Source organism: Cyprinus carpio, chromosome A2 (genome assembly GCF_018340385.1).
Source record: "Cyprinus carpio isolate SPL01 chromosome A2, ASM1834038v1, whole genome shotgun sequence".
Classification (NCBI taxonomy): domain Eukaryota; kingdom Metazoa; phylum Chordata; class Actinopteri; order Cypriniformes; family Cyprinidae; genus Cyprinus; species Cyprinus carpio.
The window spans coordinates 21795190-22057717 of NC_056573.1; the positions used below are offsets into that span (position 1 = coordinate 21795190).

A 262528-nucleotide genomic window follows, 5' to 3' on the forward strand; every position below is an offset into this window, starting at 1 on the left:
GAAATAATCATATTAGAATAATATACTACCTTATTTATTACTTATATTAGCGCTTCCTCATTAACATATCAAATATATATATATATATATATATATATATATATATATATATATATATATATATATATATAATAGGCTATATTACATATTGTAATATTATATAATGTTGTGCGCTATCTGTCACACCCACTGAAGGCTCGCTGAAGTGAACTGACCCTGGAACATAACCTGCTCCAGAGCAGGTTAAGTTCAGAGACTGAGTTGCTATGACTACTAACATACCCTGAAAGTTACCTCCGTTTTTGGAACCGAAAGTTGAGGTTATCCGCTTACTTACTCTTAAACATACCCGGGTATGTCACATAACCTGCTTTCTGGAATACCCCCGAGATCATGAGATCGCTGCCAGAATAATAAGCGTTGGGCACTAAACTGTTTCTACTAATTCGACATCATATCAAATTGTACTTGTGCCCTTACTCCAGCTGACATGAACTCTAACTAGTTCTTTTCAATCAGGGCCAGACACAAAGATGGAACCTCAGTCGTCATTTGATGTAAGTGATGAGGAATTTTCTATAATATGTGTTTGTTGTAATGAGAGCAAGGTGAACTAAAAAGGACTTAAAACGTTTTTATTTTGTTGTGTGCGTCTCACGTTAATGAACTGTTAACACTCATCTTTCTTTCTTTATTCAGTGGATACGTTTCAAAATAAATAAGTGGCGTGATTTGACTGTAAGACCCAGAGACCCAGGTAGGCTCAGATTCTGACAGTTTAATATGAGAGCTCTAGTTTGGTCTTAAAATAAATCACCAACTAAATATCTTAAAAACACTAAAAGAGTTTAAATCAATAATTTAAAAGCTGATACACATTAGTAAGTGGTGGTGAACTGTTTTCTTTTTTAAGACAGAAGTGTAATTTGAATCTTGACCAAGCAGTTCAAGTTAATTAGTAATTCAGTGCAGTAAGATTCTGTAACATCAGCTCGGTTTAAAAGCATTGTCTGTTCTGTTGTCTGTTCATCTCAGGGTAACTGTATTATGTGGTTTTTCTCAACTGAATTTAACATTTTGTATTGTGAGGCTAAAGAATGTTTTATGTTTTCCTCTAGCATGGCAGGAGATGGTATCTCAGTATAAGGAGTCAATCAAACGGAAATATGAACATAGGAATGAGAGCAGTTTCTCCTCTGGTGAAAGAGTCTCACTGGCTGCCCTCTACACTGAACCTGTGATTATTCAGAAAAATGAAAAAGGCGGTTTTCAGAATATCAGTGTGGAGGAGTTGTTTAATAAGTTAGACATACATCTGTATTATCCATCATCTGTCATTCTTCAAGGAAATTCTGGTAGTGGAAAATCTTTCTTAGTGCAAAAGATTATTTTGGACTGGGCATCTGAACAACATTACCTTAAAGACTTTAATCTAGCTTTCTACCTGAGCTGTGAAGAGCTGAAGTGTATTTCTGAGGAAATGAACTTGATTGAGCTCCTGAGCTGGAATTGTGGTTTATCGCCAGATCAGATTTCAGAGATGGTGCAGAAATCATCACAGAGAGTGCTCTTCATCATTGATGGACTTGATGATCTTGATGAACTTATATTTATGTGTGATAATTTTTGCATATCATCCGAATTCCAGAGAGCCCCACCTGAGGTCATTGTTTGTTCCTTGCTTCGTCAACAAATCCTGCCCAGATCTGTCCGGCTGATCACTACTAGAACTGAGGTCCCACAGGGAATGTTTCTCAAAGGACCTCAGCGTTTCACAGAGATTATGGGTTTCTCTGAGAAGGGGGTGGAGGAGTACTTCCAGAAGTCCTTCCAGAATGAGGAACTCTTCAGGAAAGCCTATGAATGTGTGAGAGTAAATGAAACTCTCATCACTGCCTGCTCCATCCCTGTCATCTGCTGGATCATCTGCACGGTTATGCGAGAGAGGTTCAGTGATGGTGCAGATGTGACGAGTGTCCTGGAAACCAGCACCTCTATCTACGTTGACTTTGTGTCCACTCTACTGGAGCATCACTGCCAGGGTTTGAGTCAGTCTGTCCCGAGCCTGCTGAGGAGTCTGGGTCAGCTGGCAGAGAGAGGGATGCTGGAACAACAAGTCTTGTTTGATGAAAAAACTGTTTATGACACAATTTCAGACCCTGCTGGCAATCCATTCCTGTTCAAGTTCCTCTTAAAGAGAAAAATCCACCAGGAGACAATGTTCAGTTTCATGCATCTCAGCTTTCAGGAGTTCTTCACTGCTCTGTACTATGTCCTTCTGGATGAAGAAGAGTCTCAGAGGAAAGTGAGAGAGCTGCTTCACACTGTAGAGAGAGGATGGGCTTTGTCCTGTTGGTCTGATAGAGGCTTTTCAAAGGCAAATTTAGAAATAAGCAATTCAAAGCTGCTGCAGCCTGTGATTCTGTTCCTCTGTGGTCTCTGTAAGAAAGAATGGATCTCCTCATTCTTTGAAAAGCACAACATGACTGTCTCTGTCAACATAGAAACCCATCTTAAGGAATGGATCATTCAGTGTTCACAGAGATATCAAAATGAACACATGCTGTTCATTCTCCATTGTCTCTATGAGCTTCATGAGAAGAGTTTTGTTGGAAAAGTTTTGGAACAGTTGGCTTCGATAGATCTGTCAAATATTCTGCTGAAAAATGCAGACTGCTGGATGTTGCGGTTTTGTTTTCAGAATTGTGTTAACATTGGCAAACTGAGACTCAATATAACATCTGACAATCTGAAGATTCTTCAGTCTGCACTGATCAGTTGTGAAGAGCTGTGGTGAGCAAAGAACAGACTCTCTACATGTTTGAGACCAACTGTACTATGCTAAAATACATTCAATTTTTTGTGAGCTCTAATCTTGGCGTCAAATTATTAGATCTGATATCTGAATGTTAATATGTTCTGTTCACTTTTAAAGGTTGAAGGTGGATCACATTACAGATGATACTGGGGATTTGATCTCAGCTCTTGGCAAAGGAAAGATTGTGAAAGAACTGATGTAATGGATATTTAATTTTAAACTTAGTAATATCTGTTACTGCTATGGACTTTATGCATGGAACTTAGCCTACACATTTGTGCTAAAATATCAACCAGTGCCTGTGCTTCTGGTGATATTTTTAGATCATTTCACCTTACAATTGACATGCAGCCACAGTAATGTTAACTAATTAATAATTATATTACATTTGACAAAATTTGTCAAATGTAATATAATTATTATACTATAAGTAAAAGTTTTAGTCAGACTTGTTAGCATCTCAGCTGTAGCTGAATGAAACGTCAGCCTTCTTTCATACAAAAATAGATAGCATTTACAGACGTTTCTAGAAAGTCTTGTTTTCATATAATATCATAAGATTTTTTTTGCTGCACCAGATTTCACTGATTTGACAGACAAAATGAAGTAGTTACCATGGAAAGAGTCCATTACTTGTACTGTAAATCAATGAATTTATTGTAATTGGCAGAATACAGGAACAAAAAGCTTCACAAGCCAACCACAAAAAAAAGATAAAACTCCACCACCAAAAGATTAATACATCATTTAAAAAACAATAATCAAAAAAAAAAAACCTAATAATAAAAAATACTAATGTAAAGTAATCCCACTAAAGTAAAGTAAAGTCTCTGAACTTTACTTTTTTAGGCTCTGTTTTCGGTTTTCAGTTTCCAGCTCTGAAATAAGACCATCATTGTTAATCTCAGAATTAACTCTCACCTGTTCACGCCAAGAGGTTTCCACTGTCAACTGGAGAATCTTTCTGCAGAAACTCCAGAGATCACCCAGGTCTGTGAAGACGAGAGTGTGAATTGTGCAAGTGTAAATTACCTGCATCTTTTTAGCTTCCTCTGTACTAATAAAGCCATGGGTTTAATTACTTTGAAAAGCCATCTTGATGCTGAGAAATATAATGTAAATCTACTTTATTAAAAGAATATTACGACCGACCATGGTATAAATCATACATGTTAAACTACAGTATATGTCGTTATACTATATATTATTATATGAACACTCTATACTGTATGTTATGTTATAATATTTACACAGCTCTCGAGATTCATCAGGAGATGGCTTTTTCCTTCTGGATGTCCTGCACTCTGTGTCTGGTTTAAAAAAAGTCCATTTGCAGATGGACAAATTGACTGTCAGTTGGATTCCCACAATCCTCTCGCTTGTCCAGGCCTTTCCCAGTCTGAATGAACTCAGGTAAGAATAAAGATCTGCTCTTTTAAGCATGTATTATATGGATTTGTATATGCTTGTGAATATTAAAATAATTTTCAAATTGTTTTCAGAAACATATGTAGCTAAATGTTTTTTCCATGTCAGGACAAATTCCGCAATTTCATTTATTCCATCTGACATAAAACAGTGTCTGGTGGAATCACTGACACAAACAGGTTGGACCCCGACTTTCAAATTGGACCCATAAAATCTAAATATTAACAAAAAAATAATTTAAAAAAAAAAATTACTTTACTAAAAACAACATATTAATTTTATAGAATATAAATAGAATAAAAATTAAAAATGTTTTACAGTAATCAATGTTTTCTCCTGTAGCTGGAGGAAGTCAGTGTTGATTAAGCGAGACAAAAAGGGTTTCATCAAGGAGGACTTGAAGACAATAAAGACAGAAAATATAGAGAGTAAAAGTAAGCAAATTTTTTATAATCCCTTGCAATCCCTAAACTGAAAAGAAATAACGTGGTCTCAGTCAGATTCTTTGTTTAGCCAATCAAAAGACTTTGAGACACTTTATGCCTGTCAGTCATTTTGTAGAAAGCATCATTTTGTTGGTTTGTTGTGAGAGAACGCTGTTTTACTACCATTGCTATTGACAACTATACCTATTCAAAGTCAAAAATGTGTAAAGCTGAGTTTGGAATTCAGTTTTATTTGTTATTTTAATTAAGTGTGAAATTGTGCTGCTATTGTTAAGCTCCATCTCCTTTTAAATTACAAAAAAATCAAATCTTAAAGCAAAAAACATTTTACAAAAAAACCATATTAAGTAAATATTAAACTAACAAAAAAAGTTAAAAACATTTGAAAAAAAAAATACCATTTTAAGTCAATATTTCTTTATTCAAATTGTGTTTTGTATTTAATGGCCTTTAAACTCACATTAGAATTAATGTCTCATAAACGTCTAGAACATCTGACATTGCTTAAATTACCTTTGTTTACGTAGACAAAGGCCTCTTTAAATCAAACAAGCAATTATGATTAAGTCAGAATTGTTGTTAACATTAACTATTCAATTGAAGGCCTATTAAGTGCAGTCTAATTTGGTGCTTGGCAAGTATTTATTTGCTTTTTTTCCATTGTTTCTTTTTAATTTTGCTTTCAGTGTTATTATTATTATTATTATTAAAACTCATGAGTCTATTATTATTATTATTATTATATTTCTTCAGTTTTATATTAAATGGCTTGGTTTTTAGCCACAGAGCTTAATAACAAACTTTCTGGCTGTTTGAAAGTTTGAAACTCATGAGTCTAATGATTTGTGTTTACTCTTCATTAGGAGCAGAATCATCTTTAGGACAATCAGTGAGTTGCAACTGTCATGTATTCTTTCTGTCATCATGTTCAGAATAAGAGGATCATTCTTTTCTTTATTTCAGTCCTCAGGTTATGCAGAAGTGTTCACACCTGAATGTGTTCAGCAAGATGATGAGGACAAACACAAGACTAAATACAGGTATGGAACACTTATGTTTTTTGTAAGAAGGTAAGGTGTTGAATTTCTGAGGTTAAAGGTGCTATATGTAAGTTTTTGACTCTACTAAAGCTTAAAAATACCATAATATGTTTGCAGATATTTAAGAAACATGGCAAGTTAACATACTTGTTTATCGGAAAAACAATGCTACAGTCAGTTATTCTCCCTTGAAAATGTGCATTCCGGGCCAGAATGTCAGTCTCTGTTTTAGTTTATGAAACCCGCCCACTGCCAAGTTTACCCAATTGTATTTTGGCACCCCGGGTTGCCAGTTGGTGGAAAACACAGGTTATTTCATTTCATTCATTGTCAAGTGCGCTCATTGCTGTTGGTGTCGTCAATCTGGCAGCCTGTGTGTGCCTCAAGTCTGAGGAGGAGGGCCTGGTGAAAAAACCCTCTCCAATATTTTGAATTTGGGCTGCAATACCTAGTTCAACCACTCGGTGCAGCACCTTTAGAAGTTCTAATGAATTAAAATGTATCTATTATTGTAAAATTACATAACTATCTCATCCTTGCATGCAATGGCTCTATTATTATCTTTCAGATTAACATTTCTCATATCCAGCATTTGTTAACATTTGCATATATTCATGCCTGTTTGTTCCATTGTTCCTGATTGTTCTGCCTGTGTATTTTTTTTTTTAATCTTTTGCTTCAGTACACTGAACTTCTAACTTGGGAAAGTTGATGTTGTTATTTGGATTTGTTTGCATGAAATTTTCCAAAACCTTGGTTCAAACATCCCAAAACTTTTATTTATTTATTTATTTATTTATTTTTGCAATATCTCCAGTGTTATCGCATAAATAAATATGCAGGCCATTATGATTTAATAAAATAAAAATATTCTATCTTCCAGGTTTGTGTCCATGCTGGTCAGTTTCAGTGCAGTCTGACCAGCCTTGTGTTTGTGATGGAGGGTGAAGGAGAGGTGCTGTATAACATTGTCTCATGGGATCCTGGTCTGGGTCAGTTGCGGCCTGCTGGGCCCTTGTACAACATTGAATGTTCTGCAGGTTCAGTCTCAGAACTACACTTTCAACACTGCATGATATTCTCTGGTATGTTTATTTCTGCATTCTAAACATTAATATGATTCACAGTGATTGACTTGACTAGTTGAATAAAATGTATGGAACAGTGACTGATAATTTACGTATCAAATTACTTAATTGTGAATAATATGCATGTAAATAATTAGCAAGAAGTGTGATGACAGATCTTAATGATTACATACCTGGCTCATTTCCACCGAGCGGCTCAATTTAGTAAAGTAAAGTACAGTATGTAAATATTTCGGGTTTCATTGTTAGAAGTTGTGAATGGTACCAAAATAGCGAACCGCACCGTACCACTTTTTGGGACCCTTCCTTTGGGGTATCTAGCACAGTACTCCGATACCTAAAGGGTGGAGTTAAAGTCACTGCAGAAAGATGATTGTTTGACAGAGAATCAAAAATTTAACATAATATAAATTAAAAAAAAAATTCACTCTAACAGAAGTGCCATATCAAAATGTTGGTAAATCCATAACTACAAAAATTCAGTGTGTACCATCCAGAATCATACTGTACTGTACTTAAACATACCGCTCGGTGGAAACAAGCCATAAAAGCACCTAATGTCAAAATGTTGGTCACTGTATAATTAGAAAACAATACCTTTATTATACCCAAGAACAAAATTCTTAAATGTTTTTTTGCAGAAGAAAATAAGGACTGTTTGGCTGTAGCACATTTCACTGGTGGTAATGTAGAAATAATACAGCCACTCAAAGTGACAGAAACTCACGTGATCATTGACATCAGAGACCTCAGCATTTTTGGGCTCATCTGGATTAAAACAATATTTGGCTTCCCCATTAAAGGCCAGGTTTTGCTCTTTCTTCGACCTGTAACTGTTAAGCAGAAAATACTTAATGTCCACTTGCTTCCAGGGAATGTTCCAGTATCAGAGGTACTACTATCTGAAGGCATTGTTCCTTTTTTTTTCTCCTATGTGCTTTCAAATGTAAAAGAGTATTAAACAGGAGTATAAAATAAAAACCTGTATGTTTCAAAGCTTGAACACAATGAGCATATATATATATATACATATATATTATATTAATGCTTTTGTATATTATTCCCCCCCACAGTCCAGGGCTGGCACCTGGATAAAAAATACATTGAGACAAGTTCAAAATGTCATCTGTTTCCTGAAAGAGAATACAGTCTGTGTTGTCAGCCAGAGGATTGTGAAGTGCAACCAGTGGTAACAATATTTATTGAATAACATTGAATCTAAACTGTAATTCCAGTTTTCATTAGACATTTGGGTAGCTGATGTATAACAGGTTAACAATTTCATCTTAAGGCCTTCAAATGTAACTCATTCAATCACAATCCAGAGTCAGAACTAACCACTTTATACTGTTGTCTTAATATTGGTGTTTTTTTTTTTTTTTTTAAGAGTGAGATGTTTGAGCTTGATCATTTTGGTCCAAACTATCATCCCACGTTTGAAGTGTTTTTGGATGTCAACGTTGAGGAGGTCAGATTGGGTGTTTTGGACAAAACTCGAGATGGGAAGGAAGTGTGGAAAAGACGGCGAATCCTTCTTACAGGTACTCATGAAATATTGTTGTAGGAGTAAAAGTTTTAAAGGGGTCATATGATGCTTTTTTTAAAAATCATTATTTTGTGTATTTGGTGTAACAGAATATGCTGACATGCTTTAATGTTCAAAAAACACATGATTTTTCAAATACTGTACATTATTGTAGGTCCTCCATGCCCTGCCTCTCTCAAACATGTCGTTTTCTACAAAGTCCTTCCTTCTGACAAGCGCAGTCTGCTCTGATTGGCCAACTGACCCAGTGCAGGCACTCGTCGGAAATGTAACGCCCCTTTCCATAATCGCAAGCTTCATCTATCAAAATAAATTTAAAGACAGTTAATAATATCCTTAGTTTTACCATCAGTTCAAGCCTGAAAGGGGAACGGAATCACGTGACAGACACAGTGATGAAGCTCGTATGTGTTTGCAGTACACAAGGTGACTCCACTGTGTGACCCTGTCTCTCTCTCTCACACACACACACACGCGCAACGTGCAAAACTTCACGTTTGAACATTCAATAGCAAATACTTAAACTAATAACAAAACATACTTACAGCAGCTGATTCAGAAGCACCAGATTGTCGTAGCAAAGTCAGAATTACCTCCTCTTCTAGGTTCACGAAACGGTCGTCCAAAAATGCGTTGCCGTTCTGTTGTAAGTAATCTTACAGATTCCTAAATGCATCTATTTTCGGAAGGCCAAATAAAGTGCTTTTGCTTTCACCTAGATACACACAGCATCTCCCTGACATGACTGCCTCAACACTAACTGCGGTTACTGAAACCACGCCTCCTTTCTTTGCGTGAACATTTGGGTGGCTTTATGCAAATATTTCCACATAGTGACGTAGAGATGTGGGGGCGTGTTTGAATGAGCCGTTTTAGGAAGGCGTGGCAGAGTCTTAACTTTGATAAAGAATATCTCTTTGGATTTGAGACTTTAGTCTTTGCAACTTTACAGATCTTCTTCATGCACCAAGAGATTTGTTACACTCTAAAGTGAAAGGAAAAATTGAAGTTGCATCATATGACTCCTTTAAGAAAGGTTGGGAGAGATTTAAGTTTATCTATAAACACTCCTCTGTGAGAAATCATTTCTAGCTATTTCCTTGTTAGAGTGTTGGGGAGGCTAATATTGCAAGCAAAACATAGCCGTAGCTAACTGTGCTAAAGTTATTTAGGAGAGCAATGCCATATCTCTTTAAATATGTAATGCAGATTATATGTGTATTTGGTGATCAGCAGTATTTATCAAGCACAATACAATAAGGATCTCAATTCGAGTGACATCATTAAACTTAGATAAATGTAAACTAAATACAAGAAATAAAACTACAATAACATCTATATTGAAAAACCGTTGGTGAATTTTTTTTAACAGGTTGATTTGCATGATCAGTCCAAAATAATGCTTTGTTCATATTTGTGGTGTGTGGAAGGAATGAGACCTCAAAAGATTTTCATGATTTCAAAATGTCTTTTTTAAATTATTTTCATTATTTAGTTGCACCAAGTAAAGATGTAGAACATCCTGCACACAGAAGAATCCCAGGTCTGATTTTAATGCTGAACTTTTCAATTATTCTTGTAGTTATGTCTTACACATACTGTACACTCTTCTGAAGACTAACTTAAAACATCTTTTGTTTAAATCAGAAACTGAATTTGTGAACACCCACAGAGATGAACTCATTCAGAGAGTTTCATCAGTGATGGCAATTGCTGACAGTTTGTTGAGCAAAAACATGATTGATAGAGAAATGTACGATGAAGTTCATACTGAAAAAAAACGAACGGAGAAAATGAGACTCTTGTTGGATGCTGTTGACTCTGGAGGAGCTGCCGTAAAAGCCGAATTCTGCAGACTTCTGAAGGAGAAGGAGCATTATCTTGTAGATGAACTGGGGCCTCATTTATAAAAACTGATTTGATCTGAGAGTGTGTGGAAAATCCACACTCAGAATCAGAAAACCTGTATTTGACATGGAAAAGTGCTTAATGCATATCAGTTTCCAAACAGATGTACGCACAAGGGGGCAGTTGAGGCCAAATGGTTAGAGAGTCAGACTTGTAACCCAAAGGTCACAGGTTCGAGTCTCTGTACGGGCAGGGATTGTAGTGCTCTCTTCCACCTTCAATACCAAGACTGAGTTGAGACGCTTCAGCAAGGCAACGAACCCCCAACTGCTCCGCAGGTGCTAAAGCAAAAATGGCTGCCCTCTGCTCTGGGTGTGTGTGTTCACTGCAGTGTGTGTGCACTTGGATGGGTTAAATGCAGAGCACAAATTCTGAGTATGGGACACCATACTTGGCTACACGTCACATCACATCACTTTCACTTACACTTTTCCTTGTGGCAGAATCAGGGTACTGCAGGTATTTGTAAATAAGAAATTGTTCTGCTTGCTATGCTCAAGTAAAGGTTTTGGAAATTGACTGGTGCTCTTTTATGATATCACATACAGTAATCACATTAATTAGGCAGCATTTACAAGAGGGAGATCTGAAACCATTCAGCTTTTCATAATCATTTGCGATTTATAGATTTCACATCTGGAAGAGAGGCATACACACTTTGTTTTTATTTTTGCATGTGTTACTTTCTCTGAATCACTACTACACACAATTGCGAAATGATCGCAAGATCAAATGTAGGATGGCTTCTTCGCATTATTTTAGATCCAGCAGAGCACAGTAATGCTGAGAATGAGTTTGAGATGTAAACAGCATCTCCGCCGTTAATATAACGTACAGTGAGAGATCCAGATGTTTCTGTCTTCATAATTTAGACATTACTGGCATGAACTCCTGCTTTTCATGTTGTCCAGCATGATTTGAGATCCAAAGAGCTTCTTGCACAAAAACATCTGACTGTCTGTACAATGTCACAATTCTGAAATATTCCTTTATTTGTTATGCATGTTGATTTTGTCGATGTACATTTGAGGTATGTACTGAATGATGTTGTTACTGTATGACCATGAGTCAGTATGAAAGATGTTTTTATTTTATAATACTGTGGAAAAATAACCACATACAATTAAAAAAAAATTGTAAAAGTTGCTGTGGGCAAAAAGCACATGGGTAATTTTTTTCTTTTGTATTTTACATTTTGACATATGAATAAAACAAATGAAATGTTAATCATAAATGAAGTACATGTCTTTTTTAACAGGATATTGAGGAAATGGATCTGAAGCGTCACACTGAAACATGCTCACATTCACACAATATAAACACAGTATTGGACATTCATTCCCTCATCTTTCCATCTCTGATACATGAATTTGAGTCTTCAAATTTATTGTCCTCTCATCATACATAAAGGTGCCATTGTGGTCATTAAGATATCTAACGTTGATGATGAAAACCCATTTTGTCAATGTGCGACTGCAAAGAGAGTGGCTCCTATAACCAATTCACTGTAAAATTTCTACATATTTAAAAAATGAGCCAATAATTTGTTGAACCAAAATGTATTGATCATTGCATATTTTGAATGTTTAAAACATTTGAACATAGACCAAGGGTCATGTAAATTTTAGTAGCTTAAAGCTAAATCAAGCCAGATTAAAAGTCAACAGCAGAAACTTCTTTTGCACAAATTCAGCTTTACTGCAGAGCAGAAAGGTTTTTGAGCTCATAATAAAAGCCCTTCTTTAGTTTGCATAAAAGAGATTTTACAGAAACTCAGGACTTGAATGATTAAATTGCTTCCATTCTAGTATTATTTTAAACTTTGCTCTTGTGATCTGATTCTTCATCCCTTTACAGAATTTAGACAAATGTACAAATCATAAAGAAAAAAAAAATTCCTTTACATTGTTTATACCAAAAACCATTCGATCTCTGACCCCTTACCACTATCTTAGAAAAATACTATAAAAGCATTTTGAAATGTAATTTAGTTCAGATACAAATATGGAAAAGCACTCTACTCTACTTTGAAAGTGTGAAGGACAAATACATGGACACTTGAGAGAAAGAGATTCATCACATTCATTTTTTTCCTCCACGTCAGCAAACACACACTCACCCGCACACATAGGAACACAGAGCGTCAAATACTCGTGAGGTTTTCTTGGAAGGAGGCAGAGTGTGTGTTCAGAGAAAAGTCTGTAAGCTCACTTTGACACACTTTGAGTAGCATCCATCTGTAAAAAATCCTAAAATGTTACATAAACTCCAGCTTTCAGAGTTAAAAGCACTGGTGGCATTTACCCAGATACTCACGTCTCTGTCCTATCAGAAGAGTTCAAACTGGCAGCAGACAGCTATTCCTACGAGGAGCTCGGGCAGTGTGAGCAGTGGTGAGCGGGCCGTACGGGAAGTTATTTCACAAGCGATTGTCGACACTTGCAGAATTATTCAACTCGCTGACTTGTTCTGCAATATCACATTGTGGATTATACAACTGTGGGTGAGCCCACCCATGATTCCCATCATTTAAAACGCATCATATTTTATAAGGTTGAGTGATGGGACAGATCTAAAAAGGTCCAGTGTAAACTCCAGTGCATAGCAATCAGGCTTTCACTGGGCTTTACATCTAATAATCGATGGCTTCTGGTGCCCTCCAGCCTTTAATGGGCCATTCTTTCAGCAAATACCAGTTCACATGGAGAAAACAGTCCAACAGCTGCTTTGCAGTGTCGCATTTTGGTGCAGATGTTTTAGACAGTTGGTTTTGCCACATCAACCTCTTCTTAAAATTTAAAAGAAAAGATGATAAGGTTTACACGCTTTCTCTCCAGTCATCGCTGTGACCTCTTGTAATTTCCTCTTCTGCTGCAGTCATTTATTAATTTGGCACTTTTTTCTCTAAATCACGTTGTTGTAAAGGTAGAAAACACAATATGTGTGTGTGTGTGTTTGCATATAGTTGCATTGGAGAAAGTTTTCATACTGTAAGAGTTTGTAAAAATGAGCATGTGTACTTATATTTTCATCCATGGAAGTGCTTTTTTGTTGGTAAGTGTGTTTTACACATGAGTCTGCATTCTCTGCGTGTGTCTCTGAGAGTATTCTGTAGGTGGGGTTGAATATGGAAATTGGGCGGCGCTGGGGTATTTTCCCACATTAGCATCTTGACTCGTCCCCACCCCTTGTCCTGTAGGATACATTTCATAGGCTGGTCCTGCCTCCAAAGGTGGGGCGAAACCTAACCTGTATTGAGGTGTTGTTGAATAAGCGTAGCTGTCAAAAGCCAGCGGATTGGTTGATTCCAGCAGGCCACGCTCTCCAGTATAGTCCGTGGTCTTGGAGACAGGGTTGGGTGGGGCTTGGATTTGCGATGCCCTGGCAATGGTGTTAAAATGGGTGTATGTGTTGTGAGCCATTCGGGATGCGGACCGGGGCTCATAACGGCCCGTGGGTGCCGGGTGAATGTTGGCCACTGGGCCACCAGCTGACGCCGAAACTGAAGCGGGATTTGGTGGCCGAAATTCCTGGTACAGTAGGGAACGGGTAGAGGTGCGGACCTCATCATGTGTTGTAGCTCGAACATTGTAGTAGCCGTTGGTGGGGTCCTGAAATTACAAATATATAATATTTTACTGCAATGCACTATTTGGGGTTTACGGTGCTGTCACAATTAACATGCTCGGGTCAATTTTATGGGTTAAACTGATTGAGAGTTTTGTGTGAAGCAGTTTTTGTGTGAGTCGGTCATGCAGATTCACCACACTGACCAAAAAAAAGGTTTTGTGTTTTGCCGAAATTTCACTAGATATTTCTGGTTTATAGGCACTGTATAGGAGTATGTAAACATCTGTGTTTGCACACACTATCATTAAAAAGTTTGGGGTTGGTCAGATTTTTAAATGTTTTCTCATATGGTGACCATTTATTTAATCAAACATACTGTAAAACAGTAATATTTGGAAATATTATTAAAATTTAAAACAACTGTTTTCTCTTTTAATATATTTAATTTATTCCTGTTACTTCAGGTTTCAGTATCACATGACCCTGCAAAAATCATTCTAATATGCTGAATCTATGCTCAAACACATTTCATATTATTATCATTGTTGATTATTATTATGTTGAAAACTGTAGTGCGTCTTAATCCTTTTTTCAGTATTCTTTGATGAAAATAAAGTCTCACACTAAACTTATGACAGTAATAAATAAAAAGGAAAAACAGTTCAAAAATATATATGTATATGTTTGGAAAATACACATTATCTATACATATTGTGTATACATATATATATTTTTTGGGTGGACCATAACTATAATACGTTGTCTGTGTCAAACATTAAAGATAAATTGTGTCATTTCTGCACCCCTACCATCAGCAAACAGAAGTGGAAAATTAATGACAGCTTTCATGGACACTCCTCCTGTTTGCTATTGGTCAAGCAAATCGATAGCCCCGCCCTAAACTCACAGCATTGGTTGAGCCAGTGTTACTGTGTGAGGCTGGCTGAGTTTCTCAAACAATTAAATGTTTTGATATAGCGCCATAGTATTTTTTACACTTTTAAAAGCAATCGACCTATATTGTCTTAGCATGTTAAACTAACACTAAACTGGAATTTCAAAAAATGGTACACTTCTCCTTTAAGTATAGCATTCATGTCTATATGCACCTGCTCTGTTTCTTACCTTGGGCTCATACTCCTCCACCTTTGGCTCCAGCGTGTCGCTCTGGAGGTCCTGCTTCAGGTCCATGTCATCTTTGAAGGGCTGGGTGGAGGGAGAGAGGGAGACAGAGGGAAGAAACTAAACCATCAAACGACAAAACACACACACGGAGAGAGGGAGGAAGAGAAGGAGAGAGAGGGAGGAAAACAGGATATCAGCTTTATCAGAACTGGTGAAGAATAGATGTTCTTTAGTTTGTGGTGGAAAGAAAGTCTTTCACCATTAGAAACTCTTTTTACTTATAGGTTTATCTTTTTTTATCTATTCAAAAAGATCTTTCTTTAATTCTTTCACTGTTGTGGATAAAATTAAGAAGAAATGGCCCACTTTAAAAAGCACTAAAATTGGTGGCTCCTAAACTCACTAAGTATGTTTAAATAGTTTGATTTCAGTCAGACTAAAAATCATGTAAATTCTTTATTTTATTTTTAATACAAAAAAAATAAAAAATTTACTGTACCAATCCAGCTTTTGCCAAAGCTGGACTACATAATGTGATTGTAGAGATTTTAAAGAGCAGTTAAACCATATTCAAATAAACAACAGAAGCTTCCACCAACAAGTATTTTTTCTGTTTACAATGAAAGCAAAAATTTCTAAAAATAAAAACACAACAATCACAATATGTTTGATATTTCATACAGCAACACTACCATTCAAAAGTTTGGGATCAGTGAGATTTTTTTTAAAAAGATCAGATCAATTAAAATGAATAAAGAAACCTTTATTTACCAAGGAAGCATTCAAATTGTTAACAAAATATTTCAATTTCAAATAAATGCTATTCTTCTGAAATTTCCATTCATCAAAAATCCTGAAAAATACGGTTTCCCCAAAATATTACAACTGTATTCAACATCAATGACAATTAGAAATGTTATCGAAAGCACCAAATCAGCATATAAAAATGATTTCATGAGGATCATGTGACTGGAGTAATGGTGCTGAAAATTCAGCTTTGCCATTATAAGAATAAACTACATTTTAAAATTAAAATGGTTTAAATATTTTTTTTATTAATTTAAATTACATGTAAAATATATTCAAATAATATAATATAATATAATATAATATAATATAAATATAATATAATATAATATAATATAATATAATATAATATAATAATTGTTTTGCTGTAAAAAAAAATCTTACAGACCCCAAACCTTTGAACTGCAGTACTTCTTCATAGGGCACAATGTTTTAGAAACCAAGTATCTGACAAAATTTCTCGTCACACTTCTCTGTTGTTGGTTAGGTCAAAACATGTGAACTAACCAAACTCTAACATGACACACTTAAGTGCAAAACTGCCCTAATTTCTTGATTTAAAAAAAAAAAAATCTCTATTTCTTTATTTTTTATGGTAACAAAATAGCATGTCTGAGCATATATTTAAGAATGTTATATCAGACAGCCTGACAGTCTACGTTATGCTATAGATACTCACAGAATACATAGCCTTTACCATTCGTGTGGCTGTGGAGGCGCTGGCAGCCTCTTCCTCAAGACTGTGAGTCTCCTTGTTGACCGTTTCCACTTTAATGTCTGGCTTCAATGTGACTCCACGACGACCTAGAAGCATATAAGATCACTGACACAAAGCCTCACATCATTTTAATTAATGGTTCCATTAAATCACAGCAGTTTATTGGCATTGGACTGAAAGCAAGATTATGATTTCAGTAATTTTATTGTTCCCTCACACTGAACCTACAACCTTTGTGTTAGCAGGCTGTAGGGCACATAAATCATTATCACGTGTCTCATTAATGTAGATATTTTGTATTTGCTATTAGCTAACAAAGTTTTACTGAAAAAAGCATACAACTGTTTGTGTGTGTATGTGTGTTTGTGTGTGTGTGTGTGTGTGTGTGTGTGTGTGTGTGTGTGTGTGTGTAAAATGGTATCAAAACCTGCCAAGAATTTTCTTCTTTTCCTGTTTCTGTAATGATTATTTTAATTTCTGGTTTAAAATTTTAAATAATCAGCAGAAATTAAAATAATTGTATAATTGTATGTTTATAAATATAAATGTATATTAAATACATCACAATTAAAATATCTATTTCTGGTGAGGGAAGAGTATGCATTATTTAATTATCATGACATATACTTATAATAATGCAAGCAAATTTTACAATTCAAATATCTTAATAGTAGCCCTAAAATACAATTATTATTGAATTAGAATTAAATTCATAAATAAATATAAAATATATTACATTTTATATATATATATATATATATATATATATATATATATATATATATAAATATATATATATATATATAATTTTTATTTTATTTTTGGAATTTGAGGTAAAATATAACAGATGTTTTAGGCTTTTTTTCTTTTCTGTCTTCTAGCCACACAGGGGCACCAAACCATAATCAAGCATTTAAATTTTTTTTTTTTTTTCACCATTTCAGAGCATTGCCTCAGAAAATTGGACGAATTCATCACAAACAAATGAACATGAAACAGATGCACATACTCCGAGCCACACACATATACACAGTGTACTCACTGCCTTTGCGCTGTCGATACAGATAGAATATCAGAGCAAACAGGAGGAGCAGAAGCAAAATGGAAGATCCAACAGATCCACCTGCTATCACACCTACAGGCACTATATCTGAGACAGAGAGACAGGAATGAAACAGAGGTTTATATTACCTACAGATGCTATTTCTAAGTCAAAGACAGATGAGTATAATATCTACACTCACTATACTGTATCTGAGAGAGAGAAAAGTTTTATACAAACTATATTGAGCGAGAGACTGACAGGTATTAATCTACAGATGTTATATCTGAGAGACAGATATGCATAATGCCTACAAAAGGTATGTTTAAGTCAAAGACTGTCTATAGCAGCCACTATGTTTTAGAGAGAGACAGGTATTTTACCAACAGATACTATACAAATGAAAGAGAGAGGGGTAATTACCTCCAGACACTGCAAAAGCATCTTAAGTGAAAGTTTTGCTTATAAGTTTCATGCAACTTGCAGAATTTGCAAAAATGCAATATTTTTTTTTTACTGCTGCCCTTCAGAAGCTAATACTTGCATGTTTCCCAGAAGACAAAATAAGTACAACTTACATGTTTATAAAATTAGAAAAAGTTTACACACCATGGCTCTTAATGCATAATGTTGACTTTGTGAGTCAAAAGAATTAAAGTTTTTTTTTTTTTTTTTAAAGATTGCCTGCATTTTTTCCTTCAAGAAATACTATGGACAACTTATGTTGTTAAAATTATTTACAGGGGAAAGCCAAGTCCTATGTATAGTGGATGTCATTTTTCAGAGGACCCTTTGTGTTACATACCTCATTAAAGGGATAGTTCACCCAAAAATCAAAATTATGTCATTAATGACTCACCCTCATGTTGTTCCAAACCCGTGAGACCTCCGTTCATCTTCGGAACACAGTATAAGATATTTTAGATTTAGTCCGAGAGCTTTCTGTCCCTCCATTGAGAATGTATGTACGGTATACTGTCCACGTCCAAAAGGGTAATAAATACATCTTCAAAGTAGTCCATGTGACATCAGAGGGTCCGTTAGAATTTTTTGAAGCATCGAAAATACATTTTGGTCCAAAAATATCAAAAACTACGACTTTATTCAGCATTGACTTCTCTCCCGGGTCTGTTATGAGCGCGTTCACCTCACATCCGGTTCGCGAACGAATCACTCGATGTAACCGGATCTTCTTGAACCAGTTCACCAAATCGAACTGAATCGTTTGAAACGGTTCGCGTCAACAATAAGCATTAATCCACCAATGACTTAAGCTGTTAACTTTTTTAACATGGCTGACACTCCCTCTGAGTTCAAATAAACCAATATCCCGGAGTAATTCATTTACTCACTTTGAAGATGTTTTTATTACCTTTCTGGACGTGGACAGTATACCGTACATACATTCTCAATGGAGGGACAGAAAGCCTACTTTGGACTACTTTGGACTACTTTGAAGATGTTTTTATTACCTTTCTGGACATGGACAGTATACCGTACATACATTCTCAATGGAGGGACAGAAAGCTCTCGGACTAAATCTAAAATATCTTATACTGTGTTCCGAAGATGAACGGAGGTCTCACGGGTTTGGAACGACATGAGAGTCATTAATATTAATAATTTTGATTTTTGGGTGAACTATCCCTTTAAGTAGGCTATTCCAAAATATTCTAAATGTTAGATTAAAGTTACAAAACTTGTGTAATCTAACAAAATATGTTACAAAAACATTTTAAAAACATGTATTTTGTAATCTGTATTGAAATACATTTTAAAAGTAACCTTCCCAACCCTTATACACCTACGGACACTATATCTGAGTGAAAAAAAGATTATATCTACAGCCATTATACATCTAAGAGAAGGACACCTAAACACTACACTATTTCTGTGAGAGAAACAGACAGGTATTATACCTACGGAAGCTATATCTGAGAGTGAGAAGAGAAAGAGAGGTATTATACCTATAGATGTACTACATCTGAGAGAGAAAGAGTTATTATACCTACTACTTTATGTAAGAAAGAGACAGCGTAAGAGAATGAGACGAGTTTATAGACACTACATTGTTTTTCTGACCTGTTTCCTCCAGGGTGATGATCATGGTTCCTGGTCCAAACGCGTTCCACGCCGTGCAGTTGTAGGTGGACTGGAAGTCAGACTCCATGACATTATTGATGGTGAGTGTGGACAGAACGGCGCCCCCTGCAGGTCTACTCTGCTCCACTGTGTACCTCTCCAACAGCGTACCTCTCTCTTTTTCCCACACGTTCTCCTTCCAGGCCCAAACCTGCAAAAAAAAAAAAAAAAAAAAAAAAAAAACATGTATGTATTCACACACACACATAAGTAAATAGCTGCATGAGAACACACACAGGCAGGGGTTCACAGGCATTACAGCTCTTTTAGGATTTTGCTCTGAACTGTGGGAGAGCAGATAGTTCATACAAAATGAACAACACTCCATCAAATATTCACAGCGCTAATGTCCCTCTCAAGCTGACAACAGAGTGAGAGCGAGGGGCGCAACAGAAAGGATGAGAGGATGAGGAACAAGAACATATGGCCCACTCTCCTTTCCTCTCCTCCACTTTCTTTCTTCATTTATTCCATTATTCATTATCTCATAAGTACCATCTTCACATTAAGGCCAGTCCTGTTGTGTCGTGTCTCATTATCCAGTGAACTATCAGACAGAGATTAACAGAGGAGTGCGAATCTCTATTACTAAATTCATGCACAACAGTACATTATGGGCAAATCTAAGTTTTAATTTAATCTTTATTCCCTTTAATCACCTGCTTAAATATTACTCTAATAGTATTCCATTTTAAGTTTGTGGACTGTTTATTATTATTATTATTTTTATTATTATTTATTTATTTATTATTTAATTTTAAATTTTTACTACTACTTGTTCCCTCTGTTTTCACTATTTGTGCTTTACATTTTTGCAGTTATTGTAATTTAGAATTTATAAACTATTATTTCATTGGTTAATATTACAATTTGTTTACTATTTTTATTTTTATTATTTTTGCTTAACTTTCGCACACTGTTATTTTATTGGACTGTTGTTTTATTTTATTTTATTACATTTTATTTTAAAATTAATTCCTTTGTATCCATTCCAATTGTTAATCCTACTGTTTGTTCCTTCTATCTTAATTTACTTTTTTGTAGTTATTTAATTTTTTTCATTTAAAAATGTAAATGTAAAAAATATGTTAATATTATTTGTTTTATTTTAATAACTATATTCTATTTTATTGTATTGTGCAGTTGTCTTATTTTATTTACCATTTCTTTATTTTGGTTGTTAATACTAATTTGTTATTTTCATTCTTCTTCGTCACCTTTTTGCAGTTATTTACTTTTAACAAAACTATTTTATTTGTTCATATTTGTTTTCTTTGTTTACTGTTTTAATACTAATATTTTTTACTATTCTTATATTTATTTCTTACATTTATTTTATTAATTTATTTAATATTTATTTAAATTTTTACACACCATACTTTTATTTTATTTGTTAATACTAGGTTTGCTGCATTTGCACTATTCTTATATCATTTTGATTTTACTGACTTGGTACAGCAGTTTTTATTTTGCCAAAGAAGCATGCTAAAATGAGAGAAAGGGAAAAGAGCAACTAGAAAGGCGGTTGAAGGAGAACGATAAAGAGGAGGAGGGTGACTAGAGGACAGGTGGAAGGAAGAAGGAGAGAGAGAGAGTGAAGGAAGGAGGAAAAGAGGCAGAGCGTTGAGTAAAGTGCTGAGATTGTTAAAAGCGCACTCATTTGTCTGTCATGTCGTGTCGTCTGCTGGTGATAATCGACACTGAAAGGTACAGGATTTTGTTCTGCACTGTCACTCTTTTTCTCCCCCTCTCCGTCAGCCCTCCTCATCTTTCATGTCTCATTTGATATCTTCTTGACCTCTATTTTTCATGCTTCCTTTGGCTCTCTCTCTCTCTCTCTCTCTCTCTCTCTCTCTCTCTCTCAGTTCGCTCAGTATTCAATGAAGCATTGAGTAAAGATGATAAAGGAAGGACGAAAAACAAGTACAGTAAGAGACACATTAAGAGAATACATAAAGCTGAATAAAGCTGCTTTATGTCATTTCTGCACCATTAGTGCCAAGAAACAGCACTGAAAACCCAGAGAAATTATATTGGCAATGCATAACCAGAGTTTCCTACATGTAAAAAAGGAAGAAGCAGCCCACCCTCAAAAGAACAAATATTAAAGCTCTAAAAAACAGACATTTCTTAACTGAAAAATTCTTGATTATTTATTCCACATTCATTTTTACACATTATTTGCGGAATACATGAAATGTATTGTCTGCTGTAAATCACAGCATGCCCCGTGTCGAGAATAACGTGTATTATCTACTGTATAGAGTTTGATTCCAACTTACGATTTTGTCCGGCGGTGGGGTGCTGGCTATGTAGCACTTGATTTCCCCCTTCTCTCCTCTCACGGCATACTGGATCGGCTCGCTCGAGATGATTGGAGGACCTGGACACCCAATCACATCATTAGAGATTCATATCACACTTTTCGAATTTTAGCAACCTTGTATGAGCATTCAAAGAGATACTTATATATATATATATATAATATATATATATATATATATATATATATAGTATATATATGCAGTATGTGATTAGATGCTGATAACACTGTGGAAATATATTTGAATTGCAGGTTCACCCATGTGTATATTTGTATCTGTTACTGACCATTGACTGTAAGAGTGACCTCTGTTTCTCCGACACCGATTCTGGGGACGATGGCTTTACACACATATTGTCCTGCATCCGCCTGACTCACAGACTTCAGCAATAACTGATTACTATTACTGAGGACCTGAACAACAAAGAGTGGAATAAAGAAAGACAAACAGCATTAAAAATGGTCAATAGAGTGTTTTTGTTGTGTGGAACAAGTCAGTTTTTTTTTTTTTTTTTTTTTTTGTTAGAGGTGAGCAGAGGTGGAAAGTAACGAATTACATTTACTCGCGTTACTGTAATTGAGTAGCTTTTTTGTGTACTTCTACTTTTTAAAGTAATTTTTAAAATCTGCAATTTTACTTTTACTTAAGTATATTTTGTTTGAAGTATTGTACTTCGCTACATTTTAAAACACATTAATTACTGAGTAAAAAAAAAAACAAAATCGCTCCCTGGAAACTACTGCAGTAAATAATGGGCAGGAGGGCAAACTGGTGCTAAAATCACAAGATGCAGACGGACAAAACAGGCATTATGGTGCAGACACCGCTGAAAACGAAATCCCGTCATATTCTGAAGTTGAACTCGAAGGAAATGAAGTGAACCCCTGGCCATATTTATGCTCTATTATGCAGTGTAAGCTGTGCTTGCCTAGGGAGACATCAACCCTTCGCTAGCATTGTAGAGGTAAGCTAAATAATTGCATCGCTGCATTGGTGGTTAAAATGAAGCTTTGACATTTTAGCAAGAGGTTTTGCACAAATTAGCCAAAAAGACAGTGGTGTGGAGTGTGCGATATATATCGTCTGCGATAATATCATAATTGTCGTTTTAATGATGTGCGCGCGCATTTATAGTGCGTACTTTCACTATGTGATTCAGTCTTGTAAAATGCATTTAGAATGATCACAAAATTGAAGATATAGGGGCAGAACATTTACATATTTATATAATTTCATATAGTAAAACAAAATCACACAAAGAATGCCGGCTTTTTCATGATTATATATATATATAGCTTTTTTAGCTCTATTTTTACAACAAAAAATAATTCCAAACACAGCCACCAAAGCACAGTTTTGCGTCTCTGAGCAACATGACAGTGTTTCGTTCCTGAATGAATCAACCGTTTAAATGATTCAGTTTAATCGCAATTACTCTCTTATTAACAGTGACTTGCTGACACATACTGGCCATTTTAAACATTTAAACATTAACATTTAAAGTATCTTTTGATTTTTTTTTTTTTTTTTTTTTTTTTTTTTAATATTTAATTTCTTATAATTTCAAATGAGTGTTCAACATTTTATGTCTTGTATATCAAAATATTATTCATGCATTTGTAACTGCAGGTTAAATGCATTCATGTCCTGCATTAAACATTGTGTAAATACATCTAAATGCCACTTCCAATGAAGCTTCTGCATTTCCTCTGCATTGAAAAGATGAGTTTGTTGATACTGATTTGCCTGGTAACAGCCCAAATGTCATAATATTCTAAATAACTGATTCCTTTAATTAAAAACAACTAGTTTGAGATTAATAGGCCTAACCCAGGGGTGCCAGACTCAGTTCCTGGAGGGCCGTAGCCCTGCAGAGTTTAGTTCTAACCCTGCTCCAGCACACATATCATGTAGTTTTCAAATAAGCCTAAATGATTAGATTAGCTGGATCAGGTGTGTTTAATTAAGGTTATATCTAAACTGTGCAGGACTGTGGCCCTCCAGGAACTGAGTTTGACACCCGTGGTCCCATTTTTGACTCCCTCCCACTGTTAAAATGTAACTAAGTAATTTTTACTCTGAGGAAATTTTAAATGAGCTACTTTTTACTTTTACTTGAGTAGATTTTTAGACTGGTACTTTTACTTGTACTTAAGTAAAATTTCATTAATGTAATGGTACTTTTACTTGAGTAGAATATTTTTGTACTCTTTCCACACTTTGTAGGGTGTAGGAAGCATTAGTGTGCACTAACCATACTGGAGCCCTTCTTGGTCCATGTGAGGGTGAGCGGAGGATTTCCTGACCATTTACAGTTGAGTGAGACATCAGAGTCAACGTCCACGGTTACAGGCCTTGGCTCCAACACCAGAATTGGACCAACTACATGAGAGAGAAAAAGAAGCCAACAAGGTTATTATAATTTACTAAAACAATTAAGATTTTTAGAAAACTAAAAAAAAAAAAAAAAACATAAATTTAGAAGTTATTAACTCAAACTTAAAATGAAAACAAACACACTAAAAGTTAATAAAATATCTTTGAATGTTATAACCCTAGATGTAATTATGCACACTAGCATCAGAAAATTATATTTAAAATTTGAGAATGAACGTAAAACATAATTTGCACTGAACTGCTTATCAATGACAAACACATGCAGTATAGCATAACTCCATCAATGTGTGGTACTGTAGATCATTGGATGGATGGACTGAAATACTCACAGTGAACGTCCACCAAAATACTGACGTTGGTGCTGCCCACCGCATTAAAGACCAGGCAGGACACGGGCTCAGTGAAGAACGAGTGATCTGCTGTCGTCTCAAACACACTTTCCCTCGCTCCATCCAGAATCACACCCCCTTTAGCCCACCTACAACACATCAGGGTTATTATAGTTAACTTAAACTTAAAACATATTTAAAATAAATTAATAAATACCTAAAAATGCCAAAAACACACAAAAAGATGACAAAAAAAAAATGACAATGCAACACACACTGAGCATGTGTAAAACAGAGAGAGCACATCGCTGAGATCAGCATATACACCCACACTGCACACTAACCTGTAGCCCATAATGGGAGGGTTGGCAGTGGCCTGGCAGGTAAATTTAACTCGCTCTCCTTCTAGAACAGAGCGAGGCTCTATAGACAGGACAACTGTAGGAGGATCTGGAGAGAGATTGAGAAGCCATTAGGGCCATTCTTGTGCATATACCGTATGCCAGCACAGCAAAGTAGGTGTATGAAAAAACAAACACTTACGGTGGACGTTGAGTGTGACAGTGACCCTCTTTCCCAGCGGGGCGGCCAGGTTTGAGGCCACACAGGTGAAATTACGTCCTGTATCTGTGTCCACTGGCTGAATCTCCAGGAAACTCTTTGTGGTCACCCTCTTCCTGTCTGCTAACACTTCCTGATAGATAGATAGATAGATAGATAGATAGAATGTATACAGTATATGTGATCTTTATGCTATCATCATTTGATTGTGTGCTCACTCACAGTGCTGGTATGGGCTCCCTCCACTATGATCCCATCTTTGTACCACTCTATCGTTGACAGTGGCTTTGCTCCTCGAGACACACAGGTGAGGTTATATGAGGTTCCTGCTGTCAGCAGGATCTCTGGAGAGCCCTCGATAACAGGACCTTCAGGGGGAACTACACAGACACACAGATAATATGCTGAAAGTGACTTACACACTGTGCACACAGATAACATCTATAAATACTGCAACATATATGGTATTTTGTCCTTTGTGAATATTGTGTATGACACAATATTGATCAAACATTTTGGGTCAGTAAGATTTTAAAAGAAAATAGTTTATGCATTAAACTGATTAAAAGAGATAGTAAACATTTATCATGTAAATAATTCTATTTCAAATAAATGCTGTTCTTTTAACTTTCTATTCATCAGAGAATTACGAAAAAACTGTTTCTACCGGAATACTAGGTAGCACAACTGTTTTCAACATTGATAATAATAATAATGTTTCTTGAGCAAAAAAACAACATAATAAAAATATCTCAAAAATAATATGACACACAAAACACTAGAAAAAATACTCTAAAAACACATCTTTCCACCATCAATAAATAAAAAATAAAATGTTAAAATCGTGTTTAAATTGTAACAATATTTCAAAATTACTGCAGTTTTGAGCAAAAAAAAAAAAAAAAAAAAAAAAAAGTGCAGCATTGATAAGCATAATTAAAAAAAAAAAAAAAAAAAAAAAAAACTTACCAACACCAAACTTTTGAATGATAATGTATGTGTGGAAAGTTTATTACCACATTTTTTCACTTGCACATGTAGTAATATAACTTGTGTAAGTGATTTGATTTTTTAATAAATTCTTTGTTATGCAATGATGGAAATGTACACTTTTGCATATCATGTCAGAACAGCTTCAAAGAGAAACAGAGAAAGTACGTAGTGCACAGAGTGCACAGTACATACTGTATACTGCATACTGCATACATTTTTTTTTGTGAACATTATGCAACAATGAATAACTCAACATTCAGCAACAATCTCAGATATAAAAATAATTTTGACTTGTGCATTTAATTTAGTGTGGTTCAAATAATCAGCAACAAGAGATGTTAAACAGTTTATATGGCTTTAGGTTCATTCATCACACAGGAATTGCAAAATCAAGTTGAGTGCATTGCATTGTGGGATACAGTATGCCACGCAGTGTGCAGTTGTTTAATGAAATGCATGTAATGCATGTAAAAAAAAAAAAAAAAGCATACTTCTCACATAATACATCCTGTAAAAATACTACAATGGTAGTATTCTATTCTGAACATATTCAGTGTGTACTCACTCAGAACAGTGAGTTTAGCTCTTCTGGACCTCAGAGCGGCTTCAGTGGCCTGACACTCGTACAGTGAGTCATCGGTCAGGTCCGCTGACGTGATCTCCAGATTATACTGCCCAACATCCAAGATCCGCAATACACGGTACCGCGGCCATGCTGAAACACACACACACACCATTACACTTTAACACAGTAAAATGTTTCATGCACTTATCAAAGCAGATAATACTGTGCTGCAAATGCCCCAGCATAGCTTGTAAGTACAGTAAGAATTCATATTTTATTTTGCCTTAAAAGCATGACTGTCCCTATTTCATAGATTTCCCCTCATAATAAACATACAGCTCAAACGAATGTACATTTTCGTTGTACATTTATTGAATGCTCCGGTGATCTTTGAATTATAAAACACAAACCATATATTTCACAGCTAGTTTAGCCAATCAGTGTGATTATAGATTATGTGGTGGTTTGTAATACATGCGTTGGTCACCAGAGGGCAGCACTCCTACACATTTGCATTCTGACTGCACACTCTCTCTGGCACACACATTATGACATCATGGATCTGGATACCAGGAGGACAAAAGTATTGGCAATGATTACATCATCCTTTAGCTCAACCAGTCAGCAAGCAGACACTTAACCTGTGCGCATGTTTGTACATCTTTATGTGTATGTGTGTCTGTCATTAGAGCGGACAAAAGCAACACGTCAAAAAAAAAAAAAAAAAAATAAGAAAGGGGGGGAAGGGAGAGCAAGACAGAGGACAAAGAAAGAAAGTGGCAATGTCTGGACAATGAAAGGGAAAAAAATATGTCTCTTGCATCATTTTAAATGGAGAAGAGGGAGAAACCATATGCTGTACTGTATGTTGCATTATATATATGCTGATAGACTCAGGTTATTGAAGAGGGATGAGACTTGCCTGATTTCTGAGCCAAATTCCAAAATAATTATTTGTACTATTGAAATAAGTTTGCACAATTTGTGTATTTAAATATGGTGTTTGTCTAAAACACTTAAGCAGAAATCATGCATTCACATATCTAAATCTGGTCAGTAAATTGCTTCATACTGAAAATCCAGTCCAATCATACCCACCCTCGTGTCACTCCAAACTAGTTTGACTAGATATAACTAAAATGCATATTGATCGCTGGCTGTGGTTTATTCATTTGAACCCATGTCACTTTTGATTCTGAACCAAATTTGTACTGCTAAACTTTCCCATCCTACACTTAAAGGTAGTCCCCCCCACCTTGGCCTCGTCTTGCTACACCTCTTATTGAGCTCATACTGTCACTCGTTTCCCCTCTAAAAAAGGTGCATAACGCCCTTGGTTAGTGTGATCTGATGTGCGTGTGTGTGTGCTCACCCCTCAGATCTTCTCCGATGCCAAGAGCGAGCCCGTCTTTGGTCCACTGTACAATGCCGGTGTAGTTAAACACCACGCAGGATAAAACTACTCTCTCCCCGACCACCACAGACTGATCCGCCGGCTCCTGAGAAAACCGCGGGCCGCTGAACACTGACAGACACAGGGAGAGACAAAAATGAGCTTTTGTACACTGTGCATAGGACACTGTAGTTTTTTATTTTTCTCCCACTTTTATGAGGATTTTTTTTTTTTTTTTTTTTTGGTGTGGCATACATGTATATTAAATACTTCTAACTCAAGCCTAGACAAGAACAATAAAATATTTACATTTAAATATTAAAAAATACTTAAATTCTGCATCTGGCAGACATAAAAAATTGGTAATATAAACTATTCCATTCAAAACAGTAATATTGTGAAATATTGCTAGATTTTACAATTTAATTCTTTTTTAATTGAAAATGTAATTTATTCCTGTGATGGCAAAGCTGAATTTTGAGCATCATAACTTCACTCTTTATTGTCACATAATCCTTCAGAAATCATTCTGATATGCTAATTTGGTTTTCATTAAACATTTTCTTATCACTGTCAATGTTAAAAACCGTTGTGCAACTAAATATTTTTGTGGAAATCATGATAATCAGGATACTTTGTTGAATATAAAGTTGAAAAGAACAGCATTTATTTATAATACATTTATAATAAAATCTTTTGTAACATAAATGTCTTTACTGTCTCTTTTAATCAAATGAATGCATCCTTGCTAAATAAAAATTGTTTAAAAAAAAATCTGAATGGTAGTGCATATTAAAATTTTACACGACAAATAAAAACAACTTGAGTAGTTCATCACAAGGGCATTTTACCCTGCATTTTAAATGCCAGGGACATTTTTGCCCCAATCCCTGGTTAATTTTTGACATTGTGACATTGATACATTGTGTTAATCAGTGTCTTATATATATATATATATATATATATATATATATACTGTATATACATATGCTATGCAGACTCTTATAGCCACATCGCAAATATTTTCATCCATTACATCACTGCAGAGATATTTCTAAAAAAAAATGTTCTGTCACTCTCTCTCTTCCTGCCTCTCTTTCTCCTCAGGCACATGCCACTCCTCCAGGATTATTGGTAACAGTCCAATTTGCTAATTAAGGCAAAACGTTAATAAAGGGAGGGAGAAAAAAGAAAAGGGTGCACCTCCAGAGGATTACATTTACAGCCATAAAACAAAACACTTCATCACACTTTTGGTAATAGGTCACACCAAAATGGAAATTCTGTCACCATTTACTCCAGTAAACCAATAATTAAGAATGTACTGGACGCTCTTTTCCATATAGTGCCAATGAAAGAGGACTGAAGCTGTCTTACTGACTTTGGTGTTCCATGGAAGAAAGAAAGTCATATGGAAAGTCAAGGTCTCTGGACATCAAGTTTCTGTCATAAAACCAGCCTTCTGTCTTTGCAACTGTCCATGCATCATGATTGGACTGCAGGAGACATGACGTCATGTCTTTGCAGCACAGCTAATGACACTGGCCCGTGTATCAGAACGCTCAAAGCAGCTTCACTCGTTTAACTAGTCATTAGCGATGCAAAAGTGCCCTCAGAACAAAGAAGCAACATCTGATGTCTGATTCATAGACTGATTCGTATGTGTGTGTGTGTTTTGAAAACTCTGAAGTATTTCCAGATGCTACAGTATAAGAAAAACATCCCTGAAGTGGTGCTGCCAAATGTTAAGCATTAAGAAAAGCAGAGCCAAATGCAAAACGTCATGGAGAGAAAGAGATAAACCGAGAATGACAATAATGTACCCAGTAGCACACAGAGACACAGAAACAGGTTTTAATTATGTGCCCAGAGAGGTAAGCAAGAATACATGACTTAGTCAAATGGTCTCAGACGGAACATTCATCTGTCCACATCTTTCCTCAGGGCAAGCCTTGCTCTAATTTTGCACACAAACAAATAAAACTGTATTTTGTGTGGGTGTGTGTTGTGTGATGTCAATGAGCATTTGTGTGCAAGTACTAAAATTCACTCTATGTCTAAGTCTGACTCATGGACCAAAACGGTCTCTGTGATTATGCCTAGTAAGACATGTTCCTGGATTAACATCTTTTGTTGATCCTGGATCAACATTACTGTCCAAAAAAACAGACTTAACCCAATCCCTACCCCTAAACCTAACCCATAATTTATTCCTAAAATCAGAGGGAAATGATAGCTGATTGACAAGGGTGTAGAAGCACCTAACCCTGATTGTAAGCCTAACACTGACATTTCCTGAAAAGTTATCTCTCAGTTCTGATTACTTGATTGGAATGATGTTCCTGGATCAACAAGGATGTTGTACTTGGTGAAATCACGCTAACTGGACCAAAACAGGGCTGCCGACTCACGTAATTGACACTTTTCACACGTCCATTTTCTCACGCAGTGAAAAGCACCCCAAGTTGAAAATGTAATTGTATATTGGTGAAACAGATTTGGTAAATGCTCTGGTGCGTATTTGTGTTTGCGCTCTGAAGAATGTAAAAATTTTCTATTTACAACGTGTTTTTGTAGCGTTGACCAATCACAGACATATCTGTTGATTCTTGAACACCTCTGATTGGCCATTCCGTTCAAATAAATGCTGGATTTTGTTCTGCATGCTCGAATCCTCTCACTGTAACATGATGTAAATAAGAGGTTCATTGATTATGAAGGAACTTTGTGAGTTTGCGATGAACTGAAGTGACACCTTTTTATTGATTATAAAGGAAGTGCTATTTGTGCACTTTCTAGGCTAAATACAATCTGTTCAGAATTTAAGGGCCATATACTGTACAAGCAGCAAAGTTTTGGGAGTGACTGACATATCCCTCATCCCTCACATAAATGCGGGATTCATTTTCAAATGGGAGAAAAAACTGTATTTGTATTGAAGACAGGAGAGAGCGCTGGACATTCACTCCCCCCACCTACAATCCCTGCCGGTACGAGACTTGAACCCACAACCTTTGGGTTACAAGTCTGACTCTCTAACCATTAGGCCACGACAACCACCCAAAATAGCAACATTTTTTGCTACTGTATGTAATGTCCATAGCAAGGACATTACATAGCAATAACATTAATGTATTTATTTAATAAAATCTATTTTATCTAGTTTGCCACTCCATTTGTCATAGAGTTTTCAGCCATATTTTATTCACTCTTTCATTTCATTTCTCTGGTGCTAATTGCTTTTTTTAGAGTCGTACATATGCTAACTTCTCTGCACACATCAGCTTTCATTAACATCAATGAGTATGTGCTGTATCTGTCTTGTTCGACTTTCTCTTATGGTATCTACCTGTTTTACAGTATGTGTGTACCTGTACGCTGTTTCTTTTCCTAAGTCATATTTTGTTGATCTCTTTAGGAAAAGTGTGAATAAAACTCTCCCACTTCTCTCTATCCCACTCATTCCTGAGGGAAATGTAAGGGGAACAGAGGAGAGAAACAAACAGATACAATTTAAATGTTTGCTTTTTACAGTACTTTCAATTCTTCTCCCCCACCCCTTGATTTCATCCCACTCTTTCAATATCCTCATCTTTCAACTTACACCTCCTTTTTTGCTCAGTCCTTGCCTTTCTTTTATTTGATTACCCCTCCTCTACCTCCTCCTCTCTATCTCCTTCAGTCACTCTATCCATTCATACGTTCACGTCTCTGAGTGGATAGCTACACATTTCTTACACGCTTTTGCATTTTTCTGTCTTCCTCACTCTCTATTTTTCCACCATCTGACTCTTTCTTTGTTCTTGGTTTCTTTGAACTAGAATAATTTTAATGTAATTAAAAAAGTTCTAACACATCCCGATCCAACCCTTACTTTGGGGATTTCTCAATTTTTCAGCGACTCTTTCTGCAGGCCCGCTTTGCCAGTAAGTGGAGACAAGTGACTGTTTTCATGAGTGAGTCATTTGAATCATTCACTCAAAGGATTCATTCATTGAATCATTAAGGAGCCCTTCACATAAAATGCGTTTTTGTATTCCACTGCTGCTTTTTTATTGTTTTCCATGTAAAATGTACTGAATGGATGTGTTTGACTGTGGCACTCATGTCTTTTGCAGCATCTTGAAAATAAAATGGCCTTCTAAAAAAACATGCTCAAGTTAAAAATACGTAGTTCAAAAAAAAAAAAAAAAAAAAAAATGGACTTTGCATTTTTCTTCCATTCGACTGCATGACTCTTCAGCCGCTTTTTAAAAAAAATTAAATTCAAGTTTATTTGTATAGAGATTTTCATGATATAAATCGTTGCAAAGCAACTTTACAGAAATTAAGTTTCTACAGAAAAATCAATTAAAGACGTAATCAAACAGATGATGAACACTATAAACAGCAATTATTATATGCTTCAATCAAACTTATAGCAAAATTTTTTTTTGCTTTCTTTTATGAAAGATTCACTCAATCATTTACTCAGTCAATTTGTTCAAAAACATTGAATCATTCAGGAACAAAAATACATTCACTGCAACAGTTCTGCTGGGCTTTGCTTTTCTAGTGGAGCAAAAACTGACAAAGTAACTAATGTTTTTAAATGGTAAATAACTGAATATTACTTAATCAGGATATTGCAATTCTTAAAAAATAAAATAAAATTCAATTTATAAATTTAACTACGTACAGTAATGGCCAAAAGTTTTGGCAGTGACAAAAATGTTGAGTTTTGCAAAGTTTGCTGCTTCAGTATTTGTAGATTATTTTTCTACGTTTCTATGGTATACTGAAAAACAATGATAAGGTCATAAGTTTTAAAGGATTTTATATTAATATAATGAGTCAGTGTTGACTCTTGTTCTTCATAACCTCTGCAGTTCACTCTGACTGATGGCACTCCATCCTTATTAGTTCTCGGAGTTGATCACAATTTGTGAGCTTCTGCTTATCCACTCACCTTTTGAGGACTGACCACAGGTCAGTTTTGCAAAACACCAAATTTATGTCACTTCCAAAACTTTTGGACATGACTGTATGTATGTATGAATGTGTGTATTTATTTATTGCAGTATTTTGCAGATTTTCCCCACAATATCAGTGCAGAAAAAAAAATTAAGATTTCATCTGGGCCTGATTATTTCCAACATATAGTACATATTAATTCAGTCTGAGCTGGCAAAATGCAATTTATTAACACAGAATCTATTAAATATTAAATCAAACATTGAACTTGAACAATCATTAACAATGTTAAAGGAAAAACCTCTATGGCTAATTCTGTTTTGCAGAATGAGCTACAGAGATACATTCATGTGTATGTCAAGAATTCATAGGTATTTACTAAAAACAACAACAAAAAACAAACAAAACAAAAAACAACCCTGAATACTCTAAGAGCGCACACACAAACCACAAAATGCTCTTCTGTAAACAGCAGCATGTTGTATACAGGGGTAACATGCTTCAGGACATTCTGCAAAACCACTCAAATGTCACTCAGCATACTATGGGGCCTCAGGGGGACCTGGTGACCCTCGACATTAGCAGTGGCACAGAAACAGGACGGCGTAAAAGATTCGCCAAATACCCTTCATTTCATTAATATTTCATTTCACACATCCCTCCCGTCCCAGGAATCCCAAGTAAACTGGTGCTCAGAGGAGCGCATGAGAGAGAGATTTAACCCCTAGAGAAATGCCACTGAAACATCTACATCTCCTCTCAGATATGTGTGTGTACATACCACTAATGAAGCAGTCGCTTAAAAAACAGAATTATGATGAAAATCTGCTGTTACTCCACTTTGAGCTGTTGCAGTGCAGAGGAGCAAGTGTGAGGAGTGTAATGAGTGCTGAGAAGAAAGAGAAAAGAAAGAGTGTGCTGTGACTGTAGCGGTCATATTCTGTGTTTGTTTAGTTTCTTGAGGCCTCGACCCACTGACCTCTTTGTGTCAACAGACTGTTAGAAAGGTCAAAGGTCATCTCCATGGGGTGCAGGACATATATTTTCTTTCCTTTCATTTTATTTCCTGCATGACTCCTCTGCTCCTGTTTTCCACTTTCATCTTTCCTTCTGGTGTGTGAACTTTCTTCCTTTATTTATCTCTCATCTCTTTCTCTCACTCATCCCAACTGTCCATTTCCTTTTTCCATCCGATCATCTCACTTACACACACACTTTCTCTTTCTCTGCACTGAAAGAATGTGAGCCATTTCCTTTACCTCTTTACTCCCTGTCTCTCTTCTTTCCCTCTTCTTCTTTAGTTCCAAAAGATTTTCATCTCACCTTGTGTCTCTTACCTCTTTCTCCTCCCCTCTTTTTTTCTGTTTTTGTCTCTTAATTAGAAATTTGAGAAAATGTTAACTTTTAACATCAATCACCTCTGTGCAACAAACACAGAGAAAGTGAATACTTTATGCTCTCTTCTGTCATTTTTTCATTTAGGCTCTGCTTCTCTCACACATTTTTTACTCATATAAAGATTTCACATTCCCAGATTTTTGTTTCAAGATGAAAGAGAATCTTTGCCATGTCACCTTAAGGTATGATGGTGAATAAGTAAGAGGAATGAAACAGAACCCTGAGGATGTCATCAGAAATTGAGACTAAAAATAGATGTTAAATATTGCATGGAAAAGGATGTAGGAACAATTTTCCAGTGCATAAATTCACAAAAACTCCTACAATCTTTGGTTTAAAAAAACCTAATAAAAAAATTAATTACAAAAAATGAATATTGCATTTAAGTAGAAAAAAAATGAAATAGTATTTTCTTGTAAATCAAATTCCCACCAATTTTGTTTTATTTACATCAGTTTTTACAGTGAGATTTTAGTATTTGCTGGGCACATGCAGAATTTTTTACCTTCCACAGTTCATCATATAAAGATTCCATTTAAATACATTTGGTCACACTTTAGTTTGTTCTCACTGTTAACTAACTATTACCTAAACATTTTGACTTAATAAACTCCTAATTTGCTGCTTATGAATAGTTAGTAAGGTAGTTGTTAAATTTAGGTATGGGATAGGATTAAAGGATCTTAAATATGATCATCCAGAATAAAGCATTCGTATCTGCTTTATAAGTACCAACAAACAGCCAGTATGCTGGTAATATGTATGCTAATGAGCAACCAATAGTAAGAATTGGTCACTAAACTAAAGTGTTGCCTTAATTTAATTCCTAAATTTAATTATACATAATTTCAACACCATTTGTTCTATGGAAATGAATGATACCTTAAATCATCTGGCTTGTTAAGTAAATATGTGAAACTATGGAACGAGTCATAAAACTTTCACAGAATTATAAACAAGGAGGGACCCAAGCAAGATAATAATATCATAAAGCATGGATTTCCAAACTTTGAACTCTGACCTTTTGACCTAAAATGTTTACTTGAAGTACCCCAGAGATTTATGTATATTAAGTTTAATATACAGTTATATACAGTAATATTGAAATAATTGAGAACAGATGTTCTCTGATGTTTGTTAATGATCACATGTTAAACAGGAAAACAAATAAAATATGTCAGTGTTTTGATTTTTTTTTTGTTTTATCATCAAACTCCCAAACCCTTTGTAGTTCCCCCACAAACCCCCAATTTGGAAATTCTCTATTTGTGGGCCAGTAAGTAGAAAAATGGTACAAAATGGTACCAAAGCTGTAATGGTACTCTCAGAAAAATGCTACAAAAGCTGTCACTATGACAGTACACTTTCAAAATGTACCTTATTTACCCCTAAATGGCACAAATAAGTACCTTGAAGGTACATATTTTCCCCTAAAGTGTATATATTAGTACCTGTTAGTGTACATATTTGTGCTGTTTGAAAGCTGTTTGACAGCTTGTGTACAATTTTCTTCTGAGAATGTAACCTACTGTAGCAAAAATTAACTGCAACTGTCCTAAAAACACTCAGAACTCCTTAGTAACCTGATAGCAACGCCCTGACAACGACCCACAACAGTGATTCAGTACAGGCAATGCCCACTTATCTTTTCTTCAGAATATATACAAATCTTGTTTATTTTTTGGACAAAGTCCTAGTGTAGATCTTTTTCCCCTCCCCCTACAAATCTAAATTCAAATGGACAAATTGGAATGACAAAGAAAGAGCAGCTGCAGTATAGCAGTGTGACATATTCGGCTCGCCAGCGCATCACCGAAAAACTAGAACATGTAGAGGATCATCTCCCGAAAATCCAGCACTCCCTCCTCTCTCTCTCTCTCTCTCTCTCTCTCTCTCTCTCTCTCTCTATCCATATATCCAGTTATCTCTTACGCTCTTTCCATCCATTCTCCCACATTCTTTCCTCTACTGCTTCCATCCAAATTCTAAAGTTCTGTCGCCATAGCAACAACTGTCGTCTGCAGAAAATTACCCCAAAAAATCTCTTTATATGCATGCTTCTTGCTGCCCACCCTGTGCAGACTGTCTCTAGTGATGGTGTTTAGAGAGAATCAGCAATATTGAGAATCAGCAAATTAATTCAGAGAGACAGACAGATGAACAAGCAGAACAGACAAATGATGAGCCTTTAAATACAGAAACAAATAGACAAGACACAATGACAGACAGATGCATCTGCTTAGAATGGCGCAGAAAATACAAAGAGATTCTGAACGAAAAATGAAAGAATGAACAGGTATCATGGTAGGGAGAAGCATTGCCATGGTAACAGAGAAACGAGTGAGTGTGAAAGCGGGGTAGGAAGGTAGACAGGGGAAGGGAAGAGCATGCCGTCACCATGGTAACTAAAGAGGAGGGTATCCTGAGAGAGACAGACAGGCTAAAAACACAAAAGACACATTAAGGAAGAGGGAAACCACATCTCTCGTTATCTTCTCTATCTCTTTCTCTCGTTCCCTTCCTCTTGGCTCTCCAGTGCACCCACTCATTCAAGCAGAGCTGCTTCCATTTGCAAACCTAATGTGTGTATGTGTGCGCATAGAAAAGAGCAGTGATTGAGTGCATGTGCATGCGTGTGCGCTGCATGTGAGCTTGAGAAACTGCAGAGGGACAGAGCATGTTTGTGTGTATCTGAAAAATAAAAGGAATAAATCTCTTTCTGCTAATTAGATTAAATCAAATATTAAGTATTGAAATACATTATTAATAATAAACATGCATAATTACATTCAAAATCAGTGAGTGATTTGCATGAATATAAATTTAGACTAAAATTATATATATATATATATATATATATATATATAAATTTAATATATTTTAAATTGATTAAATATAAATTTAAATTCATTTATTAATGTCTCTCTATATAAATAAATAAATATTGTATATGATATGTAATGTTATTGAAAACATTGTGATTAAAAAGCAGCCTTTAAATTAACATTTTACTATAAAATTAAGATCTATGCATGGATAAATATAAAAATAAAAAAATAAACATATATAATAAAATAATAAATAAATAAATAAATGTATTATTAATACATTTATTTAGCTCTACATACATATAATAAATAAATAAAACATTTATTAAGCTTTACATACACACACACATGCGTGAGTCTTAGGCAGGAACGTAAAAAAAAAAAAGTTTGTTACTAGAAAGTCCATGATCCTGCAAAAAAAATACAGGGTTTGGAGAATAGATGGATGCATGCTGTCACAGTACTGAAAAATATAGTCAGTAGTGTAGCTACTTAAACTTAGAACATCTTGACTCACTATTGTTCCTGTTCCTCAAACAGTACAGTAAGTTCGATAGGAATGGGTTCGATTCCCAGGGAAGGCCTAAACTGACAAAATGTATATCTTGAATGCAATATGATTTTCTTTGGATATAAGTGTCTGCCAAATATACAAATGTAAGTGTATTGGAAAGGCCAGTCAAAAGAAAAATAGAGGAGATACATGTCAAATATAGAGCACTATCAGCAATTGCTCTCAAAACCAGCTGTTGACTTTGTAATCACAAAGTCTTCGGCTTCCCATGTTTGTCAGTGCTGTTGTGAGAACAATGTACCGATTATAAAAATTAGGGCCGTGTAATCCTTTACTGTCATTTGAAGCATTCTGGGAATCCTTCAGCCTAATGCCAAAGGATCTGGACAACCGCCCTAAAGGTTGCAAGTTCTGTTACAAATAGAGATGACCCAAACACTGTGATTAATCCTACTCTATCATCTCTGCCCTTAAGATACAAACTTAACCCCAAGCTGCTGTGGGAGGGCTACATTTTTTGTAAATCACTTTAGATGACTAACTATCCAACAGACTGTCTTCTGAGCAAAACCATATGCCATCCAATACTGACATATCATAACCAATTGGACATAAAAGCTGTTTCTGCCTGAATAAAACATAACAGAAAAAATTGTTTATTTACCCAGCTACAAAATAAGAGATAACTCTTTAATATATTAAATATTTAAACAAATATCAAACATTTTCAATAAAACCTCTGTATTCTTTGAGCAGCTTGAGAATTAAATGTTAAGAATTGAATGTCGCAACTTATGCATCAAGCATTGTATGAAAGGTTTTCTTTTTTTTCCTTTTTTTTCAGATTCTAGAATGTCAACATTGCACAGAAAGAACAATTAGCAGCTTGTTCATTATGTAGTTTATTTTAAAAAAAAAAAAGAAGAAAAAAAGAAAAAATGTAGGGAACAATATAAAACTGAATTTATGAAAGTTAAAAATGATGCTACTGCTAACATTTTTTTTTTTTTAATGATGATTATGATGACATTAGTAAAAACTCAGATTTTTTATATTAGGCCTCCATGATTAAGATTATTTACTTCAGCATATATTTAAAAGTCCTCCTAAAACAATGAGCAGACCCAGAACAAAGGAAGCACATGTTTGCTATTTCACGCAGGATTTAAGTTTGTTTTTAGGGGGAACTAAATTGCCAAGTTCAATTTAAACATGTCAATGCCAAAAGTCAAATGCACAAAACCATGCCAAAGATGAGGCGAGTAGTAAACACACTAGATGGAAAACCTGGTGCTTTGTGAAACACTCACCTGCTATTAAATTCATAATGTAAATATTAATTTTTACCAAAGAATCAAAATATATTTCATATACTTCTCCTCTTTATGTCGAATAATCAAATCCTTTTAATATGTTAATGCATGTGCATGTGAAGTATGCATATTTATTCATTCATTTTTGGTAAGCATTGCTGTTTCTGCATCTTTCAATGCACATTCATTCTCTGTTTGTCATGTTTTACTACGGTCCGCAGTCTTGTGCATGGAAGGTGCTTTGTGTTCTAGCAGCCATCTGATTGGGCGATGGTGACGAGGGTCAATTTCTCATTGGCTGAGGTATTTTGTTCCATGCACTTAGCTCTTGTCCCTCCCCGAGATGGTTCTCACCTCGTTTGCTCTCTTTTTTCTCTTCTTCTCCCTCCCAACCTATAACATCTCATATATTTCTGTAAGTTTCTTCCAGTCCCTTTGTGAGTTGCTATGGTTACCAGGTCTCTCCACTCCCCCACTTCACCCCATCTCCCTCCCTCTCTGCCTCTGCTTCCAGGGTTGCTATAGTAACTGATTTATTTAAAAAAAGAGACAGTGCAAAAAAAATTTCCCCCTTTATGCCACCCGCTCTTCCTCAGTGATAACTGCAGTGCTCTCACACATACATTCATATACTACTAACGAGGCACCACTAATGACATCATCAATATATTACATATTACATACTAAACAACATTCTACTAAACAATAGTACAATGAATATTCAAAAAACCAATGAATATTGACTCCAGATCTCACACAAACAGTTTTTTCCATTCATGTTCAGTTAGGTTCATGCACATCTATAATATCAATTAAGGCCAATTAAATGTTAAAGGCCAGCGTTAGGACTTTGGGCACTGAGAGCACATGCTGTACGGGAGCAATTCAAAATAAAGCTCAAACTTACAGTATCTGTTCTATTGCAAGGGTTTCGGAGTATTTTTATGTAAGGGAAACCGGGGCAAGTTTTCACTCTATATAATTATTATTTTAAAAATTAAATTAAAACTGCGCAAATGGAATATCAAAATATGTAAATATATTACAAATATATTTTTACCTATGTAAATTACATTTATACTATATAAAAAAAATTATTTTTAATTTGTAAAAAAATTTTTTTTATTTTAATTAAAATGTTAGTAATTTTATTCTGTTTTTGTCATTTTATTAGATTTTTTAAATATACCTATATAGTTTTCTAAAATTTCAGTTATTTATTTTAGTACATTTGCATGAGAAATAACAAAAAAATAAAGCTGAAATAATATATTTTTTTTTTTTGGTAACATATAACATATTTTAGTTAATGTGTTAACAAAAATTAACCAAAAATGAGATTAACAAAAATCTTTGTTAACGTTAGCTAATATTTTTTTTTAGTTCATGTTAGCTCAGATGCATTAAATAATGTTAACAGAAACTATTTTTATTTTTATTACTGCTTTAGTAAATGTTGAAATGAACATTAACAAAGAATACTAATACTAAAAACTAATGTTAACAAATGTAACCTTATTTTAAAGTTTTTTTTATTTTATTTTTCTGTCAACATTTATTTCAGGTGACAATTTTTTTTTATGGTTTTAGTTTTAGTTAACTATAAATTTATACACAAAATGTATTTTATATATATATATATATATATATATATATATATATATATATATATATATAATATATATATATATATATATATATATATATATATATATCTATAGTACATCTATTTGCATTCTTTACAAAACACAGTAACATTACTAGATGTTCACATGGTTACAGTTTAAAAATAGGTTCAAATGTGTGTACATGTGTGCCTTTGCATATACAACTGTATTCACAGTCTCCTTCTGAATCCACAAAGTCTCATTCTTGTCCAAACGTGCACGTATGTCTTCACACCTGTGCCCCAGTTATTCATCTAACAAAATTACTGCTGCCTACCAGTAACCCACTGGAGAGATCTCTAACCCAGACAGATCTGGGACTGATATTTCTTCTACACAAGCATCGGCTTCTCATATAAATGAGATGTTTCCTGATGATCATCTCTGCGCTGAAATGAATGACTGTCTGCTCCTGTATTAAACACATGCAAGTTTATACCAGTCCAGCCACAAATTACTAACCAACTATTACAAGTTGAGCATCATGGTGCACTAATATTAATATAAAGCAATCACCTCTTTATAAATAGAAATCCAGGCATTTGGAGACAACATTCCATCATTGTAGTTGTTATAAAAAAAACCCCACTGCTAATGCTGTTTGGTCCACCTGCCAACTTAATGTAATACTCACTAGTTTCCCAAGTAATTAAACAGACTTGCGTAGCTAAAAATATCAACTGCAATGCATCAGTGTTTCTCTCACTTTCTCACATTGGTTTAAGTGTCATCCAAAATAAATGTTATCTACTGCCTTATAACAAAGTGCAGGGAAACATTCCTGTACATTTGTGTCTTCTAGATGCTGTTTGACTGGAATACCACTGGTCTATGAATGAGAAAAATGCACATTAGGATTAAAATAACCAGTTTCAAAATGATTGGCAAATTTATGCAACTTCTAAATGTTAATTAAACTTTTCTATATTCTTTGAAATAGAGTTGCAACATCATGCATCAGTCATTTTAAACATTAATGTCTCACTACAGGTCATACAGTGTGTAGAAGACAGTGTTATTTTAGTTTTGGTTAAATACTTTTACAGCTTTTATTAATATTTTGAACTATTTTCTTATTTTTTATAATTTCTGTTTTCTAAATTCTGTTTTATAATTTCTCTTTTCAAGTTAAACTAAATGAAAACAGCTGAAATAAAATGTTTATTATTATTATTATTATTAGTTAAAGTGTAAAGATTTGGGGAAACTACATAAATAATTCCAGTAGTACACTCACCCCAAACTTTTTTCCAAAACTCTATCACCATCTACACACCCTCAAAAAAAATACAAACTGAAAATGAAAAAAAAAATACTGAAACAAAAAGATACCTTAAAACTGAAAATATCCCCCACTAAATTCAACAAAATAAAAAAAAAAAACTATGGAAGTCAGTGGGGACCTTCAACAGTCACAATCTTCAAAATATCTTCTTTTATATTCAACAAAAGAAAGAAACAGGTTTGGAACAGCTTGAGGGTGAGTAAATGATGAGAGATTTCTCATTTTTGGGTGAACTATACTTTTAACTACAAACAATCCCCCAAACTTCTTTTGTACCCTTTTACCAAATAGTCCATAATTTACCAAATCACTTAGTTATACTTCAGCTGCAAAGCATGCTGGGTAATAGGCAACACTACTGCATGTTGCTTGATGACTTCAAATGTTTGTCTTCCACAACATTGTATTCTGCTGTTCATTGTCTCCTAAAATAATACTTAATGTATAATGTTAAGCTAAAGAAAACAATGTGTTGGTAGGTTTTTTGTCTTTCTGTCATGATCAGGCTCAAGGCATTCTGAATCATATGTGAATTAAAGTAATACTAGTAGTAATGAACTGAAGATGAAACTGAACTTAAGCTCATTACAGGTGTAGGTCCACCCCTGATTAACAGGAACTTTAGGTTTCTTGGGATGCAAACAGATGCTTCTAAAAAAAAAAATTAAAAAATTAAAATAAAAAAAAATTAAAGGGCATATACTTTATAATAAATCTCGGTTATGTGCTTATTTATACTTAATATGTTGGATATGCATTATTGTTGGATATGTATCCATATGCTGTACAGTAAATTCAAGTAAAGCATATAGCAAATCTCACCTGCCTGAATTGTTATTTTATTCCAAAATGTAACTATATTATTGCTTATTAAACTATATTATTGCATTATATAAAGTTGGATACATATGTCCAATTTGATCCGCATACATAGACTCGCATAGGGCTATATTAAATAGCATATCTCAAATGCTTGATTGCTTGTATCTTCACAAAGTGCACATTTAATGTGCTAAATGTGACTATAAGGCATGAATATGTTGAGATGTTATAAACATTAACATCACGAATTTCTGTAAAGCTGCTTTGAAATCATGTGCATTGTGAAAATGCTATAACAATTTGACTTGACTAAAAAATGAAAGCTAAATTATTACAATTAATTTAAATAAATCATGAATGGCCCAAATAAACTCTGATTCTGCCATTTCATTAGTGAATGGACTGAAAAACGTTTGTGTGTGTGTGTGTGTGTGTGTGTGTGTGTGTGTGTGTGTGTGTGTTTATGTGTAAATTCTATGTAACATCATTCTTATGGAATTTGGTGCATTCGATTCAAGGGATAATTAATGAAAAAATGGATTTATGAACGATTTACAAGTTCATTCTGTTCTTTTTCCTTGAATAAGACCTAATGTTTTCACATCACGGCACACTGAACAGAACATCAAAAACAACAAATAATGTCAAAGATCTGAAAAGGTCAGCGTTTTTCTTCTGTACAGTGTGGTCATGTGGTCACGGTACGTTTACACAAGGGCTCTCGAGCTTACACTAGGAATGTTAAACCATAATACTGCAGACTAATTAAAAAATAACATCATTTTCTCGTCTGTCCTCCCTCAGTCTTTTCTTTCCCTCCCTTTGCATTCCTTCCCTTGACAGATTGAGTCGGGCCTGTCTCCTTATCTCTCCATCACGCTATCCCTCCATCACAACATTCCCTTCTCACAATCCCCCCACAATATAAATCAGCCCATCATTCTCCCTCTCTCTTTCTCTTCTCTGAATCCCTCCATCAGAGAAAGTTGCTGACACTTCCTGCAAACAGGTCTCACCTCCCTCAATCTCTTTCTTTCATCACCTCTCTCTCTGTGTCTCTCTCCAGACTATCATGAAAATCCGCTAACAAGTATCAGATCTGAGAGAATGCACTCTCTGATCTTCACCTACACATCCACAGATATTTGCAGACACACCGGTTGAAATAAGAAGCACAAAATGGCTGTGTTATTATTATCTCTAATGTTCTTTTGAGACTGAATTTGCTGTCTTTTTATTTAGGGCCCCGGGGACCACAATGATCTATAGCGATTTCAAAGTTAATCTAGTTTCCCTTCAAATGATATGTTCTTCTGATAATAATGTAATAGAAGGTGACAAGTTTATCAAAATTGTTCAGTAATGATGAATAATGAAATAGATGGAACTAAAGACAAAACACCAACAGAATAACAAACAATACTGAAATAATGCTAGAAACAGTAGCTAAATATAAAAGGCAACAAAATACAATCAACTGTCTAACAAAATAAAATAACGCTTTCAATAAATAACTATTAACTTACAATAAATGCATTTTTATTATTATTACTTTTTAGATAAAGTCCAAAGAAAAGTGTTCCCACAGTGAATTCTGGGAATGTCCCTTTCTCCATACTCTAGGCTATAAAACAATTCACAATTATTCCTTACAAATAACATATTATACTGTATATAATTTCAACAAATTTGTAAAACTAAACTAAATATATTTTTCCATAATTTATAAGGTAACATGTTTTTAAAATATTTTTCTGTTAGAATTACATGCCTTACATATGTTACATATGTAACATGTTATACATATTTTATAATATTACTTATTATAATCATTTACATATTACGTTTTTTATTTTTTCATTCATTCTAAAGCAGAACCCACCTTTCATTCATATTCACTTCACTGTTACATTTTACACTACAGTCACGTTCGTCCGCGGACCTCATCTAGCCGTGGCTTCTTCCCGGTCAAATATCGCCGTCACCGGTGATGCGTACCGCGGATAACGGTTTTAGTAGCTACTGCACAGTCACGCGCACGCGAGCAGGACTGGAGGCACGAGACCCTGAACTACGTTACATAGCGCGAGCTGCGCGGCGGCGGATGGATCAGAGGTGCGAACATGATCCTGCAAGCTGCCATTAATAACAGCCATAAAAAAAGAACGAAATATACTGAGCCTATAAAATTTGACACAAGATCATACAACAAAGCGCTATTTAACCTATAGCGTTACCATAGTAACTAAGTTAAAACCCCTTCAGCTGTGCGCGAGCGTGTGACAGAGAGACAGACGCATTTGAATGGAGATATCTGGCTGCTTGTGAAGGCGGCTCGTGTCTTACCTCTGTGAACACTGATGGCCAAAGTTAAAATCCAGAGGCAAGTCATGCTGAAGCCCATCTGCGCCTCTGTCACTCAGAAAACACACCATCAATTCATCTTCTTCACGCTGGACTCTGAAACCCCGCGAACCGGTGCTGATAATGTCATTCGCGCGCAGACGGTCTGCTTTCATTCATTGCATGTTTCTTTTCTCCTCAGCAAAAGCGGGCGAGATGTGTGTGGATGAGCGCGGTGGAAAATCTCTTTCTTTCAGCAAATCTCTCTCTCTTTCTCTCTCTCTCTCTCTCGCGCGCGCGCGCTCTCTCTCTCTCTCTCTCATTGCGTTTGTCGTCCTTACACGCTGTTCAATGTCACAGCTCGTCTCGACAGATCATATACACACATTAGGACATAAAATGTCATATTTTTCACCTTATAAAATCTGCAAGCTGTTCAATCAGACTACCATTATTATTCAAATAAGGAGCAGTTGGGAATTAACAGTCCCTATTATACATGTACTATAGTGAAGTCCGGGGCTAGTTGTCACAGGGGTAAGTTGTCACAAGGGCTACAGCAAGTCTTTGATTTCTCTAGCATGTTGATTTCAAACACCTGGTTCAACTGTCAGAAATTCGGATTTTTTTGTTGTTAACACACTAATTTAAAATTACAAATACCATAATATTTTTGAAAAGCAATGGGGTAAACAAGGGAATATAATATAAATACCATATTATGGAAGTAGATTTTACTGAAATGATTTGAAGGCTTTACTGTGCTCTCATGACAAATATATTTGTTCACAATGGCAGGTTGGGGCAAGTTGTCACATGTGTTTAAGCCTATGTGTTATGGCCACACCTTTTCTGTAGTGCACCTATGTTGTTTAATGATTTTATTTTATTTTTTCATAATTCAAAAAACTTCTACTGTTACATTTTTTCATTTTAAATGCATATAGGCTGTGAATTTTTTATTTATTTTTTATTTAAAATAGCTTTAAAATCTGCATTCATAAATTACTGTCAATAAACAGTAGGTTGCCCAAAAACAACTTGCCCCATATTCCTGTATTTATTCCTATAGTAACAGTTAAAAAGGTCAATCATTTTTTTTTTCTTTTTGAATCAAGAATCTTAAATATATGCCAACAAATATATGACATATATGAAAAAAAATCCACGTTTATTTTATGTATTTAAAGTTTATTTAAATTTATTAAAATAAAAACCAAATTTATTTAAAAAAAATAAATAAAAATCAATGCTTGATTTTTTAGAAATGTTTATGAATTTATAATGTAACTTAAGTAAGTAATGTAAGGTTTAGATCAGGTAAAAATCATAACTGCATATTTTCATTTTTCATGTAAATATTAGTTTTAAATAATATTAAAATGATTCTAAATGATTCTTAGTACTGATAATAACAAAAATAACCACTGAAATTAGGTTAACCCAAATGTATATTTATTTTGAAGTTAACAAGGGATCTCTTTTTGTTACAAAAAGCAAATACTTTCTAAACAGACCATCAAACAAACGGAACCCACAATGATGATGATCTCAAGAGTTCAGTCCCGTTCAGATGACATCATCGGCCATAATACAAATCAACATACACATGAATAGCTCCACATGATATGAATATTTATTCAAAAGGAAGACTTATCATTCAAAAAAAATAAAAAATAAATCTAACATAACTCCATTGACAAAACGTAATAACACTTTTAGTGTTTCCTGCATCTGTTTTGGTGGGCCAGTGTGAAAATCTTCCACACGTGTAAACACAGACACACGCAATAAATGTGTGCTGGTGTCTGTGCTCACTTGAGTGTGTAGACTGTTCAAGGCAACACTAATCACATCAAATCATAAAAAATGGCAGATTTTTAACAAAAACAAAAGTCATGGATACTATAATCTACACCCACCATAATAAAACAATCATCATAAAAAAAATTAAAAAATAAAAAAAAAAAAAGAACATAAAATTACAAACAACAGTATGCACATCTACAGCAGAATAAAAGTAAACAACATAATTAAAAATTAAGCACTGAGTTGATTGATAGCTAACTGGAAGTTCTACTGCTTGTACAGGACAGAGAGAGAGAGAGAGAGAAAGAGAGAGATGTGTGGGAAATTAAATGCATTATCACCATCTTGTGGCAGTTGATTGAACTGCTTATCTCAGAAACTCATTGTCTGCGGGCATGAATGAGGTATATATGGAGGGAGTCTGAAGGTAGAGGATTGGTTTTAGTTGTAATCGGTCAGTTGCCACTTAGTTGTGACCTACATATGCATTAAACAAATGACCCTATCATCCCACGTGAACAAAAACATGCTTAAACTGATTTAAGAGTCCCTTTCATTGGGGCCAAATGACACTATCATAAAAACGTGCATTTCTCTATGTAAATATCATTTTATTTTTTGACCATTTGCCACGTTTAAGAGATATTAGGAAGAGTCCAGGGGAATGGAATTGAAAAATCCCACAAGACAGATTCAAACATACATCACTTGCATGAACACCACAGCTCAACTGTTCCAACCTTCTCCTCTAGGTAAGGAATACGTGATACAGATATGACAACTGGCCATTTTCTGTAATCAAATCTGTCACTAAATCAGTACATATTAGGAAAAAATCAACTGGATACATGGCAAAGCAGAATTCATGCATTTCAACAAATTTACGTACGACACATTTGAAAGTAAAGTGTGCAGTTTGTGCACCTCCAAACTGAATCAGACTGCATGCCATTGGTTGAGTCTACGTTATAAGTCAGGAGGTCGGGATGCTCAAACAAACAGAGCAATGTTTTGATAGCGCCACAGGGAATCAACCTACATGTACGAATGGCTTAATTACAGTCTATTCGCATTAAGACTGGATAGGAGGAAGGTTTTTAACATGCTTAAAATTACACACATCACCTTTAATAAGCCAGATTTAATTAAATTAAATGATTAATCAACTTTTTTATTCAATAGAATCGCCTCCGTTTATTGCATGATGCAACTGATAAACCCCCCAAACTACCTCCAAATTTCACCATGGTCTGTGGTTACAGTGATGGCATAAGTCTAGAAATAATCTAGCTTTATGACTGTAAGAGGAGGGGAAGAACAGACAGGAGAGAATTGTGGAAGAGAGTGGGAATATGATGAGTAAGAGAAAGAGAAAGAGAGCAGTAGTTTGTTACCCTGCTTTTTCTGAGAGACCCTCCACTGAAGAACAGAGGAGATTCAATTCCTGAAGGTGGCGTGAGTGAGCAAATCACTGGGCCTGATACAATGATACATCAGTGCACAATGTAATACATTAAGATTGAGGACCTCGTAATAATAATAATAATAGTAATAATAATAATAATAATAATCTTCCCAGGTTGATGAAATGACACTAGACTGTTGCACCAACAGTAAACACCAGAAATCAAACTTGAAGAGAACGTAATTCATACAAATATTACTGAAGTTTTCATAACACTTTTTTTTTCTATAGTCCAGATATTTTTTTTTTATCAACTCGGCAATTCCACGCATGTAAGAAAACCAGGCAGGCTCAGAGAGTATATACTGCAATATCAGACAGTGAGGTTAGAGAGAGATGGAGGATATATTTACAGCACACTGAGTAAAAATGATGCTATATAATCATATATCTATATATGTATTTATAAATTTATATCGGGGGTCCCATACAATGGTTGCAGGGGCTGCTGTTTTTGCCTGGTTATTCTGTGTGTGTGATGTAATGTAACATTGATGTGATGTTTGTTAGTGTGTGTGTGTCTGTCAGTGATATTGCAGGGTTGAATGGTTTAAATTCATTCAATTTTGTATTCAGTTTAAGACACTTTTTGTTCGGTGTGTGTTTGCATGCGTGCCTGTTACAAGTCTGTCTTTCAGTGGTTTTGGGAGCAGACCTTGTGTCTTGAAAGTTCATGCATGCACATATCACTGTGCAACATGTGCCAGAGTACATCTGGATCGTTTGAAAGGAATCATGGGAGGCGAGGGAAGTGTGGTCACTGTCATATTGCCTGTTGTTACTGTTTACGTCTCGTCATGTGTGTTTGCTCATGTGTAATTATGGTAATGAAGAAATATTGTGTGTGTGTGCGTGTATGTGTGTGTGTGTGTGTGTGTGTGAAAGTGAGCCCACGCGCCAACTCTCACGTCCCTGTCCTGTGTGTCAAAGCGTATTTGAGTTCCTTCAGTTCCAACAGGTCAACACTTGTTTTGTTTTTTTTCCTCACATATATCCTCTCTCTTCTGCCATCCCTTTTTTTCCCCGTCAGGCTGAGTGAACTGAAGCATGTGAAGGAAGAGGGTGCGGAGGGATGGATCTCTAGATGAAGTACTCTTTCTTGTCATCCACCCCAGAGTGGCCACCCTCAGCGTTAATAATGGCCGTGTCTGCATCAGGAGCATCATCGGAACCTTTCGCCTCATGAGTCAGGTACGTACCTGAGAAAGAGAGACAGAGAGAGAGTGAAACCAAAACTGTATCCATAGTATTTGTTACTGATATTTGTACATCATCTTCATTAATTCTATATTTTCAGTGATTTGTTGAATGCTTATTTTATATTATACGGCATATTATTATTACATTATAATTTTTTTTTTCTCAAAGTTTTTGTAGCGTGTATTGATGTTTTAAAAAGTTCAGTATAAATATGTTTTCAATGTTGATAATAATTATGTTTCTTGAGCAGGAAATTAAGAAATTTCTAAAGGATCATGTGACACTGAGAACTGGAGTAATGAAATGGAGTAATACAAATTTGAAGACTGGGGTTTTCTGTTAATATCACAGCTTAATTAACCTTAAAGGGATAGTTCACACCAAAATAAACATTTTCTTCTGTTGAACACAAAAGAAGATATTTAGAAGAATGTTTGTAAACAAACAGTTTCTGGTAGCCATTGCCTTCCATAGTACATTAAAAAAAAAAAAAAAAAATCTACAGAGGTCATTGGCTACCAGCAACTGTTTGGTTACAAACATTCTTCTAAATATCTTCTTTTGTGTTCAGTAGAAGAAAGAAATTCATGATGATGAGTAAATTATGACAAAAGCATTCAATTTCGGGTGAACTATGACTAATTAATAACAAATTAATATTCTGGCTAGAAGACTATTAGGCTGCATTTACACATCAAGATCCAAATTGTTTACATATATTGGCATACCTGATTGTTTTCTCACCTGTTTCATTTCAGACCTAACCGACTGTGTTTACATTAATACCTCACCAAAGAGAACACACAGTATGATCTTTCAATGCACAGCTGCATTAAATCCTTGTTCAGCATTTCTTCCCTGGCTCTGAAACCAGGCTGTTTTTCCCTAATGTATTATTTCTGACAGCTTTTCTTGAGCTGTACGCTGTAAGTCATAGATAGATACAGAGAGAAAGCTGCAGTAAGCTGTGATGATCTGTTTACAGAGTCCCTCTGTGCAGTGACACAGTCTGTCAGTCTTTGTCAATTGCTGCTTGCACTCTGCAAAATAGCTGTTTTTAAGGGGATATAAGATGGGACAGAATTGTTCTTGCATTTTTTTAAATAAAAGAAATTGATGTACTTTGTAGAAATCAAAATTTCAGAAACCCCTGCCCAGTCCACCTAGTCCACTAAACTATAAAAATACCTCATTCAGAGTGTGTCACAGTTATGATGACAGAAGGACCAGTACTGGAGTAAAGGTGCAACATTAAAGTAATGTATACAGTATTTTTATTTTATCTTCATCTTTTTTTTTTTATTTGTTTTTTTTTTAATAAAATTAATGCATTCAACTCTGCTGTTCTAATGAAAATCAACAATCTTGTTATTATGTAGGCTGGGAACAAGAATGAACAGAAAAGGCAACATTTTGTCAACAATATTCCATTTGAGCATGCAATTATTGCTTTCTTTATTTTTTTGTGTTACCCTTTAACATGTTACTTTTGAAAGATATATTTGTGAAACCAGATATGCATTTATATAATAGCAAGGGCATGCAACCTAGTATGCACCTGTACTTCGTTCTCTCATTCTGTGCTCATAAACTCAGCAATTTCATTTCTTTTTTAAAATTTAAAATGATTTTTTTTTTCCCAGCCCATTTTTCTCATTCTAGGTGCACCATTGAAGTGAGACACATGGTTCATTTACAAGTATAATGTCCCAGTCAACAATGAGATTATGAGTCAAGTGTCTAGAATGTTTGTCAAAACAAAATCCATAAAAAAAATAAAATAAAAAAAGCTGCTGATGGGGCAAGATGCTGCCAGACCCTCTGTCAGGAATTTAAACAGTCCCTGAAGGTTATAAGCCCTCCAGACGCCCCAGATATGTGTGTGTGTGTGTGTGTGTGTGTGTGTGTGTGAGATCTCTTTGTGTCTGATTAGGTCTGTACGTGTGTGTGAAAGACAGCGAGGGATTTCTTTGTGTCTGATTAGGGTGGTGTGTGAGTGTGTGGTACCTTTGTGTCTGATGAGGTATCTGCCGAGGACGATGAGGAGACAAAGCATGATGAAGACAATAACAGCAACCACTCCACCAATCACAGCATGGTCTACTCCTGAAGAGGGGGACATCGCTGTGGGGTCTGAAAAAATGGACAGAAACACAGGTAGAGAGTCAAAGCTGTGCAGAGAGGACAATCAAAATGACAATAGATGTCTTAAAGGGGTCATATGATGCGATTTCAATTTTTCCTTTCTCTTTGGAGTGTTACAAGCTCTTGGCGCATAAAGAAGATCTGTAAAGTTGCAAAGACTAAAGTCTCAAATCCAAAGAGGTATTCTTTATAAAAGTTAAGAGACAACCACTCCTGCCTAAAATGGCTCATTCTCACACGCCACCACGTCTACGTCATGATGTGGGAAGATTTGCATAGCACCGCCCAAATGTTCACACAAAAAAAGAAGGTGTTACTTTTATTCTTGCTGTAGTATTGTTGCTGCTGCTGCCATGTTGTGGAGAGGCTGTGTGTTTTGTAGTGAAAGCAAAAATACTTTGTTTGGCCTTCCAAAAGAGGACACAACTAGAAATCAGTGGTTAAGTTGTATTTACAACACTGTTCCAGAACAGTTCGACCCAAATATTTTATGGAGGACTGTTTCTTGATCCTGGAATCCTGTGCACAAAGGCTGTTTCTAAGTGGGGCAATTCCAACTTTGCAAGGACAGTCTGGTGCTTCTGACTCACAGCCTGTAAGTACATTTTGGCACATATGATTCAAACGCAAGTTTTGAGCAGTGTAGAGTAGAGCTTGTTGTTTGTCATTTCTCCGATCACAAATGCAGACATGGTTTTATGTTTATGTAGCGCGATACGCAAAACAGCGTGTAAAAAGACAGTCAGTAATTATGTGCCCACTGGATGCTACAAATTCCTTGATTTTTAATGTGTTTTGTTGGTTTTGTCTTGTCGCGCTGGGACTCTGCATCACAGTATGTTAAGGGCGTAAAATTTCCGTCACGCGCTTGAGGAATTCGGCCAATTACAACGCACTGGATAGCTGGCCAATCAGAGGACACCTCACTTTTCAGATGAGCTTCTTAAAAATCGACACCTTAAATTAACCTTAAACCACATAAACACATTGCATTACACCAAATACACAAAATAATGTTCTTTTTAGCAACGTTTAACAATACTGACCAGGCAAAATCAGAGAAAAGTTAGAGAGAGACTTCAGCTGAAACTCAAAAGACTGAAAAACATATAATACTTATTCATCCCCACCACATCTTTACAAACACAGCAGAGGTCATTCATGTACGGTAACACTGGAAATCCTGACACAATCTGATTTTGATTCAGGGAGTCACAATGCAATTACAAACAATACGTTTTCTCCATAGTTGAGTTTCCATAATTGATTCTGCTATTTTCCTTTTTATCTCTGAGAAGCTGCTTTGACACAATCTGTATTGTATGAAGCACAATAGAATAGTGCAATACTTGACTTGACAAAACAGGCATAAAGTTGCACATATTTTGAAATGTAAACAAAAGACCTAGTGATTCGCTTCGCTGTATATGGGGACTGTACAATAGATGGAAATGTGCAATATGAATTTGAAAAGTCATGTTCTCAGAATACTTCAATTTAAATATGACATGAATCACTGATGGAAACTCTTGCTAAAACTATTCAGGTTGATGCAAATTTTCATCTGGATTTGAGAAACGTTTGCATACTTGAATAAAAGTGAATCACGATTATTCACAACCACCTGCTCTGACAAAAATACAACCCCTCTGATAATACCGCACATGCTTTTTCCATAAACAACATTATTTAAAATTAAATTACTATAAATTGAAAATCCATTTTTTTTCCCCGATTGCAGATTCCCTTGAGAAAGCGTTGTAATGTGTGGATCTTTTTCCCACCCCTAATGCACAATAATGCTTATCTTTGGAAACAATTTCAAGCGATTTCTCCTCTTTAATAGGGCCCTCGACATTTTCAAGCAAACTGAACTAAAATATCTCACACAAGATGATAATCACTGATTGTATTTGTCCCATTTAAATATAGAGAAAAAAAGCACAGGTCTTGTTTACTGTTATTTCACATTATGCATTCTACCATTCAAAAGTCTGAGGTCAATAAGACCTTTTTTTCATGTTTTTGAAAGAAGTCTCTTATGCTCATCAAGGCTGCATTTATTTGATCAGAAATACAGGAAAACAATAATATTAATAAAATTTAAAATAACTGTTTTCTATTTTAATATATTTTAAAATGTAATTTATTTCTGTGATGACAAAGCTGAATTTTCAGCATCATTTCCCCAGTCTTCAGTGTCACATGATCCTTCAGAAATCATTCTAATATGATGATTTAATGCTTAAGAAACATTTATTATTATTATCAGTGTTGACAGCTGTACTGCTTAATATTTGTCTGGAAACACTTTTTTTTATTCTTTGTTGGATATAAAGTTGTTGAAACGGAAACCTTTTTTAACATTATAAATGTCTTAATGGTCACTTTTGATCAATGTTATGCATCCCTGCTGAATAGTATTAATTTCTTTAAAAAATAAATCTTACTGACCTCAAACCTTTGAATGGTAGCAGTTCATATAATGTGTGAAGTGTATTTGTAATGGGCTGGCAAGTTACTACAATGTCATTTTCCATCTACCATGAAGCCCCAAGAGCCACTGACCTCTCTGTTTGAAAGGAAACACATGAATAATCAAAAGCAAGATTTCAGCGAGGAGTCTATCATAAGCTTCAGTGACTTTGCCTGGACTCAGAGAGCATGAACGACATCCATCACTCCCACCCACAGCACAATCTCTGTCTCCTTCTCAAACAATACTCCATCAAAACAAGACAAGTTAACAGTCACCCTAACGCTCGTACGCTTCAGGAGAAGAAAAAAACGGGGGGCAATAGATGAGAGCAGAAAGGATGAAGGAGAATGAACTGAGTGAGTGCTGAGTGACACGACAAGAAGCCCTGAGAGTGACAGAGAGAAAAGAGAAAAAGAAACAAAGAGAGTGAAAGAGAAAAAAGAAAAAGTAGACAGCACTAAAGCTCTTTTACAGGAGTCATTTCAGTTAAATAGGACTGTTTAATAATATTAATTATGGAGGCACTGATATTAAAATAATTATTGGCTGGTATTAATACATTAAAAATATCTAACTAAAATCAATCATTTTCAATGATATAGCTTTATTTATTAGATATTTATATTGAGATTTGTTTATTGAATTATTTAATTACTATTACCATTTTTAGAGAATAATTGTAAGATGATGGCAAAGGAAATCTAAATGTAAAATTAGATGAAATTGTGTTGATGCACTTTGATAAAACCATTAGAAGGCAGACTGTATATGCCTGGCTAAACACACTGGCAAACTTCTCATTAAATCAGGCCTTTTTTTCAAGACTTTATAGCTGTTTTTGTTGAGGACCCAAGCTCTTTGATGTCAAAGTTCAGTGAATTTCATTGGTGTTTTCTGAACTCAAGAATACACAAAGAAATCATACTCAAGTCCCTTTTTGAAAATAGCGTTCCAGATTTGGTTCATACAGAATAACTGATGTGCTATTGATGATGATTTGCTTCCAAATCATTTCTCATTTCTCATTGCTGTTTTTCTCTGCAGAAATTGACTTCGGCAAGCATCTCTCATTTTTTGCATCTTTTGCAATGCATTAATAGTGAATTAGTTTGGATAATAAAATGTTAATAAAAAACCCTGAATGAACAATTTTTCAAAATGTGGCACCTTCTCGTTCCAAGCCGTTAGCTAGCTATAATGGTAGAGAGCCGCTGTTAGTACACATGGAACAGAGAAGAGGGTGTTTAGCCTGAAAAAAATTAAAATCATGGTCAACCTGAGTCATATTTGTCTTTTAAGTTAATCATATCATGACCCTGATATTGTGTCTTTATATGAATTTTATGCTGGTGAAATTATTATGTAATGCTGGATATAAAAACCTTTCATAAACTGTTAATTTTTCATGGCGATCTCCAAATATAGCTCTCGCCAAACTGTTATGGCAAAATGTTGAAGATTAGCACCAAGGCAATCGATTTATTATGTGATAAACAGTTTGATTCGATACAAAAATAGTTTATCCAGGCTATAAAGGCATGTCCTCCTTTCACTTCCATACGAATGGAACAGGCTCTGGCCCCCCGTTGGGATCTCACAGTGTTGCACAATTTTGAACAGAGATTGAAGTCCCCCCTGGGGGAGGGTCTCTGCTTGATGCACTCGTGTCGATGATGCAAATGTACTACGGTTTAAATTAGTACAATGTGGAAAAAGACCCACGAGGAGGGGACAGAATCGAACTTGCAGCATGTAAAGTGACAGAAATTGGCATCCCTTATCAGTCAGGCTCCATAAATGACCAGACTGATAAAGGGGGAAGATGCATTTCCAGGTTCAAATGATTCAATGCTGATGACTTGGCTTTGCTTGTTCCACCAGGCTACAGATGGCTGGACCTCCCTGTAGCAAAAACTGAGCTGCATCAATAAGATCTCATTCATTCGTCTTAGCGAGATTGTTTTCAAATTGGCTGAAAATGCAGTTTTTGGCATCAACCTAATTCAGTTCTAAGCTTTCAATGAACCAGCAAATTTATGCTGATATTAATAGTTTTCCATGTAATATAAAATGTTTTGCCTTCATTAACAACGTTCCTGCACCATTAACTATGTTCATAATGACAGTGCAATTCAACAGAGTTGTAGCTAATAAAAACACCCAGACCCATCATAAATTAATAGACAAATGAAAGAGAGACAGAGGAGAATCAAATATCCAAAAAGAAAGACAGGACAATAGAAAAGAAAGAAAAAGAGAGAAAGTTAGAGAGAGAGGTGCCAATACCTGCAGCGTTCACTCCGGTTTCTTCTCAAGAGGATGAAGGGATGAATGGATGGGTGGATGGATGAGTGGATGGATGGATGAGGACCACATGAGTGGAAGCAATAGATGTGAAGCAGGAAAAGGAACAAAGAGAATTGATGAAAAACGTGCACGAGCATGCATGTGTGTACATCTGGGTGCGCTCACTGAACACTACCAAAAAATTGGAAGAGTATTAAAGAGGATTTCACGTAGTGAAACAAAGAAATAACTGAAGTGAATGTTTAGAGGGAAGGTGTGGTGTCAGATTGTGTTTCTGGATAATCAGAGGCTTTGCCGTGAGATGTGCCTGGTTAAATCCTGCATTACAGTCAAAGCCGACAGCAGATGAAAGTGAAAAAAAAAAGTGAAAGTCGTGACATTTGTCAAGTATGGTGACCCATACTCGAAATTGGTGCTCTGCATTTAACCCATCCAAGTGTACACACACAGCAGTGAGAAGTGAACACACCGTGAACACACACCCGGAGCAGTGGGCAGCTATAGATCCAGCGCCCGGGGAGCAACTGGGGGTTCAGTACCTTGCTCAAGGGCACTTCAGCCATGGGTATTGAGGGTGGAAGAGAGCGCTGTTCATTCACTCCCTCCCACCTACAACTCCTGCCAGCACCGAGACTCGAACCTGCGACCTTCTGGTTACAAGTCCAAATCTCTCACCGTTAGGCCACAGCTGCCCCAATGCTCAACATGCTTCTGTGATACTGCACTGGAGATCTCAATATACATCTCTATCTTTCTCACACGCACAAACACAACCTGCTCGATTATGAAGTGACACATTCAAGCTGTTCCACCCACAAACCAGGGATGGGCATTCCGGTCGTTTTGTCTAAACAGGTACGTCAAAGATGAATCAAGCAAGTTCCAAATTTCTGATTTTATTTATTTATACACATATTTATTTTACACGTTTTTAGACATGAACATGACACGCGTTAGAAGAAACAGTATCAATCAATGTTCCCACAAGAAACAGTTCCAATAATGGAAACTCTGTCATCATTTACTTACCCTCAGGTCATTCCAATTCCAAACCTGTATGACTTTCTTCTGTGGAACAATAAAGGGTACATTTTTGAAGAATATTCTCTATATGAATGAGGACTGTGAGGAGTAAGAGAACCGAGCTTGAGAATCAAATCAGTCAAGTTTATGTACAAATCATTTAGAACAGTTTTTTGAACTAAATCAAATGAAAATATTCAACTTAAAAAAAGAATGATTGATTCATACTGTAAATCGAACAGTGTTATCTCTCATGAAGAAAAGCTACATTGTATTCTCAACGAATAATGATTAAAATAATTAATCATATGGCTTCAGAAGACAAATATACTTCTCTGTTACTTTCATGGTGTTTTTGTCATTAATGGAGCTTCACAGCCACAGTTCTCATTCACATTTATTATATTCACCTTTTCTGTTCCATGAAAGAAAGACATAATACAAGTTTGGATCAACATGAGTAAATAATGACTTTTTCATTTTTCTGTGAACCAGCTCTTTAACCAGACACACTCAAAATGTATGTCGTTAAGTCATGACCATGTCATATACTATGTTAGCAAAAAAAAATTAAAAAAAGTATTGCCAAACCAATATACACTTCCAGTAAAATGTCAGGAAAATGTTTTTGAAAGAAGTCTCTTATGTTCACCAAGGCTGCATTTATTTGATCAAAAATACAGGAAAAACAGTAATATTCTGAAATAGTATTACAATTTTAAAGAACTTTTTTAATTTAATTAGTGCTGTCAAACGATTAATCACATTCAAAATAACAGTTTTTGTTTGCATAATATATGTCTGTGTTCTGTGTATATTTACTACGTATATATAAATACACACATATACAGTATATATTTTGAAAATATTTACATGTATTTGCGACTATATTTATATTCATATAATTTATATTATAAATATTTATAATATCTAAACATATTTTTCTGATATATATATATAAATATATATATATATATATATATATATGCATGTGTGTGTATTTATTTATACATAACAAATATACACAGTACACATACATATATTATGTAAACAAAAACTTTTATTTTGGACAAATAATCATTTGACAGCACTAGTTTTAATATATTAAAATAGAAAACATTAATGATATTATGAATAAATTATATTAATATTTCTTAATTAAAAAAGAAAAATTAATATTTATTCCTGTGAGGCAAAGCTGAATTTTCAAACATGCTGATTTGTTGCTTAAGAAACATTTCTTATTATTATCATGGTTGAAAACAGCTGTTTAATATTTTTCTAGAAACCATGTTATTTTGTAGGATTGTTTTGATGAGGAGACAATGTGAAAGTTTTTACTGTCATTGTCAATTTAATGTGTACTTGCTGAATAAAAGTATTAGTATCTTTAAAAAAAAATAAACGTACTGACCCCAAACGTTTGAACGGTAGTTGTGTTATATTAACAGTAGTTTTATTATATTAAATATTCTTATAGTAAATACATAAAGCAAAAATAAAGAAATACCTATATTACAAAATAACCCCTTTTTATCTGATCTGTGCATGGCTGTTACTGGATTTTGTTCAGTGTGAAATGTTTTGAAGTTTAAAAATCAAAGCAATTATTTGTGTTGTCATGGTTGATCATTGCGGTCTCTGTTCTGAGCGCTCCGGTAATCATGCACATCCCTATCCCACACACACATCAACCTGTAACTGTGATCAGTAGCACAGCAGTGGCATGTTAAACCATTATTAGGTTTGTGTATGTGCATGACGGATTACCTGTAAAGGTGTGCACTCCATTCAGCCGAGGAACAGATGATGGAGTGGCAGGGGAGGAGGAGGGGGGTGAGGGAGGGGTGCGGGCAGGAATAGAGGAGGGCAGAAGAGTGAGATCAGGGAAGAGAGCGTTGGAAAGAGAGGTGGTGAGAACTTCAGAAGAAGGAGGGAGAGTGGAAGGAGCAGAAGTAAAAGGAGGGAGAGTCGAGGCAAAGGTAAGAGTGGATGTGGGGAAGGTAGTGGGAGACAACGTAGATGAGAATGGAAGAAGAGTTTCGTCTTCAGTAGATGGTGAAACTGAAGTTTCAGGAGAAAATGTGGAAAAAGCAGAGGATGAAGGGAGAGTGGAGGTGAGAGTAAAGAGGTCTGAATCTTCCTGGTCTTGGAAGATGAAGCAAATGAAGAAAAAAGAACGACAACAAAAAATGATGGATGGAGAGATGGATGATGCATGGGAGGGAAAATGGAAGAGGAAATAAAGAGAATGTCATGTAAAAAGAGAAACAAAAAGAAAGTAAAGTAATATTCAGAAAAAGGAGATGTGAAAATAAACATAAATCAGCAGAAGCAATAAACACTGACGAAAACACCTTTTCTCTCTTTTCCTCGCTCTTCCTTGTTTGCCACTCGTTAATTACCTTGTACCAGAAGGGTGTGCGTTACTTCCCCTGTTCCGATCCCGTTATCAGCCTGGCACTCATAAACTCCATTATCCGACTTGTTGAGGGATTCGAAGCGCAGGAACGCATCATCCACCTTTGCCATCGGGGGGAGCTCTCCGTCTTTCCTCCGCCACACGAATGCAGTCGGTCTGAAAGAGGGAGAGAGAGAGATTACATTACAAAACGGACCACATATACAATGTTTTGAAATTTCACATCAAAAGCAAAGCAGAAAGAGTCATTTAATTGAGCAGATTGAAGGGTTTTGCAATTTGGCACACTATCAAAAGAGCTGAGGAGCACAGAGGGATGCACTGGAAAGCGTCCCGAACACAGCGAAGCTCAGTCACATGTCAAGTGAAACGAACCAGACTTGATCAAATGGGAAAGAAAACCATGTGGCCAAACCACCAGTGCTGCGACACTCCTGACCCGGAGGGTCTTACGAATCAAACAGAAAAGTCAATGTGCAAAAACAGCTGCTATCATTTAACACAATCATGATTGAAAATCAATTTCTGGGTGGACTACTACAAGTGTGGTTGGATTTGGGACAGGGCCAATGATTGTGTTCAAACAAATTTCCTAAACACTCTCCCTGTTTTCCAATGGTTAACTAAACCGCTAGCCCTGCCACACACCGCCCCAACGTCTTGCTATTGGTTGAGCCAATGTTGCTGTGTCGTGCTGGTCTGGTACTCAAATGAACAGAGAAATTTTTTGATAGCGTCACAGCATTCACACATCCTTATGACGTCTACCTACTGCTGGGATAAAAGAAGGTATTTTAGCATCAAAAAATTTCACACTTCACCTTCAAAATCCTCTCAATATGCCAAAGTAACTGTGGCTTTTCTCTGTGTGCTTATACCGTGTCCAAATCAGTGTGTCTGTGTGTGTTACAGGGATTTAGCGAACTACAGTGAGGACGCAGGCGTATCATTATTTGAGCGTGTGAATAATCCAAATAATATCATTTTTTGTTGATGCAAATAGAGCAGTGTGGTTATGACTAAACTAATATCTCAGTCTATTTGCAATACAGTAAGACACCAAAACAAGTAAGGAGATGTTATATGAAAGGTAGCATTTCACATAGAAACAGGCTAATATATGATAGTGAAACAAGCATTACAATTGAATTCATTGCAATTTAAAATAACTGTTTTCTATTTAAATATTTAAAATGTAATTTATTCCATTGATGGCCAAAGCTGAATTTTCAGCATCATTACTGCAGTGTTCAGTGTCACAAGATCCTGCAGAAAACATTATAATATGCTGATTTGGTGCTCAAGAAACATTTCTTATTTATTATCAATGTTGAAAACAGTTGTGTTGATGAATATTTCTGTGGATGGTTTAATGAATAGAAAGTTCAAAAGAACAGCATTTATTTGAAATTGAAATCCTTTGTAACACTTTAAATGTATTTACTGTCACTTTTGATCAATTTAATGCATCCTTGCTGAATAAGAGCTTTAAGTTATTTAAAATAAAAATAAAATGTCTGACTCCAAATGTTTTATAGACAAAAAGATCAAAAGATCATTACGGAACCTGTAATTGTTGCCTCTTCTTCAAATACAGCCCCCCTATTTGTGCGTCCATTCCATAAGGAAGAGATACAGCATAAAAGCAAATGAGAAAATGTGACAGACAGACATTATAGGTAATAGCTCTCCGTGTGGTATTAATGGATGTCAGGAGCAATAATGAGCTGTAATGTGATCCTGCACCAGTAGAGGGTGATATTCAATTACATTCATTTCTATTTCCAGGGATAAATATTTATGTGATAAAACCAGGCTCAAATAGCTAAAAATGTAATAAATATATATGAAATAATGACACTTCATCCTTAAGCTCCAGAAAGGGAGTTGTTGAACAAACCTATGCAAGGGTTTCTCATGTAACACCAAAACAAATATCACAGTGATACTGTCAAACCAAACCTTGCATATGTGTGTGTGTGTGTGTGTGTGTTAAAGAGAGAAAGGAGATCAATAGGCTGACCATTTTCAGCTTCATACATAAAACATGAATGTCAAGGATGGAAATGAGAGAGAGAGAGAGTGTCTTACTCTGGATTTCCGTTCCCCACACACTGCAGGAAAAACTTCTCTCCTTCTCTGGGCAGGTCACTCTCAGGCTGAATCGACACGCTTGGAGAAACTGAGAGACACACAGACACACATTTTGTTTCTGCTATCTTCATGTTTATGTACTATACAGTAGGGGTGGGTGGTATGACCAAAATCCTACATCACAGTATGGCTAATATTATAATCACAGAAACTGTGCTGGAAATTCAAGTTTATAAATAGATTTTTCACATACACACATATATATATATATATATATATATATATATACACACACACACACACACACACATATTGGTATCACCAATGTCATACCCATGACATTATAGAAATTTGTGTCCTCATAAACCACCCTATCCAGTGCACGCACACACACACACACACACACACACACCGGCAACTTCTCACCTATTTAACTGCTCGTTACCACAAACATCTACTCAGCCCATCACATGGTCACACAGCAGCAACTCAATGCATGTAGACATGTTCAAAATGATCTGCTAAAGCTCAAACTGAACATCAGAATGGGGAAGAGAGATATTTGAAGTGATTTTAAAACGTGGAGTGGCTGTTGGTGCCAGATGGACTGGTCTGAGTATTTCAGAAACTGATGATGTACTGGGATTTTCACGCACAACCATCTCTAGGGCTTATAGAGAATGGTCCGAAAAAGAGAAAAAATCCATTGAGCGGCAGTTCTGTGGGCGAAAATGCCTTGTTGATGCCAGATGTCAGAGGAGAATGGCCAGACTGGTTGAACTGATAGAAAGGCAACAGTAACTCAAATAACCACTTGTTACAACCAAGGTATGCAGAAGAGAATCTCTGAACGCACAACATGTTGAATCTTGAAGCCAATGGGCTACAGCAGCAGAAGACCACACCGGGTGCCACTCCTGTCAGCTAATATCAGGAAACTTAGGCTACAATTTGCACAGGCTCACCAAAACTGGACAATAGAAGACTGGAAAAAGGTTGCCTGATGTGATTTATGCTGCAACATTTGGATGGTACCAATCCATCATTTAAACATAAAAGGCTCCCACCATGCTGGAAGCACCCAGTTGATATGTATAAACATTATAGCAGAACCACTACTGGTTGACATTTCTAAAATCACACAGTAGTAAACCATCATACCTCTACAAAACAGCTGCATGAAATAAGCATTCTGGCATTTGTATGTGTCTTACACAAGACGCTGAGGGGCTGCTCTGTCCTCTTGTCTCCATTGGCAATGGAAGGGTGATCCACCGCACAGGCGATCAGAGCGTTGTTATCGTTCCTAGTGACAGTGAGGGTGAGCTCGCTGGTTACTGTGTAGGTCGGTTCATCAGGGTTAGACTCCACTACATCAGGACGCCCTACACACACACAAACATGAAGTAAACACTGTAATTATTGAACATCTACTGTTTGAGTTCAAAGCAGATTTCTGTCCTGACTGCATGTGTGTTTTCACCTTGTATCTCCTCTTGATCGCGGTACCAGTGTAGTTTAGCAGGAGGTTTGCTGCCTGAACTCGTGCAGGTGAGAGTAACCTTGCCACCATCCTGAACAGCATCTTCAAAACCTGTTATCACAGGTTTACCTGGAACACCTGTGAGACAGAGACAGATGTAAAATGAAAAACATAACATTTTCAGGTGCAATTTGAGAGAAATAAGGGTGTTGCTGGCTAGATAAAATGTAGATGAAATAAAGACAGTTCTTTTCCATAAGTAGCAGCTCACTATCAAGAACTAGCTACTTGCAAATGAAATCTGCTCTGTAGCACTTCTGCAGATTTAAAACGTCCATCATTCGCAGCCCCCACCCCTTGCATGTTGTTTTATATAATAATTTGGCAAATTGTATGTTTTTAGCTGCCAAAAAGAGTACAGTACTTTCAACTCTGTTTAACACATTTTACCGTATTTAAACCAATTATGCAGATTTTCCCCCAAAACCAATACAGAAAGTATGCAGGTTCCGCGTGGGCCTGGTCACATCAAACATGCTTACCAGGAGCAGCTGGTGCTTTTCAAAAGAGGTGAGGCAGAGATGTCAGTTATCAATGACAAATTGTATATCTGGATATTTTATGATTTGGTTATGCAACATGGGACCTAAAATCAGTTGCTAGTAAATATCAAACTTTATATATATATATATATATATATATATATATATATATATATATATATATATATACTTATGAACTCAATCGGTTTGAATCAGGCTGACAATTTTTTTACTATATGAACTCACTGAAGCCGCCAGTTACCGACATCTGACTCACTTCCTGACCTCCAAATTCCAACTACTGATATTTGTTTTAAACTGAACAGACTGACTGACAGACAGACAGATAGACTGACATTACTGATGTATGTTTAAAAAAAATAGATAGACAGACAGACAGACACACTAACACATAGACTGGTAGATAGATCTATTCTAAACTTCATATTTTAATTCTAATTCTCAATTCTAAGCTTAATATTTTACAAAATATTTAAGTATTTTCCAACAGCAACTAACTATGTCTGTCCCCTGGCTGTGTTTGACTGAATGAAAGTGATGTTTTAATTTTCTAATGGTGTCAGTTGCATCGCCATTTCAATGATTGAACATTTGTGGCTAAAACACCACTTTGAGAGCTCTCATAAACATCTAATAGAAAAAGCCTTGCTTTCAGATGGGACGAAATATATTAATTGAAAGGCCATTAAACAAACTGATTTTTTTCTCATGCTAAAGGCACCCATGATAGTCTCATAGACTCTTAGTGAAATACAAGAAGAGGAATGATGAGCACGTTAAATATAGGGTTAATTCAGGATGACTGTGCCATTTTCCCCCAGTCATCTTAATAGCAAAAAGTCTCCCAATTTACCCAAATTCACCCTATATCAAAAGCAATTTCTGCTGATACCTACCACGCTGACTTATAATGCACACTCACACATACATACCGAGTACAGTAACTGTGGCTCGTGCAGTCCGTACAGGCATTGTGAAAATTGAACAGGTGTATTCTCCATCATCTGACAGCTGAACCTCCGAGATGGTGATTATCAGCTCTGTGGCCGTGGACTTTACCAACTGGATACGGTTATCTCTCAGTGCTGAAAAAGATAGAGTAGATAAAAGGAACACATAGGATGTCATGGATGTCATATACAACAATTTTTAGCATTTTATTTCCCCCCCTGAAGTTCACTGATAACATTAGTCAAGGTGTCTGGCACCAAAACTATTGTGATTTAGATTTATGATTACTTTCCACCATCTCTCTAACTCTTCTATTTTCTTGCTGTAACACGCTTTTTTTTTTGTTTTTTTGCAGTTTGAAAAACAAACAAAAAACAAAACAAAAACAAAACCCACATGCAATCTTATATGTTCAAACCTGATCCACGCTAACTTCATATGAGTTAGTAGTCTAAAAGGTCAGATCAGATTTCAAAGGAGTTTTTTGTTCACTATTCGTAATGTGATGTGTATGTAACATCGTACAGAGTGTGCAATATGGTCTGGTCTGAACACATTCATTTTCGCTTACTCTTTCCTCATCTAGCGAACCATGTGATGTTCACTATGTCATGAATAGTGAACGAGTCAGCCGTTTTGGACCCAGTATACTGTATGCATGAATGCATAAAATGCCTCTGTTCTCTTACAAATCTTGTGAGTTCAGCACCACAGTGAGATGACAGACATGAGTAAAGGCACATTTTTCAGTTTTCTGTGCTCTCTTTCCACTGACAGCTACTCTCCGTTGTTGTATGAGAAAGTCTCTTGGCAGCCTGCTGATTCTGACATTATTACTATAGCAACCCATGTAGATACACTCGATTCTGACTACACAGATTTCACCAGACAAAATGACAGTGCAGACAGTCAGTCCTTGGATTATATTTGTGTGCAACCAAGCCTTGGAAATTAACAAGTTGCACATTAAGGAATTCTATATGTAAAAGCCCTCTGTTCTGATTGGCCAAAACTGTTGATGATCAGAGCAAGCCAAGTGAGTGAATACTGAACAGACATTAATATGTAAATATCTGTGGCCTTATGATAATGTGCTCACGGTTGTGAAGTCATAATCATGATGGTTTTTGAATGATTCTATAGTATGTAAAACTATTTTATCTAAAAATCCTAATTTCCATTAAAGAATAAGCTAAAATATAAAAAGTAAAGCATGTCTATAAGCTTTAAGGTCATCTATATGCTAATATACTCCTAAATGTCACTTTTAACAGATTCACAAATTTAAATACAGCCTTTCTCTTGTTCCTTTATATGTTATAGTAGTATTTAATAATATTTTGATTTAGCTTTAATTTTCATATATTTTCAGTTTTCACTTTAATTTAATTAGTTATATTAATTAAAAAAGATTCGTAGATATTAAAAATATTTCTATTCAGATTTACTTTTATATATACTTACAGTATATACTTTTTTAAGTTTAAGGTTTTCATCTAACATGTATATTTTACTTTGTTTCAGCCTTATTTCAAATAACTAATAGCTTTAGTTTAGTTAACAATAACAACACTGTTCTCTTTTGGCAAAATGGAGCAAATATATTGATGACTCATCCTGCTCTACACAGATTTTTGTCCAATCACGTGCTCTGTAGAATGAGCCGCTCCCTCTACCACTGGCTTGTCTGATCAAACAGACTGGCTGTGATCAGGAAAACCTGTTTGGAAAGTTATTCTTTTTGCTAATGGTGCAGAAATTACACACTTGACCTTTGAACAAAAGGATAACACAGATTTACAGTAAATGTGTGTATGTGTGCGCACTTCATGCTTTATCAGTAAGGGAAGGGCACTTAATTTGTCTTCATCAGCTGCTGTTCCTCTGTCCTCCATCCTGCTCTTTCATGCACACACTCCACCTTTGTCATTACTCCCCTTATCTCTCTTCGCTCATCCACCCATCCATCGTTCCTCCACACTAATCTGTTCATCTCAACTCACTAGTGAGTATGTGTGTCTCCTGTTCTCCTTTTACTGTGATCTCTCTTTTCTACACTGCAAAAAAAAATAATATATATATAGTTTTCTTAAACAGTATTTTTGATTTGCTTTCCAAATATCTAAACATCCTTCAAACAAGATTTACCTAGGAAGCAAAATTGTGTAAGATAATGAGATTTGTGTTCAGAGAATATATCTTGAACCTAGTTTATATCTTACCCTTAAATCTTATACTTAAAGCTATAGGGTAAGAAAAACACTTCATTGGAAACTCTTATCTTGCACAATTGACTGCTTTTATTTCTGATTTTTCATGGTGGTCTGTTGTTGCCTTCTTTTGTTTTCCTCTTCAATCAGGTTGCCCCTCTATTCTCTCTCTGTCTTTCTCTCTACATCACCTCGCTTTGTGTAATCACAGAGCCACCTGTATGTTTTTAGGGTGATATTAATGTTTTAGGAATGTGTCTCATGCACTCTTTTTATGTGTGGTATTGAAGGACTGAAAGATCTGTAGAGCTCTCTAAGGAAGGGTCCAGCAAAAATCAATTTCCTGTTCAGACCAAAATGGCAAGTAATTGCAATCATGTACCACAGTCTTAAAAACGATTGAGTAAAAGAGAGGTCATGAAATGTCCGTTTGTTAAAATCAATGTGAATTGCCATTTACAACCACTTTTATCTGTAATTTGAAACTTTTTGCTGGAAAAAGATATTCTACTAAATAAATAAATGTAAAAATGTACAACAAGGCTTTGTTTAATCCATCAGGTATTGACTGGACTGTGAAAGTTTACTAAACATCATGTAGCCAGACAGAATGAGTGTTTGTTAAAACAATGCCTAAAATAAAGTAATAAGAATGAGATCTGAAACTTATGGCAGAATAAATAAATAAATAATTTTTGGTGCTTTTTTTTTTCATTTTTGTAGCTAGTCCATCTTCAGTTCCCATTCACTTTTATTATATGTAAAAGAACAGACAGGACATTGCGCGAAACATCTGTTTTTATGTTCAATAGAAGAAAGAAAGGAATACAGGTTTGGAAAAACATGAGGATGAGTAAATGAAAACTCACCTCTCTTTTCTCCAAAGTACAGTGTCTGCTGAGCTGTGTTGGACCACTGGAGAGAGGAGTTATCATTTTCCTTCACACTGCAGGTCAGGGTCACAACCCCACCCACTGCCACCGTCTCATCTTGGGTCACTGGCTGGAAGGGGTCATCGTCTGGGCAACAGGACAGAGATAAATGAGAAGATATTAGAGCTGAAAAGACAAGATGACATCATGAAATGAGCTATAGTTAGAGACAGATAGAGGGGGAGACAGGGAGAAAATGAGCGAGACTTAGGTGAAAATTAGATGCTTCGTCCCCATCATCATGATCTTTGAGTGCAGTGCTGTGTATTTCTTGAAAAAAATATAAAAATGCCATCGTAAACGTTGCCTGCACCTCATGCTGTGAGAGTCGCTGAAAGAAACTGAACAGGAATGATAATTAAAACGTTGACTGATGTCTCCAAGATTCTAAAGAAATATAACATATCATAGAAAATATGTAAGTAGTGGTGCTTGTTAAAGCTCATATCTCATTTGTGCTTTTATATGGAATATATATGGATTTATAAAAAAGCCCTAAGTATTGCATTTCAACATGAAACCTATCCTGCACCATTTTTGATACATACATGAATAATAAATCAAAATATGCGGCCTGTGCTTACTTTTTTTTTGCTATCACACAATTCAGTGATCTGAAATGTGGATCTCACCTGGTGAAAAAGATGTACACTTAAAGGGGTCATTTGACGTTGCTAAAAAAGAACATTATTTTGTGCATTTGGTGTAATGAAATTTTGGTGTTTATGTGGTTTAAGCACATTATTTTCCACATACTGTATATTATCTCCTCTATGCCCCGTCTTTCTGAAATGTGTCGATTTTTAAGAAGCTCATTGTTCTGAAAAGTGAGGTGTGCTCTGATTGGCCAGCTATCCAGTGCATTGTGATTGGGCGAATGCCTCAAGCGTGTGACGGAAATCTTACACCCCTTACCATACTGTGATGGCGTGTCCTGGTGCGACGATACAAAACCAATAAAACCCATTACAAACGAGCGATTTGTAGCATCCAGTGGGCACATAATTACTGATTATAATGACTTATACTGGCTTTTTACGCATTGAGTTACATCGTGCTTTGAAACATAAAACCATGTCTCCATTTGTGATCTGAGAAACGAAAAACAGCAAGCGCTACTCTACACTGCTCAAAACTCGTGTTTGAATAGTCAGTGGTTGGGTGACCAAACATGCCATTTTCCCAGGACACATCCTGGCCAGGATTTCTATATTGCCTAAAATATCCATGTTTTGGCTTTGTTTGCACTGCGCAGACCAATTGTTGTAATGGAAAGTACCGTGAGAGCTCTAGAAAGCAGATGGCTTCTTGTGCTTTTGAATCACTCTCACGGTACTTTGATGTCATACACCTATCGGTATGCTCAGTGCTGCTTCAAGTCCAACACTAATATGTACACGTATTTGCATCGCTTTGACCATTCTATGTAGATCCCACCTTCTCACGTACAACGATTGGTCGATTACGTACAATGTCTTCATGTTATTGGTCAAACGATAATTACCTTCATTAAGTATGAAAACAGTAAACTAAAGCCAAAACCTGGATATTTTAGGCAGTATAGTAATCCTGGCCAGGACGTGTCCTGGGAAAATGGCACGTTTGGTCACCCTAGTCAGTGGCAAATGCTTTACATATGAAAATGTACTAACAGGCTGTCAGCATTAGTTGTCAGATCAGCAGCATTGTAGTCTACTCTCCCAGGAAACAGTCCTCGTCCTCCATAAAATGCATTGAACACCTTTGAATATTTGGTTTGAAATGTTCTGGAACAGTGTTGTAAATACAATTTAACCACTGATTTCTAGTTGTGTCCTCTTTAGGAAGGCCAACACAGCGTCTCCACGACATGGCGACGGCGGCAACAATAATGAGAATCAAAGTTACGCCTTCTTTCTTTGTGTGAACATTTGGGCGGTGTTGTGCAAATCTTCCCACACTGTGACGTAGACATGTGGAGGCATGTTGCAACAAGGTGTTTTAGGAGGGCATGGATGAGGCTTAACTTTTATAAAGAATATCCCTTTGGGTTTGAGACTTTAGTCTTTGCAACTTTAGGGATCTTATCTATTCACGAACAGCTTGTAACACTCCAAAGAGAAAGGAAAATTTGAAATCGCATCATATGACCCCTTTAAGGAGTGACCAATCCTGGTCAAATCATAGGATCAGAATATCATAGAGACTTGGGTGTGGGTCCTCTCAAAGGATGCAGAAAATCCTAGCAGCTGAATAGCAACACCCTAGCAACCACCAGAATGACTGAGTAAAAGAGAGGTCATGAAATGTCAGTTTATTAAAGTCAATGTAAATTGCCATTTACAACTAATTTTTATATGTGACCATTTTTATGGGAAAAGAAACATATTCTACTAAATAAATAAATGTAAAATCGTATAATGAAACTTTGTTGTATCTATCAAGTATTGTTTTAAATGTATTTTTTGATGCATAGCAACACACTGGGAACCACCAAGAACACACTAGGACCTACATAACAACACCCTGACAACCAGCAGAACATCACAAAAAAACGGCATAGCAACACCCTGGCAACCACCAAGAACACCCCAGCAACTGCACTGCCTCACACTGGAAGCACACAGAAAACCCTAGCAGCATCATAGCAACACCACTCTAACTACTGCATAGCAACACCCTGGCAATTACCAAAAACACTGTAGCAACTGCATAGCAACACCCTTACAACCACCTAGCACATCCTATCAACTGCATAGCAACAGCCTAACAACTTCATAGGAACAGTCTATCAACTGCTTATAGCAAAACCCTGGAAAATCACTCAGATAATTCTTGCAACTGTATAGCAACACCCTAGCAACCACCCAGAACACAATAGCAACTGCACTGAAACACCCAGACAACCATCCAGAACACCCTAGAAACCACAGAGAATATTCCAGCATCATAAGGAGTTTTGCACAGGTAAGTACACCTTACATTTCCTGAACAAATGCTTAGTTTTTTTATTATTATTGGTTGCTTAGTGTTTATGAGATTGGGGTTTGATCCAACACATGTAAAGCCCTTCAGGCATTTAAAAGATGACAACTTAACTCATTATATTGGAAATGTGTCTGTGTGAGCGTGTGTATAAAAGCCAGATGTAATTCCAATGTGAGTCTAGCTGTATGATAATTCCGCCCTCGGCAACCCATGCTCCATTTTACCCAATAATTACCACTTAGGTTATAATCGATGACCTTTTTAATGCTGACCGGTTCTGGATGAACTCTGGGCGAAGCGCTGTCTGAATGTTAGGCTAATGGCAGCTTGAATGGAGCGCTAATGTTTAGTGAATGCTAGGCAAATGCTGGCTTGGCAGCGGCCAAGCTCTGGACTCAAAGAGATTAAACTTGGGGCAAAACTTGGCTGAATGTTGGGCATATGCTGGCTGATTGACAGGGCAAATATTGCTAATTGCAAGGCTGACATTGGCTGAATGCTGAGTTAAACTTGGCCAGACGCTGATATTGCACTAGCCTAATGATACTCGTTTTTGTAGATCTCAATCTTGGATTGATTCAGGCTAAATGCTGGCTTAATTTTAGCCTGATGTTTTGCTAACACTGGGGATTAACCTACTCAATCGCAGGCCAAATGCCGGCTTTCTACTGGCAAGTATGTGAGACAAACGCAGGTGCGCCGGGTGAGTGTGAAGCTGGGTCGAACTCAGCCTGATTAGCTTAAAAGGCTGCTTTTAAAAATAGAGCTTGAGCAGAAGGGATGAGAAAAGACTAAGTCTCAGCATCTACATCACAGAACATCTGGCTATGTGTGTGTGTGTGTGCGCAAATGTCCAAACTGACAGAGTGGTAGAATTAGAGTTAGCTTTCTAAACCCAATGAACCTATGCCAACATATAATAAGCTAAAATTAGCCTTTAGCTTTAGCACACACAGTGCAGGCTACTTATCGGCAACCAATTAGAGCGGTGTTAGCAGTTAATAAGCGATTAGTGGGTCACATACACGCTCTCTGTGCAGTGGACAACTGCTGCAGGGGGCACTTACTGAGACTCTCAAAATGGCATCTGATCCATTTAACTGGTTATGTCAGTGAGTGAAGTGGAGATGGAGAGAGAGAGAGAGAGAGAGAGGATATGGGTGAATATAAATACAGAGAAAGAGAAAAACAATATAGAGAATATGGGTGAATTTAACTACAAACTCAAAACCACAATGTCCTACTCACTCCAAAGGGCAGAGCACTTAAAGTGAGTAGTCTGAAGGGTGCAGGACGTTACCGTCTCATTTGTGCATGATTGGAACACAGTACACAAATTTACGTCACTGCCACTTTATGTAGAATAACAACTGTAACTTGATAACGTACACAGCAAAATTAATGCGATAGTTCAACTAAAAACAAAAATTCTGTCATCATTTACTAACCCTCATGTTGTACCTGGAACACAAAAGAAGATTTTTAATAAATATTATTTCATTTAATAGATTTGATTTAATTTAGAATTTAATTTAATGGAATTTAATACATTCAAATTAATTTGATAAATATTTAAATTAATAAAATCAAATAATCAAATTTCTCATCTTTATCAACAAAGATGGGTCACATGGGTTATATACAGTAGGTTATGAACAGTATGAGGGTGAGTAAATGATTACAGAATTTTTGGGTGAAGTATCTGTTTTAAGCAAGACCAGACTTTGTAGACCAAGCTCTACTATACTTTTTGCATTAGGAACCAACTTTTACATTGACCCAACAAGTGCTACAAAAGTTAAGAAAAATATCTTTAAAATGACAGTTCTTTTTTTATGGAATATTGCAGTGTTTATAATAAATAATTTTTCTGTGTGCATAATTAAAAAATAAAAAAAAAATCGTGTGTCCTCTTAAAGGGATAGTTCACCCAAAAATGAAAATTCTGTCATCATTAGGGTGACCATATGCGCCGTTCATATGGGACACGCCCCGGCCAGGATTTTAATATTGCCTAAAACATCCAAAGCAGTTTGACCAATAACATCCAGGTATTATACATAATCGACCAATCGTGGGGCTGCTATTGAGAAGGTGAGATCTACAGGGAACAATCAAAGCGATGCAAATATGCGCACGTGTTCATTTATTCGTTTGACTTGAAGCATCACTGCTCAAAAAAAAAAGACAGCAAAGTAGGTGCGAGAGCGATCCGAAAGCATAAGGAGCCGTCTGCTCTGCTCTCTAGCTCTCATGAATGTCGCACAACGATCGACCTGAAAACAGCCAAAACATGGATATTTTAGGCAATATTAAAATCCTGGCCGGGACGTGTCCCGTATGAACGGAGCATATGGTCACCCTAGTCATCATTTACTCACCATCATGTTGTTCCAAACCTGTATGAGTTGCTTTCTTATGTTGAACTTAAAAGAAGATATTTTGAAGATTGCTGGTAATTAAACAGTTGGTGGTTCCCATTGACTTCCATAGTAGGAAAATAAATACTATGGAAGTCAATGGGAACCACCAACTGTTTGATTACCAGCAATCTTCAAAATTCTTCTTTTAAGTTCAACATAAGAAAGCAACTCATACAGGTTTGGAACGACATGAGGGTGAGTAAATGATGACAGAATTTTCATTTTTAGGTGAACTATCCTTTTAATCTTTAATCAAAAACATTACTGTTCCTTCTCCCTCGCAACAGCACCTCTTCTCTGATGACTTGCACCGGCGCGAGGGCGGGACAACAATCCAGCAACCTGTCACTCACATGAGAATGCAGCAATTAGTACATGACTATGATCCAATCAATCCCTGAAGGACAAAATCTAGCCTGCCCAAAAATGTTTCTTCTTTTCTGTTTCATGGCGACTTTATTATCATTCACTGCACAAACCTAGCAGTGTGAATAGTAAAGATTCAACAAAAAAACGATGCATCACTATCCCCCCAACAATTATTCATCAATTATTATAATAACATAATATTCAATTATGAGCTTAGTTTTTAACCAGATGTGCTATGACGCTGAGTTTGCTTTAGAAACACCCATACCCTGCTGGCTTCCAATTCCTCACACATACAGTATACACCACTCGAATCTTCTGTAAAATAATCTTTCATAAAGTTCAGAAAGGTTGAAGCGAATTACAAGGACATTTGCGGACTTCATTGCACAGGATGTGCTGTGAGAGACGCGTTTTACACTTGAAGTGTGCGGTCTCGCCCGTCTGTATTTTCCTTACAAATGCTCTATGAAGTCATAATTTATGTGGTTTGTAATGCAGTGGACTTTAATGGTAATGGTAATCAAGTTTACATACTTGAACATGTTTTCTTATGGTTGAGCTTTGAGTTCCTCACGCACAATACTTCTCATATTCAAAAAACTTCTTATACTTCAAAACAGATAAGTACGTGTATGCAGCTTAATCTCCCACTGTCTATATGTCATAGTAAAAAACAACAGTAAAGTTGAAGAAAAATCATTCACAGTTCTTGAATGGAAAACATTCAGATAATCTTAAATACGGAAAGCACTCTTTGTTTGTTGTTTGTAATATGTTTCTGTGCTCCTCTTTATCAATAATTTTTTTTCAATTTGTAATTATTTTTAAAAGTACTTAATTACTTATGTAAGGATAGCCTATGTAAATGTAAGGATTTTAAGATTCTCAAGTCGGTAAACTAATTAATTAATAAGGGAAAAAAAGTAGATCAAGAGTCGTTCTGGAATCGGATCGTGACTCCCAGAATCGGAATCGGATCAGATCGTGAGGTGATTAAAGATATAGTGAATAGTTTGGGTTGCTTAGATTCATGATTTACAGGTTTTCAATTCAATAGCCATTTTGAACTGAACTCAACTGCAAATTCAAAATGATTAATTTTGAATTAAATTTGATTAGATTTAATCATTAATTTCTCTTTTTTAAAATACATTTATGCAATTCAGCTCAAACCATGTTTATCATTAATGCAAGTGAACCCAGTATTTAATGCAGCATGGGTTTTACATTTATCTTGTTTAATCTTCTACAAAGCGTCAGATGAATTGTTCCCAAAATACTGTAATATGGGTTTGACTGGACATACTTCTTTTGATATAAACAACAAAAGACATGGAAAGTGCTTTATGCTTCCTCTGAGCAACTGGTAAGCCTATTTATTTAACTCTGCATGATCATATGTTTAGTTAAAATTTATTATTCACATTTAGCATTGTTCGTTCTGCTGCCTGCAGCTCTGCTTTCCATTTTTGGGTCACAACCCAGCAGTTGAGAAGCACTGCCTTGGAGTATTTACACACACACACACACACACACACACACACACACACACACACACACACACACACACACACACACACGGTTGAGTTAAAAACACCCAGACAGTGTCATTCTCCATCGCATCTCGCTCTCACTCTCTCTCTCTTCCTCTAAGTGTCTCTCGCTCACACTCTCGCTCACAAATGTGTGAGGCTGTAGAAAGCACACAGCCTATATTTAAAGCAACATCATTTGCACCCTCCTCACATAGATGAGAGAGAGCTGAGAGGACGGCTGCTGAAAAAAGACAAAAGCGAAAGATTACAGATAAACAGATGAATACACCGGAAGACTGACGAAGAAAGCCAAAAGGAGAGACAGAGAGAAATAAACGAGAGAGAGAGGGAGAAGATGAGTGTTTGTATGTGAGAGATAATACAGGTTGAAGTGTAATAAATATTGTCCAAAAGCAGACAGTGAAAAATAACCCCTTCATCTTTCCATTTCCCTCTTCCTTCTTTCTCATCTCTCTCCATCTGTGCTTCACTTCTTTCTTTTTCCTCCTCCTTCCATCTGTCTCTCTCTGTCTCTCCATATTTTCCCTCTGGTATTCTCTCACCTCTACGCCCTCTCCTCCATCTCTCTGCCTCTGTTACGGTCTCTCTGTTTTCTCCGCTGCATATGTAGATGTCTACTTTGCAGCCTGATTAACGTTTTATTGGCACTAAACTTCCTGTTGGTTCCTCTCTGATGTCCAGCTGTTTGTGTGTGTGTGTGTAACAGCTGGACTAGATGAAGTCCTTGTTGCATTATTGATCGGTGAGACTGCACATTTATAACATTTGATGAAGACTTGGTATGATCAAGATGATGGATGATGCTGGAACATATTTGCTTAATCATAGTCTGGCAATGTGTGTGTGGGACCAAATATTGGTTTATGGAGCTTAATGGAGATTGGCTTCTACAGAGATCATCCATACCCACTGTGCTCCTACAAAGATCTATAAATATAATCTGCCATTATCTCTACCTCCCCAGTCCGACAGAGATACATAAGAGATAAAGTGTAAACGTACACTCATAGAGCCCATAATTCTTGGCAACAGCCATGTTGTATCATCTGTATCAAAATATCACTAACTTTTTCATCACAACCAATTTTAGGTTAAACTTTATATGAATGCATAAAGGAAAGAGGTTTTTATTTTGAAAAAAAAAATCAAATATATATTCTCTGAATACATTAAGAAAGTTTTCTCAAGTGAATGTTTCTTGTTTTAAGGGCCACAAGGATGTGCTGTTTCTACGTGTATTTAGCTTTGATTTGAAATAAAACAGCGCATCCTTGTGGCGTGGATGACACAGAAGAGCATACACAGCATACAGTGATACAAAGAAAAACAAAGAAAAACGAATAAAAAAAAAAAATCTAAAAAATTCTTTATCTTCACTTACAAAAAACTTACAAAAACCTCACCCGTCAACTCATATAACCCAGATTGCACATCTGATGGCAGATGGAGTATTCAGACGATGACTTTCATACCTTTCCTGGACCTTGACACTGCTATTTATTTGGCAGTCTATGGGACAGTCTCAAGCCTCCAGGTTTTCATCCAAAATATCTTGAATTGTGTTCCGAAGATGAACAGAGCTTTTACGGGTTTGGAACGACATGAGGGTAAGTGATTAATGACAAAATTTTCATTTTGGGACGGAGTATCCCTTTAAGGCGGTTCTGAAGGCAAAAGGGGGTCCAACCCGGTACTAGCAATGTGTACCTAATAAATTGGCCAGTTGGTGTAAGCTTTAGATGACCTGCATATATGCTGCTGTATGACAAGCAATATCATGGCACATACACTATCGTTCAAAAGTTTGAGGTCAGTAAGACTTTTTTTTTTTTTAATTAAAAAATTTAATTAGCAAGGAAGGACATTTTAACAAATTAATCAAAAGTGACAGTTTATATTTCACCTTTACCTTTACATTATTTCATTTATGCTATTTCAAATAAACATTGCTCTAGAATCCTAAAATCCTCCTGTTTTGGTTTCCACAAAAATATTAAGCAGCACAACAGTTTTTAGCATTGATAATAATAAGAAATGTTTCTTGAGCATTAAATTAGCATTGATTTCTGAAGTGTCATGTGACACTGAAGATATATGGCTATATGAATATATGAATAATGACTGCTGAAAATTCAGATTCGCTATCACAGGAATAAATTACATTTTAAAACACACTCAAATAGAAAACAGTTTTTGTTAAATTGTAATAATATTTCAACACTATCACAGTTTTACTGTATTTTTAATCAAGTGAATGCAGTCTTGGTGAGCATAAGAAACTTCTTTTAAAAACACTGTAAAAATCTCATCAAATATCTTTTGAATTGTAGTTCACATACTCAATCAACACTTGTGTTCAGCTTTATGCACTACGTTAGTAGGTCAGTGGGAGGGTTTGTTGACATGACCTTCTCCAACCCCCCACTCAACGCCAGCTGTTGCCCTATTACTGCCCCACCCCAACCACTCATACACACGCTTTTCTGCCCCATAACTGCCCCCCTGGGTGTGTACGCCCTTATGCCATCAGTCCTCTTTTTCATCCTTCCATCTCCTTTTTTTCCATTTCAGTCTGCTGACCACATATCACATTAATACATTTGATATAAATGATACCGTAACAATATTATTGTTTCCACAACATCAACAAACACGCACATACACACACACAATTTTTGGCTTGCTTGAGTTGCAGGATCATGTGCTCATTAAGATGCTAGAAAATCTTGTATAAAATATAATCCAATGTAAATATTTATAATAACACGGGCTGTTACAGCATACAAATCATCCATCATTCTACAGCACACTAAGACTTCATTAAACGACTGCAAACCCAACATCATTTTTAGAAAGGATTTATCTTATCTTTTCTTTCTCTTTCCCGCTCTTTTCACAGTTGTTTTTGGTAATGCTGCCCTCCTCTCTCTGCCTGTCAAACATTGTTAGTTCACCATCTCAACCCCCAGAGAGAGAGACTGAGCAGGGGGCAAGAAGGGACAGAATGACCCAGAGAAAGAGAGAGAGGTGAAGAGAGAGAATGGCTAGCTTTCAGAACCTAGTGTGCTGCCTATCCAGACACCATGAAGTATGCTCAAATATGCTGTCTAAATAGGTAGCTCTCATGTTAACTTTGAACAGTCAATTCAAACATGATATCCAGCATATGATGCTGGAAAATGCTGTCAATCTCACTAGGTTTGTTTCAAATCACTTACTGTTCTGTTCAACATTTTCAACTTGCCTATGATGGCCAAAAGTGCCATCTATAGGAAGAAGCTCACTAGATTTGTTTCAGGTGTTTGAACACAACTATGATATCCAAAGGTGTAGCCTACATTTAAACATGCATTTGATGCCCAAAAACACTATACAGACAGCTTAATAGGTTTGTTTTGAACATTCAGTTATGCATAACAATGTCAAAATGCTGTCTACCCTTATGAAAAAGAAGTTTATTCAAGTGTGTTATTAGTATACTTCTTTTAAACTAAAAATAGGAAAGTATGCTTTAAATTTACTTTTTATGCACTTCTCAGAAATGGGCTTTATGTTCTTCTCAGAAGTATACTTAAAATAACATTTAAGTATACTTGACTTATACTTACAAAAAAGTCTAAATATATTTGAACTATACTTGTGCTCCTAGAATCCGTGTTTTCATTGTTATATGATAGAGGGTGCTAGTACATATCTTCTGTACAGAATTTCCCAAAAAAAAAAACACAAGAGAAGAAGAAAAAGAAACAACAGATACTAACACATGTAACACGATCATCTGACAGGAAACAGCATCAAAACTGTAACTGTAATAAAATGTTGACTGATGAAGAGGCAATAATTACAGTCAAGCTTTGGGGTGTTGATCGACTCCCTCTATGTTTTGATTATCATTCTGAATCCAATTCATAGTCTTTTTTCAGCTTTTTGTTCAAAATGTTATTTCTTTATTTTTTATGAAACTTACCCACATTACAGTGTTTTACAAAAAGAATGCATGAAGCTAGAATAAAATGTTTTTGTTTACAAGCAGATACCCTGTTCTTTCTTTGGATGATTTGTATGTTCAGATATTCATATAACAAAATATATACAAATTAAAACCTAAATAGAGACATATTAGTATACTTAAAGTATGATGTAAAGTTTACTTCAAGAAAACTTATGAGTATACTTGCAGTATAAAACTACTAAACTAGTAGTTTACTGAGACTATACTTCAAAGTGTACAAAGTATTTAATCAGTAAACTGTCAGTATACCTATAAGTTCACTTTTAGTATAATTGCAGTACAAATTACAAACATAGAGGTAAACTAGTTGTGTACTCAAAGTTTGCTACTGTCATACTTAAAATTTACTTAAAAGTATACTTTTATATACTAGAAAGTGGGCCAATTTAGTCCCAAGGAGTATTGAAACAGTACACTTACAAGTATACTACTAGAACACTGATATTTATATACTTGCTACATAAAGTGTACTTAAAAATATACTTGAACTTTACATAATAAAAAAAAATATAATTATTTTCCATTAAAATTCAAAAATCTCACTATTCTCACCTATGCTTCTCAAAAGTGCTGTCTACATTTAAACATAGATAGGCAGCACAGAATGTTTTTTTTTTTTTTGGACATTCAAACAAATGTTTGAATGTCCAAAATTTATAAGACCCAAAAATGCTGTTTAAACATGTTTACAGTGACCAAAAATGCTGTCTAGTTAGGCAGCTTACTATGCTTTCATTTTTATAGGTTCAATTAAAACATGCAAACATGCAAATGATGCACAAAATGCTGCCTAAATAAAAGTTTATACATACAATCCCCATAAATGTTGTCTGGGTAGATGGCTCACTAGGTTCCATTCACATAATTGAAGGTCCAAAATTTATAATGACCGAAACGCTGTCTACAATACATGTGAACATTCTTATAATGACAAGAAATGCTGTCTAGGTAGGCAGCAAACTATGCTTTCATATCAGTTTTTTCATACAGCAATGATTCCCAAAAGTGCTATTTAGGTAGGCAGCTCACTAAGTTAACGTCAAACATTCAGACACACCCAGTGATGATGTCCAAAAGTGTCTACACCTATGATTCCCAAAAAATGCTGTCAAGGCAGCTCACTAGCTTTTGAGATGCAGCCAATGAAAAAGAGCACTTAGTGCTTTGGCAGGTATCGAGTGAACTGGAGCCAATAAAGCACTTTGAGAAATAAGAGGTCAACTACAAGGAGGAAGAGATATGAGATCTCTTAATCAAGCAAACAGACACATGGTGACCTCAGCCACCACAATGCCACCATAAACATACTCGCACCACTAACAAACACAGCAGTATAGACTCAACTTCGAGCACTTTCTCAATCACTATCACTCCATCTCTCTCTCTCTCATACACACACGGACAGATGCCAGGAGCCTAGAAGAGACTTGTGATGGATAGAAGCAAAGAGAGGAGAGAACAGGGTCCTGAGGGAGAAAGAGAGATATAGAGACAGATAGAGGGAGTGACAGTGAGAGGTGAAAGAATAAAGGCATGGGTTGAAGAAGATAAACCATAAATTAAATCATTTTGGAACAAAGGAAGATGGTTGCTACACAACCAGACGAGGGAGGTTACCAGGAGCAACTACTATGAACTGAAGCTTGACCCTCAAGACGAAGCAACCTCAACTTAAATTCACGCAACACAACCTGTTATCCCATTTATTGTTTTCTTTTTAAGGAAAAGAAAGAGCAAAGAAAAGATACTAAAACACATCAAAATTAAGAAGGCTTCAGTGGGAATTTTGAATGTATAGAGGCCAATTTTATATGCTGTGTGTGTGAATGTTATATTTACACAAAATTGCCCACAGAAGTTCTAACTAAATCTGACAGAACCTGCCGCTGGGGATGTCCACAAAGGTAAGGATGAATAATAAATGTCTGTTTTAGTCTAAAATGCAAAATCGTTTCTTTAATAATTAATAATTTTATCATTAATAATTTTATATATATATGCACTATTGTTTGTATGTCAAAGTGACTCAAAACTCACTAACAAAACATACTGTAGTTATTTGAGTATTTTCCTTTTAACTCTGTTGTTACATAATACAAAGCAGTTTCTGTACTGAAGCCAGACTTGAATAATCTGATCTTTTAGTTTGTTCCCATTAAGTTATTAAAAAAAAAAAAAAACACAATGTAATAAATTTAGATGAAGCCCCTTTTATTGTTAAAGCATTTATGTCACTAGCTATTAAAAAACAGACATTACTGCATTATATAATAAATAAAACATTTTGTAATTGAATTTCCAGCAAAAACAACTAGATTGTGATATATACCATTTCTGTGATGTAGTATTACTCATACTGTGATATTAGATTGCATGCCGCCCACACCAATCAGCAATAAATAAAACAACAGAAGTCTATAGTATGTCTTCATTTAGCTTGATAATTGTGTTGTCTGTGTGTGTGTGTGTGTGTGTGTTCCAAAGTTTGCTGATGTTAGAAAAGTTGTTCAATGAGAAGAAACATCAATATACTCTCTCTCCTTTCAGTTAGAATCAGAGTTATTTTGTTCTCAGAGAACTGAAGTATGATGGGAATTATTTCGGACGGCAGCACAAAGACTCCTTCTGCTCTTAACCGAACACACACACACACACACACACACACACACACACACACACACACACACACACACACACACACACACACACACACAATAGACCAAAGAAGCATTCACTGTAAGCAGTCAAAACTCACAAATAAAACACACACACACACACACACACTTCACGTATGACTGCGCGTATGTGTCAAAGTGGACAAAGACTCAAATGTAGGGTTCAAATCAATAAACGCTCTTTTTAATGACACATAACAGCACACTTGTACAAACACACTGCATTATTGGACAACAGGGTTTCCCGTATTCATTCATAAATGATAGCATTTCCATACACAAATCATACACATACTGTACAGGACATAAGTCTACACTCAGGCTAGCATGAAATATTCTGTGCGCTGCATTGTGCAGACCACACTTCACTGCGATCAGACTTTAAATCGAGGGATTCGCTGCTCTCCTCAGCAACACCTCTCTCTCCCTCTCTCTCTCTCTCTCTCGCTCTCTCTCTCATTCCTGCTTTTTAAACAGTTCTCTACTGTTCCTCCCCTTCAGTTCTTCACTTTAGTCTTTTATGCTCTATGCAAGCAACTCACCTTTCTTGCTCTTTCTTTCCCTCAGTTCTGTCACTATACATCCTTTCTTCTCCATGATCTTCCTCCCATTTCTCTCCTTCATTCTTTCTCTCTCTCATTCCCCAGAGTCTGACAGCAGGAGACTATTACACTCACAAACGGAATCTCTCTCCTCCAATTTCTTTCTGTCTGTCTGCCGTCTTCCCTCTCTCACACTCGTTCTCTCTCCTGTGCATTCCCTGTCCTATTCCCTCCCACTCATTCTGCTCCATCCCTACTTCTCTTTCGCTCTGTCTTTTCCTGAGTGGATGTAATTGGTATCTTTAGGACACTCCCTGAGAGAGAAAGAGAGAGCGAACTGACATACACTGCAGAATGAAAAACAGACAGCACAATACACCAGAGCAAACACACCACGAGCAGTCAGGACCGAGACAACAGATCAGAGCCACAGCACAAAAGACATCACACCGGAGCAAACAAGTACAAAACAATACATGCAAACGAACAAACACAACACTGAGCAAACAAAAAAGGCCGTCATAACAGATCAGAGAGATCAACAACACAATGGTGGAAACAAACATCCTGAAGGAAACTTCTAGTGCTCAGTGGTTGCTCTTTTTGAAAAAAATATTTATTTATTTATTTTCAAAGGGGTCTCCAAAATATACCACAATCATTACTTAAAGAAACTGTCAATACATTAACATACAAAAACAACAGCAACAAAACCCACAAACAGGCATTTATTACTAACATTACTACACTACAAAATGGCAATAAATAATTAAACAGCATAATTTATACAAAAATGTATATTTATACTATACTTTTTAATAAAAGTATATAGTAGTCAACATTTGAAGTGCATCAAAACCTTTCATCAAAGTTGCCCTAAAACCTAAAACAAAATGTGTTCTTGTCTTAGGACAACTTTGATTAACATTTTTGATCCACTTGACTACTGTACACTTTCACAGTTGGGCTGGGCAATATGACCAAAAATATTATTATGATATTTTCTCATATGATACAATTTCAGTATTTATCACAATATAACTTTACCATTAATGGTGAATGAAATGATTTTTCACATGTTTGTTAGACCTGGAGAATAAATGTAATCATAACTTGTTTGTTCACAATTTAACTCCACAGAGTAAGCTACCTTTTAATTTAGGACCACATGAAATCCATTTTATTTTTCACTAAATTCTGTGGTTTCCATTTTTTTTTTATTTATGTATTTATTTTGTATTCTGTTTTATAATCTAATACAAATTTATCATTAAAATGTGTCTTTTAAATAAATGAATAAAAATTTAACAATTTAATCTATAAAAAAAATAGTAATATACTTCTGTCATAATTTCTTCATGTTAAACGAAACTTTTATTTTGACAGCTTGTCGTGAAGATCTTTGAGTTTCAATGGGTATTTAATGGTAGTTTTTCTTAAATGAAACAGTGTAAAGCTTGTGAAGTGACTCAGAGAAGCTGTGGAGATGAAGTTTGTGTTCATGTCCTCATATACTGATACGCAAAAAATGAAAACACTTGTGAGCGTCAAAATTTTTTTTAAAAAAAAAAAAAAACGCGCCACTCATTTACAGAGACATGCAGAAACCACAAACTTATCAGCGAAATGCACTTACTGGATGTTTTTGCATTTATTTCTGCTGTATGCTAGGCTGTTAGATTAAAATGTCCAGAGCTTATCATCATTATCGACATAAATTTTATCACAATCTCGATACGATACCATTTATTGCCCAGCCATTTCACACCTCAGTTGAATTCTCTTTTATGTTTCATTTCAGTATCAGGGTGTTTCTAATAAAACTGCATAGGAGAAATAAAAATGCACAACCAACAAATGTGATAGTGCTGCTCATATAATTTCATTTTGGAAGTATTCAATGAGACAAGGCTGAGTTCGTATAACAATCTCTAGCTTTGCATTCGTTGATATCTTGGCAAAACCGAGCCCAATTTGAACATCCTTGAGATCTCTTCTGAACTTTTGAAGAGACACATGTGAGATAAAAATGCCAATTCTCTCACCATCATGTCGTTCCAAACATTCATAACTTTCTTTCTTCTGTGAAAAACAAAAGGAGATATTTTAAAGAATGTTGAATCCCACTGGATCCTATTGACTTTCATTATCCTCTTTTGTGTTTCAAAGAAGAATGAAAATCACACAGGTTTGGAATGACATGAGGATGAATACTGGATGACAGAATTGTCTCTTTAAGACTCCAGTTGATCTCCAATTATTCCCTTTGATGTCTTGCAGAAACAACTGACATATCAAAGAGATCTGATGGAGGCAAATAAACATGATGACACAAAAGCATACAAGCATAAAACAACATAAAACACAACATAAGGCAGCACAGCAGTTCAAACCTACAGCTCAAACCACAGGACATGAGCAATATCTAAGCACAATATGAGATAGCAATATGCAACACAACAAAAAGAGAATAAAGAAACAGCTTTTAGGGGCTTGAGAACTTTCCAAACAGAACGAGACTTGAGAAACAAGATAAAACCCCAGAAGAAATCTTTTTGAATTAGTCTGCCCAAGTGCCCAATACTGCAGTAAAAGCCAAAAAAAAAAAATCAATTCATGCAAACCTGGGAGATGTTATTCAATGTCCAAAACAGAACACAGCAATCAAGAGTGGAATACCACAAAAACAGACCTGAACAATCCTACTGTGGAGCACCACAAATTGGACCTGAGAAAAGTGCTGTGGAACAAAGTGAACAATCTGCTGCAGAGTCAGGCCACGCCAATCTACTGAAGAGCACCACAAATTGGGCCTAAAGAATGTTGGGCAGCTAGATATTATGAAAGAGAGAGAGAGCGAGAACAGTTTAATGGTTTAGTGTCAAGTGCTCTGAATAACATGCTATTCGTATTACTTCTACAGTCAAGAGAATGTATTACTGTTGTCTCAATAACAAAATTACAGTCAGTACCAATACCAGTAAAATTACACAGTTCTTAGTAAACTATTTTATTTTCATAGTTTTTTTTTTTTAACTATTTAAAAAGAACAAATATTAAATGTTTAATTATGAATGCCAATTATTAATGACATTAAAACATTAGCACATTGTAAGAAATAAATCTGAAAAATAACTGGCAGCTCATTATCCATTAATTTTACCCAGTTCGAATCTGCTTAATGGCAAACTTTTTTTCCTCCCTTTTCAAATTTCAAATCACTTAAGGAAATTAAGGAAATAATCAAAGAGTTGAAAAAAAAATATTGGGTAGGGTTAGGGTAGGTCTAGTACTTTTGTCCCAGTAAGGTGCCATCCATTTAATTTAATTTTGAATTAAATCAATATATTTATTTGAAATAAATCAATAAGTTATTATTGCATACTGTTTAATAATGTATTACAGTGCTGAGGTGCAGATAATTGCCACTATTTGCAATAAGTAATTAGCAGAATATCCTGCTATTTTAGTATAAATAGAATCTAGCTAATAGCATATCACCAAAAAAATACTGCTATTTTCACTTAGTGTAAACAGGCTCTATCACACTAACACCCCCCACCCCCACCGCGCGTACAGCATCCCCAACCTAAAACATCTTCCCGCGCCCCTGTGTCCATGTAGGCTTCAAATATTGTTCACTTAATGAAACATTGCATTAAAAAGGTAAAATAAAAAGCTATTGATAAAAGAATCACATAAAAAAAACAAGCGACAGGTCTACTGGATGCACACAGCAAGACTTGAGGCAAAGATCTATTCTGACACACCATTTAATAAAAAAATATATAATCATTTTTGTCTTTTCTGTTGCTATGGATATCACCAAGTGAAATTTAATACAATTGTCACTCTGGAAACTTTGCAGTGTGTACTTAGCAGCATGAAAAATTATTTTATTCATATTATCTGTAATCAAAAAATCTGGTTACACTGTGCAATGAATCTCCGGACTGTTTACACTTAATTTAAGTTAAACACTAAATAATTTGTTTGCGCAAAATAATTTGCAAGCATGCAGAACTCATGAGCTCACACTGAACAAAAGGCGTATAAAGCAGATTCTGACTAACTTAAACGCTTCCGACTGGCCATGCATACATGCTCAACAGACATGTTTGTGATTGGCTACTAACCATCTCAATGTTGCAAAAACACGTTGTTAATAGTGAGAAAGTCCAGTCACATAAAAATGGAAAGGAGAAAACGTAATGCTTAATATGGCGTTTGTAGTCCTGCTTTACAGTTAAAAGATCCAATCACATATACTTATTTTATAAGATAAGAGTCTTTTATTTACACAAAATTAAAATTTCAATATACTGCCACTAACATAACTAAAACATAGGTGCATAAAGAGGTTGTATAACAAAGGCAGCAATGTCATAAAATGTTTATTGTTGCATAATTTTCTTTTAAAAATATAACAGGCAATAATCAGCGTACACTGCAGAGGCATAGAGACATCTATGATATTCTTAGTATAGTGTGCTTGGCCATCATGAATATTCATGTGTGCATTTCTAAGGGCATGCATTACAAGTTCTGGATATGAAAGAATCACAACAGCATAAGATTATCAGTGTCTTTACTGCTGGTGTTCAAAAAAAAAAATCATGTGGACTGAACTAAAGTGTGGGTGGAGGTCTCTTCAAAACATCTTCCTTAGAGAGTATTGAGTATAAAAGTATTAAATTAAACCCTGAAACTGTAAAACTTTCCATCTAAATTACACATTGACCATGAAGACAGACATACCAAGCTTTTCCATTTCAAGAATCACCATTAAAAAATAATATTATTATCAGAATTCACATAACAAAGGAAATGTAGACTTCAATCATGACTAGGTTTACATTAATCCGACAATTCGGTTTAAAATCATTGTTATAATTAATCCCTTGATTGGGCTTAATATAATAAAAATATGAATCCCATGATGATGTTAAGCAGAATATTATAAATTAATCCCCTGATCGGGTTTAGAGTAATGAGAGGTACACTTGACTGAGCAAAATGAAAAGCAGCAGAGACAAAATGTGTGTGTCTTAGTTACTGAAATGGAAACATGCAGAGTACTGAAGAGGAGAGTTAGGAATCAAATTTACATTGACTTGAGAGAGAATGAAGACAAGTCATGTTCAGCAATAAATTCAACATTTTCATGATCAGTTTCAACCAAATCTATGCAGACAGAGAGAACAAGACACAAATATAGAAAAAAAAGTGAAAAGATGGAGATATTCTTTGAAAAGCTATGGTTGGAAAACATTTGACTTCTGTTCTTTAGGTAAGAAGGAACAGTCAGACATCATTTTGTGCATTTGACTAATTTTTCCATCCAACAGCGCTGCTGACTCTTATTCAATATTGCTTGACTGCTAGCAGTGTTCAAGGTGAAGTTTGAAATTAATCCAAGGAAAAGAGTTTACATTTAAACCCTGGTAAAGAGCTTAGTTGGTCATGTTATCTTGATGATGCTAATGAGCACAAGTCCCTCCCTAAAACAGATAACACAAGAGTAGCATTCTGCTTACTGAGTACTGTGTAGTGCATAATTATAAGTTAAACATGCAACAATAAACAGTCCTAAGATACACTGCTGTCACATAACCTTTTTACATGTACATCTGACCATTATCTTCAAATGGAAAACGCTATATTGCATAAAACATCCTTTTTTTGGTAGTAAAAAAGAAGAAGAAAAGAAAAGGAAAGATGTTTAAAATTCAGCTGGTTTATTCATAAATATAGCCTAGGTCAAATCAAGTGAATTGCATAATGGAAAACAGCAAGGCTCTACAGAGTGACCATTTAGTTGCACGTGCAACTGAAAATTACTGTGTGCAACATGATAAAATGTTAGGCGCACCGGTGTGACTGACCCAATCAAAGTTAATAAATAGTTGCATGCAGGTAACAAAATTAACATTTGGAAAGCTCTTAATGCAAGTAAAAGTCGCAAAGGGTGCAATTTAATAATGTTTATTTAATCTCTGATATGCATGTTTTATAGCATGTTGTATTGTGGCACATTAAAGTTACCATCACTAATGTCTCTAAAAAAAATAAATTTTGTGTTTCTAAATATTTGACAGTGATCCTAAATTTTTAAAGTTGTACATGTAGAGCCCAGTAGAGTATTATGTGCTCTGTTGTATACTGGCAAAATGTACCCTGATAAAATGTTGAGCGTAGAAGTAAATTTCATAAACAATTACAAATGTGAATTAAATGTGAAATTTATTAGTGAAATAGTAGTTTCTTAACATACTCCAGAAATCTTTAAGACTTCAAAAAATATATTTTTTTTTAAAGCAGAACAGATATGCAATTTGCATACTGTGCACAATATACATACTGTATACTAAAATAAATTTTAGTGTACTATTGCCATCCTGAAAATAAGACTGAATGTGACATACTGAACCTATGATATTCATGTGATTTTCAACATTCACTGAGCCATTGTAAGTGCATCATTCACAAGCAAATAAACATTTGCTATGATCAATTCAATAATTGCATGCACAAATATAAACATGAAGTATGTGACGTGTGAATTGTGTGAGGACAAGCACACTTACTCTAAAGTGTTAAAGTTCAGAAACACAGAAACATGTAATGAAATGGTTTATAGTGCCTGTCACAATCATGTGTCGTGCATGTGAAGTACTTCATGACAAGTAACTTACTGACAGAGTGTACTTCATTCAGAGCTAGCTAATTAATTCTAACAAATATATAAATAGATCTCTCACCTACTTAGGCGAGACAGAGAGCTAGAGAGATTTTATGTGCGTGTGCACTTCCACTTATTGTGGGTATGGTGCCCAAACATTAAAGGAATGTCATGTGAACCATCCAAGTGTATGTCATGTGATTGGTTTAAAGCAGTGCTATGAGTGAAGTGTGTGAATATGGGTGTGTGTGTGTGTGTGTGTGTGATTATGCAGTATGATATGATATGATATGACACAGCGTGAAAACCCTTCAACACTCTTGTCTATCCCTTCCTTCTCTCTTCTTCCCACTTTCTTGGTTCCCATTCATCTTTCTCTCTTCCATCCCTTGTTCCCTCTACTGCCACCTCTGCTTGCCTTATTTCCTCTCTCTTTCTCTCCAGCCTGTTTATTCTGTATGTCTGTGGTCCCTTTTTGTGTATCATTCATTCACTCCTCAGATTAGAAACGCTTATTACCGCTCTTTTGTCTCAGCCCTCAGAGACGTGGCTGAATCAGACACACGCATATACACTCACGCATATACACGAACACAGATTCATTGACAGGTTTGTACTCAAGTTATTTTCTAGCTCATATCATGTGAAGAATGTAGATTTAATCACAAAGCAAAATAAATAAATAAATGTAATTAAATTAAATTAAATAATAAATTAAAAGCCATGGTTGGCACTCTGCGGTGAATTAAACTACACAGCACACTTATCACCGCTGACAAACAGGGTGAATAAAACCGCACTGTAGAGCAGCTGAGACGAGCCACACAGCGGAGCTTTCAGAGTGAAACTGCTGAATAAAACAACACGGGTCTTTCATCCTCAGCCAAACTGATGGGTGACCCCACAATGTGCTGCTTTCATCACAAGCACGTTGCATCCGAGGACACATGCACACATATATCGCAAACATGTATGCGCACACTCACAGCTGACACTTTTAACCCACAGACAGACTTCTCACTATCTCTTTCATACACACTTTCTCTCAAACACACACTTGAAAGAACTCATGTTCGGTAATTAGATCTAAACAATCTAAAACCAGAAGTGAGACAGAGAACGAACCAAACCAGACTAAAGGTTAAGAACATTCATCATTATAAAAACGCACACACGCGTGTCTCTCTCTAGCCGATAGCTGCTGTTCAACAGACTCACACTGATCCCGCCTGATCTTGCCTCTCCCCACTTATAGACAGTTTAATCAAACACACAGCACTTCGTAAGAGCTCTGCCGTCCTGTTAGATCACAGAAAGGGCTGCGGAAAGTGACTGGCTACAGCTAGGAGATCAGTGGACTCAGAAGCGAGTGTTTCTGGATGTGGTTAATTTGCTGTTGGAATTGTCTGAGAGAGTTTCTGAGATCAGCTGATTGGCTATGTTGGATCCAAAATTGAACTGATTTTAGTTTTTTAGCAGAATGTAATAGGAAACGGGAACAAAACCAACCATTTCAATTCTTCATACTATGAATGTTATTAACCATATTTTATTTCATTCTAACCACTTCCAATTTGGAAAGTTGGCCACAGAAAGCTGGAATGCAAAAATGGTACTTCTACTCAGAACGAAGAAAAATGAAATGTTTGGCTCAGTCTGTGATTGGTGCAATCAATCTCTGTGGCCAAATACAAATATGCGTACTTCCCTCCTACAGAACATGCAAAAAGCAATATATATATCAATTAAGTATGGTATGTTTCTATCTATCTATCTATCTATCTATCTATCTATCTATCTATCTACCAACCTACAAAACTATCTAACCAAAAATCTATCTATCTATCTATCTATCTATCAGTTATAGGGTTTTAAAAGAATCGGAACCGTGATCAATTTCAAAGTTTTGGTTCCGAAAATGGTTCTGGTGCGACACGTGACCAAGCGCTGTAGCCTTGCACTGTATTCTGACGATTCGGCATTTCCCATAAAGGATGTCACAAACGCTGCCCTGCCAAACTAATCACTGACCACACAAATACCAAACAAATCGAACCCAAAAACCCCCACACAAAATCCAACACACGTCACGTCTTTAACTGCCGAACACATGTTTCCCACGATTGTATGCATACTCGCGCCTTTGATAACTGCACATCTTTTTGTCTGACTGTACATGTACCTGTAGCGCGCAGCACCTGCCGCCACTAAATTACATTATATTTGTCCCATATTGTCATTAATATACATACTGACTTCAGCTTGGAACACTAAATAAATAGACTGCTAATGTTATGTAAGTATGCGAGTTAGATTATTTAGTGTACAGGTCATTTCAAGAATGATAAATAAAGTGATAGAAAATATTTATTTTCATGCATTTTAAATGTTTAAAAATGTGGAAACCACTCATTGCATCACACCATCTCCTGACTGGCTTTATGGAGTGTGTGTATACATGGTTATAAGTATAACAGTTTATATTTCATTACTTTAGGGAAATTAACAAGTGTCTTGAACAAGTGACCAACCAGCTTATTCCTGCTTGAAAAGCAAAATGTTATTGATAATGTAAAAAACATCAACTTTGAAGCACATGCTGATTGATGGACTAGCAATACTCAAAATTACTTACTACCTTCAGCAACACCACATTCAATGAAGGTAAAATAGTAAAAAAAAAAAAAAAAAAGTTCATTTAAATGGAATCGGAACCGGAAAATTGTATACTGTAATATATACAGTATGTTGAATTTTGACATTGCCAACCTTTAAATTAAGTTGACAGTAAGTAATAAACAGTATTGAGCATTGAGTAGTTGAGTATTGTGCATTTTTCCTTAGCACTATTTTTTTAATAGTTGTTTAATGATTTTAATGGAACCAGAATCGGAACCGGAACCGGAACTGGAACCGAAAAATTTCTAACGATTCCCAACCATAATCAGTTATGTGTATATAGATAGATACGGACAGACAGACACACACACACACACACACACACACACACACACACACACACACACACACACACACACACACACACACACACACACACACACACACACACACACACACACAGTACAGAGGCTAAAATAGCTGTGTTTACTAAGGTTGACTGTTGGCAGTTATTCCATTGTTTGGGTATTTTTTCTGTGTCCTTGGTCTTAGGTGAAAAGTTTCATTGATTTACACTTGGGGTAGATTGAGAGTGGCTGACGCAATCCGTTAAAGACTGAGCAAAGCCGATACTATCAGAGAGACAGACAGAATCTTAAAAACTGATCTCGCACCGACTGCCAATTCTGAGTTCTTCCAGAAGAACTCAGAAGACTGAAAGTACACTTCGAGCAAGAGGTGAAATTGCTTGTGACATTTTAGTCAAGATGATGTTCGGTGCACTTTATAATAACTTTCAACTCATTTATCTGACATTATTAAATATATATATATATAGATTTAATCCATAATAATGATTTCATCCAATATAAATAATATATGCAAAATATAAATTAAATTTAACACCAATTGATCTAATGTATTGAATCATTATGTTTTCTGCATAAAATAAAAATATTGTGCAATATAAATTACAAATGGAAATGTATTAACAGTATATAATATACCATTCAAAAGTTTGAGATTCGTAAAAAAAAAGACACTGATACTTTTTATTTTTTAGCAAGGATGCATTACATTGATCAAAAATGACAGTAAAGATATTTATATTGTTACAAAGATTTCTATTTCAAGTAAATTCTATTCTTCATGTTTTCTATTCATTAAAGAATCTTGAAAAAATGCTTCCATTTGCCATGTTTCATTAATCAGGACAATCATTTTCAACTAATAAAAACAACAAGAAGAAAGTTTTTTTTTTTTTCATTACCAAATCAGTATATCAGACTAACTATGCCATCACAGAAATAAATTATATTTTAAAATATATTATATTCAAAAATATATTAAATTCAAAAAGAGTTTTAAAGAGTTTTAGTGCCAGTATGAACATACTGTCACAGAGCATCTCTCAAACCAGAAAATGTTGATAGACTAGTGTTCTTAGCTAAAAACTTGTGAAACACCTGCATAATTTACCCTAGTAGCACATTGTAAAATGTAGTATGTGAATTATATTGCTTTAAGAAGCTGTCATAATGCACTTTTTGCATATTGTTACATGTTTTACATGTTAATTTCATAAATTAGCTTTGTGTTTTTGCACTAAACATTTAAACAGCTGTTCTATCCATGTTTTTTCTTCAACTGGGGTAGAAGCAAATCATCTTTTTAATTATTCAAATCATCAAAATTTATAAAAATATAAATATATCATATTTTAACAAACTGACCTAAAAAATACCAGCTAAACTTGTAGTGAAATTGTAACTGCAGTCAGATAAACCAAAATATCAGCACTGCACTCAAAAAGTACTGGGTAAAATAAAACCAACACTGTTTTTTGAAATGTTGTAGGAACAAATATCAAAAGCAAAGGTTAATCTACTAAATATATGCTCAGAAATCATCCAAGGAAATTCTAATAGCTTCTCAAAATAGGAGATAATTGGAGAGAAACAGAAGCATGGCTTGGTAAAGGAGAAGAGCTCCTCCACGGATTACAGGTATTCCTTTCTCCATGAACAGTGAAGAAATACAGCTGAGAAAATAGCCTCACCTATTCTTTGAAGATGAAGTTCCACTTTAAAAAGGAGCAGGATGTGAAGTGCTCGTTAAAGCAATGAAAAGTGTTGCATTATTAAAACGGAAGCAGCAGAGAACAGGTTGATTGTTTTCGAGCGTCACAGCAAACACTCAGTAGATCCCCTTTGCTAATGATAGCTTCACTAATCATAGTCATTGCAGCAGAATGGCCACGGGATCATAGGAGGCATAAACAAATTTACCAGCTCATCTGTGGTTTGTCGACAGATCGTATTATCAATGATTGTGGATCATTTCCCAGAGGAGAATGACCTCTGCTTAAGAGCCTGTGATGCATCTTACTGTCAGAGAAGCTGGTAAGCATTTCCTGAAAACATGATTCATAAGATAAGACGTTCTGTGGAACTGACAGGGTTCCCTGCTTCTTCTTAACACCACAGTCACTTCTTTTCTCTCTCTCGCTCTTGGTTGCTTCCCAGGCCTTCTGTTCCACAAAGTTGCATTTCAGCAGAAAGATGCTGGCAACAAAAAGGGAGAGAGAGAGAGGAAATCTACAACAAAGCGAGAGAACGCGAGCACGAAGTGAGAGCGAGGCATTAGAAAAGGTGACAAGAACGCGAGCACGAGAGCGCGAGAAAGAACCAGTGGCATTAGAAAAGGTGCCAGCAACCAATCTGTCCTCAGAGTTAAGTGAGCCACTGGCACTTAAACACATATCTCCCACCTCTAAATCTCATCCACATTAATGATTGGACAGCATTTCCACCCATTGCTTAATCTCTCATCATTATTGGCCACATCTGGAGGAGCCAAGTCGCTCAGTCAAGCCACAGTTACATTGAGGTAAGGAAGCAAACACGCCAGCACTTTCAAACAGATCGTATTTCCCAGGGAGTTTTGCAGTGGTAAACACAGCCCCAGGGCACTCCTGAAAGCAGGAAGTGTGATCCAACTGCCAACCGGCTAATTGGAAATGCTTTCCTCCGTTCGAGTGGACACAGCTCTCATTCCTGTGGACCCAAGCTTGGTTCCGCAGAACCTTTGAAGCCCTCTACATGGTCCCTTTAGCTTGCTGCACAATTACGTCATGGCGCAGGCAGGAGAGAACCAAGTCCATGTTTTTATTCATGAAAAATATATCACGGGCGATGTCGGCTGGATAAAAATACCCGCATAAGTGGGCCAAACTGCTTTGAGTAGAGCACTGTGATGTTTAGCTGGAAATGTTATTATGATTTCATCAGAGCCATGGATACACTCTACCTTGTTTTTGGCATTTGATTAGCCGTTAATGCTATTAGTGGTACTGTTACAGCACTTTCTTTTAAACGATTTGGCACATAAGAAAAACTGTTAACGGGATCTCTATAATTGGACAGCTCTTTGCCTCTTGATTCACTTTTAGATAAGGCTGCAATTAGTGATTATTTTTCAATCGATTCATCTATTGATTATTTTTCCAATTAGTTGATTAATCTAATGATTATTTGCCATATACTGTAGTCCATTAAAAAAGTTGCCAGCCACCGCCAGCGATTTTGATGATTTTCACTTGATAGCCTACAGTATATTTTGCTGTATGAATATTTGAATATGCAATACACCAAAATAAAGATCAAAGCCTTTACTTTTAAGCAAAAAATACGTTTTATTCTAGCTTAAAGCATTCTTTTTTTATCAACAGTTGAATATAGGTAGGTTTCATAAAATTTATAATTTTGAGCAAAAAGGTGAGAAAATCAAAAGTACATCTGGAAGATGTATAATAGCGCCCCCGAGTGTATAACACTGAAAACACGGAAAGCCGTAAAAACTCGTCAATGGCAGGGAAAGAGTTAACCATTTGGTTTATTTACAAGTAATTACTAAGTTTAGCTTCTGGCATTAATATTTAAATGTTTTATTCATAAAAATACTTACTCTGCAAATAAAAAATATATACAAATATAAAATGCATAAATTAATAAAAATCTATAAGCAATACAAATGTTCATAAGTCCGACAAAAATAGTACAACACATTTTTAGTGCATTATTCACTTTAAACTACTATTTTTATTTTTTGTTTTCTCGTGATCACGACTTAATTATCTTGTGATCTTGACATAACTAGTTGTTTTCTCATGATCACGACTTAATTTTTAATTTGATGTAATTTTCTTATGATTAAAGTATGTTTTAGTCAATTAAGTGTGCAGTTTGCAGTGTAAAAATAATGTTGTTAGTCCACGCCAGCTTTCTTATATTATAACCACTGTTTGTAGGAAAACTTTATTAATCACAGCATGAATTGGCGATAAACAATCAATAAAACAACAATTTTGTTGTTATGTTACCATATGTTACCATGTTACCATAGCAACCAGCTATAATCATAAGAAAATGCCATCAGATAAAAAAAAAAATACTTTACTCACTCATTGAGTCTGGTTTTCATCCTCCATGCTGAAATCTCTCCGCTGTGTGTGTTCAAAATTTCCCTTAGGTGGTGGTAGCGGTTTTTAAAGGCGTCTTATGATGTTGCTAAAAAGAACATTATTTTGTGTATTTGGTGTAATGAAATGTGTTTATGCGGTTTAAGATTCAAAAAACACATTATTTTCCACACACTATACATTATTGTTTCTCCTCTATGCCCCAACTTCTGAAATGCGTCGTTTTGGTCTGAAAAGTGAGGTGTGCTCTGATTGGCCAGCTGTGTTGTGATTGGCCGAATGCCTAAAGTGTGTGACGGAAATGTTACGCCCCTTGTCACACTGTGATGTGTGTCCCGGTCAGAACACCGGCGCAACAAGACAAAAACAATTAAGCCCATTACAAACGAGCCATTTGTTGCATCCAGTGGGGACATAATTACAGATTATAATGACTTATACTGTGTTTTTCCGCGTTGCGTTGCATTGCATTGCATCGCATCGCATCGCGCCACGTAACATAAAACCATGTCTGCATTTGTGATTGGAGAAACGAAAAACAACAAGCTCTACTATACACTGCTCAAAACTCACGTTTATATCATCAGTGGCAAATCCTTTACATATGTAAACGTACTTACAGACTGTGAGTCAGAAGCGCCGGCATTGTAGTCTGCTCTCCCAGGATCAGAAAAGAGTCCTTCATAAAATGCGTTGCATACATCTAAATATTTGGGTTGAACTGTTCTGGAACAGACAAAACAGCGTCTCCACGTCATGGCGGCGGCGACAACAGAGAGAATCAAAGGTACGCCTTCTTTCTTTGCGTAAACATCCGCGCCACGCAAATCAAACCACACCACATCATATAAAAGATATGTCGTGTCTAAACTAGGAAACTAAGCATTTCATTAAGAAGTCTAAAATTCCAAACTTAAAAAAAAAGAATATCTCTTTGGGTTTGAGACTTTAGTCTTTGCAACTTTACAGATCTTATCTATACACGAACAGCTTGTAACACTCCAAAGAGAAAGGAAAACTTGAAATCGCATCATATGACCCCTTTAATGCCTGATAAAAAGTTACTGGAAATCTACTACTACTAACAACAACAGCAGAACACATTACATAATTACTGCTATTAAATAAAATATTAAATAAAATATAATAAAATATGTTATTTATTAACACTACAGGTTGATCTGAATAAACAGGGTATGTTGGTGTATAAGACTAACCGGGTAGCTGTATGTTGTGCGACCAATATAAATCATAATGTGATTTTTTAAAAATTGTAAAATTGTAAAAATTGTACAAAAAAAGAATACCTATTAAAATGTCTTTACATCAAGGACCCCGATCATGGAACAATGCACAGAACAAGCGCAGCATTGAGCTTCTTGTGTCTGTTCAGTAAGGAGCATTTTGATTGGTGGATTAAAAGCTCACCGCGATTGGTCTCAAAAATACCGCACATAAATTCAAAGCAATCCACGCACATTGACGATCCACAAATACATCTAACATCATTCATAAATGTGTGATGGAAATTAATTCAAGAACTTTAAATTTATTTAGGTAAGATGCATTTGTGTGAGCATTTGGGGAAATATTTATGCTTTTGCTTGTGTATTTATGAATTGTGTTTTGAATTTACAAATCGGATTTTGTAAATGTAAATTTTGCTGTGCATTTATGAATCTTGTTTTGTAAATGTATAATTTTTTAGGCTGATCTGGCTCCATATTTGGCAACAGCAATCAGAAAGGAAATGTGATGTAATTTTACAGAATGTTTGGAATGAATCTCTGTTTTTTTCCCCCACTCCCAGAGTTTGTGTTTTCCCTACCCTTACGAAAAAGAAGTTTATACAAGTGTGCTATTAGTATACTTCTTTTAAACTAAAAATAGGAAAGTATACTTTTAGTTTACTTTTTATGTACTTTTCAGAAATGGGCTTTATGTACTCCTCAGAAATATACTTAAAATGACATTTAAGTATACTTGACTTATACTTACAAAAAGTCTAAATACATTCAAACTATACTTGTGCTCCTAGAATCCGTGTTTTCATTGTTATACGGTAGAGGGTGCTAGTACACATCTTCTGTACAGAATTTCAAAACAAAAAAACACAAGAGAAGAAGAAAAAGAAACAACAGATACTAACACATGTAACACGATCATCTGACATGAAATAGCATCAAAACTGTAACGTTATGGAATAAAATGTCGACCGATAATGAGGTAATAATTACAGTCAAGCTTTGGGGTGTTGATCGACTCCATTTACGTTTTGATTATCATTCTGAATCCAATTCATAGTTTTTTTTCAGCTTTTGGTTCAAAATGTTATTTCTTTATTTTTTATGAAATTTACCCACATTACAGTGTTTTAAAAAAGAATGCATGAAGCTAGAAGTTAAGATATTCATATAACAAAATATATACAAATTAAAACCTAAATAGGGACATTGTAGTATACTTAAAGTTCACTTAAAGAAAACTTATGAGTATACTTGCAGTATAAAACTACTAAACTAGTAGTTTACTGAGACTATACTTGTGTACAAAGTATTTAATTAATGAACTATCAGTATACCTATAAGTTCACTTTTAGTATAATTGAAGTACACTTACAAGTATACTACTAGAACACTGATATTTGTATACTTGCTACATAAAGTATACTTAAAAGTATACTTGAACTTTACTTGAGTATACTTAATAAAATGAACTTGAAGTATACTACTTTTTGATAAGGGTAGCAATGAACTGGTGGTTGAGGACAAGCTAGTGCATTTTGCAAAACAAGTACGCCACAGGGCAATTCATGGTTTGGCATTATACTATTCCCAAAAATCAGCTCTCATCCTACAGCCCTGTAATGCAGATAGCATCTGTTTAAAAAGATTTTGATCTCAGCGTTGTGTCAGAGTAACCATATTGTATGCTGATTAATCTAAGGCTCTGCAGCGTCAGTCTACAGTTATTTAGAGTTTAGATAGAAGATAACAAATTAGCAATAAGGAATTATCCACCGACTGTGTGTGCATGCATACAATGCACAAAGAACATTAACCCCTCTGCAGAACATATTCTTACAACAAGCTTTTACATTGAACTTCAAATCCAGGGCTTCAAACCCAAACTTTTGAATTCAAAAGAGAAATAATCTTTGCACAGTTACTGATTTACATGACCATAACTGCAAAATTAAAAAGGTTGTCTTTGAATTCATGCACTGAAATATGAACTAATTCACAGGAAGGTGAATTTAAACATTTAAATTTAAAAGGCACTTCTTAGTTTTGAAAGCCACACAACCCTGGCTTTTCAGTCCTAAAACTGCATTGTTTGAAGATTCAAATTAAGGCAATATTTGTGTGGTTGTTGCATCATCTCATGAATATGCATTGCAAATTTCTTAAAAACGCTCATGTCCTGATTAATGACAGGACATCTGTATCTAGCCCGGCTTTTAACATAGGAAACATGAGAAGATGGAGCTGAATGCACATTTAAGCAATCAGATAGCCACTCTTACATCTCTAGATACAACCATTTTGAACTCACAGAAGTCCCAACACTTAACCTTAATCTAATAGGTCAAGCTTCTCTTGCTTGTACACAAGCTCTGCGCAAACCCCTTGACACAAAATGGCTTTCTAGAGTGCAAAATGGTACACATAGCCAGCAAAAAGAGAGAAAACACACCCTCAGCACCCACTTCAGTTTTTTGGAGTGGCAGGGTTTTTCCTGCATTGAAAATATTTTGGTGGTCGCCAAAACAAATTTTTGTCCCGCCAAAGCCTTCTTTGATCAGTTAATTTGATTTATGAGTGATTTAAATGACTGCTGTGCATGTAAACTGAGGGAAAGGGCAGAATCTCTCTCTCTGTCTTCAAACCCTCTCTCTCTCAGACATATTATTAAAAATCAACAAACCTGATGGTTAAAGGTCGGAAGACCGAATCCTTGTTTCATGTGGTACATTCAAACAATTATTTTTTTCCTGAATTACCGATGAGTGCATTAAAAAAACATGTCATCTTACTGTATCTTCTCTGACAAGCGTTCATAACATGCAGCTGACATAAACAATACTTTCAGTTAACAAATCCTGTGCAGTGATGAAGCGTTTTCTGTGTTGACACAAATCCTTTTGCGATGTACAGCCTGGATTTGCACACATCGCGTCCATGTCCACTAATGTCCGATTCACGACCTAACGACTCCTTTGAACCGATTCATTTTAATGAACGGTTAAAACTACTGATCTGTCCAACACTGAACTCCAGAGACATTACCGTTCTTAATCGGTTTATAACAAATCATTTACTCAGAACACCTCAGAAATGAGATCACAAGTGTGTTTACTCCATTTAGCAAGAGTGGTTAATAAGATTTAGCCTAAATAATTCACAGTATTCGAATGTTATTTATATGACAATGTGTAGTAAATTAGTATAAAACCATTTAGTTTATACCGAAGGGAAGTGAAACCAAACCAAAGCACAAAGCAAGTTGCTGTTATCTAGCTGATAATTTTATTCAGTTGTATATGATAGAAAATTAGACAATCAGTTAAATAAATTTTTTAATGCTTTTTTTTAATGGTACTCTTTAATATTTATATAATTATATACCAAAATAATGATCAGGTCTAGCAAAAAAAGCATCCTATCTTACAAAGCTATGAAGGCCAGTGGAAAAATCACAGCATTTTTTGCAAAGAGGGCAAGAAAGGATGACAGTGAGAGAAGCCTAATTTGGAAGAGGTTGTTAAACTGAATAAATCTCAGCCACAGTCTGAAAAAAAATAGGGCCAAAAATAAATAAATAAAAACAATGAGAAACCAAGTGTAAACAATGACCAATTCTTTTTTTTACTACTTTGGTAATGGGGACGTTTACATGTAAAGTAGTTGTAAGCATGTTTTAGTATCTGTCCTAACAATGATTGTTTTTATTTAATGAATAAATAGAATAAGCAAAAATCACAAACTGTTTCTTTTTATTTATTTTACATTTATTGTCAGTATTGGGCTCGCAGATCACGTGGGTAGGGAACTGTGTGTTTACTGTTTACTGTGTGTATGGATGACTATCAGCCACCACCGAAGACCATTTTTGACCCAGGAAAAACCCTGAGTAGACTCTCAATTGTATCACTTTCTAACTCAAAGATAAGCTCTAGTACTAGTGAGAATGTTTCAAGCTTTGGGAAACTACATTTCTCAGGACTTGGTGGAGGGTTCTAGAGATTGTAGACTGGAAATAATGTCCTTTCTATGACTTTGCACATTTCACTCTGGGGTTCCAGCATGTAAATGGTGCCAAGACAAGGGTGACTTTCATTTCCCTCTCTCTCCTTCTGTTTGTAGGTGTACTTCACATCCAGAACCACACACAGTTTCAAGCACACATACTGATCTCACACCATGTCTATAAAAACCCTGAACAGCCATATACTGATTACACTGATCTTTATCCAAGTCTACATTGAAACAAGACAGCCACACTGGTGCTGGGCCAGGGGAGCCAATTCAAATTCATTACGTACCTCAGAGCAGAGCCGCTGTCTCTAGATCCGTTTTTTGGGTTTCTGCATGCAACGGCTTTGATTGGAAAGGACGAAATGGAATCAGTGGTTCCGTTCTGAGAATCTTTGCAAATATAGGACTTGAACTAAATGATATTATCTTACTCTGAATAAATATGACATTAAATCAGCCGCTACATCAAAACATATGAATTTGTTTTTCTTTTCTCATTATCTTTTCATCTTTAACACCAGTCTATTAAACGATCAGCAGGGGGAATGTGCCCAAAAAAATGCTAATGACCATATGATTGAAAACCAGAAACTATTTTTTTGTGCATTCGCCTATTGAAAAAAAGTCATACACTCAAACATTTATTGTGAACTATTCCCATGAACTTACATTTATGTATTTGTTAGATGCTTTTATCCAAAGCAACATACAGTGCATTCAAGACATATATTATTGGTTCATGCATTCCCTAGGAATCAAACCTATTATGTTGCCATTGCAAGCACCATGCCCTACCATTTGAGCTACAAGAACTCGGATAATTCCACAATTATTTTACTACAATTATTTTTTATATAACATTTACAAGCAATCCTTAATTTTGACTGTCATGAAAGGGGAATATAGAATTGTACTCATGGATATCTTAAAACTGACTTGCAGTTCCAGTTGTCTGAAACAGAAATCAGGAATATCTTTCAAAGATTCAACATCATGGACCTTTCAGTCTTTGACAAAACTAGCGACTAGAAGTGCTCGCTGTAATTGCCTGAAAGCTTTGTTTTCCAGTGGAATTAAAAACTGTCTTCTGAGAATTGTGTAAAGCCAATCAGTTTGGAGCTTGATGTTTTTACAAAGCTCTTGCTATTTTGGTGTGCAATATGCTTCAGATGGGCAGTGAGCAGATCATATGTATGCAGTCTTTCTATATGTTGGAAAACATAGCTTTTACTATTCCAAACCCTAGTGAGTTGCCAACCTAGACCACATTTTAAGGCATCACAAATGTGAAAGCAGTTCCACGTCTGGGATGTCTTATTGCTTTCTCTGATAACTCATTTCGACTAAACTCTACGACAACATTGCATATATTCTTTTCAGAGAAAAATGCATTAAGTCAAGCTGGTGAAAAATTACTTTTCAGTTGAGATGCTACCTTAGAAGGCAGTAGAAACTGCTTACTGGGTCTTGGAACAGAGCTAATACCTTGAACAAAGACAAAGTACTTCAAAGAACATTTTAAATCAATATACCTTACATTTACAAACACTGTTTATCTAAAAACATTTTTGTTTAATGCTACAGTTTGTTCACTGTAATAGAATATTGTTAAAAGATATGACCACTTTAGAACATCTAGCCAAATTGACAGCACTCTAATACAGGGACAGCTGCAATACTATGACAATATTTTTCTCTACAAAAAGGAAACGCAGGAGAACAATAACAGCCACAGCAAGGGAAAAAAGAACATTCTAGCTCTCCTTGAAATTAAACGAGTAAATCAAGTGAGACAAAATGCACTTTTGAGTAATTAAAATCATTTTTTCTATAAACCACTTGAAAAAAAAAATACATTTTTTAATAAATCCAATGGGTGTTTCCTCCACAGCAGACCTCTATGGAGTTTTCTCATGTGGTGAGAGAAGAAAAGTCATCAGGGGTTAAGATGTGCAAAGTGTGCGTATAATTTCTGGCCGGTCGACTGACTAATCAGTTTTTTAGTGATCCACTACTCTGAATTATTTATGTTAAGTAGCCATCCTGTTCAGGACCATTTATAATGAACATTACTCTAAAGATCTTTTAAAGGCATTTGAAAACACAAAACACACACACATAATTCCACTTTAATCCTGACGTGCTTTCACAAACATGCACACATGTCAGCATCACTGAGGTTTTACACGGTAAGACCAGCATAAATCACTCAGTCCAAATGTGCACTAGCATCACAAATAACCATCAAAATGTTTCTCAGGTCAGTGGAGTGACACAACAACATGCTTCAACAGACCGCTAGCAAACACGCAACGCCACAAACAAACAATAAGGCTCATTTTCCCTTGCTGTGCCTCTTTTGATGAATCTGTGATGCACAGTTGTTAAGCCCTATGAAATGAGCCCCAGAGCTGTGCCGTCCTCTTTAAAATGACCCTTCAGAATTTATCAAGCACATTATGGAGGATATCCAGATGCTTCCACCACATGTTGAGCTGCTCGCAGACATGTCACAGAGGATGTAGCACACATATCAGAGGCTACGGGTGAACGGTCCTACAAGTCACAAACACATCAGAGACCACATGAGCAACATATGTGATCATACCCTCATACAGACCTCAGAGACCAGGGGTGGAAACTCCACTAACACATACACACTTCAGAGACAATGAGCGATGAACTTGACATCTCTCACACACATATAAACACTTCAAAAACCAAAGTGAAAAGTTCTCTCTCTCTTTCCCTCTCTGTCTCTCTCTCTCACACACACACACACACACATTTAAATACATAGCCTATACATCAGAGACCATGACTGGACATCTGCACATTTTCACACACAGACTTACAGCCTACTCAAGAAAAGAGAAGTGAAGACCTGATAAACGTAGATCCTGATACACCTGCTAAAACATATATCCTTTTTTAGATGCTTAATTAGAGCCTTCAACTTACAATATAGTTCAGCAAAAGTGAGTACATAGCAAATATTAAGAATTACAGCAATAGAAAGAACAACAATAGTTAAAAGGGAACATTTAACAATAACAAACACTGTAGCTCAAAACAGAAACAGACAAGAACAGTAGGCTAAAGGTCAAAGAAGTATGTTTTTTCATATGTACGTGAGGGTCCGCTTGCAGTACTTGACGCAAATTTCGTCATCAGAATATATGTGCATACTGTATGACAACACTGTACAAAGACAACCTCAAATTTAATAAACTCAAAAAAAAAATAGAGCAGACACTGGACAAAGATGAAGCTTTCGAGAGCGCATGTGTCTGTGCACCTGTGTTCATGAACACCTCAAATGGACTATAGGCTTCTTTGAAAGGCTACGTGTACGAAGGGTATACTTGGAACTAATGCAACACATTTATATATACATAATCTATGATGTCATAAGATAAATCATATGTACCTGAGTTATGAATGTGGGTTTGCAATCTGTATTGAATGTGGTGTAACTATGTACCGCGAAATAATGGCAAGCAATGGTTTCGCGTGATGTACTCGAAAAGTTAAACTTGAGAAGTGTAGTCTGATTCGCAAGCCAATGGCTCTTATGAGCTGGATCTTTGTGAATCAAAATTAGATAGCACTATTGTCTGATTATCATCTTTCATAATCATCATTTTTGCTAATGACCAAAGGTAAGGTGTCAATTTAATACACTTTTATTAACCCAATCATAGTAATAAATTATGGTTTTGCACTAAATCCAGCAGAAACTCCAGCACAGTCTGCATATTTCACTAATTTTTTCAATGTATCAGTAGGCTATATCAATGTTGAAAACAGCTGTCCTGCTTTAGATTTTTGTGGAAACTGTGAAACATTTTTACAGGATTCTTTGACGAATAGAAAGTTCAAAAGCACATCATTTATTTGAAATAGAAATCTTTTGTAACATTATAAATAACTTTACTGTCACTTTTAATCAATTTAATGTGTCCTTGCTGCATAAAGTGTTTTAAAGTATTTTTTTTACCAGTATTTTAAATATTTTACTGTTCTAGTGGACATTGATGACCATGCAATAGACTGATTGGTTAGCAGCACAGGAAAAGTTTGCATAAGTAGGTGGAACCAGCAGCATCACAAGTAATTTAAGGTACCCTAAATTCTGATGGCAGCAGATTATATGGTACAGAACATACAAACCTCCAAAACATGTACTCTGTTTCCAGCTATAAATAAACTCAACATGTTCATACACCAGTCAAACAACCTATACTCTCAAAACCCGCTTCACTACTGCATAGAAACTAAAGTATGCGTTTCTTACATATGCAAAAAGATTGCCAGCACTCACACATACATTCACATTCACATTAAGGATGCATAGGGCCAGTGGATATGCAAAAGCACACCAAAAAAACACAATAATGAATAATGCATTGAGCAGCAAAAACAGCTGACAGAGTTTAAGTGTGTGAGAGAGAAAGGATGAGATCAGGATCGATGGAAAGAAAGAAAGAAAGAAAGAAAGAAAGAAAGAAAGAAAGAAAGAAAGAAAGAAAGAAAGAAAGAAAGAATAATAAAATAATTCTCAGCAGGAACAATGACATCATCTCACTGAATCTGACATTTCAACACAAATGTCTGGTTCACACTTCTTCATTATGACAAAGGAAAACTCTATCACAGTCATCATTCATGAATAATCATCCATATTTTCACTCAAACATTTGGACATTTGATGAAGATCTGTTCAGAGAGTACTCTAGAGAGTAATACACCTACACAAGTCAGAAGACTGATTCAGTCCAACTCATTGTGATTGTGTAATGTACACTTGTGCAGCAATTATACTTCTACTTCAAATTAAAAGCAGTTATGATCTCCACTCATCAGACTGTTGAAACAGTGATGATTAATCAGACATTTCAACACAAGCTGCATTCCTTGGTGAACAAATTTAAACTTTATAATGAAAAGAATTTGATAATGATTCTGTTCGGTCCTAAACCCAATAGAGAACCAATGGCCACACTCCTACACAAAGCAGAAGACTGATTCAGTCCAACTCCATTAGGATTGTGTACTGTGCACATTTGCTTGAGGATAGATAGATCTATACTCTGTGGCTATTTGTGTATTTGTACTAAAATAAAAGCATTATGATTTCCTGAAACGATGATACCATTTCCTTATCTCCAATCCATGTTAAAACACTTTAGTAAATATGAGTTCATAATGAAAAGAAGATCCAGTCCAACAATTTAGATGAGATAGATAGATAGATAGATAGATAGATAGATAGATAGATAGATAGATAGATAGATAGATAGATAGATAGATCCCAAAATAGCAGTAGAAAATTCAAAAGCAGAAAATTCCGTTAAAGCTGAAATGAGGGGGGAAGTTCCTCTGTGCCCCACGAGCTTATTAACGGCTCTGTGATTCCCTTGTGAAAACAGTGAGGGGAGGGGGGCTGGGGTCGGTTCTTACCGAAAACAAAGTTGCTCCTAACGGAGGTCGCGAGAAGCATCATCAAGGCCGCGAGCCCCCTGAGAGCGGCCCGCTGGAACGCCGGGAATGTCATACTCTGACTCGCGCGCATCCCCTTCATCCGTCCAGTGCGTTAAACCCAGTAGTCCTCTCGAGACCAGGAGAAGTGGAGAGGAGAAGCTTTACGAAGCGCTGACTGGAAGAAAGAGCACACACATGCACACTCATTAACAGACGGAGAGCGCCGATTGGTCGCACTGATGTTGAGCACACATACTTCACTCCAGCGCTGCCCCAGAGATTCCATTGATCGCATCGTGTCACTCGCGGTGTGTGATGTGACGCAGTGATCGAAAACATTCTCTTCGTCACTCAGTAACCCAGAAAAGGACTCTGAATCGACAAAAGCGAGCGCGTGCCTGAATTGAGATTTGTAAAGCGCTACCCCCGATATCCTCCCGGTAGACTTTAACACAGCTTTCATTATTCATTCGCTCTGACTGCTGCGTGCGCGAGAGGAAGGTGCACCTGTCGCCCGTAGAGAATTCAGCGCGCCATTCACCGTGGCCACAACCGCGCGCGCGCGCGCACTCACACAATATTCCAGGTCGTTTGGCTGCCTATTCCTCTCTCTTAGTGCGCTTGTGTGAACTGTGCAAGTCATGGCGTTGCCTGCGGAGCGGGCGGGCGACAGCGCAGAGATGCTCTGTATTGTTGTGCAACTGTAGAGGGATGCAAGGACGGACAGTGGCTGTCAAACTGTCTGTGTGTGTGTGTGTGTGTATGTGTGTGTGTGTGTTCAGCGCGAGCAGCGAAGCCTCGCCTCATTTCGAGGTGATGATACCTGCTGCAATTCTGTGACACGCGACCCGAAACGGAACCACCCGCGCCGCCTCCCTCACTCATCGTTTTTTTCTCCTTGCACTTCTCCTCTTTATTTTCCTCCCTCCCCCTCTCTCTCTCCCGCTGAGCACCAGTCCCGTTCTCACCCGCGCAACCGGGACGCCCCACCGAACCACGGAAAACAGTAGCAGGTGCACACAGTCCGAGAGCGCTGAATGCAGAAGGAGCGTCAGGGATGCTGGTACTAGAGCTCGCGATTGGGAGGGGAGGGGAAACGTGAGGGGGCAAGCAACCATCAGCGCATTAACAGTAAGCCTAAACACACTTTAACATCAACCCCCTTCCCTTCGCTCATAGTTTAACACCTCCGAGCTCGTTGGACGGATTCCTGCCCGGTGCGCCCGTCAGGAGAGGCGCGTGGATGCAGGCGCATTCCAGAGCACGAGCGTGTCCCTATTTACAAACCTGACAGGTGTCTCCCCTCTCAGCTTAAGCGCCAGGACGCCAAAGACAAATAATAGCCCTGCGTGTCTGTGTGCTCAGAAGGAGGTCAGATTAAAATACGCACCGTTATAAGCGCTCCTCGTGATGCCCGTCGGCTCCGTCGGTTCTGGAGTGTTGGACCCGTTTATGCTTGCTGGCGCTCAGGCTAAGGTCCCAATGGATCTGTCTGTCTTGGTTCTCGTTCCGCCTTCCGCTGTCTTGTTTTTCTTGCCTTTTCCTCTCTCTACGGCTACCGTTCACTGCAGCAAAACAGTCTGTCTGAAAGCACTGAGAAAGAGAGGGAGGCAGTGAGGGAGGGAGGGGGCAGGCGCGCGGTGTGGAGGGGGGAGGGGTGGGGATTTTAATACGATTTGGCCGTACCATTTGGATAACAGGGCTAGACCATAGGCTACTGCCTGAAAGATTATTATTATTATTATTATTATTATTATTATTATTATCATTATCATTATTATTATTACAGTTGTTGTTGTTAATAAAATTATGTTAGAAGTGTGTAAAGTTCGTGGCCTATGTTTTTAGAGAAATCTCAAGAAACTTAAAACGTTTATATTTAGTATATTAACCGTTTGTTTGTTTGTTTTTCTGACTGAACATTAGACGGATACAATTAAGAACATAATTTATTATATTTGTGTATACAAATTGTTTTTTTTAGTATCTTTGAAGTTCAAAAATGCAAAATTTAAAAAGTCAATATATGAGAAAATAATTGAGTAAATGAGTAAATATGCAAACAATACATTCAATTATTTAATTTACCTAATGTTAAGAAAACACTCTAATTGTGCAATTTCTATAACCAAGTAAACAAACAAATAAATAAATAAATAAATAAATAAATAAATAAATAGCTGTTTTAAATATTTAACTGAAAAGAAAGAAACAAGAAATATATTTATTAGTTTACACGGAATTAAATAACATTTATGTTCTACAGTAAATAAAATCATCAAGAATTATGTGAATTTCAAAATGTAATCAGTCGTTGAAATAAATAGCTTTTTTTATTGAATTTTTTTTTCAAAGGAATTAGTTGTCATGAAAATAATGTCACAAAAAAACTTCATGGTTCTGAAAAAAAGTTTAATCTTCGTCCAAATTTTCGGAGTGAAATGTGAGCAGGACAATGCTTTCGTGAGGGTCGACCCTTTTTAAAGGTTGGTGGCGGCGCGAGGTGTGGTCTTGTGAATAGAGTCCCCGCGTGAGCCGGGCTCTGGAGACCCCGCCGGCTGCTCGGGAGGCCCGCGCGAGAGGAGAGGATGGCAGGAGGGAGGGGAGGGCGTTGCGACTCGCGAGAGGATTTAAGGATTAGTTCTGCACGCGGATTACTCGCTGTGCGGTGCGGGGTTAAACATGGACGACTTCACGAGAGGCAGATATCCCGAGAGAGCAGCGACTCGGTCACCGTGGCGGTGGCTCGAGCAACCAACCGGAGCCTCGGGGCGGGACACTTCCGGCCCAAATCACTACATACTTGTGTCTAATGTCAGCAGCCCACAGCCTGTCGGCTTTTATTCATTTCACGGAGTGAATAAACCATGACATAGATTAGACAATGGAAAAATAATCTCTTTATGCGGTTAATAAAAAGATACAGTATGTTTGTAGTGTTATCATCCCAGCTTGTGCACGCACGTCAGCACTGTGTTCATCACTGATACGGATGAGACAGTAGTTACATCTACCGGTCAGGAGACTGTACTGCGAGCACCTCGGTATTCCCAGAAAGCGCCCGGTTACATCATTCCACACAGAAGTAGTTCAGACAATCGGATTGAGAAAATATCCAGGCAACTGTATTTCAGTCTGCGAAGTGCGGGCCAGTGTACATTCAGTTTCTAGTGTTTGGAAACAGAGCCCATGCCCATTTCATAATTTTAAAGAGACGCTGACGTCATTCTCCGCAGAGCTGTGACAGTCCAGGCGTGAACTGCGCCATTCCTTTTCTTCAAAGTGCGAGTGTCCAGAAGCGCAGAAACCAACACCAGAGTTTCCGACCGGCCCAAGGGTGGGAGGGAGGCAGGAAGAGAGGGATAATATGAACAGAACGTCTCAATTATCAGTTTAATGACTTGCTGAACATCTAAAATCAAATACTGCATTAAAATGATCCCTCATCTCTCTCTCTCTCTCTCTCTCTCTCTCTCTCTCTCTCTCTCTCTCTCTCACACACACACACACACACACACACACATAACCAGCTTGCCTGTGGAGAAGAACAAGCCAGGATCACATATGAATGGCACAACTGTAGATGGAATTTCAAAGCAGGATGATACTGGTGAAATTGCCTCATGTGGGTAGATGAGAGGATGAAAATGAGCTCAAAGTGGATAAATGAATGACTGAGAAACTCTCTAGTGAACATTCACACTTTCAATTCAGATAAATGCGTGACAGAGTGAAGGAGGGTTTCCTGGAAGAGGATTTCCTGTAGAGTTTGATCAGGCAGCGCAGAGGTGAGATTCCTCTCTATCTCTATTCCATAATGACTGGGAAGAGCCAATCACACCGTTCCCTGGGAAATCAATAGGACACTGATGTCTCTTTCCATCTCTCTGTCAGGCTCTCTTTCTTTCTCCACACCCCGCCCCCCCCTCCCCAGTGCAATTAAGGAAAATCCTCTTCACGTTAGCGAGACCTTATTGGCAAGACCATAGACAAGTATATTAGAGCTGAACTGATTTGAGAGGGCAAAAGGGGACAAGAATGCATTAAAAAGAAAAATGGCCATTTTTACTGTATTAAAAATGTGGGATAAAAACTTAAAAATCAAGAATACTTTGTTTTGTAACTTACCAACCCACTACATCTTTTTACCTTCATAAAGCCACGACTTTCTTTTTAATTAACAGTGGGAAAACACATAGAGGCTTTTAAAGTTATAATAATGTTTCTTAAAGCAAAAGTGGTTTATTGGTATGCACATACAAGGGTTTATTCACAAAAAGGTAGGCTAATATATTGTATATTGCATCCTCTACATGACATGCATAATATTGCATCCCTAAAAAGAAAAATAGCTATTTTTGCTGTATTAGAAATTTAGGATTTTTTTTTTTTACTATATATTGCAAATAAATTATAATAAATTAATGTTTTGTTATTGTTTTCATAAACCGTTCGGTTTATTGCTAGCCATACACAAGAGTGCGTTAATTCACTAAAATGTAATGTGTATTGCATCCTCTGCGACGATTGAGCATCATATAACCTATTTATGCATTAAAAAAAGCCATCATTCCGCGATGGCGTCATTATCGACTCATCTCTGCCGGGACTCGAACCCGGAGCCTCTGGATTAGAAGTCCAGCGCGCTATTCCATTGCGCCACAGAGACTGAGCCACATGATGCAGCGTAAAGCGAGGTCATATTCTGCATCAGTACCGTATCCCGCAGCATCAGGACCAGTGCGCTGCTCGTGCTTGTAAATGCGTCACGTCCCGCTAGGGGGAGCGCGCGCGCCTGTCTCGTCTTGACGTCGTGCGGCAATGGCGTCACAGCCTCCCTCCGCACACGAAAGCGAAACAAGCATGGCTTCTTTTGATCACTTCTTGAGAAATCTCAGCAACTCTAAAGCACCGATGTTATTCAAATTACTACCATAGCTCAAATACACGCTAATTATGTCGCGGGGTTTCCTTTTAATAATCAGCTGTGCAATCTGGACAGAACAAACAAAAACCATAAGAGAAATAAATAACATTACCGGAAAAGCATCGTTTTGTGTACCATGTCCGTAATTTATGTATAATCGGTTTTCAGTAGTATAGGTTACTTATTTGTTTGTTATAAAATTAGCCCACTATAGATGAAATAACATGCCAGGGGCTCTAGAATTTTTTTTAAAGGCAGCTAGGCTATTTTCGTTCATAAATATCCATTTAGAGTGAAAACAGTAAACATGATATTATAAAGGCGTTAAATAATTGGTTTGTATAGTCAAAAATTGAAAATAGGAAACTATTTACTTTGTATTAAATTAACAGTGAATCTCTTCACTATTTGAATAGCCTACTGTTGAATGTATAAACCTGAAGTGAAACGTTTTGTACAGCACTTTATACAATAAATGATTACAAAGGCACTTTGCAAAGATTAATGGCATACAACCTCTAGAAGATAAAGGCAACAGTGAAAAGAAGAACTTCAAGACCATAGCCTATCCAAACTGCAAGGAAAGAGAGATGAACATTTCTGAACAATACCTTTCTTTTTCCACAAAATATATATACAGAGAGAGAAAGAGAGAGAGAGGATGCATATTTTTTATCTGTAACCATTAAAACCTATGGCAATAACAAAAATTACAATTAATCAGATTAGTTCTATTTTATAAATAATATCAGAATCGATAAATGTCAAGAATTACTGTTAAGCATGTAACTAATATTTTAAATTAATATAATTTGGACATTCCATATATACATACATACATACATACATATATATATATATATATATATATACACACTATATTTTTTATTTTTCAAAGGATATCTGGGGTCCCTAGATCTGTTTGAAAACCTCTGCTCTAAACCACATAAACCAACCTGATGCAATACTGAAACTGAACATGACTTGTTTATTCTTGACCACAACAAGTGGAAGGGCATGCCTTCTAGTTTCACATGCAGACAGATATGTTATCTCCTGATTTAGTTTTTTAGTGAAGCGGAAGGGAAGTGAGTTTTTCAGTAAACAGTGTAGTGTAGTGATTTCATGTAGTCTGTAATCCAAACCAATCCATTTTACAACATTACCATTTAAATGAAAAAAGCCCAAAGCAATCCTTGACATTATCATTCAGGTGAACAAGATTTCGAGGAGAATAATTTAATCTGTGCAGCCAGACTTCAACATTTGGGTATATTTATAATACTAACAAGATTCTAATCACTCTCTCTTATCAATGGTTACTATGAAACATCTACATTACCATCATTATGACACATGAAGGCAACAGATACAAATGTTTTATATGCATTGTCTTAAAAACAGTATCATAGAGATGCTACAGGTAATTGAGCGGAGAGAAACAGAATGCGATTCATACTACGATCTTCACCTCTTCTTATATCGGAGTCATGCTGGAAGCAAATTACAAAACTACATTTGTCATATATTGCCCTGAGTCTAAAGGTTTAATTGGCCTTTGCGATGCAAAGTGATTTTATTAAATTGAAGTGAAATCAAGCACAAGTCAACATTTTTGGAAATACTGCAATGGCACAATGAAACAAGGCAAATGCTCAGCCCACTCCTTATATTTCCATATGATTGCTGTAAAGTTAATTTTAAATGGCAATTAAGTGATATGCCACTCTTTTTAAGTTTAGCAATGTGCAAGTCATGAAAAACACAGAGGATATATTTTGTGTTGATATTTATTTTTATTTTTTTTATTATATTAATCAATTTGGTGCTTATAGACCACTTCTAAGACAGATAAACAAAAGAACACCACTCTGTCCAATTCCATGTCTTCTTGATTTGTGCGTCTCACCCAGTCCTCTCATGTCCATGCATTTACATGGCAGCAAGACCAACCGATGTGAGAACAGTCAGAGCAATGACAATGTAGCCAGAACGATAGACTTCAGGAATCTTAAAACCCTTCCCAAGATCCCATAACTGAAAGAAAGAGAAAAAGAGAGATTTATATCAAAGTATGATGTGATTTATTTGGGCACATAAAAAAAAAGAATCAAATTAATTACATGATATGCTGAATAATAAATCAGTATTTGCTCAGAATTGTCTTATAAAATGATAATTCATTATTCTGGCAGATGACGAAAACATTGAAAAGACATGAAAAAAATAATGTAAAATATGCTGACGTTCAAAAGTTTGGGGTTGGTAAGGCTTTTAAAGTTTTTGGAAGATGTTTCTTATGCTCACCTAGGCTGCGTTTATTTGATAAAAAACACAGTAATACTGTGAAATATTATTACTATTTAAAATAACCATTTTCTGTTTTAATATATTTTAAAATATCAATTATTCCTGTGGTGGAGAAGCTGAATTTTCAGCAGCCATTTCTCCAGTCTTCACTGTCACAATGTCCTTCAGAAATCATTCTATTACGCTGATATGTTAAAAACAGCTTTGGTGTTGTTATGGAAACTGTAATATATATTTTCAGGATTCTTTAATGAATAGAAAATTCAAAAGAACAGTATTTATTGGTAAAATCAAAATCTCATTAACATTATAAAAGTCTATACTGTCGCTTTTGATCTATTTAATGCATCCTTGCTGAATAAAAGTTTTAATTTCTTGATGAAAATAAATATATAAAATAAATCTTATTGACCCCAAACTATTGAACCATAGTGTTTTAATTTCACATTTTGCTCACATTCAACTGGTTACTCTGTCACGAGTCATTAACAGCACGAGTGAATATATGTTTGAATATACTTCATTTATTATTTATATATGTTTACCAGATGACGGATGCCGTTGAAAGTGTGGTAAGCCACTGGGAAAGCCAGAGCAAATTTGCTGAAAGCAAGAAACTGGGGCCCAAAGGACATGGAGTGAATCAGATCAAGGTAATATGGGTAACTCTCAGGTAACACCAACGCGGCAAGTGCAAACGCAGAGATTCCTGAGACCAAAAAGATCAACATCATCAATTTATATTAATATGCAAAAGACCAAATCTACAAAGTTTTAGTCCACATCACAGCTATAACAACAACACAGAGGAAAGACGACATTGGAAGCACTTTAAGGACAATGAACGATAAAAACACTGACAGCCAATCAGAATATACCTAACTTTAGAGTTCTTGAGCATTTTAAGCAGTAGACAACATGACTGTATGCTTATAATAAACAAAGTTATCGTGCATTGTTGTGGATGCTAATATATTTATTATTACAGTTTTCATTTTGTGGTCCTTTAAACACATCATCGAAAGACAAGAGTATATGTAGCCACCTGAGCTTAGTGCTACTCCTGTTCCTCTGTGTGAGATGGACAGCATCATGGGGACTGACCACCTGAAAACACCAAAGCCGTTAATTCATCGACTTTTAGTGCCATTTCATTTAGAACTCACCCCAAACCAACATCCTCACACATCCAATCCTGTAGATTGTATGATCAATACACTCCAAGAAGCAGAAGGGTTAACACTCACTCGTAGATACTTATATGAGGTGAGACGGGTCGGTTGAGTCGTGTGTTTTTTGTCCAAAACTTGTCCATTTCCTCTTTTGCTGTAGTTCCCATAGGAACAGCACTGAAAGAACAGAACAAAAGGAGCTTTACACATTAATATGAATCTTTCATTTGAAAATGTGTTAGAAAAACACAAGTATACTCACTGTCTGTAGAGTACACCAAACTGCAACCGTGATGAACACAGACCCTGCCGGGCCACTGTCCTTTAACACAGAGAAACCCCATATAATTCAGACACACGCAAAACATGTATTCAAGTATAAAACTAGCACATTTAAATACAAATACACATTTACATACAGTTAAAACAAGGTGACAGGACATAAGTAACGCCTAATATGGTTAATCCTATAAATCAGGGATGTCATGTCAAACTGTGTGATCCAATGCATGTGATAAGACTCCAGAGATGAGCTCAGACATATGAAAATTCCATATTAAGTGACAAACAACATAATACTCAAGGTTGTTATTTTATATATCATATCGATTCTGATGACAAGAACTTTACAGACAGTATGAACAAACACAACTATTATCATTTTGAAAGTAACTTGATAATGAAATAAAAATAAATGGACTGAGAATAAAAACAAAAACGTGAAGCATAGACATGGTTATAAAGATTATAGTAGATCAAAGTGCACTTGTTACATATACAACACGTAAACAACACCAGCACTGTCAGATAATATGGCCTTAAAAATAATGTCACAACCATTTATTACATCTTAAACAAAAGAAAGAGCAAAACTGTCACGTTTAAAAAATTACATGTTCGTACTGACCTTAGAAGCAACGCCATGTTATTGAGCTTGAGTGTTCGGATGTGACGCAGCAGGATGTTTTGTCGCAAAAGAGTTCACTGCCCGCCGCCATTTTGGTAAGGTCAGTACAAGCGGTAAGTGAGGTCATTGTCATTTAAGGCAATGCAATTGGTATTCTTGATTATATTTATTTTCGGATTAAATAATAATAGTCGAAAAGAAAGTTATACTCAGCCATTTAGAATTTTTTTTTTTTTTTTTAAATTCATCTTCATGTTCACAGTTTAGGTTGCATTGTGAATTAAGTTAGAAAACATGTCAAATTAATCACTGCAAAAGTTTGTTGAAAAGTTTATTGAATTTTATTTTATATTCCTTATAAGTATTTAAATAGAATCACAGAATTATATTGATAGTAACATTACAACACAATTCTAACAAATTTGCAAAAAAAAAAAAAAAAGTTTTTCATATATTTGTACAGTACCTAAAATTACAAATAAATATTTGAATCATGTACTACATTTCACACACAAGTGAAAAAGAAAATTAACTCTAAAAGAAAGCTTACATCCAGCCTAAACGTTATAAATTCACAGCAAAATCAGTTCAGTAGAAATGTAATGATCCTGAAACCTTTTAAATCACCAATTTATTGAGGATAATGATATTCATGATACATAATGTAAACAAATGATTCCCAGTTCATTTACACACTCAATCAAAGACACACACATTCATTCTTACGTGATAAATGTCACATGATTGTTTGAGTCTTCATTTGTCTCATTACCTTTCTACAAACAGACACACACAGCAGCAATCATACAGAGATTGCATATTCTTGTTAATAGTAGGTCTCTCTTTCCACCCAGCCTGGAAATCAAAGACAGAGAGAGGAAAATTAATTAACTGAATTAAAACGATGCATGCAGGAAAAAGCTCTTTCCACATAGATAGAGCTCTACAGATTCTCTGTTAAAATGCTGTATTGTTTCTTGAACCTTGAATTTTAATATCAATATTTAAAAACTTTAGCTGCAGCATATAAATTAAATATGCATCAGTTTAAGTACCAAGTTGTTATTCATAAAGGAGTTTTTATTAGCAAGTATACATACAGAAATCATTTAACTAAAACTGGAATTAAAAGTAAAACCACAAAAAAAACATTACTTGTTACTTGAAAAAAAAAAAAAAAAAAAAAAAAAAAAAAAAAATAAAAAAACATATATATATATATATATATATATATATATATATATATATATATATATATATATATATATATATATATATATATATATAAATATATACACACAGCAAGTTACCAAGGGAATATGTTTCAGTTTAATTTAGTTTAACTTGATGTACTAAAATATATAAACAAAAACTACTAAAAAATGATAAAAACATCAAAATTACTAAAACCTTAATTGAAATTAAAATGAAATGGAAAACGTAAAAATAAATCTAATTCAAGATATGAATAAAAACCATATATAACTATACATAAAACTGTGCATATATCTCAATGCTATTAAAATAACACTGCTCAGAAATGTTCTTTGTAACAATCGGAGCTCACCTCCTGGATTCCTGCGCAGGATTAATTTACGGATCTCGTCATACACAAAGATTAGCAAACTGTATGGTAAAGCACAGAACCACCACATAATCCTGTAAAAGGAATAGGAAAATGAGAAAGGAAAAGGTGAGGACAGGAGGAGCAGAGAACATAAGCTCTTCTAGGGAGCAGAAGTGTGTGTCCCTTACTTAAGTGGGTACATCCTCAGGGCAATGTCCATACCGGGGCAGTAGGACAGGAAGGCTGCCAGAGCCGTCTCAGTAAACAGTCCAAAAATGAGAATCCTATTCCTATAAGTGCACAGGTTAGAGAACAGCCTTTAACAGAGATGTATGCAAATATCACACTCTTGAATGTGCTCACAAACATGCACGAACACATACTGACTTCATGCCCTGTTGGAAGACGGAGTTCCTGCGTGTCTTGCAGATGATGAGGTCGGCCCACTGCACCACCACAATGCTGGCGAAGAACGAGGTGTGACAGGTGAACTCGATGACCTTACGCTGCTCATAAGTCTGAAAAAAAATAAAAATTAAAAATAAAAACACTCAAAAACAAAAACATCAAAAAAATAGAAAACAATACACATACACAAAATTTTTTAAAAAAAAAAAATTATAAAAACTCAAAAAAAATTCAGTTTAAGCCCGTTAAATGTAAAAAACTATGGCTTACTAATAAAAAAATCAATTACAATTCTGGTAAAAAAGATGGCAAAAAATATTTCCTTTATGTCAAGTTCACATACTTTTGGAATTCACTGTGTAAATCTATTTTATTTTGTACAAATTTATCAAATTTCAAAATTAATATTTACAATTTTTGTAATTTTTCCAATTACAATTAATCAAATAAACCTAAGTGAGAAACATTACATCGTTACAAAAATAAATTCAGATAAATGCTTCTTTTGAATTTTCTGTTTGTTACTATTTCGACAAAAATATTAAGCAGCACGACTGTTTTCAAAATAGTTAACAATAAGAATTGTTTTTTGAGAAGCAAATAAGTATATTAGAATTATTTCTGAAGGATCATGTGACACGGAAGATCGGTGTAATGATGCTAAAAATTCAGCTTTGCATCAAAATATATTGAAATAAAAAACAGTGCTTTATAATATTACTGTTTTTATTGTATTTAAAAAAAAAAAAATGCAGCTTTGGTAAACATAAGAGACATATTTCAAAAACATTAAAGGGTAACACTTTAGAATACTGTTTCTTACTCACTGCATAACTAATAAGGAATTATTGAAGAACTATAATTATCAAATAATTCTGCAGGACCTATTTCGCACCTGAAACAGTAGGCCTATTCTAAAGTGAAATTATAGTGAACCCTTCAGTAATTAATAAAGAATTATTGGATAATTCCACAGGAATTACTTAGAACCTGAAACAGTATTCTAAAGTGAACCTATTACTTAATAATAATTACTACATCATTTTTACTCAAATCAAACATAAACTCTAAAAAAAACCTTTAAAAGTAATCATAAACTTTGTAAAATACAAGACAACTTGTTTACGATCTTTATTTCAGATGAAAACATTTCTTAATACAGCATATTTTATTCCATTTAACATGTTTTCTGCCCACATTTAAACTAATTTAACAAACATTTTATAATCAAAAGTTGAACATTTAGGAACAAACAAAATGCATATTTCATTTCCATTATAGGCTAATAAGTGGACTGAAACAAAGTTGTTACTGTAGTAGTACTTTTGTACTTGTCCTTTAACTCAAGTAATTTTGAAAATGAATAGGCATACTTATAATTTTACTGGAGTTATATTTTATTGGGGTATCTGTACTTTTACTCAAGTACTTGATTTGTGGGCCACAGTCTGATTATTATAGCGACTGTTTGCATATAACTGTTCAGTACTAGTTATTTCATAGTTATATTTCTTGAAACTTAACTAGTAGATAATTAATAGTAGTTCTTCAGGAGGTATGACAGAATATATTAGTTATTGATTGGCTAGCTGTTACTTAACACAATCATAAAATTATATTACATACTTATTAGTTAACACATCTTCCTTAGTAGTTAACAGTAGTAAGTTAATTACCTGTTAGTTCTTCAATAATTCCTTATCAGTTATGCAGTAAGTAAGAAACAGTATTCTAAAGTGTTACCCATTAAAGAAATGTGTGTGTGTGTGTGTGTGTGTGTGTACATTTACCCATTGCTGTCCGTAGGTGTCCTCCACGTCATTAACTGAACGATCGTCCCAATCCAGTCGAATTCCCAGCAGTGTTTGAGGCAGAAAGCCATTCTCAGCCATGATCACAAAATAGGTGAAGAATCCTCCCAGCGCCTGGATCATACCTACACACAAAAAACACAAATACAGATGCACAGCTTAACATAAATACACAAACACATGTAATTGCTTTTATCCCTGCAGAGCATGAAAAGTTATTTTTTTTCACAATATTAATCAGAAGCACGAAGCCTGTTCACCCCCCTCTGTCGTTTTTCATTTACACTTATAGTGCAAAATCTATTTCTTTGAAAAATAAGTTGCATGATTATTGAGGATAAAAAGATTTTTGTACTTACCACAGAAAAAATGACACTGTCTCGTATTACACACATACAATAGCAATAAGTAGTTAAAACCATTTTTTTCCCCTTTGATCATGTCTTTTCTTGCCTAGGGCACCAAGTGAACCTAGTGACCCATCAAAAAATAAGTGAATGATGCCTCGGATGATCATTTGTTTGCACAAAGAAATTCTTCACAGACTACAAAGTTTACAAGAATTAAGTTATAAAGGGCATGTGTGTGCGTTCGCTGATATCTGTGTGCAAGTGCACTTGAGGCTGACCGATCTGTCCGTAAGCCATGCTGATGAGCCTCTCATTCACCAGCTTGTCAGTTTTAGGGTTTCGGGGCTGACGCTTCATAATGTCACTCTCTGCCGACTCGTACGCTAGAGAGATTGCAGGAACCTGTGAAAGAGAGAGAGAATGATGATGGTGATGACAAAGATGCTAACGTGTGTGTGTGAGAGATGGTCTGGTGTCTGGTGCCCGAGGGTTGGATCACACTTGACAGGAACTGGAAGTAAGACTGAATGCACACAAGTTTGAGTGTGTGTATAACACACCATGTCAGTGCCAAGGTCGATGCAGAGGATAGTGACGGTGCCCAGAGGCAGTGGCACACTGCCGATGATGAAGAGCAGGAAGGGTGTGATCTCTGGAATGTTACTGGTCAGCGTGTACGCAATCGACTTCTTCAGGTTATCAAAGATCAGACGACCTAAAACACATACTTTATCTTATTGAATATTATATATATATATATATATATATATATATATATATATATATGTATATATATATATATATATATATATATGTATATATATATATATACATATATATATATATATATATATATATATATATCATTTGTATTAATGCAATAAATACATTTTTTACAAATCAGTCAGGCCAATATATTTAGAAATTTGAAAGAGAGAAAGCAAGGAAAAATTGCAATGCTTCATTTCTTTTGTCCTAATACTTAATATTCCTTCTCTATCTTACCCTCTTCCACCCCCGTAACAATTGAGGCAAAGTTGTCGTCCAACAGGATCATGTCAGCAGCTTGCTTAGAGACGTCAGAGCCAGAAATTCCCATGGCAACGCCAATGTCAGCCTTCTTCAGAGCAGGGGAGTCATTCACCCCATCACCTGTCACTGCCACTATGGCACCCTGCAGCCAGAGCCAGCCAATCAGAATCAGAGTCAAAGGCAAGTCAGCCAGTCAGAATCAGAGAAAGAGCTTTCAGAATTAAAGTCCAGTCAGAAAATCAAAGTCAGAGTCAAAAAGTCTTTCAGGCAGTCTGTCAGACATTAAGTTTACACTACTGTTCAAACATTTTTTGGTCAGTCAGATTTTTTCATGTTCTCTTATGCTTACCCTAATGATGCATTTATTTGATAAAAAATACAGTAAAAACTGTCATACTGTACAATATTATTATCATTTAAAGTAACTGATTTCTAGTTTAATATTTTAAAAAGCTGAATTTTCAGCAGTCGTTAATCAAGTTCAGTGTCACATGATCCTTCAGAAGTCATTTTAATATGCTTATTAAGAAGATTTTTTTATTATTATCCGTGTTGAAAACAGTTGTGCTGCTTAATATTTTTGTGGAAACCATAATACATTTGTTTTCAGGATTCTTTGGTAAATACAGAGTTTAAAAGAATAGCAATTGAAATAGAATTATTTTGTGACATTAAAAATGCCTTTACTGTCAGTTTTGATTAATGCATCCTTGCTGAGTAAAAGTATTAAGTTACTTTTAAAAAATGTTGTTTAAGTTACTAGCCACTTTCCATTGTAAAATATGCATTATGACAATGGCATCAGCAACCAAAATATTACTTTTTTTCCAACACCATGAAAAAAAAAAAAAGACATACAGCACTTTTAATGTAAACATACCCTTCCAAAGTTCTGATATTTCAGTCTAGCTTGCATTCTGACAAATTTGTCATGTGTAAGACATCTAGTGTGTGATATTTTAATATCCACAAATAACCAAAATCCCCACGCACACCTGTCTCTGGCAGCCCTCCACGATGATGAGTTTTTGTTGAGGTGAAGTGCGAGCGAACACAATCTCTGTGTGGTTCCTCAGAATATCATCCAGATACTCAGAGCTCATGTCCTTCAAGTCTGAACCATGAATCACACAGGCCTTGGCGTCTCTGAAACGCACACACAGAACAGTGCCCAATTCCATTATCTGTGAAGAAGCAATAAAAGCAGATAATACCCCCTTCAGATTTAGTTTACACACCCAGTAGTTTATGTTTATGCACCCAGACTCTCAAGCAAACACTCAAAAGAGATAGATTCACACACAGACCGTGGATTGACTTGGCTCAGAGGTATATTAAGTCTTTCAGCGATATCATCCACCGTCTCGTTGCCCTCAGAGATAATGCCCACACCTTTAGCAATGGCTTTAGCGGTTATAGGATGGTCACCCGTTACCATGATAACCTGTAAAGATTTCGTCACCTTTGACATCAGACACAAAATGCTGAACTGTAGATTAATGGATGGAGGGAACCTATAAATGGATACCTTGATGCCTGCGGAGCGGCATTTTCCTACAGCATCTGGCACTGCGGCTCGAGGCGGATCGATCATGGAGATTAAGCCCAGGAAACAGAGCCGGTTGACCGGGAAATTCACATCTTCACAATCAAACTCAAACCCCCTTGGAAACTGTGAGGGAGAGAGGTACAGGTGGCAGAACCCTGAAAGAGAGAGAGGGTAGAGAATTAAAAAAGAAAGGAAAGAAAGAGGAAAGGAAGGAAGGAAGTACTTACCCAGAACCCTCTCGCCCAGTCCACCTAGCTCCATGTATGCACCCTGAAACGCATCCTTCCAGTCCTCATCCATTGGCGTTTCCTCACCGTTGATCATTATGGTACTGCACCTGCATTACCAATCACCAAATAATCAGTTATTGATTAAAAATATCATGGCTGTCAATGATGACAGATATTATTCGCAGCTATGGAATTTTGATGGATCAACAATACTCAAAGTCACTAATTCAGGTTTGTTTATTGCTAATAAACAGTGTAGTTATATACTATTATTCATTAATATTTAACATTTTTAGCTTCTATTTGTATAATTTTGGTTTTAATTTTAATTTGAGTTTAAGTTTTAGTAATTTTGTTATTTGTTTCTGTCATTTTTTATTTTTAATATTTCATTATAGCTTTAATGTATTTTTATTTAAGTTTTAGATTTAGTAATTGTAACTTTTTTTTCCCCAGTTATTTGCGAAGGCAACATTTCTAATTTCATTTAATTTTTAATTTTTTTCATCTAATATAAATGTAAATATTACTTTATATATTTATTACAAACAGCGAAAATATTTTAATAGTTTTTTTAGTTAACAGTAACAATAATCACATATATTAATCACAAGCATTGAATTATGATGTATAGTTAAAGCTTGTATTAATCAATAAAAAGTATGACATCTCATCATTAATCACAGCTTTGATTCATGTTATTTCTGTTATACTGTATATGGATTCACTGTATCAAGGTCTGGTATTGATTACCTGTCCAGAATCCGCTCTGGGGCTCCTTTCATCACCAGCAGGTGTCCAGTGGGACTGTCTTCTATCTCATGAATTGACAGCTAAGAGAGAGCGAGAGAGAGAGAGATGGGAATTATTTATATCTTAAGTGATATCTGTATGACATCGACATGATTTGTTTGTTTAATATCTTTACATCTCTGGCTGTGTGTTTCTTGTAGGTGTACCTGGTATTTGTTAGTTGAGTTGAATGGGATTTCTGCCACTTTTCGGTTGTTGTCTCTGAGAGTCTGAACACACCCGGACGAGAGCTCAACACACTTCAACAGAGCAGACTCTGATGCATCACCTGACGTGCCCCTCTACAAACACACAGAAACTCACAATGTCACAAATCAAACAAAAATAGAGAACAATCCCTCATCTTAGTGTCTTAAAATAACGTTTCTATAAAAACTGAAATTTTAAAATGTAATTTATTCCTGTGATGATTACTTCTAAAGCTTTTACTATGCTTGAAATCATGCTAATATGCTGATTTGGTGTTCAAGAAACATTTCTCATTACTATCAACGCTGACAGTTGTGCTGCTAAATGTTATTCAGTGATGAATAAAACAATATGCATACTTGGTGAATAAAAGTATTAATTTCTAGTAATCTAATTCTTATTGACTACAAACTCTTGAATGTCGTTGTATGTGGTGTTGTGTATTACTGTACCTTGCGCACAGGAATGTTCTCTTGTCCAGGTTTGAAGACAGCACGGTTACAAAGCCCTCCCACTCGAGACAGAGAGAACCATGTAGGAGAGCTCTTATCGAAGCAACTGCCTACACACACACACACACACACACACACACACACACACACACACACACACACACACAGAGTTACATAAGAAAAGAAGACATTTGGTCAAATGTGCTTAAACAGATATACAGATGGATAAACAGATCAAGGGGAGAATTAATCCTGTAAATGTTCAAAAGATATCAAAACACTGCCATTTTCCAGATGCTTTTTATTCAAAGTGACCTAACATATGATAATTACCGGGACAGTGATCTTAGAGGATTATGGGTAAAGTGTATTGCTTAAGGACACAACGGCCAATGTAACTGTGATCAGAAACTCTAATTGATACTGGAAGCTTGCATTGTATCCTAACCAGGCATTGTCTGCACTGAAAATGAATATGCTGTGGGTTCTGACACAACCAGTCAGATCGTATTTGCAATAGATTTGTGTGATGAACAGACTGAAAATCAAGTCACACTTCACTGGTAATCTCTCCATTAAATAAGCAGTTAACCACTACAATGAAACTGATTTGGTGAGTTCAGATCACACAAATCATGTGTGAACTGAATTAACCGATTCATTGACAAGATCCGACTCAGAAGAATGGTTTGTTCTCAAATCAAACATCATTACTCTCTGCGCTAACAAGAGTTAGGACAGGTTTTTCACCAAATAAACAAACACTTGGAACATAATACATGGGCTACTTTCATGATGTTATTTTCATTATGGAGCATTATTTTAGACCTATGTGACCGAACTACTTTCACTTGATTGGTCTGTGGATCTTAAAGCATTCTAACCTGACTGGTCCTCGGTGGTGTCGGCCTCGTGGATCTGGTTGTCAAACCACATGTGAGCGACAGTCATCCGGTTCTGAGTCAGGGTTCCAGTTTTATCCGAGCAGATGGTGGAGGTGGAACCCAGAGTCTCCACGGCTTCTAGATTCTTCACCAGACAGTTTTTGCGAGCCATGCGCTTAGCAGTCAGAGTCAAACACACCTGAGAGAGATTGAATGGAATTAAAGGAGAGACGACAATGTGTCATGGTCTTTCTGCTTTTTGAAAAATGCTTTTGTGAGTTTGTAAAAATCTATGGCAGAGGGAGTTTTACAAAAAGAGAAGTATAAAAAATAAAAAGAATGAAAGGATGAGAAAAAACTGCAGTGCATATGTGTGTACTACTGTTCAAAAGCTTGGGGTCAGTAAGATTGTTTAATGTTTTGAAAGAAGTTTTTATGCTCACCAAGGCTGCTTTCATTTGACACAATAAGAAATATTACAATGTGAAATATTGTTACAATTTAAAAGTTTTCTATTCAAATATATTTCCAAATGTATATTACTGTATTTCTGTGATGGCAAACTGGATATTTTTAGCAGCCATTTCTCCAGTCTTCAGAAACCATGATGCATTTTTTCCCAAGATCCTTTGATGACTAAAAAGTTCAGAAGAACGGTATTTATTTGAAAAATTAATATTTTGTAACACTAAAATTGCCTTTACTGTGACTTTTGATCAATTTAATGTGCCCTTGCTGAAAAAAAAGTACTAACCCCAAACATTGTTGATAAACAAAGCTGGGGGGAATGGTTAGAGAGTTTGACTCCTAAACCTAAGGTTGTGGGTTCGAGTCTCGGGCCGGCAATACCATGACTGAGGTGCCCTTGAGCAAGGCACCTAACCCCCAACTGCTCCCCAGGCGCCGCACAATAAATTGCTTCCCAACGCTCTGAGTGTGTGTTCATGGTGTGTGTGTGTTCACTACTGTGTGTGTGCACTTTGGATGGGTTAAATGCAGAGCACGAATTCTGAGTATGGGTCACCATACTTGGCTGTTTGTCACACCACTTCACTTCATATTTGAATCCTAGCATATATGAATGTCACAATATGTGTTTGTATGAGTGTCTCACTGTGACAGTAGCTAGCAGGCCCTCAGGAACATTGGCAACAATGATACCAATGAGGAAGATGACGGCCTCCAACCAGGTGTAGCCAAGAATGATTGACAAGATGAAGAAGGACAAGCCCAGGAAGATGGCTACACCTGTGATGATGTGAATGAAGTGCTCGATCTCCATGTTGATGGGCGTCTGACCCACTTCCAGACCGGATGCCAAAGATGCAATGCGGCCCATCACTGTACGATCACCTGTAGAGATCACTACACCATGGGCTGTACCTGCACATACACAAAAATCAACCAATTCATGTGTGAAAGTAAGAAAAAATATGGTTAAATAAATGAACAAATGAATCCATACAAAAAGGAATGAATTTAAAGAACAAATTGAGCATTTCAATGAATGAACAAAGGAACAATCAAATACGCAAGTTATTATGCTTTAACGAATAATGTAATGAACAAAGGACTGACCTTCCACACAGTTGGTGGAGAAGAAGCCAATGTTTCTGGTCTCCAGGGGGTTTTCATGAGTAAACTCTGGAGAACGAGTCTGAGGCTCTGACTCTCCAGTGAGAGAGGAGTTATCCACCTGAGAAAAACAGACAGTATAGTCTTTCTGATCTCAGGCTTCTTACTAAGACTACAGGTTGATAAACAAAGCGGATCTCAGATCTGAGGTCTTTTTTCTTAATGTCTATCTACATAACTCGCACTCTTGCTACCTTGCAGCCGCTGGAGGAGATGATCCGAAGGTCTGCTGGGATTCTGTCTCCACCCTTGATCTCCACCAGGTCTCCCTGAACCACCTGTTCTGCATTTATCTGAAATTTCCCTCCCTCGCGAATCACCAGAGCTTGCTGAAAGAAATAAAGTCCATTCCAAAGTTCCTCAAACATGATGATGAAGAAAAGTTATTTATGGAAAGGCTTGTAACAGTGAACATGTCAGAACAGAGTTTGTAATATGCAACCTACTCTAAGAAAGAAGAGAGTGTACAGAATATTTATAGATTATAAACCACTTTACAATGGAGCCATTTTTGGTTATTCAACCATACAGATTTTTTTTAAATGACTATTTTAGTCTATTAATAATGATGTTACCATGTATACTGCATTTAATCTAATTGAAATATACTTAATGAAGTAATTTAGCAAAAGTCTATTCGCTGTCTTTTACATTGTTGTTTATTTCTTTACTTTACTTCACCATATTAGTTATCTGTATTGTGAATTTCTGTACTATATAAACTGTCGCAACATTGTACCCAGCATGCCAACAAAGATAATTCTGAGAGAGGGGGGTGGCGGGATGACATGTGGATTCTTTCATAAGTTAAGAAGGATTTACATACATTTATATAAATCATACATTGGGCTTTTAAATGTTAAAAGGGATTTACAAGGATTTATGTAAATCATGTAATATATTGCTCATAATTCTTTCCGTTTTGGTAATATTTACATTTACATTTATTCATTTAGCAAACACTTTTATCCAAAGCAATCCACTGCTGTTATCAAACTGACCTGAGGCACCATGTTTTTGAACGAGTCCATGATCCGGGAGCTTTTGGCTTCTTGATAATATGAGAAGCAGCCGGTTATGATGACCACAGCAGACAGAACCACACCAAGATACAGCTGCAGTAAACCAGAGAGAGGGAGACACAAGTCAAGGGTCAGGGGGATCAAAACTACTCACATTTTTTTTTTGGCTGATAAGATTTAAGCCAAGATTCCACCACTCTTTTTTACATCTGTTAATATGATATAGATAAAACAACAACAAGTGGTGTACAAGTAGTTTACAAGATGCTATTTACATCGTGCAGTTTGTTTAATTTATGCCGTCATTTCTGAGTCTTAAGGCTGAAATGCATCTGGCAATTTTAGTGGCCAATGTTCAAAACCATCTCAGTCATTTCAAAGGTTTCTCATGGAAGCCTACCATCCACCACAAAATTGTCCATATTTTAACCATTTTTCATGAAAAATAGACAAAAAAGAATATGTCAGACTATTTAAAAATACACACACTGTCAGTTTAGAATGGGTAACATGCAAAAATGGTGTAAAGGAGCAAACACAGTTAAATGATCCTTATCTTCACATTTTCATTTATCACTGACCCTAAACTGTCCCACAAGCAGCTGAGCGCTCAGTCCACAGACTGGGACTCATTCATCATACTGGATATGGGACAGCAGAGCTAAAAGAAATGTATCCACCTCAGTCGCCAACAACGTGCGCAGCAGGTTTTAATTCCCCTCTGGTGGAGTGAGACCAATTTAACTCATCATTTTTGTGATTTCCTCTTTTAATCGGCTTAAATATGGATTTTTAGAAAACTTAACGATTTGTAAAAAGGAACTTGCACAGGTATTATTTAAATATTAGAGACACATGAGTACTTTTAGGCATACTGTATGAATGACTAATTTGTGTTGCCAGCATCTCCTTACAATGAGGGATGCTTCAGATTTGAGCAACGAGTAGCTGGAACATTTAAATAGGAAACTAGAGATTTGTAAAAAGGAACTTGTTGTTAGTTAAATGCTATATGGGTACTTTAAGTATTATGAATAGTAATTTTTATTAAGAATTGTATGAATGACTAATTTGTGTCAACAGCATATCAAGCTTTTATAATGAAGCTTGTTTCAGTTTTGCTCAATAAGCGGGATTCTTAAATATGAACTCCTTCACAGCTAGATAATGAATTGTTTTTAAATGCACAAAGCTACACTATAGCACACAACAAGCTCAAATAACATTTGGACTCTAAAACAGGATCCAGAAAGATTTAAACCTGTGCCTCTTTCATGAGCACCAAAAGTCAGTGTGTCTGGATCAGGCCACAGCTCTCACAACAACTTACAGTCTTACTGGCTGCTTTATAAGCCCTCTTACTCTCATGGTCGGATAGTAAGTGCACTCACATTGTCATTGACAGGCTCGTCCTCAGTGGCCGCTTGAATTCCGTAGGCAAAAAAGCAGAGGACTGCACCGATCCAGAGCAAGATGGAGAATCCTCCAAACAACTGTTTACAGAACTTCACCCACTCTGGTGTGGTGGGAGGTGGGGTCAGTGCATTTGGACCGTCACGTGCCAGAATTTCTAGCGCTCTCTTATGGGTCAGACCCTGGTGGGATGGAGACAAAGTTACTCAAGATTTCCTGTAGCAACTCTGAAGACTCCCTGCTAATACATACAGCTCGAAACAGTCTAAAGTGGTTTACTGATTTAAGGTGGTCGCCAGGATGGTGGTTTAAGAAGGGTTTTGGGCACTCAGCAGGACAGGATTAGAGACCAGGGTGGCTTTTCCCAAAATCATAGCAAGCCTAAGGTGACTAGAGACCAGTGGTTTCATCGATCTACTTAGGCTTACAATGTTTTAGGGAAATGCAGTCCAGTTCTGTTTACAGAAGCACATAAATGCTGTATCACAAAGTTAGAAAATATCAGAAAATGGCTCAAAAATAAAAATAAAACAATTTTATGTTATATAGCATCTTTAAAGCAAGCTTTTCAAGGTGCACAAAAAACAGGAAAACAATGTGTGGATACCAGCTACTGTACATAAGCTAAGACAAACAGTTACAAAAAAAAAAAACAACACAAAATAGCTCAAACAATTATATTTATTTAGCTAAAACTGTTCCCCCCCACAACTTACATCATTAAATAATATATATTCCAAAGCCTTGTTTAGTTGGCCGTGGGTGTGCTGCTTGAATGTGCCAGTGGGTAAAATGTCATCACGATTTAAAAAATATCCGATTCATTACCGCAAATGTCGAGGGTAAAAGTTAAGATGACTCACTCTGGCAAGGTCAACTCCATAACGAGTACTGAGCTCATCTAGAGACAGCTTATGATCATCCTGTAAACACACATAAGAACATCGGATATAATACAGCATTATAAATGTATCACTTTTTTTTAGAGATAATTTCATTGTTTGATTACTAATTATCATCTCTTACACTCTCATACCTGCAGGCTCTCTCTCTCTCACACACACACACACACACACACACACACACACACACACACACACACACACACACACACACACACACACACACTTCCTCTCTTTTTTCATGTACATTTATGCACAGACACAAAATAAAAACTTCTTACCAGTGCCACCTCTTTCTTCAGCTCATCTAAATCTTTCTCTCTCATCTTTCTCTTTCCTCCCTTTGGAGCAGCCTCAGAGTTGCTTTCATGTCCAGACTGAGAGAGAGAGAGAATAATACCCAGACAATACAATTTTATTGCTCAGATCTTGCTCCTTGATAGCTTATATATATATATATATATATATATATATATATATATATATATATATATATATATATATATATATATATACTTTTTCTATTTTTATTTGTAATGAATTTCATATATATATTACATATGTGACATTGGACCACAAAACCAGTCTTAAGTGTCAAATCTTCGAAATTAAGATTTATACATCATCTGAAAGCTGAATAAATAAGCTTTCCATTGATGTAGGGTTTATTAGGATCTGACAATATTTGGCCCGAGATACTATTTGAATATCTGGAATCTGAGGTTGCAAAAAAATGAAAATACTGAGAAAATTGCCTTTGAAGTTGTCCAAATGAATTCTTAGCAATGCATATTACGAATCAAAAATTAAGTTTTGATATATTTACGGTAGGAAATTTACAAAATATCTTCATGGAACATGATCTTTACTTAATATCCTAATGATTTTGGGCATAAAAGAAAAATTGATAACTTTGACCCATACAATGTTTTATTTTTTTTGGCTACTGCTAAAAATACTATATATCCCAGAGACTTAAGACTGGTTTTGTGGTCCAGGGTCACATATATGCATATATATTTACATATTGCTATCTAGGGTAAACAAGTGCACACTAGTAATAGGTGAACTCAGTTGAGATTTTTCTTTCTTAAGGGTATTTGCATCATGTTCGCACATATTTGTTAATTAGTCAGCTGAATATTTATAACTGAATAGTAATTTTTCACCTGAACTGTAGCTCCGTACTTTAACAAACACCATAATATTAACTCAGTCATAGTTATGTTTTTATAACTACATACGACAAGCTATGTGAAATTATGACAGATCTTTGACAGTGTTATCAAACACTGAGAGTGCTTGAGCATATTGGTTCATGTAAAGTAGTGTACTTTGTGCTTGTCTTTGGCAGGAAATGTGTGCTGTGTGCTGACACACTAGGAACAGGGTGTCATGGAAATCACCTGGTCCTGTCACTCTTACTCAGCTGTGACTGTGTGCGTGTGTCTGACACGTGTACAGACAAAATAGCATGTGGAACAGAGAGAAGATCATTCATTACCCCTTAAATCAGACCTCTTTCCTGAATTAATTCATATTAATACCAATCAAACATAAGCCAACTTGATCTATCACACCTCTCAGCCTCATTATGAGCATACAGACAGCATCACATCTGTAAAATGATGTTCAGATAATCACATACACATCAGATGTCGCAAACCAACACCAACTTATTATTTCACAAACATTATAAATTAGATGCAGCTTCCTCTGTGAATCTCTAAATTGTTAAGAAATGTTCAGATCATATTTTTCTATCCCAGAATTAAACATCAATTTAAATTAAAGCTGTTTTAGGACCTATTTTTTAAAATTGTGTTTGCATTGTGATATTTTTCTGTAATTTATAAGCCCTACTACTCCTTCCTTATATATATATATATATATATATATATATATATATATATATATATCACTTTCTTATGATTAAAAGTAGGATTTGTAAAGCACAGTTGTAAGTAGACATCATGCTGATTTTATTTTTTTTCTTCCATTTTTTTACTATGTAATAAGAATGCATTGTGATATTTTTCTGTAATTTATAAGCCCTACTACTCCTTCCTTCCTCAAATCACAGTAGCTTTTCTCATTACATCAATGTTACTTTTCTATTATATATATACTGTATATATATATATACTGTATATATATATATATATATATATATATATATATATATATATATATATATATATATATCACTTTCTTATGATTAAAAGTAGGATTTGTAAAGCACAGTTGTAAGTAGACATCATGCTGATTTTATTTTTTTCTTCCATTTTTTTACTATGTAATAAGAATGCATTGTGATATTTTTCTGTAATTTATAAGCCCTACTACTCCTTCCTTCCTCAAATCACAGTAGCTTTTCTCATTACATCAATGTTACTTTTCTACTATATATATACTGTATATATATATATATATATATATATATATATATATATATATATATATATATATATATATATATATATATATATATCACATTCTTATGATTAAAAGTAGGATTTGTAAAGCACAGTTGTAAGTAGACATCATGCTGATTTTATTTTTTTCTTCCATTTTTGTACTATGTAATAAGAATAAGACTTTGTTTTTACATTATAGCAATAGTAAGAATTAAAATTAGCAAAACTGTCATCAAAATAATGTCAAAATATGAATAATTTTTATTGTTTTAAAAACATTATTTATTTTCTTAAATGCAAATTATAATTACATTTTTGTTCTTTCAGTTTTGTTTTGACACATCACCCAAACATTTCTTTGTGAGATTCACCTTCCATCTCCTTTCTGTCACTTATCTCCCACACAAACATATTCCTCCATAATCATGCTGTATTCATAAGAAACGCTGTGATACTAAACCAATACATTATTTAAGGGTGCACAGCACTCATAACAATCTGTGAGAGAAAGAACGAAAGCCGGCGAGAGAAAAGGATAGACAGAATAATTGATGAAGCACCACAGGAAGACACACTCACCCCTTTTCCCATGTTTGTTGATAATGAACTAGCACCCAGATTTCTCCCACTCTCCCCTCACACGTGTGGAAGACACTGGTGGCTTTTTTTGGAGGTAACATACCCCTTCTCCACCTGACAACACACACACACACACACACACACACAGCCTGTTCTCTCCCCCCATTTGTGCCTCCGGGTAACCCGAAGCTCACTTCCCACCCCTTGCCCTTAAAAACATACAGACACACACACGCACACACACAACCTTCATGCCCATGGCTCTGTATACCTGCACCTGCTACCACTTTCCCCCTCTTTTTCTCTCCCTCATACACACACACACACACACACACACACACACTTTTATCATCATCATTTATTTCATGCTTGTTAGAAGGGCAAAGGAAGTGAGACGGGCTGAATTCTCCATAACCAGAGTCGGGAAGGTTACTTTGGAAATGTAATAGGTTAAATTACAAGTTAAACTAGTTCAATTACTTTATTACAGTAATGTAACTGATTACATTTGATTACTTTTCAAAATGTCTAATGTTTACAACTGTTAGTCAACCAGTCAAACCAGGGAGGGTTAACCTTACAGTAGTGCTCAATACCACAACCCCAATTCCAGAAAAGTTTTGTAAAATGCAATAAAAACAAGGAGCTGTGATTAGTTAATTCTCTTTAACCTTTATTTAATTTGGAAAAGATTTCCAAAGTTTTTCACTAACCAATATATTGTTTCTTGTAAATATAAACAAATTTTTATTTTGAGGGCTGCAACACACTCTAAAAAAAAGTTGGGACAGAGGCTAAATAAAAGTGAAAAGGTTACAGAATATCCAAATTAAACTCTTTTGAAATGGTTCACAGTAAGCAGGTGAATTGTTAACAGATAAGGGTGTCATGTTTGGTTAAAAAAGGAGCATCTCAGTCTTTGCAAGCAAAGCTGGATCATGGTTCATCACTTTGTCCCAAATTTCATGAGAGAAGTGTCAAGCATATAAGAAAATCACATTTCCCAATGCAAAATCACAAATAATTTAGATCTTTCACCAACATAATATTGTGGAAAGATTCAGGGAATCCAGAGAAATCTCAGTCTGTGTAGGGCAAGACAGGAAATCTCAGTTGAATGTGTGTGAGCCATCATGCTGCGGTGTTAAATATAGCCACATGGGCTCAAGAGTACTTCAGAAAAACCCTGTCACTTAACACAGTCTGTTGCTGCATCAATAAATGCAACTTAAATCTCTGTTACACAAGGAGAAAACTATACATCAATTCTATGCAGTAATGATGATCTCTGGGCCCGAGCTTATCTCAGATAGTCAAAAAGTCAATGGAAATGTGCGCTGTGGTCAGATGAGTCCACATTTCAACTGGTTTCTGAGAAAAATGGACATCCAGTTCTCAGTCCCAAAGACCAAAGGGACCATCAACATTTGTTTATATTTACAAAATAAAATTAAGTTGGCCTGTGAAAACATTGGAATCTAACAATGCCTTGGGAGAAAAAAAAATACTTAAAAAAAATAAAGCTTAAACATAAACCCAAACAGGAAATAAAACAGTTATTGAATAAGCATGTGTCTTTTCTCTGTAACAAACTCCTGAGATATCGGTGTCTCAAATTCTAGAGCAGTCACAGCAATTTATGAAAGAAATTAATTAAATCTATATGTTAATGTGTGAGTGAGTGAGTGAGTGAGTGTGTGTGTGTGTGTGTGTGTGTGTGTGTGTGTGTGTGTGTGAAAAAATTCAGATGTAACCCCCTTCATTATCGTTAACATTTATATAACAGTAATTTAATTACACATTTTTTTCTCAGTAACTGTAACTGATTATGTAATTAGTTACTCCCCAACACTGTCCATCACCGAGATCTGTTGGTGATGATGTAGCTTGAGGATTTCTTTACCATCCAAATCAAGCCTTGAGGATGTGGGAACTACAACTCTGCAATCAACATCTCTGCCAGATCCATTAAGAACTGGACCGAAGAGAGCAGCTGCTCTCCTGACCCCACTGTGCCCGGCAGCAATACTCAGCTGACGTAAAAATCAGTGATAAATCACAAGAACTTCACACGCTACACTATTCATTGTCTTTATGGAGGACATATTTCACTCTTTTCATTTTTTTCTATTCTTTTTCTTTTCAGTTTAATGGTATATAGATCAAAATAGTCTAAACTTAGCAGAGGCAGTCTGTGTGCTCTGGTTATAGCATATTATTATGTACTGAAAAATAGTTTACTGACTGAGTCTTGAACTGTTGACATTTATTTTGACGTTTTGACGTTTTTGTAAGTTCATTACTTGAAAAAATAACAAATAAGGGTTTTAAAAAGTAAAATGGGGTTTAATGTTTATAGAAAATGTAATTATAGAGAATAAACCTCTTTTATAAACAATTTCATAAGGTTAAGCACATCCTTTTAGGCCTACTGACAATTTGTTGACAGACAAAGTGCCTTATTTTTTAACGTTTGACAACCTCTTTTGCAGCATAATCATGAAATGTGCCTGTTTTAACTCTAAAGCAAATAAGAAATCTTTCAACTGCATTTTCAAACATTTTACTATCCATAAACGTTAGATCATATACAGTATTCTTAATTTACGCGCTAGCAAACAGAAGCAGCGTTCACCAGAGGTAGTAACCATAGCAACAAGAGTCGCTCGACATGTATCATTTGCTACATCTAAACTATATACTTATTCACATGGTTATTCACTCATCTGCATCCCTGATTCAGGTCATTCTTTCAGTGCACACAAAAACACACAAGGGATCAGATTTTTTTTATTGACATTTTTCTGAAATTATTTCAACTTGAGATTTTTCTTTTTACAGGACATTTTACAGAAAACCAAAGTTAGCTAGGTTAAAGATAAAATAAAAGTAAAAAATAATTAGACTTTTTAATGGATTTTGAAGAAAGAATGGTTACCTAGACCTGTACCAATACAGGTGCAAAATACATACAACATGGGAATTGCCCAATATTTAAACACAGTTTAATGGCAGGTACCATGTGGCTGCTCGACATTTACTCTGAGATGCATAAAAAGCATCTGTCTGTAGGCTAACAAACATATTTCCCACAAGCCCTCACAATTCTATAGCTTTTTCTGGCATTCCCAATGAGAGCCCCTCTCTGGTTTGGGGAAGACATGCATAGACATGAAGACTTGAACTGAAAAACATAATATCCTGTGAGACTGAGATGTTTATTGTACTTTGGCTTGACTTTTCACCTGAATATGAGTTCAGTACAATCTCAGTATTTCATAATTTATTTCTCTCTCAAAAACTTCCAAAATCTTTTCTGCCCTCATTGCATCACTTCCCGCAGCCTCAGCACACCAACACCCTGATGGTAAACACTGTAGAAGCACTGAAGAAACAACCACATGAATTCTGCCATGTCAGTCAAATGAAAGTGCAGAAATATTATTAAACATCATTACACTCTATTACATTTCTGCATCCAACACACAAACAGTCCCAGGGTGCTGCTGCACAGCTTGTCATTACTAACGATGACGTGACGAATGTTGCTGCACTGTTGTTTTGTTCCCCAAACATGTTGACAGGTTACAGACACATCATCAGACTAAAAATATACACATGCAAAGGCATGAAAAACATGCATCTATCGTAGTCAGCAGAGAGCTAGCTAAATGAACTTAAATTTTTTGCATTGTTGTCTTTGCGACAATACGGCCGAATGAAAACGTTTTCTCCTGTGGGCAGCGGGGGGCAGGAGAGAGCACTGGGGTTTTCTTACGAGTACAAACAGGGAATGATAAGAGGTGGTGGTGGATGAGCATTCATGACATTTAGAGGAGGATTAGAGAGATATGAAGTTAAACTCGGGATGTAGCGATGGGCCTAACTAATGACATGTGTGGAGATGGTCAGGGAAAAAGTGCAACCATAGGAGCCGGCTCTCATTGGACAGTTGTTTAAATACTGGACAGAAGAGAGACAGATAGTTCTCCAGTTACAAGTGAGTGTTAAAATACCCAGCTGTTTGTCAGACAACAGCTTATGTGAACAGACGTGAGAATTTGACTTAGAGTATCAAGTAACTCTCACAGCGTGTGTTTGAGTGTCTCTGCCAACAGTATCGACGTCATTTTGGGTATTTCAGTCACTGCAGTCAGAGCAAAAACACGTTACAACTCTAAGTCAAATTTGAATTTCTGTCACAAACCTATTGGGATAGCACTTAAAATTGCTTGATGGGACACATGAGATGACGCCATGAGTGTTAGTGTGTGTTGGATGAAATATGAACAAATTTTATGTGACTGTAATGAAATTTTAAATGTGAGGAGGTGTGTGTGTGTGTGTGTGTGTGTGTGTGTGTGTGTGTGTGATTCCATGTCTAAAAAATCTTAGCTCTCAGTAAAAGAAGGATGGAGAGGAAGGCTACTTTAGGGGGCCAGCCTACAGGAAGTGATGTAATAGCACCAGTATATCAGATGACAAGAATGGTGAAAGTATAAATGCAAAAGTAGAAAAAAAGACAAAAAGGTGTCAGAAATGCTATAAGGAAGAGAGATTAGAGAATAGGAAGACCAAAGACAGACAAAAACAGAGCGACAGGCAGTAAAACAGAGAAAAATAGAAAGAGAGGGAGGGAATGAGAAAAAAAGACAGTTAATATAAAGTTTCCGAAATCATTTTTTAACAAGAGTACAAAGTGTGAAAAGTGTGCAGCTCAGATTGTGTTCTTGTATAAGATTGCATGTGTGTGCAGAGAGAGAAAGCGAGAGAGAGAGAGAGAGATGGCAGAGCTTTCTGTCACTTAACAAGAGGAAATCTTCACCATTCTGCCATGATTACAGCTCTCACAAACTGTCAGTGTGCATGTAATGGACAGCCCCTCAGCTCTGGGTTTTGTTGTGAATGTGTGATTTTTTATTTTTATTTTTTATAAAAAAAAAATACTGTGTCCTAACCAGGTGCAACACGACAACTTTCAGGCGACAAGTAATTTGTCTGACCTCCCTGAAAACAAAAACTGAGCGCATTTTCACAGAACAGATGTACAATATACAACTAGAGTGGGGTTCAAAAGTCCACTCTGAAAATATGGGATTTGATCTCATTTAAACCTGGAGAAATCCCAGAAGGTTTTAGGATTTAGGACTTTAAATAAGGACTTAAAATGCTGTACTATTTGTTGTTTAATAAAAAAAGAAACATTGTACACGTGAATTCCTTTATACAGTAAAATGTTCTTACTTCCACTTTAGCTCAAGATGCTGTTTGGATCATCTCAAATCATGCTGGAAAACACGATTATCAAGTAGTTCAAGCAGCTCGAATGCTGCTGTTATTAAAGCAAAAGAAGCATAAATCAAATACAACAGACTCTAAAATTCATATAAATTTTTTAATTCATTTTTTAATCATATTTTCACTCAAATTGTTAAGCTGATTATATAATTTCTAATTTAAATATATATTAAAATAGAAAAATTTAGAATAGAAACCTGAACATAAAGCTGAACATAAAGACAAAACCAAAGCAACACAATTTATATCTAATTATAATATATATTATATATATATTACAATAACAGCTGCAACAAAATTCATAGAGATTGCATTTGTTGCTTGTAGTTTGTAGATTTATCGTGCCGCACCTAGATTGGACACAGTATTTATTTATTTATTTTTTGAACCACACATTTTATTTAATTGGAAGTAAAATGAGACAAACTTCACCCCTCTCCTGTCCTCCTGTTTTTAAAGATTCATCTTTCACTCCTCGCCTCCAAAAATCTCCACCACCCCCTCTTTTCATACCCGTCTCTTTCACTTGAGAGTGATTTTGCGCGTGAGTTTAGAAAAGAACGCGGCGGGACTCGTTTTAGTTTGCCCTCCCTCTCTCTCCTGTTTAGTGAGCTCTAGCTCAATGGTCATAAGAACCCTGTCCTGCCTGCCCATCCCCGCTGCCTCTTCCTGGGCTTGGGTCTGGGTGGAGGAGGCCCCGCTCAGGAGCTCTAGCTCTCTGCTCCACAATCCCTATTTCTTCTCCCTGCGAGACTCCTGTTTCTTCTTCTCTGATGCTGCCGCCTTCAGCTTGACCGGATCCGTCACAGCCAAAACCTGGAAAGAGAGACGGAGTGTGGAGAGGGAAGGAGTGAGTCACTACGGGAGGAAAGAGAGAGAGAGAGACAGAGAGAGAGAGAGAGAGAGAGAGGAATAGAAAGAAAGCAAGAAGGTAAAAGAGAGAGGGGTGAAGAAAAAAGAAGGGCTTGTGGGTTAGGTGGGAATGGTCAGATGAGTTTAACGGATATGAGGAACCAGAATAAGGGAGGTAGTTTCATTACAGAAGAGAAGAAGAAGAAAAAGAGAGTGAAATGCTAAACGAGTGGTTAGAAGGAGATGAACACCAGGGGAACTTTCGGTTTCTGGAAAGGGAGGACAAAACAGGAAGTGGCCAGTTAGGGAGTGATAGCGTGACATCACAGCACCTAGATAAAAGAATATTTATACAGCTGACCTTTGACCCCTTGGGATGCTGAAACATGTTTGATTATCTTTTGTTTTTTTTTTTCATAAAGAAGGTTCACTTCAGTTCTGTCAGAAACCTGAAATGGTGCTGCACTATGTATCTCAATTAAAGGTGAAGTGAATACATTTTCCAAATAAAATACTTTACTTTAACCCAGTTTTACATTAAGTAGGCTTTTTGAAAAGAGAGACATTACATTATGAGTTTATGGCAGGATGTCCGATTTGTCAAAAGCATAAAAGGTGGTAGGTGGGTTTTGGAAAGAGACTGTCAAAAATAACGCCAGTACTTTAGCAATAATAGCATCATTGTTTTTACAGTTCCATCTGACACTACTAGTAGTGCAGAAATTCAGCACTTCACCTTTAAAGGAATGTTTTGGCATAAATACAAGTTAAATTGAAATATCACAGATTTTAACTTGTTTTTACCCCCAAAATATTCGTGTACGTTTTTTGTGATGTTAAATATAGAAATATGTATCTGTTACTGTTACTTATCTTATCTTTTGTAATCTAAATACTCAAGTAAAACTATGCAGCAAGTTTCTGCTATGGGATTTTAAAGTCCTGAGATCTTAGTCTGCAATTCAGTTCACTGGATATTGGAGGGTAGACTGGGTTTACTGACAGAACCAAAGAAAATAAAGAAGTGAAAGAGAAAGAGTGAAGCTGACAGGAGACGCACACAGAGGAGCACAGATAGAGGAGTGTATACTGAAACCGATGACAGAAAGAAAGAAGAAAGAACATAAACAACACAAGACTGGAAATCTGCTAGTTTGATCCTGTAAGAGATGAGATGAGTACAAGGAAGGCAGTGGCTTGATTGTACGTGATAAAATATATGATTAAAGCAGATACATGATTCAGAATGACAGCATTTTACTGTTCACCTGTGGAGAGAACAGAGGACAGCAGGAAGGGAGGGGACGAGACAGCTAGAGGAGAAAAATCAGTGATATGGAGGAAGTAATGGAAGGATAATGGCATGGAAAAGTGCACAGAAGAGCCAGAGAAACCCAAAGAGACAGAGAAAGAAGAGTAAATTGGTATGTAAATGAATGGCACGTTAGCACAGAAAAAGATGTATGAGCTCCATTTGACTGCCAGCTCAATGGCACTGATGTGCTGCTCCCTAAGTCCACACACAGGACCATAGGGAAGAGGCCAGAGTGATATAGTGTATTCTTAAATCTGGACCACAAATCAGTTTTCATTTTCTGCACTGGTTTAACCTTTAAAGGATTGTTACACTGTAGCCTAATGTATATAACTCTCCACATTACTTGTTGCATACAATTGCAGTATACTGTATGTGGCAAAAACAAACTTGTTGCTTGTATCTTTCAAAAAATTTAGTTTTGGCACCAGTGCTATATCCCAAATCTCCCCTGCTTCTATTTTTGATGAGGCACAGCTACTCTGGTCTAGACATGTACTGTATTACAAGTATGTTTACATGCATTGCGAATGAGGCTTCATAAACTGGCATGCAGACAGGAGCACAAACACTGAGGTAGATGTAGCTTTAATTGGAGTTTTGACTTTCATGAACCTGACATTTCTTTAGTGCTTTTTTGTATCATTATGTTTATTATATTTATTTTTTATATTTATTTATTACTATTTTATTTTACATTTTTTAATATTACAGTTTAATTTATTATATTTATTATTACTAAAAAAGTATAATTATATATATTTTTTTTATCTGGTAGCCTTATTTAAGCCTAATATAGGCAAGGCAAGGCAAGTTTATATATATAGCACTTTTCATACACAATGGTAATTCAAAGTGCTTTACATAAAAGGAAGTAAAATAATCTCAAATGTTTGGAATAATTAAGATTTTTTTTTATGTTTTTGAAAGAAAAAAAAATCTTAGGCTCACCAAGGCTGCATTTATTTGAATTTTTTTAAAGTATGTTTTTAAATGAAATTTTATTCCTGTGATGGCAAAGCTGAATTTTCAGCAGCAATTACCACAAACCACACTAACACATTAACCTTCAGAAAAAAAAATAATATCAAGAAATAGTGCTCAGTTATTTCTGGTGCATACATTATTAATAGTGGTTCTTATTATCACTGGAAACAGCTTTTGCTGCTTAATATTTTTTGTGGAATATTTTTTCCCCTCAGGATTATTTGATAAATAGAAAGTTAAAAAGAACAGCACTTATTTGAAATAGATCTTATAACATTGTAAATGTCTTTACTGTCACTTTTGATCAATTTAATGTGCCTTTGCTAAATAAAAGTATTAGTTAATTTAAAAAATAATAATCTTACTTACCTCAAACTTTCAAATAATGTATCACAGTTTCCAAAAGATTAAGCAGAACAACTATTTTCAACACTGATAATAATAAGAAATATTTCTTGAGCACCAAATCTGCATATAAGAATGATTTCTGAATGATCATGTGATACTGAAAACTGGAGTAATGATGCTGAAAATTCAGGTTTGCATCACAGGAATAAATTCTATTTTAAAATATATTAGAACAATAGAAAATAGTTATTTTAAAGTGTAAAAATATTTAACAATATTACAATTTTTACTGTATTTTTGATCAAATAAATTCCTCCTTGGTGAGCATAAGAGACTTTCAAAACAAAAAAATCTTAAATATTAAAAACTTTTGACTGGTAATGTGTGGAAATTTACTGACTTGACTTATTTTAAAAAAGACCTTGGTCAAAACTAACCACAGACAAAAGAGGGGGAGACCACTGGAGGACAGGAGGTCTTTAAAGAAATGAGCAAGCATGTGTGTATGTGAATATGTGCTTGTGTGTGTTTATGTGCATATTTAAGGTGGATGCAGGTGAGCACTTGCCTGTTTTTGCTGTGATCCTTCTTTTCCTTTGCCTTTCTTGCCATGTTTACTAGGGGGACAAAAATACAAAAAATGCATGAACATTGTGGCCATCTGGTTGAACGAGGACTCAACTTGTTATGTAATTGTCCTATAGTCTCAGCCTCAGATGGACCACCCTCAAACTATTCACAAGAGAGTAAGGGTACTTTTTTTAATAGAAATTGTTGAACAGTTGTTCAAGGTTGATCCAACAAGCACTTTAAAAGCACTAAAGAAGAACTATTAACTAGATTTGAAAAAGTTTGTATTTTACAAGTAGAAGAGTATATTGAGTTACTGTACATTGATACTTAATATTTATGGACAAACTATAACTATAATGGACAGGCACATGAAAACAAAACAAAACAGTGGCTGGTTACTCAAATGTCACTCTTCCTGTCTAAGTGTGAAGATCTTGGTAAAATAGTTGTGCTTTTAGTCCGGCTATGCAAGAATAGGTGACTTAGTAATCCCCAGTTTGGTTGGGGGTTCTGTCAATGCCTTGCTCATGGCATGTGTGTTTTTGTGTGAGTGTGTGAGTGGTGGGGATCTGGGCTGTGTCGTGGTAAGCGTATGTGTGTGAACAGGAGCATGTGTGTCAAGGCCAGGCAGAGGGTCAGGTCGGGCTTGAGGAAGCAGATGCTCCCAGACTGACCTCATGCTCAAGCTGAACACTCGTCTGGCGACCAGGAAACGCATCAGATAGTAAATTGCCACAATGAGGATCAGCAGTCCCAAAACTACACCAATAATGGCCCCTGTTACCACACCAGCCTGGACTGGAACTGAGAGAAAAATAGAGAATATAAAGTGAGAAGTGTTGAGGACTGCAGATTAAAGAGCTCCTGTACAGTTTTACTGATCTATTAGTTGCATTATGTTTTTTCCTTAATGCACCTGTTTTATGTGGTGTGGATTTTTACAGACATGACTATATTACTGAAAAATCACTCCAAACAACATCAATCAATGTCCACCTGGAAATGTTCTCATTTTTTCCTCCCAACCAAGCCGGCATATCCCACTAAAACTGCACTGAGAAGTTAAATTTACTGTTTAAAAGGGACACAAAGAGGAAAATCAAAAACACATGTGCAAAAAAGCATTTATTTGATGAATTAGGCTCTGTGTGAGGCATTTGGATTCAACAATGGCTATTTTTCACTGAAATTGTACTCTCAGAAAAAAAATTTAAGCCACACAAGAAACCACTCGGGTCTCTACTTTACTGTTATTTTGTACTTCCATTAGCAGCAAACTTTCATCTTCTGCCATATGGTCTCCTAGATTTTGTATTCCACCCTGGAATAAGATGGGCCTAAAGGCAAAAAGCAGTCTTGATAGTAATTGCAGCATGAGGCGAAAGCAAATGAGGAACCCAAATAGTTATCTTTTGTAAGGTGTTTCTCTGCAAAGAAGCCATTTTTGTTTTTTAAAATCATTTTTTATTAGTCGATGAAGACAAAAATGTTCATAGTGATCTGTTACCCTTCTCAAACACCAGCAGTCGAACGCTGGACGGGCGGCCGACAATGTCAGGTGGGTTCTTGGCATCGCAGGTGAAGGTTCCGTTGTCTGAGAAGTCGAGGTTCTTGATCAGGATAGAACCATCACGGCGACTGGGGTTCCCCACAAATTCCAGACGGTCCCGGAATGGGCCTTTGTTATCCACGTAGGCAGCTCCACCTCCGTAGTGGAAAATCTAAATAATGATAGAAAGCTGTTATCATCCTATATCTTATCATAAAATGTAAAACTACTTACGATTATATATATGATATGATTATATCAAATGCATCAATTAAAAAGAAAGCAGAGAATCTTCACAGCAAAACTAGTGTAAAATGTGATTTTACAGATATATAATTTTTGATCAGATTTACTGATAAACTAATTTACAAATCAAATGATGTCATGCTATTCGATTCAATCTGTTCCACTGCATAGCAAAAATAGATTTTGAACTACTGGAATTTCCTGTGTGAACAAGAATCCAGAAATATATACAGCCGGTTGGCCAACTTAAAGACTTGCACGGTAAAAAGAACTACACTCATAAGAACCTAATTGTCACGTTTATGGTGTGTTTTTGTTTTGTTTTCCCTATGTTTCCATGCCCTTATTTGGTCTTACCCATTCCTGTCCTAATTGTTTTCAACTGTCCACTATCCTCATCACCTGTCTGCCCCTCGTTATCTGTCCTATTTGAGTTCTAGCCCGTTCTGTTCTTCCTTGTCTGGAAATGTTCATGTTCACCCTTTGCTATGTGTGTTTTTCTTTTTCCTTGGACATTATTAAAGACCTTAAGTTTGCATTTTAATCTGCGTCTCCTCGCTCCGTGCTCCTCACAGTAGCATGACCCATGACAGAATTCCAGACCGACAGAGAGTTAGCGGCGCCCCTTCTCTCGTCTTTTGTTTATTGTTTTAATAGTCTATTGGTTTTTTTCCCGTTCGTTTCTTCCCACTCATATGGAGGAACGAGTGAGGTTCATCGCTGTGGCTCAGGCGAATCCCAACCCGATCGTCTACACGAGGGCGTTTGTGCTTTCGCCCTCGCCAGCCCCCTTGAGGGGGAAACCCTCTTGACGCTGTTCTGGCTCGGGATGACTTACCATCAACCCATGGATCTCCCAGACACCACCAACCTCGACTGGAAGGAAGCAGTCATCCGGTGTCTGGAGATTCTCCGATCCCAATCCGGAACCCCTCCGCTGGCCGCTCCCAAGTCAAGCCGTTGTCAACCCCACGCCATGGTCCTCTCAAGCCCGCCGGCCGCCCAATTCACCCGTAACCCGGCTCCTCGAAAGTGCCTTGCTGTGCCTGCTCCTCCAGAGCACCCTCCAGTGCCAACTCCCCGTAAGCGCTTCCCAGTCCCTGAATCTAGCCCACTGAGCCCAGAGAGGGTTCCAGCCCCCGAGTTTAGCCCAGTGAGGGCCCCTGTCCGCGTGTTTAGCCCAAAGAAGGTTCCAGTCCCTGAATCCCCTCCAGAGGGCCCTCAAGTGGCCGCTCCACCAGAGCACCCCCCCCCCCTCTGAATTTCCCCAAAGAAAATTTTGGAGGGGGGCCATATCCCCGTGGCCGAGCCGGCAAAGGTCACGGAGGATCCACCATGGCCTCCTGAGTCACCTGCTCCACCACGGCAACCAGCCTCCAGGACCGCCCCCCGCGGGACGTGCCTTTCAGGAGGGGGGAGTGATGTCACATTTATGGCCTGTTTTCGTTTTGTTTTCCCTGTGTTTCCATGCCCTTATTTGGTCCTTCCCGTTCCTGTCCTAATTGTTTCCAGGTGTTGTTATTTAGTTCTCCTCACAGTAGCATAACCCATGACACTAACGTTTCTGGTAATGGTAATTATCTCTACAAACCACACAGACACATGGATATTATTCCCAAGGGGAGGGCATGTTTTCATACAGATATGAGTTACACTACCAGTGCAAACCCCTTTTAACAGGTTTAGGGAAATGCAATCACACAACATTAATAATATGAAGCTTCATGCTGTAGTTGTAAATTATTAAAAACATGTGAAACTAAAGTAGCTGCTCTAAAGCAACCACTGCCATTTAAATTTTCCTTTTCAGATATTCTAGAATATAGACTACAATAAGGCATCCAGTCAAATAAAGTTATGTGATGCAAAAAATATTACTCTTTTGATCTGGTTAAAATGGGTAAAGAAAAGAGAAGCCTGGAGATCCTGCCAAATATCTCTTATGTGTTCCATGCCATGGTACGCTATATGGGTTTAGTTAACAGATTGAGTTAATAAAAAAAAAACATTTTTGGGTAAACTATTGCTTTAAATAATTTCTTACACATAACATTAGAGTAGAAAAGGTGTAAGGTGTGTCTGCATGTGTGTTTCTACGCACTGAGATGCCTTCTTTCGCCCCATCTGGACGGTACTGCCACGAGAAGGTTACATCTGGAGAAGTCCATTGCCAAGAGAAGAAAGAGCAGGAGAGTCTGACATCTGAGCCCACCAGCGCATGTCTCTCCCAGCTTGTGTACACAACAATAGCTGTGATCTGAGAGGCTGGAGCATACAAACACACAGAGTGAGGAAAATTAGCCTACATGGAGACACAAATCTTAAAAATGAATAAAACCATAATATTAGAGATGTGAAATGCAAATAATAAAATATAAAAAAACATCTCAAGAGCGTCTTTGAAGCTTAAAAAAAGTCAGCAATTTGTCACTTAAGATTTCTTTTAAATGATGGTCACAGAAATAAATTCAATATAATTAATGTATTGTTAATATATTCTACAGAATGAGCATTTCAAGTACACGTTAAAAAGTATTACAAAAGCTCAAAATCATTTAATAGACAGCTGATACAAAATAAACCTTGACCCAGCACATTAACAAGAAAAAATGCTTGTTTTTGTAATGTCATTGATACTGCAGTTTATTCCCGTTGATATTTTTGCGCATTTAAAAAAAAAAAAAAAAAAAAAAATTTAAAATTAAAAAATGAAAAAAAAAAACTAAATACCTTTATATAACTAAAAGAATGAAATGTTCTATTTAAATCAGAAAACAGCAGTTAAAATTAAGGAAAGATCCTCTCTATTCTGACTGTGTGATCAGTCCTTTCTGATCTACTGCATCTCTCAAACCTGGCCAGTTTTGAACTGGTAAGCGACAGGTGCACAAACCACAGGTGAGTCTGAACGAATCATTCTCTCATACTGTACAGATGCTGTATGAGAATAAGAAGGACTTCTGCACATTTTCTGGTTAGCTTCAAAGTTAGTTTGTTTGCTTTGTTGATACAAAATGATGAAATGCAAGATGGATGAAACGTATTTACCTATGCCCAAGAGCACCACGGACGTCAGTGCCAGTACAGACAGCATGATATCCCTCCGATCTCCCCGCAGATCAGTATATGAGGGGTTCCGAGAGAGTGAGGGATGGAGAAAGGAGACGAGATAGAGGGAAGAAGGGAATGAGACCAGAGGGCATCAAGATGAGACTATTCAGTCCTGGACTTTATACCCAACCACACCCAAAAGTTAAGCCCCGCCTCCACCACCTCATTATCTCTTGCCTTCTCTTTGGCCCCGTCCCTGACACAATAGTCTCTCTCGCTCCCTCTCTCTGTCTCCTTCAAAAGACTGTCTATGAACACGATTTAGAAAGGACTAGTGATACAATAACCTGAGAATGAATCCTCTCTCTTACTCTCCAACCAGTTAATAAAAGCATCGCAGCATCTGTTTGACAAGGAAAGTTCAAATTTGAAGGACAAAGACACTGCAGCAATAAAGACAATCTCTAAGTGAGTAAGATTATGTTTGGAATTCACTGTGTGTGTATCTGTGGTTTAATACTCTGATACCTCCCTTCTTCTTATGCTTTCACGGTTGAGTGCTGTTTGTCTGTAATCCTTCCTCTCTTATGCTGATGATTCGGCTCTATAAACAAAACATACCCTGAGAAGCCGCTGGTCTGAAACCACAATGAGCTGCAGGTCTTTTCCATCTGACCTGTCCTGACCTGGTCACTATCTGCCTGCCACTCACATTCACCGTAACAGGAAGGACGATGGATAGAAAGGTGACGGGTGTAATTTATGTGCCGCCAGCATCAAAAAATAATGTAATATTGTTTTCAAACAGGTTTCCTGACCATTCCCCTGTCTGCCATTATTCGGGCCAAGCAGGTTTTCATGCCCCAAATTCAACACAAATGGTTGAGCCAATGTTGCCAGAGTAATGTTTTGATGTGCCATGCTGTTTACACTATTGGAGGAATCAACCTCCCATAATTTGCATATTAAACTGGACCAACACTTCATCTTTAACCCTATAAAGCCTACTGTATTATATTTTATATATGAATCTCTAAGACCTCTAAATTATCAGCATGATTAAAGCTTTGAACACAATCTACTACATGCCTTCTGTCATTTGATTAATAGTTTATACTTTTTTTAATAAGTAAAATGGTTTCTAGTAGGCTATAACTTTTATACATATATATATATATATATATATATATATATATATATATATATATATATATATATATATATATATATATATATATAAAACATCTGCAAACAACACCAAATTGCAAATTTATGAAAAAATGTCAGTGTTTCTTCCCTCCTTAAGTATGAGCTTTTATATTATATGAGCCATAAAAGCCTGATGTATCAAATATGATTAAAAAAAAAATCATAAAAAAAATTTATGTATCAAAACATTTAAACATCTTATATATTTTTGTCTTTTAAAATGTCCCGTTAATATGCAAGGCTTTACATATTTAAAGGTATAGTTCACCCAAAAATTTAAATTCTGTAATTATTTACTCACCATAATGTTGTTTTAGTTACAATTTACTTCCATTTTATAGAAAGAAAAAAAAAGTTCTCAAAATATCTTCTTTCGTTTATCACATAAAACAAAAAGTCATATTTGGAATGACATAACAGTGAATAAATTATTACATATTTTCATTTTTGCAATTATATTTATGCATTTAGCAGGCACATTATCCGAAGCACGATATCCCTGGTATCTGAATCCATGACCTTGGCATTGCTTGTGCTACACTTTAATAACTATCCCATTAACAACAAACAAGTTAAATCAATGCATGTTGACGACAATATCACATCAAGGAGAAAAGAAAGACAGCAAGAGAGAGAAAGTCACCTCTTGACCCTGTTTCTCCTCTCGCTGCCCTTTCACCACAAGTACACAATTATGGGACGAGACAAAGACATCTCTTTCTTCATCCTTCTCTTTTTCCATTTCTCCCTCTTTTCAGATTCCTCTCCTCTGCTGACGTCTTCCAGACACAACAATACAGAGAGTGAGACAGACAGAAAGACATGGGGTGAGCGGGTGGGCCTAATTTAGAGCTGCTTTCTTTCTCTTCCACCATCGTTGTGTCTGTAGACAAAGGTTTGCATTCTTTTCCTCCTCCAGTTTCTCACCCACTCCTCTTATTCCAGTAAAATGGCACTAAAACAGATAGAACACATTAGAGAAGGAGATATAAACATATGAGTTGAAATGAGGACACTGGCATAGTGGTTTAATAAAAGGGACAATTTTGAAGGAGAATCTGGAATCTTTTTAATGTACAGTACAGTGCAGATCATACATTTCAAACTTCTTCAATAAGTTTAAAAAAAGAAAGAAAGTAAAACAGTTATATTGTAAATATATATATATATATATATATATATATATATATATATATATATATATATATATATATATATATATTAGTTGTGCTGTTTAATATTATTGTTATATTTACACACGCACACACACACATATATATACATACATACATACACACACACACATATATATATGTGTGTGTGTGTGTGATTTAAAGTATAAATCAAACAGAATTTGTAACAATTTAAAAGTGTCACTTTAATCATTTTAATGTGTCCAAGCTGAATAAAAGTAAGAATTTCTTTCAAAATATCTGAGCCAAGACCTTTCAGCAGTAGTGTATACTGTATATCAAAGTATCACTAAAATATGGTACAGTGGTTTTTGATATGAGTTTATAGGGGAATAACTAGTTTGACTGTTTACCACTTGCTGCTAAGCAAGCTAATAGGCTAGATAATAAAGTAAAAATAAATATATGCACATTATAAATGCAACTAATGACAGTTTATTCAACTTGAGAAATGTAATAATACACACTGGTCAGTACATCAGCTAACAAAAGCAGCCGAATATGACGTTCAAGTTGGTTTCCAAGGTTACGGGTCCCTTCTCCCCTTCTTTTTTTTTAGTTCAGATCTACAGGGACTTAGATCCTTAGAACCTTATTAGACATTTCAGCAAATATGCCAGTTTAGGCATTTTTTTTTTTTTTTTTTAGTCCTGGGGGATATACAACTAAAAACAAACAAACAAATAAGAATACATAACTTAAAGATGAGAATGCATAAACAAGGCAATTCAATCGAGTTTACGCTAATGCGAGTATATTAGACATGTTTGTTGCATATGAATGGAAATCAAAGAGCATGACCACAGTGTTGACATTGGGTTTGACTTTGACAGCAGGACCAATCAAAATGCACCATCAGCTGAATCCCAAATGAGAGCTACTGGAAAACACAGTCTTGAGTGACAGCTGTAGAATGAGTGCAGGGAAAGAAAGACAGGCTGGTGAAAAACCTGCAAAAAGGAGAAAATTGAGAAAAGATAAGAGATGACTGTGTATGTGTGTGACACTCAGAAGCAAAAAAGCAGCAGTGTATACATGAGAATAAACCACTGAAGTGTAGACTAATGCGAAATGGAATTTAAATGATTGTATATCTACTTTATACACTGCTGAAAGTATCTTTACAAATAACTGTAAAAATATGCAAAAGCTCCTTTTTGATTTGATTTGGCTGGGAGCTTAGAAGGGAAGTTCATTTTATGTCAACCATACTGATAAATCACTGCTTTGTATATATGTTAGTGTTTTAATGGTATACATATACACGTGCTGTCTGTGGTTTAACAGAAGATTTCAAACTGGATAAAATAAGATTAAATAAGATGGCACCAGAGAATATTTTAATACGTAAACTGTAATATAGCCAATTTTTAAATATAATAACCCTTTTATCACAATGTCCCAAAATAGACACATACACAGTCCACAGCAACAACAAACAAACAAAAAAAACTTAAAGCTGTCTAACATCAAAAACATGCCCGACACAACAAAGGTGACAATTAAAATAAAATAAAATACCTTCAGGGCTGTTAGCACTAATATATGATATTAAATATGTTAAGTGTAATATTTTATTCACATTATCTTCACAAACAGCATAAATGGACCATTATACACAAAAATATGCAGCTATTCTTATATATTAGGAAAGGGGTCATTATATTTAGTGGTCCTTGACAATGAAAAGTTAGAAAAGCCATTGTTAGACACACTAAAATTTAAGACAATGTTCACAGTCGGTCCAGTAACGTCATCACACACATCCACTAACAATAAACAGAGTGACACGATAGAGTCTCACAATGCATAAACTGTCCTAAAAAAGCCTCGAAACAAATGCTTTCTATTTTAGGAAACCAAAACTAACCTATCAGGGCACACAAAGAAAATACAGAAATCAGAGTATATTAATGCATGAAAAATTATTAAAACCTTAAAATTAAAATGGAAAATATAAGAATTAAAGTCTTAAAAACAATAGTATCTAATGATGATACTAAAACTGACAAGTGTCACAATACTTTATTAAACAATGCTTTATTCTTTTAAATCTAACAAGCCTTTTTGTGAAGTGTATTGCTACAAAAATGCCATTTGTTTTGATATAATTTGTGTTCCAACAATTATATAATGCAGTTATATAATTTAAGTGTGGTTTAGCCAAAGACTATAGAAAAGGACTCAGACAAACCATGCAGTGTACATCATATCTGATGACATTAGGCCTATAGGTCACCGAATAGACACATCCACTGCAAAAGACCACTTAAAACTGTCTGACGACATCAAACCCAAGCCATGGACTGCGGCAGCAACACACACACACACGCCTAATGGCAACAGAGGAGACATTCAGCTGGGTCACATCGGGACAAAGAAGTGATCTGTATTTTCTTCCTCCCTCGGCTCTTGTTCTCACATGGCAGGGATGTCACAGGGAGCACCAAACAAGGGATGCAGGGAAAGAGAGACGAAGAGATGCAGAGGGGCATAAAATAGAGAACAAAAGCATTGTTTGGAGTCAAAGACGAGTTATTGTTTTGAGGAACCGTGTGCTTGAGTAGGAGAGGAAAGAGAGAGAGAGATTAGGGGCCAGTATGGTGTTATTCTTTCTCTTTGGCCCCTGTCAATGAGGAGGACAGAGAACGGGATTTTGTGAGCTAAAACACTTTCAGGGAGTGTTAGTATGATAACCTGATGTTAGTTTGATAAGTCAGTGTTAGCTGATAAGTTAGTATGACACACACAGAGTCCTCTGGGTGGAGAGCGGTTTATTTACCCGGAGGAAACGGAGTCTGGCAGTGAAACCTTTGCGCGCTCGCACTCACATATTCTGGTCCAAACTCAAGCTAAACCAGCCTAGAAGAGAGTTCAAGTCAAGACTGAAAATGGTCATTATTTACTCACCCTTAAGTCATTCCAAACACGTATATCTCTTTTTGGATCATAAAAGGAATAATGAAGACGACTCTGGTCGTTTTCGTGCATACAATTACAGCGAGCGGGTACTGAAGCTTTCAAGCTTCAAAAAGGACAGATGAAATTATCATAAATGTGGTCTATATGACTCGTACGCTGGGCTATTTTCCTTTTAGAAGTCTTCTAGTCATATAGTGCATAATGTATAAATGCGTGAGCAAGACTCAAATTTACAGGCATACTTCAGGGAGAATAAATAAATAAAATTACTCAATTACTTAACTTGCCTTAAAAAAAAAAAAAGTCTTATTTTTATTTAGTAAAAATGAAACCACACAAAACACAAACAATGCACCGATATCCTCAGAATGGAATACTAGCATACTGCAGTGTGCACTTTTTTTAAAAGTAGAAAGATAAAGTACAAAATAAGAAAATTTTACCATGTACATTGTCACATTTTTGTGTAAAAATGTCTTTACTTTTGACAGTCCAAGAAAATAATCTACGTTTTCACATTAGAAATGAAGTCAAGCACATTGCCTTATGGGAAGCACATACACACAATGCTCTGTTGTACAATACACACCTCATTACAATAAATAAAAAAAAAAAAAAAAGCTGAACAGAAAAAAAAAAGTAAAAGCACAACAAAATTACTGAAACAGACTAAAAAAAAAAAAAAAAAAAAAAAAAAAAAAAAAGCTAACTGAACAATATAATAGTACATTAATACTAAACACAGTTTCTCTCAGTAAAAACACTGCATAGTAAAGGAAGTATGCCATTCTGAGCACAGCCTGTGTATATATTAGGACAATTAGATTGGTTCGGTTCTTGGATTCCAGTTAATTAAAAAATCATGTGGTTATAACACAACCCCTTACTAATGAACAGCAGAGTAATTTAGCCTGGATGCTTCGAGGCTCTTAAAATCAATGTTCTTATCTGCAATCCAAACCAAGCAAGTACATTCAGCTCATGGGCTATTTTAATAAGCACTAACGGTTGAATTATTAATACTGTATTAATTTCACATTTATTAAACTTGTATTAATTCATTGTAATTCCTTTCTCAAAGACTTCCACAGATGGGCGAAGCCTCTCCTATGAACAGTTGCTATTACTAGACTGTCACAGCAACACTTTAAAATTCTCTTTACAGTCTCAACTCTGACAGAAGCACAGTGTCAAAACCTGCCAGACTCATTTCAGAGAGTGAGCAAATAGTGAAGAGAAAAGAAGTTATGGAGAGTAGAAAAGCGAATGATGGAAAGAAAGAGCTGGATAATTTAATTTTCCATCTTTGGTCAATGACAATAGAACAGTTGGCCAATTCACTGAAAACCCACCATGCTAAAGATACACACTTCAACATGAATATGCACTCATATGATCATCTGTGCATAGATACACACTTAAAACAGCATATTAATGGGCATCCATAACCTGATAAAATTGTGTAAAAATCAACCATGAATACATGAAACAAGGGATCACATGCAAAGTACACAAAAGAGACAAAAAATATAAAAAAAAAAAAGACAAAACATTCACAAAACCATAGTGACAAACACCCTAGGCAGTCAGTTTGTGAAAAGCAAGTTTATTTTAGCTCTGTATCATTGAAAGACTATTTACATGTTCATTTCCATTTTTCATTAAGTCACACAATATCACAGCATTAAAATTCAGCACATTAATATGCAACATAATATTGAAAAACGCTCCATTGCCCAATAGGAATAAGACAAGCTGACAACAGGAGCCAATCAGAGCACAGCGATCAATAATAGTCTTCCAGATCTTGTTTTTCACCCTGATTTTGAATCTGCTGCTGCTTCTTGTAGAGATCTGCAATCTGAGAGAGAAAGAGAGAGAGAGACTGATGCAGGAGATCAGAATAGTTCATTTTGAGAGGGTGTGTTTGTGTGCTTGTGCGTTTCCAACCATCAGGAGACAGGAATAAAAGAAAACCGAAATAAATGAACTGTGAAAATGAGGGGGAAAAGAAAGAAAGACAGTGTGGAGCGTAAAAAGATGGATTTCCTTTAACGGATCCACTCCACTTGCTCCACTAAATCATGATGTCACAAGGCTCCGAACTACACCAATGTCATCACGTTTGACTTTCAGAAGGAAAAACTACTTTAAAATCTCACTCTTCTTGTCTCATATGCCATGGAACTACTACAGACACACATATGGTGTCATATCCTGCATTTTCCATACATTATGCACCTATGACATTTGCTTTTGAAAGGAACATCCCATGTGGGGTAATTACTGTTGACTCCTACACTTGTGCCTTTTTTACTGTAAGACATTTATTTATTTTATATATAAAGGAATAAATTAAATATTGATTACATCTTTATTTATAAAATATTTATTGATATAATATCATATTTCTTATTCATTTTAATGTCAAAACATTGTTGCTTTACTTCTTAAAACTTTTTGGACCCATTGTATTCACATTAGCACTATGTTGTAAATAAATACACAATGTCAGCTTGTGTGTCTTGCTTTTCATTATTCTGCATTCCATATGTTACCTGTGACCCTGTGGTGGCATCCTCCGGTTTTTTGTCATCTCTAATCCTGAGGTACCGTGGGAAACGGAGTGAAATGCCTTTCTCTGGGTCCACCTGATGGCCAAGGAGAGAATGGCAACATGAAGAGCCAAACTTAAGCACTATGAACTAAGACCTGGCACCATGATCTATACAACAGTCATCAAAAACCACTGATTCAGCTTCATGATTGAGATTTGCGTGGTGTACTGACCAATCCCATTGCTGCCTTGTAGACTGGAGACAGTGAAAGGTCAGCGCATTTCACCTCCCACACTTGTACTGCCTCCAGCCAGACATCCGGCTCTGCTGATTGGTCCACACGGTAATATGGGCGTGGTTTAGGTAAGATGTGCTCCTGAGGTGCATTGCATATAATACATTAAACATACAAATTCAGAAACGCAACATGGAAAACAAGAAAGTTTAAATCTTGCTTTACCTTTAACAAATTGTAATGTTGCTCCAGATCTTCATCTTTGAAGCCTGTTCCAATCTGACAAAAATCAACAAATAAATATACTGCAAAAACAAATGAACATTAAAATTCAAAACCACAACAATCATTAATATACATACTCTCCCATTCAAATATTTGGGGTCAGTTTTTGAAATAAATTAATACTCATATAGAGCAAGGACACATTGTATCTTGCAATGTTACAAAAAAATATATATATATTTTAAATAAATGCTGCTATTTTGAACTTTCTATTAATCACATAACCTGGAAAAAAAGAAGGTAAGCACCAAATCAGCATATTAGAATTATTTCTAAAGGATCTTGTGACACCGAAGAAGACTGGAGTGATGATGCTGAAAATTCAGGATCCATCAAAGGAATAGAAAACAGTAATTGTAATAATTTCACGATATTGAGTAATATCTATACACACGAATTACACATTACACAATAATTAATTAAAAAAACTGAGTAATTCAATTTATTAAATCTGTATATGATGCAATTACTTCAATTAAAATCTTTAAATGATTTACAGTCCTAGTTTTCCCAGGTCTCTCTCATACTACACACACACACACACACACACACACACCTTGCAGACAGACTGGAACTCCTCGTTCTCCTCATCGTAGCAGGCCAGTAGAAATCCTCCATAGCTGCCCGCTCTCTTCCCCTTCCCCAGATAAGCACCAATCACGCACAGATCCACTGTGTCTCCAACACCCTCCAGATAGTCCTTCTTCAGCTGCAGAAACAGACCATTAGAAACAATACAGCAGACAAGCAATTGACAGTTCTGACAGTAGAATAAATAAGAATAAATTGCTAAACTACACTGCAAGAAAACATTTTTAACTGTATCTTTGTCATGTTCTGGATTATAAAAAAACAACAACAAAAAAGCCCACATAAATAAATAAACAATTGGAATGCGATAATTGTACCCAAAAGGCAAAACAACTAAAAATTGTCATAAGTCTTCACTTTGTCATTTCAACCCTGAATGACTTCCATTCTTCCGTTGAACTTATAAAAAAAAATGTTTAGCACAATGACAGCCTCAGTCATCATTCTCTTTTACCACACTGTTTTCATAATTTGAAAGTCAATGGTGACTGAGGCTGTCATTCTGCTGAACATTTAGTGTAACACTGAAGAAAGTAAGTCACTCAAGTTTAAAACATAAGGGCTGTGTCAAACCTCCCTTTATGTTAGAAACCATGAATTTGGAGTTTCAAGCAACAAAAACAAAATCTTGGTGAAATAAATTCATCTGACATCTGGAGGTATGAGAGAGGGAAGTTTATCATTCAGCAAGGAAGAATTAAAATGATCATTAGTGACTTTAACATTGTTACAAAACATTGCTATTGAATAAATGCTGCTCTTTTGGACTTTCCATTCATCAAAGAATCATAAAGAAACCTGTAATGGCTGCTGAAAATTCAGCTACTCCATCAGAAATAAAATAATAAAAATACATAGAAAACAGGAATTTTAAATTGTAATAATATTTCAGAATATTATGTTTTATTGAATTTTTGCTGCATCATACGAGAATATTTTTTGAACGCGAAGAAAACAAAAATACCAACTTTATTCAACAACGTCTCTTCTGTCTCTCTCAGCATCACCATAGCGCCATTTGCTTCATATACAAAAAGTATTCTCGTCGCTTCATAACATTACAGTTGAACCACTGATAGCAGATGGACTATTCTGATGATGTCTTTCATACTTTTCTGGACCTTGACAGTGCAACTTACTTGGCAGTCAATGGGACAGTCACAAGCCTCCCGGTTTTCATCCAAAATATCTTAAATTGTGTTCCGAAGATGAACGAAGCTTTTATGGGTTTGGAACGACATGGGGGTAAGTGATTAATTACAAAATTTTCATTTTGGGGTGGAGTATCCCTTTAATGTCAGGATATGGACACAGAGTAAGAGAAAAGCTTAATGGGGTGGAAATTACACTTTAATGGCTTACACCTTCCTTCTGACTTTGAATACTCATCTAGGTTTTATTTTTTAAACACAAAGGATGCTTGTGTCTGTCTGAGACTAAGGCACCATTTCTTCCTGCATATTTTTTTCTGAAAATGTTCTATTGACTACATAGCATTCTAAAACATTTACTACATTAACAAGACAAATTGAACATTTTAATTAAGTGTATTTTCACTCTGAACACACTGTGATGTGCGATACCTTGAGCCAGTTGTGGGAGCGTTTGGCAATCTCATAAGTTGCATGTTTTTCCAATGTCTTCACCATTAGGCCCTCACAAGAATCTGCAAAACATTTAAACCACTAAAAAAAAACTTGTTGAATAGAGATCATTTAGCGAATTAGGATTTAAATATTATTATTATTAAATCACTGAGTAACACCGCACAGTGAGTAATTCAACTCTAAATGTCTGTCGATTATCAATTGGTTTTGGACCTACATTTTTCAATTGCAAACCAATACAATACCAAAATTTTGTATCATATGAAAGTACAAATAAAATAGAGCCACAGCTCTAGATCTGTCATTCACACACCTCGTACAGACTGCTCCAGGAACTCAGCGATGGCCTCTGTGTTGTCAGCGTTCAGAGATCGGGCAAAAACAAACTCCCCTTCTTTTTCCTCAAAACTCTCCCATAACAGAGCCCTGCGTTTGCATAGAGGCTCTCGCACCAGAGACTGCAACAGACACATAATTCACTAAAATAACATAGCAGGTAAAAAGGGAGATTTCTGAGAGATGCAAAATTATTAAAATGAGATTGGCTATGAGCCGTTATCATGGTCTTACCTCTCCGTTGAGGTACAGCAGATCAAAGGCGTACACACACACCTGAACCTTAATCTCAGATGCATCCACATCCTGAAATATACACACAAACTCATGTAAACTTTTAAAGTACTTTCAATAAACAACAAAATTTGATTTTAATTATATTTCTTTTCCAAATAAGGTCACATATGCATAAAAATTATAAAATAGTTAGGAAAATGTATATTTTAAAAATGATTTAAAATACATGTCACACTGAAGGGCATATCAACTTCCCAAAAGCTACAGGAATATCTCCGTCCTTATACATTTAACCTTGTCTTTCCTTCATATTCAGCTGTTTTTCTGTTCAAATTTCTCTCTATTCTTTCCTCTCACCTTCCTCTTCCTCGTGGTGAGGACCTGAAACGGCTGGATCTGTTTCTTTTCTCTGTCCCAGGCCACCGCCTCTGAATCCAGAACACAGGACCGTACGTTCTCTTTCTTCACCTATGTCACAGAGAGAGAGGTAAGGACATTTATTAAATATACAATCAACACCTGAATAAACTGGATCATCAACCCCGAGCAATGCCTCAACCCACAGATATGCCCCTCACAGCCATAACATCTTAAAATTACTTGTTTATAAGGTCACCTGAGCTTTAAACACTACGACTTCACCAACACATAACCCATCGAACCCTCAGGCTGTGTGACATTTACAATTCAATAGATGTTACAAGTGCATATTGAGTTTGTGAGAGCTGCAGCGGAAGGTATGGGGCGATTTTGTAAACATTTGTAATCCGCTCACATAATTGAATGCATTCATACAGTCAGTGTTTGGGACTGACAACCACATTTAATAACAGATGTGCCTGTTCATACAACAGCTTACAGGAGCAGTTTGAATTCAGTCTATATGAATAACTGAAGTCAAGCCCCTTTTCTATTCTCATGACAGCCAAGAATACAACTTGTAACCATAGTGACAGTGACTAAAGGCCTGTTCACACCAATCGGTCATTAGTGTGGACTAAGATAGTTATCGTTCTTGGTGTGAACTGCCTATATTGTGAGTTAAGCTCAATCAGCAGCTGTTTTCATACTGTTGACTACCACAAAAAAAAAAAAAAAAGCCAAAATATGAGGCTACAATGACACAAAAAGTATTCTTGTAGCTTCATTAAATTATGGTAGGACCACTGATGTCACATTGACTATTTTAACAATGTCCTACTACCTTTCTGGGCCTTGAATGTGGTAGCTGTGTTGCTGTCTTTGTAGCGTCAGAAAGCTGAAAGATTATCAAAAATATCTTAATTTGTGTTCCGAAGATGAACAAGGCCTTACGGGTTTGGAACGACATGAGCGTGAGTAATTAATGACAGGATATTCAATTTTGGGTGAGCTATCCCTTTAAGCACTAGTTTTGTACATATAGACATTTGTCACTCTTTACCAAAAATGTTACGATATTTAGCACTCTAAAACATGAAATGACAACTGTTTTCAGCTGCTGAGTGAACCTATTAATTCCCCACATGACATCTTGTTTACAAGTTGTTTACAGTTTTGCTTCTTGTACAATAATTTGATACTTGTACAATAATGAGATTTTGCATTGAATATCAGACAACTGAGAAAAGTGAATGCAGAAAAAGATATTACGGTTCTGAGATTGGATATGGACACTGATAAGCAAAGCAACAGCATTTTCATTGATTTATCTGTGTGTTAGCTTGTGTCATTCATCAAATGCTTTCTTTGCTTTAGGGCTGGAATCCATTATTGCGTTCTTGTGAGGAGAACAGAGCAGATCAGGATGACAGAGGACAAATATGGCCTTTGAAAAAGAGAGAGAAAGAGACAGATACAGAGACTCACAGAAACATAAAGAGAAAGAGAGTCTGTGAGAAAGACTAACAGCGTATCCAAACCAGGTGTGATCTCAACCATTTTAGTCTGAGTTTCTGCAAACATTTCGTCAGTCGCTTGGTTTTCTATTTTAGTCGTGTCATGTTGGGAACCTCCACCCTCGGTGAAATCTCATTTGAACAGAATCCCAAAATTGCTGCACATTCAACATCATATGTTCTGACTGGCAGTGTTTTTTCTTACTAAAGGCTGGAATACACCACACAAATTTTGCCTAGATTTACAGCCTGGATGAGCTGACGATAGTTGCCAAAAGTCAAAGACAATCTGCAGACATTGAGCAGCAGGAGCTATTGCACTCGGAACGACCTGAAAGTCTGGTAGTGTCTGGTATCCCCAGTTGTTTCGATTTTAAAAGTCCTGTAGTGTATTCCAGCCTTAATGCAATGTAAACCTCTGGTCGGGTGCATACTGTGTGAGTACTTTACAATAGATGCTTGTCAGACTGTACAATATTATCCATGAGATATTGGGTGAAAGCCAAGGCAGACTGTAATGTCTTGACTGTACAAGCTACATTTCAGTTATGATTGACACACTAAAGGGGCATTTGAAGTCACCAGACTGTGTCAGTTCTGAAATATTTAATCGCTCCATTTCAGTGTTATTTTAGTATTTATATACTGTAATAGTATCATTTATTCATATTTTCAATGAGCAATGAGCTGTTTTTTTTTTTTTTTTTTTTTAATACAATATATCTTACATTTTTATTTCGATTTTAGTAATTTTATTTCAGTCAGTTGTCAAACCAAACCAACATTTCTAATTTTCCTTTAAGGCTATGTCAGAGTATTTATACTTTATTTTAATTACTGAAAAATATTTATTTATATATATATATATATATATATAGAATCCAATTAGATTTCAACTAATTAGGCGTCAGTGAGCATGTCACACTGAGGCATTGTGGAAAGAAATCGGACATTGTGCACCCGGCGTTAAACACAGAGACTTGCTTTTGCTTTTTCTCATTTCTATTTCATTTCTATTTCTTTCTGGGTGCATGTGTGTTACCTGTGGGATTCGTGAAATAATGTCAGGGTATTTGCTTGTGTTGTCCTCTTGGTTTCGGCTAAAAATGCGCACCTCTCCATTTTCAAGAATATGGATCTGTTAAATGCAAAGCAAAAGAAAATTTTGCTATGGAAACAGAAAGTCAATTTTATGGCTGAGGCTCCACCTTGTGGAGCACTATTAAAACAACACACACCTGGGCTCTCTCTCCATCGTATTTATACTCGCAGGTGAAAGATGCCTCATCAAAACGTTTCATTACCTCACCGACCCCTTTAGTCGGGTGAGCCAACATGGGCCGCAGGGGAACACCTGTAAAACACAACACTGTTTAGTCTCATTCTAAACTAAATTTTCTGTTGGAGGGTGGGAGAACTGAGCAAGTTGTGATTGGTCAGTACCTGGGGTAAGCTTGCAGTGATTGGGCAGTTCATCTATGCCCTCCTTCAGCAATACAGGAATGATAGCATCATAATTTGGCATCTCACTGAGAGGAACAATATGAGTGAAAGCAATGAAAACATTATTTGTATGCATTGAGGTGATATGTAGTAACTGCAACACCTGTCCAATTTGTTAAAATAAGACTTCCTGTAGGGTACAAATTATGCTAATACTCATTAAACAGGCACTTGTTATGCAGCGGACACCTGTAGTAGTAATTGAATTTTTTTTGTAGTATACGGATAATTATCCCTCACAGCACCAGTTTGTGTTGGACAATCAGGTTATGCTCGGTCTGTGTACATTTACCTTATGCTAGCCAATAGAATATCTTATTAAGGTCAGTACTAAATAAAAAAATAGCATGCATTTTGTATGATCACTCGTTTTAGAAAAATAATTAACATTTTGCACATACTGCAAAGTGTATGAAAATTTTTGACCACAACTGTATCAATATGAATAGCTTTTCACTTAAGGACAAGGAAGAATTAAATTTGTACATAACAATAGTTTATACAGCTACATTTTCATGGTAATGAAACAGACTTCCAAAATCTTTGGTAATGAGCTCTAAACCAGAGCATCTATTAAATATGTTACCACTTTCATACTTTGTGTTCCAAGACAAAGGGGTGTGAAACCAGTTTACTGACATGGTCTTTACAAAACAAAATTAGCAAAATAAAGAGAGAAATATGACCACAGCCATGTTAATGAGCCAAAAAAGTATTTTGATATTATTCAGCATTCATTTTGGGGGCATCCGATACACCTCATTCTTTTTACAATGGTGTATATTTCCAATTAGAGGACCTAAAAATATTTTTTAAATATTTTAATGAATAAAAAAAGCCACAGGTACTTATGTGAACGTTTTTGAGTATTGATGCAAATCACTAAATCAGTTTTAAATTCATTTAAATGTGAAGTTTATAAAATGTATTAAACTGATTTATGTAGATGAAACGAACTACCACTGTTTTACTGTGCAAATTATTACAATAGTTGAATTATGCCTACATTTGAATTGAATTGCTAGATGAGGAAGAATAGTGATGTATATAGTGAAAAGTATGTGTGAGAATAGTATAGTATATAGTGAATAGTATATGTGTGTGCATTTAGTGAATCAAATGTACAGTAATAAAAAAGTAAAACTGTGAAAAATCATTGCATTATTTTTTAAAATGTCATTTATTTTTTTGTGATGGCATAACTACATTTTTAAACATTTTTTTGATCAGTGACTTACTGATACATACACACACACACTCACTCACCAGTATGTCTGTTTCAGGATCAGTGCTTTCTCCTCCAGCCACACTCTCTTGTTTTCTGCACTCATTCCTTTCCCTGCATCCAGCACAGCTGGTGGGAACTCTGAACCAACACAAGAAAAACATATTAAAAACATTTCAGCACTGTTAAATAAATAGACAACTAATTAATATTTACATGTTTAAACATTATTCATTTTTTATTCATCACAGCAGAGAGTAATCTAATTGCAAATGCTGAATGCCTGGAGGTTCTATCAATGCTCTGATTATGATGTGTGTTAATGCCAGTTTCATTAGGATCATTTCAAACCTTGGCCCGGGGGCGACAGACACACAGCCTGACTGAGAGCCGTGAGAACGCTCTGCTCTGCCAATCCGATCCGCAGCTTCCCAGCCAGTGACCTGTCAATTACACAAGCAACCAATCAAAAAACATATTTCCTTATTAATATTCATATAAATCTGTCGCCAAACAGCACTATAATCAAGGCCAGCAGCACATCATTTAGTTTAGTAAAAATCAACTGTCATCCATAAATTACATTCATTATACTGTATTTTTCAGAATGAACTCAACATTTCTGCATGATTGGTTAGATGAGAAATTGAAAAAGTCATAAGTGAAAGGTGAAATGACACACCGGACAATGTATCGAGCCTCAGAAAACCGACATGCCACAAACAGGCCTTTAATAATGTCAATCTTCTTATTCATTGCCTGACAGAGAGAGAAAGAGCAAAAGAGAGAAGAAGCTGATTTTCATTGAGAACATATACATGGACAAAATTAAACTGGTTCAGTTTTTTTTTTGTAAAGTAATGGCTGCTGAAAAATCAGCTTTGCCATCACAGGAATACATTATATCTTAAAATAGAATGCAGTTGTGTTAAACTGTAACAATATGTTCACAATATCACTATTACTGTATTTGTACTCACAGAGTTTCCACTCATGTTAGCAATCTCTTTCAGTTTGTTGAAAACGCCCCCTGCTGTCAGATTGGCAGGTGCAAACATCATTCTCTGGTTGCTACGGGAACTTTCAGCAACCAATCCCAGGTCACCTTTCTCCTGAGCCTCTGCCTTGATTTTGTCCAGTTGTCGCCCTGGTAACAGTTAACAGTAAAGGAGTCAGGCAAGGAGAATAGTGAATGACATTAGGTAAAACACAAATATATTTACCTGTTGCTTGAGCGACGGCTTTCATCAGGACAGTCTCCCCAACACCCAGCTCCAGACCCTGATATGCCGGGCCGAGCTGATTCAGACACAGGTACACACAGCATAGTAGGTCATCTAAACAAACAGAGTATTGAACAAATGGAAACGGTGACGCTTAGACATTTTGAATGTATGCTAGATGAAGTGAAAGTCTTTTCTTCTATCAGCCTCTCTAACAGAGTCATTAATCTGTTCACCTTTTCACTACTCAGACAAAAAGAAAGAAAAACAATCTTTCTTGCATAAATAATTCATAATAACCTATTTAAACTCAATGAGTTAAGTACACACACTCACTGGGAGAGAGAAGAATTACAGATCGCAGAAAGTTGGAAAGCGTTTCAATGTTCTTCAGCCTAAAAAAGAAAAAAAAAAAGATTGAATTTTAACTGCTACACACACATACACCTATTTTGAAACTCAAATAGATGTAAGAGAAAACACACACACAATATATATATACAGAGAATAATTCTACTTCATACCTGCCCGAATCCTCTTCAATCTTCTCAAAGGTGCGAGCGACAGCCAAATATGGCACTCTGAGAAAGAGATAAAGAAAACATACAACAATGAACAACTTAATTAATTTGAAGCCTTAATACAATCAGTATAAGTAAAAAGCCACAAAACCAATGACAACATGCTCACACTACCTGTCATATCCACTAAATTTCCAACAAGTCTTTCAATGTTTATTTGAAGTCAAGAAGTTGGAAAGTTTGAGTTAGAATAGTTTGAAAGAACACGAGTACAAACACAAGTAGACTAGTGAGTAGATGGGTTTTCCTGTTCACCCTGCTGATGTTGCTTGATATGTCCTAGTTAGCCACATGTATGCAAACACTTTTTTAAGACGTAAAAGCTTTAAAAGGAAAAAAAAAGACTTAATTTAGGTATTTTACCAAAAACCATTGACTTTAGGAAGATGAAACCATGTGCACAAATGCTACTCTAGCTCTATTTTTTTGGACTCATTCCTGCAGCACTCTGTTATTTAACTCATAAAAGGCAGGCTTTACTTTTGGCCTTTCCTCCAGCAGGCGTGATCAACGGGATTGTAGTGTGCTCTGGAGGGATCATACTGGCTCTGGACTGCAGAATCCGTCCCCTTTTCACTGTCAAAACAATTTTTGTCAAAACAAAAAATTTTAAATGAAGTCACAAAAAAAAAAACTTGGTCTCTTTCAAAACAAACAATTATATTTCTTAAGAAAAATGCTCCAAGTTTTTTTTTGACTTTAACCTTTTATTCTCTTTCTGTTCAGCAGCATCAGAGATCTCTCCACTCTTCTTTTTTTCTCCCTCATTTCGCTCCTCTTTTTCCAGTTTTACAGCTGCTTTCCTGGGAGCTAGAAGAGATTGTAAACAAGAGTTATATAAAGAGTTTAAAAAAAAAAGTTAAACTTAAAATGAAAATTGTTTCACTACTCATATGGGTTTGGGGCATCATGAGGGTAAGTAAAAAATGACAATGTTCATTTTGGAGTGAACTATACCTTTAATTAAAAAGAAAGTAAACAGAAAGAAAAGGACAAAAAGCTTACCAAAAAAACTGCTGATGGGTTTCTTTTTGGCTGATCCCCCTTCCTCTTCTGTGTTGTTTTCTTTTTTAACCACTCGTTCAGGACTGCTATCTTCCTTCTCTTTCTTGTCTTCTTTTTTTTCTTTCTTCCCATTTTTTCCATTTATCTTTTTCTCCTGTTTTACGACACTTTTATCCTTTTCTTTCATCTCATTGTTTGCATCGTCCTCAACTACGGTTGTTTTTGCTTCATCCTCCTCTTTCTGTTCCTCCACAGCAATCTTTCCATCAGTGCTCTTCTCTTCCACCTCCATCATCTCGTTGTCTGAGTTGAAGAAAGAAAGTAAAGAAACAATGAGTAACTTATGAAGAAATTGGAAAGGAGATACCGTGCACAGAGATCAGCTCATCTCACCTGTCTTTCTAGGTGAAGACTCCACTCGTGCTCTCTTACTCTCCTGCGCTCCATTGAGCTCCTTCTCCTCCTCTTTTGTCCCCTCTCCATCACTTCTGCTTTCCAGCTTCCTCTTGGGGAACTGCTTGCGGGCTAGAGAACGGGAGAGGGATTTTAACCCTATAAAGCCTACTGTCTTATATTTGATACATAAACTTTGCTGAAAAACCTGTGGTACACAATCTACTTCATGCCTTCTGTCCTCTGATTTATAATTTACTCTTTTTAGTAAGCAAATGAAAGACCTTTTAGTATAATTATAAACTGTCCACCAGGTTCGTTGTGAATTTTTTTTTTTTAAAAGTAAACATAAGAATAACTTTTATACTGTTAGTAATATTTCAAGATTAACACTTACTGGACTGAACTTTGGTTTTCTTAATCCATATATATATATTTTTTTTAAAAATCATGGTAAACGTATCAAATATGTTATAATATAATGTAATTAATAAATTTTTTATTTGTACATTTCTTAAGTCATCATTGTATTGCACTACATTATATTTTGTCCCCACAATGACATCTACAAAGCAAAATTTTGCGATCAAGCAAACTCCGCAATTTTCGCAAAAGATCGCAAAGTTTTCTAATTGTCGCAAATTTTCCGCAGAATTTGGGCTTAGATGCATCCCCTGACGTCATCGCAATGCGCATTCTGTCAAAGAAAGGTTGTTTCTCAGTTCCAAAAATGGAATGAACAGCCTTGCGTTCTCATCATGACCAATTTACAAGAGCTACTTTAGATAAATTAACCAAAAGCAGAACGATAGTTTGTTACTATAGTTTGGGCTACACAGCGCAGACCGTTTATCTGCTCGAGCCCGAGTGAAGAAAGCAGTCGAATTCGCCACAGAATCAACATCTCTGTTAAATCTTGTGAGAAGCACTCAAATTCGGCGCAGAATTCTGTTAAAGCTACAGATATCAGAACAAACGCCACTGATGTGGAAACCAGGAAAAACATTGTTCAATAAACACAAATCATCACCATTTAACATGAATTTAACAGTAAAACTACAGGAACAACTTGTGGCAGAAATGGTCTAATGTTTTCAACTGTTTTTAAATGCTTCACACAACTTTTCCCAGCATTTCAAAGCTTTCAAAGCTTACCAAATTTGAAAGTTATTTTTAATGTGATGATATTTGTTCATCCTTCATAGGTTTCCCCCATGTATAAAACTAAAAGTTTCATAATGTAGGAAAGCAAACAGTTGTTTAAAAATAAAAATATATTAAATTACCACTAGTAGATGGCTGCAGAGAAGTACTTATAGGCCATTTCCACTCCCTTATATATATATATATAATTTTTGTATTCATTAAATTATATTTAGACATTAAGAATGTCAGTAATAAAAGTAAATTTTATCAGATGTAATAAATTTATTACATCTGTAAGTCGTCTGCTAAAGATCTGGGAATCATCTGTTGTGTACTCTGATAAACGTCTCAGAAGCAGTTTTACATGCATTCTAATAAATGTCTATTTGACATCTGACAGGAAACATCTTAATGACGTACTGTAGATGAACAAGCACTCTTAAAAATACATCTTGCATATGTAAATGCAGACATTAAATAGACATCTCTGAGATGTACATGTGCAACTAGTGCTTTACTGTCAGGTGTTGTTGCCACCTTCTGTAGATCTTAATGGCACTAGTGCTGGTGTCCTCAAATGTTAGTCTGGAGACCTACAGTGGTTCTCAAAGTCAGAAAAGTCATAACAGTGTTAGAAGAATGTTGTCTGTGGTATATTTTCACTGTAAGACAATAAGAAATGCCGCAAATATCACCGCAAATTTTGAAAAAAGCCGCAGCAAAATCAGTTATTTTAGGCCGCAAAAATCAGAAAAAAGTTCCGCGCAATCATGGAGGGACTGACAAAGATCTGATCATAAAATAAAGCAAAAAATATCGATTTACTAAGACAGATATAGATACAGATATAGATTGACAACTGATGATTTATCAGTTGATATGATTTCTATGCAGTTTATGCAAGTCTGTCATACTGTTATAAAAATCTCACTGATTCATGTCATAATAAGATTTCATCTTACTTTTTGCTCAATTTGGGCCTTTGAATAAAAGGTAAGGTTTTTTTTTTTCTGTGTGAGCTCCATATTTTCACAATTTCATATTAAGTGGGCCATAAAAGCCTGATGTTTCAAAAACATAAAACTCATGAGCAAAGGTTTAGAATGAATTTGCCAGTTCAAATAAAAAAAGACTGCTGGAACAGTTTTTTGGAGTATTAAGAAGAATTAAAGAAACAATAAATGATGAGATGCACAAGAAAGAATGTGACAACAAGAGACTGATACAGACCAGTCCTGCGTTTGGGAATGCCTGACGGCGAGGTTGATGTCGGAGTTGCTGGAGTTCCCGGAGTACCAGAGGAAGCAGGGGTTACCACGGCAACAGAGGTACTCGACATGACAGGAGTCGTTGGGGTTATGGGCGTTTTTGGAGATACAGTGGAAGCAGCCTTTGTAATAACAGAATTGTGTGTGTTTAGCGTGGTAAGACACAGAAACAAAATCGTTAACAACAATACTGACATGTTGTTATAGTTGATATAGTTCATGATTACTCAGTTCGTACCTTCTCTGGCTTTGCTGTTTGAACTTCACTGTGTTTTGGCCCCTGCTCTTTTACTATTGGCTGATCTTCATCATCGCTTTCTATGATTGCTCGACTGCGTTTATGCACCTTCTTTACCGGTGAATCATTTTCCTGCACGCCATTCTGAATTTTGAGGGGACTTTTTACAGGTCTGAGCAGCAGGAGAAGACAAAAATGTTATTCAACATTATTATATAACGATATACCATTGCTTATTTGTCTTCATATTCCTCTAACTCTATAGTTGCCATTGTTACATAGATAACACATACAGAATCAAGACAAATAGCTGCATTTCTTCAACATTATGTCCAAAATCGAAGAAAAAATACATTTAATTAAACATAATTTTTAATTCGGTAAACATCCTTAAATATCACTCACTCAGTTTTTGCTTTGACCTGTCCATCACTCTTTTCCTTGCTTTTCATTGGCTGAAAGAACGCTCTGTGGGCGGGAAACAACGAGTTAAGACAAATTAGCTCACTCGGGTTGATACTGTTTTATAAATTATACAACACATTTGAAGAAATACAATTTAAGTAAAAAGGGGGAAAACTTAGTAAGTTAGTTGGTGTAGGTTAAACACGGTTTCGTATCAGAATCAGACACTGTAGTTCATGTACTGTTCTGTAGTCAACAACACGGATGAAAAAACAAATGAAAACAGGACACACTCACGCTATGCTTCGCTGCATTGTTGGGGTCTTGCACTGCTGATACTAAGTAAAGCCGGAATATATTCTTAATATATATTTTGGCGTGTTATTCAAATTTCTGAAGCATCGATGTTTTCTTCCGCGCGCTTGGCTCTGTATAATTCGGCGCCAAAGTGACGTCATTCCCGCAGACGACAGAAACAAGGGAGTTTATTTAGTACAAAAGCATTTTAGTGCCGCCTGTTGGATTGGAGGTAACGAATTGAAATTGTGCATCGCTAGGAAAAATGCCTTCTATTGTTTACTCAAATTCGGTGTATTCCCCTGCTCATGCTGCCACTAAAATAATATATATGGATTTATAATTCTTCTAGGTCATTGTTTCTCAGCCCTTTCCTTCTTTTGTTTATGTTTCTTGACCTTGTGGGCACATTTTTGGTCCCCATGAGGAAACAAGCTTATAAATCATACAGAATGATCTTTATTTATTTTTTATTTATTATTATCGATTATTTTATTTTATTTTATTTTAATTAATTCATTTATTTATTTATTTTGAAGATCTAAAAATGCAGAAAGTTTTGTGTGAGGGTTAGGGTTAAGAAAACAGTTTATATACAGTATAAAACAGTTATGTTTATGTCATGTCCCCTTAAAACATGGAAACCTATGTGTGTGTGTGTGTGAGAGAGAGAGAGAGAGAGAGAGAGAGAGAGAGAGAGAGAGAGAGAGAGAGAGAGAGAGAAATTCCTTTCTTTCATTTTTTTTATTTTTTATTTTTTTTAATACATTTTTTTATTCTGATCACCACCACTCGTATAATCAAAATTCATATAGCCTATGGCCTGGAATCCAGAATTTATTTTGACAAGATTTCTGATAAGAAAAGGTGTTTTTGTGATGAAAGACTTATCTGAACAGATTGTGATACGATACTGTTCAAATTCCATGATGTCTAAAAGTTGAATGAAATACACAGAATCAGAATACAACATCATTTTGACATCACAATTTTAACATGATATACTGATATTGTTTCTTGTTTTTCACCATCAGGAAGTGCTGGAATCAGTATGATATTTGATTGTTTGTGTTTAGTTCCAGTGGGAGTGTCGTACAGCAATTGTGGTATGAGATATATTCTGTCTTCTTCCCTGTTCAGTCTTAAGCTAGATGTTTAGGTGAACCCCGCATGTAGAAAACAAGAATGTCAACATACTTTAGTGCCTTCAAGCATGAGATACGATGCACACACAACACATATATGCTGACGGAATGATGTACTTTAACTTTTAGTTTCTGCATTAGTCACACTCACATGTGATGCAGACATGGTTGCTAACACAGCATTCTTGTAACAATATTTTGATGAATTATAGATAACTGAATTATTTTAATTTTTATTTTGTTATTCTGCCTAAGGCACTAGAAATCTGGCCAGTGTCTGAACTGTTGTACACGCCACTTCTAGACAAGACTGCAAGGTGAAATATATTTATCTTTAGACACTCTGTTGATATGTAAACCTGCCAGCTTGTGATAATATGAGGGTGGGGGTGGTTGGTTGTATTCTCGTTCCTACAGACTTTTCGTAAAGTAGCTCATTTCAAATAAGCCTAAAATGTGATTACACAACAAACACACAAAAGATTGTAAACAAATGATAAATAGAAAAAGTTCAATGTATAGTAAATAAAAATTCTATATGCCCATTGTGTATGCAGTGTTAAATGATTGTAAACAGGTCTCATGATTGAACAGACACAACAATGTATGTCCAGTTATTAGGTACATGTAATTAATATGTATAAGAAACGAATCTCAGAGATGTCACGAGAGCTCACTCATGTTAATTTTCACTTTCATTTCATAAATATTTTTTTGCAGTACTGGGAATTTGGACAATGCAGGCAGATGATGTAATACAGGTGGGTCTTTAAAAGGAGCCATAAACAGTCTGTATTTAAGCTCCACTAGCTCCCTTAGAAACATACAGTACGCAAGTTTTTTGTGTTTTTTTGATACTGAAGGTCTGATAATGGCTGTAAAAGAACTGACATTTATTCTTGTGGTGTGTTCTTCGATTGTCTGTACTTCTGGGGTTGAATTCTTCACTTCAACAGGTAGATTATTATTTGTATTTGGATACGATATCAAATCTTTAATTTGAGTTTATTAATTTTTTTATTTTATTTGTTATTTACTGTTTTGTCCATATTTCTCTTATGTAGGCTACTTGCTTTATTCATTTGTGAGACACTTCTGACTATAATCAAATGTACAATAAAATGTTCACTTTTTAAATTATTGATTTCATTAATGACTAAACAGTTATTATCTTTCTCTTTGGCTTCTTACCTAATGAATGAACCGTTTTCATTATACCACCAGTTATGTCAAATAAATAAATAATAATGAACAGTTCTTTGACAGTTAAGTGCAGATGTAATTGTTTTTTATAGATAAAATCTCACAACTTTTTAACGAAGAGGATTTCCTTCTGAAGACCTTCAGTTTGTACATTGATGCTGAAGAAGAAAATATAAAATTAATGAAGAGGTGAAAATTCCCTATCTAAACATGAAAGTATTTTTTATTAAAAGCTTTTCAGTTTACAGCAATAACCTGGTATAGGAAACTAATTGTGGATATTTAACAATTTTATATCTGGTTTTAGATCAAGATTATATTGATAAATACGTTTATTTAACACTACAACATTTAATGTACATTTGATTTGAACTGTTATCTTCAACCCAGGCTTCTTCTGCTGCTTCAGCTGGGCTCATACTTAGACCCTGTGGACCCTGAGAAAATCAAAGACCCTGTGGCAGCTTATAAACTCCTCAGACGAGTGAGGGCTGAATGGATAAACATCGTAGATTACACTCAACTGAGTCTTTATCAATGTGAGATCTTATCTAATTCTAAAAATTGTCTAAACAGGCATTGTTTATTTATAGAAATACAAATGTGGAGGAAAAACTGGTAATGAAAGAGTGAACCAGTGGTAAATGTTTTGAAGCTATTTTATTAAACTTTTTTAATGCAGTTGCTTATGGATCTGTTCTCATATTTGAAAATCTTGTAGTGTATCAGACAGTGCTGACATATGCACAAATCCCACAGCTAGAGGACTTGGATGGTGCCGCTTCAGGACTGATCAGACTGCAAGAGATCTACAAACTCTACCCACACAACATCACAAAAGGTGAAATGTTTGCACCAGTGTGGTTTCACTGTTAGAGTTTCACATTTCCTTCCAAGTTCCAATCTGATTGATGCTTTCATTTAACATTTCACAGAAATGGCTCTAAACGCAGATGAAGCCTACCATGTGGGGTTGGTCGCTTATAACGAGGACAAATTCCAGCATGCTTTTCTTTGGTTTCTGTACAGTCTGGACAGATTAACACAATACTCAGTTACTACTAAGCAACAGTTGCTCCGCCATCTTAGTTTATCTTCCTATCAGTTTGGAAACCTGCCTATGGCAATCTACTTCGGCCAACAGCTTCTAAATCTGGGTGAGCTCATGGTGTCCTGGAATTTAATAAGAATATTTTTATTTGTGAGGTTATCAGACAACTTTCCGATCAGACTATTGAAGTCATAAACTTCTTTGCCTCAGACCCAACTAACGATGACATCAAAGTTCTGCTGGACCTTTACAGACGCCTTCGCTTCCAGAGAACTTCAAACCCTGACATATTAAGACTGAGCAATGAGTCAAGTAAATATGAGACACTGTGCAGAGGAGAGGTCGATGAGAGGGCAAGTGCAACTTCTCAAATTTAAGTCATTATTTGACATGACATTTTGAAACAGTCAATATAAATCCTTGTGTATTGGTTGGATGTTTATTATATTTTATAAAATCAGACCTCCAAGAGGCAGAGGGCGCTGTCCTGTAGGTACAGCACAGGTGGAGGAAACCCCAGACTGATGTACTCACCAGTGAAAGAGGAAGTGGAGTGGGACGAGCCTCGAATCATCAGATATCATGACATTATTTCAGACAGAGAGATAGAGATCCTGAAGAATATCTCCAGACCTCTAGTGAATGTCTAACACACAGAAACACACACACACACATGCACACACAAATCAATAAAATATTTTTAATTATTATTATAATCTAATATTGCTGCCTACTGTAGCTTTCTAGGTCTTTGACTACAGCGGGAGTGTCCAAGTATCGTACTTCTCAAGGGTGATAATAATCTTATTTTTCACCTTTTATGTTCAATCAAAATGAACATTTACATTATAATTCTGTTATATTATAGTACTTATATTATTTCATCACACTAATTATTGGAAGACAAATGGAAAGACTTTACAGAAGGGTTCAATTTGATAACAACAAGTGTTACTGAAAAATAATTCCTTGTTTTAGTGTTTTTCTAGAGGAAGACAATATTGTTGTTGCTCGTATCAGTCAGAGGATAGCAGATATCACAGGACTCTCCAAGGAATCAGCTGAAAACCTATTTGTACGGTCACAGTAAGAAAGAAATCACTTGTTCATGTGCAGACAGCATCTCTTTTTAAGGACAACTCTGTCTCTGTCTTAGTTTAACAAAGCTTTGCAAAGCACGTCTTACATATATCCTGGTCACAGTCTCTTGCATAATATAATTTGGTTTAGTCTGCTTTTTGTAACTTTTGCCAAAGAGCATAATAGGTTTGAGGACTGATATTATATTTTTATTTAGTCATTTTATATTCACCTCAATTATCAAACTTCAACGAACAACAATCTTCAACGGATTAACACGCATTTACCTTGTGAAATATTAAGTGTTGTTTTACATTATTTCAATTGAGGTGCAATCATTTTTCAGGTTCAGAATTATGGGATTGGTGGCAGATATGAACCACATTATGATGAATTGGTAAGATAAAGCCAACACAGTTTTTGCTTGCCCTAATGAGTTAAATTATCATGTGGTTATCATTACTTAAAGAGACTTTCCAATTGCACCTAAAATTACATGTTTACATGTTTACATGTTTACATGTTTACATGTTTAAAGGGATAGTTCACCCAAAAATGAAAATTTGATGTTTACAGATAAACATAAAATTTTCATTTTTGGGTGAACTATCCCTTTAAATTAAGGTTTCGACTGTGTTTGTGTGCAATTTATGTTGTTGATGAAAAATGTAGAATGACTTTCACATTTCCTTAACCCAGAGAGAACCCATGGCTCTCTTTTAGGTCTTCAAACTGAATAGCTCTATTCTGTGTCATTAATAGCTTGATAACATATTAACCAATCATATCATTGCAAGATAATTTAATGTTTAATCTCACAGGATAATGAGAATGGAAGGATTGCTACGTTCTTAATTTATGTAAGTTTAGCCCTCCAAATTCCATTGTAAACATTATAAGTTACTTAAAAAGTGCATTTGTCATATTACCATATTGTACAATCCTTATGAGCTATAAATGATGTGCTTTTGCTGTAGATGAGTGATGTGGAGATAGGGGGCGCCACTGTGTTCCCTGAAGTTGGCGTTGAATTGAAACCAAAAAAGGTAAACCATCAAATCATTTATCTATAAGGTATATTAGAATGATTTAAGAAAAATTCATGCATCCGCTCTCTACTGCTTAAGGGTTCAGCCGTGTTTTGGTACAACCTCCACAAGAATGGAAGTGTGGATTTGAATACAAAACATGCTGGATGCCCTGTGTTAAGGGGTAACAAATGGGGTAGGTTTTTAAAGATATTGTAACTGGGTTGTATTGCTGCTTCATTGTGCATCTTCTATAATGTAGAAATAAATCTATGTTAAAATGACTACATTTCATAAATATTCTGCGTCTTTTCAGTGGCTAATAAATGGATCCATGTGTTTGGACAAGAGTTCAGGAGACCCTGTTCTTTGTCAAACTGGGAGTGAGAGACACCGAGGCCATGGAGAAATCATATGAAGTGTATCTGTCCTATAGAAGTATCTGTTATATTTAGTAGGTATCATGTAAGTTTTGTTGCCATGACAAGTTGATTGGATGTAGCTATTCATTTGTGAGACTTCCACCATGTCTACACCAGACACAACCATTGTCGCTCGCGTCACAACAGCTACCCTGTCTTTGGAAGCGACAAAGCAACCGTTGCAACTTTGTACTTTGAGTCAGTAAGTCATATAGAACGAGGCATCATATAGACAGGACCAAAATACAAATAGGCTATAGCACACTTTTTGCTATAATAACCAAACTGATACCTTCATACATAAAATAGTAAGATATAGATTTTTTTTATAAATTTAATTAACTCTGTCTTTGGTTTCTTATTTAATTACCCTTTTTCATTATACCGCTAATGATTTTAAAATGAATGCTGTAAATGTATTAAGGCATAAATCAAATGCAATTTGACAATTAAGGGTAGATTGTTTATAGATCAGATTGTACAGCTTTTTAAGAAGAAAAAATACCTTCTGATGAGCTTGAATCAGTGTATTGATGCTGATCAAAAGGATGTGGAGATGAAGAGGTGAAAGCAAGATTAATGTGTGTTTTTTTTAATGAAAAAGCATTACATTCAAAAGCGCTTACAATCTTATATGTGTTTTCAAATCAAGGATTATGTCATTATTTTTTCTTAACACTACAACTTTGATGAGTCCCTGTCTTCAATCCAGTGTTCTTCTGAATCTTTTGCTTTCATACTCTGAATCTGAGAGACCCTGTGGCAGCTTACAATCTCCTCAGGAGACTGAGAAGTGAATTGATAAATACTGATAAATATTGTAGAACACTTTCAAATGATTCCATATGACATTGAACTATATTTTTTTCTGGTGTCTTTTCAGTAGATAATAAATGGATCCTTGAGTTCGGACAGGAGTTCAGTTTCAGAGTTCAGAGTTCATATTCATTTTGACAACTGTTTTAATTTCTCACACTTCTGACATGACTATCAGAAATTTGAATATATACAAGCTCCAAGATCCCAAACAAATACTAAACAGTAATCACCATTATGGTGACTTTAAAACAATTACAGTAGTAAACAGTAACAACAACATTTCTCAACAACTTTTTAAAAGTGGCACGATTATAGACAACTTCATAATGTGAATTCACAGTAAAACAAGAGTAAATTACTGTGATGTAAGCATTATTCTGCTGTTCGTTCACAGTAATTTGTAAGAAAATGACCCAGCATGCATTGATTTCACTGTAAATTTCTGGCTACAGTAATTTATTGTAAAATAATACTCTTTAATCCAGTAAATTCCTGGCAGTTTTTTACCATGTAGTTTAAGTTATGAGTCTTGAGTAATCTTGCATGTATTATAAATTTTAATTATAATATTTTTTTCAGGTTTGCAGTGTTATATGATTATACACTTTATTTAATTTGCCCTGTAATGAGTTTCAGTAACTTATCTTTTTTTTGCCCCCAAAGTACTTTGGCTTGATGGTTTGAAATACAATACTGTATACATATCAACATACACTATAAAAGTGCAGAAAATATAAAGATAAATAAAAAGTTCCCAGTTGTGTTACTAATAACTGTAATATATACTATAATTAAAATACATTAGCATAAAATAACATTTTATATAGATACAGTATATGTGCGATTGTGTGTTTATGTCTCACCCTGAAAAACACAGCTGCATTACTTTCATGCATGCACATGACTTAATACATAATACACCCACACATGTACTAATTCTGACCCACTTCAGCTGTTATACGATAACTGGACTAACTTTTAGGAATTGTGTATAATCACATCTAATACAAACAGTGACTGCCTGTAATCATAATTAAGCTTGAGCTCAGTAACACACAAAAAATATAATGATGTAATCATTAATTTCACTTTTAGTTTCTGCATTAGTCACAAATCAGACTTCCATGTAATGCAGGCATGATTGTTGACACAGCATCCTGCAACAACACAACAAAAATGACACTATGCCAATAACGTTTGACCAGTTGTTAGGCAACATTAGAACAGGCTTTGATAGTTTATAATATACAGTTTATAATATATGATAGTTTATAATATACAGTATTAGGATGTCTCCCTGTTTATATCATGATTACACTCTTTGTGATCTTTAATCGTGCAACATGAAATTCTATTGTTGGCAAAGTACATAGAAGAAACAAAAGTGTATATTGGGATATGTCATGACTGTCATGTTTTGTTTTGAGGACATTTATGCTGATAATGTGTTTCTGCCTCCTTTGGTTCCTGTGTTTCATCTTTGATTAATTCCTTTTTCTTTGGTTGTCTTATTAGTTACTATCATGCCCTGTTTGTTTAGTTACTCGTTTGTTAGCTGATTAGCAAATGTGTTTTTAAAGCCCTCGGTTTTAAATTGTAGTTTGTTCTTGTCTGTGTTGTGTTGATTTGCTGTGGTTGTTATTATATTGCAGAGACTTTGTTCTCCAGTGCTCCTGGGTGTTTTTTAATTTGATAGTAAAAGATTAGATCCTGCCTCTATGCTTCCTTGTTCGCACAACCAGCCTGTCGACACGTGAGAGCTCAATCATTTAAAGTTTCGCTTTTGTTTTTGATCAAATGTACCAAGAAACTATAAAATACAGGTGCTGAAAAGGTAAATGGCTATATATAAATGGTGTAAATTTAAGCTCAATTTCACTTCAAGGTACACATACTGAAGTTGTGTTTTGCAATACTGAAGGTGTGATAATGGTCGTAAGGGAATTGACATTTGTGGTGTGTTTTTGGACTGTCTGTACTGCTGGGCATGAATTCTTCTCATCAACAGGTTATTAATTATATTTCAATTCAATATCAACTCTATTTATTTTATTCGTTTTTTTTTATTTTTATTATTAATATAGTGTTATAGTGTAGTCCTCTAATGTTTTTACACTGTTGCCATAACAAGTTAATTGTATGTAATTTGTGAGACTTTTCACCAAAATAATTGAACAAATAGTAAAACACAGTTTCGCCGTATTTGATGCACTCATAAAAAACATTATACTTATGTAGAGTTTAACATTTTTAATACCAATTCCAATTCTTTGGCTTCTTACTTAATAAACCTTTTTCATTCTAATGAAAAAAAAAAAATACATATCAAATGCTTTTTAACATTTAAGTGCTGATTCTTTAATACTGCAGATCAAATTGCACAGCTTGTTGAGAAGAAGAAAGACCTACTGATGAGCTTTAGTCAGTATATTGATGCTGAAGAAAAGAATGTAGAGACGATGAAGAGGTGAAAACACTTTCATTGTACCCTATACAGTACTATTAAAGTCCAATATATATATATATATATATTATATGGCATTAGATATAGGATTATGTAATTATTAACAAATTTCTGATGAACCCCTGTCTTCAATCCAGTGTTTATCTGGATCTTCTGCTTTCATACTCCGACCCTGTGGACCCTGAGGAAATCATAAGCGACCCAGTGGCAGCTTACAAACTCCTCAGACAACTGAGAAATGAATTAATAAATATTGTAAAACACATTCAACCAAGTTTTTATCAATGCAACAAGTATCAGGATGAGTTGGAGCTTCTAGAGATCCCACAGCTGAAGGACTTGGATGGTGCTGCTTCAGGGCTGATCAGACTGCAAGAGATCTACAAACTCTACCCAAAAGACATAATGAAGGGTGAACTATCTGTAGTTGTGCACCAATGCAGTTTCACTGTGAGAATTGAACTTTTTTTTTCCCTTTCAAAAATCAGCTTTGATCTGTTTTGATTTCACAGAAATGTTGTTAAGTGCAGACGAAGCTTACCATGTGGGGTTGGTCGCTTATGACGAAGACAAATTCCAGCATGCCTTTCTCTGGTTTTGGTACAGTCTGGACAGATTAACAGAATACTCAACCACTACGGAGAAAGAGTTGTTACTTTATCTTATTTCCTCAGCCTATCATTTCGGCAGCCTACCTGTGGCAATCTACTTCAACAAACAGCTTTTAAACCTCGGTGAGACCACGGTGACCTCAAGTTAATATTAATAATATTAATACTACATTTTTTGATTTTATGCCAGATATAAAAATATTTGATTCATAAACATTTGCCTCAGATCCAACTGATGAAGAAGTCAGAGATCAGCTGAACAGACTCCTTCGCTTCCAGAGAAAATCTAACCCTGACATATTCACACTGAACACAGAGTCAAGAAACTATGCGAAACTGTGCAGAGGAGAGCTTGACAAGAGGGCAAGTGCGACGTCTCAAATTTAAATAATTATTTGACATGAAATGTTAAACGGTCAATGTAATTCTTTGTGTATTGATTGGAGGTTGATTATATTTGATAAAATCAGACATCCAAGAGGCAGAGGGCGCTGTCCTGTAGGTACAGCACAGGTGGAGGAAACCCCAGACTGATGTACCCACCATTGAAAGAGGAAGTGGAGTGGGACGATCCTCGAATCATCAGATATCATGACATTATTTCAGACAGAGAGATAGAGATCCTGAAGAATATCTCCAGACCTCTAGTGAATGTCTAACACACATACATAAAATAACACTAAAATATTTAATTATTGTTGTTATTATTGTCAGTATATTTAAAAAAAAAAAATCTTGCTAGTGTTGATGATGTTTTTATTATACTATTCATTAGGCAAAAGTATGTGGACATCCTTAATTACAGTGAAGACTAGTCTTAATGCTGACTTACATTCTGGTGGTTTTCAAAAAAATTTATATGATGCTCCCTCCTAAAATATAGCTTTTTTTTAATGCATAAATATCTGTGTAAAATATCTGGGGGGAAAATTACTTTAATTTAGTTGCTAATATATACTGTATATGCCTTTCTCTACTTTTGGTACAGTTTGAACACATTAACAGAATACTCAAACACTAGTCATCACATTCTCTTAGTTTCTCAGCTTATTATTTCAGCAGCCTACCCGTGATGGCAATCATAAAATTTACACATTTAAATATCCATTGTAGAGAATTGTGTGCTCCCCACAAAAGAGATGGCCCTTTTCCCCCCATTGAGGTCCATATAGAAATGATTTACTGCTTTTTGTGTGCCAGAGCTTGGCTGGCCTATAAAGCCCAGACTTGAACCCCATGGAACACCTTTGAGATAAATTGGAGCCCTAACTGCCTGCCCAATATCATCCAAAATCAGTGCCTGCCACACTGATGCTCTTGCGTCTGAATAGTAACAAAACTCTCCACAGCCGTGTTCTAGAGGAAGACCTCCCCACAAGAGTGGAAACTGTTGCTAATGCTAATGATTTTAAAATTAAATGTTGTATTTGGGTGTTCACATACTTTTGTCCATACTATACAGTATAATACATCATTTTGTATTTGACAGTTCTATTTGTGACCTAGCTTTCTAGATCGAAGGTTTATCAAGATGGATGGGATACAGTCTCACAAGACCGTGTTTCTCAAAGGTTTAATAAATATTTAATAAATTAAAGGGATAGTTCACCTAAAATTGATATTATCTTACAAGATGTTAAGTGAATAATTTTTTTCTTTGATTATCAAAAAATGTTGGTCACACACTTATGCAAAGAAAAATGATCACTATATTTTCAGTGTTTTTCTACAAGATGACCCTGTGGCTACTCGTGTCAGTCAGAGGATTGCAGACGCTACTGGACTCTCCATGGAAACAGCTGAATCACTGCTTGTACGTTGAAAGAAAGAAACATGATCATGCACAGGGCCACAGGCAGCAAATGTTTTCTTTACTGTCAGCTGTGTCTTGAAGATAACTTGGACATACATTGCACACTACCTAAATAAAGCAAATAAAGAAAGTTCAAACTTCACAGGCAACATTCATTTGCTAACACTATCTGTTGCCAAGGAGTGACATACAGTAACCTTTAGAGGTCTGATATTTATTATAAAACAAATTCACCTGATTTATCACACTTGAGTTCTTTCAGTAAGTGCATTAAACATGTATTCTCCCTGTGACATAATGGAGTGTTAACAGTTCAGTTTTACTTGGAAATTTTAATTTCAGTAGTGATGCAGATTTAAATGATGCAGTTTTTTTTCAGGTTCAGAATTATGGGATTGGTGGCAGATTTGAACCACATTATGATGCACTGGTAAGTTCCCTATACTAAAATTCCATCATAACAGAAATTTGTAGATCAGCACAGAATTTGTAATATACATTTTTAATGGGTTTTTTATAATGATGGGTTTCAATTTAATAAGTAATAATTGACTAAATTATGAAATGATTTACTACAAAAATAAATTACAATGGCAGCTAGGCCTTTGAAGGACAGAGCATGTATGTTTATGTCTTTTTAAAATTCATTTATACTAATACACTTCTACAATAATGCCAGCTTGTTGTAAGTAAACAGTCTCAGTGGAAAAACGTGTAGGCCATTGGGAGAACCACTAGGACTACAACTTGTTAGCAACATACAGTACATATTTAAATCACACAGTTGTTGTAATACATACTCAGAGAGGAATCGATTCTCTCTTGCTGGCTTTAAGAGTACAAATCTAACATCATGTTTCAATGAGAGATGGTTTACATGTTGATCAATCAACTAAATGCAAACTAATTTAAGAATGTTTGACCTTACAGGAGACAGGAGTGAATGACAGGATTGCTACATTCCTAATTTATGTAAGTTGACAGCTTAAGTGCAGCTGTCAGAAAAACGTTTTGACTCACATATTTCTATACGTATTCCAATTATTTTTACCTGTGGGGAAAAATCCTTAAGTCATGCGCTCTTGTTGTAGATGAGTGATGTGGGGATGGGGGGCGCCACCGTCTTCCCTGACATCGGAGTTGCAACGAAGCCAAAAAAGGTAAACCCTCAATGTATACAGTATGTAAGGATAATTATTTAAATGATAAAAGTAAGTATATTCATTTTTGTATCCTCTCTCTCCTCTCCTCTTGCAGGGTTCAGCAGTGTTTTGGTACAACCTCCACAAGAATGGTGAACTGGATTTGAATACACGCCATGCAGGATGCCCTGTGTGTAGTGGGTAACAAATGGGGTAGGTTTTGTTTTGTTTTTAAATAAATCAGGTAGATAAATCTAAAATATAAGTGGCTGATTTTTATTAAATTATTTCAGAACGCTGCCTGGTTTAATAACACATTGATTGTGTATCCTCAAAATATATATATAAATAAGACATAAAAATATTATGTAGCTTTTTCATTTAAGTGGCTTATGGTAAATGACGATTGTTTATATAAGAGATATTATTCTTTTTTATCTCTTCAATGATGTCCTTGCACCAAACATTCAAACTCTGTGTGAACAGGTTTTCATAGCAGTTGTTGTGCTCGAGGAGGAAACAAAACAAAACAATGTAGTCACAAAATAATTGTGAAAGAATGCTACGTAGGCAACTGAAAGTTGAGTGTTTAAAGTTGAATGTAAAAATCATTGATTTAGTCATTTTTTTTTTTTTCAGTGGCTAACAAAGGGATCCATGAGTTTGGGACAGGAATTCAAGAGGCCCTGTTCTTGTCCGAATGGGGAGTGAAAGACTCTACATGATATTTGCATTTGTATTATGTATACATACCACAGACAATTCATGTGAAAGTTGTACTTTTGTGTCTGCCATGCAAGTTCAGTACGATCAGGGTTTAGGGTTAGTTTTTTTTAATGCTTTACAATGAATATTTACAGTATGTCTTTCATCACATCTTGCATGCAAAATAAATATAAAATCTTGACTTCTCTTCAAAATTGAGTTGCTCTGATTTTCTATTTGTAACTCTTGTGTGTGACGCATATGAAGTTTGGGCACTGATTGCAAATTAGTTTTAAGGCCTCTGATTTTTATTTTCATAGATTTTTATTTGATACATTTTCCCTTTTCCCCTTGTGAAAAGTGGCCTGTTAACAGTGCAATTCTACCTGAGATTTCTGTTCATGAGTCTTAAGTGGACTAAATATTGATGTAAATATTGAGTCATTTTCCAGGTTCAGCATCATGAGATTACACAGTTCATTGCATTTCCTGTATAATTCGTTTCAGTAACTTATTATTTAAAAAATAATAAAGTATATGAATAATGTTGCCAGTAGCACAATTAATAATTGTAATATAAATTAAAATTAAATAAATTTGCATAAAATAAAGTTACATCAACATATTTCATCAATGATATTTACATTGCACTTGTCTACAGTACCTTATTTCTCAGTTGAAATAAAATGACCATTACAGGACCGTACCATACTGAAGTCATATGAATAATACTTTTAGCTTATACTGTATACAGGATCTGCAGGGTGATGTGTAGAAAATATAGTTAATCATGAAACTCTAAATAGCACAGACCAATAGGTCCTTTATGTACGCCAATGAGCCGACTTTTCTCACAACATTTAAACTATTGTCAAACCTAAATATTTGCAATCATCCCAAGAGGCCAAATTTATTTATTCAACAACAATGTAAAATATGTAAAGAAACCTCTTTATTTACAATGTGTTATTCAACACACTTTACATTTCTAGACACCAGTAACCTTTAGAGGTCTGATATTTATTATAAACCCATTCACGAGCTGTATTATCACACTTGAGTCTTTCAGTAAGTGCCTTTAACATGTATTCTCCCTGTGACATAATGGAGTGTTAACAGTTCAGTGTTTTACTTGGAAATTTTTAATTTCAGTAGTGATGCCAGCTTTAAATGATGCAGTTCTTTTTCCAGTTCAGGATTTATGTGATTTGGTGGCAGATTTGAACCACATTATGATGCACTGGTCAAGTTTCCCTATACTAAAAATTCCATCATAACAGAAATTTGTAGATCAGCACAGAATTTGTAATATACATTTTTAATGGGTTTTTTATAATGATGGGTTTCAATTTAATAATGTAATCAATTGACTAAATTATGAAATGATTCACTACAAAAAAATAAATTACAATGGCAGCTAGGCCTTTGAAGGACAGAGCATGTATGTTTATGTCTTTTTAAAATTCATTTATACTAATACACTTCTACAATAATGCCATCTTGTAAGTAAACAGTCTCAGTGGAAAAACCGTGTAGGCCATTGGGGAGAACCACTAGGACTACAACTTGTTAGCAACATACAGTACATATTTAAATCACACTGTTGTTGTAATACATACTCAGAGAGGAATCGATTCTCTCTTGCTGGCTTTAAGAGTAAAATCTAACATCATGTTTCAATGAGAGATGGTTTACATGTTGATCAATCAACTAAATGCAAACTAATTTAAGAATGTTTGACCTTACAGGAGACAGGAGTGAATGACAGGATTGCTACATTCCTAATTTATGTAAGTTGACAGCTTAAGTGCAGCTGTCAGAAAAACGTTTTGACTCACATATTTCTATACGTATTCCAATTATTTTTTACCTGTGGGGAAAAAAAAAAAAAAATTCCTTAAGTCATGCGCTCTTGTTGTAGATGAGTGATGTGGGGATGGGGGGCGCCACCGTCTTCCCTGACATCGGAGTTGCAACGAAGCCAAAAAAGGTAAACCCTCAATGTATACAGTATGTAAGGATAATTATTTAAATGATAAAAGTAAGTATATTCATTTTTGTATCCTCTCTCTCCTCTTGCAGGGTTCAGCAGTGTTTTGGTACAACCTCCACAAGAATGGTGAACTGGATTTGAATACACGCCATGCAGGATGCCCTGTGTTAGTGGGTAACAAATGGGGTAGGTTTTGTTTTGTTTTTAAATAAATCAGGTAGATAAATCTAAAATATAAGTGGCTGATTTTTATTAAATTATTTCAGAACGCTGCCTGGTTTAATAACACATTGATTGTGTATCCTCAAAATATATATAAATAAGACATAAAATATTATGTAGCTTTTTCATTTAAGTGGCTTATGGTAAATGACTATTGTTTATATAAGAGATATTATTCTTTTTTATCTCTTCAATGATGTCCTTGCACCAAACATTCAAACTCTGTGTGAACAGGTTTTCATAGCAGTTGTTGTGCTCGAGGAGGAAAAAAAAACAAAACAATGTAGTCACAAATAATTGTGAAAGAATGCTACGTAGGCAACTGAAAGTTGAGTGTTAAAGTTGAATGTAAAAATCATTGATTTAGTCAGTTTTTTTTTTCAGTGGCTAACAAATGGATCCATGAGTTTGGACAGGAATTCAAGAGGCCCTGTTCTTTGTCAGAATGGGAGTGAAAGACTCTACATGATATTTGCATTTGTATTATGTATATATACCACAGACAATTCATGTGAAAGTTGTACTTTTGTGTCTGCCATGCAAGTTCAGTACGATCAGGGTTAGGGTTAGTTTTTTAATGCTTTACAATGAATATTTACAGTATGTCTTCATCACATCTTGCATGCAAAATAAATATAAAATCTTGACTTCTCTTCAAAATTGAGTTGCTCTGATTTTCTATTTGTAACTCTTGTGTGTGACGCATATGAAGTTTGGGCACTGATTGCAAATTAGTTTTAGGCCTCTGATTTTATTTCATAGATTTTATTTGATACATTTTCCCTTTTCCCTTGTGAAAAGTGGCCTGTTAACAGTGCAATTCTACCTGAGATTTCTGTTCATGAGTCTTAAGTGACTAAATATTGAGTAAATATTGAGTCATTTTCCAGGTTCAGCATCATGAGATTACACAGTTCATTGCATTTCCTGTATAATTCGTTTCAGTAACTTATTATTTAAAAAATAATAAAGTATATGAATAATGTTGCCAGTAGCACAATTAATAATTGTAATATAAATTAAAATTAAATAAATTTGCATAAAATAAAGTTACATCAACATATTTCATCAATGATATTTACATTGCACTTGTCTACAGTACCTTATTCTCAGTTGAAATAAAATGACATTACAGGACCTGTACCATACTGAAGTCATATGAATAATACTTTTAGCTTATACTGTATACAGGATCTGCAGGGTGTGTGTATAAATATAGTTAAGTCATGAAACTCTAAATAGCACAGACCAATAGGTCCTTTATGTAGCCAATGAGCTAACTTTCTCAACATTTAAATAGTCAAACCTAAATATTTGCAATCATCCAGAGCCAAATTTATTTATTCCAACAAAATGTAAAATATGTAAAGAAAACCATCTTTATTTAACAATGTGTTATCAGACACACTTTACATTTCTAGACACAATTAAAATGTTTTACAGATGAAGTACTTTTTAAATTATTCATACACGTTCTCTTGTCTGTTTTAGTTAATATTGTCAAATATATAAATATATGTTCTCAACCTGCCAGTAAGGATTCATAAACTTACAACAAAAAAGTGATGATAATTAGAATAAAACCATTAATAGTACTAAAACTCCTAATGCATGGCCTCAGGAAATATTTTTCTCTCTTCTTGGTTGTTGTGGCTTTTGTCTTGTGGTCCACTTTTAATCCTCTCCTGTAATCCCACTACTCAGATGACACTCCACTCTGCTCTTCACTTGACAGTCCAAATTAAAGTTTGCATGAACTGAAGGGCGGGGTTGACTGGTGACAGGCAGGAGAGCTCTGATAGGTTAGTTCCTGAGGGAGGAGGGCCAGAAAAGATGGGAAACTGCCTTTGAATTGGATGTGTCTGGGGAAAGGGGAGGGGTTTGGGGAAGCTGTAGGGTATTAAAAGGGGATGAGAAATTGACTGCACAGCTGTCCACAGACAGCACACGGAGACACACACACACACACACACACACATACAAAAACAGAGAAAAATAACACCAATGTTAAAAACTGAATCAAATTTTCAATACTATTCGCTCAAATCAGTGATGGCGTCTCAAATAAGCAAAATGTCATTGTTCAAAGCTCATTAGGGACACTCTTACCTCTGTCAATAGATGGGTTGTAGAAGGAAAGCTGAGAAGGAAAGACAGAGAAAGGGACAGATGTTGTATTCTGAAAATTAGATAGAGAAAAGTTATAATATACTCAAACTTGCAGCTATGCAATAAAACATCTAAAACACTCACACACCTGTGGGCAGGTTGGAAGACTGGGGTAATTCACTAAGATTAGTTTGTTGAAGTTAAACTTGTAGGTAAAACGTTTCCCTTTGGTCTTGTGCAAAATTCGCTTATTATAATAATACCTGGAAAAAAAAAAACAGATGTCAAACTAATACCATAAAAATTATGCATTTGTGTGTGTGTTTCTATATTGTTTGTACGTGTGAAAATCTGTAGGCCTACACTGGATTGGAATAAAATGCATATGACATTACAGGATCTGTATGTAGGCTATATATATATATATATATATATATATATATATATATATATATATATATATATATATATATACTATATATATATATAATAAGTCATGAAATTCATTCTATAACATTTATTAATCCTGCGATATCATATGAACAATTATTGTAGGTGTGTCTTTGTGATACACATATCAATATCAACAGCTTTTCTATGTTTTTTCTCTATAAATCTGAAGAGAAGTGTGACAGTCATGTAAACTTAAAATACTATAATATATTAATCATTAAATAATATATCTCAATATTTTAGCTTAATTTTGTATATGAATGTCAGTGCATGTACCTTAAAGCTCTGCTGAGTTTGTCGTAATTCATGTGCGGCTTGCCCTTCCTTTCCCCCCACAGTTTAGCCAATCTCTCTGGGTCTTTGATCACAAACTCTCCCCATTCGCTGCCCCACGTGATCGCTCCGCCTTCGCCACGCCCCAACAGCTCTAACAGGAAGTGCCATAACTGCACCTGCCGCGAGCCTGGAGACCACGCTGGTTTATACGCCCAATCAGGGAACAGCACTGCTGAGGGAAAGAAGAACCCAAACTTATAGCGCTGCTTATAAATATAGAAACAATTCAGTCAAAACTACTGACGGGAATGAGACATGAAAGCTTTCAGCCAAGTTAAGGTTTCGAGCTGTATATATACACCATGTGCAAGGATGTTTGCGCTCTTGCACTTAGCCAGCCAAAATAAACAATTCAGAACTGTAGTCTATTCTATAATAGTCTACTGTTCACAAATAACGTTAATGATATTTATTTAAGTTTCAAAGTAGGCTGTAATTTGACAAATATAATTTCAAAAGACATTATGTTAATAAGCATTTACTGTCATGTCTGTAACGGATTAATAGAGGTTATGCGCAACAGACTTCAGTATTCTGTTAACCGGGTCTTGTCGCTTGCTTCTGGTTTAAGCGTTTTGCATATGCTTCGTTAAATATGAAGCAGTTTATGCCTTCAAAGTAGATACCAATAATAATAACCAATGTCCATCACATATGCGGACTGATATCTAGAAGATTATTTTTATTTTTGTTCTTTTCACTAACATTTAGATATAAAAAATGAATAAAACGTCAACAATAAAAACATTAGATACCGCTATTATTATGTGTAAAATGATGGAGCAAGTCATATTTATAAGCTATATAACTTATAAAAAAAAGTCATGGAATTAACAACAGCAAACTATGTTTAACAATTTGCACCAGCACCACTGCCCTCTCTCTCCTTCTCTCTCTCTCTCTCTCTCTCTCTCTCTCTCACACACACACACACACACACACACACACACACGCATTCACTTACTTCTGCTCCAGTAAGTCGAGGAAAAAGGACCCAGAGAGGAATTACAATTACACTCCATCTGTAAGATATTAATATCTTCATAATCAGCATCATCTTTATTCCCTGAGCTCAATTAAATCATTGTGTAAAAATAAGAAGCAATTCGATTGTTTGGAATCCAGTTACTTCCAGCAGAGTTTCAGTTCTGGTCACTGTTTTCGCGGGTTTGGCTGAATGCTGCAGAAAATTTGATTATAGACCTATGAGTTTCTTTTCAGTGTCATTCGATCTGTTGTTTTTTAAGCCCACATCTTCTGTATGCCTCCGATCATGTCAGACTTTTTAAAGATTTCAGAAATTAAATAAAAATAATAATAAAATAAATAAATAAAAAATAATAATTTTCACAATGAGCTATTGTTACGTGTCCGTCAACTGCGTCAAAACTTTTGAAACATTCACTTCTATGACCGTCTGTTCTGTTTTTTAAATAAATAGCCTAATAAAATCTAATTCTTTAATTTTTTTCAATTTAGACTTTGAAAGTTATTTCTTTAAAACACATACTACTATACTTTCAAAAAAAAAAAAACATGACATAAAATCACTAAATAAGCACTGATATAAAAAATTTATAAAAATATGAAAATCTGTTAAAAATCCTAAACTTTAAATTTGATTAAATCAACATATCAGTAATTAACCTTTGCAACCAACAAATACTGCACTAAAATTCAACAAAATGCAGCCTAAATTGGAATTACATGTCTAATTAATAATTTGTAAGATCATCTGTATACAATCCTGTTTAAAAAGAGCTGTTACCTGTTCAGTGGAGATGCTCTTTTCTGGAGGAATGATCAGAAGAAAGACACCTGTAACCTCTCACTCTCTGTTTATCTTTATCTCTATACCTCTCTCACATTTACTGAACTACCTTCATCCCTGATCTTGCCTTCTCTCTCACTCTCTCTCTCCCAATCCAAACTGACATAGGTGATATCCAACCTTTCCTTTTTGTGGATGTTTTGTATTGGATGTGATTTTTTTTCTCTCACTCACTCTCTCTCTCTCAAGGAGAGAGAGAGAGAGAGAGGAGAGAGAGGCCTTATGTTAAATTAGCTAACTATATATATTACTTGATGTATTACAGTAGCATACAGTATAACTAATACAAAAATATGTGTATGTAAAATAATTGTTACGATATATATATATATATATATATATATATAGAATTACTTGTTTTATTGTTACGTTGAACTTTCACAAATAAAATATAATGTATACAATAAGATTAAAAATATAATATATAATATTATATATAACATTTAAGCTTTAGAAAAAGATCCTAAATGTTTATTTATATTCTTCTCACATCAAAACAAAATCACATCTTAATACAATTTAAACCAAAAGAAAACAATTGTTTTATCCAAATACTTCAATGATAAAATTGCATGCAAATTGTTCTCAGACTCTCTGAAAATCTGGTAAAACATGGAAATCCAACTAAAGCAGCATTTTCACTAAAGGTGAAATATGCGATTTAACAGATGAAAGAGTGATTTCATATATCTCTCTCTGTCCACACACACACACACACACACACACTGCAGTGTGACAGGTGACACCGGAGGCTTTTAATTCCAGTGTACACACAATTTCTGGTCCAGACAGACATCAATAATTCATGCTGTTAATTGAGTTGAATGTTATGCTTTTAGCTGTAGGACTTTAGGTCGTGAGACTTCTGACATTATGGGTACATACATACAGTAAAAATCTCAAAGAGAAAACACACTTTTTAAAAACCTTAAAAAAAAAAAAGTACAACTTCTTTGCATCATCCATCACCCTAATTTATCAATTAGCATTTTTTTTTTAATTTACCTAACAGCTAAAGTTTTCTCACATCTGAACTATGTGTGTGTGTGTGTGTGTGTGTGTGTGTGTGTGTGTGTGTGTGTGTGTGTGTGTGTGAGAGAGAGAGAGAGAGAGAGAGAGAGAGAGAGAGAGGATTAGATGGTCTAAATGAATTGTTTGTTTTAAAGTGGACAATGCAAAAGCTACTTATACCCCTTCCTCATCAGTCCGCCTTATCTTTTCATTCTCATCTCCTCTCCCTTCTCATCCTTTCTTCCCAGATCTCCCTCTCTATCCTTCTTACAGCTGCTTATTGCTGTTCATGCTGAGAGCAGAGAGGAGAAGATTTGCAGCTCTGATAGTGTGAGTGTATGCGCTTAACAGGCGTAACATACACAGACTCTCGTATGTGTGTGTGTATAAGGTCACAACAAGGCTCATCTTTAAGGATGAATCCTGTTATACTTTAGGAGGATAAAAGGCTCTTGTGTGTTTGTGCAAGCTCAGCAATCTCAGATCGGGTTGATTCCATTGGGAACTCACTCTCTCCCCTGAGATACAACAGAGAAAAAGAGAGTTTCTTATCACGGAACTAAATTATTTAGTTTTACTTACATTTACATTTATTAATAGTAAATGCTTTTATTAAAATTAATTTCTTACATTATTTCTTACATTACAATTAATTCAATTTTACATTATTGCAGACTTAAAATGCTGTGGCTTATTGTGTAAAAGCACATTAGATTAGAATAGAACTTAAATGACAAGAAAAGTGTTTCTTATCATTGAACTTTTGATTTATTGGTGAAATATAGTGTCATTTTCATTTTTATTCTTTCATCTTGCTTTATTTTATATTACTTATTTTGAAACGCAATGGCAATTAATATAGTTTTCACTCAACAATTACAAAGAAAGCACAAGTAACACATTAAATTAAAAAGGATATTTTTAAGTAAAATAAAATGAAATAGTATTTTCTTGTAAAGCATACTTCAATAATCTGTCTTATTTACAACTTTGAAAAATTTACAGTGTAGTTTTAGTAATGCCAAATAAATAAATAAATAAATAAAAACTTATTATGTAAAGGCACAATAGAATAGAATAGGATGATTAATCTGCTTTGCCATTGCTTCTCTTATTATTAAACTTTTGATTAGTTATTCACACTTTTATTTTTTTATCTTTAACCATGGTTATTAATTTAAAATTGATGCTACTTTCGTTTTTCCCCTTAGTTATTACATGTATATGTATTATTTTTTTCTGTTATTTCTGCATTATTCACATGTACAATTAATTGTACAGAGATGTATAATTATCATTTTTATTTACATTTGACTATTACCTGTTTCCTCCAATAACATAAGACCTTTACTTTTCATTACTTTTTTTTGCACCATTTTTCAATATTCAGTTATGCCAATAAAACAAGAGAAAGTTTTCTCTTAATTCCAAAAAAACTCATTACACTTTTTAATTAATTTTAATGACTGTTAATATTTTCAGAGAATATTTGCAAAATGTCCTCTTCCTGATAGCTCTGCAGAATATTTCATTTCATTTGCTGTTTTATATTGTTTCTTAACAATTGGACTATTGACCATTTTACTTTATAATTGTTATCTTGGAACATTTTTCATTATGCACACCTAAGCCGCATACTATTTGTACTTATTCTTGTTATGGCAGTTAAGCACACTAAATTGAACTAAATGGAATGAGAACTTAGTGCAAGAGAGGAGACATATACAAACTTCACCCTGTTTGTGTGTAGATTATGAAGCAGGTCTGTTTCACAGAGCTCTCATTCTCTGGTCTCTGCTTGCAGACTTTTTTGTGGTCAGTCTCTGACTCACCTCCAGAAGACTGAAACCTCTCTCTATCTGTGTGTCCCCAGATCTCTGCTCTTTCTCTTCCATTACTGCTGACAAATCTCTCTCTCTGCTTGGCTCAGGGGAGTTGTGGTTTCTAAAAGGTTTCTGTATGTTTCCCATGCCTCTATCAGTCTGTGTCGAGGAAAATAATATATCCGCCCGAAACAAGAGACAAATGGCCAGAGACATTGAGAGGAAGAGTGCCAAAACAACTGCAGCAAGTGAATCACACACAGACCTTCATAAAAAAACAGACACCACACAAGTGTTTTTTTTTATATTTTATAACTTCATCATTTTAATCACATGTAATCTTAATCTCATGTGTAAACAAATTCAGAGGAGACCTCCATCACTGGCGTTCTGCTCTTTATAAATAACATCCTGACCTCTTGTTTGGGATTCCAGACGTCCAGACCTGACGTTTCTCTCGTGGACAGAATACAGATACTGATTCTGAATTCCATATTTGTTAATGTATTTAGTATATTTATGAGGAATATAATACAAGAACATTGGTGATCAAGTCAATGTTCTGAACATCTCAGTTGTGTTTTCCTTACAAACACAAACCCACACAGACACTGAATTCTGAAAGAGAAAAAAAGATCTTGGAGTCTAGAATCCAAATCTAATGTCTGATTAATCTCATTAGTATTATTTAATCAGGGTTCAAACATAATCAAACTTACAGTACCTGAAAATGACGATTAACTTCACATGAACATGAGAAGAAAGGTAAATGACCCTTTTGATAAAGTCCATGAAACACGGCTGACCTTCATCAGAACAAAGACATAACTTTTTTTTTTGTTTTCCAAAGGCGCGTGTGGCTGTTATCTCGATATTCATTCCAGTCAAAACATTATCAGCAGTGGTTTTTCAGTAGTGATTTTGCAAATTAAATAAAAACATAAAAAAGGAATCACAGCGTGTTAGAGCTACAGTGCAACTGTTCAGTCATTCATGAAATAAACAACAAATATTTACAAAGAAAATTCACAATTATAAAAAAAAAATACTGTTTTTAACATTCACAACTAAAGAAAAAGAGGGAGAAAGAGTGTGTTGGAGCGCACTTACACTTTAAGTGTTTATGAAAAATAAGTTACACAATGGTTATGCGCATTTGTTAAGCATATTCTCATCCAAACGATTTGGATTAGCCGTGTTTATACAGAGAAACAGGTAATGTGATGGAACATACAGGTGTGTGTTGTTTTGGAACACCCTCTAGTGGAGATTAACCTGTACTTCCTCTCTTTGAAAGGCTTCTGAGTGTATTTGGACACTAGAGAGGCAGCTAATGTTGCGTTGAAGGTTTGAATGTGGCTGAACTGGTGTCTTTTGTGTATTGTAGTGTTGTTTATTTAAGATGTACATAGACAGTATGTGAGATATTCACACCTGTATGTGTGTAAATGGTTACAACTAAAGGAGAATTAGGAATCATAACTGCACATTTGCATGTAACCATGAGTAACAAGTCAGTCCATATTCACGGATGAAAACACATCCAAAGAAAGCTTCCAATAAAAATAAGTTTAAAACACTAATTTCCTTTGCCATAATAGCTTTGTTCATGTTTCTCAAGCCTGGATGTTACTTTGACCCTTCATTACAGCCTTCACAATCAAGCTTTAAGAGTTAACCATGATTCTCTATAGCTCTTTTCCTGTGGCCTTTATTTTTTCCCACCACCCCTAATCTCAGCCCCTCTCTCTTGCCGTGTCTCTCTCTCTCTATGTGAGGTTGTGGAGAGGTTGGCTGACCCTCATGCAGCTCCAGTAAAGTGCCCTGGCCAGCGTCAACACCACCAGCAACAACACCGCCGCCCAGGAGGCATAAATACCCCGGTATACACGTGCCTGGGACCACGTCCCTGCCTAGAGACAAACACAGACAAACAGAAACTTCTAATGACAGAATATAAAAACATGAATTTAAAGTTCAATTGGTAACACATTATAATAAGGTTAAAACATTAGGTATCATGGACTAGCGTTTCATTTTGGTAAATGTTAATGTTACATAAACCTCAAAAGTTTGGGGTCTGTAAGACTTTTCTGGTGCATTTTTTTTCTTTTTGAAAGAAATGTATACTATTATTTAGCAAGGATTTATATTTAATATGAAAATGGTTCACATGTGCTTATTTGTGTAGTCAAATAAATAATATCAAAAATGATACTGATGCATAAATATAAGATGTACACTCACAATCAGACCAGCGGCTGAGATGCTAAATAGCAAGCACAGCAGGTAACACCACAGACTCCGCCTCCTTGGATATCTCTGCCCAATTGAAGATCTGGTGAAGAGAAATATGAGAAAAAGACCAATCAGAGGAACAGCAGGGGTTATGGAATGGAATATGCATAACCATTTTAAAGCGAAGTGTGTCATTTCTGCACCACTAGCACTATAGACCAATTTGGAGTGGAGTCACAGTTATTGTGGTGGCAGAAAAACACTGGTAACAACTGGAGGGAAACAGGTAAAATCAATGAAATAAGAGAAGACATGTATTGTTGTGCCTTTGGATGTCAGAATCAGAATGCATATCATTTTTTATATAATACTGTCGTCGTTTGAATCTAAATGCAGATGTTTAAATGGACAATCTATGGATGAAACCTGCTATGATTACCCTACTTTTAAAGCATAAATTTGATTTAAACAATAGGTCTATATAATATACACATAGAGGACATATTGTATTAGCCCTACAGTTAAAGCATGAAATACTATAATGAAATACCTATAACATTTTACATAACATTTATCTATTTTATCTCACAATTTGAAATGCAAGTTTATCTCCTAGTTCGAACTTTATAACTTACACAACAATTGCGAGTTTGTCAATTCTGCGGGAAAAAAGCCAGAAGTGTAGGATTATAAACACATGAAAATAAGAATGACGAGTTGATTTTTCTTACCAGAATTGGGAGATATAATATCGGAATTGAAAGAAAAAAGTCCGAATTTTGAAATATAAACTCTAAATTAATTTTTTATTCTTTTATTCCATGGCTTGCATAGACTGCTACATTAAAACTGGCATTTTCTGTCACCAGGTAAGCATCACCGCCCCAAACTCATGCCATTGGCTGAGCCTATGTTGCTTTGTCTGCAATGTTTTGACAAGAGCCACAGATATGAGGGAATCAGTCTTAGTTATAGTCTCTAGAAACTTAATTATAGTCTCTATGTAATAAGCTAGGACAGGATGTTAAAATGTTATGTGACATTTATCAACATCGAAAAAATTACAGCCAGGAAAAGGCAATAATGCATTTCAGAAGCTAAAGCTGTGTACAGGGGGCTTTGACAGAGAGAGAGAGACAGACATCAAATGGTGACTTGTTTGCCATCTAATAAAAGAGTTTGATTTATTTGGTAAATGCAAAATGTGTTGTGAATGTTGGCTCAGAAATACTCACACTTTTCTGCAATGGGGGCATCGAGCCAGTGTCCTGTCAGTAAATTCGGTCCACTGAAATGTTGAGAAAGTGGTTGAGCAGCTAATGTGAGGCAGTAGCATAAATAAAACAAGAATAAACTGCCATCTGATATTCGACTTTAACTTGATGCTGAACCTGAGCCGAGTGATTCGGTCAAGATGTCACTGCACCAGAGAATGAAACAGTATGATGTTGCTGTATTGTGTTTGTGTGTGTGTGTGTGTGTACCAGGAAAGTGTTGCTGCAGTGTCCGCAGGAAACTCTAGCTCCAGCAGGTTGTGGTTCCGGACTGGCTGGACCCGGATGGACTGGCCCCAAATTTATGATCCTCTTACTAGTCCAGACAAGGAGACAAACACATTCAATTCTTCACATATGCAATCCTGACTGTGACAAGACGATGTTTATTACTGTCAAAGATTTCATTCGTTTTAAATGTAACTTTGTCTACTTCTGTTCTCTCTCTTTTACCAATAAGGCCGAGGGCAGGCGATCCTTTGGGATGTGACCTTGCAGATGAGAAGACAGTTACAAGGACACCGCACATATTTCTTCCCTGCAGGGGCATTCTTTATGGGCTGGAGAGAATGAAGGTTAATTAAAAAAACAGAAAGGAGGAGAGAGACAGAAAAGAGACAGAGTTAATTCTGGTTACCCAAAAACTAAAGTGTGTGTGGTTACTACATGTAGTGATTTTATGTTTTGGCACTGTTAATCGATTACAAATTTCAATCAAATTAAATGTACTGTATGTTATGTTGAATCATTCAATGTACTACTGTATATACACTATTGTTAAAATTAAATTAAGTCTTGGTGAGCATAAGAGACTTCTTTCAAAAACATTAAAAAGTTTTACTAACCAAAATCTTTTGAATGGTAGTGTATCAATATTTGCTGACAGAAGCACATAAACCGTCAATCAGTTTTAATCATTTACTCAATTTGTGGCTCAAACTTTCTTGGCACTGATAAAAATGTATTGTTTATAGTCATGAACAATAAAAGTATTTTGAATTGAATCAATAGCTGTAGCATACAAACAGTTAAACAATAAACAAGTCAAAACTTAAGAATTGAAAAATGGTTCTTTCCTGAGTTTTTAAATGATGTATTAAGTGTATATGTGCTCTGTCCCGACTCACTGTAGCTTCATTGCAGACTCCGCACTTGACCACATGTTGGTGAATTTTGCCCTCAACGCTGATGAGCGACTGGCACACCCTACAGCTGATGACCGGGGCACTGCCACTCTCTGGAGACGTCAGGGGGGAATACGGTGGAGGGTTCTCGCCCATCAACACAGGGGGCTGAGTCGAGCACGGAGGAAAGCCTAAAAAGGGAGAGATTGCCATCGCAGATTATGATAAACATTTGTATGCAAATTTGGTTGTACCTGAAATCAGGATGAAATTAAAATTCACCCTATCTATTATCAAAATGCATGTTATAGATCTTATTGTGAACGATTTACTGTATCAATGCATGTGTAGTTTTTTGTCATTTGTTGTTCCCTTTTTTGAAATTTCGATCATGATTTCAATACTGTAAATGTTTCATTTATACAGTACATCCATAATTTCTGAATAATAGCATCAATATTACCAGTTTAGCATAGATATGGGAAATATTGGCTTGTAAAACATTAAAGTTTAACTTCTCAAAGTTTAACTAAACACTGAAACTTGCACTTTGGGAAGGTGAAACAGTTCTGTGTCACCCAGGCCATTAGGATTAACAAGAAAATCTGATTTGTTCTCGAGATCTGCTGAGAGGAGCTTTATAAGGAGACTGCTGGAATGTGCCTAGTGGATCATGTACACATTTGCCTATATTGTGGGGGCCAAATTTTTTAAAATGTCCTCACAAATAAATTAAAACATGTTAAAACTGATTTGTGAGGATTTTTGAAGTAGTTCTTACTCTTTGAAAGCACCCAAAATCAAGTCGTAAACGCCATATAAAACCAAACGTGTGTATGATAAAACTTAAATATGATTTTCATAAAAAATTCACCAGCATCACCACATTAGTTGAAAATCACGACGCCAACATCATCAGCACGCCCTTTAGTAACTTTTTATTGGCCCCGCCTACTCTGCGCAATGATTGGTTGTGGTCTTCTCAGGCAATAATTTCAGGCTTTCTGAATGGTCCAAAGATGTGCTGATCATATGTGTTTGGGTGTAGCTAGCTAGAGTTTTCGGATTCGGCAGATTACTGTAAATGTGTAATGCAGAGACGCCGACTCACGGGTAAATTTGGTTAAATGGGGACAATGAAACCCCCTGTAGAGTCGCCCTCAGTCATATGTCTAGTTTTAGAAAATATTGCCCCGTTATTATTATAATTTGTCGCGGGAAGGCCAATAACAGAACAGTAAACATACCTGGACAACCCAACAGTGATGTTCATTCATTAGCTGCGTAACAGCCTCTCTTATGGATGACAAATATATGATATGCGAGGATCAATTCAACATTAATTTATTTGACAAAATAATAGGTGTATCGCATGCAACTGCATTATATGCGGAGCAGCATGTATCATATTCTACAGTGACCGCCGCGCGCGTGCACGTACGAACACACACTTCATCTGTTTCTTCACTGCGACCCGACAGAAAATCATCTATTCGGGTCCTGCCTCCATCATCACCAGCGTGCAAAATAAAGCAAGAATAACCTCACAGAACTGTGCCTAACCTAAATCGTTGTAAATGCAGTAGTGTGCGTGCGCGGGCCCGTGACAGCGCAGAAAAGCGCCGCGCTCGCTACTCACTCTGCGGTTTGTTCGGAGCACCGTGTGGAGCTGCTCCGGGAGACACCCCACCGTTACCACTGCCGAGAGCTCCATCACCGAGATCCGAGAGCAACGGGGACCGCTCGCCGTCCGCCATACCGAGAGCGAGGCGTAAAGAGGGGGAGCGGCGAGAGCTTGTATTGTTGTGCTACCGGAGTGTGTATGGAGCCCGCCTGCGTCCGCTGCTGTGGCAACGCGTGTGCGCATCCGTGCGCTCGGGGGGTGTATTGCATGATACCCCTGAGCAATAACGCACGACACGCTATTTATTCTGTCACTTACTGCCATTTCAAAGATCACTATATACGCAATTGGTGTGTCTTCTCAAAAATTGTGAGCAGGCAGAAATGAAGCACATTCTTATACAGCTTGCTTATATAGTAAACACCAGTAATAAGCATTTATATGTTCTATTCTTCATTAGAACAATATCATCAAAATAAAACCATACAGTGCAGTGGTGAATACAAAGACAACGTTTATAGAGATTTTTTTAGCAGGCACCTGTTCCTCTTAGACTTTGATTAGTAAGGTTTAGTGTAGTCAGGGACATTAAATAATAGTCTAAGTCTTTATGGAACCTCTAGACTATATAACACACACACACACATATACTGTATATATAATAAAAAAATATATGTTTTGTATCATATTTGATGGGCCTTCAACAGGCTTAAGTGGCTCTCATAGTTGCTGTTATTTATATGGCCAAAATATAAGTTCTAAGTAATTCTTGCTTGTAATGTAAATCGATGAGATCTTTATAACAGTATAGCATTAGCAGACAACTTGCATAAACTGCTTATAAATCCTAGCTGTCATACTATTTGTCTAAATAATATGTCTTATTATACCTTGCATGAGAAAAAAGTGAGATTTTGTGTTTTTACTCCAGTCAGCTTTTGCTATCTGCTTTAGATGCACCATCAAAGCCAACTCTATCTTTTTCAGGGAGGAGAAAGGATGTTTCAGACCTCAAGCCTTTTTCTTTTTGCTAAATCTCTTTGCTGAATCTTAAGCTTTAGATCTTTGAAACTTAAAATTAGTTTAAAAAGGGGAGAATTTATAGTGTGGAAATCCACAATACTTAGAGTTGAGATTATAACTAATTCAATATCTCTCAACAGCTTTGCTAATTGCATAGAAGTGAACAGTAACTCTTCAGAAAGTTCCATGCAACTCTTAAACAACTTAAAGGAATCGATCACACAAGTTTGTTTCTTCATCTGAACAGATTTGGGCAAATTTAGCAGTACATCACCTGCGTACCAATGGATCCTCTGCAGTGAATGGGTGCCGTCAGAATGAGTGTTCAGACAGCTGATAAAAACATCACAATAATCAAAAAGTAGTCCACACAACTAGCTGATTTATTAATGTCTTGTGTGAAATGTGAATAAGTCAATCCCTTATTGTCCTCTCAAATCAAAAGCCACAAACATATTTGTTAAGAACTGTTTTTGTTTGTAAACTGTGTTTGATCTGTGCATATTTCTCTCCTGATTCAGACAAGATGACTTTTTCACTGGAGAAAGCAATATTATTGATATAGGACTATTTCAGCTGGAAGCAACAGTATAAAGTTCAAAACATCTTGATGGATTTGTTTCTTACAAACATGCAGACATTCACTTCACAAGATATTAATTAATGGACTGAAGTTGTGTGGATAACTTGTGGAATATTGTGATATTTTTATGAGCTGTTTGAACTCTCATTCGGACGGCACCCATTCACTGGAGAGGATCTATTTGTGAGCAACTGATGTAGTGCTACATTTCTGAAGAAACAGACTCATCAACATCTTGGATGGCCTGAGGATGAGTACATTTGTCTTTTGGGTGAACTATTCCTTGAAGTAAATGTAATGTTTCAAACACTCTTAACACTTCTAACACACATGCTGTATTGATGTTTAAGATTTAATGAGTGAGGAATAAGGAGTACTACCATGCTGTCACAACACATGGACGAGGGGTCCTTTCTGCTAAAGCCAAGAAACAAATCTTCAGTCCCAACAGACTGTTTCAGCACAATCTCATACCTAAACAAAAACACACACGGTGAGAGGCCAGCTCTACGACCCATATGTGATTCTGTCATGCATGTATTTTGTCTTACTCTGGCTGTGGCCGTGGGTCAGTGAGGTCATCAAAATGTGCTTCCTCAGTCCCTTCATCCTCATCCCAGATGTTTTTGCTGTACTTCTTCACATAGGCAGTGCTACCTAGAGGGAAGAGAGAGATAAAAAGGATATACAAGGATGCTTTAATGCTCTCAAAAGGTTACCCATAAATCCCAGCATAATAATAATAGAAAAACATGTGACAATGTTTAACAAATTCAAAGAAATTACATAGCTTCACTTGCTAAAAAAAAAAAAAAAAAATTAGTGGACTTACATCCTTACACAAAAGACAGCGCCTGGAGATCATGCACAGACGCGAGACCCTCCATCTCTATAATGGAATTGTTTGGAGTAGAAAGTGAAGGTGAGTTTTCTTATAACTCACAATACCACTATCGATGCAAATCAGCTTAATGTGAAGTCTTAACTGAGATTGTTGTATTTTATGTATATTTATTTTATTATATACATAAGTTAAAAATGGATATAAATACACAAACAGTCAGGTTTATTTAATAACTAAGCGAATAATTTTGACACAGTTTTGTAACGATTTTTATTAAATAACTTTATAAGTTAACTTTATAAAATTAATTGAATACATTTTACAACTTTCCTCTTTATTGTTTTGCAGTACCAAGTGTCATACAGCAGATGGCAGACATACATTGCACATAAAGAGAACAGAACAGGTGTATTCTGTAGTTTTAAAACTAGAACAGAAAACAATTCTGGCTTAGTAGCTACAGCTTTCTTGAGTGACTAAACTGACCATGTTTATGTATATAAATATGGATTTACCTGTGCTTTGTTTTTTTCTAAAATACAATGAAAAAGTTATACATATCCTCAAGGGGTCGGTTTTCCAGCACCTGTCTGTTTATACAGGTTTATAAAGTTAAATTCAACCACTAAAGTTTTAATTTCTAGCCTATACTGGGATAAAGATGAGACTTGGTATGTGATCAGTAGAAATGTCCAGATAGTGTTGGATTAATTAAAAGGCTGCCTACTGCTCCGGGTGTGTGTTCACAGTGTGTGTGTGTGTGTGCACTTTGGATGGGTTAAATGCAGAGCACCAATTCTTAGTATGGGTCACCATACTTGGCTGTATGTCATGTCACTTTCTCAAAGCATGCTGCCATGTTAATTTTAGATAAAGATGTTGAGTTGACGACAGAATCTTTATATCAAGGCACTTGACCTGAGTATTTGCACTTTTCAATATTTTTCGGAGAAATTAGGTTCACAATCAAAATACAACTTAACAAATTTTAAGATTATTTAAGAAATTTAATTTTTGTTAAAGAAATTCCTACCCTATTTTGAGATATGTGAGAGCCATGTGCATCAGTCAGGGAAACTGATTGTGTATGTTTCTGTAAGCATGTGTGGAGGTTTACTAAGTCACAGCTGAATTTGTTGCCTGCAGCAGTTATAGAGGGGATCTGTAAAGCTAGTTATCAGTATTCCATTCATGTGGTTTCTCTCTCCACCTCCATATCTTTCTCTCTCTGCGGTATTGTTTCTTTATGGTCATAGATTTCTTTTTGTTCCTCATATTTTTCACAAAAAGACTCAGAGACTCCCTGGTTTCTCCTCAGCTCCTCAGTCTTTCATCTTATAAGTACACTCTGATGAGAACCCTTGACTGTTTTATTCTGCCATTCTCAGCATTCCTAAATTGAATTGCTGTTGTACCGCTGTCAATCTGAATTGAGAACGGATCTGCTTAAGTTGATCTGTATTTGAATGGAAATATCAGTTTGAGTCTGAACTGTGCATCTAAATTTCCAAAGGACTTATTTGAATTTGAGTGCAGCCGTGTTGGAGATTTTCGATCCATTGAAGCTGTTGTGTTTGAGGTCGGATTTCTGGAGTATATATTGAGTCTGTATTGGAGTGCAGATCTGTTTAACTGGGTCTGAATTCAAGTTGCAAAATCATTAAAGTCTGAATTCAGAATAAATCTGTTTATGTAATTATGAATTAAGAACAAACCTGTGTATGTGAGTTTACACTGAGAACAAATCTATGTAGGCAAGTCTGAATTCAAAACCAATCTACATAGAGGAATCTGAATTGGGAACAAATATACATGCGCGAGTCTGAATTGAGAACAAACCTATGTTAGTGAGTCTGAACTGAGAACAAATCTATGTAGGCGATGTGAATTGAGAACAAATCTATGTAAGCGGGTCGGAATTTAGAACAAATCTGCATAGGGGAAGCAGAATTGAGAACAAATATTCGTAGGTGGTCCTAAACTGAGAATAAATTTACATAGGCAAGTCTGAACTGAGAAAAAAATATGTATTTTTTAATTAGTTAGAATTTTATTACATCACATTTAACACAGTATACATTTTGGTCTGTTAACATGTTTTTGTGATTCTGAGTCTGAGATTATTTAAATAAGAATTTTCCAATAGAATCATCCAATAGAAAAGGCTTTTATCACTGTGTAGAAGAACAGAGGTTACAGGAGCCATGCAGCTCCGTTTCATGTGTGTTCTGGTTGAAGTTCTCTTCATACCATTTCACTGATCTGATCTAATGTCAGAAATATGGCTAAAGCTTTTCCCAGCTTATCCCACCAAAGGAGCTGGCAGTCAGCACTAATTAACAAATTACCAAGAATAATGGTATGCAATATCCCAGTGCTTTTGAAAGTTTTGTTTAGATGTTCATTTCTGGAATTAAGGAAGTAATTGAGTTGTAGATCCAGCTGCCGCTGCCACCTGTGTGTGTGTGTGTGTGTGTGTCAGTGTTTGTTTTAGTGTGAGCATGTGTGGGTAGTTACCCAGAGATTCAGGATTTTTCTGACTACAGTCACACTGGGAACATGAGGATTTTAGATGACTTACAATTCTATCTCCTATTGTTCATTGTAATGCCACAAAGTCAGAAAACCCATGACTGGATTGTACTAAAGGCTTATAATTCCTTGCATGATGTCTTGTATTTGGATTGGGCGCAGTTGTTTGCTCAGACTGATAGCTTTGTGTATTCATATAAAAACTGCCAAGGTGGAAACATTCTCACATCTTTATGTCTTCACTGCACATTTGGTTGAGTTTCAGCAAAATGTACCTGTACATATCAGTTTGCAGCGACATTCCCGGCCCTAGGCAGAGAAGTGCTCAGCGCTCTGAGAGATCCGCCGGCCGTTTCCTCCAGAGACAAGGGACAGGACTGAGCTCACACCACAGAGCAGGTTGTCCCCACTGGAAAGACAGATCCAGCTCTGCCCTGGAGCTGCAGCAGCTGGGGCATTTCATGTAGATCCATGGGTACTCTTCGCTGGAATCAGTAGGTGCCAACACCAAAATGATCTACAGGTACATAGTACTAGTTTTTACACAGTACTTAAAGCATTTTATACAACATAGAAGCATTAGGTCAACCTTACTGTGGTGTAACTGGCTTGTGAGAAAGTGTCAAAATTCACTGCAAACTTGCTTATTTTATTATACCAGCAACATATATTATCTGCCTGTTCTTTACAAAATATCACTCTTAAATGATCTTTTGATATTTTAGAATCAATTTAATATAACGTCTAGGGGCTGTTTGACCCAGGCAGAATTTGATGTGCTTTTGTACTTAAACTCTGAACTTACACTACCATTCAGTTTGGTTTAGTAAGATTTTGAATGTTTTTGAAAGTCACTTATGTTCACCAAAGATGCATTTATTTGCTTAAAAATGCAGTAATATTGTGAAATATTATATTATATATATTATATTATAGATATCAATATATTATATATATATATCAATATATTATATTATAATTATATTATATAATTATATATTATATATATCACTTTTGAAGACCATGGTGTGCTGATTAATATTTTTGTGGAAATCAAATTTCTTTTTTATATGTTCTTTTATGAATAATGGATGCTTCTATTTAAGCCATTCTTGTTGAATGAAAGTATTAATTAATTTATTTTAAAAAAATACAAAATCTTACCAATCCTAAACTTTTGAAAGGTAACATGTGTCCTAAAACCTTTTCTGATATGGATTTCAAAAGTAATTGGCTTGTAAGTTTAGAAGGTAAACTTTTTTTTTCACCTTAAAAAATATTTTCTTCAAGTGGAAAGATTTAAGCCATGATGACCTGCTTACTTCAAGGGATAGTTCACCCAAAAATTAAAATTCTGTCATCATTTACTCACCTTCACGTTGTTTTAAACCTGTATGGATTTCTTACTTCTGCAGAATCTTAAAGATATTTTTAAGAAACGTTACCAAAAAAAAAAAAAAAAAAAAAACTTTTGGAACAACATGACAGTGAGTAAATGATGGTGGAATTTTCATTTTTGGGTGAACAATCCCTTTAAAGAAAAGTAAATAGATAAATTGGTTTGTTGGAAAGTGTACAAGTTTTCAGTTTCAATAGTATTCAAGTACAATTATCCAAAAGAATACTTTAGTACACAAGTATGATTCAATTATTCAAGTACATCCCTGATTTTATGAAGGGCCCATTCAGCACTGGTTTATTTTGCAGTCATGTTTTTCAACTGTTATCAGCTGCAGTTTGCAATATTAATTTACTTGCACACTTATTCATTATACAAAATAAATTACATGACCCATAACGGCTTACTCAAGAAAATTAGCAAATTAAATGAGCCATGGATTCAGTATCTGTTTGAATAAATGAAGCAGTTGGGATTTACAGTAATAGAATTCACAAAGCAGGAAAAACCAGGCCAAAGTGTTTAACCGAGATTCAAAATATGTAAAGCAGGTTTTCAGAAGCATGTTTGCTGCTTTTCAATTACATTCTTGACATGTTTATTATCTATGTAGACACTTTGCATTTTTAGAGCATGTCTTTTGGAATGAAAAGACAAGTACCCATACTGTATAATCAGTGCGTGAAAGCATGCGTCAAAGATCAAAGGTTTTGTTTATGATCTGAAACACCAGTATTTGTCAGAGGTGTTGGAGGGGCTAGTGTTGGGTAAAATAAAGCTATTAGCTCTGATTAGCAGCCAGCTTGATCTCCTTTGACTCACTCTGTTTTTTATGCAAATAAGTAGCAATACAACTAATCCCATTTGACAGCTGGGATTATTCTGAGGGGAAAGAGGGAGAGAGATGAGGGTTAGGAATGTAGTTGTGCAGAAGGAAAAGGTCATTATGTAGACAAAATGTAAATCTATTCTTACATAAGCATATTTGATGTAGATGTGAAAAGCATACATTATCAATTATAGGGGTTCTGTACAACTAATTGTCATGGCCAGTGACTGACAGATTCATACTGTGACCATGTGCCATGCTGAGACCAGTGGTTATGATGATTTTGCTTGCTGGATGATGTTACAGCCTATTAATAATGTACGTTCAGCAGTCCAAAATAAAAGTCTTTTTTTATATTGTTATTCTGCTTTTTGATATAAAAGGCATAGTTCACCCAAAAATGTAAATTCTGTCATCATTTACACACCTTGTTTGGTTATAGGTAACTAAACAGCTGATGGTCATTATGACTTCCATTGTATTTGTTTTTTTTATATTTCATTATTATGGAAGTCAAAGTGGGTCATCAGTTTGATGGTGAGTAAATTATAATATCATTTTAATTTTTGGCTGAACTATCAATTTAAAACATGACAGCAAGGTAACCTTCCTGAACTGGTCAATTATGTGAATTAATTAATATTCATAAGTCTAATATTCATAATAGATTAATATTCATGTTTTTTACAAATATGTTTTTCAGGATAACTAATTTCAGTATATCACACTAAAAATGAAAATACCTGACTTTACATTTGCACTAATTTCTAACAACTATTAACTATTAAAAATTGCAAATTTAAATTCTAATTCAAATCTCTGCTTCGCCTCGTGGCTGCATCACCACCTCGGGTGTGCATTATTTTCTAATAATTCAACAGCAGTTATTCCTTACATGTAGAATAGAATTCTGCAATTGTGTGTGCAATGTGTCTGAATTGTTTTGGTCTTAATGTTAGTACAAAAACATGCCTTTACCCACTGAACTGTAATGAAATGTAGTCTATACTAGTAAATAAATTTTTTTAATATCAGCCAACTACACTTTGTTAAGAAGGCTAAATTGTCCCCCCAGCTCCAGTGCCAATGGTTGTTTCTATTACATTTCATCATATAGTGCAGCCCACATCAGATTTTCACATTTAATTGTGTTTGTAATTCAATTACTTTCTCGACTGTTCTTAGAGAGGAGAAACTTATGATAATGTTATCTGGATAAACTAAGACGTTTAAAATGAGGGAGTGATGTCCTCGGAGGGCTCTTGCAAAACCATGTTTGACTAAACTAATTTCCTGTTAGAGCTCTTTATTTGGATGAGTGTAATAAAGTGGGTGATCTCTGACTGAGTCTCATTATCAGGGGCACGTTTAGAGAGATCTTTATCTCAGGATGCCAGAATAGTTTTTCCATCAAGGGACGCCAAAGTGTGACAGTCTCAGATTAAGCTCACTTTAATGACACACTTACACTCAGTTAAGACTGTCAGACAGAGTCGGGCCATTCAGCTACAATCCTGGAGGGCCACTGCACTGCAGAGTTTAGCTCCAACACCTTTGTAGGATTTCAGTCCATGTCTGTTTGCTTTGAGGTCATCTATATGTGTACTCCTAAAGTCGAAAATTGTAAATGCAAAAGTCTCCAAAAATATTTCAGCAAATCGGCCAATAATAACATTATATTTATATATGACTTAGTCTATTTTTGCTCTGACAACAAAGCCACAGCAGAATAAACCATACCGCATCTGATAACAACTTGTGTAGTGTTCATGAACTAATTGTCTGCATGAATTATTTAGAGATTCACCCATAAGGACAGTCACTTGTTTCATTAATGAATGAATCCGTGTTCTTGAATGAATTAACGACACACTCATAAAGACAATCACTTTTTTGGTTATTTTAATATTTTGTATATACTATTATATATACATATTTTGAGTAACTTTATTTTTATGTTCTCAATTTTCCTTTTAATTATAGATTTAGTTATTTTCTTATAAGCTTTTGTCATTTTTTATTATTCTTTTTGGTATTTCTATTTAGCATGACCATTTTTTAATTTTTTTATTTATTTTAGTTGTGGTAAAAAAAAAATCTTATTATTTATATGTTATTTATTTGTTTCAGTAAACTATTCGTATAAGTCTGGGCCTAATTAATATTATCATTTCAGCTTTGTTTCAATCACTGAACTATAATATCTATCTGTGTGTGTGTGTGTGTGTGTGTGTGTGTGTGTGTGTGTGTGTGTGTGTGTGTGTGTGTGTGTGTGTGTGTGTGTGTGTGTGTGTGTGTGTGTGTGTGTAACTTTTTTTCTGGCAAATATTTTGCAAATTGAGCAAAGGAAAGAAAACTGCTTATTAAGAGATTTCATGGTTCTTACTCAAGGGTTAGGTGGCCTTGACCCAGGGTTCAAAATGTACTGTTATTATATATTTGGTATTATTTGAATGGCAGTTCAGTAAATTCAGTCATTATGACCAAATGTTTTGGGAGAAAATCAGCAGTGAATATTCTTTGGAATTTTTCTTTGCCAGCTAGGACAGGTTTCAGGCTGGTTCTGTCCAGTTTTCTCATATATGATGTTAGGTTACTGTCAGGTTCTAGTTTGTCATTTCTAAAGCCCCTAATTTATTTTGTGTGATAGTCTGTGAAGTTGGGTCTACTTGCTGAAAGAGGAAATAAAAACATTTTCAGGTTTGATCAGGTTGAGTCTTTAATATCTGTGTGCACCAGTCAGGTTGGATCACATGATCTTGATTACAAGCCAGATTCAGGTTTTGATTTAATGTTTTGTTTTGAATTCCCTCACTGAACAACATGTTTTGTTCATTCATTGTTATAATCCCACTGCAGCACAATGAAGTTTCAAGGAAAGCAGTGGCACACATGTGCCGCGTTCATTGTGGGACACTGCTTTAGTTAAGCTCAGCATTCACATTAATGCTGCATGTTGTGTTTCATTTGACAACCAGATGACAAAAACAATACACACTCTCAGCAGTTTAATAAAATATAAATAAAAAAATATCAAGATGTCGAATTAATGCTTAACTGTTCCATTACACCCTTTTATAAGTTTTTGCAGTGTACTACATGTGACACACTGCGAAATGAGAACGACATCTGCATTATAAATGTATCCAAGCGTATCACACTCACACATACACACGTAGTCCCATCCAGATGGATTGTCTTCACTCTCGCTGTTGAGCGCAGCACTGAGCCGCTGGTGAGAGACTGCAGTTATTTCAGTCTCATTGCAGTCTCTCTCTCTCCATCTCCCACTCTCTCCTCCCTCCTTATAGTCTCTGATTGAGCATCATTCTCACATGCTATGCTTTCATGCCTCCTCTTTCACACTCACTCTCTCTCTCTCCAGCTCTGTTAGCTTCTCTTTCACTTACAGCCCCAGTGATCATGCCGCATCCCTCTCTCCTTCTGTCCTCTTCTCTGCCTGTCTGCTTTCGTTTACATATTTCTTCATCACACTGACTCTTTTCAGTGCCAGCCGAATCGCATTCGTCTGTTTTTGGAAAGAGGACATTTAAATGCAGGACGTGGCGTGTTTTTCAGTTTGCAGATTACTTATCTGGACGGGTTTTGGAAGGGTGTCTGGTTCCATTTTGGAGTTTCAGGAATACATCGGTCGTCCGGTTTGCAGCCTGCCAAGTGTTTTCCCAGAGTCCCGGAGTCTGTTGCATAGCTGTGCGTCTCCTGAGGTGCACTCGGACTGCTCTTATAGTCTCGGTGAGGAGCGTGGGCTGAAGAAAACCCCCCTCAGCCCGTCATCAGCCCGAGGAGGAATACCGTTGAGGGTCAGCTAAGATCAGTGGAGGGGAAAGAGTGACAAAAGGAAGCAAAACAAAGAGAAGAGTGAAGGGCAAAGCAGTGTCTCACAGGTCAAGAAGAGCATCAAACGGCGGCACAGACAGGATCAGCTCCTGTTGGGAAAGAGAGCGAGAGTTTCAGAAAGAGAGAGGCAGGCTTTCATTTGTAAACTCTAAACAAGTGACAATAAACTATTCAGTACTTGAGAGCCAATCCAGAACTCCATCCTGATACTCTTTGACTTCCAGGACAAGCTGTGTCAGTTTTTTCCTGCTCAAGTTCTTTTGCAGTTAACAACCATGCAGGTGTCCTTCGCGTGTACAGATCACGGGTTGAAGGCCCCGCGCTCCAGCGAGCCGAACAAACAGAACACGTCGAGTCCGAACACGGCCAGCGCAGCGCGGGCACGGTTCCGAACGGTGGCGCTGATCGCCCGAAGCCTGGGCTCCTTTACTCACAGGCACCACATTTCCCTGAAAGAGTCCACTGGAAAACTCACTGGCATGAAGTACAGGTACAGAAAACTTCTGGCAACCACTGAAAAGTTGATGATAATATTGCTAAATATATTTGACACAGTTTGAGTGTGTCAATTGAGAATTCTGTTTTAACACTAACATGTATAGTTATGATAAATCTGATCTTTGTTATTCTCAAAAAAGACATTGAAAATGTTTCTATAAAAATAGCAGTTTACTCTGTGAATGAATAATCATTACAACTCATTCCCTCTGTCCTTGAAATCTTAAAGGTATATTTCATCCAAAAATTTTTGTTAATTTACTCACCCTCATGTTGTTTCAAACCTATATGCATTTCTTTCTTATGTAGAACACAAAAACAGATATTATGAAGAATGTTTATAACCAAAAAGTTTTGATTGCCATTGACTTCCACAGTATATTTTGTTCATAAAGTGGAAGTCAATGGGAACTGAAACTGTTTGGTTCTTTAAAATAGCTTCTTTAATGTTCCACACAAAAAAAGAAAGAAAGTAAAGCAAGTTTCAATTTTCCTTTTTGGGTGTACTTAAATGTTTAGTTCATGAAATAATGTTGTTGTTTTATTTTTTTTTGATGGAGTGGTTAATAAAGTGAGTTGGTGGAGTGATTGATGAAGTGAAAAGTAAATTGTGATTGGCTCCATTGTGAACAGTAGATTATTTAATTACTCTCTCAAAACAAACCGCGGTTTCTTGTCTCGTGTGTGGAATACTCAATTGGAGGAAAGGCTATTGCAGAGAGCTGAAACAATCCGTGTGTGTGTGTGTGTGTGTGTGTGTGTGTGTGTGTGTGTGTGTGTGTGTGTGTGTGTGTGTGTGTGTGTATGAATTTGAGGGGGAGGTGTGAACTAATGGTTTTTGCTGCTGGAAATAATTAATTGCATCTGAGACACAAGTATACCACAAGCATGCAACAGGTATCCCATATCTGCTAGTTTCCATAACAACAGCGAACTCGCTGTTTGCCTGCACTTTACTCTAATTGGACAAATTAGCTGTTGGACAGGGGTCATAATTGGGCAGTAAACCAGATCACCCTCAGCTGACGTCCAGCTTCACACACACTCATGTTTTACATTTGTTACTTTTCTACACTTTCACTGAATTAATTGTGTGATTAAAGGGCCGTATCATGGGGAAAATAATTTTGTCCTGATCTTTTGAAATAAGATTTTGATGTACTATAAAAACATACTGTCACTTTCATAACAGATGTTATTCATATTATCATTCCTGAACAGCAGAAGAACTAATAATAAGATTAAATGTAGGGAAACCTTATGCCACTATAACCTTTCCAAAGGATTCCAGTGTTTGGAAAGTGTGGCTAAAGCTTATTTTTTACCAGATCCATGTCATTTTAATCTTAAGGGTTTATGTGGCTCATTTCAGCAAGGATTGTTTTGTGAATATGATAAGGTAATGCACGCATTGCAGAGAGGTTGTTTGAAAGAAGGAGCACCGCAAACTACTTTTGATCAGTCTTGTGTCTATATGCACATGAACCTTTTTTAAAATAACGATGTGAATATAAACATGTTGAAGAATAAGCTGAGGAGACTTTATTTCCTTATTTTGACTTATTGAGGTCAAGTCAAATCACATGACAAAACAAGACATTTCAAACCATCAGAGGCTCGCAGGGCACAACTTCTTGCAGATAATTCTGATTTTTACAGGGCAAGGTTACACATAAGTAATGACCCTCTGTTTATCTGTATATGTCGGATGTTCTGGAGAACAAATATCTGTCTCTGTGGTTTAATCATCTGTCACTCACTGTGATTTAATCTTTAGAAATAGCAATTGCTCTGACAGCGTAGAACTTCGGGCGTTTTTGTAAACATTACATTTGTGTAGAAGAAGTGCTGCTTACATTTTATCATCTTTCTATTGCACAAGAGCGTGTGTATTTGATTAAGATTGTGTGTTTACAGTCAGTGGTCAGAATGAATGTATTTGAATAAATGTGTGACATTGAAGTAAATTGCTGTTCAATCTTTGGGTTTGTTCTGCTCAGGGTCCAAATTTAACTTTCTACTAAATGTGCCATATGCAAAAATTGAGAAAATGTACAGGCCACAAATATGTTTTTCTGTATTTTGCATCATTTCCTTATTTTACTTTTTGCATTTTTTATGAAGAATCATACACAGAATAATTTTGTTCCTCATTTTATTCGGGTGCAGACTTTATTTGGGTTGCATAACCATAGGAATGTGTCACTGCATGAAATAAAATATTTAATTTTTTTTTTACTTTTTATTTGATTTTAAAATTACATATTACATTATAAAATTAAAATTAGAATTCTTATATTGTGTTTAAGCTGTATTATTTTGGAATTCTAAAAAATGTTACTGTCAAATTCAATTTACTCTCCAAACCAAAAAAGATTGCTCTTATTTGGGTCTTTGAGCATTTTCTTTGGACCCTGAATCAACTCAACCTAATCATAACCCTGTCCTAACAAATCTGAGCAGTAAGGCTCTTTTCTGTGTTCTCGCTCTCTTTCTGTCACACTTGCTCCAACTTTATAAATGACAAGAAACCTTAAGATACAGTTTAAAACTTTGATGTCCACATATCTGTAAAGACCATATCTTAGTGTGTCCAAGGGATTAAACATTAGCATTGTGTGTGTGTGTGTGTGTGTGTGTGTGTGTGTGTGTGCGTGTGCGTGTGTGTGTGTTTTTGTATCACCCTCTTTCATTTATTCAATTAATAAAAGTGTAATTCTCCCTGGTATTTCTGAATTCCCAGCACTAAAGCAAACAGTTGCAGTGTTTCATGGTTCGCTGGCCGGTGCTGCTGTCCAGATGGGCAGTCATGCTCTGTGTATGTGTGTGTGTGTGTGTGTGTGCATTTGTCCTTGTCATTGTATTTGTGTGTGGTCTTCTGTTTTCTTGGCCATTGGCCTATTAGAAATCAATCAGTGTATGTGTTAGTTTTAATTGGCATAAGCATTTTTCTTCACACCATAATGGTCCATTGTGCAAATGTGCTTGTTTTTGTGTTTGAGTGGAACACAGCAGCTGTGTTCCAGAATCTTCTGAAGCACATGATAAGGAGACCTCATAGATGCCCAAAAGGGCACAGTAGTCGTATTTCACTTTTTCATTTTTGGGGGTTTATTGGGGGATTTGTGATAATGCATTTCTAGCCAGGTTTTCACAGTATATTTACTTGTGCGAGGTGTAGTCCACACACACATACACAAAAAACAATATTATATTGTCATATACTCACTTTCATATTGTTGCAAATCAATATGACTTATCTATCTATCTATCTATCTATCTATCTATCTATCTATCTATCTATCTATCTATCTGTCTGTCTGTCTGTCTGTCTGTCTGTCTATCTATCCATTGTTAGTTAGTTAGAAGGTAGGCAGGTCAATTATATGAGCAACATTAGGGTGAGTAGATGATGACATCATTTTAATTTTAAGTGAACTATGCCTTTAATTGTCAGATGAGCTCTGGGCTGCTCAGACATTGCTGAGGGTCTAAACCTGATTCCGCTGGAGAGAGAACTGAGGATCATCCCGAGGTGCTTAGAAAATCCCTTCCTGCTCACAGTTACCCATCTGTTAATCATCATATTGTGTTATTCATTTGCTGATGAGGCTTAATAGTTTTGTTTTAAAATTATTTCATTTTTATTAAAATACTGCACGAATACATTCTCAAACACAGAGGTAATATCGTTCAGATCCCACCCCCACGCGCGCGCGCACACACACACACACACACACACACACACACACACACACACACACACACACACACACACACACACACACACACACACACACACACAGAGTAGTTAGTTATCACACTCTGCAGCAGTCCCCTGTCTGCTCTAAATTCATTATCAATTCTGTTTTACGATGACTACAGTATCACTAGAGACAGTAATGAGGCTTCGCACTAACACACACTCTCACAAGCTTGTATTCCTACAACAGTCTTACTGAAATGCTTAAAGCAGGTGGACGCGTCCTTTTAATGGTCATACTAAATATTTGACTGCTTCTCTTTTATCTGTCTGGTCCTCCATATGCTGCATGTTGTTAGTTTATTAATAAAACCCTTACAAAAAAGTATTGTGACATGCCATAGTATATATTTTAGTTTTTTGATACATGATATGGTACTGTACCATGGTACAGTTTGGGGTCAATACAATTTGAATGAAATCAATCAGAAGTCACAGTAAAGACATGTATGATGTAAAATTATTTCATAATATTACTGTACTTTTACAGTAATTATTTTTCTTTACTGTACTTTCTATCAAACCTGCGGCCATAGTGAACATAAGAGACTTAAATGTTTCTTATAATATAAGAAACGTTTAAAAATCTTACCAACTCCCAACTTTTGAATGATAGTGAGTTTTGAACGTTTATGGTGGTAATATGGTATTTTTGGAGTACCATATAAAAACGACGATACATGAGTTTCAGTAAAAAATTAATATGTACCATGGTACGGCAGTGGTATCACATGTACTGCTATGTTTTCTTATATATATCATGGCACTGAAATCCATGTATCATGTTATATACAGTATATGGTACTCCTAGGTACTTACAAAAATACCAAGGTACTACTAAGGTATTCTGAAAAACAAATGCCATAGTAACATGTTCAAAAAACATGATGTTAGAAATAAGATTACCATGGTTCGTGGTAAACCATGACATTATGACAGTGTCTAAAATTTTGTACCAACTAAGTTACCATGTACCATGCTCAGAATAACATAATTTCTATGGACACATGGTGGTACCACGCTTTGCAACTGATACTAGATCTGATTCTGTGTTTTTGTGTTATGTGTGTTTTGAGCATCCAGTCAAACAAGGAAAAAACCTGTTGTGTTTCTATATTATCATGCACATGTACAAACAAATCAGACCTGCTTTCCTGTCAAGACACATGTTCTTCATACACCTTCCTCTGTACAATGTCAATTAAACGATAAATACCATTTCCATTGACTTGCTGAGGCATTTCTGAGCTCTTCTGTCACACAGTCTCTAGTTATTCAGCTCTCTGACTCAGCTTGCTGTGATGAGGAAGGATCTGTTGACATCCAACGGCGTGCTTGTCTGCTACCCGGAAAAAGACACACACACCCATCACACGGAGAACAGGGAGTTTTAAATTATATATGTCTGCAGCTGAGAATGTGCTGTGGTTGTAATGTCACACAGACTAATAATGGCTGGGGAAACGTCAGACAAAAAAAAAAAAAAATAGGGGAGATGATGTTTGGCGACATCCATCACTTTTGCAACATCTGCAACACAGTGAAGGATGAAGCCGCCACTTATAAAGACAACAGATTTGTCTTATTTGAAAAGGCAATAATCTGAGAAGCCTGACCTGACCTGCAGGGACAAGATAGAGTGATTAAGTAGGTCATTTTTTTTACGGAGTGTATCTGTTCATTTTGTTTCATGCTTACCCAGATCATTTAAGGGGGTGATATGCAGAAAGTTGGAGACGGATCTATTTGGAAGGGAATGTGAACTGTGCATGCTGATTTGATATTCTCACCATAAACTGAAAACCAGGGGGTTGGTGTCCACGAGCCAAAATCAATGTTCTTGGTTTCCCTCCAGATGCATACTAACTAATTTCCTGCGAGTCAATGCAACTGCACAGAAATATTCAAATACCATGTCTGGTTGTTCCTCCTAAAATGCAGAAACTCCATGTTTATTGTCTTATTACGATGCAAAATCAGGTTCTGAGGCTGGCAGGTTTGGCTCTAGCATCAGGAGCCGTTGCTCTGGTATTTTCACTAAAAAGAGAATCTGAGTGGTGCAAAACCCACCACCACAATGTTAAGGTGTTGTGGGTGGTTGCCAGGGTGTTGCTATGTGGTTGTTAAGGTGCTCAGAGTGGTTTTTCATGATCTGCTGATATTTCAGTGTCTGATATTGCCGTCAATAAATTTGGCTCAGGTCCCTTCTTCAGTGTAAGTATGGTATTTTTCATCTACCTGTTGAAAATTGTAAATCCAATTGCATAGAAAAATAATATCACACCTCTCCTCAACAATACACATTTTCTGAAGTGTCATTTAGTTCTGTAGCATAAGTGAATTAGATGCCAAAGTTTATTACTTCAGTGTTTGTTTAGATGGATGGATTGATGGATACATACGTACGTTAGATAAATAATTTGAGGGCAGTGATGGTGAACCTAGAACAATTTGATTTGTGGTGCAGAGCTGAGGTGTGGGTTTAAAGTGAATGAGGTGTTAACTCTGACTCAGTCAGGCATTAAGAGGGAGCCACATATCAGAGTAGAGGAAATTTTAATGATGGAGGAGTTGAAATGGATTGCTGAGATTTTACTGTAGATTGAAATCAGGGCTGCTGTCAAAGTTACATCCTCACTTTGATGAATAGAGCTGTGGCTAATGTATTTTATATTTTAGCCAATAAGATGATCTAAATAGGAGGCTAAATCCATAAAAAGCTCAGATCCAAGACTTTGGGGCATAAATACCAGACGGTCATTTTGTGTGTGTCTATTCACATGTACTTTTTAAAGCTATTAAAGAGTTTTGTTCTCTGATAATAGCCATCTTAAATCACTGAAGTGCTGTAAGAGTCACAACGGTCTCTGTGGATCAAACATTCAGTTGTTGTCCACACTGAGAGAAAGTTAAAATAGTTTCCTCTATGTCCTAAAATAAGGTCCATTATTCACATGCGCTATAGTGGGAGGTCATGAATGCTTTTTTGAAAACCAAATAGCAGAAACATGCTTGAACAGAGTTTTTAAAAGATGTTAAAAAATATAAATTATAAGGATGCATACATACAGTACATATTTTATTTTATCTATTTATTTTTTACTTTATACATATTTTTCTTATTAAAATAAAATGAAATATAAAGGCACTAGAGCCACAGTATGTTATGTCTTTGATAACAGTTTTTCTCACTCTCTCTCCACAGGAATCTTGGGAAGTCAGGACTGCGAGTGTCATGCCTTGGACTTGGTAAGCATTTTTTGATTTATAAACCAGCAGCCATTAACCATAAACACCAAAGGGTCGCACTGAATATAAGTACTATAGATTAGTGATACATTCACACAATGTGTTTCAATGAAGTGCAAGCAACAGTGTGTGTCTGAAGAGTCACATGATCTCAAAAATGTTGTCTTCCCTCCATTCATATTTAATTTATCATGAATTAAAACACAAGCTCACTAACTGCCTCACACACTCCACACACAGCAGGAGAGTGATGGGTTGAAGCTTAATTTATTCTCTCTTTCCTTTTATTTTTACGATTAGATGTGGTTTCATTAACAAGCCTTCTGAACGAAACATAATGACTGTATAAATCTGTTGTAGACTTCTCTTGAGATATAAAAGCAGTGTGGCTTATATAACAGGAGGTTCTAATGCTACAGGACTCTTGGAGAGAACATGCCTGATTCAGTTCATTCCAATATGTGTGTTTTATTTGTATCGCTACAAATCAATGCAAGACACACAAGAAAATTACAGCAGTGTCAGTTCATTATTTAATTAAATGCAGGAATTGTAATGTGTTGAAAATTCAGTTTATGTTTCACCTCCAAGAGCAAACCATCTCAGCTCTCATAGAAAACCATATAGGGCATTGGAAACTGAATTGGATGGTGTGGACTGAACTAGGATAAGTGAACTGGATTTTATTGTTGTCATACTAAAGGCTTTCAGTAAGAGCATTGAGGAACAAACAGCTGCTATTCCACCATGAAAAACGCCCCGGGCTTATCTTCACAAAGCATTTCCAAACGGTGTCTCTCTTATCCTAGATCAGATTCTTCCTCTGTACAAGTCCTTCCTCATTTCTGCATCCAAATATACACTACTGTTCAAATGTTTGGAGTCAATAAGTTTTTTGAAGTCTCTTATGCTCACCAAGGCTGCATTAATTAAAAACAATTATAGTGTGAAAGGGTCTAGTGAATGTGAATGAAATGGATTTAAGTGGCTTTTAGTGTTATTTATTTGCAAATGCTGGAGAAAAAAAATATTGTTAAGGCACACAATTGGGTATGCAAACAGAGCAAACATGCACACAAAAAAGCTGTGCTGAATGAAACTTGCAACTTTTGAGAATAAAACTCAACCAATCACGGAGCTCGCACCTGGATATTCACTGGTGCTTAGTGATTAAGATGCAGATTTTGGTGCCGAAATGTTGTGCGAAAGTGCCGCAACTCATCCTTCAGTGCTTGTAGCTGTTATTTTCCTGAGACGTACTCAGGGTCAGACATCACAAACATTAGCCACTTGATCAAATACAACAAGAGCACTGCAGGCTGATGAGATTTCAGTGCTTCAGACATGCACTTCACTGGAAACCACCAAAGCTGCAGTAATTCTTTGTATGGGATTGTGTGTCCATGTGTGCATGGATAAATGTATGTTCGTGTTCATGTATGCCAGTGGTGTTTGCCAAAAGGCTATGATGGAAGCACAGCAGAGCTTGTAAAAATTTCATCAAAAAATGACATGTTTATTTATGTACAAATTACCTATATATTTCTATAAATCTATAAATACTCTAAAATATACATTTAAATAAAATATATTAAATACATTTAATCTGTTAACTGTCACTACCGAGCTTGACACTTATTTTTATTGCCTCTTCCACATCACATATTTTAGTAATCATCCTAAATTATATGTCATTTGTAAGCTTAAACATTCAAAATTGAAATTAACAATTGTTACCATGGAAACAGTACTTTAAATCCTTTTAGCAGGCTCCTCCCCTAGACTCTTGATGTGATGTCAAGTGTCATATTACAGAATTTACTACAATATTTTATAGTTACAACTTTCTCTAATCTTTCTTACACATATCATTTGAAAGGTCTGAGTCTCAAGATTCCAAGATTCATGATGGAAGAAATACTGTGACATATGATTGTGACAGGAAAATGCACAAAAAAAATGTGGGTGTCACCTTGTGGTTATTTTTGGTATAGTGCCTAAACAAAATATCGCAGAACCTCAGTTTTTGTGATATCAACTTCAAATTTGGAACATAACTTACTTAGACGTATGACTTTGATTTAATAGCAGTTTTAGATTCAAATATATTTTGTAAAATATTTATTTTATTAAAAAATAAAATTGTTTCAAATTTCCTTCATTACATTCATTTGCTAATGAAAATTAATATAAAAAAATTGTCAATCAGTTCTAAAACATGGGGAGATCCAGGATTAGGCAGAATGAGCCTGTTATTCCCTTGTTTCTCTCAGCTGACGAAGACCCTGGTGCACACCGTTGTACACAGTACCTGTACGCATAGTTTTCTGGCAGCATACGAAACATAAGAAAGGCGCCAAATGTTCCTTATCATTGCGCAGGTGTCACCAAGGGAACGTAACACTTGCAAACACCCACACTATTTCCTCATTTATCCTACAACCCATGAGTGCTTGATCGCCATGGGAACAGCTGATCACCCCCGACGGGTTCCCTTACCCTGAAACACAGTCTGGTGTCTCATGGGATGCCAACTGATCCCATAATATTGAAGCCCAGGACACCAGTGCTTGCTGGAGAGATGCTCAACCCGCAGCCGGGGTGAGTTTTAGGGTGATAGTAGGTGATTGTGACAGGGACGTGGGGCAGTGACTGCAGAGTCTTATCCTGACAGCAATGAATCATGGGTGCTTTAGACTGCTGGCAGTGTGAGTCAGGCCAAGAATAACCTGCAAGAAAGAGTCCCCATATATATATATATGAAAGAAAGAAATACTTTTGTTCAGCAAGGCGCATTAAATCGGTCAAAAGTTTCAGTAAAACATTTATAATGTTACAAATAATTTTTCTGTTTTAAGTAAATGCTATTCTTTTGAACTTTCCATTAATCAAAGAATCCTGAAGAAAATGTATCTCGCTTTCCACAAAAATATTAAGCAGCAACTGTTTCAACAGATAAACAACATTTAAAATAAAAACTATTTATTTTAAATGTTAATAATATTTAACAATATTAAAAAATGCAGGAAAAAGTTAGAAAGTTAGTTTTAATGTTTTGGCTTCCCTGATTTCCCTGAAAAAATAAATAAATAAATAAAGCAGTCATAATTCTAAAAATATAAATAAATAAATAGTTTTAATAAATGCTTTGCATCCTATACAAATTAGCACCATTATTATTATATCATACTGAATGAAATAAACAGGGACATTTTGATTTGTTTACATCAGTATATGAGTGACAGGTAGACACCACATCCACTGCACAACAGTGAAGTTTCTGGAAATGTCACTGACCTTATTTTTTAAAACTTCTTCCTTAACTCGTATTATTACTGTAAAACATTCAGAATCAGGTCTGTTTCTCATTTTAATATATTTGAGCATTTCTGTGACAGTCACCAGAGCAAATAAATCAAGCTGTACTTGGAATAAAAACTCAGTGAATAACCTCTGACTCACACTCCCTCTCTTTCTTTTGATTTTTTCTCTCTCTTAGGCACATGGGTGACATTTGGGGGACAGATTTCAGATGAGGTGAGTATTGAACATTTAATTTTTATATTCATAACCTGAATATGAACTTAACTCAAAGCATAGATATTTTCGACAACAATTAATCAATTTACTCGTGATAAATATTGTAATATAATATAAAATTATAAAAATTGTAATATAATATAATAGGGGGTTGAATCATCAGTTTTTTTGTTTTTACCCAGTATTCTCATTTCTAAATCCACTCTAGCCATTATCACAAATTGGGCAGATAAGCATGTTCTGTGTTGACAGTCTTGGCAGAGAGGCAGGCTCGTAGACACATCATGCTGTGGTCTTCCTCATTATTCAAACAATAACATCATTCTGCCAGTGCCCCTTTCTGGCACTCACCCAGGGCAAATGCACATAAATACTAGCGGTCTTACATCATAAAAGTCCCTGCAGCAACATCTTCCACCACAAGCCTGTCTTTCCCCAGAGGCGGAGTCTCCTCTATTGTCCAATCATCCTTCTTGTCCAATCAAATTATGTGAGATGCGGACGTCCCCATTCGGTCCCCTTCTCAACATGTCATAAGTCATCACATCAGCAGCTGAACAGACAGTTGTTCCTCATCTGTCTGCCAATATACAACTACACTGACAGAATGGATCACTGTCACTCATGCTGACAGTTCTCCATCAAAGAGAGCTAGAGAGAGATTGTAGAGATTGCAGAGGTTTTAGCCACCATGTCAATTGTTCTGTCAACAGAAGATTAAATTCTGACATTCATTGACATCGACAGATCATTGTATTATTGCAGCAGTTACACAAGAAAAACAGATGCTCTGTTCCAAAACTTACTAAGTGGCTGCTTACATAAAACACATTTTTGCATTCCACTATGCTGCTTTGTTAATTATGCACTAGATGGACATCTTTGACCATTGCGCTCTGAGCAATACAAGGTCTCAAGACATGTTTTGTAAAAGCTGTGTGCCTCATTTTTAGAACACTGTGTCTTGTGCAAGAGTGCATGTTTACATAGAAGAACAATGGAAAAGTAGTGCAGTGGAATGTAAACATGTGAGATGTAGGGCAGCTGAATGGAAAAAATGCAAGGTCCTAAGACACGTTGAACTTCTTTAAACTTGAGATATATTTTTTAGACACTGTGTCTTTAGTACGAAACTGCAAAAGATGCAAGCACATCGGTCAAAGATGTGTGTCAAACACATTTACATAGAAAAACCATGGAAAACCATGCAAAAACGAGACAATGAAAAAGATTAGCTTATTTTAACTTGAGCATTGCATTTTTATAATGCTGTCATGTGCAGAATGCCACAAAAGATACAAGACATGAGCGCTGTAGTCAAATATGTCCATCTAGTGCACATTTACATAGAAAAAGAATGGAAAAGTAGCACAGTCGAAATTCAAAATGCATTCTGCATGAACCGTCCCTATAGGTTGCGTTTTAAGGCTATTTCACATGGGTAATGAAGACTCCTGTGTCTCAGTAATTTAACAGCTTTGTGCTTTTAAATCTTGAAAACTGTTTTGATTTTGCAGTGCAGTTTAATTTATCTCATCTTACGTCATGACTAGCTGTTACTATATATAAAATGATTAGCACAATTTTTGAAGGATACATTTACAAAGCATCCACGCATTAAAATAAACTTGTGGTAACTTATTATGTGCATGAATGCCATTATGCTCACTACGTCTGCCTGAAAATCTGTCCATAAAGGCATGTATTATTTTTTTCTGCATTCTGCACATGACAGCATTATTTTTTTCTGCATCATGTGACAAACAATGTGAGGTGTAAAGAATGAAATCACTGTCAGATTCTATTAATTCCATGCAATGCTATGACACCTACTGTATTCCTATATACATAGTGACAAGCAGGCTTTAAATACCAGGATAGAGCCAAGTGTTTGGAGGGAGGGGTTGAAAAATAACAGTCAGTGCTCTGTGAAATCAACCGAAAAAGGAAAATTGTTTCACGGGCAGAGCAAGCTATTGCATTTTGATGAAAGATTACAAAGATAAACTGTTTTTCTTTAAAATAACTTTCATTTTCTGATCCTGTTCTGTCCCTCTCTCTCTACATCGCTTCCTATCCTAACTGCTCTGTCCATATGAATAAAAGTGACAAAATATTCTGCAAAGGTTCAAAACAATATGGGCCCTATTTTAACGATCTAAACGCAAAGTGTAAAGCGCAAGGCGCAGGTGCACTCAGGGCGTGTCCAAATCCACTTTTGCTATTTTAACGACGGAAAAACGGCTGGCGCGCCCGGGCGCATGGTCTAAACGGGTTGTCCCTGTTCTCTTAATAAGTAGTGGGTGTTTTTTGGGCTTAACTTTCAATAAACCAATCAGAGTCTCATCTCCCATCCCCTTTAAAAGCCAATTGTGCTCGTCCCATGACGGATTTGCTATGTACACGGCGGAATTTGGCAAGCGCAAAGACAGAACGCGTCTCCAGAGAGGAGCTGCTCGTGTGCGAGCAAATAGTTAGCCTAATTCTGATACATGCGATGACTATTCATCATTACATGTAGGCATTTTTATATTTAATTAGCCTACAAAAAATTCTTATGCATTGCAATCCATTAATTTTTAATAAATTAAAAATGTTTGTGTGCTGCTGTGCGTCCCTGTGTTTAATAAGCAGCGTGTACGCGCGTTGTGGACCCCCCTATACTAACACGCTCTTTAAATAACAAAGAAAACACATTGCGCCAGACTTTAGACCAGGTTTGAGTTGGTCTATGGTGCAGTCTATTTTCAGCTCCTTAAAATAGCAGTGCGCCAGCAATGCGCCTGAACACACCTATTTTTTAGACCAGCACGCCCATGGGCGCACAAATGGGCGCAAATGCATTTGCTAACTAAACGACGTGGCGCTGGACGGGAAAATGCGAACGGCGCCGGACTGAAACTATAGCAAACACACTTGCGCTGCGCCTTGCGTCGCATTGCGCCGGGTGTATGATAGGGCCCTATGTCTAAAAAGTACAAATTCAGCTCAGCCCTGAATTTGGTTTGGACAAATTAAATGTGATGGATGTGAATGTTAGAATAGTGCTTCACATGGCAGTGAATCATGTGAAGTGGATTTAAGCAACACTGTTTTCAGAAAGGTGAGCACTCAGCTATCCGTTTACACACACACTTCTGAGCTCTCTGCAATACTGACTGGGAGCTGAGTGCTTGATATTGGTGTGTGTGTGTGTGTGTTTTGCAGGTGGCAGAGCAGCTGATGACTATAGCCTATGAAAACGGGGTCAACCTATTTGACACTGCAGAGGTCTATTCAGCTGGGAAGTGAGTTTGACCTTTGAAATTTAGTGCTAAATCCAATTTGCATGGATCAGTTTTAGGCTTGCTGGCCAGTTCTGAGTGTTAGGTAGTGCATGGCACAACAGACTAGAGTGGTCATATTTTTCTGGAGTTGTACATCATCACTCTACCCCTGTCATAAGGCACATTTAAAATGGCAAAAGTCTGCATATGTGCTTGGTTGTAATGCTTTTCTCCATTCTTTGAGCATAATTTGATGAATTACTTCTGTCATCATGATCACTAGAAAAGTGCACTAACATTCATTTTAAATAAGCTTTAAATTTCCTCGAGCTTTCTATAGACAGTACCCATAGCTCAACGTTAACTGCGTCAGGCAAATAGCGCCGACGCTTGTGAATCTGGAGACTTCTATAATGAAACTCATGCATACAAAGGAGGTGTGTTTACCCTGAAAAAAAAGTGATAGTAACTTTGAAGTTTAAGTTTAAATATATGCATAGAGCAGAGCAGTGCTGGGAAGTCGTGGCCTAATGGTTAGAGAGTTTGACTCCTAACCCTAAGGTTGTAGGTTCGAGTCTCGGGCCGGCAATACCACGACTGAGGTGCCCTTGAGCAAGGCACCAAACTCTCAACTGCTCCCCGGGCGCCGCAGCATAAATGGCTGCCCACTGCTCCGGGTGTGTGTTCACGGTGTGTGTGTTCACTGCTGTGTGTGTGCACTTTGGATGGGTTAAATGCAGAGTATGAATTCTGAGTATGGGTCACCATACTTGGCTGTATGTCACGTCACGTCTCTTTCACTTTTTTCACTTTTTTTCACTTTTCTGAAGTGGCTCTATAGTGAATTCACCTCACAGTGCCATGGAAAAATCTCTCAAAGCAAGCACTCAAAATGTATCTTTCTTCTTCACAGGGCTGAAATAATCCTAGGAAACATTATCAAAAAGAAGTGTTTAAGGTATTTGTCTTTCATATAATCATTTTAATTATCAGTTTCATTGGCTGAGAAATGTACAAGACCACTGCTTTCACATAGAGTCTGTGTGTGTACAGGAGATCCAGTCTGGTTATCACAACTAAACTGTACTGGGGAGGAAAGTGAGTATCAGTCTGTCTGTTTTTCTTTCTTTCTAACTTTATTTCTTTCTTCTGCCTTCTGTCTATTCATTCTGTCAATAAAATCTGCTTTGATTTTCTCCATGAGATTTAGGCTCTTAGATTTAGTCTGCTTATATAAAGCTTTCTTTCTTTCTTTCTCTAGGGCAGAGACAGAGCGTGGGCTCTCTAGGAAGCACATTATTGAAGGTAGAGATTCTCCTTCTTTCTTCTAATTCCCCTGTCGTTTGTAATTGACTTGAACCTTTTTTTCTTCTTTTCTTTGTAGTTCCCTCCTCCTTTATTGATTTTTTTTCTCTTTCATTGCAGTAGAATGCGTGTGTGGCCTCAGCACCCACACCAGCATTCATTCCTAAACAGTGTGAGATTCTTTCTCAATCCTTTTTGATTTTTGACACATGCAAACCAAAATATTGATTCAAATACAGTATAGATACAGAAACTTATACATTTATTACACTTCAGAATATAATTTTCATAATCTGAATGTTTGTTTGTTGTTTTGTTTTCCAGTAAGCATGTCTAAACATCTTTAAAATAAGATATATTTACATAAAAATCATAATAAAGATATTAAGACAATCTTATTTTATTTATTTACTTACCTACTTCTTCACTTACGTATGTAATAATTTATTCATTTTGAGTTTTTTGAGTCTAACCCCATCCAATCTCAAATAAATTGATTTAGTTTTAAGTATGTTTAGGTATTTCTACTGGAAACGAGACTAAAAGTCTGATGAATATTAAAAAATGAACCATTTAAAAAAGATTTAATCACATACAAATTTAGCTGCCATTTTTTAAAGGCTTTTCATTTATTTGCAATTTATTTTTTATTTACTTATCATAATAGTCTCTTTTTAAAGAAAGAGCTTAAATGTTCCTGACACAGCAAAGTATGTTAAAAGACATGCATCGCTGAATTGCTTTAATAGCCTCATGCATAATTAAAATGGCATATTTACGTATTCTGATTATCAACCGCATTAAATTATTGTGTTTGAAAGTGTTTGAAATCATAAGCTTTATTTAAATGCTTGATCAAGAGTGGAAATCTATGTGTAATAATATTCAGATTTATCTCTGCTCTATTACTGTATTTATTTGAGAGAGAGGCGGGCGACTGATTTTCAGAGAGTTTAATATCTGTAATGTCATTTCTGTATCACTTTCAGATTGAGAAAATTCACTGTTTGTATTTCATGAAACTAATTGAATCATTCACATACTGTGCTCCCTCCCTCCTGTTCTCCAAGTTATTTTTATCACTCCAGCTTGTGTGTAGCTTTCCTTTCTGGCTCGTGTCTCTCTACCCTTCTTGCTAGCTTGTGTTTGTTTGACATTGTTTGTGGGCTAGAAAGAAACGTCTGTTTATCCTCTATGTACTTTAAAAAAAGCTCCCTGCTAAGAATATCTCCTCCACAAACCCAGAAAATTCTGACTGATTAGAGCCGTGGCGGATGCAAGGACGCGCTCCGTGAGCACGGGCCTGATTAATGAGTCTGAGATTGGCTGGATTGCAGTATGTTTGTGAAAGGACAAGCGTGGGGTTTATCTGTCAGATTAATTTCAGTATGGCAGAGTAATCATGCCAGCGTCTGATCACCTGAATGCTATCTGACAACTTTGTTTCAACACACCTGGTGTTTGCGCTCTCTCTCTTTTCTCTTTCACCCAAGATTTACTGGCATGACTGTAAAGTTTTGCCAGTCCATTACTTTCATAGTACTTAAATATAGGTGTATGAAATAAGAAAAGCTACAGTACAGTGTGGGTATTATTTGAAAGAAAAGCCTAAATAGAACGAAGAATAAATGTGTTCGTGGAGTTCAGATGAGTGACCCCAAAAAGTATATGGACACCTAAGCAGCATTCAAAAAAAGTTTGAATGCCATTGCATTAAACAATAAAATGCCAAACCAAGTGGCATTTATTTAAAAGGAAAGACATCACAAGCACTTTTCATGCAAAATATTTTACAGAATAGATGTTTGTGAGGTTCCTAATGGAAAAACGACAGATCTTTTTATATAAATTAAGAAAAACAAATAACATTTTAAATAAATTTAAGAAGAACAAATAGAACTTTTTAAATAAATGTATACTTTTATTCAACAACAATGCATTAAATTGATCAAAAGTGACAGTAAAGACATTTATGATGTTAAAAAGATTTCTGTCAAATAAATGCTGTTTTTTATACTTTATATTTATCAAAGAATCCTGTATCATGAGTTTCACAAAAAATATTAAGCAACTGTTTCCAGTATTGATAATAATAAGAAAATCAATTTTTTTTTTTTATGCTGCTGCTGACAATTTAGCTTTGTCATCACAGGAATAAATGTAATTGTAACATATATTAGGAAAGAACACAGTTATTTTAAATTGTAATAATGTTTCACAACATTGCTGTTACTGTATTTTTTTATTAAAAAAGTACAGTCTTTGTGAGCAAAAGATACTCACCTAAACATTTGCAAAACAAATTTTACCGATCCTAAACTTTTGAACGCTGTACATAATTGTCTATACTTTTATATGACATTCATTTTAATTGTGGCTGAATTGCCTTTTTGGGGCCATGTTATGATCTATAAATAGGGATGAAATAATATATTGGTCAAAATGATAACCACAAATTATTTTTGTGTTCAATGTTTTTATATATTTATATGTTTATAACATAAGCTAATATAACTAATATAATGGTCGATATTATACATCTGTACTGTTTTTTATTTATAGGTAAAGTAGCACCAATTTTGAATTTCTAATGAAGACTGAACAAGCACTGATATACTGTAGTTCCAGTATCACCCTAATCAGAATATTATTGATAATTTAAAAAAAAAGATAATATTGGATGATATCATTATGGTCATTGATATACCCCTAGTCTATAGATAAACACAAATAAACATATTGCTTACAGTGTATAATGTATGTTACGAACTGTCCCTCAGTGTGTGTTCTCTGTCTCTCTCTCTCTGTTTCTGAATGGTGCAATGGTGTGATAGTCAGACTGAATCATTCATCCTTTTTCTGCTTCCTCATCTTGTTTCTCTTCCTCTTCTCTGGTGTCTACAAAGCTGTACTTTTTAAATCCTCTCTCAACTGCTCACCTGATCCTATTTTTGCTCTGTCTGAGATTCCTCTCTCCTTTCATCCCTCTATCTCTTTTCACACTTCTGGCTGCCAGATAGCAGCTAAAAATGAATCTAGGTCCTTAGGCAAGTACATGAGTTTGTGTCATCATTTTTAATCTTTTCTGTTTCATAGCTGAATGAAAGTTTATTTACTTGCCCTCATGTTGCTTCAAACCTTTTTTTTTTCCCACAAAACAAAAAATATTGTAATAGGCAGAATGTTTATACTATGCTTTGAATGAAAGTGAATGGAAATTGGGGCTGTTTGTCATATCCAAACCATTTAATAGTTGTGTGTGAGGAACAAACCAAAATTTTAGCTGTTATTTGATGAGCATCTTTCCTGCAGCATACTAAACATATCCCAGACAATCTTTTCTAGTGGATTTAAAGCGATTTTGGATTCACTTTCACACCAACCAAATAAATCACACTTTGAATCCAAAAAAACATGCACATTTTCTTATGCTTTCTCCCTGTAGGTCTGAAGGGTTCTTTGCAGAGGTTACAGCTGGAGTATGTGGACGTGGTTTTTGCCAATCGCCCTGATAGCAACACTCCTATGGAGGGTATGTGAGGCTTAGGCCCAAAACAAGTGTCACTTTGCAAGCTCGATTTTGTGCATCATTGTATTCTGAAATGTGTTAGAGACAATTCGTATAAATGTCTTTGCTGTACTCACTTTTAGTCAATTTAATGCATCCTTGCTGAATAAAAGTAGATTAAAAGTAGTATTAATTTCTTTTTTAAATCCCAATGGCCCCAAACTTTGGAACAGTGTATGTTTAATGGGACCCTGTGCTTGGGGCCTTGGGAAAAGTCAGTTTTTTCCTGCATACTAGGTCTAAATTGTGTATGTGTGTGTGTGCACTTGTACAGCTATCTTTGTGAGGGCCGGTTTGAGTTTTAGATCATCAGTGTGAAGGACAATCTTGTAAAGTGAGGACATTTTGGCCGGCCCTCACTTTCTAAGAGCCCTTTAAAGGCCTGTTTGAGGGTCAGGTAATAATTGGCTAAAGGGTAGGTTTAAGGTAAGGGTTTGGGTGAGGCACTTAGTTCTGATGGGTAGGTTTAGGGTGAGGAGCTAGAGATTGCATTATGTCAATGATACAAAGATAGCTATACAGTGTGTGTGTGTGTGTGTGTGTGTGTGTGTGTGTGTGTGTGTGTGTGTGTGTGTGTGTGTGTGAAACAGGATGTAGGGTGCTATTTCCATACATCTCAGGAGGTCATTTTTCATAATCCCAGTCTAAACCCTCTCTCAGTCCCTTTCAAATTCTGTGGCACTGCAGTGCTCAGGAAGTCTACTTCTTATAGTCTACTTCACACACACTCTCTCTCTCTCTCTCTCTCTCTCTGAAGGGGATTAGAGACTTGTCCATGGGGTACATAGTGTATTTTTAAGTTGCTCTTTCCCTGCTGTGTCTCCAAACACCAAACATTTCTCTTTTACACACACACAGGTTTTCCTATCATTATGAGTTTATTCCATAGGCATAATGGGTTTTATACTGTACAAACTGTATTTTCAACCCCCTTACCCTAACTCTACCCTTAAAACATTTTTAGATTTTCAAAACACTTCATTAAAACACTGTATGATTTATAAGATGTTTTCCTCATGGGGACCTAGCAATGTCCCTACAAGGTCCAAATTTACTGGTATTACTATCCTTTTGGGGACATTTGGTCCCCATAATGTAGGGAATACCAGTTACACACACTGTCTAATACATGCTTACTACAATCTAAATGAGGACATACTGCTTATATTGTTTTAATGTGAAGCATTCTATTCTATTCTATTCTATTCTATTCTATTCTATTCTATTCTATTCAGGACATCCCCAAATGTCCGAAAGAGAGGTTACATTAGATTTAGCTATCATTTAAACAACACACACCTGATTTCTGCCATTGGACTACGTTAGGATTTTTCCTGTCTGTATGAGTGAGACTTATCAACAAATAAATACATTTAACATCAGGGTTACAAGCCAGAAAAGTAAAGCATAGTCTTAAGTGGACTCTCTGTACAAATCACATCTTTAAAGCCGCAGTGGGGGAAAGCAGAAAATCTAACAAAGTAAAACATTTAATCATTATTCTACCATCGAGGCTGGAATGATTTTAATCCAAATTGATGTGCAATGTGCTCTTGGCACGTACAGTTAAATCCTCATGGGAAGATAATGATAGTAGGGTATTTTAATAAAAGAACATCTTGGTACTGAACTGGGAACAAATTTTACTACCCATGGCCTCCCTGGAGACCTGTTAATGTGTTTGCCATGTTGTTGCTGAGCTTTGTGAAAAAGACATGAGATCATCAATGTGATGGCGGTCCTGATATTTTAGTACTGTACATATATGGTCTTCAAGGGAAAAAAGCACCTCAGTTTTATTCAAAGGCCCAAACTGAGTAAGAAAATATGCAGTTAGTGCATTTGCTTATATTTATTTGACCAAAAAGTAAGATTAAATCTGTATAAATCTTTTTAACACTAGAAATAGTTTATATAAGAAGTAGTTTATGTAATATGTGGATAGAATTTTGCACAGACAAGGTTATAAAGATTATTTTTAATGTTTTGGTGCAGTGCAGTACCCTGTAGTTTTTTGTTCGCTTTTTACAAACTGAGGGAAAAACTGTAATTATTTTCTACAGTAATTGAAAGGATAAGCCATAGATGTTGTTGATAGAACATAACTTGTATTGGAGAACTGTGGGATACCACACAAACTAACACACTTTCTGTGTTTTTAAAGATCTTTTTAGGTCACGTTCATAATTAAATGAATACAGTTTTACTCTATAATGCCCTGTAATATTTGTTGGCGTTTTAATAAAAAAACCAAACACATATCTGTCTTTATTAGTGTTTATCTGATATTGTAGATTAAGCAGCTACTGGCTGTTTCCACAAATCTCAAATGACCTATTTGTGTTTGATTTGTCCACTTCAATCAATAGTAGAAATATTAAAGCCACAAATCAAAATCATACAGCACACTGTCTCTCTGTTCCCACACACACAAATCAAATCAAGCTATCATATGACACAAGTACATGCAGGATACCAGGATACTTTCTAAACTTGACTGAGTTTTCTAAGCATTATGGGTAATGATGATTAGGCATAATTCTACTGCTGTTTAGAGCACTTGCAGTTTATCTTGTCTAGGTGCAGTCTGGGTCTGTTTTTTTCTTCTTTCTTTTTTTTAAAGAAATTAATACTTTTATTCAGCAAGGATGCATTAATTAATAAAAAGTGTGAGTAATGACATTTATAATGTGACAAAAGTTTTTAATTTTAAATGATTGCTGTTCTTTTGAACTTTCTATTCATCAAAGAAAAAAAATTCTAACACAATTTCCACAGAAATATTAAAAGGAATACTCCATCCCAAAATGAAAATTTTGTCATTAATCACTTACCCCCAAAACAAAACAAAACAGAACAAAATATAAGAAACTCAATATCACTGTATGCTGTGTGTGCTCTTCTGTATCATTCACGCCACAAGGATGTGCTGTTTCATTTAAAATCAAAGCTAAATACACGTAGAAACAGCACATCCTTGTGGCGCGGATGATACAGAAGAGCACACACAGCATACAGTGATATAAAGTCATTATTTTTGTTTTCTTTGTTTACAAAAAGTGTTCCCGTCGCTTCATAGTATTCTGCATTCTGACAACGACTTTCATACTTTTTATGGACCTTGACACTGTTATTTATTTGGCAGTCTATGGGACAGTCTCAAGCCTCCAGGTTTTCATCTAAAATATCTTAAATTATGTTCCAAAGACGAACAGAGCTTTTACGGGTTTGGAACGACATGGGGGTAAGTGATTAATGACAAAATTTTCATTTTAGGATGGATTATACCTTTAAGCACAACTGTTTTTAACATCGATAATAGTAAGAAATGTTTCTTAAGCAGCAAATCTGCATATTAGAATGATTTCTGAAGGATCATGTGACACTGAAGACTGAAGTAATGATGCTGGAATTTCAGCTTTGCATCACAGGAATAAATTACATTTTAAAGTATATTAAAATAGAAAATAGTTAATAAAAATAGTAATAATACTTCACAATTTTACTGTTTTTATTGTATTTAATCAAAGCCTTGAAGACTCTTGAGACTTCTTAAAAAAAAAAAAAAAAAAAAAAAAAATTACAAATCTTGCCAACTCTTACCAACTAAGTGTTTTAAACCTGAACATATATGGTTCATTAAAATAAACCAAGCAAATTTGTGACTGAGCTTGAAAGGCTGCAACTGCTGAACTGACCAAATACTGAATGTGATGTATGATTTCTGTTTTTTCCTATATTTTTGTTTAAGTTTGTTTGTTTTACAACAATAATTCAACTTGATTTATCAAAGATACCGAATATGTTTTAGGGAAGTTGCTATCAAAATCCACTCAAAAATCAGAGGGGACATGTGGGTATGATACATCTGCTCTCGCACACTACAGCCTATGCGCTGCAGAAACCCCAGAAATCCACATTACATTAGATTAATACTTCAGGGTTCTGCTGTTCAGATGTTCCATCAGAACTGAACTGGAGTCCTCGGTCTCTTGTGAGAAGAAATGTGATAGTTTGCAGAAGAACCATTCATTTTTGTTCACACTGACATGTGCCTCTGGCTTCCTGTGTTTTTGTCTTGCTCTCTCTTTTCTTGAGCAGATGTATTGTTGTGCTTAGCTGACGTTCACTTGGCTTTTTCTCCTCCATTCTCTCCCACACACTCACATTTCTCTTCATTCGTACAGAGTTCGTAATGAGAGAGTGGGTGCGGGCTTTCATTTTCATTATGTATTGAGGTAAATTTGGCTGCTGTTTTCTACTCTTCTGTTCTTTTTTTTAATCTCCTTTCACCTTCTCTTGCCTTTTTCTTTTATAGAATTTCTTTTGTTTCTCACGTTCATATATTGAGCCATGGCCTTGGTTTCACAGATGGTATAAGGATTGTTCAACATTGGACTATAACCTGCCCAGCTCACTTAGACAGGAAAGAACTTACTGGCATAACATGTAATTGACCCCAGTTTTGTTTTAGGTGCTGAGATTTCCGAAATATCTCAAAAACAGACTAGTGTAAATTAAAGAATAGTTCACCTAATTATGAAATTTCTGTCATTATTTGCATTCCCTCAAATAGAGGCTCTAGTCTACATGGCTATGGTGATGTGTGGAAAAATTATATTTCAATTATTATTATATTATTATTATAAATATTATTTCAATTATTTGCATTCTCTCACAAAACATTTGTGTTCCCCCAAGAATCTTTGTGTTCTCTTGCAAAACATTTGTGCTCTCCCGTAAAAGACCCCCCCTTCACAAAGACCTCCCCCACCCCTGCCCCATTTCTGTTTTACAATAGAAATGTTAAATGGCTGACAGTGACAAACTAGTCAACTTTTTTGTCAAATGTTGCCATTTTGTTATTGAATTGAAAATATGTAATTTACATGATTATGATTCATTTAATTCATCTGAATGTGAAGAGACAAGACACATTAATAGAGTTGTTTTCGGCATATTATTATTATTATTATTATTAGGCATATGATTAAGAGTGAATGTATGCATATTTTAAAATAAAAATATTATTTGCAATCAGTTAAAATACATTACAATAAATTCTAGTTCTTTTAATATTTTTCTTTATACTCTAAAATTCCTTTTAATTCCTGGGCCTCAGTCTCTCTCTCTCTCTCTCTCTTTCTCTCTCTCTCTGTAAACACTTTTTTTTTTTGACTGAATAAAAAAAATAAAATAACAATGTGTCTTTAGTCCCAGAAGATGCAAGCCAATCAGATTAGAGCCTGCCAGTCCAAGTAAGTGATTTCCAATTTTTGTGCAATATGCATCTGACAGTCTGGGAAGGGACTGTTGGTCCTCATGTGTAGTGAAGATGAAACACATCAGTGGACACACAGCAAAGTCCAGATCATAGCAGAGTAATGGCCAGAGTAAAGCACCTGGAGTCAAAACACTGATGAGACAAAAAAAAAAAGCAGCTCTTCGCATATGAAAATGTGAATGATGAAGCATTAAAGCAGCTTTATGAGCTTATGATGAAGGTGTTTAAGAGTGAATCTGGTACTCGCTGCTTTGGTACTGAACTGAATGCAGAACAGCAGTAAAGGTCTCTGCTGGTAATGATTTAGAACAGTAATGCCTTTAGGATGTCAGAAGTGATGGTGTTCCTTTTGGCTGCAGAGTAGCGCTGTCAAATGTACAGTATATACACCAACATCAAGTATATGACAACACAAACACTGTTGTTTGTTCACATTATGCATGGTCTCATTGATAACCCCCCCCCCCCCAAATATTATGAAAACGTTTAGTTCAGAAAATATTGAATTCATAGATTAATTAAAAATGGTTGAAATGAAAGAAAATTCTGTCATGATTTAATTAATATGTAGTAAAATTTAACTATTTATTTTTAGTTATTTATATTTTAATTTATATATAATTATAGTATAATTTATAATTTATTTTAGTTATATTTAAAGTAAATTATTTTTAGTTATTGGTAATTTATTTATGCAAAAATTGTGTAACTTTTTTTAAGTTTCTAAAATGTTAAAGCGTTTTCGATGTTGTCAGCATGTTTCAGCATTTAAAGGGGGCATCGGATTAAATTTTCACTTTTTCTCAGGGTTTTTTTTTTTTTTTTTTTGCTCTTAGTTAGGTTTCTGGTGTATCTGCGAGCTCAGAAAAGCTGAAAAGAAAACACGCTGCCAGTTTGTTATGGGCTGTCTGAGTCTGAAACTGTATCATTCAGGGAGCTGTTTCAAATTACAGCCGTTTTATATGTAGATAGCCAACTGTTTGAATAAGACCACCTCTGAGCCATATATATGGAGTTCTAGGCAGCAATTCTTGCATCTACATGCCCCAAGGAAGAGAAATTCCACTGGATGATAAAAGCACAAATGTCCTGGCACTAGGCCTTCCTCAGTGTGTTAAGGTTCAATATACCCTCTTAAACACCGTCATGTGGGCCATTATCCTTATTATAACTCATTGAGTAAAATGGATTTACTCAGTTGGACAATGAGATGAGGGAAATTTCTTAACGGTAAAGTTGGGTTAACAAGGCCTTGATGCCCATTCGTGATTCTCGGGTGAGGATTCCTGCCGTTGCCAATTTGCATGTGCTTTAGCACTCAGTTCACTTAAGAAATTATGCAAATCAGATAATGGTGCAAACACAGCCATGAAAATAGTGCTGGTAGCAATTTGCACTGGACTATTCTCCAGGTTACAGGCTAGTTCTGAAATATAGGTAGTATAGGATGCCAGTGACAAATAATAATAATAATAAAAAAATCTAATTTAATTAAATGTAATAATAAATTAACAACAAAGTATTTTACGTCTTACAAAAAAAAAAAAAGTGTAAATAATGGAAAAATATTTTCATTCAATAGCATGTCTGGAATACTTTAGGATGAACAAAATTGCACTGCTAGGCTTGACTATACAATACAGAGATGTTTAAAATTATTATAACTCGACGAAAGGAGCGTATGTACACAGCGCCATCTAATGGTGACCAGACACAAATGATTTCTCTGATACAGTGGATCTGTAAAGCAAGCCAATCCAGAAGCTTGGCTGATATTTTTGTTTGTACATGTGTGTTTTGTGTTTTAGAGATAGTGAGAGCCATGACGCATATCATTAACCATGGCATGTCCATGTACTGGGGCACATCACGCTGGTCAGCGATGGAGATCATGGTGAGTAGAGAAGACAAACTTCTGTGCACTTTTCCTTAATGCTTCCTTTTTGTTATTTATGTCAGTCCTGACGATGAAATTATTTTACACTGTCATATTTAATGCATATTAAACCTGTCTTCAAGATTATTTGGTTGTTTTTATTTGTCCATGTCAGTATGAGTGGTCTCTGTCCGGGTATTTACAGTTGTTGTTGTTTTGTCTTTATTCATTCATATCATTCTCTTCTCATTTTTGTCATCTCTCTCTCCCTGTAGGAGGCGTATTCTGTAGCGAGGCAGTTTAATCTGATTCCTCCTGTGTGTGAACAGGCCGAATATCATTTATTCCAGAGGGATAAAGTGGAGATGCAACTGCCTGAGCTTTACCATAAGATTGGTAAAAACAAACACAAATTGTATATACACATAAACACACGATTAAAATATGATCTATGAAACAGCCTAAAGACACAGTCTTGCACCACAGGAGTTGGTGTGGTATCCTGGTCTCCTCTAGCCTGTGGCATCATCACAGGGAAATATGAAAACGGCATCCCAGAATCCTCCAGGGCCTCTTTGAAGGTACTGTAAAGGAGTAGTTCAGCCAAAGATGAATTTGCTGAAAATGTACTCACCCTTAGGCCATCCAAGATGTAGACAAGTTTGTTTCTTTGTTAGAAAAGATTTGGGGAAATTTAGCATTACATCACTTGCTCACCAATGGATCCTCTGGGTGACGAGAGTCCAAACAGCTGATAAAAACATCTCAGTAATCTACATGTAATTCACACAACTCCATCAGTCAACATCTTGTAAAGCAAAAAGCTCAGTTTTTGTAAGAAACAAATCCATCAAGGCATTTTAACTTGAAATAGTTTTTAAATAGTTGCTTCTGGGCAGTCAGCTGTTTGGACTCTCATTGACGGCACCCATTCACTGCAGAGGATCCATTGATGAACGAGTGATGTAATGGTAAATTACATTTTGATTTTTGGGTGAACTATTCCTTTAATCCTGTGTGTCACGGCAGACACATAATTTCCTCTAGACATAAGGATGGATATGTGTTGATTAAACTGATATTTAACCAACTGATATAGTGCCAGATTTCTAGTGCCAGTGGTTTAGGAGCTCATATAGTTCATAGATTACACCTTCCTTTAGTATACAGCGATGAGGATGGCAGGTCTGTCAGGGCAGATTTGCGGTGCTTGTCTTTCTCTCACTCACTCACTCTCTCTCTCTCTCTCTCTCTCTCTCTCTCTCTCTCTCTCTCTCTCTCTCTCTCTCTCTCTCTCTCTCTGCAGTCATACCAGTGGCTGAAGGAGAAGATTCTGAGCGAGGATGGCAGAAAGCAGCAGGCGAAGCTTAAGGAACTGACCCACATAGCTGAGAAGCTCAGCTGTACCCTGCCACAACTTGCCATCGGTAGGTCAAAAGAACTTTTTCACTTAAACTGTCACAGTTCAACATATTATCACTGCCATAGTGACTCAACTGTTCTGTCACTGATTATTTACATAGTAAAATACTGAATTTCTGCTTTCATGCATGCACATTTCCTGATTGAGAAACAAACCTCGACATGAATCCACAGAGCTTTAAAGTCACCAAATCTGAAATGAAAAACAAACTTGCCATTTTTTTTTTTTAGTTGGAAGCATTTTTATGATTTGGAAAACCTTGATGGTGACTCTTTTAATCTGTGTTTTAATAAATGTGGTGGTGGGAAATATTCTATTCATAAATGTATTATATATAATTTATTTATGAAATATTTTTAATGATGTTTATTGTGTATTTATATTTGTGTGTAGTTTTATTTTTGTTTATTAATAATAATGATAATAAATATTTTCTGAAAAACTTTGTTCATATTAATTGTTTTTAATTAATTTTATTGTGTATTTTTTTAAATAGTAAATAATTATTTAATTTTTGCTTTATTTATTTATGTTATATATAATATTTATTATTATTATTATTATTACAACAATAACACCAAACATTATTATTATTAATACATTGTATGAAAAAATACTTGTTTGTATTATTTGTTTTATGTAAACAGTTTGAACAGTTCTGTATCAACAGTCCTTTCAGTAGCATTTGGCTTCAGCACCCGAACAGAATCCCAACACAATTGAGATTCCCATGATTCACTGGCTTGAAACTTCCATACATGTAGGACTAAATGACAGATTCCTTATAAATCTATTTTCTTTGTTCGTCTGTAGCCTGGTGCCTCCGTAATGAAGGAGTGAGTTCTGTTCTCCTGGGGACCTCCAACCCTGCACAGCTCACTGAGAACCTGGGGGCGATACAGGCAAGAGTTTTATCAAAACATATCAAACACTGTGGATTCACTGCCATCCCACAAACTCTAGTGGCCTGCTACAGCTCTGTGCTTTCATCTCTTAACACCTATCTTCTGAATCTCACATGGTTAATTTACATTTAAAACATCAAAAACAGGATTATTGCTTGATGTTATTTTTATGTGCCAAAGCAAAATTTCACACACTGATAAGAGATCCAACTAAACCAGCTTCATATAAAGATGGTTTAAAACGTACAAATATTTAAATTAAACAAGCATTAAAATAATCTAAAACAACTAAAAATCAAGATCTTTTTTATTTTAATTCATCCCATGTGTTTTAGTAATTAAATCTACATTCTCGCTGACAGGTTCTACCAAAGATCACTGCTCACGTGGCCTCAGATATCGACAAAATCCTGGGTAACCGTCCCCAGAGTAAGAAGGACTACCATCACTAGGCCTTTCTGTGAACCTGTAAGCCTTGAGACTCAGGATCCCGTTCCAGCCCTCTTGTTTCGGCGGGTGTCCACAGTGTATGATTCCCGCCATTGTGTGTCTGTGTCGACTTCTTCTGCAGAGAGCCATTGTTACAGTTACAGTAGAACTGCTAAAGTGTTATGCATGCTTCTGTTCGACCTAAACCTGATCTCAACCTTGCATTAAGGTCTCTGTGGAGACACACTTGCCTGTGATGCACAGAAGCTCCTGGACTCCCTCGTTTGTGGGGTTTTGTATTCAGCTGTCATAACCCATATGTGCCAAAGTCAACCTGGTCTTGACCCTTGACCTCCTTTCTGAAAAGGGACGAAAGACAGGCCCTTATGAATGGCCCTGATTACCGTCTGTTAAACACTGTAAGGAAAATAAAGTAAGGAAAATGCACTGCATATCATTCTGAGAATGTACAAACTAAGAACTGTGATGTATGGCAGAGCAGCATGTAGAGTTGAACTGTGTACGATGTGTGTGCATTGGTAAAAATGTGTTGGATTAAAAAGCCATGAACAGCAAGTAGGCTGTTATTGTGTTTAATTGTTCTCCAAAAAGTTCAAGATCTTTAAACGACTCTTTGTGTATGTTTCCTTTGTAAATCCTGCGATTTGTGTCTGATGTCTGATCTGTTCGATAATTTCATAATTCTCTGTTGTTTTAAATTTACATTAGAAAAGAAACTTAGTTTGTTCAAATGCTTTTCCAGTGATAAAAGTACACTGGTTAAAGGTTTAAATGCTTGCTGCTGAGAGTGCTAGAAATGCACAACTACTTAAAAGCAACTAGTTAATGTCCATGAGAAATGGGGTCAAAATGTTTACAAACATGAAATTATGAAGCTGTTAATTAATGCATTGTGCAGAGTGCTTTTAAGATTAAAATAAAAATGTGCATCTCCAGTTTATCGTGTTTTGGTAAAAAAAAAAAATATATATATATATATATATATATATATATATATATATATATATATATATATATATATATATAATAAACGAAACATAACTAATTTAAAAAGTAGAAAAACTAGGCTATAACTGAACGGAAAAAACTAGGTCACATGAGGCTGCTAAAATACTGAATAACATAAACATTACCTTATGTCTCCATAGAGACTACATCCCTCCCCTAATGCAACAACCCCGCCCGCTTAGGTTTTCTATTGGATAAACGCTCTGTCATTTTCAAAATTCTGTTTTTTTCATTGGTTCTTTCCCTCCCGTCACCTTATTTCGATTCCATACGCGCCAAACATTGTAGGACGTGACATACTTAACGCAAACACTTCGAGCAAGCACTGTTTATGGCCACTGAAAACTGCAGAATCCTGGTTTGTTTGTAAGCAAGGGTTTGCTTTGTTATTTATTATTGAATTTAGCCGTCTAAAAGGAAAGAAGGAACCATCCCTCTCTCTGTCTCCAAGGCAGCAGGCAGCAAACCGAAAGCACAGCAAGTGTGTTGTTGAAACGAGCAGTGTGGTGGGTGAGTCGCACTCCTTAGAATCATAACGTATTAGTTTGTAAGCGATATATATATGATCAGAGCTTTATAGCTAGTCTCGAAAACAATAACGGCCTTGGTTAGAATCTTATTTATGACTCTCCACTTTGATTTAAAGCGCATCGCTGATGTGGCTGATGCACGGTCGGGGGAGCAGCCCCAGGGGCGACAGTGTGTGTGCTGCTGATGGTGACCGCAGTAACAGCAGAATGATGAAGACTGACTCCTTCTGCATGAACCAGTCGTTCCCCTCCGCACGCAACTGCACTCTCAACAGCATGGACGCATCAGGTGGGCCAGAATGCTTTCACATATGTGCAACGATGTGTGGACAATGAAAAGAAGATAAATATTATATAACAGTATAAAATAATAAAGATAAAGCTTACCAAAATTACAACAGTACTGCATACAGCAGTCGTTGTGACAATAAAATGGTACCACAATGGAGATCTCTTAAGATATTTGTTGCCAAGTGTTTTAAAAATATTGAAAATATGGTTATTCAGTAGTGAGTTTCAGAGTGGTTGCTGAAGAAGATTTTTTTCTGAAATAGCTAGCCCAAAACAGCTGACTGGGATACTTTTGTTTTCCCTCATTACACAAAAATGTGTAAGACAGAATAACATCCTCAGTCACCATTCACTTTCACTGTGTGGAAAAAAAATACACTACTGTTCAAATTTTTGTATTTTTTTTTTTTTATTAATTTGAAATAGAAATAATTTGTAATATGGATGTCTTCACTGTCACTTCTTATCAATTAATGCATCCTCGCTGAAAAAAAGTATTAATTTCTTTAAAAAAAAAAAAATCTTACTGACCCTAAACCATTGAATGTGTATGCTAGCGTAAATCGATGGTGACTGAAGCTGTTATTCTCCTAAACAAAAGTAATATGGAAAAGTAACCGGACAGTTTTGAAAACTTTGACAGGGAGTTATTTTGCAGACTATTCATTTTTACTCTTTTGTTGTCCGAAAGGTGATTCTCATGTTGGTTCTTCCGTGGCGATGAGGAATCTTCAGATCTCCGATCTGCATTGCTTCCACCCCGTGTCTCCGTCATCAACTCAGTGTCCAGTGATGGAGAGCTCTCTGCTCAGACAGCTCATGTGTACTGCTCCAGAGAAGAGAGGCACAGCTCTCACCATCAACCCAAATAAAGCTGTCCTGTCCATTAACTGCACCACATTACAGGTATCGGATGATTGTTTTCACCAAAGACCTTTTACCAATTAAACAAAGGGCATATTACACCACGTTTTTGGTAGTAGGGATTGATTCTTTGCCTGGACTTTTAGCTGCTCACCTATTCTGTGAACTGTTGAGTTATTACAAAAGATTTCAATTATTTATTATTATTTATTGATGTTTTCTCTTTTTGCAAGGTTTCGGATGCAAATGAACATGCTTGTAAGCTGTTTGAGTGTGCATACAGTGATTTGATTGGCCGGAAGCTGACCTCTCTCCTAAAAGCCAGTCAGATGCTAGAGGAAGGCCTGAAGGAGGAGACACTGGATTCCGATGGGAACCTGGTTGCTATTTCTGCCAAAGTGGTATGAAACACTGTGGCTAATTAAACAACAATTCACTTAGCTGTCACTAAATTATTTGAATCTTGAATATCATTATTTGAGTCTTGAATATTTCATTTCTTCCACGCTGCATGTTTAGTACTTGGCTCTGATCTCTGCTTTCCTGTGCTGGATGTGAGCATCATTAATTAAAGCCCAGCTCTGGCTCATTCTCTCCGCAGGTGAGCGCAGTGAGTTTGACAGGAGCTGAGTTTCCTGTGTCTGTGTGGCTTCAGATACCGGAGCAGCGGCAGCAGATCTTAGAGCTCCTGCTGGAGCGAGTGGAGAGGATCACTGCACACGTGACGTTCACTCAAAATGTGAGACTCATTCCCTTGCAACTAATAGTGCACTGAAAGGTTATCCTTATGAATTAAGTTCAGCATTTGTAAACATAAATTGATTACCTTAAATAAGCTTATATTGATATTACACAATAAAAATCAACAGAATTGAACTGGGACATACTCTACCATTCAAAAGTTTGGGGTCAGAAAGATATAAGCAAGGATGCAATAAATGTATCAAAAGTGACTTTTACACTTTTGAACTTAGTATTCATCAAAGAATCCTGAAAAAATATATCATGATTACCACAAAAATTTTAAGCAGCAACATAGCAATCTGAAGTAAAGCTGTTGCTTAGTTGGCCAGAAAAGTTTTAGCCCCTCCTCCTTTTTCCTCAGGGCGGAATCCTCAGTTGTGATGCCACGTTTGCCCATCTCTATGGTTACCACGCTGCAGAGGAGATGACTGGCCTGTCGATCATGTCTCTGATGCCATCACTACAGATCCCCTTCCACTGCAGGACAACTCCCAAGGTCACAATAAAGTCTCTAAAAAATCTTTAAGGATACAGTTGCCATTTTTGCAGTTTCATTTGGTCATGCTAGAGATACAGAAATTATAACAAAAATAACTGGTTCTGTTTTTTATTAATATTTTGAATTAGCCTTTATTTTTACGTCTTCAGTTTCTATTGTAATTTTTCATTTTTAGTAATTTTTTTCAATGTATGTAATTTTTTTATTTTTTTTATTTCAGCTTTATTTCAATTTACAATTGTGTATAATAGTTTTAATTTACAATAACAACTCTACTGTGCACCTTCATATAGCTTGTTTCTTTACCTTTGTATTTCAGGTGTTGCGTGTTCAGAGATTGTGTGTGCAGGCCAGGTCTGGTTTGGTGGTGCCAGCATGTGTCCGTCTGCAGGCTGCTGTGTCCTGTGGAAGATCACCGCTGCAGATTAACGGATCAGCACATCCAGAACCTTCTGATGGCTCATTAATAAGCTCTCGACAGACTAACGGAACTCCATCAGGTCAGTCTTTCACTGCAGTGCGTGCGGTTTTGATTGTTGCTTCAACAGACTAAAATCACAATCAATCACCTTAAGTGTGTGTTTTCTCACACTGACATTGAAAATAAAAATATGCATGCAGATTTCCTTCTTTGAATCAGATTTATTTATAGCCTACAGCCACTAGTTAAAGTGACTTTTCCAATATTTACTCTGACATAAATAAAATCTATATTTTCATTGTGTTTCTTGTTGGTATTTGTCCAAGCAAATTAACTAAGTTGCTAATAAATTGTATTAGATTTCAGTGTGATCAATGCAGTGCTCTCTTGTCCTGCAGGTGGAAAATCAGGTGCGGGTTTTGTCCTGTCCCCCAGTGCAGGTGTGCTATACTCTGGGTCAGTGTGTGTGTTTGCTCCCAGTAGCTGCCTCCTGACGCTCCTGCCCAACGGCACCATTCACAGTCTCAACAACCCCTTCAGCTCTCTGCTGCTCGGATACAACAGCAGTCAGCTGCTCGGAAAGGTATAGATGCTGTGAGACATTCCCTTTTATGTTGGGATTTGTGTTAAGTCTGTATAACTCTGTTTTAATAAAAATATGCTTTTAGTTTTAGTGGGTCCAATTTGATTTAGCTAATCCAGCCAGTGTTATTTAAGTGTTATGTACTTTTATAGTTTTTATTAATATTTCCAATACACCTTTTCAGTTTTCATTTCAAATGAATTTTTTTAATGCTTTTATGTACTTTTCAATGATTCCAAGCTAGTTTACATGCTAACAGCAAGCCTGTGCATCTGTGTGTAGGATGTCACATACCTGATACCAGCGTTTTATGAGCGAGTTTGTGCTGCGGACCGAAGCAGCCACCCTTCAGCTCATCCGCATGACACATCCAGCCCCTCTGACAGAGGTACAGAGATGTGATGCACTGTAAGAATACACACACTTTAGCTTGTGGTGCTGTGCTAAAATCCCCTAACTTCCTGTCTGTATACTTCTCAGACCCCTGTAGATGTTCTGCTAGTGCTAACTGTCCCCCTGCTGATGTTCTAACCCTCTTTACTGACATGCTCTCAACCTGTCTGAAGGAAGATCAGCAGGAGACATGTAGTGAGTTCCTTCTATTATTGCACCTTTATTTTATTACTGTCATTTATTTTTTTTATTTTAATTTTTGTTATATTTATTTTAGTAACAATGTGTAATCTGGTTTTCGAGGTTTTTTTTTTTTTTTTTTTTCCACTGTAATCTGAATTATTGATATTTTATTTGTCTATTCATTTTATATGAACCAGTGTTTTTGTTCTGATTGAATGATATGTGCAGATCCAAACACAGTGCTTGCTGGAGACAGTGTGATGGTGCATCTAGCCATGCATAGGAGAGCAGGTCTTGGGAAAGGGAAGAGGATCTTCACTGGGACAAGCGCTAAACTAGAGAAAGAGAGCAGTGTCCCATCAACCATGACCTCACCTGCTGTCACCTCTACACCACTGAATGGGTTACATACTCCACTAATTCCTTTCATTTAGTTTTTTTTCCTTATTTAGGAAGTAAATTGAGAAAATTGCATGTCAGCATGTGGAAATGAAACCTATTATTATTATTTTAATGTGTTTTATTTATTATTTTAATCCTCATAGATCATAAAAAAATCATAATTGATTTATTATTGAATAAAATATTTAATAATATTAAAAACTATTAAATATAATAAAATATGTGGTATCATTTGCTGCTTGTAATTATTGCAATTTAATTGTTGTAAATTACTGGGCATGTGTGATTCCCACTTAACCCAAAAATATTTGTATATCACTTCATTAAAAGGCACTCTGTGGCAGTATCACTGAGATGCTATTATAGTTTTTATTAATACTTAGATTTTTGTTTTTATATATATATATATATATATATATATATATATATATATATATATATATATATATATATATATATATATATATATATATATATATATATATATATATATATATATATATTATAACTCCCTTTTCGTTTTAATTTTGGTTACATTTTAATTTTAGTAATGAGTAATTACATTTTATTAATGAGTCTTAATTTTTATATTACATTTTATTTGATATATTTATTTAATTACATCAACTAAATGGAAATCAAAAATATTACCTTGGCAATATAGATGTTACAGAAAAAAGAAAATGTATGACAAGTGCAGATTGTCTTAATTTGTCATCACTCTCTCTGTTGTTCTCAGGTTGGATGACACTACAGAGCTTTGTGAGCAGGTTGTGGATGTGACTACTCAAGTGTCTGAGTTGGACTCCGCCAACTCCAGTACAGCGCTGCTACAGACCTTTGCTCTGGTGGAGTCCCTGGAAGTCCACAAAACTTGCCTCTCTGCTACTCGCTCTGCTCATTATGGCCCATCAGAGCAGCTCTTTGCTAGACGAGATGCCTCCAAGTCCCCAAACTCAGACAATAAAGAAGCTCCAGTAAATTCCTGTGACACTGTGCCACATCCAAAACCTCACACACAGGCCTGCCAGTGTTTAGAGAAAGCCCAGCTTCAGGACTCCAGCTTTGAGGTGATTTCCCTGGGCAGTGGCTCATCGTCTGGGTTCTGCGAGCGGCTTGTGGGCGGTTCTGGTCCTGAAAAGTTAGATGAGTCTCAGCAGGGACGTCAGCTAGTGAAATCGGGCAGCACCTTTCTGGATTTGAACTCTAATGGAGATGTCATTGTTCATGCCATGTCAGAGATGGACCTGAATGACAGCATTGAGATCCCAAATGCATCTGCAGATCTTAACCATTCGCTAAGCTCATGTGACACCGCTGAGCTCCTGCGTACCCCTTCACCCTTCATTGTGGAATCCGACCCTGAAGCAGAAGCTCAAATCTGCCCAGAGCAAGAGACGACACAAAAACCTGCCCCATCACCACAAGAGCAAGAACAGACAACAAACCCTCAGAAGAAGACTCTAGAGCAACTGCCAATTAATCATCTAACCAAGCTTCGAGAGCAGTGGAATTCCTTTTCCGAACATGCTATCGGCTGTGCTCTGGATCTCCAGAGGGGTGGAGTTTTGTTGCCAGGCGACACTCCTGCCACCTCCACTCCGAAGAAGGTCAAGGTGAACTCTTCCATTCCAGAGGGCAGAATTCATGTGACCTGCTACAACAGTGATGGCACGCCAGTTGGTATGTCAGATGTGTCCCTCTAATTTACCTGCTGTTGTAATTATACTAGGGACCAATAATGACCATATTGTATCAGATTATATAAGGGATGGTTAATATTGTTAAAGACGTTTAAAATAGAGGAAGATGTGTTACATTGTAGCTAAATATATTAGCTAACAAGTCCATAGAAAAATATACTGGATAGCAGATTAATAATAGTAATAACATATAGATTATTATTGTAATATTGTGGCATTGTTCATTTTGTTGCGAGGCTCATTGTTTTCTACTTTGTAGAGGTTCATTTTTCCTAGTGGAAGCTTTAAAGGGACAGTTCACCCAAAAATGAAAATTGTCATAATTTTACCAAACCTTATGACTTAGAAGATATTTTGAAACATTTTGGGAGCCAAACAACATCGGAGCCCATTGAATTTCATTATATGGACAGTGAAGTTTAGCAAAATATCATCTTTTTATGTTGTATAGAAGAATGTTTTGCAACAACATGACTGCGATCAAACAACAGAATCATTTTGTGTGAACTATCCCTAAGTAAGGTAATAAACCAGTGAGATGATAATAACATACATTTCATATCCATTTATTAATGTGGCAAGTAGCCATGTAATAAGCATTATATTGTAGTCATTAATGCTAAATAAACCCATTAAGAGTGATCCAAGTCCCTTGTCTGGGTTTATTTTGTGATAATGATGACTGTACGTTATCTCTTACTGTACTTCATTTTTCCATTTCAAACTGTGTACTCTTTCTGTATGCCTGGTCTCAAAAGCACCATCTATCTTTTCTACTGTACATTTATGATGTTTCAGTGCATGAATACAACTGATACCATGGTAATTCTCTCACTCTGTGTAGAGGTGCAGTGTGATGTACGCTGGGTGTCCCTGTCCAGCGGTGGCTCCCTGGTCTGTCTGTGGCTGAGTGGGAGTCATCTCCTGCTCCACCACCAGGAGGCACTACAGAGCACAATGTCTCCCACAGTGAGGACTGGAGCCCCAGAACATGAGGCCTTGGCTTGTAGCCTTGCTGAGGTGAGCTGCCTGAGTACTTTTAAAATGAGCTCTTTTAAATGGATAGTCCACCCAAAAATGTTGTTCTTTCTCCTGTTGACCACAAAAGAAGATATTTTGAAGTAACAAACCAATCAGATTTGGTCCCTATTGATTTCTACCTAAAAATACAGAGGAAATCAATAGTATTCGAAGTTGTTTGGTTATGGTTACCAGCATTCTTCAAAATATCTTCTACTGAGTTCCTCAGAAGAAAGTAAGTTGTACAGATTTGGAACATCATGAGGAAGGGTAAATGATGTCATTTTAATTTAACTTTAGTATTTGCATTAAAGATAAAGTGGCAACCTTCCTTTCTTCCTCATTTAGGCAGTTCGTTCGGATGCCTTGCGCTCCTCTGTGGACCTAGAGCAGTCTGGAGCATGTGAGGGTCAGTTTGAAGAAGAGTACCATCCACTGCGCTCCATTGGAAAGGGAGCCTTCGGCTTTGTCTGGCTCGCTAGAAGACGGATAGATGGACAGGAAGTCAGTGACACTCTCTCTGCACTCACTGCTGGTCATACACTCATATTCATCCGGTTGCGAGATAATAACTTGATAACAATGACGTCAGTTGTTCAAACTTTGGTCAGGGTTCTGAAGAGATGATATTTACTCTCTGAGTCAGTGTCATTGCTGTAGGGTGTATCCAGTCTTTTATGGACAATTATATGAGCTGGTGAAGAGATGTTGAATACGTTTATTATCACTTCAATTTCAGGTGGTTGTGAAGTTCATTAGGAAAAGTGCAGTGGTGAGTGAATGCTGGGTGGATGATCCTGATCTGGGTCGGGTCAGTCAAGAAGTGGCCATACTGGCTCGCCTGCAACACCCCAATATTGTGAAGGTACACTGAGAGAACTGTTTGAGTTCGTATTTAATAGCAAATAGCTTAATCAAGCTATTGGTAAGCATAAGAGAAGTTTCAAAAACTAAAGAAAAAAAACTAACCCCAAACATTTGAACAATAGATTTATAGATATCATATTCATATTATACATTTTCTGGATTAATGTCAAGTTTTATATTGAACATTGCCAAAATGCTAGTTAAATCATGTTCACTATTTGTGTTTATGAGTGTATTACTTTTTTTGCTGCAGGTGCTGGAGGTGTTTGAGAATGAGGGATTCTTCCAAATGGTCATGGAGAAGCATGGGGACGGGCTAGACCTGTTTGAGTTTATCGACCTGCAGCCAAGACTGGATGAGCCTCTAGCGAGCTACATCTTCAGACAGGTGAGAAACAGGCTGTGAGAACTGTTGCACATAGAATTTGTAATTGGATCACTTTTTCCTAATGTGTATCTGTATGTGTCTGTACGTAGTTGGTAGCCGCAGTGAGTTACCTGCGTGGCAAAAGAGTGCTCCACAGGGACATAAAGGATGAAAATATCATCATAAACTCTAAATTCCAAATCCGGCTGATCGACTTTGGCTCTGCTGCCCTGCTGGAACCCGGGAAGCTCTTCTATACCTTCTGTGGCACTCTGGAGTACTGCTCACCAGAGGTGCTTCAGGGAAACCCGTACGTACTAAACATCACACAGACATCTCAGTTCCATCCGTGTGTCTAAGCTTGATGAGGACAGAATACAGGATAAGATACGGGTATGAGAAGGGTAACATAAAGCTGTGTGTGTATATATGTATGTTCATGTCTATAAAATAAGCAACACATTAATTACTGTATGACTGAGATCACCACAAAGCCCTTGAACATTCAAGTGCACGATTCATCAGAGCAGGTCTTTCTTTATTTACCTTCAGTAAAAATGTAGGGACAAGTTAACATTTATTATTCACTCAGGTTTCATTAATTCTGTTTGGATGTTGAAATAGGTTTGAATACCCCTTTTAACTTGGAAACATGCAACATCACAAGTTAAAACAAAACAAAAAAAAATGGTTGTGAAATGCAGTTTTTGATGTATGTAGATACGAGGGTCCAGAGCTGGAGATGTGGTCTCTAGGAGTGTTCTTATACACCTTACTCTTCAGTGAAAACCCATTTGGCTGTGTGGAGGAAACCCTGCAGGCCCGACTCAACCCTCCATGCCAGATATCTACAGGTTTGCAGCTCTGCTTCATCACATCTATGAAGACTGACTGGAGACACATGACTAATTTGACTTTATTCAGGGTTTCTGCAGGTCTAAAAAAAAAAAAATTCTTGCTTCCACAAATGAAGGTGTTAAAAAGATCTTAAATTGGTGCAGAAAGTATTAAATTTACAGACATGCCAAATTTAATATCTTCCTCAGTGTTTTTGGCTTATTTAACAGCACAAATCTCTTCACATCCTTAAATCAGTATGCATTTACTTGAGATGCAAAATGAAGGTATTGTTTTCTGATGAATTGTGCAAAATTGAGTTTATGCTTAAGAGATCTGTCAATGAGGCTTGAAGACTTCTTTCCCTTTACATTAAGTTGAATTTTCTGAGCCCATTGGCAGAAATTTGTTCTCATTTTAATCATAACAGTTCTTTTTAAATAATTTCTAAGAAAAATAAGACATTTTGGACATTACTTTTTAAAATAAAACCTGCAAAAACACTATTTATTACTGTTCAACCTGTTGCTGTTTTCTTGTTTTAGAGTTGTGTGCACTGTTGGCTGGTCTTTTGCACCCTGTGGTTGATCAAAGAATGACTCTAGAGGAGCTCTTGGAGTCGCAGTGGATTCAGCAACCCATAAATCAAGCAGAGTACTCGTGGGCAGAGGTCTTTCCCTCTAGCAATGGTAAGACTATTGGTTTTAGATTATTTCATATTTGGCCATTTATGCTTTCATCCTCCAAAAAGATTATAACATTTAGCTCAGTCAAACATCTTTATGTTTGAGGATCTGCATCATTTATCATATAATTTTTTTTTATCTCAGAATCCACACAACATGTGGAGTCCAACTCATGTGTGCACCGGGCAGACATCCTCTACCTGGACCTCGAAAACAATCTGAGCACTTCAGAGGACACCCCTTTAGTAGATGAAGATGATGAGGAGGATGAGGAGCAGAGGAGAACAATTGCGGCGCTGCAGTCTGAGCTGCTGAAATATCTCACAGATGAGTGAGGAGCTGTTGTGAATGTGTTCTGCTCAACTAATTATGACATTACATCTAATGTCACCATGAGCACTAATGCACAATCTCTGCAGAACACCTGCAGTTGTCCTCCTTGATGATACCAGTCCGTCCAAAGAGCAAAAAAAAGTAACTGGGAATGGAAGCCATCTGTGTTGCTAAGAAACAGCTTTATCTCTGTGTTTGGTGAAGGAATAGGAGTGTATTTCTGAATGTGTTGTTTTTCACCTTTCATGGAGTTTTTAAAACATTGCATTCTGAGATGTAGAAAGTTCTTGCTGTTTGTTGTCATGCTATGGTGTTGAGCACAAGAATTGTCCTGTTAAAACATATGACACATGCACTAGACATTGATGAGGGTATTTGTTATTAGGCCTTCAGAGCTTGAAAAGAATTTTAGGTTGATTTTGAACATTTTAAATTATGAATATTTTAATTATTTTTTAACTTTTAAATATTTATCCTTTGAATAAATTGTTATTGGCATAATTTCAGTTTGCATTGGTTGTCAGTTACTATGATTTTATTTCAGATTGTACACAGGCTTTGTAAAGCCTCTATCAAATGTTAGTCAACTGAATTCTTCAATAAAATATTTGCAGTTTATATTCACTTTTGTTTCGTCTTCCGTGCAAACAACCGGAACTTTTTTGAGGTCTGACTGTTGTTTCAGTGCGGCTGTATTTTGATGCGGCACGAGTATGGGTACACATGTATGCAGAAAACAGGTAAGGAAGAAACGATAAAAGAAATATTTCACACATTATCATAGAATTAGACACTAGACTGAATGTTCAACTACTGCTATATAGCTACCGTTAGAAAATATCGCGATTGGTTACTTTGTAAGAAGCGGTTTCTTTGATTTGCTGGTGGGAACGAGAGCCTAACATTAAATTGTAATGAATCGCATAATAAAAACAAATTGATAAATAATAGCTTATTTAATATTTTAATAGTATATGCGACTGCTTGACAATCTGAATCTCCTGAAACAACGTTTGTTAAAACTAAGAATAATTTTGCAAGGAACAACACATCAAAACAAACAGTTCTCCATCCTGATTATAAAACTATTCTCTATTTGTTATCTTATTATTATACTTTCATTATTTTGAGTGATTACACAAAACAAAAGCTAAAAGGTTATTAAAAATAATTTATAGCCCCTCAACAAATAGCTACAGCATCATACAATATCAGTTCAACATGACATAACGGAGACTGGGTTTTGTCACGATTAGAAGTATCAATAATTATATGGTTTAAAAGTCAAACTACACAAATGCTGGTTTCGTGTAATAAAGTTTCTGTATGTTAGTTTTAAACATCGAGTTCAAAAAACAGTTCTATCAATTCGGAAGATAGAACTGTTTTTTTGAACTCGATGTATAATACATGTATGAACACATGTATGAGCTTATATATATTTTATTATTATCATAAATCAAAAGTAGAAAGAAAATAATTAGATAAAGCTAGTGTTAGAGGGTCTATCTATCTATCTATCTCTCTCTCTCTCTCTATCAAACGTTCAGAAAAACTTCCTAAAATGCTTAAAATATTTTATGATATATATACACACATATATATATATATATATATATATATATATATATATATATATATATATATATTAGTTTTTGTAATAATGAAAAAGAAAACAAGTAAATAGAATACGAATAGAGAACACTAGTAGAGGGTCGGGTTTTTTTGTTTGTGGTTTTTTTTAAGAAAACAAGTAGATAGAATATCAGCAGAATAGAGAGTGCTAGTGTTAAGAGGGTCAGTTTTTTTTATAATAAATAAAAGAAAACAAGTGGATAGAATATAAATAAAATATAGAGTGCTCGTTCAACAGTTTCAAGAATATATTTAAAAAATCTGACCAAATCTGTCACTTCAATACACCAAAAGAATGATTTTATTCATCTTTGCAATTCAACCCAAAAGTTTAGGTAAAAGTCTGTGAAGGTGATTTTGTGCCTCTTTGGGATGGAACTACAATGCGTTGTTCACTTGCAGAACGCAAGCTTCTGGAGGGCAGTCTGAAGTAGTGAGTTTAGGTAAAGGGGTGCAGCGCCAGTGGTTGTTTTGTAGCCAAATATCAGTGCCTTGAATTTTATGCAAGTGGCTATTGGTAGCCAGTTATTAATTACTTATTACAGTATATACATTTTAGTTGAGGAAAATTTACTTGATATATCCACTAAAAATCCCCATTAGGTGCTTAAAAGTCAAATGGCTCAGAAAAGTTAGTCCTGAGAAAGGCTGTAGCGTGGGTTTATATATTCGTCCAAATATATTTAGTGTGTCCAGACATTTTGGGGCCATTATGTATTCAACTGAACAGCATTTGCTTCCTCCTTCTATATCTCAGATAGTGCGATGGATGTGGAGATGGAGTGTTTGTCCTGTGGCGGTGAGCAGAGGTTATATGCCGTTCTGCTCCACACAACAAAAGCCCCATCAAGCAAATCCATCTCCCATCAGTCAGGTCACCCACAGACCTGGGAATCAGCTCACCCTGTGCTCTTTGCTCAAGATGGGCTTCTCCGAAACTCAAGCCAAGGAGATGCACGAAGGTGCTACCAAGAGCCGTGGGAAACATGTTCATTCTGTTCTGACAGCACTGTTGCTCCTGGGCTTAAATCCATCCAGTATCCTGAAAATAATGCAGAAGTGTCCAGAAGTATATTCACTTAAAGGGGCAGACTTACAGCAGCGCATCGATCATCTGAGGAAGATGGGACTGGTAGAAGGTGATGCATCTTGTCTTTTAGTAAATTACACTGCTGTTCCAAAGTTTGAGGTCAGTAAGATTGTTTTTTTTTGAGACATTAATACTTATATTCAGCTTATATTAAGCTACAAAAGATTATTTCAAATAAATACTGTTCTTTTGAATTTTCTATTCATCAAGCAATCCTGAAAAAAAGAGTATCATGGTTTCCACAAAAATATTAACCAGCACAACCAAGGAAGGTTTCTTGAGCAGCAAATCAGTATATTAGAATATTCTATACATAAGTTTATTCTGAAGGATCAAATGCAGCCTTGGTGAACATAAGAGACTTCTTTCAAAAACATCGGAACTGGGCTGAAACTAACAGAAGTATTGTGGACCAGAAATAGCACTGGAACTACGTAATGTGTTATAATGATTTGTTTATTTATTAAAAACGGGTTTCTGCCACAGTACAACATACAAATTATTTGCATATTATTAGCATGAATTTTTCTGGTTTAAAACCTACTAGCCTTTGAAGTTGATGTTTGATGGTTTTAATTTTAAAACAATTTAGGATTGACAATGTTGTTTTGCCAACACAGCAATAAATGAAATGTTAAAATATATTAAAATAGCTAACAGTTCTTTTAAATGGTAATACTATTTCACAATATTACTGTTTTAATATATTGTTGATGAAATAAATGCAGCCTTGGTGAATATGAGAATTTTTTCAAAAGCTTATTAAAATATCTTGCCAACCCCAAATTTCTGAACAGTGGTGTAAATGTATATCAAGTTATTGAATTATTTTGAAAATATTAACTTTGTATTAAGTAATATTTTTCTACCCAATTATTAAATACAAGCTAAACAGTTTCATTCAACTGAAATGTATTTGTGTAGCACATTTTATAATAAATATAGTTAGAAAAGGCCGATTTACAGAAAATAATGCAACACAAGCTATAGGCAAGGGAAAAACAATTTTTGAACATATGTACATAAGGAGAAAAGATAAAATAAAAATGAGGGCTGTCAAATTGATTAATCGCATTCAAAATAAAAGTTTGTGTTCACATTATATGTGTACGGTGTATGTATTTATATATAAATACACACACATACATGTATAAATTTAAGAAATGTATATGTTACTGTTTAGACTCTGTTCCGTGTCTGTGTATGTTTCCTTCCCAGCTCTGTGTTTTGTTTATTTCTTTATTTGGTCTTCCTGTTCCTGTCCTGATCATGTTATTATTTGTTCCAGGTGTTTCCCTTTCTGTTCCACTGTTCCCAGGTGTGTCCCATAAGTTTCAGTGTATTTAAAGTGTGTTCTGCCCCTTGTTTAATCACGATTAATCAATTTGACAGAAAAAATAAAAATAGTTTTCTATGGACCCTCTAGTGCTCCGCTAGGTGTCCATAGACCCCAGTTTGAAAGTCACTGATGGAGAGTTGTCCAAAATCACCAAATCATGATTTTACTGTTTTTAATATTTCTAAAGTATCTGAATCCTATATAATAAAAATTTTAAGCCAGCTTAAGAGTTTTAGGGCTAAAGGTGTTTTTGATTGTGATTCTGTATTGGGTAAAAAAGTATGTAAATGTTCTTAGTACACCTATTACTCATTTGGTTAATTTGTCGATAAAACAATGTTATTTTCCAAATGCCTGGAAGTCAGCAGAAATAACACTAATATTTAAGACTGGTGATCCTGCTAATGTAACTAATTATAGACCTATCAGTATTCTTCCAGTTGTTTCTAAAGTAATTAAAAATGTAGTTTGCAATCAATTAGTAGAGTATTTAAATCTTGGTCACTTTCCATTACTTCATATGCAGTGTGAATTCAGGGCACATCATTCTACGGAGACAGCAAACTGCTCTTTTGTTGAACAAATAAAATCCAGTCTTGACAGAGGGGGTGGTGTTGGTGTTGTCTTCCTTGATTTTAAAAAGGCTTTTTAGACAGTTAATCATAATGTTCTTTTATCTAAATTGTAAAAGTTAAAGTTAACATGGATGGAATCATACTTAAATTTAAGAAAACTAGTCCTGCAAGGGTTGATTCTTGGACCAATTTTGTTTAGTTTATATATTAATGATCTGCCTACAATTTTTTCTAGAAATCCAGGTACAGATGTATGCAGATGATACAGTTGTTTATACTTATGCTAAGACAAAAGAACAAGCTGCTATCAAAATTACTGGTTCATTGAACAAAGTTTCAGATTGGTTACATCACTCTTTCCTTATAATTAATGTAAGTAAAACTGTGGGAATGTACTTTTCGATTAAGAGAGTTGATGAGCGTTGTCTGGATATTGTTGTCGAAGGAGAAGTAATAAATATTGTTGAGCTTTTTAAATATTTTGGTATGATTTTGGATTCTAATTTAAATTTTAAAAAACATGGAAAAATGGTTTCTAGAAGTGCTATTATTGTATTATTTGTAACGGAGTATTGTAATTTTGTAACAACATCCTGCCCAGGGGCTGCAGATGCAAATTAGCTCTGTAGCTAACTCTGGCACAACACTTGTGTTGTGCATGGTCCCTGTTAAATATATGAAATAAACTAAACTACACTAAATCTGTCCACAGGTAGTCTGCAGAGGATGATCAGTCGCTACCCCAAAGTCATGCTTCTGCCAGTCAAGAGGGTAAACATGGTATCCCGACTGCTCAGAGAGAAATGCCTCTTTACCATCCATCAGGCCACAGACATCCTCAGAGACTCACCTGAGGTTTTGGAGCAGGATTTGTCCAAGCTGGAGTACAAATTTCAGGTAGGGCTGCTATTTTTCACTAAAGGTTTTCCTGGCTTTGATGACAGTACAAAATGTTGGGGTAAACTGTTTGTGTACATGTTTCTCTGATGAAGTTTTGCCGTTGTGTGGGCCATTTTGGATCACTGAAGTTGCCATTTAAAGAGCAGTTAGTGTTTTACAGTAGTTTCAAACTGACGTACAGCTTGTTTTCTTCCCGCAGTATGCATATTTCCGAATGGGTGTGCGGCAACCAGAGATGGTAAAGGCAAAGCTGTTCAGGTTGTCTCTCTCTGAGCTGCGGTGTCGTCACTGTTTTCTGGAGCAGAGGGGACTGTACCAGACACCAGACAAAAAGGGCCAAACTCTCATCCTTAACCCCCCTCTCAAAGACATCCTCTGCGTCTCTGAGGAAACCTACCTGGTGCAGGTCGCCATGGCAGATGCAGATGAGTTCCATGTTTTTCGCAAGCTGATGGCAAGAGAGCAAGAGGAAGAAGGGAGGGAGGACGAATACAGCAGTGATGAGGAGTTAGAGGAGGATAAAGATGATGATGAGGATGATGACGGACTGCACCGGAGAAAGCGTCACTGGAACACTGGTTACAAGAAGGACAGGAAATGAGGCATTTTGTATTAAATATTCAAAATGAATAAAAACCATTTCATTCAGCAAAATTACCTATGTATTTTTTTTCCAGATATATGATGGTAGCATTTCATGTTTTGCATAAATGACCTAACATATACTGTTTACAGGCTGGTGGTCATGACAACATTTTTGTATATTATTTGTTTGTTTAAACTTCCCTCTCTTTTATTGCTTTATAAGCTTTTACCTCCGGATATGAGGTGAATAGTAGTGTCAAGGGACATTGAGGTAATAATGGTGTTAGTGTTAGTTTATCTGAACGGCTGTTATGGGGAGGGTCAGCATAATTTACACCAAATGCTGAGTAACTATGGAGAGCTGAAAGAGTGTTAGTGCCGTGCGATCGTTTACGGATCTGTGCGCATCAGTGGAACGCCTGCTCTCTGATAACAAGGATAGAGTCAGGAGGTATTGATTTGGGGGCGACATTAGTTTAATGGAGGCCTGGATGGAAGCAAGAGTTACACATGTGGATGTGTGGAACAGGTAGGTGAGTCATTTTAACAATTAATCGATTGTTTTTCAATGCGTTCATATTTCATTCTTCCTCTCTGAACTGTTTGTCGAAGAAACAGGGCTGAAACTTACAATAGTGTTTTTTTTTTCAGTTGGAACTACGTACCATGTCATAATGGTTTGTGTATTTATTAGAGATAATAGCCTGTATTACCGGTACAACAAACAAGCACATTATTTGCATGGATTTTTCCTGCTTCCCAAACATAATGCTACTGGCATTTATGGTTGTAATTTGTATGTTTGTAAATATATTAAGCTCATTCAAGTTCACTCAAAAGTGTATTTTTTATATTTTTTACTCATCACTATTAACCCTTGGATTTGTGACAGAATGTTTTCTTGAAAATGTACAGACTCACATATTTTTATGCTCCCTAACAACTATACTTTCTTCTACTTTTTTTTTTTTTTTTTGTATTATTAGGAATTTGAATTATTAGGTAATTTATTATAAATATAGGGTAGGGATAGTGTGTAGTCTATTTGTTTTTATTTTCTGTTTGAGATTAAAAATGATTTGTCAAATTGTGTATAAGAAGGAAAAATGCTTTGTGAATGTTTGATGGTTTTAATAATAACAATAATAATAATAAAACATTTATCCATTATTATTTTGGGAGAAATTGCAAACTTTAAAGATTTGTTAAGGTCATTATAAACATTTAAAGGGATAGTTCACCTAAAATGAAAATTCTCTCATCATTCACTCACCTTCACGGAAGAAAAAAATCATACAGGTTTGCAATGACGGATAAATAAATTATGACATAATTTTCATTTTTGGGTAAATATTCTTTTAAAGTCCCTCAAAAATTGTTCTTCTTCCTTGACTTTTATCCAAAACATATTGAAGTGATAGTTACTTTACAAAAAACCTCAGTCATGTCACAATTGCTAGTCAGTTGCCAGTTACTGTATATAAGGAGGAAGGACCTTCTTATTCTATAGAGCAGTTACTTGGACAAAAAAAAAAAAAAAAAACCTGTGTAGTGCAGGGTGAGTTATTCATTTTTGTTGTCTTTCCTGGTTTGAAAATGTAACTGCATTTTTTTAATGTTTGAAAAATGTTTGATTTTGCCTCATCCTAAGTTTACAGATCATATTGTGTACAAGTCTGTACTCATGTTTCTTCTGTTTTCTGTAGGTAAAGAAGCCGGATATATGTGCTCCACCATTCCAGTCTCAGCATACAGAGGAGCTATTGTTCTTCAGCCTAACGCTTTCTCTCATTAGTGTGGTGCTGGACTCCAAACATGAATCAGTCTTTTATTGTTAAAATCTCTGCGGATTGGTACAACATAACGGAGAGCAGACACATGAAGCTGTTCCTCATCCCTACAGTTCTGCTCACCTCTGTCACGTTGCTGGTCAACCCCATTCTTTCCCTTTGCATACTGTGTTTTCCTTCGCTACGTCAAGAGAACCGCTACCTGCTCCTTGCTAACATGCTCTTCGCTGATATGCTCTTCCTCGCCATAAACCTTGCGATGGTCTCCTGCAACTCCATGGGCCTGCACATGCCCCACTGGTTGTGTGAGTTCATGATGGTGAGCATGGTAATGACATACAGCACCTCAGTGCTCACCATCACATTGATGGTTGTCGACACGTATGTGGCGGTACGGTGGCCGTTACGTTACAAAGAGATTCTTCCACCATCTCGGGCTAGGAAGATAATCATGAGCTTGTGGGTGATGGCCACAGTGTGTCCCGTCTCTTTGCTAGTGATGTTTGAGGTGTTGATGGGCCAGAACAAGCAGAGCCGTCCAGTGTGTTTAGTGTTGATTGCGCTGCACTCGTTGGAACAGAAGAAGGTTGGCGTTCATTCATACTTCATCATTGCCATCAGCCTCTGCACTGTTCTTACTGTGTACTGTTACATCCATCTCTACATCATCACCAAGACTTCTGGGATATGGCGTAGTCGGTACTCTCGTGCACGTATGACACTTCTGGCGCACGTTCTGTTACTCATGATGTATTTTGTACCCACGTTGGTCTTTGCAGTCGAGCTGGCTCTTTTAAAGCAAGAAAGCTTGGAGGATGTGGGAGTGTGGATTAACTTGGTGAACATGTGCGTGTTGATGTTGTTGCCACGCTGTTGCACACCTTACCTGTACATCCTGCGCTATCGCGAGATTTACAAGACTATCCAGCACGTGTTGTGGAAGAAGAGACACCAAAGTCAGAGGAGTGCAGCCTAGAACTGCACTTGAAGTAAAGCAAGCCTGCAAAATAACTGTGTCTGGTTGCTCTGCCGTTGGAGGTTTTTTTTGCAGAAGAAGGAATTTAAAAGACTCCTGAGCCAGAAAGAGATATCAAAAGATATATTTTATATTTTATTATTCACTTTAGTATATTCAGTTAAAGCATTTTAATGTTTCAATTGTTTTTATATTTTCATATCTAGACTGAAGACTGAATGTGCTGTTATTCATCATAACAAAATTATATAATGTGCAACTGGGTAAATCTAACAAAGAAAAGTCTAGGTTACTAAGACTTAATTACAAATATATATATAAAATAAAATAGGCTTGATTTTCTTCATGTAAAATCTGCATTTCTTGACTATTTTTTTGAGATTTCCCCAGTGATAAAAAGATGTTGTTATTCATGACCACAAAATTGATTCAAACTGCAAAGCAGTGGTCGATGCTGTTTTGTTCTCTTGGTAAGGTAAATAAATATACATTTCAGATTGTGTCTTTCTTCAATTTCCTATAAGTGTTCAATGTTTAACCTGTGTGACACTTAGCGCTCTAAGTTAATCAATCAGTCCAAAAATAACAGTGTAAATGTTACGCAATCATTCTGATTCTAGGAAGACATATCAATATTTATGCCTTGGTGCAAAATCCCAGAGTGTCATTCTGATCCATTTAGCTGTGAAGTGATATTTACCTGTTTCTCCTTCTCCATGGAAACCGTCTACAAGTGTGTCTGTGACCAATCCAGATCTGTCTCCTAAATCACTTACCACAGTCTGCAGGAAGAGGGAAGGAGAGACACATTTACCTGTCCGTCAACCTTTTAGCCCAGGATTGGATGCACATACACATGCCAATGGAAAAACTGATGGAGGGAAAGTCGGAGCGTTTCTACCTAGCTGCAGAAGACCTTTTTTTATCTCTGCTTTGTTCGTTTGGCAATTGGTACAACAAGTCGGGTCGAGCTGAGCTTCACAGATGTTCTTCTAATTTCTCGAACTCTTCTGAAAGCCCAGCAGAGATGTTTGCACACGAGTGGCATGGATTCATCCCTCCCTGCCACATGAGGTTGCTTAAACTGTGCCCCGTTTTGGCCTTTCTAGCCATTCTGCTGATCACTCCGGTCCTTCTAGTACATATCCTGTCCAGAGCTGACCTGCGGCAGCAGACACGTTACCTCCTCCTGGCCAATGTTCTCTTCAGCGACCTGCTTTTTGTTTGCATGAATATCTTGAGTGCCTGCATCAATTTAGCCGGTGTGTTGATGACGGAGTGGCCGTGTGCCGTGCTGCTCTTCTTATCGGCCGTCTTGTACAGCTCTGGTGTCCTGAGTATTACAGCAATGGTGCTGGATACCTGCTTTGCAGTGTTAGCACCCTTTCGCTACCTGGCACTGTGGCCTGTGTCACGGACCTACGGAGCTCTTGGCGTAATCTGGGTCATCTCTGTCTTTTTCCCTGCGGCATCTATTGGCGTGTTTTTGTGGTACCATAGTACGACCCCCTGCGCCCTCCACCTCTGCTCCCTTCCTTTGCTGATGGTTTTGA

The 262528-nt window shown here is 35.9% G+C and overlaps 15 protein-coding genes, 2 long non-coding RNA genes and 1 other non-coding gene across 31 annotated transcripts in view; 9 read left to right on the forward strand and 9 right to left on the reverse strand.

Annotated features, from left to right (window-relative positions):
- The first annotated feature begins 843 nt into the window (after positions 1-843).
- On the forward strand, positions 844-11301 carry LOC122134396 (NACHT, LRR and PYD domains-containing protein 1 homolog). The gene is made up of 13 exons (XM_042768106.1): positions 844-2793; positions 2936-3016; positions 3489-3527; positions 4073-4231; positions 4589-4680; positions 5556-5581; positions 5656-5732; positions 6600-6817; positions 7462-7712; positions 7893-8009; positions 8208-8361; positions 9862-9909; positions 10014-11301. Exons 1-13 carry the CDS (start codon positions 1130-1132, stop codon positions 10274-10276), a joined length of 3189 nt encoding a protein of 1062 aa, XP_042624040.1. The 5' UTR covers positions 844-1129; the 3' UTR covers positions 10277-11301.
- Positions 3643-4450, forward strand: LOC109084815. Its single transcript, XR_006162888.1, has 3 exons — positions 3643-3808; positions 4073-4231; positions 4355-4450. It is a non-coding gene; the product is annotated as an uncharacterized LOC109084815 (long non-coding RNA).
- Positions 4553-5891, forward strand: LOC122134638. Its single transcript, XR_006162887.1, has 3 exons — positions 4553-4680; positions 5556-5581; positions 5656-5891. It is a non-coding gene; the product is annotated as an uncharacterized LOC122134638 (long non-coding RNA).
- A 41-nt stretch (positions 11302-11342) lies between the features above and the next one.
- Positions 11343-45643, reverse strand: LOC109085535 (kin of IRRE-like protein 1). 4 transcript variants are annotated; one of them, XM_042778544.1, is made up of 15 exons: positions 45367-45643; positions 28220-28372; positions 26848-26997; positions 25512-25669; positions 25272-25422; positions 25073-25178; positions 24729-24877; positions 24257-24384; positions 22289-22415; positions 21961-22061; positions 19619-19829; positions 17537-17644; positions 16474-16580; positions 14970-15050; positions 11343-13885 (listed from the first exon to the last, which is right to left on the reverse strand). In XM_042778544.1, the coding sequence occupies exons 1-15, from the start codon at positions 45422-45424 to the stop codon at positions 13340-13342; spliced, it is 2334 nt and encodes a 777-aa protein (XP_042634478.1). In that variant the 5' UTR covers positions 45425-45643; the 3' UTR covers positions 11343-13339. The 4 variants fall into 4 exon arrangements, with proteins under 4 accessions (XP_042634478.1, XP_042634465.1, XP_042634472.1 ...); XM_042778531.1 differs by having other exon boundaries at positions 14970-15086; XM_042778538.1 differs by having other exon boundaries at positions 16456-16580.
- Positions 45644-49051: 3408 nt separating this feature from the next.
- Positions 49052-109129, reverse strand: LOC109085531 (cell adhesion molecule 3). Of its 2 annotated transcripts, XM_042778567.1 has the most exons (12): positions 108907-109129; positions 107496-107691; positions 68384-68533; positions 65286-65438; positions 63791-63928; positions 63522-63692; positions 62305-62395; positions 60197-60369; positions 59562-59939; positions 56748-56768; positions 51845-51970; positions 49052-49836 (listed from the first exon to the last, which is right to left on the reverse strand). In XM_042778567.1, exons 2-12 carry the CDS (start codon positions 107614-107616, stop codon positions 49718-49720), a joined length of 1641 nt encoding a protein of 546 aa, XP_042634501.1. In that variant the 5' UTR covers positions 107617-107691; positions 108907-109129; the 3' UTR covers positions 49052-49717. The 2 variants fall into 2 exon arrangements, with proteins under 2 accessions (XP_042634501.1, XP_042634506.1); XM_042778572.1 differs by lacking the exons at positions 56748-56768; positions 59562-59939 and having other exon boundaries at positions 108907-109125.
- Positions 109130-112111: 2982 nt separating this feature from the next.
- Positions 112112-112185, reverse strand: trnar-ucu. Its single transcript has one exon. It is a non-coding gene; the product is annotated as a tRNA-Arg (tRNA).
- A 2034-nt stretch (positions 112186-114219) lies between these two features.
- LOC109074263 (succinate dehydrogenase cytochrome b560 subunit, mitochondrial-like) lies at positions 114220-116934 on the reverse strand. Its single transcript, XM_042778594.1, has 6 exons — positions 116833-116934; positions 116188-116247; positions 116001-116102; positions 115799-115860; positions 115299-115462; positions 114220-114480 (listed from the first exon to the last, which is right to left on the reverse strand). Exons 1-6 carry the CDS (start codon positions 116847-116849, stop codon positions 114376-114378), a joined length of 510 nt encoding a protein of 169 aa, XP_042634528.1. The 5' UTR covers positions 116850-116934; the 3' UTR covers positions 114220-114375.
- Positions 116935-117422: 488 nt separating this feature from the next.
- On the reverse strand, positions 117423-134232 carry LOC109074239 (sodium/potassium-transporting ATPase subunit alpha-2-like). Its single transcript, XM_042778583.1, has 24 exons — positions 134086-134232; positions 131371-131466; positions 131051-131110; positions 130166-130369; positions 128754-128867; positions 127947-128081; positions 127696-127813; positions 127232-127500; positions 126118-126316; positions 125234-125343; positions 124739-124873; positions 124533-124612; positions 123777-123886; positions 123529-123704; positions 123308-123444; positions 122996-123146; positions 121974-122142; positions 121529-121683; positions 121247-121370; positions 120598-120743; positions 118787-118917; positions 118588-118689; positions 118400-118491; positions 117423-117687 (listed from the first exon to the last, which is right to left on the reverse strand). The coding sequence occupies exons 1-24, from the start codon at positions 134095-134097 to the stop codon at positions 117659-117661; spliced, it is 3054 nt and encodes a 1017-aa protein (XP_042634517.1). The 5' UTR covers positions 134098-134232; the 3' UTR covers positions 117423-117658.
- A 2627-nt stretch (positions 134233-136859) lies between these two features.
- LOC109111185 (myelin protein P0) lies at positions 136860-148469 on the reverse strand. 4 transcript variants are annotated; one of them, XM_042778604.1, is made up of 6 exons: positions 148302-148469; positions 147355-147518; positions 144966-145179; positions 144133-144262; positions 143454-143502; positions 136860-140199 (listed from the first exon to the last, which is right to left on the reverse strand). In XM_042778604.1, exons 1-6 carry the CDS (start codon positions 148345-148347, stop codon positions 140116-140118), a joined length of 687 nt encoding a protein of 228 aa, XP_042634538.1. In that variant the 5' UTR covers positions 148348-148469; the 3' UTR covers positions 136860-140115. The 4 variants fall into 4 exon arrangements, with proteins under 4 accessions (XP_042634538.1, XP_042634551.1, XP_042634557.1 ...); XM_042778617.1 differs by having other exon boundaries at positions 136860-138528; positions 148302-148468; XM_042778623.1 differs by having other exon boundaries at positions 136860-138627; positions 148302-148468.
- A 6748-nt stretch (positions 148470-155217) lies between these two features.
- Positions 155218-170821, reverse strand: LOC109101464 (DNA ligase 1-like). The gene is made up of 27 exons (XM_042778631.1): positions 170639-170821; positions 170342-170404; positions 169937-170108; positions 169661-169820; positions 167285-167416; positions 166892-167194; positions 166591-166696; positions 166367-166462; positions 165830-165886; positions 165642-165700; positions 165306-165419; positions 165063-165229; positions 164765-164841; positions 164434-164525; positions 164124-164223; positions 162798-162883; positions 162593-162708; positions 162397-162492; positions 159835-159945; positions 159475-159546; positions 159218-159362; positions 158881-158963; positions 157263-157415; positions 156647-156700; positions 156419-156562; positions 156187-156279; positions 155218-155489 (listed from the first exon to the last, which is right to left on the reverse strand). Exons 1-27 carry the CDS (start codon positions 170653-170655, stop codon positions 155415-155417), a joined length of 2943 nt encoding a protein of 980 aa, XP_042634565.1. The 5' UTR covers positions 170656-170821; the 3' UTR covers positions 155218-155414.
- Positions 170822-172592: 1771 nt separating this feature from the next.
- On the forward strand, positions 172593-179046 carry LOC109106687 (prolyl 4-hydroxylase subunit alpha-1-like). Of its 2 annotated transcripts, XM_042778642.1 has the most exons (14): positions 172593-172739; positions 173079-173175; positions 173377-173525; positions 173708-173827; positions 173922-174143; positions 174248-174390; positions 174499-174675; positions 174777-174829; positions 175016-175112; positions 175464-175514; positions 175939-175977; positions 176095-176163; positions 176245-176341; positions 176462-179046. In XM_042778642.1, exons 1-14 carry the CDS (start codon positions 172655-172657, stop codon positions 176530-176532), a joined length of 1470 nt encoding a protein of 489 aa, XP_042634576.1. In that variant the 5' UTR covers positions 172593-172654; the 3' UTR covers positions 176533-179046. The 2 variants fall into 2 exon arrangements, 1 of the variants encoding a protein (XP_042634576.1); XR_006162898.1 differs by lacking the exon at positions 176462-179046 and having other exon boundaries at positions 172597-172739; positions 175016-175123; positions 176245-176317.
- Positions 179047-179220: 174 nt separating this feature from the next.
- LOC109106672 (prolyl 4-hydroxylase subunit alpha-1-like) lies at positions 179221-187077 on the forward strand. The gene is made up of 13 exons (XM_019119978.2): positions 179221-179394; positions 179757-179853; positions 179988-180262; positions 180363-180584; positions 180688-180824; positions 180932-181108; positions 181968-182032; positions 182181-182274; positions 182654-182704; positions 183205-183246; positions 183366-183434; positions 186204-186300; positions 186721-187077. The coding sequence occupies exons 1-13, from the start codon at positions 179316-179318 to the stop codon at positions 186789-186791; spliced, it is 1476 nt and encodes a 491-aa protein (XP_018975523.1). The 5' UTR covers positions 179221-179315; the 3' UTR covers positions 186792-187077.
- A 983-nt stretch (positions 187078-188060) lies between these two features.
- Positions 188061-189876, reverse strand: LOC122147076 (protein FEV). The gene is made up of 4 exons (XM_042768118.1): positions 189175-189876; positions 188594-188708; positions 188446-188515; positions 188061-188266 (listed from the first exon to the last, which is right to left on the reverse strand). Exons 1-4 carry the CDS (start codon positions 189204-189206, stop codon positions 188061-188063), a joined length of 423 nt encoding a protein of 140 aa, XP_042624052.1. The 5' UTR covers positions 189207-189876.
- Positions 189877-194818: 4942 nt separating this feature from the next.
- Positions 194819-200423, reverse strand: LOC109053437 (type I phosphatidylinositol 4,5-bisphosphate 4-phosphatase-A-like). Its single transcript, XM_042778657.1, has 7 exons — positions 200175-200423; positions 198539-198726; positions 197865-197971; positions 197622-197727; positions 197373-197425; positions 196147-196237; positions 194819-195812 (listed from the first exon to the last, which is right to left on the reverse strand). The coding sequence occupies exons 1-7, from the start codon at positions 200290-200292 to the stop codon at positions 195669-195671; spliced, it is 807 nt and encodes a 268-aa protein (XP_042634591.1). The 5' UTR covers positions 200293-200423; the 3' UTR covers positions 194819-195668.
- A 10886-nt stretch (positions 200424-211309) lies between these two features.
- LOC109088337 (voltage-gated potassium channel subunit beta-1-like) lies at positions 211310-240909 on the forward strand. The gene is made up of 14 exons (XM_042778665.1): positions 211310-211717; positions 218694-218737; positions 222237-222274; positions 225485-225564; positions 226457-226501; positions 226597-226641; positions 226805-226848; positions 230294-230380; positions 237509-237594; positions 237852-237972; positions 238063-238157; positions 238883-239003; positions 239813-239901; positions 240267-240909. Exons 1-14 carry the CDS (start codon positions 211503-211505, stop codon positions 240354-240356), a joined length of 1200 nt encoding a protein of 399 aa, XP_042634599.1. The 5' UTR covers positions 211310-211502; the 3' UTR covers positions 240357-240909.
- A 705-nt stretch (positions 240910-241614) lies between these two features.
- LOC109088390 (PAS domain-containing serine/threonine-protein kinase-like) lies at positions 241615-252703 on the forward strand. Of its 4 annotated transcripts, none has more exons than XM_042778683.1 (21): positions 241632-241728; positions 241814-241872; positions 242009-242181; positions 242875-243089; positions 243281-243448; positions 243649-243786; positions 244153-244287; positions 244610-244790; positions 245110-245294; positions 245577-245682; positions 245775-245882; positions 246099-246273; positions 247012-247955; positions 248820-248995; positions 249344-249499; positions 249735-249860; positions 250116-250250; positions 250340-250539; positions 250950-251083; positions 251612-251755; positions 251897-252703. In XM_042778683.1, the coding sequence occupies exons 3-21, from the start codon at positions 242019-242021 to the stop codon at positions 252085-252087; spliced, it is 3780 nt and encodes a 1259-aa protein (XP_042634617.1). In that variant the 5' UTR covers positions 241632-241728; positions 241814-241872; positions 242009-242018; the 3' UTR covers positions 252088-252703. The 4 variants fall into 4 exon arrangements, with proteins under 4 accessions (XP_042634612.1, XP_042634617.1, XP_042634638.1 ...); XM_042778704.1 differs by having other exon boundaries at positions 241636-241728; positions 241814-241868; XM_042778693.1 differs by having other exon boundaries at positions 241640-241732; positions 241818-241872.
- LOC109088403 (transcription termination factor 4, mitochondrial-like) lies at positions 252698-261472 on the forward strand. Of its 3 annotated transcripts, XM_042778742.1 has the most exons (6): positions 252698-252825; positions 254478-254859; positions 256099-256128; positions 257437-257621; positions 257824-258226; positions 259916-260035. In XM_042778742.1, exons 1-5 carry the CDS (start codon positions 252799-252801, stop codon positions 258223-258225), a joined length of 1026 nt encoding a protein of 341 aa, XP_042634676.1. In that variant the 5' UTR covers positions 252698-252798; the 3' UTR covers position 258226; positions 259916-260035. The 3 variants fall into 3 exon arrangements, with proteins under 3 accessions (XP_042634676.1, XP_042634683.1, XP_018977283.2); XM_042778749.1 differs by lacking the exon at positions 256099-256128 and having other exon boundaries at positions 252784-252825; XM_019121738.2 differs by lacking the exons at positions 252698-252825; positions 254478-254859; positions 256099-256128; positions 257437-257621; positions 257824-258226 and adding an exon at positions 258244-258738 and having other exon boundaries at positions 259916-261472.
- Positions 261473-261582: 110 nt separating this feature from the next.
- Positions 261583-262528, forward strand: part of LOC109111393 (probable G-protein coupled receptor 148) — a 1491-nt gene continuing 545 nt past the window's right edge. Inside the window, exon 1 of the mRNA XM_019124328.2 lies at positions 261583-262528. This exon is cut by the window's right edge and continues 545 nt beyond it. Coding sequence (XP_018979873.1) covers positions 261820-262528 — 709 coding nt within the window. The 5' untranslated portion in view covers positions 261583-261819.

What these genes read in the sequence shown, in the direction of transcription:
- LOC122134396 (XM_042768106.1), top strand. Translation starts at nt 1,130, where the DNA reads ATGGTATCTCAGTATAAGGAGTCAATCAAACGGAAATATGAACATAGG. An exon ending in AAACACAAGACTAAATACAG is followed by an intron (nt 5,733 to 6,599) that starts GTATGGAACACT and finishes AATAAAATAAAA; the next exon opens with ATATTCTATCTTCCAGGTTT. An exon ending in TGCACACAGAAGAATCCCAG is followed by an intron (nt 9,910 to 10,013) that starts GTCTGATTTTAA and finishes TGTTTAAATCAG; the next exon opens with AAACTGAATTTGTGAACACC.
- LOC109085535 (XM_042778524.1), bottom strand. Translation starts at nt 45,424, where the DNA reads ATGGGCTTCAGCATGACTTGCCTCTGGATTTTAACTTTGGCCATCAGT. An exon ending in AGCTAAACTCACTGTTCTGA is followed by an intron (nt 25,670 to 26,847) that starts GTGAGTACACAC and finishes GTGTCTGTGTAG; the next exon opens with TTCCCCCTGAAGGTCCTGTT. An exon ending in CATCACCCTGGAGGAAACAG is followed by an intron (nt 17,645 to 19,618) that starts GTCAGAAAAACA and finishes TCTCTGTCTCAG; the next exon opens with ATATAGTGCCTGTAGGTGTG.
- LOC109085531 (XM_042778567.1), bottom strand. Translation starts at nt 107,616, where the DNA reads ATGAAGGGGATGCGCGCGAGTCAGAGTATGACATTCCCGGCGTTCCAG. An exon ending in CGATCAAGAGGAGATACAAG is followed by an intron (nt 63,693 to 63,790) that starts GTGAAAACACAC and finishes GTGTGTGTGTAG; the next exon opens with GGCGTCCTGATGTAGTGGAG. An exon ending in AACCGGAGTGAACGCTGCAG is followed by an intron (nt 51,971 to 56,747) that starts GTATTGGCACCT and finishes CCATTTTTTCAG; the next exon opens with ACCCCACAGCGATGTCCCCC.
- LOC109074263 (XM_042778594.1), bottom strand. An exon ending in CCTCATATAAGTATCTACGA is followed by an intron (nt 115,861 to 116,000) that starts GTGAGTGTTAAC and finishes TGGTGTTTTCAG; the next exon opens with GTGGTCAGTCCCCATGATGC. An exon ending in TCAACGGCATCCGTCATCTG is followed by an intron (nt 114,481 to 115,298) that starts GTAAACATATAT and finishes TCTTTCTTTCAG; the next exon opens with TTATGGGATCTTGGGAAGGG.
- LOC109074239 (XM_042778583.1), bottom strand. An exon ending in TGTTACGGGGGTGGAAGAGG is followed by an intron (nt 121,684 to 121,973) that starts GTAAGATAGAGA and finishes TATGTGTTTTAG; the next exon opens with GTCGTCTGATCTTTGATAAC. An exon ending in ACACCTACGGACAGCAATGG is followed by an intron (nt 118,918 to 120,597) that starts GTAAATGTACAC and finishes ATTTTTTTTCAG; the next exon opens with ACTTATGAGCAGCGTAAGGT.
- LOC109111185 (XM_042778604.1), bottom strand. Translation starts at nt 148,347, where the DNA reads ATGCTGTCTGTACTGGCACTGACGTCCGTGGTGCTCTTGGGCATAG. An exon ending in CGTGGTGCTCTTGGGCATAG is followed by an intron (nt 147,519 to 148,301) that starts GTAAATACGTTT and finishes TGTATGCTCCAG; the next exon opens with CCTCTCAGATCACAGCTATT. An exon ending in ACTGCTGGTGTTTGAGAAGG is followed by an intron (nt 144,263 to 144,965) that starts GTAACAGATCAC and finishes TTTTTCTCTCAG; the next exon opens with TTCCAGTCCAGGCTGGTGTG.
- LOC109101464 (XM_042778631.1), bottom strand. An exon ending in AAACAGCAAAGCCAGAGAAG is followed by an intron (nt 169,821 to 169,936) that starts GTACGAACTGAG and finishes GTTATTACAAAG; the next exon opens with GCTGCTTCCACTGTATCTCC. An exon ending in TGTAATTCTTCTCTCTCCCA is followed by an intron (nt 165,420 to 165,641) that starts GTGAGTGTGTGT and finishes CTGTTTGTTTAG; the next exon opens with ATGACCTACTATGCTGTGTG.
- LOC109106687 (XM_042778642.1), top strand. Translation starts at nt 172,655, where the DNA reads ATGGCTGTAAAAGAACTGACATTTATTCTTGTGGTGTGTTCTTCGATT. An exon ending in AGAATATCTCCAGACCTCTA is followed by an intron (nt 174,676 to 174,776) that starts GTGAATGTCTAA and finishes TGCCTACTGTAG; the next exon opens with CTTTCTAGGTCTTTGACTAC. An exon ending in AATCAGCTGAAAACCTATTT is followed by an intron (nt 175,113 to 175,463) that starts GTACGGTCACAG and finishes ATCATTTTTCAG; the next exon opens with GTTCAGAATTATGGGATTGG.
- LOC109106672 (XM_019119978.2), top strand. Translation starts at nt 179,316, where the DNA reads ATGGTCGTAAGGGAATTGACATTTGTGGTGTGTTTTTGGACTGTCTGT. An exon ending in AAACAGCTGAATCACTGCTT is followed by an intron (nt 182,275 to 182,653) that starts GTACGTTGAAAG and finishes GTTTTTTTTCAG; the next exon opens with GTTCAGAATTATGGGATTGG. An exon ending in TTGCAACGAAGCCAAAAAAG is followed by an intron (nt 183,435 to 186,203) that starts GTAAACCCTCAA and finishes CTCCTCTTGCAG; the next exon opens with GGTTCAGCAGTGTTTTGGTA.
- LOC122147076 (XM_042768118.1), bottom strand. Translation starts at nt 189,206, where the DNA reads ATGAATTACGACAAACTCAGCAGAGCTTTAAG. An exon ending in AAACTCAGCAGAGCTTTAAG is followed by an intron (nt 188,709 to 189,174) that starts GTACATGCACTG and finishes TTTTTTTTCCAG; the next exon opens with GTATTATTATAATAAGCGAA. An exon ending in GTCTTCCAACCTGCCCACAG is followed by an intron (nt 188,516 to 188,593) that starts GTGTGTGAGTGT and finishes TCTAATTTTCAG; the next exon opens with AATACAACATCTGTCCCTTT.
- LOC109053437 (XM_042778657.1), bottom strand. Translation starts at nt 200,292, where the DNA reads ATGGCGGACGGCGAGCGGTCCCCGTTGCTCTCGGATCTCGGTGATGGA. An exon ending in GCCTGCCCTCGGCCTTATTG is followed by an intron (nt 197,728 to 197,864) that starts GTAAAAGAGAGA and finishes TGTCTGGACTAG; the next exon opens with TAAGAGGATCATAAATTTGG. An exon ending in TCTCAGCCGCTGGTCTGATT is followed by an intron (nt 195,813 to 196,146) that starts GTGAGTGTACAT and finishes GTTTGTCTCTAG; the next exon opens with GCAGGGACGTGGTCCCAGGC.
- LOC109088337 (XM_042778665.1), top strand. Translation starts at nt 211,503, where the DNA reads ATGCAGGTGTCCTTCGCGTGTACAGATCACGGGTTGAAGGCCCCGCGC. An exon ending in GAGGTCTATTCAGCTGGGAA is followed by an intron (nt 225,565 to 226,456) that starts GTGAGTTTGACC and finishes TCTTCTTCACAG; the next exon opens with GGCTGAAATAATCCTAGGAA. An exon ending in AGAACCTGGGGGCGATACAG is followed by an intron (nt 239,902 to 240,266) that starts GCAAGAGTTTTA and finishes TCTCGCTGACAG; the next exon opens with GTTCTACCAAAGATCACTGC.
- LOC109088390 (XM_042778678.1), top strand. Translation starts at nt 242,019, where the DNA reads ATGTGGCTGATGCACGGTCGGGGGAGCAGCCCCAGGGGCGACAGTGTG. An exon ending in AGATCAGCAGGAGACATGTA is followed by an intron (nt 245,883 to 246,098) that starts GTGAGTTCCTTC and finishes TGATATGTGCAG; the next exon opens with ATCCAAACACAGTGCTTGCT. An exon ending in ACCTCTACACCACTGAATGG is followed by an intron (nt 246,274 to 247,011) that starts GTTACATACTCC and finishes TGTTGTTCTCAG; the next exon opens with GTTGGATGACACTACAGAGC.
- LOC109088403 (XM_042778742.1), top strand. Translation starts at nt 252,799, where the DNA reads ATGGGTACACATGTATGCAGAAAACAG. An exon ending in TTCTGTTCCACTGTTCCCAG is followed by an intron (nt 256,129 to 257,436) that starts GTGTGTCCCATA and finishes ATCTGTCCACAG; the next exon opens with GTAGTCTGCAGAGGATGATC. An exon ending in AGCTGGAGTACAAATTTCAG is followed by an intron (nt 257,622 to 257,823) that starts GTAGGGCTGCTA and finishes TTCTTCCCGCAG; the next exon opens with TATGCATATTTCCGAATGGG.